General features: G+C 44.1%; 3 protein-coding genes across 6 annotated transcripts; 1 reads left to right on the top strand and 2 right to left on the bottom strand.

The window, feature by feature from the left end:
* Positions 1–90,288: 90,288 nt before the first annotated feature.
* scara3 (scavenger receptor class A, member 3) lies at positions 90,289–166,769 on the bottom strand. 2 transcript variants are annotated; one of them, XM_063033338.1, is made up of 8 exons: positions 166,667–166,769; positions 166,196–166,306; positions 165,919–166,018; positions 139,636–139,692; positions 118,763–118,912; positions 115,256–115,354; positions 109,333–110,379; positions 90,289–95,696 (listed from the first exon to the last, which is right to left on the bottom strand). In XM_063033338.1, the coding sequence occupies exons 3-8, from the start codon at positions 165,923–165,925 to the stop codon at positions 95,302–95,304; spliced, it is 1,755 nt and encodes a 584-aa protein (XP_062889408.1). In that variant the 5' UTR covers positions 165,926–166,018; positions 166,196–166,306; positions 166,667–166,769; the 3' UTR covers positions 90,289–95,301. The 2 variants fall into 2 exon arrangements, with proteins under 2 accessions (XP_062889408.1, XP_062889397.1); XM_063033327.1 differs by lacking the exon at positions 166,667–166,769 and having other exon boundaries at positions 166,196–166,480.
* A 177-nt stretch (positions 166,770–166,946) lies between these two features.
* Positions 166,947–208,017, top strand: clu (clusterin). 3 transcript variants are annotated; one of them, XM_063033350.1, is made up of 10 exons: positions 166,947–167,143; positions 176,418–176,535; positions 182,613–182,761; positions 189,090–189,254; positions 190,530–190,914; positions 195,334–195,462; positions 199,905–200,125; positions 202,410–202,606; positions 202,695–202,737; positions 207,831–208,017. In XM_063033350.1, the coding sequence occupies exons 2-10, from the start codon at positions 176,460–176,462 to the stop codon at positions 207,900–207,902; spliced, it is 1,437 nt and encodes a 478-aa protein (XP_062889420.1). In that variant the 5' UTR covers positions 166,947–167,143; positions 176,418–176,459; the 3' UTR covers positions 207,903–208,017. The 3 variants fall into 3 exon arrangements, with proteins under 3 accessions (XP_062889420.1, XP_062889438.1, XP_062889430.1); XM_063033360.1 differs by lacking the exon at positions 166,947–167,143 and adding an exon at positions 172,294–172,314; XM_063033368.1 differs by lacking the exon at positions 202,695–202,737 and having other exon boundaries at positions 166,950–167,143.
* Positions 208,018–212,094: 4,077 nt separating this feature from the next.
* On the bottom strand, positions 212,095–288,056 carry slc35f6 (solute carrier family 35 member F6). The gene is made up of 6 exons (XM_063033381.1): positions 287,914–288,056; positions 240,004–240,076; positions 233,252–233,423; positions 225,386–225,601; positions 217,717–217,827; positions 212,095–213,408 (listed from the first exon to the last, which is right to left on the bottom strand). Exons 1-6 carry the CDS (start codon positions 287,988–287,990, stop codon positions 212,936–212,938), a joined length of 1,122 nt encoding a protein of 373 aa, XP_062889451.1. The 5' UTR covers positions 287,991–288,056; the 3' UTR covers positions 212,095–212,935.
* Between the last annotated feature and the right edge of the window lie 302 nt (positions 288,057–288,358).

The following is a 288,358-nucleotide window of genomic DNA, read 5'->3' as shown; positions in this document are numbered from 1 at the left end:
GAGTCTATTGTTATGGATGTAGTTTCAGGGCAGTTCACGAGTTTACATACCTTGGCTCCACCATCACGGACAGCCTCTCCCTAGACGCTGAGATCAATAGACGGATCGGACAAGCAGCCTCAACATTCACCAGGCTGACAAAGAGAGTCTGGGAGAACAGAAAGCTGACAACGCACACCAAAGTTGCAGTCTACAGGGCCTGCATCCTCAGCACACTGCTTTACGGCAGCGAGACCTGGAGCCTCTACTCCAGACAAGAGCGGTGTCTCAACGCCTTCCACCTTCGCAGCCTGAGACACATCCTGGATATCACGTGGACTGACCGAGTCACCAACAATGAGGTCCTGGCCCGTGCCCAGATACCCAGCCTCTTCACCCTGCTCCAACAACGCCGTCTCCGCTGGCTGGGCCACGTACACCGCATGTCAGACATGAGGATCCCGAATGATCTGCTGTACGGGGAACTGGCCTCCGGCAAGAGAGCACAAGGGCGGCCCCATCTTTGTTTCAAAGACGTCTGCAAGAGAGACATGAAGTCACTGAACATGAACGTCGAGAGGTGGGAGGACATCGCAAGCGATCGCTCTCACTGGAGGCTGGAACTACGCAGAGGTCTAAAACGAGAAGAAGAGAAGCTGAGGCTTGCTGCTGAAGAAAAGCTCACTCGTTGGAAAAACAGCACCGAGACAACACTGGAGGACAGCGCCTTCAAGTGCAGTCGCTGCAGCCGAGACTGTCACTCCCGTGTGGGACTCTACAGCCACAACAGACGCTGCTCTACCAACACAGACTGAAGCAAGACTTTCCAGGCGCAGGTTCATGGTCTCGTGAGACTAACGGATGCTACCATACCAGTTTCGTGGTACAGCATTTGGAGGCACATGATAAAATACTGTAGGCTGTAGTCAATATGGTTTTCTCAAGGGAAAATCTTGCGGGACACATCTGTGGGAATTCTTTGAAGACATATTAAGTAGGATAGACAACGGAGAATTGGTTGATGTTGTGTACTTGGATTTTCAGAAGACAAGGTGGCGCACCACATGAGGCTGCTTAGCGAGCTATGATCCCATGGTATTACAGGAAAGGTTGTAGTATGGATAAAGCAGTGGCTGATTGGTAGGAGACAAAGAGTGGTGAAGCACCTTCAATTACTCCAAAAGACTGAGGTTTGGTAAAATACTGAAAGGCTTTTATTCGCTGTACAATACGACCTCCACAGTGAGTGTCTGCCCCCGGACTGATGGGGAGGGGCAAGGCGAACACCTTTATACAGGACTCTGTGGGAGGAGCCACAGGGGCAGTCAGCAGAGGGGTGTGTCCAGACAGGTAACCGAGTTACAACATATATACATGGTTTACCACATTCACCCCTCCTTTTTTTAAAAAGAGTCCCGCGGGGTGAAGTGACTGACAATATTTACAAGAAGTATATTTACAGGTTAAGTCTATCAGGCAGTCGAGTCCGTCGCTGTGATCTACGTAGCACCAGCGGTGATTGCACCGGCGATGGCGGTTGTGCTGGCTCCGGCCTGACTTCAGGTGCCAGCACGTTAGGCGTCGGTAATCCCTCGTGCGTGTGCGTCACGCCCGGTATGGGAGTGTCATGTGGTGTCTGTATAGGGTTTGGGGTGCACGGTGTCTCGTAGGTACATACATTGGTGGGTACGGGGTCAATAGTCACCACGGAGTGTTCAGGGTAGGGGCCCGGAGCTCCTGCGGGCGCCAGGTCGCGGATGGAGACCGTGTCCTCCCGCCCATCAGGTAAAACCACGTAGGCATACTAGGGGTTCGCATGAAGTAAGTGAACCCTCTCGACCATCGGGGAGTATTTATGGCTCCTCGCATGTTTCCGGAGCAGCACTGGCCCCGGGGACGTCAGCCAAGTTGGTAGGGTGGTTCCAGTGGTCGATTTTCTGGGAAAAGAAAAGAGCCGCTCATGAGGGGTGGCATTGGTGGCCGTGCATAACAGGGAGCAGATGGAGTGGAGTGCCTCGGGAAGGACCTTCTACCAGCGGGAGACCGGCAGTCCCTTTGACCTGAGGGCTAAGAGTGTGGCTTTCCACACTGTGCCATTCTCCTTCTCTACCTGTCCATTCCCCCAGGGATTATAGCTCGTGGTCCTACTGGTTGCAATACCCCTGGCCAGTAGATACTGGCGCAGCTTGTCACTCATAAACGAGGACCCTCTGTCACTGTGGATATAGCATGGGTATCCGAACAGAGCGAAGAGCTTGCGCAGGGCTTTTATAACTGACGTGGTAGTGGTGTTGGGGCAGGGGATGGCGAAGGGGAACCGCGAGTACTCATCAATTACGTTAAGAAAGTACACATTGCGGTCGGTGGAGGGAAGGGGGCCCTTAAAGTCAACACTCAGTCGCTCAAAGGGGCGGGTGGCCTTGATGAGTGGTGCCTTTTCGGGTCGGTAGAAGTGCGGTTTGCACTCTGCGCAGACTTGGCAGTCCCTGGTCATCATCCTGATCTCCTCAAGGGAGTAAGGCAGGTTCCGGGCTTTCACGAAGTGGAAAAGCTGGGTGACTCCCGGGTGGCAAAGGTCTACATGTAGGGCGTATAGCCGGTCGATCTGCGCGCTGGCGCATGTTCCCCGGGATAGGGCATCGGAGGCTCGTTGAGCTTCCCAGGCCTGTACATGATGTCATAGTTGTAGGTGGAGAGTTCGATTCTCCACCTCAGAATTTTATCATTTTTGATTTTGCTCCGCTGCTGATTATTAAACATGAATGCGACTGAGCGCTGGTCAGTTAGCAGGGTGAACCTTTTGCTGGCAAGATAGTGCCTCCAGTGCCTTATAGCTTCCACTATGGCCTGGGCCTCTTTCTCTACCACAGAGTGCCAAATTTCAGGGCCTTGAAGGGTGAAGAACGCCACTGGTCTTCCTGCCTGGTTGAGGGTAGCAGCCAGCGCAAAGTCAGAGGCGTCACTCTCTACTTGGAAGGGAATGGCCTCATCCACCACATGCATTGCTGCTTTGGCAATGTCCCCTTTTATGCGGCTGAAGGCCGCGTGGGCCTCGGCAGAGAGGGGGAATGTGGTGGACTTGACCAGGGGGCGGGCCTTGTCTGCATAGTTAGAGACCCATTGGGCGTAATATGAAAAGAAGCCCAGGCACCTTTTGAGGGCTCTGAGGGTATTGGGAAGAGGGAGTTCCAACAAGGGGCGCATACGGTCGGGGTCAGGGCCAATGACTCCATTCTCCACGACACACCCAGTCGGTTGGTCCCAAATACACACTTGTCCTTGTTATAGGTGAGGTTGAAAGATTTGGCCGCTTGGAGAAATTTTTGGAGGTTGTTGTCGTAATCCTGCTGGTCGTGACCGCAGATGGTGATGTTATCCAGATATGGGAACGTGGCCTTCAGTTGGCACTGGTCCACCATCCGTTCCATTGTCCTCTGGAAGACAGATACACCATTCGTGACACCAAAGGGGACACGCAGGAATTGATAAAGCCTGCCATCCGCCTTGAAGGCAGTGTAAGGGCGGTCCTCCCAGCGGATGGGGAGCTGATGGTAAACGGATTTCAGGTCTATGGTCGAGTACACCTTGTACTGTGCTATCTGATTGACCATATCCACGATGCGGGGTAGAGGGTACGCGTCGAGCTGCGTGAACTCATTGATGGTCTGGCTATAGTCCACGACCATCCTATTCTTCTCCCCGTTCCGAACAACGACCACCTGCGCCCTCCAAGGACTTGTGCTTGCCTCAATGACCCCCTCCCTAAGCAGCCGCTGCACCTCCGACTTAATGAAAGCTCTGTCCCCCGCGCTGTACCTCCTGCTTTTAGTTGCCACAGGTTTACAGTCGGGGGTCAGGTTGGCGAACAGCGGTGGGGGAGGGATCCTGAGGGTGGAGAGGCCGCAAGTGGTGTTGGTAGTGTGGCAGTTGGCATGATGTTGGGTGGGATGCGCGGGTCGGTGTGTGTGTGGTCAGTAGCGGGGTACGTGACATATCTCTACAAAACAGGAGATTTATGACAGTAATTGGCGGGAGGGGCCCATCATACTTCATTGTCACGCTTTTCAGGTGGCTCTGGAAGTCCAACCCCAACAGCACAGGGGCACACAGTTGAGGCAAGACCAGTAACTTAAAGTCCCGATATTCTGTGCCCTGCGCCACTAGTGTCGCTACACAACCCCCCCGGATGTCTGTTGTATGTGACCCAGAGGCCATGGTGACCCTCTGACTTACCGGCCGTATCATGAGTCCACAATGCTGCACCGTGGCCGGGTGGATAAAACTCTCCGTGCTGCCTGTGTCAAACAGGCAGTTTGTCCTGTGCCCCTCCACCAGGATGTCCATCATTGACCTTGCGAGCTGGTGGGGAGCGCTTTGGTCGAGGGTCACGGAAGCCAGGGTGGGGTCGCTGTCTTGGTCCGGCGTGGTGGGGTGCCCCGTGAGCACCCGTTGGTCGTAGGCGGTGGGAGGTGGCGCCGACCAAGATGGCCGCCCCCATGTCTCGCACGTGGTGGCAGTGTGCAGGGAAGATGGCGACCCCCACGTCTCGCACGTGGTGGCGGCGTGCAGGGAAGATGGCGGCAGGGGAGATGGCGGCCCCCATGTCTCGCACGTGGTGGCAGTGTGCAGGGAAGATGGCGACCCCCACGTCTCGCACGTGGTGGCGGCGTGCAGGGAAGATGGCGGCAGGGGAGATGGCGGCAGGGGAGATGGCGGCCCCCATGTCTCGCACGTGGTGGCAGTGTGCAGGGAAGATGGCGACCCCCACGTCTCGCACGCGGCGCTGCTCGATCCTGCTCGCGGTTTTGACTTTCAGACCTTGGCGAAGTGGCCCTTCTTCCCGCAGCTGGAACAGGTAGCTTGTCAGGCCGCGCAGCGTTTCCGGGGGTGCTTCTCTAGTCCGCAGAAGTAGCACTTCGTGGACTCAGGACTGGCGGCAGCCGAGGTCGATTCGCCGGCGGGTTGCGGGGTCTGCGGCGCCCACTAGGCCATCGGGGGATCGCGTGCCTGGAGAGCCTCGGAGTTGTGCAGAGCGGCCTCCAACGCATCAGCCAGCTCCATCGCCGAACTTAGGGTAAGATTGGCTTTTTCCAGCAGCTGCTGGCGCACGTACACTGACCTGGTCCCCACGACGAAGGTGTCCCTCACTAGGAGTTCTGCACGCTGCGCCGCTGTCAGCTCCTGGCAATTGCAGACCCGCACGAGCGTCTGTAGGGCCCTGACAAACTCAGCACTCGATTCCCCAGACCGTTGTTGCTGTGTCGCTAAGTGATGCCGAGCATAGATGCTGTTTATCGGCCGTAGGTATTGTCTTTTGAGTGCGTTCATCGCGCCGTCGTAGTTCGGCTGGTCTCTGATCAGCGAATAAAATCGAAGCACCTTCAATTACTCCAAAAGACTGAGGTTTGGTAAAAATACTGAAAGGCTTTTATTCGCTGTACAATACGACCTCCACAGTGAGTGTCTGCCCCCAGACTGAGGGGAAGGGGCAAGGCGAACACCTTTATTCAGGACCCTGTGGGAGGAGCCACAGGGGCAGTCAGCAGAGGGGTGTGTCCAGACAGGTAACCAAGTTACAACATATATACATGGTTTACCACAAGTGGGAATAAAGGTGACCCTTTCTCTGGCTGCCTCTGAGTAGTGGTATTCCACAGGGGTCTGTGCTGGGACCGCTTCTTTTTACATTATATTTCAATACCTAGAGCTGGTAAGATGGCGACATGTTCGGTAGCAGCAGCTTCTATGGGGTCAGCAAAACGTGCTACTGTCATACTTAAACATATTTTTAATGATCGCAGGATCCTGTTATATATTAAGAACAAAGTACTGTAAGTCTACACGATCAGCGAGCTACTCACTGGTGGAGAAAGTGAAGGAGCTGCACATCGTATCAAGTTTCAAGTTCCTTGGTGTCCACATCTCCAATGATCTCACCTGGTCCCTGAACTCCTCCATCCTGATCAAAAAGGCACAACAGCGCCTTTATTTCCTGCGAAGCATCAAGAAAGCTCACCTCTGTCCCAGGATACTGACGGACTTTTACCGCTGTACCATTGAGAGCATACTCACAAACTGCATCTCAGTGTGGTATGGCAATTGTCCCATATCGGACCGCAAAGCACTCCAGCGGATGGTGAAAACTGCCCAGAGGATTATCGGCACCCAATTGCCCACCATTGAGAACATTTACCATAAACGCTGCCTGGGCAGGGCGAAAAGCATTATCAGGGATGCATCTCACCCTAACCATGGACACTTTGCTCTCCTCCCATCCGGTAGGTGCTACAGGAGCCTCCGCTCCCGCACCAGCAGGCACAGGAAGAGCTTCTTCCCTGAGGCTGTGACCCTGCTGAACCTCACATCACAGCGCTAAGCAATATTGCATCCATATTGTACTGTCTCAGTACTTTTATATTTGTGTGCTGTAGCACTTGCTTTTTATTCGCAGTTATTTTGTAAATAACACTGTTCTTTTGCATTTCTGGTCAGATGTTAATTGCATTTCATTGGCTTTGTTTCTGTACTCGGCACAATGACAATAAAGTTGAATCGAATCTAATCTAATCTAATCTAATCATGCCGCTGCCCAAGTGGAAGGAGGCGTAATGACGGAAGCTGTGAATGCTGCAAAGACAAAAACCAGAATTGGTTTTGATGGCCAAGGACAGACAGAGATGGAGAACCTTTATTGCTGCCCTAAATGCCAATGGTGTATGGGCAGTGAAATAACAAGTAGCATTTAGGTGCATGATCAGCTGTAGTCTTATTGAATGATAGAACCAGAATGAAGGGCCGAATAGCCTGCTCCAGCTTCCGTTTCTTGTTCTTAAAGTACCATCCTAAAGCTGCAGCCAGAATAGCACTAACGAGACCAGTTTTCTTTTGAAAGAAATTCTCGGCGCAAGCACAGTAATTCTTCCAACCACATTTCATTTAGCGGAAAGAAAGTGAAGCGGAATTGTCAAAAGAGAGAATCTTTTCATTTGATATGACTTGTAGACTTACAGAAAGCTTCAGAATTATGATCCTGAAACTTAACACATGGGAAAAATTTTGTGCCCTGACCACCAGGGGAACCTGCTGCTTTTCCAGCATTTGGAAGAACTGCTTAATGTAATTAGTCAGCTGGAAAATTTCCCTCTTCTTCAAAAAGACTGCGTTGCTGTTGATTAACAGGAACCCTGCAAGGCTATGAGAAGCAGCACGGTAAAGGGCCCTTCCAGCCCAACGAACCCACACTGACCAATTACACCCATGTGACATACTAACCTACTAACCCATATGTGTTTGGACGCCGGGGGGAAACCAGAGCACCTGGAGGAAATCCACACGATCACAGGGAGACATACAAACTCCTTAAAGACAGCAGCGGGACATGAATCCAGGTCGTGGCTTTGTAAAATGATTGTGTTAACCACTATGCCACAGTGCTTTCCATATTAATCCCCTCTCCCAGTGTTTGTACCTGAGTTCACCTTGCACAAGTGCCTATTTAGCCATTCATGCATAAATTCATCACAGGCAAAGCCTCCCCACCTCTGAGCACAGGAACGTCTAGAACCCTTAGCATCCAGGTCACGCTCCCTTTCTGCCGCCGTCATTAGGAACAGGTCCAGGAGCCTCGGGTCCCACACCACCAGGTTCAGGAACAATTATTACCCCTCAACCATCAGGCTCATACCAGAGATGAAAACTTCATCACTCACCCCAACACTGAACTGATTCCACAACCTATGAACTCACTTTTAAAAAATTCGACTTCTCAAGTTCTCGATTTTTATTGCTTATTTCAGAATCTGAATCAGGTTTATCATTGCCAGCATGTGTTACCTTAGCAGCAGCAGTTCAATGCAATACATAATAATACAGAAAGAAAAAATAATAAATAATTCCATTACAGTAAGTATATGGATACATATATTGAATAGATTAAAAATAGCCTTTTTATATTTGTATAGTTTATCGTCTTTCGCACACTTATTGCTTGTCTGTCTTTGTTGTTCGTGGTTTTTCATTGATTCTATCGTGGTTATATATCTTCTTCTTCAGTTGTCCCAACGAAATCCAATGACAATGTCCACTCCTTTAACGGTGAGATCTTTGATGACTATACAGTCCTACCCCGGACCCACAAGCTCTATTGCAGGTGGGATATGGATATGTAGTAGTGGTGGCAACCATGACTGCATTTCTCCTGACTCTCTTCTGCTGTCTTCTGGTTGTTCTTTCCATCTCCAGAATACGAACCCCGTCCCTACACAGCTGTCACCAAGTGGTACGGTCAGCAGCAACCTCCTCCAGGTCCTCGGGTCTAATCTGGCACTTCCTTAAAGCTTTCTTCATCTGATCCTTATAGCGCTTCTTCTGCCTTCCAGCTGAGCGTCGACCATGATGTAGCTGGCCGTATAACACTCTGCGGGGTAGCCGACATGGGGGCATCCTTATCACGTGCCCCAGCCACTGCAGCTGACGCTGGGTGATCATGGCCTCAATACTTCTGCAGTTGGTCTTTACAAGTAGTTCAGTGTGTGACACCCGCTCACGCCAGGTCTTTCCCAGGATGTGCTGGAGGCACCTTATGTGGAAGCGCTCCAAGGACTTGATGTGACGGCTGTAGGTTACCCAAGCTTCACAGCTATAAAGGAGGGTGGCGACACCGACAGCTCGGTATTTGCCAGTGGAGTACCAGTGTCCCACCCACTCTACCTGCCTTCACTGTTGGTGATGAAAAGCCGTCAGTAGTGCCATCTTTCAAACATCTGGGGAGCATTCTCTCTGAGGATAACGGCATTGACAACGACGTCCAGAGCCGCATTAAACAGGCATCAGCTGCCTTTGGGAGACTCCGGCGTAGAGTCTTTCTGAACAGGAGCCTTCGTCCCTCCACAAAGGTCGCCGTATACCAAGCAGTTATATATACGTATTTACTGTCAATACACGCAAGAAAATAAATCTCAAGGTGGAATATATGCACTTAATTTACTTTGAACTTTGAACTTTAGCCTCAGTCACAGCACATTTTAGGTACTTACTGCTCTCTGTGAGAAGGCTCCCCCATCCCTCCCATCTTGTTTCTGAACTTGACTGTAAATCTATATCCTCTATTTTGATCTGCCTCTGATAGGGAGAGAAGTTTCTATCCTCTCTCAGCATCAGAAGAATCCTGTGTAGCCTTTAGTATAACACTGTTCCAGTTCCAACGATTACTGATCAGGGTTGAATTCCCGCTGCTCTCTGTAAGAATTTCCACATTCTCCCTGTGACCGCATGATTTCCTCCAGCTCCAGGTTCCTCCCACACTCCCAAGATGTACAGGTCAGGGTAAGTGAGCTGTGGGTGAACTATGCTGCTACCTCTTGTGGGCTGCCCCCAGCACAGCCCTCGCAGATTTGATTTGATGCAAACAATACGTTTCCCTGTATGTTTCGACGGACATAAAGCTAACTTTATGTCCTGTCTTGCAGCAGCAGTACAGAGCAATAATAAAAACAAATTAAGCAACAGGAATTCTGCAGATGCTGGAAATTCAAGCAACACACATCAAAGTTGCTGGTGAACGCAGCAGGCCAGGCAGCATCTGTAGGAAGAGGTGCAGTCGACGTTTCAGGCCGAGACCCTTCGTCAGGACTAACTGAAGGAAGAGTGAGTAAGGGATTTGAAAGTTGGAGGGGGAGGGGGAGATCCAAAATGATAGGAGAAGACAGGAGGGGGAGGGATGGAGCCAAGAACTGGACAGGTGATAGGCAAAAGGGATACAAGAGGATCATGGGACAGGAGGTCCGGGAAGAAAGATGGGGGGGGAGGAACCCAGAGGATGGGCAAGGGGTATATTCAGAGGGACAGAGGGAGAAAAAGGAGAGTGAGAGAAAGAATGTGTGTATAAAAATAAATAACAGATGGGGTACGAGGGGGAGGTGGGGCATTAGTGGAAGTTAGAGAAGTCGATGTTCATGCCATCAGGTTGGAGGCTACCCAGATGGAATAGTGTTTTCTGTAAAGATGAAGCCACACTCAGGTTGGACTGTAAAGATGAAGCCACACTCAGGTTGGACAGAACAAGTGCTACACATGCCCTTACACTTCCTCCCTTACCACCATTCAGGGCCCCAAACAGTCCTTCCAGGTGAGGCGACACTTCACCTGTGAGTCGGCTGGGGTGATATACTGTGTCCGGTGCTCCCGATGTGGCCTTTTATATATTGGCGAGACCCGACGCAGACTGGGAGACCGCTTTGCTGAACATCTACGCTCTGTCCGCCAGAGAAAACAGGATCTCCCAGTGGCCACACATTTTAATTCCACATCCCGTTCCCATTCTGACATGTCTATCCACAGCCTCCTCTACTGTAAAGATGAAGCCACACTCAGGCTGGAGGAACAACACCTTATATTCCATCTGGGTAGCCTCCAACCTGATGGCATGAACATCGACTTCTCTAACTTCCGCTAATGCCCCACCTCCCCCTCGTACCCCATCTGTTATTTATTTTTATACACACATTCTTTCTCTCACTCTCCTTTTTCTCCCTCTGTCCCTCTGAATATACCCCTTGCCCATCCTCTGGGTCCTCCCCCCCTTGTCTTTCTTCCCGGACCTCCTGTCCCATGATCCTCTCGTATCCCTTTTGCCTATCACCTGTCCAGCTCTTGGCTCCATCCTTCCCCCTCCTGTCTTCTCCTATCATTTTGGATCTCCCCCTCCCCCTCCAACTTTCAAATCCCTTACTCACTCTTCCTTCAGTTAGTCCTGACGAAGGGTCTCGGCCTGAAACGTCGACTGCACCTCTTCCTAGAGATGCTGCCTGGCCTGCTGCGTTCACCAGCAACTTTGATGTGTGTTGCATAAAAACAAATTACTATGAATTACAATAAGAAATATGAAAAATAAATAAGTAGTTCAAAAAGAGAGCAAATTAGTGAGGTAGTATTTGTGGACCAATTAGAAACCGGATGGTGGAGGGACATACTCCTCATAATGTTATCTGCCTGTAATGAGCTCTTCAGGCCTGTGGGGGCACCAGCGAGCGTTAAGCGCCAAGGTTTTTAGAGCACCTGAACTGGTTAATTGTTATTTAACCAGAATCATTAATCATTTAGATTTCCTTGTGTTTTCCTCTCGCAACTTGTTCTTTATAATGCATTCTCCTGGTGCTTTCTGGTTAAACATGTTAGTTCATTTTAATAGGCTCAGGGTTTCTTATTTAAGCAGATGCCCAGTTAGCGCTAATCGCAGGGTCCTAGTTTTGAGAACGTTATGTCTCACAGTGTCATTCAGCCAAGCCACCAATGTTCTGTTGGAAATCTAATACACAAACTCTGGTCGCTGTTTCTACGTTGAGAGTCTGTCTTTTCTCTGCACATGGGTTCTGACATTGCCAGCGCACAGCGTGACAATACGTTAATAATTTCTCCTCTTAATCTCCTCCGCTATAAGGTCGGCAGACAAAGACTCTGCAGTTTTTTTCTCATAAGCAAACTGCTCAATCCCACACAACGTCCTGGTGAATCCCTTCTACACTCGCCTAGTGCTATCACATTCTTCTGATAGCATGGTGGCCAGGCAATTTACAATGACCAATTAGCCTACTAACCGGTATGACTTTGGATTGGGGGAAGAAATACACACATTTCATGGCGAGAATTTATCAACTCCTTACAGATGATGTTGGAATTGAACTCTGAACTCCGATGCCCCGAGCTATAATAGTGTCAAAATAATGGCTACACTATGTGTTCCTGTGCTGCACTATTCTATATTCTAACATGGCTGAGGAATTGGGTTTGTACTGTAAACTGGTACAGATTGAGGCTTATCCCAAGTTGGCAACGACTTCTTGGTATGAAACCAGGAGACCATGAATGACAACTGGAAAACTTCCCATCAGATCCTTGGAAATTGGTCCGGCTCCAATGTGTGGTTGGCTCTGATAAAAATGTAGATTCAGAAGGCAAAGTGAGCCATTTATCCCTGTTTTCTGCTCTGCCATTCAATGAGATCATGTTTGACCTTTCACCTCCTGCCACCGCAGCATATCCCTTGGCTCAGTTAATATTTAAAAATCTCAGATGACCACTGAGTCAGTTCAAAGTCATACGGGGAAGTGGAGTTTGGGAAGTAAAATGAAGGGGGGTGAACCCAAGAATAATAACTATGCTTGACAACCCCTTTTATTTCCTTCTCATTCTGTGGCTTTGTTTTGCTGCTCAGGTTCAAGTTCAAGTTTAACTGTTCAAAGTAAATTTATTATTCAAGTACATATATGTCACCATACATAACCCTGAGATTCATTTTCTTGTGGGCATACTCAATGCATCCATCATAGAACAATGACCACGGACAGAGTCAATGAAAGACCGCACGAACCAGTGCCAAAATATTCTGGTCTTATGTATCTGTGACAGAAAAATAAATGAAACAAATTGTTCCAAGGTGGACCAGTAGTTGGACATTCTCACATGAAGGCATTGACCAGTGTTGAAACTGTGCAAATACAAAAAGAAGGGAATAATAATAATAAACCATGAATACAGCCAGATGAAATGGCATTCCTCCAGTGCCAAGGTGTAAAACACATTACCAACAGCACACAGCATAAATAGCACATACGGTTACGATTTCAGAAAAACACACAATCACAAAGGAAAAAATATAATATAGCCCAAGTCCCTGAATGGCATGACTGTAGAATTGATGGTAAGTTGTTCAGGTCCAGCTTGTTCTTCCACCAAACAAACACCAGAGGGCAGCACCGAGCAACCAATGGAGAGCAGTGCTGAGCAAACTCTGGAGAGCAGCATTTCGCGAACACTGAAGGGCAGAACCCAGTGAATTCTGGACAGCAGCACTTAATGAACAACAGAGGGCAGCACAAATAGGAGAGGCTAGTCCCTGACCCAAATACAGATTACAGCATGCCCCACAGGTACTCTCCCACCTCCTCAGCATCTCCTCTCCTGGGCGGATGCAATAGCTGACCCCATGGCCTCAGCCCAGTCCTCGCCACATCCAAGACAACACAGCTCCCCGGTATCCATCTCTCTAATGAACCAGTGAACTGGACTTGCAATATCCTACTTTACCAAGGTCCAATAGGGTTTTGAGATCACAATGAAAATGTCCATGACAATTAGACCATAAGACCATAAGACATAGGAGCAGAATTAGGCCACTTGTCTCATCAAGTCTGCTCCGCTATTCAATCATAGCTGATCCTTTTTTTCCCTCCTCATCCCCAGTTCCTGGCCTTGTCCCCATAACCTTTGATGCCATGTCCAGTCAAGAATTTACCAATCTCTGCCTTAAATATGCACAACGACCTGGCCTCCACAGCTGCATGTACCAACAAATTCCACAAATTCACCACCCTTTTAGCACATGATCTATTCCACTGTCTGCTTCGATGTTCACGTGATAAATACATTTGAATCTTTCACCTTTGATCATTGATCCTTTAGTCTGCTGTCAGTCTATTCAAGCTGAGCAGAATATACTGCAAATACTTCAGCTACTTGCTGTTGAATTTAGCTCTGTATTCATCTTAGATATTGTTAATATATTCCATGGTAAACAAAGGCCCTTTTTAGTCAAATTGCTTCCAAAATAACAATGCTACTGACATATCTATGCCTTCATGTGAGGATGTTCAACCTCTGGTCCATCTTGGAACAATTTATTTCATTTATTTTTCATTTATAGATACATAAGACCATAAGATAGAGGAGAAGAGTTAGGTCAATTGGCCCAATGAGTCTGTTCTGCCGTTTCATCATCCACTTCCCTCTCAAACCCGCTCCCCTGCCTTCTCCCCGTAACCTCTCAAACCCGTTCTCCTGCCCTCTCCCCATAACCTTTCATGCCCCTGATTAATCAAGAAACTATCAACCACTGCCCTAAGTACACCCAGTGACCTGGCTTCCAGCACGGAAACAGGCCCTACCAGCCCAACAATCGCCACTCAATCGCATAGATGTGAATAATTAACCTACAAACCCTTGTTTCTTTGGACTGTGGGAGGAAACTGGAGCACCCGGAGGAAACTCACGTGGTTAGGGGGAGAACACAGCAACTCCTTACAGGCAGTGGTGGGATTTGAACACAGGTCACTGGTGTTGTAGTAGTGTTAAGCTTTATGCTAACCTCTACACTACCGTGCCGCCCACAGATAATATAAACAATAAGGTTTAATTTCCCCAGCAATGATTGCATAAGGATTTGCACAATTCATGATCGAGTTTCTTCGAATTTCCGAAATAGTGTGGTTGAACCAATAATTGATTGTAATTCCATCCACTTCAGTAAAAGAAATGTGATGCTGCTTGGAGAACTAATGCTCCTGGTCTAAACACTCAGTGCCCAGTTTATTATCTTCCTCCTGTACCTAATAAAGTTGCCACCGAGAGTATATCTGTGCTCTTCTGCTGTTGTCGCCTGTCCACTTCAAGGTTCGGTGTGTTGTGCATTCAGAGATGCTCTCTGCACACCACTGTCGTAAAGTGTGGTTATCCGAGTTACTGTCGCATTTCTGTCAGCTTGAACCGGTCTGGCCATTCTCCTCTGATATCCCCCATTAACAAGGTGTTTTCACTCACAAAACCCTCGCTCACTGGATTTTCTCTTGTTTCTTGCACCACTCTCTGTAAACTCTAGAGACCGTTGTGTGTGAAAATCCCAGGAGATCAGAAGTTTCTGAAGATATTCAAATCACCCTGTCTTGAACCAAAAATCCTTCCAAGGTCGAAGTCACTTCCATCACATTTCTACCCCATTCTGATCTTTGGTCTGAACAACTGAATCTCTTGACTATGTCTGCATGCTTTTATGCATTGAGTGGCTGCCACATGATTTTAAACAACAGACAGATGTACTGGTGTACCCGACAAAGTAGCCAGTCACATCTTTTGTGACTACATCCATAACGCTGAAAGTGAGGTAGAGCAGGGTCCCAATGCACTGGGGAAACTATATCTGATTAAGGCTGTAACTTCAGACTTTTTAAGGCATTGGTTAGACTGCTTTGGAGTACTGTGAGCAGTTTTGAGTCCCTTATCTAAGAAAGCATGTGCTGGCATTGGAGAGGGTCCAGACGAGGCTGCGAGAATGATCCCGGGAATGAAAGGTTTAACATCTGAGGAACATCTGACGGCTCTGGGCCAATACTCACTAGAGTTTAGAAGAATGTGGGGTGGGGAGCTCATTGAAACCTATCGAAATTTGAAAGTCCTAGATCGAGTAGACGTGGAGACAACAGTGGGAGAGTGTGGGAGCAGGTGGAACAGCGTCAGAATATAAGGACATCTCTTTCAAACAGAGATGAGAGAAACTTATTCTGCTGGGAGGAGTGGTGAGTCTGTGTAATTCATTGCCACGGACCAGGGTGGAGGTCAAAGGCATTGTAGATATTGTGGTACTGTGGAATTCAATATTGTGAACAGTTGTAGAGGCCAAGGGTGTATTTAAAGCAGAGGATGATAGGTGTTTGATTAATCAAGGTATCAAAGTTTACAGGGAGGAAGCAGGAGAACAAGGTCGAGAGGGATAATAAATCAGTCATGATCGAATGGCCCAATTCTGCTCCTATACCATGGTTGTATGGTATTGTCATTCTTCCAAGGCATCTAGTTTAAGATGAGCTGCATACGGCTAAAATAAATCATACAATCTAGGATTGCACTGTTTATTTTCAAGGTTCAGAATTGAGGATTCTGAGTGTCAGCCCACTTACTGATGAAGGGTCTTGGCCTGAAACGTTGACTGTACCTCTTCCTAGAGGTGCTGTCTGGCCTGCTGCGTTCACCAGCAACTTTGATGTGTCTTGTTTGAATTTCCAGCATCTGCAGAATTCCTCGTGTTTGCGTTTTTAAATTTACTGTCTCTTATTGCCTACTTCCGGTCATTTTATGTCTTCTCTGCTTCAAAGTCCCAGAGAAACTTGGGTTCTTGTTATAACATCTGTACCTTCACAAGCAATTTCCCACAACTAATTTGCTACTAATAATGCTTGGTTTATGAGAAGTAACATGCTTATTGACTTTAACGTTCAGCAACATCAATGTCACGAAGTTATTGACTTTTACACGGTGAACGGTAGGGCAGTGAGGAGTGTGGTAGAATAGAGGATCTGGGAATACAGGTCCATTACTCATTGAAAGTGATGTCACGGGTTGATAGGGTCTTAAAGAAACCTTTCGGACATTGGCCTCTATAAATCAAAGTACTGAGTGCAGGAGATGGGATCTTATGTTGAAGTTGTATAAGACATTAATAAGGCCTTATTTGGAGTATTGTGAGCAGTTTTGGTCACTGAGCTACAGGAAAGATGTAAATAAGGTTGGAAATGTACAGAGAAAACTTACAAGGATCTTGCTGGGTCTGGAGGACCCGAGCTATAAGGAAAGGTTGAATAGGTTGGAACTTTATTCCTTGGAATATAGAAGATTGAGGGGAGATTTGATAGAGGTATACAAAATTATGAGGGGTACAGATAGGGTAATTGCAATGAGGCTTTTTACACTGAGGTTGGGTGGGACTACAACTAGAGGTCATGGGTTGAGGGTGAAAGGTGAGAAGTTTAAGGGGAACTTAAGGGGAATCTTCTTCACTCAGAGGGTGGTGAGAGGGTGGAATGAGCTGCCAGCATGAGCGGTACATGTGGGTTCAATTTCAATGTTTAAGGGAAGTTTGGATAGGTACATGGATGGTAGGGTAAGGTGGGCTAAGGTTCCAGTACAGGTTGTTGGGGCAAGGCAGCCTAAATGGTTTTGGGATACACAAGATGGGCCGAAGAGCCTGTTTCTGTGCTGTACTTCTCTATGACTGTACGACTGTACTGTGCAAAGTTCAAAGTTCAAAGTACATTTATTACCAAAGTACAAACATGTCCTATATACAACAGTGAGATTCATTTTCTTGTGGGTATACTCAATAAATTCTTAATAAAATAATGACCATAATAGAAACAATGAAACACCACACCAACTTGGGCATTCAACCAGTGTTCAAAAGACAACAAACTGCACAGAAATACAATAAATAAATAGATAAACAAACAAACAAACAAAATATCGGGAACATGAGATGAAGAGTCCTTGAAAGTGAGTCCATTTGTGGGACCAGTTCGGTGATGTTGGTTGTGTGGGATTAGAGGTCATGGGTTAAGGATGAAAGGTGAAAAGTTTAAGGGGAACATGTGACCATAAGATATAGGAGCAGAATTAGGCCCTTTGGCCCATCGCGTCTGCTCCACCATTTCATCATGGCTGATCCATGCTTCCTTTGTAATAATAAATAATACTTTGAACTTTACTTTGAATACCCATCACCGTCTGAATGTGTGCTGGGGGGCAGCCTGCAAGTGTTGCCACGTTTCCAGCACTATCACAGCTTGCTCACAAATGACTAACAGGAAAAGGTAAAAGGAAGGTAAATTCTCATCAAAGATAATTTCCTTTGTAATTGCACAGCAACAAATGCAGAGAGCAGTCAGATGATTCTTTTCCCAGTTAATTGACACAAATGTTCTTTTCCGAAGGCCTTGAACAAACTGTTTCCGTCGTCAGGTCATATGCCATGTTTCTTTGCTTCCTAGATTAGCTGCTGCAAACATTGCTTTCTCTTCAGCATTGTGTTTGGAAAAGGGAGTTGACTGTGTGTGTGGTTTCAAACGGCCCGTTATTCTGCAACCACGACTCTGAAGTGTTTGACGTGGGGTTTAATACAAGCTTTACAAAAAATAACCAGTTGTTCATTATCTTACAGGAGGAACAAGAGATGTAAAACTGATCAGTACAGACATGTCCAGCGATGAGGAACTCAGCAGGTCAGGCAGCCTCCATAGAGGGAAATGAACAGTCGATGTTTCAGGCTGAGACCCTTCATCAGGACTGGAAAGGCAGGGGGAAGAAGCCAGAGTAAGAAGGTGGGATGGGAGGGGAAGGGGGACAAGCTGGCGGGTGATAGGTGAAGCCAGGCAAAGGAGAAGGTGGATGGAATGGGGAGGGGGGATGACAGGATATGATGGAAGGTGATGCCTGACCAGCTGCGTTTCCTCCAACATTTTGTGTGCATTTTTATTTTATTAAAGGTACAGCGCAGTACAGAACCTGCCGGCCAACAAGCCACACTCCCCAGCAAACCACCTATTTAACCTTTGCTGAATCACAGGACAATTTACAATGACCGACTAACCGCTCGTCTTTGGAATGTGGGAGGAAACTGGAGTACCTGGAGGAAGCCTAGGCGTTCACAGGGAGGACGTACAAACTCTTTAGAGGTGATGTTGGAATTGAACTCTGAATTCCGATGCCCGGAGCTCTAATAGAGTCACGGTAACTGCCACGCTACCGTATTGCTCAAGATTTCCAGCGTCTGCAGGATCTCTTGTAGGGATGTTTCCCCTCATAACTGGAATGTGATGTTGACTGCACAGATCATAGTCCAACAGCGAGACAGGCTGAGGCAGGAAGAACGAAATCCCTTTTGACATTCCTTACTTATCTTCTAATGAAAACTGTATGAAGCATTTGAAAATACTGTCAACAATAATTATAATTTGGGCCATGACAAGCTGGGAGGTACAAACTAATAATGAAAGGAAGATGTTCCAATAATGTTATCGTGACCATGATTCACATGCCATTGCGCTGCATTAATTTCAAGTCAGCAAATTGGCATGGAACTTATTTACATCCATTTTTTTTTGGTCCAGTAATTGCCTGCAGTCCTATCCCCAAAGATTCTGAGGTCTACCACAATACACACATCCTCACCAGATAGAGGTCAGCTTTTATCTCTGGCTAAAGTTCATGATTTTCGACAGAAGTAACATGGGCGAATGGCAGTCAGCATCGGGTTTCTGCAGCTTTGTATTACAGCGAGCAATCCCAGAGAAGCATGGAAGAGTGATTGTTGAATTATGAGACATTTGTTTCAGAACCAGTCCCTCACGGACTATGAGTTCAAATCCCACTATTGCCATTCGCCGGAATTCAATTTAACATTCTGGAAAGAGGCCCAAGCTATAATTTTTGTCGACTGCACAATACAATGCAAATGTCTAAGGCCTTTGCACAGTGCTGTGTTTTTCAACGTGGAGTGGCGAGCGAGTTTGTGAATCTGGCAGGAACAAAGGATGTTGGGAATGTCGAGGCTGGAGTGCCACGGGAGGTGTGTGGGCAGGTAATACAGAAGGAGTACCAGAGCTGGGGTGTTGGCACAGGTGCAGACACAACCAGCCCTGAGACACCAGGAAAGGACATTTGATTCCAAACAATTGGTTTATTGATCATTACAGAATGTCTCCCTGGTGCTTCCCGCTCCCTCCCCTCTCCCTTCCCCATTTCCCAACTGTGAGTCCCCCGTCCCACTCTCAGTCCACAATAGAGACCCATATCAGAATCAGGTTTGTCATCACGCACATATGTATTGAAATTTATTTTTTTTTGCAGCAGTAGTATAGTGCAATACATAAATTTGCTACCGTACTGTGCAAAAGTCTTAGGCACTCTAGCTACGTATATGTGACTTGTGTGCAGTATGCTATTTTGAAATGCTTCATACACTTTTCATAGAAGGGATGAAAAGTTTTTCATTTTCTCTGCATCAGCCTGTCTCACTGTTGAACCCCATAAATTGTAATGTATTGTTGTGAGTATTCGTAGTATCAGAGTGCATATGATGTCAGGACGTGGAAAAAGGGTTTAAAAAAAATGGAAAACTGGTGAATAAACGTTGGTTGTTCAATCTACAGCGGTGTCCCAGTCACATAAATATTACATGGTGTCAGGAGAAAACGCGAAAAATAAAAAGGAAGAGAAGACCCATAAAAGATATCACAGTTACAGCCTCCGTCAAGTTTAAGCCTACAAGGTAATCTTGCTGAAAACTGGAAAATATGGATCCAGAAGTTTGAGCTGTCTTGCACCGCTAGCGGCGTAGCTGAAAAGACGGAGAAAGTGCAATGTGCTACGTTTCTGCACATAGCGGGAGAAGAGGTAATAAAGGTTTGCAACACGTTTATCTTCCAAGGTGATGAGCAAGAAAAAATTGAAGTGTTGAAAAAAAAGTTTCAAGATTACTGCGAACCGAGAAAAAACTTACCGTTCATCCGACACCGGTTTTTCACGAGGGCATACCTAGAGGCATTGTTTTGGTAATTCAGTGTTGTAAAAAAAAATCTTGAGAAGGGGGATGTAATGTATTGTGTGAGTATTCGGAGTATCAGAGTGAGTATGACGTCAGGACGTGGAAAAAGGGTTTTGAAAAAATGGAAGTCTGGTGAATAAAGGTTGGTTGTTCAATCTACACCGATGTCCCAGTCAAAAACAATTGAAATCATACTTCAGTTTTGAGGGATCACAGAAATGATTAGAAATATTTGCCATGATACTTTGAACTCACTTGGTTGATGTGTAGTACCACAGAGGTATAAAGTTCTGGTAAACGTGTCCATGAAACTGTTGGATTGTTTCAAATCCAACCCAACGATGTCCATTAGTGAAAGAAGCCTGATGGAAGAGCAGGCAGCTTGAAATGAAAGAGAAGTTTGGTAGCTCGGTTTGGCTGCTTGTTTGAATGGAAACATACTGCAGTGGTATGGACCTCAAGAAGAAAGAAGAAAAACACCTTTACAAAGTATTCACACGCAATAGCTATCCAAAAAGCTTCATCAGAACGTCTCTTGTCTGAAGAAACAACATTTTAACTCCTACTGGATAGACAAGAAAGAGGCTAACCCTACCATCATGAATATTTCTGAAATGAAGTCAAGACTGCTCCAACCACATGGAATAATGGTAGCACACAAACCCAGCACAACCATTCGAACGCAAGATCCAACAGCCCAGGTGGAGAGATCAAATGTAATATACAACCCAAAGTGAGACTTCTCTGCCCAAACACTATGTAGGACAGATGGGGAGAAAACTTTCCACGAGACTGCATAAACACAAAGTAATCATAGAAGTCACGATCCTCTGTCACTCATCTCAGGACACGAAGATCAAGAAGGACAAAAGTTCATCCATGAAACTTCAAAAATCCTGGCAGAATCCTGGTCGATAAGAAGGCTTATGGAATGCATGCTTGTATTAGTCGAGGCATTGAATTCAAAAGTCGGGAGGTTATGTTCCAACTTTATAAAACTCTGTTTAGACCACATCTGAAGTATTGCACACAGTTCTGGTCACCCCGCTATAGGAAGGATGTTGAGGCTTTGGAGAGGGTGCGGAAGAGGTTCACCAGGATGGTGCCTGGTTTAGAGAGTATGTACTATTTCAAGAAGCTGGATAAATTTGGGTTGTTTACTCTGGAGCTTTGGAGGCTGAAGGGAGATCTGATAGAGACTTACAAGATTATGAGAGACATAGAGGGAGTGGACAGAGAGCATCTGTTTCCCAGGGTTGAAATGTCTAATACCAGAGAGCCTGCATTGAAAGTGAGAGGGATTATGTTCAAGGGGGATGTGAGAAGTAAGTGTTTTACTCAGAGAGTTGTGGATGACTGGAATGCACTTCCTGATATGATGGTGGAGGCAAATACATTAGAGGCCTTAAAGAGATGTTTGGATAGGCATATAGATGTGAGGAAGATGGAGGGATATGGACGTGGTGTAGGTAGAAGGGATTGGTGTTTGGGGATTTTCTGATTTTCCCTTTAGCTGGTTCGGCACAACAATGTGGGCCAAATGGCCTGTTTCTTGCTGTACTCTTCTATGTTTTATGCAGAAGCACAAAACAAGAAATCAAGAGAATTCTTAGAAGCTTGGTTCTCAATGAAATACTCTATTAACAAGCATATTGAACTGTATGCAATTTACAAACCAATGCGTCTGTGGGATTGGGCCCGAGGGGTGGGCCTCGGACACCTGAGGAACCAGTACTCATTCAGCTATCTGGTTGGCTGAGACCCAGTGGAGACAGCCAACCAATCAGAACAATGAGTCGGACTAATATAAACATGAACACTTGGCAGAAACAGCACTCTATTGTGAACTGATGATATCATCTCGACTGATGACGAAACGTTTGCGACTTAGTCTCTAGGCTTGACGAACAACGTTAAAAACAGGGCAAGTAGTGCAAGGAAGCAGGGAGACTGTAGAAAGGTTTAGACAGATTAGGATTCTGGGCAAAGTGGCAGATGGAATACAGTGTAAGGAAGTGAATGGTCATGCACTTTGGTAGAAAGAATAGAGGCATTGACTATTTTCTAAATGAAGAGGAAATTCAGAAATCAGAGATACAAAGGGACCTGGGAGCCATGCAGGATTCATTAAAGGTTAACTTGAAGGTTGGGTAGGTGGTGAGGAAGGCAAATATAATATTCACATTCATTTTGTGAGGACTAGAATATAAAAGCAAGGATGTAATACTGGGGCTTTATAAGGCACTGGTGAGGTCTCACTTGGGAGTATTGTGACCAGTTTTGGGCCCCTTATCTAAGAAAGGATGTGCTGGCATTGGAGAGGGTCCAGAGGAGATTCACGAGAATGATCCTGGGCATGAAAGGCTTAACATATGAGGAGCATTTGATGGCTTTGGCCCTGGGCTCACTGGAGTTTAAAAACAATTAAGGGGGAATCCCATTAAAACCTATCAAATTTTGAAAGGCCTCGATAAATGTGTAGAGGATGTTTCCTACAGTGGGGGAGTCTAGGACCAGCCTTAAGATAGAAGCATGTCCCTTCAGAACAGAGATGAAGAGGACTTTGTTTAGCCAGAGGGTGATGAAACAAAGGGTGGAAATCATTACCATAGGCGGCTGTGGAGGCCAAGTCTTTAGGTAGGTTCTTGATCAGCAAGGCCATCAAAGGTTACAGGGAGAAGGCAGGAGAATGGGGTTGAGAGGGATAATAAATCAGCCATTTAAAATGGCGGTGCAGTGTCAATGGGACAAATGGCCTAATTCTGCTCCTATGTCTTATGGTCTTATGGTTTGTCAATGACAGTCCCACATCAACATGTTGGATCATAACTTGTCTCTACAACAGGGCAGTAGGACGCGAGTTGTGGCATCACACAGTTAGAAATATTACTAATGCTCTGAACATCTAAATTAAAATATGTAGTAAGTATTAATCTTTTTGTAAGTTTGAATTTTGTGGGACCCACACACATCTCTAAAATAGGAATCGGAAAAATTTGAATGGTGTTTATATTTTCTGGGAGAATTGTCTCTGAGTCTAGGAAACCACAGACATAGGTATGGATGTTGAAATTTTATTTTATTTAGCGGTACAGCACGGAGTAGGCCATTCTGGCCCTTCAAGTCGTGCTGCCCAGCAACCTCTGACAACCCTAACCTAATCCCGGGATAATTTATAATGACCAATTAACCTACGTGGACTGTGGGAGGAAACTGGAGCACCCGGAGGAAACCATCGCAAGTGGGAGGATGAGGAGCCAGAGGTCGTGGTACATATAGGTACCAATGACATAGGTAGGAAAAGGGATGAGGTCCTGAAAGGAGAATATAGGGAGCTAGGAAGGGAGTTGAGAAAAAGGACCGCAAAGGTAGTAATCTCGGGATTACTGCCTGTGCCACGCGACAGTGAGAGTAGGAATGCGATGAGGTGGAGGATAAATGCGTGGCTGAGGGATTGGAGCAGGGGGCAGGGATTCAAGTTTTTGGATCATTGGGACCTCTTTTGGCGCAGGCGTGACCTGTACAAAAAGGACGGGTTACACTTGAATCCCAGGGGGACCAATATCCTGGCAGGGAGATTAGCGGGGGCTACTGAGGTGACTTTAAACTAGAATGGTTGGGGGGTGGGAATCAAATTAAAGAGGCTAGGCGTGAGGAGGTTAGTTCACAACAGAGGGATGGGAACCAGTGCAGAGAGACAGAGGGGTGTAAAGTGAGCATAGAAGCAAAAAGTACAAAGGAGAAAAGTAAAAGTGGCAGGCCAACAAATCCAGGGCAAGCATTAAAAAGGGCCACTTTTCAACATAATTGTACAAGGGCTAAGAGAGTTGTAAAAGAGCGCCTGAAGGCTTTATGTGTCAATGCAAGGAGCATTCGTAATAAGGTGGATGAATTGAAAGTGCAGATTGTTATTAATGATTATGATATAGTTGGGATCACAGAGACATGGCTCCAGGGTGACCAGGGATGGGAGCTCAACGTTCAGGGATATTCAATATTCAGGAGGGATAGACATGAAGGAAGGGGAGGTGGGGTGGCGTTGCTGGTTAAAGAAGAGATTAACGCAATAGAAAGGAAGGACATAAGCCAGGAAGATGTGGAATCGATATGGGTAGAGCTGCATAACACTGAGGGGCAGAAGACGCTGGTGGGAGTTGTGTACAGGCCACCTAACAGTAGTAGTGAGGTCGGAGATGGTATTAAACAGGAAATTAGAAATGTGTGCAATAAAGGAACAGCAGTTATAATGGGTGACTTCAATCTACATGTAGACTGGGTGAACCAAATTGGTAAAGGTGCTAAGGAAGAGGATTTCTTGGAATGTATGCGGGATGGTTTTTTGAACCAACATGTCGAGGAACCAACTAGAGAGCAGGCTATTCTGGACTGGGTTTTGAGCAATGAGGAAGGGTTAATTAGCGATCTTGTCGTGAGAGGCCCCTTGGGTAAGAGTGACCATAATATGGTGGAATTCTTCATTAATATGGAGAGTGACATAGTTAATTCAGAAACAAAGGTTCTGAACTTAAAGAGGGGTAACTTTGAAGGTATGAGACGTGAATTAGCTAAGATAGACTGGCAAATGACACTTAAAGGATTGACGGTGGATATGCAATGGCAAGCATTTAAAGGTTGCATAGATGAACTACAACAATTGTTCATCCCAGTTTGGCAAAAGAATAAATCAAGGAAGGTAGTGCACCCGTGGCTGACAAGAGAAATTAGGGATAGTATCAATTCCAAAGAAGTAGCATACAAATTAGCCAGAGAAAGTGGCTCACCTGAGGACTGGGAGAAATTCAGAGTTCAGCAGAGGAGGACAAAGGGCTTAATTAGGAAGGGGAAAAAAAGATTATGAGAGAAAACTGGCAGGGAACATAAAAACGGACTGTAAAAGCTTTTATAGATATGTAAAAAGGAAAAGACTGGTAAAGACAAATGTAGGTCCCCTGCAGACAGAAACAGGTGAATTGATTATGGGGAGCAAGGACATGGCAGACCAATTGAATAATTACTTTGGTTCTGTCTTCACTAAGGAGGACATAAATAATCTTCCAGAAATAGTAAGGGACAAAGGGTCCAGTAAGATGGAGGAATTGAGTGAAATACATGTTAGTAGGGAAGTGGCGTTAGGTAAATTGAAGGGATTGAAGGCAGATAAATCCCCAGGGCCAGATGGTCTGCATCCTAGAGTGCTTAAGGAAGTAGCCCAAGAAATAGTGGATGCATTAGTGATAATTTTTCAAAACTCGTTAGATTCTGGACTAGTTCCTGAGGATTGGAGGGTGGCTAATGTAACCCCACTTTTTAAAAAAGGAGGGAGAGAGAAACCGGGGAATTATAGGCCGGTTAGCCTAACGTCGGTGGTGGGGAAACTGCTGGATTCAGTTATCAAGGATGTGATAACAGCACATTTGGAAAGCGGTGAAATGATCGGACAAAGTCAGCATGGATTTGTGAAAGGAAAATCATGTCTGACGAATCTCATAGAATTTTTTGAGGATGTAACTAGTAGAGTGGATAGGGGAGAACCAGTGGATGTGGTATATTTGGATTTTCAAAAGGCTTTTGACAAGGTCCCACACAGGAGATTAGTGTGCAAACTTAAAGCACACGGTATTGGGGGTAAGGTATTGGTGTGGGTGGAGGATTGGTTAGCAGACAGGAAGCAAAGAGTGGGAATAAACGGGACCTTTTCAGAATGGCAGGCGGTAACTAGTGGGGTACCGCAAGGCTCAGTGCTGGGACCCCAGTTGTTTACAATATATATTAATGACTTGGATGAGGGAATTAAATGCAGCATCTCCAAGTTTGCGGATGACACGAAGCTGGGTGGCAGTGTTAGCAGTGAGGAGGATGCTAAGAGGATGCAGGGTGACTTGGATAGGTTGGGTGAGTGGGCAAACTCATGGCAGATGCAATTTAATGTGGATAAATGTGAAGTTATCCACTTTGGTGGCAAAAATAGGAAAACAGATTATTATCTGAATGGTGGCCGATTAGGAAAAGGGGAGGTGCAACGAGACCTGGGTGTCATTATACACCAGTCATTGAAAGTGGGCATGCAGGTACAGCAGGCGGTGAAAAAGGCGAACGGTATGCTGGCATTTATAGCGAGAGGATTCGAGTACAGGAGCAGGGAGGTACTACTGCAGTTGTACAAGGCCTTGGTGAGACCACACCTGGAGTATTGTGTGCAGTTTTGATCCCCTAATCTGAGGAAAGACATCTTTGCCATAGAGGGAGTACAAAGAAGGTTCACCAGATTGATTCCTGGGATGGCAGGTCTTTCATATGAAGAAAGACTGGATGAACTGGGCTTGTACTCGTTGGAATTTAGAAGGTTGAGGGGGGATCTGATTGAAACGTATAAGATCCTAAAGGGATTGGACAGGCTAGATGCGGGAAGATTGTTCCCGATGTTGGGGAGGTCCAGAACGAGGGGTCACAGTTTGAGGATAGAGGGGAAGCCTTTTAGGACCGAGATTAGGGAAAACTTCTTCACACAGAGAGTGGTGAATCTTTGGAATTCTCTGCCACAGCAAACTGTTGAGGCCAGTTCATTGGCTATGTTTAAGAGGGAGTTAGATATGGCCCTTGTGGCTACAGGGGTCAGGGGGTATGGAGGGAAGGCTGGGGCAGGGTTCTGAGTTGGATGATCAGCCATGATCATAATAAATGGCGGTGCAGGCTCGAAGGGCCGAATGGCCTACTCCTGCACCTATTTTCTATGTTTCTATTCTATGGGGAGGAGCTTTACAGAGGACCGCCGGGGTTGAACTCCGAACCCCAATGCCCCAAGCTGTAATAGCGTCATGCTAACCGATCCGCCACTGTGGCACCATCACCTTTAGTGTGCTAACGGAGAAGTTGCCCATCAGAGAAAGAGACTATGAGCTCAAACCCAGTTCAAAGTTAATCCTGGACTGGAGAGCAGAGAGTTCTGTCTTTCTGTAGTTTTAAGATATGGTCTGTTTGAATCAGAAATCTTAAAGGACCTTATATCTCTTACAAAATCCTTGCTTACCTCATTCAGAATCAGGTTTAGTATCACCGGCATATGTCATAAAATTTGTTGTGTTTGCGGCGGTAGGACAATGCAATACATAATAATAGAAAAATATGTGAATTAGAGTAAGTATATCTGAATATTAAATAGTTATATTAAATCAGTAATGCAAAAATAGAAATAGAAATACTGAGGTTGTCTTCATAGGCTCAATGTCCATTCAGAATTCGGATGTTGGAGGGGAAGAAGCTGTTCCTCACTCACTGACTGTGTGTCTTCGGGCTTTTCTACCTCCTTCCTGATGGTAGTAATGAGAACAAGCCATGCCTTGGGGTGATGAGGGTTCTTAATGATGGATGCCTTTTTGAGGCATTGCTCCTTGAAGATGCCCTGGGTACTACGGAGGCCAGTGCCCATGATGGAGCTGACTGAGTTTATAATTTCAGTGACCAAATCTTCACAGAATCACACCAAATAATGGGAGTTGATGTTAGATTATTCAGATTCAGATTTATTTATCACATGTGCATCAAGATATGTAGTGAAAAATGTTATTTGCGTTAACAATGTGCTGGAGGCAGCCCACAAAGTGTTGCCACACATAGCGTGGCCACAGTGTTCCGCTGAATGTCGCAAGCAGCAACAACAGCAAAAAAACACAAGTCAGCAGTAGAAAGTCACATCACAGCGTGATGATGTATGGATTTCACATCGTTTATATATAACCATAATGAATTATATGAACAAGAAAGAATGTTTAATCGGGCAATATATTTACAAGATTATTCAGATATTAAATACACAACAGGGACCTTGTCAAAGGCTTTGCCAAAGTCCATGTAGACAACATCTACTACCTTTCCTCATCAGCTTTCCTGGTAGCCTGCTTGAAAACTCAGTAAGATTTGATTAGACACAACCTACCACGTACAAAGCCATGCTGACTATCCCTAATCAAGCTGTGTCTATCCAAATACTTATATATTTTATTCCTTGGAATATCTTCCAACAATTTACCCAGTACTGGCACCAGCCTAAAATTTCCTGGCATATTCTTAGAGCCCTTCTTGAACAGCAGAACAACATCAGCCATCCTCCAGTTCTCCGGCACCTCACCCATGGCTAAAGATGTTTTTAAATACCTCTGCAATTACTGCACTAACCTCCCAGAAGGTCTAAGGGTGACTCCTTGTCAGGCCCTGGAGATTTATCAACCCTGATTTGTCTCAGAACAGCAAACACCTCCTCCTCTGTAATCCGTATATGGATCATGACCCCACTGCGGTTTTGCCTCACTTCTGTAGAACCTGTCTAAATGACTATCACCCAATGGCACTTAAGTCTACAGTGGAAAAATGTTTTGAGAGGCTGGTGTTGAAGCATATCAACTTGGATCTGCTGCAATTCGCCTACTGAAGCAACCGGTCTATAGCAGATGCTACCTCATTGGTGCTTAACACACCTCTAGACAGCAAAGGTGCATGCATCAGGATGCTCTTTATTGATTACAGTTCGGCATTTAACACCATCATCCCCTCAAAGCTAATCAGAAAACCACAAGATCTGGTCCTGATACCCCCTTGTGCAATTGGATACTGTATTTCTTCACTTGTAGTCCCCAGTCAGTTAGGATTGGCAAAAGCATCTCCTGCACAATTTCCATCAGCACAGGAGCACTACAGAGATGGCTACGTAGCCCCTTTCTCTGCTTGCTTTACACCCATGACTGTGCGGCTAAGAGCAGCTCCCACACCGTATGCAAGTTTGCTGATGATATCACTGTTGTGGGCTGTATCAAAGGTGTGATGAATCAACACACAGGGGGGAGAATGAAAATTTGGCTGAATGGTGTAATAAGAACCTCTCACTTAATGTCAATAAGACCAAGGAATTAATCGTAGGCTTCAGGAGAGGGAAACCAGAGGTCCATGAGCCAGAAATCATTGGAAGATCAGAGGTGAAGAGGCTCAGTAACTTTAAATTCCTGGATGCCAGTATCACCTCTCCTGGACCCATCATATAAATATAGTTTGCAAAGAAAGCATGACAGCACCTCTACTTCCTCAGGAGTCTGTGGAGATTCAGCATGCAATCAAAAACCTTGGTAAACTTTTATAGATGTGTGGTGGAACCTGTGCAGCATTATAGCCTGGTATGGAAAACCTTACAGAAGTTAGTGGGTTCGGCCCAGTACATCACGGGTCAAGCCCTCCCAGCCATTGAGCATATCTACATGAAACATTGCCACAGAAATGCAGCATCCATCATCAAAAACCCTCATCACCCAGGCCATGCTCTTTTCTCACTGCTGCCATTGATTCAAGTGCCTCAGGACTCACACCACCAGGTTCAAGAACAGTTACTACCCCTCAACCATCAGGCTCTTGAATAAGGGGGGACAACCACACTCAATTACACTCTTTTATCTTGTTATTTCATGCTCATTTTTGTTGCTGTTTATTTATATCTGCTCTTCATAGTCATAGTCATAGCCATAGTCATGGTCATACTTTATTGATCCTGGGGGAAATTGGTTTTCGTTACAGTTGCACCATAAATAATAAATAGTAATAGAACCATAAATTGTTAAATAGTAGTATGTAAATTATGCCAGTAAATTATGAAATAAGTCCAGGACCAGCCTATTGGCTCAGGGTGTCTGACCCGCCAAGGGAGGAGTTGTAAAGTTTGATGGCCACAGGCAGGAATGACTTCCTATGATGCTCTGTGTTGCATCTCGATGGAATGAGTCTCTGGCTAAATGTACTCCTGTGCCCACCCAGTACATTATGTAGTGGATGGGAGACATTGTCCAAGATGGCATGCAACTTAGACAGCATCCTCTTTTCAGACACCACCGTGAGAGAGTCCAGTTCCATCCCCACAACATCACTGGTCTAATATGTGTTCCTTTGTTGTCCATTGATCCTGTTTACAGTTACTGTTCTATAGATTTGCAAAGTATGCCCACCTAAAAAGAATCTCAGGGTTGTATGTGGTGACATGTGTGTAATCTGATAATAAATTTAGTTTGAAATTCCGTAGACTCTATGTCCATTTCCTCAGTAAATACAGATGGAAAAAATCCTTTTTAAGATCTCCCCTTTCTCTTTTGGCTCCATGCATAGATGGCGATGCTGATCTTCAAATGGACCAATTTTAACCCTTGCTCTTGATATATCTCTAGTCAACCTTGGATCTTCTCTCACCTTCCATCTGGGCAGCCTCCAGATTGATGGCATCAATATCAATTTCTCCTTCCAGTTAAAAAAAAAAAATCCCTTCCCCTGTCCTCTTCTTGTATTCCCCACTCTGGCCTCTTACATCTTCTCACCTGCATATCACCTTCCTGAGGTCCCCTCCTTCTTCCCTTTCTCCCATAGTCCACTCTCCTCTCCCATCAGATTCCTCATCCCCAGTCCTCTATCTTTCCTACCTACCTGGACTCTCTTTTCACCTTCTAGCTATCCTCCTTCTCCTCCCTCCACCTTTTTTACTTTGGTGTCTTCCCCCTTCCTTTTCAGTCCTGGAGAAGGGCGTCGGCCCGAAACGTCGACTGTTCATTTTCATAGCTGCTGCCTGACCTGCTGAGTTCCTCCAGCATCTTGTGTGTGTTGCTTCTCTCTCATGTTGCCTGCCAGAACGACCTCATGCCTTCTTTAAGCTCTCCAAATTTCCCTCTTAAGAGTTCTCCTCAATTTCCTACACTTTCAAGTGCTCATTTATTCCTTACAGGTGAAACCAGGTGAGGGGAAGGTGAGTGGGTGGAGGATGTAGGCGATAGGTGAAAACACTTACTTCTTTAATGCAATAGCTTTGAAACTTTTCCTAAGCTTTATTGAAGTACTCACTAAAGAAGCAATAGAAAGAACCCTTTGTTAAATTCTTTTAATTTTTGTTGAATTAACCATATCACCTTTTTGTGAACTCAGGTGGACAAACAAGGTGCCTGAAAGCAAATTGAATTCTACTGAGATTTTTGTTGGTTCTCAAGCCAAATGAAGAAAACGATCAGTACAGTTATGCCCCAATAGTAATATTTACTTTCAACTTGAACTCTGGTGAGGCCACATCTGGAGTATTGCATACAGTTCTGTTTGCCCCACTGTAGGAAGGACGTTGAAGTTTTGGAGAGGGTGTCTCATGGAAGGCTAAACCGGAAGATGAAGATGCATGGCACATTGGCAGTTCAGGTTCAGAACTGGCTTGTGTACGGAAGATAGAGGGTAGTAGTCAAAGGGACTTATTCTAGGGTCTGTCATTAGTGGTGTTCGACAGGAATCTGTACTGGGACCTCTGCAGTTTGTGATGTATATAAATCATCTGGATGAAAATGTAGGTGGGTGGGGTTAGCAAGTTTGCTGGTGATACCAAGGCTGGTGGAGTTGTGGATAAGACCATAAGATATGGAAGTAGAAGTAGGCCATTCAGCCCATCGAGTCTGCTCTGCCATTCAATCATGGGCTGATCCAATTCTTTCAGTCATCCCCACTCCCCTGTTTTCACCCCATACCCTTTGATGCCCTGGCTAATCAAGAACCTATCTATCTCTGTCTTAAATACACCCAATGACTTGGCCTCCACAGCCACTCGCGGCAACAAATTCCATAGATTTACCACCCTCTGACTAAAGTAACTTCTCCGCATCTCTGTTTTAAATGGATGTCCTTCAATCCTGAAGTCATGTCTTCTTGTCCTAGACTCCCCTACCATGGGAAATAAATTTGCCATTTGTAATCTGTTCAGGCCTTTTAACATTCAAAATGTTTCTCTGTGATCCCCCCTCATCCTTCTGAACTCCAGGGAATACAGCCCAAGAGTTGCCAGACGTTCCTCATACAGTAACCCTTTCATTCCTGGAATCATTCTCATGAATGAACCCTCTCCAATATCAGTACACACAAAATACTCTGCAGATGCTGGAGTCAAAGCAACACTCACAACACGCTGGAGGAATTCAGCAGGTCAGGCAGCATCTGTGGAAACGATGAGTCGACGTTTCGGTCCGGAACCCTTCGTCAGGACTGAAGAGGGAAGGGGCAGAGGCCCTATAAAGAAGGTGGGGGGAGGATGGGAAGGAGAAGGCTGGTAGGTTCCAGGTGAAAAACCAGTAAGGGGAAAGATCAAGGGGCAGGGGAGGGGAAGCAGGGAGGTGATAGGCAGGAAAGGTGAAGAAGGAAAACACAACGGGTAGTAGAAGGAGGCGGAACCATAAGGGAGTTAGCATTACCGGAAGTTGGAGAATTCAATGTTCATACCCTATGAACATTGAATTCTCCACCTTCTGGTAATTCCCTCCCCCTCCCTTCCCCTATCCCAATTTCACTCTGCTCCCTCCCGCAGCTGCCTACTACCTCCCTCATGGTTCCCACCTTCTTTATAGGGTCTTTGCCCCATCCCTCTTCAGTCCTGATGAAGGATTCCAGCCCAAAACGTCGACTGATCTTTTCCACGGATGCTGCCCGACCTGCTGAGTTCCTCCAGCATGTTGTGAGTGTTGCTCCAATGTCAGTATATCTTTTCTAAAATAAGGAGCCCAAAACTGCACACAATACTCCAAGTGTGGTCTCACGAGTGCCTTATAGAGCCTCAACATCACATCCCTGCTCTTATATTCTATACCTCTAGAAATGAATACCAACATTGTATTCACATTCTGTACCACTGACTCAACCTGGAGATTAACCTTTAGGGTATCTCGCACAAAGACTCCCAAGTCCCTTTGCACCTCTGCATTTTGAATTCTCTCTCCATCTTAATAATAGTCTGTCTGTTTATTTCTTCCACCAAAGTGCATGACCATACACTTTCCAACATTGTATTTCATTTGCCACTTCTTTGCCCATTCCCCTAAACTATCTAAGTCTCTCTGCAGGCTCTCTGTTTCCTCAACACTACCCGCCATCTATCTTTGTGTCATCAGCAAATTTAGCCAGAAATCCATTAATCCCATAGTCCAGGTCATTGACATACATTGTAAAATCAGCAGTCCCAACACCGACCCCTGTGGAACTCCACTGGTAACAGGCAGCCAGCCAATGCTTTATTCCCACTCTCTGTTTTCTGTCAACCAGCCAATGCTCCACCCATGCCACTAATATCCCTGTAATTCCATGGGCTCTTATCTTGCTAGGTAACCTCATGTGCGGCACCTTGTTAAAGGCTTTCTGAAAATCCAAGTACACCACAGCTACTGCATCTCCTTTGTCTACCCCGCTTGTAATTTCCTCAAAAAATTGCAGTAGGTTAATCAGGCAGGATTTTTCTTTCAGGAAACCATGCTGGTTTTGGCCTATCTTGTCATGTGCCTCCAGGTACTCCGTAATCTCATCCCTAACAATCGATTCCAACAACTTCCCAATCACTGATGTCAGGCTAACAGGTCTATAGTTTCCTTTCTGCTGCCTCCCACTCTTCTTGAATAGTGGAGTAACATCTGCAACTTCCAAGTCACCCGGTACAATGCCAGAATCTATCGATTTTTGAAAGATCATCGTTAACGCCTCCACAATCTCTCCAGCTACTTCCTTCAGAACCCGAGGGTGTATTCCATCAGGTTCAGGAGATTTATCCACCCTCAGACCATTAAGCTTCCTAAGAACCTTCTCAGTCGTAATTTTCACTGCCATAGTAGAAGACTGGTAAAGAATACAGCAGGATATAGGTCAGTTGCAGATATGGGCAGAGAAATGGCAGATGAAGTTTAACCCAGATAAATGTGAGATGTTGCATTTTAGTAGGGCAAATACAACTAGACAGTAGATAGTTAAAGGCAAGTGTTGCTGAGCAGAGCGATCTTAGGATCTAGGCACATAACGCCTTGAAAGTGGCTAAGCACATCGATTGGGTGTTTAGGTAGGCTTATGGAATGTTTGATTTTATTAATCAAGGTATTCAGTTCAAAAATCAGGAGGATATGTTGCAAATTTATATAACTCAGGAGGCCACATCTGAAGTATTGCACACAATTCTGGTTGCCCCACTATTGGAAGGATGTTGGGACTTCGGAGAGGGTGCAGAAGAGGTTTACCAGGATGCTGCCTGCTTTAGAGGGCATGTGCTATCATGAGAGGCCATCAAATCTTGGGTTGTTTTCTCTGGAGTGGCAGAAGCTGAGGGGAGATCTGCTAGAGGTTTATAAGATCATGAGAGGCATAGATAGAGTAGACAGGGAGTGTCTGTTTCCCAGGGTTGAGATGTCTAATAGAAGAGGGCATGCATTGAAGGTGAGGGGGGTAGGTTCAAGGGGGATGTGAGGGGTATGTTTTTTTTTACCCAGAGAGTGGTAGATGTCTGGAATGCGCTGCCTGGTATGGTGGTCGAGGCAAAAATATTAGAGCCTTTTAAGAGACGTTTAGATAGGCACCTGAATGTGAGGAAGATGGAGGGATATGGACATGGTGTAGGTAGGAGGGATTAGTGTTTGGGGATTTTTTGATTTACTCTTTAGCTGGTTTGATGCAACATTGTGGGTCGAACGGCCTGTTCCTGTGGTCTATGTAAATGTAGTACGTGCTTGTTCAGAAATATTCGCTTTGTATGAGCCAAACAAATGAGGCACGTTTCCAGTTGTAATCACAATAGTTATCTGAGTGCATGGCTGTTTACAGAAAATGATCCAAAACAAATGCATAAACACAAATATATACACATATTTTATAAATTACGAGGGGTGATTGATAAGTTCGTGGCCCAAGGTAGAAGAAGTCAATTTTAGAAAATCTAGCACTTTTATTTTTCAACGTAGTCCCCTCCTACACTTACACACTTAGTCCAGCGGTCATGGAGCATACGGATCCCTTCTTTGTAGAAGTGGTCAACAGCTGGGGTGATTGATAAGTTCGTGGCCTAAGGTAGAAGGAGATGAGTTATTAGCTTCAAACTTTCTGCATTTTCACTCAAAGAGTTGAACTACACGTGCATGTAACGAGAGCGTCTTGGACCTCCAGGTGGTCCACAGCCAGAGTGATTGATAAGTTCGTGGCCTAAGATAGAAGGAGCTAAGTTATACAGCTCTCGTTACATGCACGTGCAGTTCAACTCTTTCAGTGAAAATGCAGAAAGTTTGAAGTTTCTCCTCATCTCCTTCTACCTTAGGCCACGAACTTATCAATCACCCCTGCTGTGGACCACTTTCTGGAGGTCCAAGATACTGACTTCTACAAAGAAGGGATCCGTATGCTCCAAGACCGCTGGACTAAGTGTGTAAATGTAGGAAAAATAAATGTGAACACGAGGAAATCTGCAGATGCTGGAAGTTCAAGCAACACACATCAAAGTTGCTGGTGAACGCAGCAGCAACTTCGATGTGTGTTGCTTGAAAAATAAATGTGCTAGGTTTTCTAAAATTGACCCCTAGGTCACGAACTTATCAATCACCCCTCGTACATTCCTAGTTAGATAACACATCATTATACAGTAAAATCATTTTTGTCTGGGCACGTGGTCAAATGGTTAAGGCATTGGACTAGCGACCTGAAGGTTGTGAGTTCGAGCCCCAGCCGAGGCAGCGTGTTGTGTCCTTGAGCAAGGCACTTAATCACACATAGCTCTACGATGACACCGGTGCCAAGCTGTATGGGTCCCAATGCTCTTCCCTTGGACAACATCGGCGTCGTGGAGAGGGGAGACTTGCAGCATGGGCAACTGCCGGTCTTCCATACAACCTTGCACAGGCCTGCGCTCTGGAGAGTGAAGACTTTCCAGGCGCAGATCCATGGTCTCGCAAGACTAACGGATGCCTTTATTTTTATTTTTTTTTTCATGTTTCATTTTTTATTTGGAGCACTCGGTCACATGTAGGGAAAAATCTGTCACAGACTTGAGGATCAACATAAAATGTACAGATTACTAACATTTTTTTTACAAAACCCCAGGCTCAATTTTGGTCAACTTTAGATACATTTAATAAGCTGTAGAAGCAGCCAGTGATAAGCAACTTCAAATTTTCAAACCTAGAGTATATATTCCTGGAAATTTGGCACAGTTGAAAAGTACTACACATTTACTAAAAAATATAATCTACAACAAAAGCAGATCAGTTTCAACTTCTTTATCAAGTTAAAACAGTGGAGTTGCTCAATACTGTATTAACAATTACAGAGACGTTTTGGAGGTTCTTTAGGATCCAAGCACAGCCTCAGCCACTTTTACAAAGCAACGGAACTTGAATTCAGCTGCTTAGTCAGAGTCACTCTCGCCTTCACTTTCTGCTTCCTTGACATCAATGCTGAATTTGTACTCCTGATCACAGCCCATATACGCATCACTCATGAAATACAGTGTGTAATGTTGGGTACTGGGAGCTGGAGCAAGAAAATCTAGCTTCACCTTAGCTTTCTGTTGCAGGGTCAGCCTCTTGATAGATATCAAGCTGTTTGTCTTGGGGTCACCAACCACCACCCACCATCCTTCCTCGCGTTTCTGAGGGAGGTGCAATGACAGGTCCGGTCACTTCTTCCTCATTTCATCACATTGTTCAGCAACTTTGCATCTGGCCCGGCACAATAGTCAAAGTCAAATTAAAATTTTTTATTAAAGTCTGCATATGTTACCATATACTACCTTGAGATTCACTATCTTGCAGGCAATCACAGGGAAATAAAAAACGTAATGAACTTTATGGAAAATTATACATGAACAAAGGACTGGCAAACAACCAATGTACAAAGAAAGAGAAACTGCGCAAAAAAAATCAATAAATAATCCTGAGAACACAGATTGTAGAGAACCCGAAGGTGAGCCTGTCGATTGTGAAATCACTCCAGTGTTGTGGTAAGTGAAGTTATTCCCACCACTGCCTGCAAGGAGTTTGTACGTTCTCCCCGTAACCACATGGGTTTCCTCCGGGTGCTCTGGTTTCCTCCCACAGTCCAAAGACTGTGGTCATTTTAAACTGTCCTGTGTTTAGTCTCGGATTAAATTGGGGGATTGCTGGGTGGCGTGGTTGGAAGGGCTGGAAGGACCTATTTTGTGCTGTTTCTCGGTAAATAAAATAAATGCCAGTCCATGAGCTTGAGGGTTGAAGGGTGATGACTGCTCCTGAACCTGGTCGTGTACAAACCTGGGCTTCTGTGCCTCCTGTCCGATGGTAGTCGTGACCTTTGATGAAGGATGCGCCATGCACTCCATGTGAATGTGCTCAGTGGCGTGAAGGGCTTTGCCTGTGACAGACTGGGCTGTGCCCACCACTTTCTGTAGGCTTTCCTATCAGCGTTTCCATATGAAGCAAAACTAATCATTCCCCACTTTGTCCCATTGACGCAGCCTGCTTTCTCCCATAAAGTAAGGACAGTGCAGGCGAACAATAAAGTGCAAGATCATAATAAAGCGAATTGCGAGATTCCATTACATCATACTACGGAACCATTTTATAGTCTTCATCACAGAGTCGTAGTCATTGAAAAACACAGTACTGCACAAAAACAGGCCCTTCGGCCCACCTAGTCCATGCTGAGCCATTTAAACTGCCTTCTTCCATAGACCTGCACCCAGACCAGAGCACTTCATATCCCTACCATGCAGAGAACTATCCAAACTTTATTTAAACATTGAAATCGAGCTTGCATGCACCGGCAGCTCGTTCCACACTCTCACCACTCCCTGAGTGAAGAGATTTCCCCTCATCTTCCCCTTAAATTTGTCATCTTTCACCCTTAACCCATGACCTCTGGTTGTAGTCCCACCCAACCTCAGTGGAAAAAGCCTGCTTGTATTTACCCTGTTGTTACCCCTTATAATTTTGTATGCCTCTATCAAGTTCCTCCCCCCCCCCACCCGTCTAGGGCAGAAGCTGTGCTTTCAGCCTGTTGTATCTTCCGCCCAATGGCATAGAGCAGAAGAGAAGGTGTCTGGGGTGGATGGGGTCTTTGTTTATGCTGGCTGCTTTACTGAAACAGTGAGAAACATAGACAGAGGCCATAGAAGGACACTGGTTCCCATGGATGAGATCATGGATGGGAGGTGTATGGAGGGCTATGGTCTGGGTACAGGTCAATGGGAGTAGGCAGATTAATAATTTGGCATGGACTAGATGGGCCGAAGAGCCTGTTTTTGTGCAGTCATGTTGTATGACTCTGAGACTCAATTACATGCTGTTCTCCGACAGTTAAAAATGCAAACAAAAGAGTGAGATGCGTAGCAAAAAGCAAAATCCATAAAAAGTAACAGAAACTGCTGGAAACACCGCACAGGTCCAGGCAGCAGCTGTGATGATAGAAAAAAGAATTTAAGTTTCAGGTCGATTGCCACAGTTGCCACAGGAGTGTTGAGTTTTCTCACAGAAGGTACTGAATTCTCTGGAATTCTCTGCCCCACAGGGTTTTGGAAACTCTGCATTGGGGTGAACACTAACACTAGATCACCAGAGTTATTTATGTAGCCCCCCTGGTAGGCCTCAGGCTCGCTCAGCTCGCTTTCGTCTAGGGGAAGCAGTCTTTGGCCCCACCAAACTGGGTAATCAAGTTTGTGTGGATGCTGTGTGATGTACCCGACCCCGCCAAATAACAGACAATAGACCAAATGCGATTAAATGATTACACTTTATGGATCTTACTGCAACTATGTAATTAATAGAGATAAAATATAAAAGGAAAGTAAAAGGCGCCAAACTTATCAAAGTTCAACCACTTCGTGCACAACACTTAGAGCTCAATTAATGGAGTCTTCTTTCCACCATTTGATCCCCTCCGACCCCCTCGATCCGCCGCCTGGGACCAACCACAGTGGTCGACCAGACGCTCTACATGAATCTGTCTTCATCTCCTCTCCTCACTGAGCACCCTGGGCCTCGGACTCCCGCTTGGGATCCGTCCCGCCGCCCAGTTTACAGCATCGCGTCTCCTCTCTCTGTCCCCATTGCCTTCTGCTCCAAAGCCCGCAAAACAACAGCCTACAAACACGCAAGAAAGAATAACATCTATCCCAATTGGTTAGCAAATGAATACAATGCTCTTATCAGTAATATGACCCAATCAAGCTGCGAGAGAGAAGCACTTTCTCAGCAGTTAACATAACAAAAAAGCCATTTTCATTAGCCTTAGCAGTAACATAAAAGAAGAAACCCCTTACATTTAGAATATAGATTATTACTACACAGTACAGGGCCTTCAGTCAATCTGAGATGAATCTAACTCTTCCCGCCCACATACCCGTACATTTTTCTCTCATCCACGTGCCCATGTGCCAGTTTCTTAAATGTCCCTATAAATCTGCTCCCATCACCACCCTTGACAGGGCGTTCTGTGCACCACCATTCTCTGAGTAAAGATGTTTCCTCTGACATCCCCTCCCCAATACATTAATAGTTAATAGTTAGTAATAGTCATACTTCATTGATCCCGGGGGAAAATGGTTAGTCCAATTGTCTTAATATTATGCCCCATCATACTAATCATTTCTACCCTGGGAAAATGCTGCTGGTCATGCACTGAATCTATGCCTCTTATCATCTTGTGTGGGCACGTGGCCAAGTGGTTAAGGCATTGGACTAGTGTCCTGAAGGTCATGAGTTTGAGCCCCAGCCGAGGGAACGTGTTGTGTCCTTGAGCAAGGCACTTAATCACACATTGCTCTGCGACAACACCGGTGCCAAGCTGTATGGGTCCTAATGCCCTTCCCTTGGACAACATTGGTGTCGTGGAGAGGGGAGACTTGCAGCATGGGCACCTTCTGGTCTTCCATACAACCTTGCCCAGGCCTGCACCTTGGAGAGTGAAGACTTTCCAGGCGCAGATCCATGGTCTCGCAAGACTAACGGATGCCTTTACTTTACTTTACTTTACTTATCATAGAAACATAGAAACATAGAAAAGAGGGGCAGGAGTAGGCCATTCGGCCCTTCGAGCCTGCACCGCCATTTATTATGATCATGGCTGATCATCCAACTCAGAACCCCGCCCCAGCCTTCCCTCCATACCCCCTGACCCCTGTAGCCACAAGGGCCATATCTAACTCCCTCTTAAATATAGCCAATGAACTGGCCTCAACAGTTTGCTGTGGCAGAGAATTCCACAGATTCACCACTCTCTGTGTGAAAAAGTTTTTCCTAATCTCAGTCCTAAAAGGCTTCCCCTCTATCCTCAAACTGTGACCATCTTGTCTATCAAGTCACTTCTCACCTTTCTTTACTCCAAAGAGAAAAGCTCCCTCAACCTATCATTATGAGACATGCTCACTAATCCAGGCAGCATCCTGGTAAATCTCCTCTGCAACCTCTCTAAAGCTTCCTCATCTTTTCTTTAAACCAGAATTGAAAGCAATACGCCATGTGGTCTAAGCAGGGTTTTATAGAACTGCAACATTAGCTTGTGGCTCCTGAACTCAATCCCACGACCAGGGTGGAGATATGTCTTTTCCAAAGGAGGTGTGAGATTCTCCTTCCCTCCGTTAGGCTGCTGGTCACCCTTGGGCAAAGTGTAACACCTGCTTGGCTCCCCAGATCAGGGTCACGTGAAGCCATGGAAGCAGATGGTGGATGGTCGTATGAGCAAGTCCTAGCTATGCTTCCCTTGACACCGGGTAGACAATCTTTGAAGAGTATTGATAATGGCTGGGTTCACCAGTCCTGTAAAGACATCGCCCAGAAGAAGGCTATTTCTGTACAAAAATTTACCAAGAACAATCGTGATGAAAGACTATGATCGCCCATGTCATATGACACAACACATAATGATGAAGGTGAATGAAGGCTAACAAACCATACACGTTTAAAAAGGAGACAGATAATTTCTAGAAAGATCACAGAGTTGAGAGCTACAGTATGTTAAATGGACCCAGAAGAGCAATTGAGGTGGGACAGACTGGTGTTCATCATAACTGGTGCAACAATCTTGAAGGGCCAGGTGGTCCACTCCTTACTCATAGAGTCATAGAAAAGTATGGCACAGAAACAGGCCCTTCAGCCCATCTAGCCCATGCCAAACCACTTAAACTGCCTGTTCCCATCCACCTGCACTCGAACCATAGCTTGCCATACCCTGACCATGTACCTATCCAAATCTCTCCTAAACTTTGAAATCGAGCTGGCATCCACCACTTGCACACTCTCGTGACCCTCTGAGTGAAGAGGTTTCCCCTCCTGTTCCCCTTAAACTTTTCACCTTTCACTCTTAACCCATGACCTCTAATTGTTCCACACAACCTCAGTGAAAAAAGCCTGCTTTCATTTACCCTATCTATACCCCTCATAAATTTGTAAACCATCAAATCTCCCCTCAATCTTCTACATTCAAAGGAATATAGTCCTAGCCTATTCAATCTTTCCTATAAACTCAGGTCCTCCAGACCCAGCAACACCCCTGTGAATTTTCTCTGTACTCTTTCAACCTTGTTTATACTTCTTGTAGGTAGGTGACCAAAACTGCACACAATACTCCAAATTAGGCCTTGCCAACATCATATACAACTTCACCATAATATCTCATCTCTTGTACTTAACACATCGATTTATGAAGGACAATGTGCCAATAGTGTTTTTTATTATTTATATTCTCCAATGTTCTATTTTCATTTTAGATTTCCAGCATCTGCAATTTTTTTTTCCTTTTCAAGAAACCCATGAATGCAGAGCGGTCACTGTAAAAGTGTAGTTAATCTGGAGCTGTGTGTGCATTCACCGTTCCCTCTCTCAAGTACAATTGTGAGTTATTGGAGGGCGCACAGAGAAAGGTTGCCTGGTTAAGCTGCAGACTTGAAGGAATGATGTATTTGTTGAATCTGGACCTGTTCTCTCCAGAACTCTGAGGAGAAAAGCAATAAAAGTGTTTAAACATGCAATTCTGACAATTCCAACATGTAGGATAATCATTGTTCCTGAACCAGGAGCCTTTGGTCCCACACCCCACCTATTTGAGGAAATATTGTTACCCTACCATCCCATTATTTCTGAAGGAAGCTCTTTTCATTCAATAGTTTAATACTGTCCATTTTGAAATCCACCATCCACACTTTTGTCCCATTGCCCAAGAAGTAATTAATTTCTAAATGTTGTTGCATTATTTGTTTCGATTGATTTCACCTCATATTTTTAGTATTATTTTCAAACTTATAAGTGTGGTAAAAAAAGTTGCTGAAACTAGTAACATAATTTTGATATTATGAAGCTTCTCTACAACTACCTTTGGGTGCTATTCCCTGACTGTTCAAAGGGTTGACTGGATATGCTTTTGAATTCAGCAGTAAGTAACCGTGTAGCTCTGCTTGTTATCTTTAGAACTGACGAAGAATCTCACTGGCACATCATTCTTCTGAAAACAGTTTTGATTATTTATATATGAGCACACATTTTCCTCAAGTCCTTGAATTTGTTTGCACTTGCGTTATGTGCAGTCTGCAGGAAGCAATCCGGCATTTAGATTTTTTATTTTGGATTTGAGGACGTTACATAAAAACTGAGAGCTTAATATTGAGGAGAACAGACGTGGAAGTAGCAATGGGATAGAAAATGTTTTGGGAGAGTTTCTGTAAAATGCAGCCCACCTGAAGAATATACATTTGGCTCAGTTTACACTGGCAAAATTGTGTTCTCCACGATAGAACCAAGTACATGCATCAGTTTAGGTTCAATGAGAAGCTGACACCAAAGGTGCTTTAAATACTTTGATGGCTATTAGTAGGAACATGTGTTCATAGTGGTGCCTGGGGCATCTATTCTCTTTTTTCAATCTCTTACAGTGTTCTGTTTCAGAAGTGTTCAGAAGACCACATCTGTTTGTGATTTGTCATAATTGTCAATTGCAATGATATTTTTTTCAAATTCTGGAGTTCAAGTCATAGACAGCATTAAAGGATTGCCCTTACATCTACCTACCATGACACCATTAACCTTTTAGACCAGAAGATATAGAAGCATTATGGCGGGTGCATTTCCCTCTCAGCCCCAGTCCCCTGCCTTCTCAGTGTATCCCTTCATACGCAGACTAATCGAGAACCTAACAACCTCTGCCTTATCGCTGACAGTTATTCTGTGAAATACATTTAAAAACATAGATTACAATAGTGCAAAAGAGAAATAGTGAAGTAGTGTTCAAGAATTCATGAAACCTTGAGAAATCTGATGGTGGAGGGGAAGAGGCTCTTCCAAAAAATATTGAGTGTGAGTCCTCAGGCTCCTGTGCCACGGTAGTAATGAGAAGATGGCATGTCCTAGGTGGTGAGGATCCTTCATGAGACATCACCAGATGAAGATGTCCTTGGTGCTGGGGACTGGGAGGCTTGTGCCTGTGATGGAACTGGCCGAGACTACAGCCCCTCTGCAGTCTCTGTGCATCGGAGCCTCCACACCAGGAGGCGAAACAACCAGTCACAATGCTGCAGTTTCAATGGAGATCAAGTGGGAAAACACAGTTACTGAAATGATAAATGGTGCACAATTTCAGCAAACAAAAGCTGACTGTGGTTGTTTCGTTTCTTCGGCAACACTCACAATGCTGGAGAAACTCGGCCGGTCAGGCGGCATCTATGGAGGGAATTAACAGTTGATACTTCGGACCAAAACACTTCATCAGGTCTTGACCCAAGTTCTTGACCCAAAACGTCAACTGTTATTCCTCTCCATAGATGTTGCCTGACCTGTTGAATTACTCCAACATTTTTAGACCATAAGACCATAAGACCTAGGAGCAGAATTAGGCCACTTGGCTCATTGAGTCTACTAGGCAATTCCATTGTAGATGATTTATTATCACTCTCAACCCTTAAACGTTCTTTAAGGTTATCATAGCTGGGAGTGCTTGTGGGAGCAGGCTCCCACTACCTATTAAATGCCTCTGCCAGCCAGATCCAGCTCCTGGCTTACATGTGTGGCTTAGCTACTAAGCCTGTTGGAACCATTCCTATTGACAGATGAAGGGGCAAAGGCAGATTACTGACACCTTAAAACCATTCATAACCCTGTACCTTCAATCCAGATATTAACGGAGTGAATCTTAGCTAGCTGCATCCAGTGCTCAGTGGCCACTTTATGAGGTACACCTGTATACTCGCTCATTGATGCAAGTATCTAACCAGCCATTCATATGGCAACAACTCAATGCACAAAAGTGTACAGATGTGGTCAAGAGTTGCAGTTTTTCAGACCAAACATCAGAATGGGGAAGGAATATGATCCAAGTGACCCTGACCATGGTGCCAGACGGGATGGTTTAATGTCCCGAAACTGCTGATCCCCTGGGATTGTCAAACATTCCAGAGAATGGTGCGAGGAACAAAAAAATGCCAAGTGAGTGGCAATTCTAGAAACAAAGAAAACCTACAGCACAATACAGGACCTTCAGCCACAATGCTGTGCTGAACATGTACTTACTTTGGAAATTACCTAGGGTTACCAATAGCCCTCTATTTTTCTAAGCTCCACGTACCTATCCAGGAGCCTCTTAAAAGACCCTATTGTATCCGCCTCCACCATCATCACTGGCAGCCCATTCCACGCACTCACCAATCTCTGCATAAAAAACTTACCCTGACATTCCCTCTGTACCTACTTCCAAGCAGCTTAAAACTGTGCCCTCTCATGTTAGCCATTTCAGCCCTGGGAAAAAGCCTCTGACTATCCACACGATCAATACCTCTCATCATCTCATACACTTCTATCAGGTCACCTCTCATCCTCCATCGCTCCCAGGGAAAAAGGCAGTTCGCTCAACCTATTCTTATAAGGCATGCTCCCCAGTCCAGGCAACATCCTTGTAGATCTCCTCTGCACTCTTTCTATAGTTTCCACATCCTTCCTCCAGTGAGGCGACCAGAACTGAGCACAGTACTCCAAGTGGGGTCTGACCAGGGTCCTATATAGCTGTAACATTCCTCTCGGCTCTTGAACTCAATCCCATGGTTGATGAAGTCTTGTAAATTGCAGCAAGGGTTCACTGTTCCTGTACTTCGGCCTCTCTAAACAAATGTAGGCCAATATTGCCTTTGCCTTTCTAGTGGGCAGTATAATAGTGTACTGGTTAGGGCAAACGCTTTAGCACGCTGACAATCACTGATTGGGTTCGATGCCCCCCGCTATCTGTAAGGACCTTGTACATTCTCCCCGTGCCCACCTGGGTTTTGTCTGGGCACCTCCCACATTTCAAAGACATACACATTAGGCGTAGTGAATTGCCGGCCTGCTATGTCGGCATCGGAAGGGCTGCTCCTAGCACAATCCTTGGACTGGGTCGGTCATTGACATAAAATGACACATCGCACTTGTGTGTGTTTCAAATTGTCAATGTACCTGTGACAAATGAAGCTCGTGCTTATCTTGATGGGTTTTGAAGCTTTTTTTTTCCAGAATGAGAATCAGGTTTATTGTCACTGACATATATTGGGAAAATCATTATTTTGAGGCAGTGATACAGTGTAGGACATAAAATTACTATAAGTTACAAAATATATATAAATAGTGCGTAGATGAATTACAATGTAATATTCATGAGTTCATGGGCTGTTCAGAAATCTGATAAGACCATAAAACCAGAACGTAAGAGCAGAATTAAGCCATTTGGCCCATCAAGTCTGCTCTGCCATTCAGTCATGGCTGTTTTATTTATCCCTTTCAAGCCCATTCTTCTGCTTTCCCCTCATAATCTTGGAAGCCCTTACCAATACGAACCTATCAACCTCTGCTTTAAGTATACCCAATGAGTCGGCCTCCACAGCCGTCTGTGGCAATGAATTCCTCCTCGTCTCTGCTCTTCTATTCTGATCGTGCAGCGAACATAAACTGTTCTGAAGATGTTGAGAAAAAAGCTTCCACAGGTATGAGATAAATGCAATGACTGAAAATAATTAACAGTCGGAATGTTTTGTTGTATTGGTTGTCAGTCTTGGTTTGGTGAAAGTATTATCAACTCTGAATCACCAAGTTCCATGGTCAAGCATTTGGATTAAACATTAACGCGGGACTATATTTGATCTCATGGATGGAACTCTTCTATTAAATTCTACTCTTAACCATCTTTGTTTTAATGAAAATATCTCCATTTTCATCAGTGTTTCAATAACAAAGGCCTTTTTTATCTTGATATCTTTACAGGAAATGGTGTCTGTACTCTTTCTCCGAAATCTGAGTGGCCAGGTGCCAAAGACAATGGGTAGAATTGAAGTACAATGAGTAAAATGAAAAATATTAACTTGGAATGGAACTGGAGCGCAATCACAGACAGGTTACTTATTGTGGTCAGTATAGTAAAGCAATTTAAAAAGTTAATAAGATGACAGGAGTGTTTGTACATAAGGTGAGTCTGACAGGAAATGATAAAGTAGTGATGATTGGGGGTGTGAAGGGGTGGGTTAGTGGGTGGAGGTGTTAATTGGTCTTACTGTTTGGGGAAGGTACCTGCTTCTGAGGCTGTTTCTTGATGAAGCAAAGAGAATATATCCATATAAATTATCCAAACATTTAACAGAGCATTTACCAAATTGAATAACTAAGTACTCTTGCACTTGCGTAAACGAATATAGGGTCGAAGCAGAATTTATGTCATTCTTTTCAATTAACAACTACCTTTAATCTCTTACTCACTCTTCCTTCAGTTAGTCCTGATGAAGGGTCTCGGCCTGAAACGTCGACTGTACCCCTTCCTAGAGATAGAAACATAGAAACATAGAAACATAGAAAATAGGTGCAGGAGTAGGCCATTCGGCCCTTCGAGCCTGCACCGCCATTTATTATGATCATGGCTGATCATCCAACTCAGAACCCAGCCTTCCCTCCATACCCCCTGACCCCTGTAGCCACAAGGGCCATATCTAACTTCCTTTTAAACATAGCTAATGAACTGGCCTCAACAGTTTGCTGTGGCAGAGAATTCCACGGATTCACCACTCTCTGTGTGAAGAAGTTTTTCCTAATCTCGGTCCTAAAAGGCTTCCCCTCTATCCTCAAACTGTGACCCCTCGTTCTGGACCTCCCCAACATCGGGAACAATCTTCCCGCATCTAGCCTGTCCAATCCCTTTAGGATCTTATACGTTTCAATCAGCTCCCCCCTCAATCTTCTAAATTCCAACGAGTACAAGCCCAGTTCATCCAGTCTTTCTTCATATGAAAGACCTGCCATCCCAGGAATCAATCTGGTGAACCTTCTTTGTACTCCCTCTATGGCAAAGATGTCTTTCCTCAGATTAGGGGACCAAAACTGCACACAATACTCCAGGTGTGGTCTCACCAAGGCCTTGTACAACTGCAGTAGTACCTCCCTGCTCCTGTACTCGAATCCTCTCGCTATAAATGCCAGCATACCATTCGCCTTTTTCACCGCCTGCTGTACCTGCATGCCCACTTTCAATGACTGGTGTATAATGACACCCAGGTCTCGTTGCACCTCCCCTTTTCCTAATCGGCCACCATTCAGATAATAATCTGTTTTCCTATTTTTTTTCAGATGCTGCCTGGTCTGCTGCGTTCACCAGCAACTTTGATGTGTGTACCTTTAATCTTATAGGTTTTAATTAATTGAAAAATGATATCCTGATAGAGGCTTTCACTACCTGGTACCAACACTGTAGGGGCTCCCCTTTACCTCTCTACTACATGCTCATACCCCACCTCTCTCTGCAGTGCTACAGAACCAAGAATTCACTGTGTACGTGGAGAGGATATTTCCTATAATGGGGAGCCTAAGACCAGAAGACATAGCCTCAGAAAAGAGGGATGTCCATTTAGAACGGAGATGAGGAGGAATTTCTTTAGCCAGGGGGTGGTGAATCTGTGGAATTCATTGTCACAGGTGGCTGCGGAGGCCAAGTCAGTTTTTTGTTCTATTTAAGGCAGAGTTTGAGAGGTTCTTGATTCATCAGGGAATTTAAGGGATGAGGAAAAGGCAGGAGATTGGGGCTGAGGGGGAAATGGATCAGGCATGATGAAATGGCAGAGCAGACTTGGTGGGCCAAATGGCCAAATTCTGCTCCTATATCTTGTGGTCTTGTCTTCCCAATGATGAGCTTAGCATTTCATGCTGCAGATAAACTGTAGTAATGGCACATTCTCCTGCAAAGGAGCAACGGAGCTTTCAAACAAGTAACATCATATTGTAGTGAAATTAGAATAGGTATTTGGGACCATACGTTAAAAGTCTTGCCCATGTTATTTGCACATGGCATCTTACTAATTTTATTGTTTCTTTGATCATTTTGGATTTCTTCATCTTCATTTTGTGACAAACCATTCTCCAATCTTGAAATGATACAAGGTTTAGTAAACTGTTTCTTTTTCTCTGAACATGGCTGGTAAGTTCATTATTTTCAGGTGTCAATCCTAAGACCACAGGACATAGGAGCAGAATTAGGCCATTTGGCCCATCGAGTCTGCTCTGTCGTTTCATCATCCATTTCCCTCTTAACCCCATTCTCCTGCCTTCTCCCCGTAACCTTTCACACCCTGACTAATCACGAACCTCTGCCTTAAATAGGCCCAATGACCTGGCCTGCACAGACGTCTGTGGCAACAAATTCCCCAAATTCACCATCCTCTGGCTAAAGAAATTCCTCATCTCTGTTCTAAATAGATGTCCTTCTATTTTGAGGCTGTGTACTCTGGTTTTAGACTCGCCCACCATAGGAAACATCCTCTCTAAGCCTTTCAACATTCACTAGGTTTCCATGAGATACCACCACCACCATCTTCTAAATTTCAGCGAGTATAGTCTACAGAGCCTTCAATCACTGTTCGTATGATAACCCTTTCAAGTGTGGATTCATTCTTGTGAACCTTCTCTGAAACCTCTCCAATGTCCTTTCTCAGATAAGGGCCCAAAATTGTTTATAATTCACCAAGTGAGGCCTCACAGGTGCTTAATAAAGCCTGATCATTACATCCTTGGTTTTATATTCCAGTCCTCTCAGAATGAATGCTAACATTGCATTTGCCTTCCTCGCCACTGACTCAGGGAATCCTTCACGAGGACTCCGAAGTCCTTTTCCGCCTCGGGTTTTTGAATTTTCTCTCCTTTTAGAGGAGGGTCTATGTTTTTATTCCTCCTACCAAGGTGCATGACCATACACTTTCCAACACTGTATCCCTTACACATTCTCCTTAGACATCTTTAGAATTTGACAGTCCATTCAAAAGATCTGACATATGTAATCTTTTCATATTCATAATGTTAAATGGAAAACAACGGAGTCATAGAACACGACAGCACAGAAACAGGCCATTCGGCCCACTTAGTTCATGCTGATCTGTTAATCTGCTTAGTCCCATTGACCTACACCCAGACTACATCCACTCTTTAGCGGAGGGAAGGAATTCCACATGATTACAATCATTGCCATCCATCTTTGCCAACTTCAAAGTTCAAAGTAATCGCATTATTGAAGTATGTATATGTCATCAGATGCTACCCTGAGATTCATTTTCTTGTGGGCATTTACAATAGATACGACAAACACAACAGGATCAATGAAAAACTATACACTAACAAAGAAAGACAAACAATTAATGTGCAAAAGATGACAAATAGTTCAAACACAAAAATAATATTAATAATGTTCAGCTGCATAGACTTGGAGAGCAGGTGAGGAACACGCACAAAATGCTGGAGGAACTCAGCAGGCCAGGCAGCATCTAGCAAAAGTTGACGTTTCGAGCTGAAACCCTTCGGCAGAACAGGTGAGGAACCAGGGCTCGGTTTTAGGCTCTGCAGGACGGTGTAGAAGCTGGGTCATAAGGTGCAGGGAGAAGACATCACCAGTGTAAAATCAGCCATGGCCATCAACCCTCCCCCCTCCCCCTCGATCCTGAAACAAATCCAGACACGACTGTACCCAGATTGGGTGGTGCTCTGGTCAACATCTGTTCTCCGTGTTAGCGGTGGCTGCCTGGCAGTCGGCAGGGCATGTCTGGAGTGAGCGCTGTTCATGACAGTAGGCGGACCGCTAGTGATGTACTGCTGATCAGGCGGGCAGCCACCGGGAAACCCAAAAAAGATACAGCCAGCATTCAAAGTAGCTTATCAACATCACAGTCTGCAACTGCTGTAGGTGTTTCTAAGGGGAACCGTACACTTAAAACTGAGCTCACTCAAGCAGTGAAGAGAAGAAAGTTCATTAGAAGTAAACAGATTGATAATGCATGTGTACTACCGAGTAATGGAACTTGAGACTGACATAACAGGGTACAGGGACAAACCTCATCAACAGTTTATAGCACAATATCACTCCATGCCAGTAAATGCACAACAAAAAGCAGATCAATGTAGAAAATAACTGAATCCCTATGGGCATGCTAAACCAAACTAAAGACCACAACAATACTACGCAAGAAACTAATGAAGATGCAACCCACCAAAGCACTGATGAAAATACAATTATTTCAACTGCTTCACAGCCGGACATTAATCACAACAACACAGATGTAGAGCCTCCGCAGAATGCTGACGATGAAGTTGAGCTTACAGACAAAATTATCCTAATATCTAACACCACACTAACAGAATATATCGGGATTGCCCCAACACAAAGACCCAGCATACCAAAACTAAATACATCATCAAAATTGGCAAAGATTGTTAATACTCTCAGCAATATTATAGTATCACAACATTTAGGAAAACTTGAAACTTTTGAAGAACTACACACAATAACATACTGAGCAGCATTAACGGCAATGCAGTGCAATGGCTCCAGAATAGAGGCACTCATCAATAGGAACTCAAAACTGAGTAATGAAGTGAGAATACTGAAATGGCAGAAGAGATTAAAAAACAGAATTGAAACCTTAAAATCAGAAATAGCCTGCTTAATGGACTATAAGAAGGATAACCCAAGCAAAAACATTAAGAGAAAAGCTAAGGAAATACTAAGGAAATATAAGATCCATGCAAGATACCATCAGCTTAACAAAAACGAGGTAGAGCTTATAGATACACTAAAACAAAATCATGGTGCATGCGAAGCCAGACTAAATAGATACATGAAATGCACCAGATGAAGAAAACAGAATTATCAGTTCAGAAACAATGATAAAGGTTTATGTAGAGCATTTGGCACACCAAAATGTCACCAACCCCAGCACAGAATTACCAACAAACACAGAGATAATGAACTTTTGGTCTAATATCTGCTCAAACAGGGTGATGCATGATCAAGAAGCAAGCTGGAGCAGGGAGGAAAAAGAACGCAGATACACATGCATTGAAGAAATGCAAATACCTGAAGTTATAATGGATACACTGAAAGAGGTTATAAAAATACCCACAACTGAAAAAGAACTGGAAGTGATAATATTCATAACTATTGGTATAAAAAATTTATTTGCCTTCATCTGTACCTATTAATGCATATCAACAAGTTTCTTAAAAATCCTGAAAATTTTACTGAATTTTTGACAGAAGGCAAAACATATCTTTTACCAAAAGGAAGAATCACAAAAGACCCATCAAAATATCGTCCTAATGCTTGTTTACAAGCTATATATAAAATTGTAACATGCATCTCATAACTAATCACCACTCACTCAGATAACACAGTGTACTTACAGAAGAGCAGAAAGACTATGAAAGGATGCAGAAAGAATGTAAAGAACAACTGAAAATAGATTCCGCAAGTCTAAATCAAGCCTGGTGGAAAAGCAGAAATCTTTCATGTTGCAATGTTGACTACCAAAAGACATTTGACTCATGGTTATTGGAAGTTCTTAATATAAGTAAACTACACCAAATACTTGTGAAATTCCTGCAATGTCTGATGAAGTATTGGTGTAATGTAATCACCCTATATATTAACAACCAAAAAAGAACAAATACCCTTATCAAAATAAACAGGCATTTTCCATAGTGGATATCACTTAAAACACAAACTCATAAATACAAACCTGATCCAGTTTTAGAGTCAGAATCCCACAAATTATACTGTATTACGACCCATCCATTATTACAGATAGGACAATCCACAATAACCAACTGGATATTATAATACAGGATAAACAAGTAAGAACAACTTCCTTAATAGATATAGCCATCCCAAACACACATAACTTACAGAAATCAATAAGTGAAAAACACCTGAAATATGCTGAATTAAAAGAGGAAATTGAAAAGCTTTGGAACATGAAAAAGATATACATTGTCCCAATAGTAATATCTACAACTGGTATCCATCCCAAAGCCACTCCACAACTACATTAAGCAATTAGGCATACACAGTAATATCCATGTAAATCTTCAGAAAACAACAATACTAGACACCACTAGAATAGTCTGAAAGTTCCTAGAAAGTGAGAAATGAGTGTGCTTGGCCATGCCCAGACCTTAGGTTTTACCAGCTTGAACTGAGAAAAAAAAAAGAAGTTAATTAATTAATAGTAGGTAGATAGATAGATAAATAAATAAATAACTCCCAGAAGATTAATTCATAGGTTGAGTCTGTGGTAAAGAAGGCAAATACAATGTTGGTATTTACCTCAAGGAGAATAGAATATAAACACAAGGAGATAATGCTGAAGCTTTACAAGACACTAGTCAGGCTGCATTTGGAATATTGTCAAAAGTTTTGGGCCCTTTATTTCAGAAAGGTTGTGCTGTCATTGGAGAGAATCGAGAGGAGGTTCATGAGGAAGATTCCAGGAATGAAGGGATTAACATATGAGGAACATCTGGCAGCTTTAGGCTTGTACTCACTGGAATTTAGATGAATGCATGGGGATTTCATTGAAACCTACCAAACGTTGAAAGGACTAAATAAGATGGATGTGGAGAGGACGTTTCCTCTGGTGGCGGTATCCAGAAATAGAGGGTACAGCCTCAAAATCGAGGGGTGGCCTTTTAGAACAGAAGTAAGCAGTATTTCTTTTTAGACAAAGAGGCTAAATAAAGTAAGGAAGATGAAGGATCAGGTGACGTGGGAGCTGGTGGATCCCATTGTGATTCCTGCGGACCACATCTGCAGCAAGTGTTGGCTGCTCGAGGGACTCAGGCTCAAAGCTGATGACCTGGAATCTGAGCTTCAAACACTGACACGTCAGGAAAGGAGAGAGTTACCTGGAGACTCTTTTCCAGGATGTACTCACACCCATTAGATTAGCTGCCTCAAATTTGGTCTGTGGTCGGGGACAAGAGGGTCTGACTGTGAGTAAGACAGGTAGCAGGATCCAAGAGACTGTGCTAGATGAGCCTCAGGCCTTGAGCTTGTCCTACATGTCTGAGATTCTTACTCCCTGTGTGGATCAGAGTGGGGGCTGCAGGAAGGATGAGCAATGTAACTGTGGCACTGTAGTTCAGGGAGCCAATCAAGAGGGGGGAAAGAAGGGAAATGTAGCGGTAATTGGAGATAGTATAGTCAGGGGAATAGAGAGAGATCTCTGTCGCAAGGATAGAGCGTCCCAAAGGCTGCGTTGCCTGCCTGGTGCCTGGCTTTGGAACATCTTATCTGCAGAGGAATTTGCAGTGTGAGGGGAAAGATCCAGTTGTCGTGGTCCATGTGGAGATCAGCGAATGAGGAAAGTGGTTCTGCTGAGGGAATTTGAACAGCTAGGGTCTAAATTGAAAAGCTGAACCAAAAAGGTGGTAATCTCTGGATTACTGCTTGTGTCACGTGCATATTGGCACAGGGTTAGGAAGATTAGAGAGATAAATGCGTGGCTCAAGGATTGGTGTGGGAGAAGTGGGTTTGATTTATGGGAAATTGGCACCAGTATTGGGGAAGGATGGATCTATACCAATAAGACGGGCTCCACCTGAACCGTGATGGGACCTGGATCCTGGCGAATCGTATAACTAGGGCTGTGGATGGGGCTTTAAACTAAATAGTGGGGGGGGGGGGTGGGTTCAACAGATTGGAGAAGTATGGATAAAGTAAAAGAGGAAAGTGTGGGTAAAGATTAAGTAAAAGCAAAAGATAAAAAAAATTAAAGTAAGGGTGGAGTGCAGAAAAGTCAAGTGCGTAAGAGACAAGGATTATTAGATTTTAAAAGCACAATGAGTGTAAGTGCATTTTATTTGAATGTCCTTAATATTCGACACAAGGTCAGTGTTTGCAAAAATCAGTACAAAGGCATACAATTTAGTGGCCATTACGGAAACGTGCTTGCAGGGTGGAGAGGATTGGGAATTAAATATCCAGGAATACCAGGTAATACAGCAGGATAGGCAGGAAGGTAAGGGAGATGGGGTAGTGCTCTTATTTGAGGATGAGATCGGGGCAATAGTAAGAGACAATATAAGATCTAAGGAGCAGGATGTTGAATCCATCTGGGTAGAGATTAGGATCAGCAAAGGGAAAAAAAATCACTGGTGCGAGTTGTCTACCAGTCACTGAATAATAACTTTACAGTGGCACAGGCAATAAACAGAGAAATATCTGAATGGAACAGCACATAGATTGGGTGAACCACGTTGGTCGAGGCAGTCTTGAGGAGGACTTTATAGAATGCCTACGTGATATCTGTCTTGAACAGCATGTTACTGAACCTACAAGGGAACGTGTTATCTTCGAGCTGGTCCTGTGCACTGAGACTGGTAAAATTAGTGATCTTGTCGTTAGGGATCCTGCAGGATAGAGTGATCACAGTATGACTGAGTTTCTCATACAAATGGAGGGTGTGATAGTTCAATCTAAAACTGGTGTATTATGCCTAAACAAGGGACACTATAATGGGATGAGGGTGGATTTGGATAGGGTAGACTGAGTACACAGGCTAGATGGTGGGACAGTTGAGGAACAGTGGAAAACTTTCAAAGAGATTTTTCACAGTGCTCAACTAAAGTATATTCCAGGATGGTAAGGGTAGGTATACATGTGCACGGTTGTGTGTGAATTACATGTACTGTGTTGTGCAACTTAGTCCAGAGGAACATTGTTTCGTTTGGCTGTATACAAGTGTATGGTTGTGTGTGTGTGTCTGAGGTGACTTTAAAGTAGAATGGTTGGGGGGTGGGAATCAAATTAAAGCGGCTAGGTGTGAGGAGGTTAGTTCACAACAGAGGGATGGGAACCAGTGCAGAGAGACAGAGGGGTGTAAAGTGAGCGTAGAAGCAAAAAGTACAAAGGGGAAAAGTAAAAGTGGCAGGCCGACAAATCCAGGCAAGCATTAAAAAGGGCTAAGAGAGTTGTAAAAGAGTGCCTGAAGGCTTTATGTGTCAATGCAAGGAGCATTCGTAATAAGGTGGATGAATTGAAAGTGCAGATTGTTATTAATGATTATGATATAGTTGGGATCACAGAGACATGGCTCCAGGGTGACCAGGGATGGGAGCTCAACGTTCAGGGATATTCAATATTCAGGAGGGATAGACACGAAGGAAAGGGAGGTGGGGTGGCGTTGCTGGTTAAAAAAGAGATTAACGCAATAGAAAGGAAGGACATAAGCCGGGAAGATGTGGAATCGATATGGGTAGAGCTGCGTAACACTAAGGGGCAGAAGACGCTGGTGGGAGTTGTGTACAGGCCACCTAACAGTAGTAGTGAGGTCGGAGATGGTATTAAACAGGAAATTAGAAATGTGTGCAATAAAGGAACAGCAGTTATAATGGGTGACTTCAATCTACATGTAGACTGGGTGAACCAAATTGGTAAAGGTGCTGAGGAAGAGGATTTCTTGGAATGTATGCCGGATGGTTTTTTGAACCAACATGTCGAGGAACCGACTAGAGAGCAGGCTATTCTGGACTGGGTTTTGAGCAATGAGGAAGGGTTAATTAGCGATCTTGTCGTGAGAGGCCCCTTGGGTAAGAGTGACCATAATATGGTGGAATTCTTCATTAACATGGAGAGTGACGTAGTTAATTCAGAAACAAAGGTTCTGAACTTAAAGAGGGGTAACTTTGAAGGTATGAGACATGAATTAGCTAAGATAGACTGGCAAATGACACTTCAAGGATTGACGGTGGATATGCAATGGCAAGCATTTAAAGGTTGCATGGATGAACTACAACAATTGTTCATCCCAGTTTGGCAAAAGAATAAATCAAGGAAGGTAGTGCACCCGTGGCTGACAAGAGAAATTAGGGATAGTATCAATTCCAAAGAAGTAGCATACAAATTAGCCAGAGAAAGTGGCTCACCTGAGGACTGGGAGAAATTCAGAGTTCAGCAGAGGAGGACAAAGGGCTTAATTAGGAAGGGGAAAAAAGATTATGAGAGAAAACTGGCAGAGAACATAAAAACGGACTGTAAAAGCTTTTATAGATATGTAAAAAGGAAAAGACTGATAAAGACAAATGTAGGTCCCCTGCAAACAGAAACAGGTGAATTGATTATGGGGAGCAAGGACATGGCAGACCAATTGAATAATTACTTTGGTTCTGTCTTCACTAAGGAGGACATAAATAATCTTCCAGAAATAGTAAGGGACAGAGGGTCCAGTGAGATGGAGGAACTGAGCGAAATACATGTTAGTAGGGAAGTGGTGTTAGGTAAATTGAAGGGATTGAAGGCAGATAAATCCCCAGGGCCAGATGGTCTGCATCCCAGAGTGCTTAAGGAAGTGGCCCAAGAAATAGTGGATGCATTAGTGATAATTTTTCAAAACTCGTTAGATTCTGGACTAGTTCCTGAGGATTGGAGGGTGGCTAATGTAACCCCACTTTTTAAAAAAGGAGGGAGAGAGAAACCGGGGAATTATAGGCCGGTTAGCCTAACGTCGGTGGTGGGGAAACTGCTGGAGTCAGTTATCAAGGATGTGATAACAGCACATTTGGAAAGCGGTGAAATGATCGGACAAAGTCAGCATGGATTTGTGAAAGGAAAATCATGTCTGACGAATCTCATAGAATTTTTTGAGGATGTAACTAGTAGAGTGGATAGGGGAGAACCAGTGGATGTGGTATATTTGGATTTTCAAAAGGCTTTTGACAAGGTCCCACATAGGAGATTAGTGTGCAAACTTAAAGCACACGGTATTGGGGGTAAGGTATTGGTGTGGGTGGAGAATTGGTTAGCAGACAGGAAGCAAAGAGTGGGAATAAACGGGACCTTTTCAGAATGGCAGGCGGTGACTAGTGGGGTACCGCAGGGCTCAGTGCTGGGACCCCAGTTGTTTATAATATATATTAATGACTTGGATGAGGGAATTAAATGCAGCATCTCCAAGTTTGCGGATGACACGAAGCTGGGTGGCAGTGTTAGCAGTGAGGAGGATGCTAAGAGGATGCAGGGTGACTTGGATAGGTTGGGTGAGTGGGCAAACTCATGGCAGATGCAATTTAATGTGGATAAATGTGAAGTTATCCACTTTGGTGGCAAAAATAGGAAAACAGATTATTATCTGAATGGTGGCCGATTAGGAAAAGGGGAGGTGCAACGAGACCTGGGTGTCATTATACACCAGTCATTGAAAGTGGGCATGCAGGTACAGCAGGCGGTGAAAAAGGCGAACGGTATGCTGGCATTTATAGCGAGAGGATTCGAGTACAGGAGCAGGGAGGTACTACTGCAGTTGTGTACAAGGCCTTGGTGAGACCACACCTGGAGTATTGTGTGCAGTTTTGGTCCCCTAATCTGAGGAAAGACATCTTTGCCATAGAGGGAGTACAAAGAAGGTTCACCAGATTGATTCCTGGGATGGCAGGTCTTTCATATGAAGAAAGACTGGATGAACTGGGCTTGTACTCGTTGGAATTTAGAAGATTGAGGGGGGATCTGATTGAAACGTATAAGATCCTAAAGGGATTGGACAGGCTAGATGCAGGAAGATTGTTCCCGATGTTGGGGAGGTCTAGAACGAGGGGTCACAGTTTGAGGATAGAGGGGAAGCCTTTTAGGACCGAGGTTAGGAAAAACTTCTTCACACAGAGAGTGGTGAATCTGTGGAATTCTCTGCCACAGCAAACTGTTGAGGCCAGTTCATTAGCTATGTTTAAAAGGAAGTTAGATATGGCCCTTGTGGCTACAGGGGTCAGGGGGTATGGAGGGAAGGCTGGGTTCTGAGTTGGATGATCAGCCATGATCATAATAAATGGCGGTGCAGGCTCGAAGGGCCGAATGGCCTACTCCTGCACCTATTTTCTATGTTTCTATGTTTCTATATATACTGTGTTGTGCACCTTGGTCTGAAGGAATATTGTTTTGGTTGGCAGTATACGTGTGTACAGTTGTGTGTGAGTTACATGTACTGGGTTGTGCACATTGGTCTGGAAGAATATTAACAAGAAAAAATCTGCAGATGCTGGAAACCTGAGAAACACACACAAATGCTGGAGGAGCTCAGCAGGCCAGGCAGCATCCATGGGAAAGAATACAATCAACGTTTCGGGCCGAGACCCTTCGGCAGAACCTGGCTGAAATGAAACAAAGGGTTTTGGCCTGAAACATCAATGGTACTCTTTTCCATAGATGTTGCCTGGCCTGCTGATTTCCTCCAGTACTTTGCGTGCGTTGTTCTGGAGGAACATTGTTTCATTTGGGGGTATACATATGTACGGTTGAATGACAATGAGCTTAAATGTGAAGGACAGCTCCTACCCCACTGTGATAGACTATTGAATGGTCTCTCACTGTACAGCTGAGCTCCTGTTATGAGCATCTTAAAAATCTATCTCTACAGCAGTTTTCCTGTAACTTTAACTCTTTATTCTGTGCTCTGTTACTGTTTTACCTTGTACTATTTCAGTGCACTGTTGTAATAAAATGATCTGTATAAATGGTATGCAAGGCAAGTTTTCTCCAAGAGGGCCACAGCCATGTTGTAGGGATTGGAGGCTTGCATGCCCAAATGAGTTAGAGAGCGATGCTGGCTGGAGTCAGGGTCTTGTGCTTTGGCTCTTAGCCGGGTCATCCATGCCAAACAGGACAAAAAGTAAAGGCCAGTCGAAGAGTGGTCCACGGGTCCTCCAGGTTCAATCAGAGCACCAGAGGGCTAACAACCCTGACTGGTAAAGCAAAATTGGCATGGAAACAGCAATGAAGAATCCTTCTACATCTGAGTGCGATGGTATTCCTGAGTCTCCACCTGGGACTTGCATGACTGACAGTAGTGAAAACCAAGAAGAAGTTATTAACACGATGAAGGAAGCCCTGAACATTGCCAGAGATGGAGGGTAAGGCAACTTTGATACTGTACCTCAGCATAGGAGACAATATTAAACTAATTTATCGATTTATTTATTCAATAACAGCAAGAAGTGGGCTCCCTTGTCAAGCTTTGCCAAAGCTAATTATAGAACTACAAATGATACCCCAGTCTTGATAAAGTAAAAACAGATATTTAACTGAGGATCAATATGGTCTTTGTAATGCCATGGTTTATAATACACTTAGATTTGCTTTTGAAGCCAGTAGGAATACCTTCCTCAAGCCTTATACCAGTGGTAATCATTTCCTAATGTTCTTCAATCAACTGGAATTGTGACAGTACATAAAGTCCTCATAAACTGCAGATATAAAAAGCGTTTTTGTGGCTTTTACCAGAATAGTATTGTACAAATCTGAAATGAAAGGCTTATAATTAAATCATCGCAGTTGACATGGGAAGGAACATTACAATCCGAGAACAATGAAATAAATGCCAAATTATTCATTCTTTAGTGGTTTTACATCAAACAGTAAGAGACCATTGATAGTTAATAGCTGCCAAGAAGTATACACAGCTAAGATTTGCTGTTTCATTCAAACGATGGTGCTTCCAACACTGCAGACTGTCTCAGTACTGATACACATGTACACAGTGTCAGTTGAAATGTAAAGTCTTCTGCCTCAAAATGAATGTGATACCAGCTCATCCAAACCAAGGGTCGGCTTCGAAGTGAAGTGGATCCGTTTCAGTTTGCCTACCGTCACAACAGGTCAACAGTAGATACCACTTCATTGTCTCTTCAGTCACCCTGGGACACCCAAACAGTGAAGATGCATATATGCCGGTGACTAAAGCTCGGCATTCAATGCCATCATCTTCTCAAAACTAATCAATAAGTTCCAAGACCTAGGCCTGAATATCTCTTTGTGCAATTGGATCCTCAATTTCCTCGTTTGCAGACTCTAGTCAGTTTGGATTGGCAACAACATCTCCTCCAATCTCCATCAGCACAGGTGCTCCACAAAGCTTTGAGCTTAGCCCCCGATCCTTCATATTTACGACTATGAGCCTAATCACAGCTCCAATGCCATATGTAATGAGAGACCTAGGTGGGAATGGATGGACACAAGTGCTGGGATATCCGAAGCTGGAATTGAGACACGATGCGGGACTGAAACGAGATCAGAATACTAAACCAGATTCTAGACGATAATCCAAGTAGAGCTGATGATTGTTCAGGTGCTCCATAAATATTGAGATCCTGGAACCAAAACATAGCTGATGATTAGCTGGACGGTCCTGAATCCTTAAAGGGGCTGTGCCAGCTATCCATATTCTGGAGAGTTAGAGTGTCTAAACCCCAGAAGCTGGCGCAGTTGGGTGTGATTCATAACAGGAACCCCTCCACCAAGGCCGACTCCTGTTGGCCATGGTTGCTCAGAGAGACGGTGATGGTAGCCATGGACGTGAGCCGGATTCGAGATGTCCCTGTCAGGAACCCAGCACCATTCCTTGGGTCTGAATCCTTCCAGTTCACGAGGAACTGCCAAGTACGTGAATCCAAAATTCTTCTCATGGTGAAGACCTGTTCCTCGTCGACAGCAGGCCTGATGGCGGTGGGGTTAAAGGGCAATTGCTCACAGGTTTTAATTTGGGAATGTGGAAAGTAGAATTGATTTTGAGGGTCTTGGGGAGCTGCAAGGTGTAAGACACCTGGTTTACTTTTTTTGAGAACCTTGATGGGTAAAATGAACTTCGGCTTCAATTGTGGGTGGAGTTAAGAAACTGCAAGGGTAAAAGAACTATTATGGGAATCATATATAGGCCTCCAAATAGTAGCCAAGATGTGGGGTTGAGATTGCAAAGAGAACTGAAAAAGACATGTAATAAGAGTAATGTCACAATTGAAATGGGGGACGTCAATATGCAAGGGGATTGGGAAAATCAGATTGGTGTTGGATTGCAAGAGAGGAAACTTGTTGAATGCCTATGATATGGCTCTTTAGAGCAACTTATGCTTGAACCTACTCAGGGAAAGATTATCTTAGACTGGGTGTTGTGTAATAACTCAGATCTTATTAGGGAGCTTAATGTAAAAGAACTCTTAGGAGGCAGTAATCATAATACGATTGAATTCATACTGCAAGAGAGAAGCATAAGTCACATGTATCAGTATTGCAATGGAATAAAGGGAATTACAGAGACATGAGAGAGGAGCTTGTCCAGGTGGATTGGAGGAGGATATTGGCAGGGATGACGGCAGAGCAGAGGTGGCTGAAGTTTCTGGGAATAGTTCACAAGGTGCAGGATAGATATGTCCCACAGAGGAAGAAGTTCTCAAATGGCAGGGATAGGCAACCGTGGCTGACAAGGGAAGATAAGAACTGCATAAAAGCCAAGGAAAGGGCATATAAGGTAGCAAAAGTGTGTGGGAAGTTGGATGATGGGGAAGCTTTTAAAATCCAACAAACGTCAACTAAATAAGCCATAAGAAGGGAAAATATGAAATATGAGGGCAAACTAGCTGATAATGTTAAGCAGGATACTAAAAGTTTTTTCAGTTATGTAAGTAATAAAAGGGAAGTGAGAGTTGATAGTGGAACTCTGGAAAATGATGCTGGTGAGGTAGTAATGGGGGGTCAAAGAAATGGCAGATGAACCTAATGGGTATTTTGCATCTGTCTTCACTGTGGAAGACAGTAGCAGTGTGCCAGAGGTCAGTGAGCGTCAGGGAGCAGGAGTGAGTGTCATTGTTATTACAAAGGAAAAAAGTGCTAGGCAAACTCAAAGGTCTTAAGGTGGATAAGTCACCTGGACCAGGTGGACTACATCCCAGAGCCCTGAGAGAGGTTGCTGAATAGATAACATAGAAACATAGAAAACCTACAGCACAATACAGGTAAGGTACTGTCCACAGGTTCATGAACGTTCAGAAATCTGATGGTGAAGAAGAAGAAGCTGTTTCTGAATCGTTGAGTGTGGGCTCTCAGTCTCCTGTAACCCCTCCTGTTGTGAAGAGGGCATGTCCTGGATGGTGAGGGGCCTAAGTGATGGACGCCACTTTCTTGAGTCATTGCCTATTGAGAATGTTCTCGATGGCGGGGAAGCTGGTGCCCACGATGGAACTGGCTGAGTTTACAACCCTCTGCAGCTTTTTCCAATCCTGTGCATTGGCAACTCTGTACCAAATAGTGATGCAAAGACTAAATTAGAGAAAGCAATGAATAGATTTTCTGTTTCCTGATGACTGTGTCTTAAATGCGGTCATCTACAATAATGTTCAGACTATTTAGCAAGGTTGAATCGATCTAAACGCCGGGTCAGTATTGGGAAATGTATCATAATGCAGTTTGGTAAAAGGAACAATAGGGCAGACTACTATCTAAATGAGGAGAAGGTTCAAATATCAGAGATATAGAGGGACTCAGGAGTCCGCAAACATGAGGAAATCTGCAGATGCTGGAATTTCAAGCAACACACATAAAAGTTGCTGGTGAACACAGCAGGCCAGGCAGCATCACCAGGAAGAGCTACAGTCGACGTTTCGGGCAAGACCCTTCGTCAGGACTTAGGAGTCCTTGTGCAAGACTCCCAGGTTGAGTCTGTGGTAAAGAAGGCAAATGTAATGTTGTCATTTATTTCAGGAGGAATAGAATATAAAAGCAAGGAGAGAATGCTGAGACCCTATAAGACACTAGTCAGGCCACACTTGGAGTATTGTTAATAGTTTTGGGCCCCATATCTCAGAAAGGATGTGTTGTCATTAGAGAGAGTCCAGAAGTGGTTCACGAGGATAATTCCAGGAATGAAGGGGTTAACATATGAGGAGCGTTTAGCATCTTTGGGCCTGTACTCACTGGAATTTAGAAGAATGCGGGGGTATCTCACTGAAATCTACCGAATGTTGAAAGGACTAGATAGGGTGGATGTGGAGACGATGTTTCTTATAGTAGGGGTATTCAGAACTAGAGGAAGCACACAGCCTCAAAATTGAGGAGTGACCTTTTAGAACAAAGGCAAGGAGGAATTTTTTTAGCCCGATAGTGGTAAATCTGTGGAATACTCTGCCATAGACTGCGGTGAAGACCTAGTCTCTGGGTATATTTAAAGTGGAAGTTGATAGTTTCCTGATTGGTCAAGACATTTACTGTGATTGCCCACAAGATAATGAATCTCAGGGTGATACAAAGTGACACATTTGCACTTTGATAATCAACTTACTTTGAACTTTGAAGAACCCAGATTAAGTAGAAGTGGTGATGATCACTTTTGCCTTCCAGTTACCACAAATATATTCTAGTATTCTACATTGTTCTACAAAATCTTGCTAAAACTCATGACCGGAATATAGTACTGCAAGTCCAAATATGTATATATATACTAACTCAAAGTACAATGATAACAGGAATCAGAAAAAGTGAACTTTTTGATTAGTCTCTTGGAATATGTAGCATGTCAGATGTAGGAGTCTGATTTTTCAATCATGATGTGATTTTTAACTTCAAAGGTTAGACTAAATACAATCTTTTTAACAGTTCAGCTTCCTCCAGATTTATGTTTGAGTTATGAAAAGTTCCAACAAGAGGACCACAACCTTGTCGTGGTTTGGAAGCTCGTGTGCCTCAATTAGCTGGAAAGCTCTGTTAGCTGAAGTCAGGGCTTTATGCGTTTGCTCTTGGTCGGGTCACCTACTCTGTGTGAGAGAGCACTCGATAAACTCCTTACACAATGCATTCCCTCATAGTCACCGGTGAGTGTATGCATTTCCGTGTCTTCCTGGTATACCCACTCTTCTCCCTCACATTGCTACGTACATTCAGACCAAGAAACCAAAGTTAGTTTGATTCTAAACTGAGCTGATACACTCAGATTGGCTTTATGGTGCCTTTCCTGCCAGACACAGGAGAATATTCCACGTATTTAGTAATAGGGATGTGTTATTGTGTATATAGTGTTTGTATACAGTATTTAAGGTAGATACTTATGTTTATGTTGTAGTATGATTCTAACTGCATTGTGAGGTGCATCAGATTCTGATTCATGTGTAGTTTTAAGTTAACTTTATGAGTAAATAATGATGGTGTGTCCTAGTGCCAAATAAAAGGAAACTCATCGCCCTCAGCGTGTTCACGCTGGCCAAGAATAAGTACGCAGCTATTATTGTGTTTTCTAGTGGATAACATTTTGTAAATATTGGCATTTTTCTTTTCACTATTTTCGCTAATTTTTGTAAGTTTGATTTCTGACGCACCAGATAACCACCCATGCACATTTTTTGCTGTCATAACCCACGTATCTAACACATGCCAAACAGGTAGAGGCCGGACTACGAGTGGTCCACCTGTCCTCCAGGTTTGGGGAATCAGCTCAAGGCCCACAACCCCGACTGGTTAAAAAAAATTGTTACAGAAACAGCAACGAAGATTCCTTCTATATCTGTGTGCGGCGATATTCCAGCCGGGACTTGCATGGCTGACAGCAGTGAACTCCACTGGAGGGTGAAAAAGAGGTTCAGCCTTGATTGAATGTCAGAGCAGGTTCGATGGGCCAAATTCTGCTCCTACGTCTTATGGTCTTGTGGTCTTGTGGTGTAGGAAGTGCATGAGAACAAAGACAACTTGCCACCGTACCATAGAGGACCACGAACCACACCTGGGGAATAACAGAAAGCTGTTGAACCTTTTCAGAATCTCATTTGTCCAGAGAAAGAAAAAAAATCAAAGTAATCCAGTCAAAAACAAGAGAATATCTGCGGATGCTGGAAATCTGAGCAACACATACAAAATGCTGGAGGAACTCAGCAGGCCAGGCAGCATCTAGGAGAAGAGTACAGTCAATGTTTTGGGCCAAAAACCCTTTGGCAGGACACAAAAGTAAATTGTAATAATTAATTATTTTAATTGCTTTTTTGCTTCCCTCCAGGTGTAGCAGTTTTGAACTGTTTTTCTCCAAACATCCCTTGTAATGCTTTGAGCAGAAGTGCTTGAGTCTATAGTACAAATTGCATGACCTCATTTTCTTGCCAAGAGGTTTCTCATTGCCAAAAACTCACCGCTCTCATCCTCTGATTTCCTGCTACATCTGGGCAAAATGCCCCGCAGTTCTTCTTTAGTACAATGAATTGTGCAATCACTCAATGGTGCCCAGCAATTTTCTGGCCTTAAAGTACTGTCCAAACTAATGTCTGTAATCTCTCTCCACAGAGAGGCTGTCGAGTCAGCCCAAAGTGCACCAGGCGCCAGCAGCTCAGTCCCGGTGAAGTCGTGACTCCACGTGGTGCGGAAGACGTGACCCCAAACCCGAAACGCATCAACACTTGGCAGAGGTTTAGAAGTACCACTGGGACAAATGGGAATAATTTAAATATCTGTAAATATTTAATATGATTAAACATTAGATTCAGATTCATTTATTTATCACATGTACGTTGAAACATACAGTGAAATGTGTCGTTTTTGTTAACAACTAAAACAAACAAAGGATGTCCTGCAGGCAGCCCAAAAGTGTTGCCACACATTCCAACACCAACATTGTCTGTTCAACTCAATCTTCAACAGAACAACACAAGTAACAATAGCAGAACAAGCTCCTTTCCTCTCTAAACACAAGAGGTATTGTGGATCTGGAAATCATAGGAGCATAAGATATTTAAGAGTAAAAATAGGCCATTTAGCCCATCAAGTCTGCTCTGTCATTTTAAACCTGGCTGATCCAATTTTCCTCTCAGCCCCAATCTCCTGCCTTCTCTCCATATAACCATATAACAATTACAGCACAGAAACAGGCCATCTCGGCCCTTCTAGTCCGTGCCGAATGCTTACTCTCACCTAGTCCCACCAACCTGCACTCAGCCCACAACCCTCCATTCCTTTCCTGTCCATATATCTATCCAATTTAACCTTAAATGACAATATCAAGCCTGCCTCAACCACTTCTACTGGAAGCTCGTTCCACATAGCTACCACTCTCTGAGTAAAGAAGCTCCCCCTCATGTTACCCCTAACTCTCAACTCATGTCCTCTTGTTTGAATCTCCCCTATTCTCATATCGCTTCAGGCCCTGACGAATCAAGAATCTATCAACCTCTGCCTTAAATACACTGCACATAAAGAGTTAGCCTCCACAGCTGCCTGTGGCAACGAATTCCACAGATTCATCATTCCTTGGCTAAAGCAATTGCTCCTCATCTCTGTTCCTAAAGGACGCCCCTCTGTTCTGAAGTTGTGTCCTCTGGTCTTAAAATCTCCCATCACAGGAAACAGCCTCTCCACATCCACTCTACTGAGGCCTTTCACAATCCAATTTCATTGAGATCATCCCTCATTCTTTTGAATTCTAGTGAATACAGTCCCAGATCCAACAAATGCTCTTCATACGACAAGCCATTCAATCCTGCAATCCTTTTTGTGAACATCCTTTGAGCTTTCTCCAGGTTCAGCACAGCTTTTCTAAGATAAGGCTCCCATAACTGCTCACAATACTCCAGGTGAGGTCTTATAAAGTCCTCAAATGAGGTTTTATAAAAATAATCCTTCCTTTTATATTCTAGTCCTCTGGAAATAAATGCAAACATTGCATTTGCAAATTAACCTTCAGGGAATCCTGCACAAGGACTCCTAAGTCCCATTGACCCTAATGTTTTTTTTGTATTTTCTCTCCATTTAGAAAGTAATTAACCCTTTCATTTCTACAACCAAAGTGCATGACCATACACTTCCCGACACTGTATTCCAGCAGGTCAGGCAGACACTATAGAAATGCATAAAGAGTTGACATTTCAGGCAGGGTTGCAAAGGAAGGGGGAAGAAGCCAGAATAAGAAGGTGGGGGGGAGGTGAAGGAGTAGAAACTAGAGGAGGTAGGTGAAGCCGGGTGGGTGGGGGAGGGAGATGAAATTGAGAAGCTCGGAGAAAGGGCTAAAGAAGAAGCAATCTGATAGGAGAATAGGATGGGCCACAGCAGAAAGGGAAGGAGGAGGGTCATCAAGAGGAGGATATAGCTGGTGAGGTCACAGTCAATCGAATACAGGTCCTAGGATCCTCGATGGGTCCCAAAGTTGGTGGGAAGATGGCAGTGCAATGCAGCTCACAGCAGCCACTCCAGTGGTGATGTCTGTTATTTGTCAAGTAGGGTGCCGAGCACAATCCTGATTTGATGGAGACGGATGTGAGAGCACGGAGGAACATCTGGTGAAACTTCTGAAATGCCTGCTTCGCTGCTGCTGCTACTGTGCGATCCAGAATCTCCGGAGGGGAAGGCCCCGAGTCCTCGGCTTTGCTTGTTGCTCAGCGGCCAGGGCGGGATCGAAGCGCTCGGCTGAGGAAGGTGCTCGGTGCTCAGTGTCGGAGGGGCTGGTCGGAGGCTCGAAGTTTTCGGACGGACTCAGAGTCCGCTGCGGTCGGGTGCTTCCAATGGTGCTGCATCGGCAAGTTTGCGGCGCTTGGAGGTTCATGGCAGGGAGAGTTTCTCCCTTCTGCCACCTGCGTGAGATGATGAGTCGATCGGGACTTTGAGACTTTTTGTTTTACTGTGCCCATGGTCTGCTCTTTATCAAGTTATGGTATTGTTTTGCAATGTTGTAACTATATGTTATAATAAAGTGGTTTTGTCAGTTTTAGTCTTGGTTTGTCTTGTGTTTTCTTGTGATATCATTCTGGAGGAATATTGTATCATTTTTAATGCATGCATTTCTAAATAACAATAAACGAGGACTGAATGTCCTCATAATGTAAACTAGGAGGACTGAAATTGGAACTTTAACATGATGGTGGTGAAGAGAAGTTCCCAGGAAGGACGTGTGATTGTGGTATTGGGTCTGGGTGAGCACATGTTCGAGGAGTCAGAGAGCAGCAGTGATCACAGAGAGGGAGTAGTGAGAGGGGTCTCACTGAACTCTTGTCCTCCCTACCACCCATTGACTCTCTCTCACACACACACATTCACACACACTCACACACACACACTCACTCACACTCTCACACACACACACACACACACACTCTCACTCACACACACATACACATTCACACACACACACACACACACACACACACACACACACACACACACACACTCAGATAGGCCTCCAAACCCCAGGACAGGCCAACACTGGGCCTCCATCCTCCAGTGGACTCAGATTCTTCCAGATATTGTGCCCCTGACTTCCCCAATTGACACAAGATTCATTGACCCAGAACTTCGGCCATTGGTCCTTGACCTCTGTACTTGCTGATTTCAGTCTCTGACCTTTGGTGTGGCTGATGATGGGATCCTGAACTCTGGGCTTCCAACTTTGGACTCACTGACTCACTGACCTAGGAGGTCACCGGCCCTCGTGTGTCCTGACACAAAGACCTCTTATCTTGGGGCCTGCCGACTGCGGAGAGTGAAGGACACACAGATCTGGCAGTGGGTGGTCACCAACTCTCTTCCTCACTGGTCTTCATCTAGCACGCTTATGACCCGATATCCGTCCATGGGGATCACTGGTATTCAACTATAAACCTTAATCTGCCCTCTAACTCCCCGCATCCCTGTCCCTAAACCCTAATCTGACCTGTAACTCCCCACATCCCTGTCCCTAAACCCTAATCTGATATCTAACTCCCCACATCCCTGTCCCTAAACCCTAATCTGACCTCTAACTCCCCACATCCCTGTCCCTAAACCCTAATCTGACCTCTAACTCCCCACATCCCTGTCCCTAAACCCTGATCTGACCTCTAACTCCCCACATCCCTGTCCCTAAACCCTAATCTGACCTCTAACTCCCCACATCCCTGTCCCTAAACCCTGATCTGACCTCTAACTCCCCACATCCCTGTCCCTAAACCCTAATCTGACCTCTAACTCCCCACATCCCTGTCCCTAAACCCTGATCTGACCTCTAACTCCCCACATCCCTGTCCCTAAACCCTAATCTGACCTCTAACTCCCCACATCCCTGTCCCTAAACCCTGATCTGACCTCTAACTCCCCACATCCCTGTCCCGAAACCCTAATCTGATATCTAACTCCCCACATCCCTGTCCCTAAACCCTAATCTGACCTCTAACTCCCCACATCCCTGTCCCTAAACCCTAATCTGACCTCTAACTCCCCACATCCCTGTCCCTAAACCCTAATCTGACTTCTAACTCCCCACATCCCTGTCCCTAAACCCTAATCTGACCTCTAACTCCCCACATCCCTGTCCCTAAACCCTAATCTGACATCTAACTCCCCACATCCCTGTCCCTAAACCCTAATCTGACCTCTAACTCCCCACATCCCTGTCCCTAAACCCTAATCTGACCTCTAACTCCCCACATCCCTGTCCCTAAACCCTAATCTGCTCTAACTCCCCACATCCCTGTCCCTAAACCCTAATCTGACTTCTAACTCCCCACATCCCTGTCCCTAAACCCTAATCTGACCTCTAACTCCCCACATCCCTGTCCCTAAACCCTAATCTGATATCTAACTCCCCTCATCCCTGTCCCTAAACCCTAATCTGACCTCTAACTCCCCGCATCCCTGTCCCTAAACCCTAATCTGACCTCTAACTCCCCACATCCCTGTCCCTAAACCCTAATCTGCTCTAACTCCCCTCATCCCTGTCCCTAAACCCTAATCTGCTCTAACTCCCCTCATCCCTGTCCCTAAACCCTAATCTGATATCTAACTCCCCACATCCCTGTCCCTAAACCCTAATCTGCTCTAACTCCCCTCATCCCTGTCCCTAAACCCTAATCTGATATCTAACTCCCCTCATCCCTGTCCCTAAACCCTAAACTGACCTCTAACTCCCCAACATCCTTGTCCCTAAACACTAATCTGACATCTAACTCCCCAACATCCCTGTCCCTAAACCCTAATCTGACCTCTAACTCCCCATATCCCTGTCCCTAAACCCTAATCTGACCACTAACTCCCCACATCCCTGTCCCTAAACCCTAATCGCAGCTCTATCACCCCACATCCCTGACTCCAATCCCTAACCATAGAACCATAGAACCATAGAACCATAGAACCATAGAAACTACAGCACAGAAACAGGCCTTTTGGCCCTTCTTGGCTGTGCCGAACCATTTTCTGCCTAGTCCCACTGACCTGCACACGGACCATATCACTCCATACACCTCCCATCCATGTATCTGTCCAATTTATTCTTAAATGTTAAAAAAGAACCCGCATTTACCACCTCGTCTGGCAGCTCATTCCATACTCCCACCACTCTCTGTGGGAAGAAGCCCCCGCTAATGTTCCCTTTAAACTTTTCCCCCCTCACCCTTAACCCACGTCCTCTGGTTTTTTCTCCCCTTGCCTCAGTGGAAAAAGCCTGCTTGCATTCACTCTATCTATACCCATCATAGTTTTATATACCTCTATCAAATCTCCCCTCATTCTTCTACACTCCAGGGAATAGAGTCCTAACCTATTCAACCTTTCTCTGTAACTGAGTTTCTCAAGTCCCGGCAACATCCTTGTAAACCTTCTCTGCACTCTTTCAACCTTATTTATATCCTTCCTGTAATTTGGTGACCAAAACTGAACACAATACTCCAGATTCGGCCTCACCAATGCCTTATACAACCTCATCCCTAGTGGTTATTTTTACAAAATGATGAGGTACCAAACTAGCCAGCACGGTAGTGTAATCACCTTACAGCACCAGCGAACACCGATCAGCGTTCAATTTCCGCTGTTGCCTGTAAGGAGTTTATATGCTCTTCTCATTAATGCGTGGATTTCCTCTGGTGGTTTCCTCCCACATTCCAAAGACATACAGTTCCAGTTAGTGAGCTGTAGGTTTGCTACGTTGGAGCCCACACCTGCTGGCTGCCCCCGGCACAATCTTCCAATTGTGTTGTCCGTTGGTGCAATGTATGTTTCGATGCACATCTGACGAATAAATCTAAAAGACAAATTAAATTGTTCGAATGACATTTTTGTTACAACATGCACCTGACCTTGCCAACCTCTAGGGTTCAGACACTCTAACACCCCAGAATGCAAACACGAGGAATTCTGCAGATGCTGGAAATTCAAGCAACTCACATCAAAGTTGCTGGTGAACGCAGCAGGCCAAGCAGCATCCCTAGGAAGAGGTACAGTCGACGTTTTGGGCCGAGACCCTTCGTCAGGACTAACAGTCCTTAGTCCTGGCGAAGGGTCTCGGCCTGAAACGTCGACTGTACCTCTTCCTAGAGATGCTGCCTGGCCTGCTGCGTTCACTAGCAACTTTGGTGTGTGTTGCTTAACTCTCCGGAATATGGATTTTAATATTTAAAGAGCACGGAACTGAGGCTCGGTGCTCAGTCATCAGCTCAACTTTGGATTCTCATCTAGCGTCTAGTTTGGATCGCTGTCCTCATTTCAGTCTCATATCATGTCCCAGTTCTAGTCTTGGATACTTCAGCACTTAGTGTCACAATGGGGGGGCATTGGGAGCAAGGCTGGACCCAAATGCAAGACACATCTTGTGAGGTTACTTAGATTTAGTTTATTGTTCGATACCAGGAGAGCAAGGCACAAGCAGGAGGTAGCGAATTGGACAAGGACTCAGGACTACGACTAGGCTGGGACAAGGGTCTGGGCTTGGACTCGGAATCGGCTCCCAGAACTAGAGGAGACATGAAGAGGCTAGGGTATGGACTCCGAGCACGAGACTGGGCAAGGACCCAGTACCTGGGTCTTGCCTCGGGCTCGGACCCCAGAACCAGGCATGGACATGACATGGGCTAGGGAGAGGAGGGACATGGGAACACAGAGCCTCGGTCTCGGGAGAGCAGGTACATGGAACCATGGACACATACACAGAACACAGAGTCGGGACCCCTCCTTGGGTACAGGACATAGGGCCGGGACTCATGACCCCCCGCGGGGCAATGGCAAGATGGCCTGACTTACCCCACAGAGGCGAGGACAAGACAAGACAAGACATGACCCCCCATGGGGCAATGGCAAGACGGCCAGACTTACCCCACGGAGGCGAGGACAAGACAAGACAAGACCAACACGAAAGAACACCAGACAGTACCTATCTAGCTCCGGCGATGGAACTAGACTGAAGTGCAGGCGGGGGCTGCAGACGAGGGCTAGAGGCAAGAGGGGCAGAGAAGGGATTCAGACGGAGGGTAGGACAGGAATCACAGACCACCAGGGCCAGGACTTGACTCAGAACTGGGAAGCTGCCAGGACCAGGACTTGACTTAGTGCTAGCATGCCGCTGGAGCCAGGACTTGACTTGGTGCTTGAATGCCGCCAGGGACAGGACTTGACTTGGTGCTTGAATGCCGCCAGGGCCAGGACTCGACTTGGTGCTTGAATGCCGCCAGGGCCAGGACTCGACTTGGTGCTTGAATGCTGCCAGGACCAGGACTCGACTTGGTGCTTGAATGCCCCCGGAGCCAGGACTTGGAGCCTCTGGGTAGTGGCGAGCTCTTGACTCGGCCCGGGAACAGTAGGCAGCGGTTCTTGATTCCCTCCGGCGGGTTAACTGACGGACCCACCTCGGTGTGGAAAATTTGCAGCCTCGCTTTGGCGAGCTAACTGGACAGGGTTGTTACAAGGGGTCCTGTTACAAAACACTCCCAACCACACCAGCCTCTGGGGTTTAGATGGTCTCGCTCTCCAGAACATGGATAGCTGGTGCAGCTCCTTTAAAATTTCAAAGCTGCCTCACTAATTGGCGGCCACGTTTTGGTGCCAGGATTTCAATTTTTAAAGAGCACCTGAACCAAGATTCAGTGCTCAATCATTAGGTCAACTGTGGATTCTTGTCTAGCGTCTAGTCTAGAACCCTGTCTTTGTTTCAGTCTTGTAATATGCCTTGGTTCTAGTTTTGGGTACTCCAGCACTTGGTCCTAACCATCCTCTCCCAGGTCTCTCATCACAATTTTACTGAGACACATCCTAGGACACATCATCAGTGATGTAAAGCGGCTGTTTCAGGCCTTTCAACATCAGACATACCTGCCCCGTCAATTGAGCCTGTGTTGATCAGGCCCTGGCCTGTGTCCCAGCATCACTGGTCCACGGATCACACCTTTTGATCTATATCCATCTGGAGGCTCACTTAGAGACAGTCCTGGTATTTCTTCTCTTTACACTCTCCAGTTATGGAAAGGGAGAGTAGGTTCTGCAGAGCGAACGGCCAGCAAAACATCTATACTCCATCTCAATGGGCTCAGAACAGAGCATATACTGAACTTCCACTCCAGAAGTCTTTAATTCTCAAACTATTACTACTGTAATGAAACTTTCAGAATCTGTTTATTTCTGAAAGTTGGAAAAAGTAACAGGAATCTGGTTTAGGTCATGGTTTTTAAATAAAGCCAAAGTAAACACTAATATAAGTGTTCTTTCTGGTGCATTAAAAGCCTAGGGCTGGAACATGGGAATTCACAGAGTGTATCTGTTCACAGGATTACACAATCTCATTGCACTGCTATCTGGCATATTCAACAATCATCTTGATCTCATAAAAGTCACTTGAGAGCGAGGCTATTTTGTAGATGTTAATATTTGTTGAGTTGATCTAGATAATGACCAGCTAATGTTCCTCTTCAAGTGCACCAACACTGATGGTTATCACCCAGTGCCTCCACTACCTAGTAAAAGGTTATGGGGAGAAGGCGGGGGAGTGGGACTAAATGGGAGAATGGATCAGCTCATGATAAAATGGCGGTGAAGACTCAATGGACCAAATGGCCGACTTCTGCTCCTTTGTCTTGTGGTCTAAAGAGGCTACGGAGTTCATGGTCTTCACTGCTGCAGCACATGCACTTCAAGATTTGATGCGTTGTGCATTCAGAGATGCTCTTCTGCACACTACTGTTGTAATGCGTGGTTATCTGAGTTACTGTTGCCTTCCTGTCAGCTTGAACCAATCTGGCCATTCTCCTCTGACCTCTCTCGTTAACAAGGCATTTTTGCCCACAGAACTGCCGCTCACTGGATGTTCTTTGTTGCACTATTCTCTGTAAACTCTAGAGCAGGGGTTCCCGACCTGGGGTCTATGGACCTCTTGCTTATTGGTATTGGTCCATGGCATAAAAAGGTTTAGGACCCTGCTCCAGAGAACGTTGCACATGAAAGTCCCAGGAGATCAGCAACTACTGAGATACTCCAACCACCCCATCTGTCACCAACAATCATTCCACAGTCAAAGTCACTTAGATCACATTTTTTCCCCATTCTGATGCTTGGTCTGAGCAACTGAACCTCTGGACCATGTCTTCATGCTTTTATGTTTTGTGTTGCAGCCACATGATTGGCTGATTAGTTATTTGCAATAGTGAGCAGGTGTACAGGTGTCTCACACACCCAAAATGCTGGAGGAGCTCAGCAGGTGTACAGGTGTACCTAGTAAAGTGGTCACTAGGTGTATTTCTAGTGGTAACGTGATGAAACCGGAATATTAGGGACAACCGACAATTTGCGGCGAAAACAGCCTATGTGTGTGGATAAAATCGCACTGGTCCCCATACTTGTCAAAGTTTAAGAATCAAAAGTATTGTTGTATTTTTCATTCCCTTCTGTAATCTTTTCAAATATACTTTTTTTCATACACAACTGAAAGGCAGAATTGGCTTTCGTATGATATCTGACCACACGTAGAAATTCATAATTTGAAAACATACAGGCAAACATGCTGCAAAGATTTCCAATGTTTGGTGTCATTAGACAAAATACTTACTTAGTTCACCTAGGATGTCAAACCAGACTGCTAAAATTAAGCCGATAATTCCCTACTTTACCTTTGTCGAGCACCTATCTCCGTCTTCCCATTCCCATTCTGACATGTCTGTCCATGGCCTCCTCTAATGCCACGATGAGGCTAAATTCAGGTTGGAGGAGCAACGCCTCATATTTTGTCTGGATAGCACCCAACCTGATGATGTGAACATCGATTTTTCTGAGTTCGGGTAATTTCTCCCACCCTCCACCCCACACTGATTTCTCTCTTCCATTACCCATTCTGAGTTACCCGCTCACCGTCCTCTCCTCACCCGCCCATTACCTCCCTCTTGTGCCCCTCCTCCTTCCTTTTCTTCCATGGTCAACTGTCCCCTCCTGTTAGATTTCTTCTTCTTCGGTCCTTTAGCTCCTCCATCTAAACCCTCCCAGCTTCCTAATTCATTCCACCCCCACCCCCAAACACACACACGCCCATGTATCCCCTCCCCCACCTTCTTATTCTGGTTTCTTCCCCCTTCCTTTTCAACCTTGAAGGGTCTTGGCCTGAAACTTTGACTGTTCATTCCCCTCCATAGATGCCGCCTGACTTGTCGAGTTTTTCCAAACTTTTGTGCATGTTGTTCGGCATTTCTAGCATCTGAAGAATGTTTTGTGTTTATAATTGTGCATAAAGTGACCACTGAATCTATGTTTAAGTAACACAGTCCTTTACGGGGAGATTCACTGATTCAACAATAGTGTGAAAAACATAATTGTGCAATTATCTTGTGTTGACATATTTTCTTGCCTTGTAACCCAGGAGAAATATAACGGTCCAGAAGATACCAGACCATTTACTGTAATTCTCAATGACTGAATCCAAGGTTCATAATCTGTTCCTTACTCCCGTATGTTACTCCAGTTCAAATGCTGTTTACAACATCCATTGTGACGAGTACATCCCTTTACAATTATGTCAACAAAATCACAAATAGTATCTTAGGTTGATCAAAGATCCCAGGACAGTGTGAAAAAGTTGGTGCAAGATCATGATAAGATCTTTGTCCTTTCCTGGGGTTGGAGGACTGTGTATGTGTGAGGGGGGGAAGGAGGAAAGGGGCTTGTTTTGCTCTTGTCGTGTTCGGTGTTGTTCTGCTGAGCATTGTGGGTATGCCGTGTTGGAGCCAGAATGTGTGGCGACATTTGTAGTCTGCGCCCAGCACACCCTGTTAACACAAACGACACACTTCACTGTGGACACATGATAAATAAACTTGAGTCCTGAATGTGATGAAGTGTTAATGCAGAAGTTTGACAAGTTCTTTCCTCCCACAGACATTGTTTGGCTCAGCTAGGTTTTCCAGCAGATTGTATGTTGCTCCAGATGCTAACATCTGCAGACTCTTGGATCTCCTTAACATAATATTCATTGCACCAATTCACGCATTTTAAATGTGTTTACTGAAAAAGAATAACTTGGAATACTCCATTAATCTGAGTTAGTGGCAGTGTGTGATAGTAAATGAACACTGATTTCAGTGCAACAACGGTGGATTCCGGTGAAGTGGGTCACATCGGGAACAATACATTTTGGCCCAATTAAGAGGCTACCACAACTTCATGGGATGTTATGTCTAAAGTCGTATAAGATGTTGGTGAGACCTAATTTGGAGTATTCTGTTCAGTTTTAGTCACCTACCTACAGGAAAGATGTAACTAGGGTTGAAAGGGTACAGAGAAAATTTACAAGAGTGTTGCTGGGTCTGAAGGACTTGAGTTTAAGGAAAGATTGATTTGGTTAGCACTTTATTCCTTGGAATGTAGAAGATTGAGAGGAGATTTGACAGAGGTATACAAAATTATGAGGGGTATAGATAGGGTAAATGCAAGTTTCCATTGTTTCCGCTGAGGTTGGCTGGGACTACCACTATAAGTCATAGGTTAAGGGTGAATGGTGAAGAGTTTATAGGGAACATGAGGGGAAACTTCTTCAATCAGAGGGTCTTGAAAATGAGGAACTAGCTGCCAGCACAAGTTATGCATGTGAGCTCAATTTCAACCTTTAAGAGAAGTTTGGTTAGGCACATGGAGGGCAATGGGTCCTAGTGAAGGTTGATGGGAGTAGGCAATTTAAATGGTTTAGACATGGACTAGATGGGCCAAAGGGCCTGTTTCTGTACTGTACTTTTCTATGACTCTAAATAGTTAAAACATATAAAAAAGGCAAACTTTCATTTAACTGAGTAATAAATTATGTATTTAAATGAAATACAGAACAAATTAGAACATTATCACTGTGCCATAAAACTGTATCTTAGTTCCTAATAGTTATTATCCTGTGGACACATTGTTTTGATTGATTGTAAATTAACAAAATCAACACAGACACATAGTGTAGATAATATACTGCCTTCATAAAATGCTATTAGTGATTGCACCCTCCAAGTCAAATTCTTTGTAGTTCCTAACTTGTTAAAGTAGTGAAGTTGTTGACAGCACAGAGCACAGACACTGTACAGCCTCAAGCTGAACAAAACCTTTGAGACCGGGGCTTCTTGTTGAACAGTACATACAGATAGCTAGCATCCCAGCCTAAGACTTTTGCACAGTACTGTATTTGTCAACATGGGGTGGAGGGTGAGTTTGTAAATCTCAAAGGATGTTGGGGATGGCGAGGGTGGTGCACCATGGGAGGGGTGTGGGACACGTGGCAGAGAGGGAGTGCCAGAGGTGGGTGGTGCAGGTGTAGACACCCCCAGCCCTGAGACACCGGGCAGGTCATTTGATTCCAAACAATTGGTTTCTCTATCATTACAGAATGTCTCTCTGGTGCTTCCCACCCCCTCCCCTCTCCCTGACCCCTTCCCAGGGTCTCTTTTTCTCGTGGCAGCAGTACAGTGCCATACGTAAAATTACTACAGTACTGTGCAAAAGTCTTATGCATCCCAGCTATACTTCTGTATGTGCCTAGGACTTTTGCTCAGTCCTTTTCTATGTGGGGAGCTTCAGTAAGGCAGGAGCCGAGATGAGACAGTGTGTAGACATGGTGCAGTCACCCAGGCTGAACAAACCCCTCAAAGGTCCAACTCTTTCTGTTCAAGCCTGGGAACCAAGGCCATTGAGCACACCAAGGCAAGATAAAGTTGCAAATGGATGATTGATTCTAGGGCAACACTTACAGTTATTTTACTGCTTCTCAAGTATTATTGGCCATTGGCACACAGATTTAATTGGTTATTAAGACCAGATATATGCATTATGATTGGTACTCAAAAATGCAAATGATGGTGTTGTGTATTTAAAATGTCAGTACTATTTGAGTAATGTGGTAAATATGTTGTTTGATTAAGCATTCTTTGTTTGTTTAAGTAATTTATTACTGGATAATTGTAAGAGGCATCCACACTGGATTTCGAGGCGAGTGTTCTGAGTTTGAATCCAGCCGGCTCCCAGCATGCTTTTCATCTATGTCGGGCTGAGCGTCAAGCTGGCAACTCGGCCTCATAAAAAACAAACAAGTGCTATAGAAATAGAAAGGTTGCCGCATGTTGTGCCACGAAGCGCGGGGAGGATCAACTATCTGTAAAAGCACGTAAATGGCATACGTCATTATGCCACCATGTTATATATGCGAGCCTTACTAAAAAAAAGTGAAAAACAAATAGGCAAACATCTCCTTGCTCTTGTGTTTTTCTTTCAACTAGTTTTATATTTTGGAGTTATTAAACATAACAGATGGGATGCAGAAGTGCATAAAGTTTCTATTGTGTATCTGACTAATCAATGTCTGTATAAAAATGGCACTCTCTATTCAAACTTCAGAACAGTTTGGTGCCAGCGGCCATGCTCTTTGCTTTCTGCACAATAAATGTGATTGAGGAATGAGCACAAGCTGTCACAGTCTATAGTTAATCATCAAAGGCACTGTGATGGGATTGGATTTCAACAATTCAACCACTGTGGTTCGCAGATTTCAGTTTTTGGAAAACTCTGCAAAAAAACTTCCACGTCAAATTCCCCATAACGACATCTAGCATAAAAGCCCCAATTTACAACTTCTAATTTTTTGGTTAAGGTGGGGAGGCCACTTTACCTTCTTGCAATATGGTATTCTGTCGCAATATTGTAGATCCTATTTAAAACCTAATGTATAAGTTCTGCCTTACTTTTCTTTCTTTACGGTGCTCTCTTTACTGACACAAAGCTGTTAATTCACTCAATTTCTGCCTCTGCATGTTGTCGAAACCAAAGCAACCGTAACCATGGGAGCCAGAACTCATTTGAATCAACACAACTTTTATTGCCATTTATTCTGTGTAAATTTACATATAACAGATATGTGACAAACGAATCCAGTACTTTATGTTCCCTTCAGCAAAGTAGAAAAATTAAAGAGATAATATCCATACAAACTAATTGTGAAAGAACCAGCCTTTAGACCGTGCCGTGGAGCAGCGCAGTAGTGCAGTGGTTAACATAACACTTTACAATACAAGCAACCATGGTTCAGTTCCCACTGCTGCTTGTAAGGAGTTTGTACATTCTCCTGTGACCATGTGGGTTTCCTCTGGGTGCTCTGGTTTCCTGCCAAAGTCGAAAGACATACCAGTTGGTAGGTAAATTGGTCATTGTAAATTGTCCTGTGATTACGCTAGGGTTAAATTGGAGGTTGCTAAGCAGCGATGCTCGAATAGCTGGAAGGCCCTACTCCGCGTTGTATACTTTGTACTTTATACTTCATTGTCGCCAAACAATTGGTACTAGAACGTACAATCATCATAGCGATACTTGATTCTGCGCTTCTTGCTCCCTGGATTACAAATCGATAGGAAATATTAAAAATTTAAATTATAAAACATAAATAGAAAATAGAAAAGTGGAAAGTAAGATAGTGCAAAAAAACCGAGAGGCAGGTCTGGATATTTGGAAGGTATGGCCCAGATCCGGGTCAGGATCCGTTCAGCAGTCTTATCACAGTTGGAAAGAAGCTGTTCCCAAATCTGGTCGTACAAGTCTTCAAGCTCCTGAGCCTTCTCCCGGAGGGAAGTGGGACGAAGTGTGTTGGCTGGGTGGGTCGTGTCCTTGATTATCCTGGCAGCACTGCTCCGACAGCGTGCGGTGTAAAGTGAGTCCAAGGACAGAAGATTGGTTTGTGTGATGTGCTGTGCCGTGTTCATGATCTTCTGCAGCTTCTTTTGGTCTTGGACAGGACAACTTCCATACCAGGTTGTGATGCACCCTAGAAGAATGCTTTCTACAGTGCATCTATAAAAATTAGTGAGGGTTTTAGGGGACAGGCCAAATTTCTTCAGTTTTCTCAGGAAGTAAAGGTGCTGGTGGGCCTTCTTGGCAGTGAACTCTGCTTGGTTGGACCAAGTCAGGTCATTTGTTATATTGACCCCGGGGAACTTGAAACTTTTGACCTGTTCCACTTCTGCACCACCGATTTAAATTGGGTCGTGCGGTCCGCTACTCCTTCTGAAGTCAACAACCAATTCCTTCGTCTTGCTGACGTTGAGGTTGTTGTCTTCGCGCTATGCCACCGGGTTCTTAATAAATAAATAAATAATTTTGAAGAACAGCAAAGCTTTTCAGTTAAAAGATGCTACTTGACGTTTCACGTGAAGTCATTGCATTTGGTAAACTCCCAAAACTGCATAACCAAAATCACCTCACTGTCAGCAAAGGGTTTAAAAACAATCTTTAACAAAATCAGCACCAAGTAAACTGGTATTTTATACTTTTATCATCATTGACGACGTTGGGATATCATGTTATAAAAAAAAGTATATCTTTGTAGTGGCATTGTTCCAGTGGTTTATCCATTAATCTTTCATTAGCGACCATGAGTAGTGGTGTTATTTGTTCTCACAAACTGGTTTACCATTCTTCTTCTTATCAAGTGAAAGTGAAGGGAACCATGTGGCAAACTCAATGACTTTGTGTTGCACAGTTATTATGATTATTAGAGGTATCTTTCTTGTTGACTTCTTAAGTTGAGTAAATGAGAGGTTTTTATCTGAAGTGGACTGAGAAATTTGTGGGGTGTAATTCACAGAGCCATGCACAACGCACACAAAATCCCGGAGAAACTCAACAAGTCGGGCAGCATCTGTGGAGGGAAACGAAGAGTCGACGTTTTGGGCGAAGACCCTTCATTAGGACTCATCAACATTTTATGTGTATTGTACTGGATTTCCAGCAACCTCCGCAGGGCCATGAAAATGTTTTATTTATGGTCCCAGTTTTCAGGAAATAGGCCAGCAGTAGGAACAGGAGCAATGGCCACAGGTGGGTGGTAGAGGAGGAGAAGTGTCAGAGGTAGAACAGACTCAGTCTGTGATTACTTCCCTCTGAGTGCTGATGGTTCAGCGACCTGGTGCAGTCAGTATTGCAGCTGCCAAACATCCCGGGCCCAATCTATTCACCACCAGCAGAAAGAAACAGGACACGGCGACTACTTAAAATTCCTTGGTGTTATATCAGATGATTGATCAGCATGACAGTGCCTCTGCTTTCCTAGAAGTTTGTGCAGGTTTGGTATGTCATCTTAAACTTTGACAAACTTCTAACTTCACTTGCCCCGCCACTGAAATGTTTCTACAACCTGTGGACTCTTCACCCCACGTTCTTGACGTATGCATGTTGTTTCTTTCCACACCTTGTGGTGTATCGGGCAGCAAGCTTGCTATTTCTTTAGAATTTGTCTGTTTTATCCAAGGCCGAGTTGCTAGATTGACACTCACCCCAGCACGGATGGAAAGCATGCAAGAAGCCGGCTGGATTCAAACCTAGGACCACTCACCTCAAAGTCCGGTGCAAATGCCAATACACCACCAGCCGATTATGCTCTTGATATTTACTGTTGTTTATTATTATTGCTATGTCACATGATCGGCAACAATGAATATAGAAATGAGTCAGGTTTTATAAAAACAATTAAACATTTATTAAACTCTGCTTGATATTAAAAAAAATAAACAAATGAAAATCTTAACTGGAAGTAAACTGCTATGCAACCATTTAACAAACCGCCACTCAGTACAAGTTCTTAAAGCGATAAATGAGAAAACAGCTCCTAAAGTGGTAAATTCAAAAACAGTTATTAGAATGATAAATTCAAAAGTCCAAGAGATTTATACAGTCAATTAGGAGACACTTTCCTGAAGTAAAGAATTCCTTGAAGACACAGCGTCACTGCCGATCCCAGTCGGAACCTGCCTTATCCGCAGGATTCACAACAATGGAAATAAAATGGTTTAAAGGCACTAACCTTTCCCTCTGGATACTAGATACTGCACAGCCTTCTCTGCTGCTTTTAGCAGAGGCCATCTCATGCAGATCACTCTTTCTTGAACGAATTCAATAATGGTCGATTCCATCCAAAACCACCAAACTCCTCAGCTTCCCGCCTTCACTCTCCAATATTACTGAAAAGGTACATCAACAAACCTGGCAGCGATTGATTAAACTGCAGCCCAACACTTTTGTACCTTACAATAGAACGTAAAACTCCGTTTTAAATCAAAACTGCGTCATAAAGCAAATACGCAGGGGAGCGGAGTATCTGGCTAATGTTCTAACTGGAAGACCTACTGCGTCACCCCAGGGGTCTCCTTTTATACCCGTGGTGAACATGCCATCATGTGACCTCACATCGGCGGGAAAATTACATCAGGTGACCTCCAAAAGACCATTACATCATCCTCATAAGACAGTCACAAGATATCCATGAGGTACGTAACAATTATTATTATTATTATTATTATTGCTTTCTATTTATCAGAGTTTGTCTTTTGCACACTGGTTGAATGCCCAAATTGATGTGGTCTTTCATTGATTCTGTTATGTTTATTGATCTATTGTGGACTGATTGAGTTTGTCCGCAAGAAAATGAATCTCAGGGTTGTATATTATGACATACATGTACTTTGATAATAAAAGAACTTTGAACTTTAGGTACATAGTGGAGAGTATCCTGACTGCATCACAGCCTGCTATGGAAACACCCATGCCCAAGAACAGAAAAGCCTACAGGAAGTGGTGAGAACAGCTAAACCCATCAGAGGCAAAGCCATCACCACCATTGAGCACATCTACAAGGTGCACGGCCACAAGAAAGACCTTCCACCATCAAGGACCCCAACCACCCTGGCCATGCTCTGCTCTCCTTGCTGCCATCAGGACAGCGGTACAAAGGCCTTAGGTCCCACCCCCACAGGGTGGGGAAGTCTTGCAGAACACTCCCTACGGACAGTATAGAGTGAGACTGCAATGTGAGACAAGGATGTGGTGGGTGGTGCCCATTACCAGCTGGAGGTGCAGATCTGCCTGTACAGTCATGGTCCCATTCCAATAGTAGCCAACGCAGAGGTAGTGCTTCCCTTGCTTTTCTTACTCACTCTGAGCTATATGTCATTCACAGTTGGTGAGATATCTATTTAATAAATCCTATTATATTTCACATTGTATTGGTGTCCCCCCCGCCCCCCACCAATCCTTCTGGGTGGTGCGGTGGAGATACATCTCTACCAAAGGACGGAAGGTACTCCTTCCCTCTACTAGCCTGCAGGTCACCCTTCGACAAGGTGTAGCACCTGTTTAACCCCTCCCACAGGTCATGTGAATCCATGGGAGCAGGTGGTGGATGGTCGTACGAGCAGCTGGTGCAGATCACAAGTCCTGGTTATGTGACCACTGGCACCAGGCAGACAATCTCTGAGGAGTATTGATAATGGCTGGGATGACCGGTCTAGTAAAGACACTGCCCAGAAGAAGGCAATGGCAAACCACTTCTGTAGAGAAATTTACTAAGGACAATTATGTTTGGGGAAAGTCCATGATTGCCCACGTCATACAATACGGCACATTACAAATGAACTTCAATACTTCATAGCAATGGATTCATGAGTACTTAAGGACTTACTGAACACATAAACTTTCCACTTCCACCCTCCTTTCCATATTTCTCTTTAAATGGCATGAGCTGGAAGTGGTCACCATGATACAGAGGTGATAAAAGTACGCTGGAAATATAGACAATTATTAGAATCCTGGAAAGGAAGAATAAGAAAGAGAAGTCAAAACCCAGGGATGTTAGTTCAATGCCATTAGATTTAGAAATACAGCACAGTAGCAGAAACTTTAGAGGAGAATTTAGAAGACACGCACATAAAGTGCCATAGGAACTCAGCAAGTTAGGCGGTATTTATGGAGGGGAATTGAGAAGGCACAAGATTGTCCACAGAGTGGGGTTGGGAAGAAGTGGTCCTGGAAGTCACTGGAAGGGTACACAGTAACGTAATGATTAGCACAACACTTTACAGTACCAGCGACATGGGTTCAATTCGCTTCACTGCCTGTAAGGAGTTTGTACATTCTCACCATGACTGTGTGGGCTTCCAAAGTTCAAAGGTTCATTTTCCTGTCGACGTATGCACGTACAATACAACTCTGAAACTCATCTTCTCCAGATAGCCATGAAAAATACAGAAAAACCACAGGAGTCATTGAAAGAAAAGACATCAACCCCCCTCCCCACATGAAAAGGCAAAACAAATCTCGCAAACTCCAAACCCCTTGACCCTTCACTTACACAAAAAGCTAACAGATCGCACACATGAAAAACAGCCTCCCCCCCCCCCCACCACACCTTCTTGCTCTGACCTCTCTTGATGAATGGTCTTGGCCCAAAACATCGACTGTATACTCTTTTCCATCGATGCTGCCTGGATTGCTGAGCTCCTCAAGAATTTTGTGTGTGTTGTTATACACATTAAACATCCCTTTTCTGCAGTTCTATCCCCTGAACAATAAATCCCCATACTGTCAACAGTATTGTCAACCGTTTTGGGGCCCATGTCTCAGAAAGGATGTGTTGTCATTGGAGTGTGTCCAGAGGATGATTCAGGGAATGAAGGGGTTAACACATGAGGAGCGTTTGGCAGCTTTGGGCCTGTACTCACTGGAATTTAGAAGAAAGTAGGGGGATCTCATTGAAATCTTCCAAATGCTGAAAGGACTAGATAGGGTGGATGTGGAGAGAATGTTTCCTATGGTGGGGGATATCCAGAACTAGAGGGAACAGTCTCAGAATTGAGGGTTGAACTTTTAGAACAGAGGTAGGGAGGAATTTTTTTAGTTAGAGTGTAGTATGCTGTGGAATGCTCTGCTACAGACTACGGTGGAGGCCATGTCTGTGGGTATATTTAAGGTGGAAGTTGATAGTTTCCTGATCAGTCTGGGCATCAAAGGATATGGCAAGAAGGCAGGTGTATGGGGTTGAGTGGGATCCGGAATCAGCCATGATGGAATGGTGGAGCAGACTCGATGGGCTGAATGGCCTAATTCTGCTCCTATGCTTAATGGTCTTATGGTACTTATTATCTCCAAAATATTAACTTGGATTGACATGGATACCTCAGATCCTTTGGTTACAACACCCTGCTGGACAATAAGGGATAAATCTTTCAAAGTTCAACAGTCCAAAGTAAATTTATTATCAAAGCATACATTTATCACCACAATCAACCCTAAATTTGTTTTCTTGCAGGCATACAGAGAAAGTCCAAGAAACACAATAGAATCAATGAAACACCACACCCAACAGGACAGACCAGCAACCAGTGTGCAAATATAAAAGAGAAAAGAAGAAATAAATAAGCAATAAACATCAAGAACATGAGAAAAGGAGTCCTTGAAAGTGAGCCAATAGGTTGTGGGAACAGTTCAGTGATGGGGCGAGTGAAGCTGAGTGAAGTTATCCTCTCTGCTTCAAGGGCCTGATGGTTGAGAGGTAATAACCGTTCCTAAAGCTGGTGGTGTGGGTCCTGGGGCTCCTGTACCTTCTTCCTGATGGCATCAATGAGAAGAGGGCATGGCCTGAGTGATGGGGATTGTTGGTGATGGATTCTGGTTTCCTGTGACAATGCTCCACATAGATGTGCTCGACTGTGGAGAGGGCTTTACCCGTGATGGACTGGGCCATATCCACTACATTTTGTATGATTTTTTATTTAAGGGCATTGGTGTTTCCATACCAGGCTGTGGAGTCAATATAGTCTCCACTGCACACCTATAGAAGTTTGTCAAAGTTTTACATGTCATGCTGAATTCTTCGCAATCTTCTAAGGAGTTACAAATTCTGTTCTAACTTTTGACCCCAATAAGGTTTGGATTGGGTGGAGTATTCAAATTTCACCATTGTTGGATGCTGATGTATTTGATCCAAGGTTCTTTAGAAGTCACGAATAAGGCATAAAACGATCGTTTATTAAGCATAAAGAAAACAAAGAGATTTGCGAAAACAGAGTCAGGTATTGAGAGAAGGTGAAGGTGGGAAAGAGACCAAGGCAACATGGCTCAGTCTCCTTATACTGATTTGTTAACAACCATAAATGCCAGTCAAATTTTGTAGTTAAGAGTTAACCAACCAGACAGTTCCTATTCAAATAATGCAATACCCAAGAAGGTTCCAGAAGAACGGTAGCCAACTACATTTTCAGTGGATTCAGGGTCATCAGTTAATTGGAACAGCCTTTTGCTTGAGACAACTCTTAAAGAACAAAAATTAATCAAGGAAATAGCCGGGATTGCCTTTGTTTATTTGGGACACCATACCACATAATTGGTCAGGAGACTGTTGCCAAACAGTTTCTAACTAGTGTCAGTCACGTGCACATGTTTTATTGCTATTAAATCCTATACCGTGCTTAGAGCATGCAGTTTTTAAATAGCACCACGGGAGTGTGTGTTTGTGTTCAAGTATCAATATTTTTTGTTACTGATAGTTGGCAAGAAATAAGTAGTAAGACAACTCAGAACTGTTTTGCTCACTGTGGTTTCAAGCATTCTGGCATGGAGATTCCAGAAATGGCCAGGAGTGAAAAAAACAATTTCTCTGCGTCACAAGTTAGAAACTATGAAAAATTCAAAGTGTTAATAATCATCTAGCAGGGATTCCAACCTTTTTTATCCAAGAACCAATATCATTAAGCAAAAGGTCCATGGACCTCAGGTTGGGAACTCCTGATCTAGAACGTTACAATGAAAATGAAGACTTGGAGGATGCAACCATCGATAGCATTGTATGAATGCAGTCCATTCTCTGTTCTCGGTGTCTGCACTGATTTTGTTCATTTACAGTCAATCGAAAGAAAATGGCAGGGTACACTGCATGAATTCCTCTTGACAAATACTAGGAACAAATACACAGGTTTATAGCACTAGTTTTGTTAGTGTTCTAATTCGTTCTGTAGTTCATTTAGATACATAGTTTGTTATTCAGTTAAACAGTAGTTTGTCTTTTTTTATACCTTTTTAACTATTTCCATGAAACTTTGGGTGAGTGAGGCAGCTGCTTCACTGGGCCAAAACATACTGGTCCCGATGCGTCCCTGTTAACCGGAATCCGCTGTATACAGATAGTTATATAATAATACAAACTGGCATTGGAAAGTTAAGTTACAAGAAAAATAATCATTATACAATCTAATCCAATGCATTGTCTAACCTTGAACTCACCCTTATACAGTTGTATCAGAGGCAGGGTATAAAGGGTATCTTCATTATGTGCCATGTTGCAGGACGTGAGCGACCACAGTCTTTGAGCAGTTTGTTCTTGGTAAATCCTTCTACAGAAGTGGTTTGCCATTGCCTTCTGGGCAGTGTCTTTACAAGATGGGTGACTCCAACCATTATCAATACTCTTCAGAGATTGCCTGGCCTCAGTGGTAACATGACCATGGCTCCCATGGCTTCATGTGGCCCTGAATGGGGGGGGGGGGGCTAATCAGGTGCTACACCTTGCCCAAGGGTGACGGGCAGGTGAGCAGAGGGAAAGAGTGTCTTACACTTCCTTTGGTAGAGAAGCACTCTACAAGACCATAAGACATAGGAGTAGAATTAGGCCATTCAGCCCATTGAGTCTGCTCCACCATTCCACCATGGCTGATCCCGGATCCCACTCAACTCCATACTCCACCCCAATGCCCTAGAGTGAGACGTGTCTCCCAGGGACAGGATGCAGAACATGTCCTGTAGCCAGGATAGAGGGGGATGTAGCCAGCACATCCTGCACATGTGATGGGCTACAATGTGCCTAACGCCTCAGGGATGGGCTGAAATGTACCCATTACCAACTGGAGTCAGTTGCTATGTGCTATGTGCAAATCTTCCTGGAAACAAGATAGGGGGGAATCGTTTCTCTCTGGCCCCTCGTGTCACTGTTTCTTACCTAGTACTGGAAGCACATCCCCATTCTGTTCAAACGGGTATATTTTCAGGTTATACCGTACTGTGCAAAATTCTTAGGCACACTTGATTTTTCATATGGTTTCACATGGCATGACCTCCACAGAGCACAGATCTGAACATCATCAAGGCTGCCTGAGATAACTTGGAGAGACAGAAGGAAGTGAGACAGATATAGTCTGCAGAAGAACTGTGGCAAGTTCTCCAAGATGCTTGGAGAAACCCGCCAGTTGATTTTCTTACAAAACTGCACGACAGTGTTCCTAAGAAAATTAATGCCATTTTAAAGGCAAAGAGTAGTCACACATAAAATTGATTTGATTTAGTTTTTTACCGTTTACTGCTCTTTATAGTTTTTTTTGGATATTTCAAATCATTTCATTTCATTACTTTTGAAAACATTTCGATTTACAGAATTTTTTTACATGTGCCTGTGACCTCTGCACAGTATTGTACATAATTTTTAGACTCTCCTTTGTACCTGTGAAATGTTCTAATCTAATTTTTGAGGAGTAAATCAAAAGCAATGTGTACAAGTTTGGGGATTCAGCACAGCTGCCACATCTCACTTGGATACTCACAGGGACACGCTTTCTTTCTCTGGCATTCTCTTAACTTTTAAATTTGTTTTCAAGTGTTTCAATGCTACATAAAAAATATTTGTAGATTGACAATTATTAAGCAATTCTGCTTCTAAGATGAATTTTGGAGAGGATGTCAGCGAAATGTTGACTAGTCTAGTTACGTTGGTTTTGCTCCTTTATTAGGAAGAGAGAGAGCCTGTGGTTTGTCGAACTGTTAGGTGAATGATTAGTTTTTGTTGTACTACAGATCATGGTCTTTCTTGGGGGCTTTGTTATGCTTGCTTGATGGGTGGAGGGTCGTTGGAGAGTGGGGGAGGGGGAGGGTCGTTGCTTTGCTGCTGCTTGTGCGTGGGAGGAGGGAGGAGGGGGCTTTGGGGTTCTAATGCTTCTACTGTCACTCATTCTTTGGGGGCTTTTGTGGATGTCTGTGAAGAACAAGAATTTCGGGTTGTATATTGTATACATTCTCTCATATTAAATGGAACTATTGAACCATGGCTTACAGCAGATTAACAACCATGGCTCAGGAAACATGGAAGTCTTTGCCTGGAACTAGAGATCTCCCCAAGTCTCTGAAAATAAACTGAAACCACAAATAAGCTTCAAACATTAACCTGTTCTTTTGCTCTCTCACATCTGCAGCTAATTTAATATTGTTTAGTTCCTAAATCCCTAGAAATGCTTCATTATAATATTTAAAGAACACCAAGAGTTTCCTTAATAAAGCATTGTGTTTATATTCATACTAATTGTCCATAGTAGCATTACCTGGTTACACACGGGTGGTATTTGGCAAGAAGTGTTCATTCTTAACACATTTTTTACCTAATTATGTTTCATTTATTGAGAAAATTAATAATTAGTTAACTATCCAATTGAGAATTCACACATTAACTGTAAGAGGGGTTTAAAATCTACAGAATGAGTAATGGTTAAAATTAGTCAATTCTCAGAACACAGTAAAACTACATCTTCTCAAGGACCTCAATTTAATTCTGTATGTCAGAAGTTCCTGTAGGTTTTGCACAGTAGTAACAACAATACAAACTGTTTCCCCTTCACTACAGCTGCAAAGAACAAAGGAATTTGTCTGTAATCTGTACCTATTTATACCTATGTACCTAGTACATAAACTCACTGGTATACCTGGTCACCTGCTCATGAATGCAAATATCTAATCAGCCAATCATCTGGTAGCAATTCAATGCATAAAAGCATGCAGACATGATCAAGAAGTTCATTTGTTGTTCAAACCAATCAACAGAAGGGGGATGGATTGTGATCTAAGTGACTTTGATTGTGGGATGATTGTTGGTGCCAGATGGGGAAGTTTGAGTAACTCAGAAACTGTTGAACAGCAGTCTCTAGAGCTTACAGAGAATGGTGTGAAATATTAAAAAAAAACATACAGAGAGTGGCAGTTCTGTGAGCAAAAACTCCTTGTTAATGAGAGAGGACAGAGGAGAATGGCCAGACTGGTTCAAGCTGACAGGAAGGCAACATTAACTCAAATAACCGCACGTTACAACAGTGTGTGTAGAAGAGCATCTTTGAATGCACAGCACATCCCTGAAGAGGATGGTGCAGAAGACCACAATTTAATATCCCATTATTTGGTACAGTTAGGTACAGGAAGTACCTAATAAAGTGGCCACCGAGAGTAGTTTCCATCTGTTATGTCCCAATAATTCTGAGTTAATTACATTAAGGACAACAAGATAGTATGGCATACTGAATTTATTTGACCAGAAGTTCAGATACCTTGTCATAATAACAAGTTACAAAGCTTATAATTGCATGCAAACCGGCTGCAGTTTTACATAATTACAAATAAGAAAACCAATTAATATCCTCAATTTACAATTAAACAATACTTCATATTGTGGAAATCATTCACAACTGTGATGTAAAGTTAAAAATAGTTTAAACCTTAAAAAAGATTAAGGCCCTACAGATTTAAGTATTAGGAGCTCCCTGAACTTAACCTGATTAATCCTTTAAATGCCTGAATGTGTGTTTGTGCTGCATTTCACTGTTCTGAATATAATATCATAATGGTATTAGAATAACAAATGCCAACAGGACCGTAACCTTGTCGTGGTTTGGAGACCTGAATGCCTCAATGACCTGGAGATTTATGCTGGCTGGAGTCAGGGCTTTATGCTTTGGCTCTTGATAGGGTCACCCATGCTAAACAGGTCAAAGGGTAAAGGCCAGACTAAGAGAGGTCCACTGGTTCTCCGGGTTCAGGGGCTCGGCTCAGAGCTAACAACCCTGACTGGTAAAACAAAACTGTTACGCAAACAGCGATGAAGAATCCTTCTACATCTGAGTGCGATGGTATTCCTGAGTCTCCACCCGGGACTTGCGTGACTGACAGTAGTGAAAACTGAGAGGGAGCTACTGACACGATGAAGGAGCCCTGAGCACCACCAGAGATGAAGGACTTTCATTGCTGCCCTAAATGCCAGTGGTGTAATGGACAGTAAAAATAAAATGAAATATATTACGTTATTACTTAGTAGTGAAACTTGACTAATGACCAGTCTGCAGTGTAACAAATGGAAAGAAGGTATATAAAACAGCACTTAATTGCTAAAAATTTTTCATCACAGATTTTACTTCTGTACTTCAGAAAAATTAAAATGTAATAAATGCATGCAAATAATATGTACTGCTTTTTCCTTGTTCTTATTGACTGAATGTGAATTGTCCCTAAATTGTATCGGATGAAATTACTAAATGTGGCATATCTTCAAAGCTTTATTTTTCAAGCTGCTGTTTAAGTTTCACAAAATTTTCAGCAAATACAGAAGCAAATGTTCATATTGATTCAGATCACGTTTTAGTTGTAAATTAATGCCAACTTATTTTCTTCCTTGATAACCTAAGTTAACATCAATTTTAGAGAAGCTTTTATAGTGGTTGTGTGCATGACACATGTTTTACTTGTCTGCTATGGTGTATGGTAGTGGTGATACTGACAGAGGAGATATCATTTGGGGGAGACGAAGATGCTTACTCTCCAGGGGAAATAAATACTTCAGTGGCTCTTACCAACGTCAAAACTCGGTGATATTTGGCATGTGTGTTGGAATGATACTTAGTAACAGGCAACTGTTTTAACAAACGGATGTTTGTTTTCCAAACAAATATGTAATGGTTTTATATATATATATAAAAACGCGGAGGCTGATAGGTTCTTGATTAGTAGGAGGGTCCTATGTTATGGGGAGAAGGCAGGAGAATAGGGTTGAGAGACAATAAATCAGCCATGATGGAATGGTGGAGCTGTCTTGCTGGTCTGAATGGCCTCATTCTGTTCTTTGGTCTTACCGGTTTAAATAAGAGCACTTTATATCAGGGAATAAAGCAACAGCATTCAGCAACATTGTCACAGGATTGAAATACAGGGGAGGCCGATATTCTAATCTGTGTTTCGTGGGCAGTTGGATTAGTAATGATGTGATTCTCAGAGAGAAAAATAACACCTTTCCAATGGGGTGAGTCCTGTCACCCTACAACTTTATCAAATTAGACAAACTAACAGTAGCATTGCTCTCTGTGGTCGGGTTAGAGGACTGTGTATGTGTGTTGGGAGCACTGTTCCCTTTCAGTAGGCCGCGCAGTAACTGAAGTGCTCCAGCACACATAGCCTTTGTTGCCACGCAGCTGAGAATTTCTTTTATATAATATTAATATAATTTTGAAATTATGCTAATATAGTTTTGAAATCTATGTTAATATAATTGTGAAATACCCTGTAATTACATATTAAAGATTATAATCTATACACTTTCTAAATAATAAACATACTACAACCTTTATTTTGAAACTTTTAGTTTCAACATACTTGCATTGTCTGTGTTTCAAGTTACAATCCTGTTACATATTGTAACAATAAACACAGACTGGAAGTCAGTAGCTCATTGCCAATAAAACGCCGGTCTGCTGCACGCCAACACTGTCTACAAAAAAAACATTTAAAGTTCCATGCAGTTCTCAGGCCACGTAAAAATTTCTTGCTCAGAGCAATGGGTGGTCTGCGCAGCTGTAAAAAAAAAATTAGAGGGGAAGTTGATTGGGAGGGAGGAACGGGCTTGTTTTGCTGTTGTTGTCACTTGGTATGTTCTGTTTTGTTGCGTTCCGTGTTGTTCTGCTGAGCGTGGTGGCTATGCTAAGTTGGTGCTGGAATGTGTGGTGACATTTGCGGGCTGCCCCGAGCATACTCTTGGGTGTGTTGGTTGTTACCACAAACAACACATTTCATTGAATGTTTCAATGTGGATGTGATAAATAAGACCATAAGATATAGGAACAGAATTAGGCCATTCGGCCCATCGAGTCTGCTCCACCAATTTCATCATGGCTGATTGATTTCCCTCTCAGCTCCAATCTCCTGCCTTCTCCCAGTAAACAAATCTCAATCTGAATCTATCAAAGCTGCTTAAACTGTGGTACATTTTCATTGCTGCTTTCACATTAATTTTCCAATATTTTTTGTGATCAAGATGATGAGATTATCTTTCCCGGTAGAAATTTCAGAGCAATGCTATCATCTGAAATTGAAAATTTTAAGAATTTTGCAAAATCTGTGCAAACTAATAATCCATCAGAAGTGGATGAAAATTAAAACAATTTAAAATAATTTGACATTGAGATGGTAATTTGCCATTTGGCAAAATTGATATTTATGACTTACACATTAGACTTACAGTACCACACCACATCAGTGTTCGGAGCGGAATAAGTCAGTGAAGATGCACCTTTAAACTGTCCATGACTATACTGTCACACTGACCAGCGTACAGGTGTCTACATGGCACCCCGTACCTGACCTGACTGTGATGTTCCTGGACTGGAAAGTCGCAAGACTGAATGAAAATTGAGTTACAGCCTTTTACCATTAATTTGGGAGAAATCTGCCAGGCGATAGCTTGTTGATGGGGAGGAAGACCTTCAATTACGGTAGTATTTACTTAATCTGAAATCCCAGAGTGCCACACGAGTGACATCAGTGTTTAAACAGTGTGGAAACTATCCACAATGCCTGTGAGGAATGTAAAGGTATTGAACAGTTTATTCTTGTGAATAATTTTTATTGTGAATAAAGTTCATTTTGCTAATTACAAAGAAATAAGCTGTCTATAGTGAAATACTGGGGTGAACGGCTGGTGAAGGGGCTGGTCATGTCCATTCCAGGGCAGCTTTAGTCCCACTGGATACTCAGCTCTCATCTGTGGCTCCATGTAGCTGTCTGCAAGTGACAATAGCTGCACGCCAGTAGACTGCTTCGACAGGCAGCTAATCCAGGCTGAGTGTAGCCAGAGGGTGAGATAGGGACATGCCCGTCTTAGCAGGCAAAATCAGCTCCGGCGGACTAGGTGGATGAGATTTACAGTGAGATCCAACAGCCAGGAGGTGGTATTGCAATACTTATGGGGAGCAAAGGGCATGGCAAGGCACAGAAGATGTCATGGTCATCCACTGAAACCCAGGAAGACCCTAGTTTGTGACGCTTGCTCACACCACTGGACCCGGATATCTGAGGACGGGAGAGTGGAACTGCCCCAGTGCAATATCTTTTCCACTTTAAGAACTCTCCCGCATAGACGTTGACCACCAGCAGGACTTTTGATCTTTGTTGTGACCTCTGGGGTTGCCCGGGACAGCTGACTCCTCCGGTGGGGGCGGTGTGGTGCGCTGGGGGGTATGGTCGACAGCCTACTCCGCCATTCCTAGTGGTCACTTCTATTTATTGCCCTTGTTTCAAAATGCTTTGAAATTCATTTATTGTTACATTTAGCTTGGGTTATACAGTTACTCACTTGTGTGTTTGTGGGTCACCCTGACTGTATCCGAGGTGTGTGGTAATCACATCCCCCATCTGTACGTGACTGAATGGGTTTGCTCCCCAGGTAATAATAGCACCCGGTACGTTTTCGTGCTTATCGCAATAAAACTAGCAGTTGAGCTAAACGAACTTCTCTCGTCTGTCATCGCGTGCCGAATGCTTGCCACAATATATATTGAAGTAATTACAGCTAAAACATCAACATGCTGAGATGTTTAGTCACGAGCAAAACTTGATCAAACTCCAGGCACCCTACAGGTTTCCCTTGCAGCAGAGAAGATTGCGGTGTACAATATTATGAACGGCATAGACAGGGTAGAAATTTGCAAATGTCTCTCTGCTGCAGACCACAGAGAGAGAGAGATTTGAAATAAAGGGTAAATATGTGGAGGCGAGCGGACACTTGGGGCTTGGAGAGCACGGAGTACATTGTGCTGTGGTTATCTAGGTCAATGGCCAGGCCTCCCTTGGAGCACTGCACACAGTTTTGCTCGTCCTGTTCTGTTCCATGTGAGTACAAGACTATTGACCAAGTGCAGGAAAGTGGGATGAGTATAGCTGGGGAACCCGATGGTCAGCATGGAGAAACAGAAAGTGGGCAGAAGGGCCTGTTTCTATGTTGTTTGACTATGAAACCATTCGTCTTTTAGCAAGGAACCAGCCAACCATCCAGCCACCCACCGTTATGGCAGCCACTGTGTGTGCAGCTCCTTTCCACAATGACTCCTTAAAATGGCTGCTGGCTCACGTATCAGTGATGGTGACCATCTCAGTTTAAATGAATTTGTTTCATGTCTTTAACAGTAAACGTGCTTGATTAAAAGTCAAATGAGTTTAGTGATACAAGATTATATAGTTAACATACTGTAAGTTTGATCAGCTGCTTCCATTTACAGACCTGGTGGCCCTGGAGGGCCCATCTTTCCCACCTCCCCTTTCGTTCCCCGTGGGCCAGGTATTCCAGGGTCTCCTTTCTTTCCCTCCTTCCCTTTGGGACCAAGTGGCCCTGGTTTCCCTGCTGGTCCTCGGTCTCCCTTCGGGCCTGCTTGCCCTTGGCCACCAGGCCTCCCCATACTCCCTTTTGTTCCTTTCGGACCAGGACCTCCTACTGGGCCTCTTGCACCCTTCTCAGCACGGATGCCAGAGTTTCCATCCAAACCTCGTGGACCTTGCTTGCCTGTGGGCCCCATGTCGCCCATGTCACCTTTTAATCCAGCAGGCCCAACCTTTCCTTTTGCTCCTGCTTCTCCTTTGTTTCCCTTCGGCCCTGGGGGTCCTGGCAAACCTACAGCAAAACAGCATTGATTAGAAAGTTATTCATCCTGTGTAATATTCCTTTTCTTGCTGCCATATTGCCATCATATGCACCAGTCAGTGTTGTCCTTCAAGCAGAAGATCAGTTAATCATCTAAGTAGGTTAGGTAAAGTTCCTCCTGCGCATTATTTGCTGCATCGGGTGGCAACCTTGCCATTTCTTTCGTGCTTGTCTGTTTTACGAGGCCGAGTTGCTAGTTCGATGCTTAACCCGGCACATGTGGGACTCGCGCAGGGAGCCAGCCAGATTCGAACCCAGGATCTCTCGCCCCGAAGTCCGCGTGCTAATGGCACTACACCACCGGCACAGACAACTAAGCAATTTGGTGAGGCGATTTTCATTGGGGTGTTCCAGAGTGCGGAGTTCAGTTCTGTAAAGCGTCTCTACGTCCTTCTCGTGGAATGTGCCGATCTTTTCTGGGTGCTCTAATTTTGTCCCACAGTCCAAAGATGTACCAGGCAGGTTAAATAGTCCCTTGATTAGGTTGGGATTAATCGGGGACGTGGGGTTGCTGGGGAGGTCTGGCCTGAAACTCTGCACTGTATTGTTAAATAAAATAAATTGTAGGCTTTGGGAAGGGGAAGTCAGGAGCACACACACCAACACGAGGAATTCTGCAGATGCTGGAAATTCAAACAACACACATCAAAGTTGCTGGTGAATGCAGCAGGCCAGGCAGCATCTCTAGGAAGAGGTACAGTCAACGTTTCGGGCCGAGACCCTTTGTCAGGAGTCCTGACGAAGGGTCTCGGCCCGAAACATCGACTGTACCTCTTCCTAGAGATGCTGCCTGGCCTGCTGCGTTCACCAGCAACTTTGATGTGTGTTGCACACACACCAATCCTCATTCAGGGGTTATCAGTGGGAAGAGTGAGCAGATTCAATTCCTTGGTCTACTCCTGGGCCCAACATATCGAAGCAATCATGAAGAAGACACAACAGTGGCTATACTTCATTAGGAGTTTCAAGAGGTTTGGTATATCACCGAAGACACCTGCAGATTTTTACAGATGTACTGTGGAGAGCATTCTGACTGGTTTTCATCACTACAGGCTCCAATACACAGAGAATCATAGATTCAGCCAGCTCCCTCACAGGCTCAACCCTCCCCCACCACTGAGGACATATTCAAAAAGGAGGTATCCATCATTAAGGGTGGTGACCAAATGGGACATGCCCTCTTCTCATTATTACCATCAGAGAAGTGGTGCGGGAGCCTGAAGACAAACACTCGGCATTTTAGGAACAGCCTTCCTCCCCTCTGTCATCAGATTCTTGAACCGTCCATGAGCTTATGAACACTAGCTCATTATTCCTCTTTTGCACCAGTAATCTATTTTTGTTTAGTGTTGCAACTTACGGTAACTTGTTATGCCCGCACTGTACAGCTGCCGCAAAACAACACATTTTACGACTCACGACAGTGACCATAAACCTGCTTCTAATTCTGAGTGATGGATGTCAATTGGCTGGAACACTGAAACAGTGTTCTTCGCAGCCTTCGTTGTTTGTGTTGGTACTAGTTGATTATTGTCACATGCACCAGAGGTTCTTGCGGACTTTTGAAAAACTTGTCTTGCATACTGATTATACAGATCAAATCAGTCCACAGTGCTTTGAGTTAGAATGAGATAAAAGAGTAACAATGCAGAACAGTGTAAAAGCTACAGAAAATGCACAGTACAGGATGATAATGAGGTAGATTGTGAGATCAAAAATCCATCTTAGCATACAAGAGTCCGAAGTCCTGTTGAAGGGTCTCAGCCCAAAATGTTGATCACTTCCCCTCCAGAGATGCTGCCTGACCTGCTCAGTTCTCCCAGCGTTTTGTGTGTGTTGCTCAAGATTTCCAACATCTGCAGAATCTCTTGGGTCTATCTTCAGCATTGTTTGTTTCTCAATCTCTAAACTAGTAGTTCTTACCCGGGGGCGGGGGGGGGGCATTTAATTACAGGCATTGCTTGACTTGCACAAATCTTGTTGTTTCATGATTGCTTTATTAAGTGTTGATAGAACAAAGAAAACAGATGCAGAAGGCAGAGGCAGAAGTCTTAAAGACAAAGAGACTAAGATGCTGTAATGATGATATCCTCATGGTGCAGCTTATAAAAAACCATTGATAAGGAAAATTCCATTCAAATTCACAGATAAGAGTCAATCAATGAGATAGCTCTTATTCAAATAATGGAGTACCAAGAGAAATTTCCAGAATCATACATTGTACTCCTACAGGAGAACACACTGAAAAACTGCGTGTACATATTGTGACTTCTAGGAAGCATAATCAATTGTTAGAGGCATACAAGAACAACGTAAAGTACAAGCAGTTAACTAATTGTTAAACTACAAAGAAAGTAACAATTAAACAGTGTAATCTAAGAATTAGTCAAATCCAACAAGAACTAACATCTACATCTTCACCTTATGAAGTTATTTTTATAATGCCAAACAGAGTACCACAACCTCTGCAATGAAATACATTATACTCCAGTTCCCATCATACATTTAGCCCAGCTTTTTCAAGACCATAAGACATGGGAGTTGAATTAGGCCATTGGACCCATTGACAATTAACACACTTTTGCTAAGTGGAATGTTTACTAGAACACACACCTTTTCCAATTGGAGGGAATAAGAGGAAAAGCAGAATGTTCCCCTGACGCATATTAAATCTCTTTATCATGAGTGACTGGTGTTTCACCCGCCCCTGCTCACTGACTCCTTGGATGAGTCTGTGTCTGAGCAAGCTGACCTTTGCCCTTCTGTGAGCTGCTGTCGAAGCTGTAAATGGCGCCCGCTGCTTCCTTGTCCCGCCTGAATGAAGCTGTTGAAAACGTGTGCGTGGAGCCCAAAATGACAGCAGTGGGGATCCTGCCTGGACCTCCCTCTTAACAAGAGAAGCTGATAATGAAGATGTGCGACAGTTTATTGGCGAATCAGAGAAAACACTACTTATAACATCTTCCGTGAAGCAAATTGTGGTGAACTAGCCACAAACAGTGAGGAGGCAGGTGGAGGTGAGGCTGGTTGGGAAATAAGCGAGGCGCAATGTGTTCGAGCCACTGGGTTCGCAAATGGAGTTCATATCGTTACTGGAGATGGAGTGAGCAATTTGGACAGAAAAGTTTTGATCCCCATTCACCTAACCCTTGTGCGAGGTTGGATCACTCCAAGTGCCAAGCTGATTTGGTGAGATCGAGAACGGCTCCAGGCGGGGCGGCCCAGGCATTTTGTGGCACCTAGATCCGGGTCCTGGAGTATAGCACTACCCAGTGCTTGGGCAATTTAAATGTTGGCCCGGATAGACTGGAGGCCCAAGTGTCGGGTACAGAGGCGAGGATCAGGCTGATTTCGTTCGCTGTCCCACGAATGTTCATTCCCTTTTCTGCGGTGCCGAGGCTGTGAACCGATCCGGCTGCTGTGTGTTTCTGCCCCGCTGGTGTGATAACTGGGGACCGAGGCTTGGCTTGGGCCTACTCCGGTTACTATGGGAGCAGATCTGGGACTCAGTCTGGTTCAGGATGCTGTTGGCTTGTTTCTGTTGTTTGCATGATGTGTTTTTTTTTGTCTCTCTTTCTCTGCACAATGGTCTTTTTTTTCATTGGGTTATTTGAGTTTCTTGCTTTGTGGCTGCCTATAGGCCGACATATTTCAAGGTGTATAATTTATACATTTTTTGATCATAAATATGCTTTGAATCCTTTGAACCGTAACAGTTCCCAGAAGGAAGGTGATCTCATGGCAGGTTCCCTTGGCGATGGGTGGCAGCTCCATCACGGGCAGAACAAGTGCCACCATCAATGGCGTCTTCAAGGGCCGGTGACTCAAGAAGATGACATCCATTATTCAGGATCCTCACCATCCGGGACATGCCTTATTTTTGATATTACCTTCAGGGAGAAGGTGCAGGAGACAGAAAACCGACAATCTACAATTCAGCAACAGCTTCATCCCCTCCACCATCAGGTCTTCCTGCCGCTCTCGCTAAGGAGTTTGTGCATTCTCCCCGTGACCGCGTGGGTTTCCTTCCACGTTTCCAGTGGTTTCCATAATCAATTTCCCCCGGGATCAATAAAGTATGACTATGACTATGACAATGACATTCCAAAGATGTACCAATTAGTACATTAATTGGTCATTATAAATTGTCCTGTAATTAGGTTATAGTTAAATCAGGGGTTGCTGGGCAGTATGGCTCAAAGGGCCTATTCTGTGGTGTATCTCAATAAAAATAAAACACATAGATTTCTGAATGGTCTGTAAACACTATTATTCCTTTCTTTGCACTATTTATTTATCTCGTTGTTTATACTAATTTTATGTACTGCCACTGGAAAATGCAAATTTCACACCATAATACAGTGATAGAAGATCAGATTCGGATTCTCTTCGTTCTATATCGGCACAATTTTTGTCTTCAATTCTTTCAGCTGCTGCTCAGAATAGCAACACGTTCGATGGAAACCAAGAGGTCTGTGGCCAGCTACCCAGTTTTGATTGATATTCCATCTTCTCATTATTCTCTGAGCACCCAGTGAGACTTAGGTGCTACATAACACAACCAGTGTGTCTGCAATGACTGGGCCACAATACTGGTATGGATGCATAACTGATACTGAACCAAAGGCTGCTAAAGATCTTTATGAGGCCCTCCGATGGTCATGTCCATCATGGATATTGCGTTGTAAACACAAGAGATTCTGCAGGTGCTGGAAGTCCAAAGCAACCCACACAAAATGCTGGAGGAATTCAGCAGGTCAGTCGGCATCGATGGAAATTAATACACCGTCCACATTTTGGGCTGAGACCCTTCATCAGAACTGGAAAGGAAGGGGGAAGATGCCAGAATAAAAAGACGGGGCAGAGGTGAAGGAGGATAACTAGAAGGTGATAGATGAAGCCAGATGGGTGGGAAAGTTAAAGGGCTGGAGAGGAAGGAATCTGATAGGAGAGGAGAGTTGACCATAGGAGAAAGGGAAGAAGGAAGGATCCTAGAGGGAAGTGAGAGGAAGAGGTAGGAGGCCAGAGTGTGGAATAGGAGAAGAGGGGAGTGGGAGGGAATATTTTTTAACTTGAAGGAGAAATCAATACTCATGAGGGTGGTCTCATTGTAACACAGAGGAGGCCATGGACCAACATGTCAGAATAGAAATGGGAACTGGAATTAAAATGTTTGGCAACCAGGAAGTTCCGCTTTCTGCTGACTGCATGATACACAAGCTGGAGCACAAGCCAGGGTGGTATGATAGAGAGAGCAAGCTGTTGCCCATGCAGCAGGCTCCCCCTCACTATTCAGCCAATGATCCCAAACAAACAGCAGAGACTGATACAGTTTAGCACCAGTGACAATGCAGAAGTTGCTTGTCAGTGTTGAACTCAACATAGGACTGCCTTAGGGTCTCCAGCTCCAGATTTTTCCTCGGGTTTACTAATAAAGCCTGCTGCCTGAGTGGGTATAACCACAAGGCAGCGGAGGTTTGTGAGAGTTTTTCTTCTCCTAGATGAGCTGCCAACCGTGGTAGAAGAACCCCATCTGCCTGAAGGGACTGACTTTAAGGCACCAGTAACCCTCCTTTACCCCTCCTCCTGTCAGGAGAAACCATTAGGCCCGACTTGGTAGCTAAGCCACATGTGAAGGCCAGGAGCTGGATTTGGTTGTCAGATCTATTTGAGATGCACGCCATTGGTAACATTTAATAGGTAGTGGGAGCTTGTCCCCATCACCACCCCCGGTTGTGACAACCTTAAGGAACTCCTTTATGAGGTTGAATACTACCAAATCTCCTCTCAACCTTCTCTACTCTAAGGAAAACAATTCCAGTTGGTTTAATCTCTTCCTGTAATAAAGACCGCACACCCCGGTCTAGTTCAGCAATCTTTATTTGCTTCCTCTCTAAGCATTCACATCCTTTCGAAAGTCTGCTGACCAGAGTTAAGGCCAAGCCCACTAAATTATTGAACTTCAACAGAACTTCTTGATCTTGTGATCCAAGAATGTAACTTAAACCACTTTCTCGGTATCTTTTCCTAGGTTCACGACCTCTCCAGATTGAGCATAATTTCTCCACTTTCTCCCTCTGATCTGGCACCCTCTGTACATTCTCAAATTCCACACTCTCATGACCTCTGAGTGAAGAAGCATCCCCTCATGTTCACCTTAAACCATGACATCTATTTGTAGTCACACCCAACCGCAGTGGAAAAATCCTGCTTACATTCAACCTATCTATACTCCTCATAATTTTGTAAACCCCTGTCAAATCTCCCCTCAATCTACACACATAAAAGTTACTGGTGAACGCAGCAGGCCAGGCAGCATCTCTAGGAAGAGGTACAGTCAACGTTTCGGGCCGAGACCCTTCGTCAGGACTAACTGAAAGAAGAGATAGTAAGAGATTTGAAAGTGGAAGGGCGGGGGGAGATCCAAAATGATAGGAGAAGACAAGAGGGGGAGGGATGGAGCCAAGAGCTGGACAGGTGATTGGCAAAAGGGATATGAGAGGATCATGGGACAGGAGGCCTAGGGAGACAGAAAAGGGGGAGGGGGGGGAAAGCCCAGAGGATGGGCAAAGGGTAAAGTGAGAGGGAGAAAAAGGAGAGAAAGAATGTGTGTATATAAATAAATAAGGGATGGGGTACGAGGGGGAGGTGGGGCATTAGCAGAAGTTAGAGAAGTCAATGTTCATGTCATCAGGTTGGAGGCTACCCAGACGGAATATAAGGTGTTGTTCCTCCAACCTGAGTGTGGCTTCATCTTGACAGTAGAGGAGGCCGTGGATAGACATATCACAATGGGAATGGGACGTGGGATTAAAATGTGTGGCCACTGGGAGATCATGCTTTTTCTGGCGGACAGAGCGTAGGTGTTCAGCAAAACCATGTCCCAGTCTGCGTCGGGTCTCGCCAATATATAGAAGGCCGCATCGGGAGCACCGGATGCAGTATAATCACCCCAGCCGACTCACAGGTGAAGTGTCGCCTCACCTGGAAGGACTGTCTGGGGCCCTGAATGAGGGAGGAAGTGTAAGGGCATGTGTAGCACTTGTTCTGCTTACAAGGATAAGTGCCAGGAGGGAGATCGGTGGGGAGGGGTGGGTGGGGGGGGACAAATGGACAAGGGAGTTGCGTATTTTCCAAACAATAAAGTCCTAACCTATTCAATCTTTCCTTGTAAATCAGGTCCTCTGGTCCCCGCGACATCCTTGTAAATTTTCTCTGTACTTGTTCAACCTTATTTACTTCTTTCCGGTAGATATTTGACCAGAATTGCACACAATACTCAAAATTAGGCCTCACCAACGTCTTATACAACTTCAACATAATATCCCGTCTCCTGTACTTAATACTTTGATTTATGGCCAATGTACCAAATTCTTTCTTTACAACCCAATCTGTTACACCACTTTCAACAATTATGTACCTGTATTCCCAAATCTGTTTATTCTACCACATTCCTGTGGAAAATCTACCCTAGCTGGCCCTGCTGAAATGCAACACCTCACACTTGTCTGCATTAAATTTCATCAGCCATTTTTCAGCCCATTTTTTCCCAGCTGGTCCAAGTCCCACTGCAAGTTTTGATAGTCTTCCTTGCTGTCGACTACACCCCCAATCTTGATGTCATCCGCAAACTTGCTGAACCAGTTATAAACACAAAATACTCTGCAGATGCTGGGGTCAAAGCAACACTCACAACACGCAGGAGGAACTCAGCAGGTCCATGGAAATGATCAGTCAACGTTTCGGGCCGGAACCCTTCGTCAGGACTGAAGAGGGAAGGGGCAGAAGCCCTATAAGGAAGGTGGGGGGAGGGTAGGAACCCTATAAAGAAGGTGGGGGAGGGTCTTCCCACCCTCCCCCCACCTTCTTTATAGGGCCTCTGCCCCTTCCCTCTTCAGTCCTGACGAAGGGTTACGGCCCAAAACATTGACCGGTCGTTTCCACGGATGCTGCCCGACCTGCTGAGTTCCTCCAGCGTGTTGTGAGTGTTGCTGAACCAGTTAACCACATTATCATCCAGATCATTGATATAGATGAAAAACAACATGGATCCAACACTAGTCCCTGCAGCACTCCATTAGTCACAGGCCTTCAGTCAGAGAGGCAACCATCTACTACCAGTCTCTGGTTCCTCCCATAAAGCCAATGTCTAATCCAATTTACATCCTTTATGCGACTGAATCTTCTTGACCAGCCTCCACGTGGGTCCTTGTCAAATGCCTTGCTGAAGTCCACGTAGACAACATCTCTGCCTTGCCTTCATCAACTTTCCTGGTAACTTCCTCAAAAAACTCTTTAAGATTGGTTAGACACGACCTACTACGCACAAAGCCATGCTCACTATCCCTAATCAGTCCATGACCAAACAAAAACTTACTGCATATGTATTGCACTTTATTAATAATCTTTTATGTGTTGCTGCTGTGAAACAGCATATTTTACAATGTACACTCAGTGGCCACTTTACTAGGTACCTAATTTGTGTTTTTGTGGTCTTCCTTCAGTAGCCCACCCACCTGAAGATGCCACATGTTGTGTGTCAGAAATACTCTTCTGCACACCACTGCTGTAACGCATGGTTACTTGAGTTACTGTTGCCTTCCTGTCAGCTTGAACTAGTCTGGCCATTCTCCTCTGACCTCCCTCATTAACAAGGCATTTTCAACCACAGAATTGCTGCTCACTTGATTTTTTTTTTGTTTTTTGTATCATTCTCTGTAGAGACCGTTGTGCACGATAATCTGAGGAGATCAGTAGATCCTTAGATACTCAAACCACCCTGTCTGGCACCATGTCAAAGTCACTTAGATCACATTTCTTCCCCATTCTGATGGTTCAGAATCAGATTCTGATTCCACATGCTCTATCAGCCTATCTGGCTTCTCTTGAAGTCTGTTATCTTCACCACTGTTTGCGAAATTTTATGTCCTCTCTTTGAAAAACTTTGAAAATCTTCCCTGTAGAGTTGAAGTGATCACAACTGTGACCAAATTTGCTCATTCGTTATGTGCCATGTCATATGATGTTAGTGATCATGGTCTTTCCATGATCATGCTTATTCCAGGCAATTTTTTTCTACAGCAGTAGTTTGCCATTGCCTTCTTCTGGGCAGTGTCTTTGCAAGTTGGGTGACCCCAGCCATTATCAATACTCTTCAGAGATTGTCTGCCTGGTGTCAATGGTTGCATAACCAGGACTCGTGAAATGCACCAGCTGCTCATACGACCATCCACCAGCTGCTTCACGGGACCCTGATCAGGTGGCTAAGTGGGTGCTACACCTTGCCCTAGGGTGACCTGCAGGACAGCGGAGGCATGGAGCACCTTACACCTCTATTGGCAGAGACATATCTCCATCATCATGATCAGCGATCACTCATAGTCAAGTATGACTCTTCTCCTGGTGGTTGATCTTGTCACTTGTGAATCACAGATCGACCTCTTCAGTCATCTCAAGACCCACAAGTCCTATTGCAGTGTTGGCAGCTGTAGCTCATTGAAGTGCTGGTGGATGTAGTTGGTTGTCCCAGTCACTCCTTACGTTGAAGCCGTTTAGTCTCAGTGGCACAGGGGAGGTATTCTTCGAGCTGTGCAGTCCCCTCATAGACAGTCCTTCTCCAGCTTTCCCTATCCTGTGCTGATTTCTCCCATCCATTCAGGTTGATGTGACACTTCCTCAGGTGGATCTTGATATTGTCCTAGAACCGCTTTTTCTGCCCTCCAGGAGTGCACTTTGCATCCTTGAGTTGATCGAACAGGAGTTGTTTAGGGAGGCAGGAGTCAGGCATATCGATGATGTGGCTGACCCATTGCAATTGGTGTTGAGTCACAACTGTGGCTATGAAGTTAGTGTTAGCTTGGTCCAGGATGCTGGAGTTAGTACGCATGTTCTTCCAGCTAACTCTTACCAGCTTTTGGAAGCATCTTTCATGGTAAGTTTATTGGGATTTTTTGTGCTTGCTCTATATTGTTCATGACATATAGCAAGGAGGGGAGGACCATAGCTTTATAGACCAGAAGCTCAGTGTTGGTCTTGATATCACAATCTTCAAAAACCCTCTTTCTCAGCCTGGCAAAAGCTCCACTTGCACAGCCTATTCTGTAATCTATTTCAAGGTCAATGTTAGCTCTTGAAGAAAGAAGGCTGACAAGGTATGGGAAATGATCAGTGTTCTCCCGAGGGATGTTGTCAACTTGGATGGTTGGAGATTTAGGAACTTGATCTGGAGCAGGTTGGTGCAGGACTTGGGTTTTCTTGATGCTTAGATCAAGTCCCAGGAGTTTGTCTGCTCTGGAAAAAGTATCCATTATGCACGGCAGATCTTCCTCAGAGGGAGCTATGATGGTATGATGGTATTGTGGTCTACATACTGGAGCTCCATGATAGAAGTAGTTGACACCTTGCCTTTTGCCTGTTAAGGTTAAAGAGGCCCCCCCCCCCCCGCCCCTGCCATCTGTCCTATAGAGAATCTGGACTCCTTGTGGGACGCCTTGGCCTGTGAGGTGAAGAATGGTAGCAATGAAAACAGCAAACAGATTTGGGGCAACCCGTTTGACCCCAGTCTCAACCTTAAAAGGTGCAGTTTCAGAGCCGCTGTTGCTGATGACTGTTGCACTCATATCATTGTGTAAGCACCGCAGTATCTCCACCCCAACACCAACTGATCAAAATAATTCCTTAAATGTTAAGCTCTATCAGAAGAACATGAGCTTGATGTCTTATTTCTGAGAGGACTGTCAATAGATCAGAATCTTATTTAAATTTCGTCAAACATGATATGAATTATATGAAAAGGAAAAAAACGGCATTATTTTTGCAGGGCGTGTCAAGGACCAAGTGAATCAATAAATTGCCCACTGGGGCTGTTTAAAAACATTAACATGTCGCTGACTACCACACTATCCCAAGTGAACACAATTCCTACTCATGATTGAAAGGAAGTGGAAGTGCTTGCATGTTTATGATAATCTCTTCAGCTGAAATGTCCAGTTGGAATTTTGCCTCGTCACGTACAAGCCTTGTTCCGAATCCAACACAGACTGGAATAGGGAGCATTTATTGTGAGAGGCATGCTCTCAGGACAGCAGCAGGCCCACCCTCGCTTCCATAATTACTTTGCAAGTGTATGTGTGTGTGCATATTATTTATGTAAGTTGTTCAAGTTTAAATATCATTCAATCATAACTGCACCAAGTTTCTGGGAGGCCACATCACAGATGACCTCACCTGGTCCCTTAATATTTCCTCCCTGAACAAGAAGGCACAGCAGTGCCTTCACTTCCTAAGAAGACTGAGGCAAGCAAAGCTCCTCCCACCTCCACCGTGTTGTACAGGAGCACCATTGAGAGCGTGCTGACAAGTTGCATCTCTGTCTAGTACGGAAGCAGCCGAGCATTGGACCAGAAGTCCCTACAAAGGACTGTGAGAATGGCCGAGAGGATCACTGGGGTCTCCCTACCATCCATCGGGGACATTTATCAGGAGTGCTGCATACACAGGGTCCTTCGGATTATTAAAGATCCCACCCATCCGTCCAACATCATCTTTGACTTTCTATCATCAGGCTATGATGCACTATCACAAGAACTGTCAGGATGGGAAACATTTTCTTCCCCCAGGCCTTCAGGCTTCTGAACTCCCTGCCAGATCGTATTCGAAGTGTCACTGGTTAATCTGTTCCATACCTTACAACATTTAATATTAATGCACTTTAGTTTGTTATTTATGTGTGATTCATCTGTAGATTTTATCCTACCTTTATAAGTTATAGTGTGCTATGTGCTTTACACCCTAGTTCGGAGAAACATTGTTTTGTTTCTATATACATATATGTAGGTAAATGACAATAAACTTCACTTGAATTGATACGTGAATACAGCCAAACGAAAGTGTTACTCTGAGGCCAAGATGCAAAACACAGTACTAACAGTCATACACAGAACAAGGCACATATAGCACACAAGATAGCAGTGAACATATAGTCACACAAATTATACATACATATATATGAGAGAGAGAGAGAGAGAGAGAGAGCCCAGGTCCCTGAGTGACATATTCTGTAAGCTGATGATGCTTGGGTGTTATCAGCAAGGCACGTGCACCATCAATTTATGGAACATGTCATCATGTCATTCAGGGACCTGAGCGCTCTATATATATATATGTGTGTGTGTGTGTGTGTGTGTGTGTGTGTGTGTGTGTGTGTGTGTGTGTGTATGTGTGTGTATATATATGTATGTATAATTTGTATATGTATAAATATATACACACACACACATACACACACAGTGTTTATAAAAAGTATTCACCCCCCCCACCAGAAGATCTCATGTTTTATTGTTTTACAGCATTGAATCACAGTGGATTTAATTTGACTTTTTTGATACTGATCAACAGAAAAAGACTCTTTTGTGTCAGTGAAAACAGATCTCTACAAAGTGATCTAAATTAATTACAAATATCAAACACAAAATAATTGATTGCATAAGTATTCGCCCCCTTTAATATGACACAGCAAATCAACACTGCCGCAGCCAATTGGTTTTAGAAGTCACGTAATTAGTTAGGGTGTCCCAGCTATATATAAACCTGTGTGCAGTCAAAGTGTTTCAACTGATTGTGGTAAAAATACACCTGTTTCTGGAAGGTCCCCACTGCAACAACTGATGGGTCAGTATCCTGGCAAAAAAAATACACCATGAAATTTCCAAGTCACTAACCATCCTTTGGAGTACGGTAAAGTGAATCGTCTAGAACATGGCACCGCTGTAAATCTGCCTAGAGCAGGTCGTTCTAAAAAAAATCGCGTGACCGTCCAAGAAAGGGGCTAGTGAGGGAGGCCCCCAAGAAACTTATGACAACTCGGGAGGAGTTACAAGCTTCAGTGGCTGAGATGGGAGAGAGTGCGCATACAACTGTTGCCCGGGTGCTGCTCGTTAATGCAAATATCTAATCAGCCAATCACGTGGCAGCAACTCAATGTAGAGAAGCATGCAGACATGGTCAAAGGGTCCAATTGTTGCTCAGATCAAACATCAGAATGGTGGGGGTGGGAGAAATGTGATTTAAGTGACTTTGACTGTGGAATGATTGTTGGTGACAGACAGGGTGGTTTTTGTATCTCAGAATCTGCTGATCTCTCGGGATTTTCACACACAACAGTCTCTAGAGGTATCAGAGAATGGCGCAAAAAAAAAATGACCAGCAGTTCTGTGGATGTAAATGCCTTGTTAATAATGACAGAGGTCAGAGGGGAAAATGGTTAGACTGGTTCAAGCTGACAGGAAGACGACAGTAACTCAAACAACTCAAACAGTCACAAACACAAGAGATTCTGCAGATCCAGAGCAGCACACACACAAAATGCTGGAGGAACTCAGCAGGTCAGGCAGCATGTATGGAGAGGAATGAACAGCTGACGTCTCGGTCTGAGACCCTTCTTCAGGACAGTGCTGTGCAGAAGAGCATCTCTGAATGCACAATACATTTCACCCTGCATACAGGACCACGAACATACATTCAGTGGCCAGTCAGGAGGTCCCTAATAAAGTGGCAACTCAGTGTAAATTCCTCTACTTTCTATAAAAGTACGTCAAAAGCTGCTCACCTCTCAGAATGGTGAAGTTTTTAATCGCTTCTCCGTGTTGTGTATCAATAACTTTCATTTCTTCCATCACAGTGCCAAGCTTGTTTATCTCTTTGCTCAGTGACGTGCTTAAGAGATTATAGCGTTGTCTTAACATATTGGTGGTGCCCTGAATAATGGCCAGAGAAAGGTTGAGGTGATAGATGTCTTCTGAATGTGACCCAAGCCCACTTGAACAGGATGCCCTCACGTCGCTGATGTATTTGATCATACTGTGTACGTGGTTGTTAGTGGCGTTGATGTTGGCTAATATGTTGTTGATTTCAGTTTCATGAGAAACCATTCGCCCCATGATGGTTTCAAACCTCTCAGCTGTCCTATTTTCATAGTACCTTGAGTGGTAGAGGATGTCCTGAATATTCTCTTCATGGTCGTCAAGGTAGCTAGATATATTCTCAAACTGCTCATGCACAGAGAGCAGTTGCAAGCTTAAGTCGTGCATGAACTCAGAGTTCTGTGAGATGCTTTGGAGCGTGGTGATCAGGGTATTCTGAACGCTCTTCACCATGTCATTCATCTTGCTCACCGCAGCCCGTAAAACTCCAAATACTTTGGAAGAGTTCTGCCAGTCTGTCACTATCTTTTGTATTATTAAGGTTTCCTCGTTGGTTTTTCTTTGAATTTCCTCAAGCCACAAAGAATTCTGGTAGGTGGTGAAGTTAATATGTTGTACTCCAATCCTTATTTTGTACTGATCCTGGGACAGTCTGCTCATAAATGCATTAAGTTCCTGCACAAGTGTTTGCAGACCATTTACTCTCACTGTAAATCGTTCCATTGTTCGGTTGATCTGTTCAATAGACGAAGAGTAATAAGTAACCTCTTTTGTGATTCTGCGGTGGTCAGAGGACAGTGTGCGATGATTTTGCACGGTCTCGTCCAGCACCGGTTCTTGGGCCAGAAGTAGTTGCTGTATCTGCTCAAACTCCTTCTGCAAGTCGACAATTTCTTGAGTGAAAAGGGAGGCTTCGTGGCATGAGGAGCAGTTGTGGCTGATGGATTTTTGATCTGGGAACAAGAGGAGATGATTTAAAAAATAAAATAGTTTATTTATTTTTTAGTTATTGTAGAAACACAGCATGGAAATAGATGCTTCAAACTCAAAGAGCCCACCTGGCCCATTTACACCAATGTAACTAATGATTTACTAGCCCTTACATCCCTGGAATGAGAGGGGAAATCAGATCACCTGGGGGAAACTCATACAGCTACTTGTAGATAGAACATAGAACCTAGAACAGTACAGCACAGTATAGGCCCTTCAGCTCATGATGCTGTGCCAACCTTTTAATCTACTTTAAGATCAATCTAACCCTTCCCTCCTCCATAACCCTCCATTTTTCTATCATCCATGTGCCTAGCTAAGTTTCTTAAATGCCCCTAATGTATCTGTGGGTGGCGGGGTGGAGCTATGTCTCTACCAAAAGAAATGCAAGGTGCTTATTCCGCCCGTTACCCTTAGGCAAGGTGTAGTGTTAGTTATGCGACCACTGACGCCAGGTAGGCAATCTCTGAAGAGTATTGATAATGGCTGGGGTCACCCGTCTTGTAAAGGCACTGCCCAGAAGACGACAATGGCAAACCACTTCTGCAAAAAAAATTTGCCAAGAAGAATCATGGTCATGGAAAGACTATGATCGTCCATGTCATACAACACGGCACAAAATGAACAAGCAAATGTATCTGCCTGTACCACCAGCTCTGGCAGAACTTTCCACACGCCCACCACTCTCCACGTAAAGAACTTAACTCTGACAATCCACCAATAACCTTAAAATTATGCCCCCTCGTATTGGCCAATTCCACCCTGGGAAAAAGTCTCTGGCTCTTTCTATGTCTCTTACCATCTTGTACACCTTTATCAAGTCACCTCGCATTGTCCTTCACTGCAAAGAAGCTAATTCAACTTATACTCAACAGACATGCTCTCTAATCAGGGTAGCATTGTTTTATCTTAATAATTAATAATAAAATTAATTTGTTTAAATAATTTCCCAGCTTTTATTGTGCTTTCAGAATTTGACTTTCTGCATCTCCTAATGCTTATAGTTCACAGTGTAGATGAAATCAATAACTACTATCACATGTAAGAACCTTTATGGTAACGTAGCTAAGGCGCAGATTGACACAGCAGTCAGTGCTGTTGTCATACATCTCCAGGAACCAGGGTTCCATTCTGACCATATACCATTGTGCAAATTTATTTCTTTTGGGAAGCACGCTTTCACAATGACCACAAGTTAGCCTAAGATAACCTACTGCAGGAACATGAAATGAGATTTTTGTCATAAACCCAAAGAGATTCTGCAGATACTGGAAATCCAGAACAACACACACAAAATGCTGGAGGAACTCAGCAGGGCAGGCAGCATCTATGGAGAAAAACAATCAGCCAGCATTTTGAGCCAAGACCCTTCATCAGAACTAGAAAAGAAGGGGGAAAAGGCCAGAATAAGGTTGTTTCTAACCTCTGATGCTGTCCATGTGGAGTTTGCTTGCAATCAGGTGGATTTTCTCTGGGTGATCTAGTTTCCTTCTGCATGCAGGAATGTACTAATAGGTTTATTGGCTGCCCTAAATGACCCTTCGTATAGATAGATAGATATAGATATGTGAACAAAGAATCACAAGGAAGTTGAGACTGTGAGGGGGAATGGATTTGATGGAATTGTTGGGAGCAGGTAAGAATCCAATGAACTGAATAACAAGAAGCCTCTTTAGTGATTCCACAATTGGCAGATGATACTTGGATGTTAGATGTTACTTGGAATAAAGTGTTCAGTTTTGGTCACTTCATTACAGGAAGAATTTAGCTTTAGAACGAGTGCAGAGGATGCTGTGGGGAGAAGACAACATGTCATATGATGATCAGTTGAGTGAACCAGGGCTTCTCTCTTTGCTGAGGAGGAGGATGGGGGGTGTGATTTGATAGAGGTGTACAAGATAATAAAGCACGAATTGAGTAGACAGCTAAAGACTTTTTCCCAGCTGAGCAGCATAATTTTTAGATGAAGCACTGAGACTGTCTACAAGAAGGGTCAAAGCCATCTCTATTTCCTGAGGAGACTGAGATCCTGTAACATCTCCCGGACGATGCTGAGGATGTTCTACGAGTCTGTGGTGGCCAGTGCTATCATGTTTGCTGTTGTGTGCTGGGGCAGCAGGCTGAGGGTAGCAGACACCAAGAGAATCAACAAACTCTTTTGTAAGGCCAGTGATGTTGTGGGGATGGAACTGGACTCTCTCACGGTGGTGTCTGAAAAGAGGATGCTGTCCAAGTTGAATGCCATCTTAGACAATGTCTCCCATCCACTACATAATGTACTGGTTGGGCACAGGAGTACATTCAGCCAGAGACTCATCCCACCGAGATGCAACACAGAGCGTCATAGGAAGTCATTCCTGCCTGTGGCCATCAAACTTTACAACTCCTCCCTTGGAGGGTCAGACACCCTGAGCCAATAGGCTGGTAATAGACTTATTTCCCGGCATAATTTACATATTACTATTTAATTATTTATGGTGGAACTAACGAAAACCAATTTCCCTCGGGATCAATAAAGTATGACTATGACTATGACTGTTGGAAAGAATAGGTGGGAATAGGCAGAATGATTCAAGAATAGATTCCTCCCCCCTGCCATCAGATTTCTGAATGGATATTGAACCTTAAACACTACCTCACTACTTCTTTTTTCTTAAAAAAATATCTATTACTGTAATTCAGTTTTACATGCTGGTGTTGTGAAGACCATAAAATCATAAGATATAGGAGCAGAATTAGGCCATTTGGCCCATCGAGTCGGCTCTGTCATTTCATCAAGGGGGATCCATTTTCCTTCTCTGCCTCAATCTCCTGTCTGCTCCCCATATCCTTCCATGCCCTGTCCAATCAATAATCTATCAACCTCCGCCATAAGTATTCTTAAAGACTTGGCATTCACAGGTGCTTGTGGCAACAAATTCCACAGATTCACAATTCTCTGGCTAAAGAAATTTCTCCTCATCTCTGTTCTTAAAGGACACCCCTCTATTCTGAGGTCTTAGACTCTCACACTATAGGAAACATCCTCTCCATATCCTTCCATCATTCAGTAGGTTTCAATAAGGTCACCCCTCATTCTTCTGAATTCCAGTGAATACAGGCCTAGAGCCATCAAATGCTCTTCATATGACAAGCTCTTCAATCCTGGAATCATTTTTGTGGACCTCATTTGAACCCTCTCCAATGTCGGCACATCCTTTCTTAGACAAGGGGCCCAAAACTGCTCACAATACTCCAAGCAAGACCTCACCAGTACTTTATAAAGCTCCAACATTACATCCTTGCTTTTATATTCGAGTCCCCTTGAAATGAATACTAACATCACATTTGCCTTCCCAATCACCAACTCAACCTTCAAAGTAAGCTTTAGGAATCCTGCACAAGGGCTCTCAAGTCCCTTTGCACTTCAGGTTTTTGAATTTTCTCTCCATTTATAAAATAGTCAACCCTTTTATTCCTTCTACCTAAGTGCATGGCCATACACTTCCCGACATCTGCCACTTCTTTGCCCATTCTCCTAATCTGTCTAAGTCCTCCTGTAGTCTCTCTACTTCCTCAAAACTACCTGCTCCTCCACCTATCTTCATATCATCCACAAAGTTTGTTAAACCTGATTTTGATGTAATTTTTTTTACACAGAGAGTGGTGAGTGCATGGAAGGTACTGCTGGGGGTGGTGGTACAGACATATACACTAGGGGCACTTAAAAGACTCTTAGATAGGCATGCAGATGAGATGAGAGAAAACTGAAGTGCTATGTGAATTGGTAGGGTTAGATTGATCTTGGAGTAGGTTAAAAGGTCGATACAACGTTGTTCCATAACATCAGACCATTTTGGACAGTCTCATCCATCACTTTTTCTTTTCAAGTTCCAGGTAATTTTTCCCCTCTGCTGAAGAAAATTCCATTCAATTCCCTTCCAAGCCTTCTACAATTAGTTAAAATCACTGTCACCTGGTTTTTGTCTCCACTATGAAAGACAGCGCCTCTCAAAGTCCAACCCTACATCCCTGTCACGAGAGATGGAAACAATTAAGGCCAGCCAACAGGGCCCTGGTGAAGCTGTATACGCCAGTTTCCCGTACAGTGGATACAATGGACTGCAGAAGCATTGCTGAACTCCAGCCAGACCATCAACTCCAGAGGATGATGGAGATTGGGGGGGGGTGGTGTCATTGATGGCCTATGCTCCACCAGGAGCTAAGTGCTCAAGTAAGTAAGTTTGAAGGAGAGTTCAAAACCATTGAATGCAGAAAAGTGAACTCAGTTACAAAACCATTTTTCTGAAACATTCCTCTTTATGACAACTGTTCCTGTGCTCTGTTGTAATAAATAAATTAAATCTGAGAAACTTTAAGAGGGAAATGTCAGCCACTTCCAAATTTACAATAATAAAGATTGACTAAAAGTAAACAAGATTGTCAAATCAAATTAGCGATAAATCTGATGCTGAGGGAGCCAAAATCTAGTAATTTGTCACCACTTCATTTCAAATAGTTTTACAAAGGTTAAGTATTTCACAGACAGATAAATACCTATGTTGGTTTTATTCCCACATTTAATTCGCATGAAATGCACATTCAAGCAGGCTCAGCAATTGATTATTTCTCCTCATCACCCAAAGAGGCTTCACCTGGTCCTTTGAAGTGGCTCAACAAGCTAAATAATCTCATTCAAAATTGATGCCAGCTGTTTAGGGAAGTGACGACCACCACATTCTCGGCACAATCAGAATCAATTTATCTAATTTTGCAGCGCACAATTTTTTTTCTTTATTTTCTTATATTACCGTTCTACATGATGGATGTTATTTGCAAGATGGCTGTAGCAATACTCACCTAGTTCTTTAATGTTCATCTGTACAGAGCCAATCTTTGTCTCGTAAAATGATTGGGCCGCATTGATATCTTCGGTTATGGAGTCGACCCTTCTGAACACTATAACAAAACAATCGATAGCTTACTTGTGCAATTGTCATACACATTTATAAAAACAAGTGGCTTTAATAGAACATAGTACAGTACAGTGCAGGACCTTCAAGCCCAAGATGCTGACCCTTTTAACATACTACACAATAAATCTAACAATTCCCTCACACATAGCCTCTTAAATGTCCTTAACGTATCTAACTCTACCACCACCCTGGCAATGTGTTCCACACATACACCTCTGACATCCCCCTCTACTTTCTTTGAAACACTTTAAAGTTATGCTCTCTCATTTTAGCTATTTCTGCCCTGGGAAAAAGGTCTCTGACTCAATCAATGTGTCTTATCATCTTCTGTAAAGTCACCTCTTATCACCTTTCACTCCAAAGAGAAAAGCTCTAGTTCAGGCAGCCTATCCTCATAAGACATGCTCTCTAATCCAGGCAGCATCCTGGTAAATCTCCTCTGCACTCTCTCTAAAGCTTCCGTACCCTTCCTAGAGTGAGGAGACCAGAACTGAACACAATCTTCCAAATGTGGCCTAACTAGGGTTTTATGGAAGTGTATCTTTACCTCGTGGCTCTTGAACTCAGTCCCCGACTCATGAAGGCCAACACCCCATATGCCTTCTTAAACTTAATTGATTTCTTGGTAATCAATTCAATTGATGGCTGGACTGTAATATAACAAGCTAAGAAATTTTAGATGTGTTCTTGCAGCTGAAGGAATCGTGAGAAGTGTTGAGATACACTCATCACAATATCCAAAGCTGAATTAATTCTCTCATCTGTACAGGCCCAGACTGGGGAAGGGACAAGGGAAGCACGTGCTAATTTCAGGGATTTGAATTAATAAATGAAACTCAATGCTTCTGGTGATTTTGTGGCTTAATAGAGCTGATAACGATAAAACAACACCAACTCCGACAGACAGGTCACGTCATCCAGATGTGCAACTCACATCTCCCCAAACAGATCCTTCACCCCAGTCGAAGGAAGGTCAGCGAGCCCCTGGTGGGCAAAGGAAACGCTTCAAAGGTAACGTCAGAATCAGCCTGAAGAAATTCAATATTACAGCTGGGAAGACATTGGCGGCTCCCTTGCTTGCACCTACGGAAACAGCTCTACTTCCATCTTTAACATCTCCATTTTACCCTTTCAAGACCCTGACCTGGAGTTACACGCTGACTACGGTTCATTGCGGGAATGGGACCCGCTCTTGGGGTTCCACGATCGGTCGTTGTTGTTCGGCATGCCAAAGGCTCGGCCTAAGAGTCCGGCTCAGATTCGGAAGCCTAGGATCTCGGGACTCTGGAGACGGGCGGATCGAGGGTCAGTGTCACGATAGGAGACGTGTGTGTCGTCGGGGGAGTTGGAATATCTGCGGCTGTGTGCCCAGTTTTTTTTGGGCATAGAGCTTGATAAAAGCTTGTTATGTCTCCCCACTTGCTGGGAAAATGGAGACACTTCTTCCTCCCTAATTAGGGAGAGAGAGCCTGTGGTATGTTGAATACTGGGTGAAACACAGTCTTTGGGGTAACTGCAAGTCTGTGTCTTTGCTATTGCTTTGCTCACTCTTGAGTGCTCGGTGGTGGAGCCGACGTTTTTTTTTTGCTGGTGGGGGGAGGGGGGAATTGTTGCTGACTGCCACTTACACGTGGAAGGGTGGAACTGGGGGGGACTTTGGGGTCTAACATTTAACTGCCATTCATTCTTTGGGGCACTCCTCTGTTTTCGTGGATGGTTATGAAGAAAAAGCATTTCAGGATGTATATTATATACATTTCTCTGACATTAAGTTGTACCTTTGAACCTTGCACTCAATAAGAGGAAATCTGGAGGAAATCTGTTCAAGAGGGAGTTGTGCTACATGGCAGCGACCTCCACTGTGCTGCAGAGAACAAGCCGCAGTTGCAAAAGGAGAGAATGAACAACCAGACCCAACCACTAACCACAGACACCACTTCCCCGTGCTCACACTGCACCAGAATATGTGAATCCCAAATCAGATTCCACACCCACCAATAGACAACCTCTTAGGAGAACATCATACTCGAATTGCGTGATCACAATAAATGGATTGATTAAAAAAATACATCAGTAGTATTTGCTGATTTTAAAAATCAGAACAAATACCTAAGAATGTAGCCACCTGGTAAAATTCAGCTCATTACTGCATAGCACAATTGAAAGGGTTATATTGTTATGGAACCTCCAATTCATTAACTGTGACAAATAGGAATTGAGTGAACAGGGTACTTAACTTCCATCTGTCAGTGGAAGAGATGTGATTTTACAAACTTCCTTTGAAATGTTGCATAATTTAATCATCTTACAAATTATCCCCAAACTTCCTCTGCTGGTGCTGGGGGACTCCACGACTCGTGTTCTCAATACTTACTGCTTATTTATTAATTATTATTATCTTTTTCTTTCCTTTTCTTTGTATTTGCACAGTTTGTTGCCTTCTGTACCTTGGCTGTCCGCCTCTGTTGTGTGCGGTTTTTCATTAATTCGATTGTGTTTCTTTGTATTTACTGTGAATGCCCACAAGAAAATGAGTCTCAGGGTTGTATATTGTGTACTTTGAGAATAAATTTGCTTTGAACTTAGAGGTAATTATGATGTTTGCACTAACTGTTCCTTTTTCTTGATAAGTGGAAATGCTGAAGCTTAAGGTGTTGATAAGAATATTTCGTTGTGCAGCTTTTCCTGATAAAACTGCTCCAATGCTGTAGGTTCATCTGTATTATCACAGTAATTTCAGTTCAAAGTAAGTTTAATTATCAGAGTACATGTTGTCACCACATACAACCCTGAGATTTTCTTTCTTGTGGGCATACTCAGCAAATCTAGAGAGTAGTAACTATACCAAGGTCAATGAAAGATCAAGTGGAGTGTAGAAGTCAACAAACTGTGTAAATGTAAATATAATTAAATAGCAACAAATATCGAGAACATGAGATAAAAAGATAAAGAGTCCTTAAAGTGAAATCATTGGTTGTGGGAACATCTCAATGGATGGGTAAGTGAGTGTAGTTATCCCCGAGTCTGCAGTTGTGAGGTAGGCTTTTCCATTCCCTTGAGGAAACAATGGCCTGACTATGGCCTAATTTTATCATGTGCCTCCAAATACCCTGAGACCTTATCCTTAATAATTAACTCCAACATCTTCCCAACCACTGAGGTCAGACTAACAGGCCTATAGTTTCCTTTCTTCTGCCTCTCTTCCTTCTTGAAGAGTGGAGTGACATTTGTAATCACATTCTGTGTCTGTTGATCTTAATTGTACCCTGCACCCCTGGCCTTGACTCACGCCCTCCTCGGGAGCTATTGTCTGTCCATTTGTGCAGTTACGATCACTGTATTAGATCAATAAAACATTGTGAAATGGATCTAAATAACAAATCCGACTTACCTACAGATGCCAAGACAGCAACTGCTATGATGAGACAACTAAAAAATATGTACAGCACTTTGACAGCCACACTTAGTGAGCACGGAGCCTGGCACCTGCAACAGCCAGGTCTTGTAGTCCTCTCTGCTTCATTAGAAAACAAAACTGTATCTGCAAGTTGAGGGAGAAATATGTCCACAAATTATTGAAATCACATCATTTGTACTTATAGAAAATAGGTGCAGGAGTAGGCCATTTGGCCCTTCGAGCCTGCACCGCCATTTATTATGATCATGGCTGATCCTCCAACTCAGAACCCCGCCCAGCCTTCCCTCCATACCCCCTGACCCCCGTAGCCACAAGGGCCATATCTAACTCCCTCTTAAATATAGCCAATGAACTGGCCTCAACAGTTTGCTGTGGCAGAGAATTCCACAGATTCACCACTCTCTGTGTGAAGAAGTTTTTCCTAATTTTTGTATTAGATTTTGCAACTTGCTTGTTTAAAAGAAATTTTGTATGAATTGGCTGCCACATTTCTCACATGATGCCCCTTTAAAAAATATCCATGAGACTGCACGGTATTTGCACATATCCTGAAACAACTTTAAAGTCACCATACATATCGCAACAGCGCCTTTATTTCCTGCGGAGCATCAAGAAAGCTCACCTCTGTCCCAGGATACTGACGGACTTTTACCGCTGTACCATTGAGAGCATAGTCACCAACTGCATCTCAGTGTGGTATGGCAATTGTCCCATATCAGACCGCAAAGCACTCCAGCGTGTGGTGAAAACCGCCCAGCAGATTATTGGCACCCAATTGCCCACCATTGAGAACATCTACCATAAACGCTGCCTGGGCAGGGTGAAAAGCATTATCAGGGATGCATTTCACTCTAACCATGGACTTTTTACTCTCCTCCCATCCAGTAGGCGCTACAGGAGCCTCCGCTCCCACACCAGCAGGCACAGGAAAAGCTTCTTCCCTGAGGCTGTGACCCTGCTGAACCTCTCATCACAGCGCTAAGCAGTATTGCACCCATAATTGTACTGTCTCAGTACTTTTATATTTGTGTGCTGTAGCACTTACTTTTTATTCGCAGTTATTTTGTAAATAACACTATTCTTTGCATTTCTGGTTAGATGCTAGCTGCATTTCATTGGCTTTGTATCTGTACTCGGCACAATGACAATAAAGTTGAATCTAATCTAATATGGTATAAGCAGTTTTCCTGTTCTGGCCGTTTGAGTGACTGAAATTTGCCCTTAGAGTATTCCCTAAACACTTAAGAGCTTTTGTGTGGAAGAGAGCTATGACCAAGTGCAGGTAGATGGGACCAGACTGAACCCAGGCTGGCATGGCATAGATGGGCTGAAGGGCCTGTGTCTGTGTAGTAGTGCTCTCTGGTCTATGTTTACCCAAAATCTGCCTTTGTACTCTTCACAAATCACCACCCAAAACTTTGAGATATGGAATAAACTGCACTCTCGTGGAATTTATACAACAAAGATGTAAACAGATCAACACAAAATCTACTTCCTGATGTGTCACTGATGACATACCTTTGCTTTGTTGAAAACTGGCTTCTCTGCAAGTTGTAGTAATCACAATCTCTCACATTTTGAGGATGTCCAAAAAATTATCGTGCCTTACGTTTGCAGTGTGGTCAATGAAAGCATCGTGAGACTATTGGCACTGAAATGTGTGGCGACACGTACACATCCTTGGGTGAGGTTTGTTGTAACGCAAATGATGCATTTCACTGATGTGCACATGAAAAATACATCTGAATCCGGCTAGAATATGAATGGTCTGGACTGTAAGGGGTAAATATCAACCAAACCCCTGAGCTGTAAATGTATCTGAACGTGAGGATTCAAGTCCTAAGACTGATGCCAATGAGCTCCGTCTTTCGACATATCCGCAAGTATGCAAGTCCCAAAGTTCCTTCAGCTGTTCTACTGTACAAAATATTTATTTATTGAGATACAGCACAGAATAGGCCCTTCCGGCCCTTCGAGCCACACCACCCAGCAACTCCCGATTGAATCCAAGCCTAATCATGGGACAATTTACAACGACCGATTAACCTACCAACTGGTCTGTCTTTGGTCTGTGGGAGGAAAGCAGTGCACCCGGAGGAAACTCACACGGTCACAAGAAGAACATACAGCTTCATACAGAAAGCAGTAGGAATCAAACCAGGCTCAACAGTCCTGTAAAGCGTTGTGCTAACTACTACACTACCGTACCACCTCATGATGTGGAAGTTCTGAAATTTCTCTGAACGTATCCCAACACTCAGCATAGTCTCAAGCACTGGATTTTCCAGGGGCTCAAGTCCTATAGTTACATGGAACAGTACAACACCGGACAGGCCATTCAGCCCACTATGTTGTGCTAACCTTGATACCAATTTCTACCAAGTGTCTCCTACGCATTATCCATATCCCTCTATATTTATGTGTCTAAATGCCTTTTAAACTGTACCATTTGTTCATAATGTGCCATGTTGTATGATGTGGCCAATCATGGTCTTTCCATGACCATGATCGTTCTTGACAGATTTTGATCTTGACAGAAGTGCTTTGCCATTGCCTTCTTCTGGGCAGTGCCTTTACAAGACAGGTAAGCCCAACCATTATCCATACTCTTCACTTGCCTGGCATCAGTGGTCACATAACCAGTGTCTTACACATCCTTTGGAAGAGATGTGTCTCCACCCTGCCACCCAAAGCTCTACCAAACTGCCTAATTTCATTGCTACCCTAGTAAAAATCTGGCCACTCACGTTGCCTTTAAGCTTCACCCCTGTAACCTCAAATGCACGTCCTTTGGTGTTTATTATTTTACCCCAGGAAAAAAATTCTGACCTGTCTACCCTATTTATGCCTCTCATAACCTATCAGGTTTTCTCTCAGCCTCCGAATCTCTAGGAAATAAAGGAGAAAAAGCCGGAACCCTCATTTTCCAGTCCTGATGAAGGATCTCAGCCCAAAACATCATCTCTTCATTCATTTTCATAGATGCTGCCTGACCCTGCTGAGTTCCTCCAGCATTTTCTGTGTGCGCTCTGGATTTCCAGCATTTGCAGAATCTCCTGTGTTTACCACACAATTGCACAATCTGTTGATTGGGGATTTAAATTTACAACCTCCTGTATCAAGCCAAGTTTGATTCTATTTCCTTTTACTAAAAGGAAATACCACATTTCCTCCAGATATTTTTCCTCCCACACAGCATTTGCAACCAATGCACTAGGAGCCAAAATGTCTTGATAATGATATACAAAATATTTATTGCCTCTGTAGGCCAATCATACCTCACACCATCAGCAACTTCACTGGGATAGTTCCAGAAAGAAGAATTCTGTAATAGTATACTACACAGAAATAGAAATTTTTAACTTTCCTTACAGACACTTCCCATACATCTCCCCATAAACATTGGGAGAGTACCTGAAAAAGGAAATACAGACTGGAATTCTCTAGTTCAGCACCCTTGGGACCTGACTGGTTTCGAACCACAGAAAATGCTACCAATCATCTTCCTCTGAGTAAGAGATCTGTTCTTTTTAACCATAGGCACACCGCAGCTTATGCAAGGGTTTTGATAACTTTGGGATTGGAGTTAGAAATTGGTTTATTATTGATGTATGTACTAAAATACAGTGAAAATCTTTTCTTGAACTCTGTTCATACAGATCAAATCATTACACAGGACACTGAGGTGATACAAGGTGAAACAATAACAATGCATAATAAAGTGTAACAGCTACAGGGGAAGTGTAGTACAGGGTAAACAGTAATGTGCAAGATCATAATGAAGTAGATTGTGAGGTAAAGAGTCCATCTTATTGAAATAGGGAACCAATTAACAGCAACAAACACAAAATGCTGAAGGAACAGGCCAGGAAGCATCTGTGGAAAAGGGTAAACAGTTAATGTTTCAGGACGAGACCCCTCATCAGGATTGCATTTTTGTTGGTCCACAAATCAAACAGATCATCAGTGACAGGCAATTTGAAGAATTTCGAGTGGGACCGGAGAAAATCAGATGGAAGGCATTCAAGGATGTTGTTGAAAATTTTCATGGCAACTACAGGGCACCAAACTACATGCATCTGGTTGACAACATGCTTCAAGCATACAAAACTATTTTCTTTTTTCTGCATTCCCATTTATACTTCTCTGCTGATCTTAGCACTGTCAGTGAAGAGCATGGTGAAAGGTTTCACCAGGACATTACGATCATGGAGAAATGGTATCAGGTCAACTGGAATCCATCAATTCTGGGTCATTATGGTTGGAAACTTAAGTGAGAAGCCTTAGGCACTTAGTACAAATGAAAATCATCAACAAAAGATTTTTAGCATAGTTGAATTTTTGCAAAGCATCAGCACCATTATGTATTATATTCAATAAAAGTTAATTTTTTGTTTCACCAAACTCCTATGTGATACAAGTAGTCTGGAATTATATTTGTGTTCTGCTTCAAGCAGTCTATCACAAACAAAAAAAGGTCTGAGGAAGCAACACCTTCAAAAAAATATTTGTTGTCCAGTTTAACCATAACAGAATCAATGAAAGACCACACGACCTGGCCATTCGTCCAGAGTACAGAAGACAACAAACTGCAAGTACAACATAATGAATTAATAATAATAAATAAATAAGCAATAAATTTCAAGGATATGAGATGAAGAGTTCTTAAAAGTGAGTCCATAGGTTGTCAGAACATTTCATTGATGGGGCAAGTGAATTTGAGTGAAGTTATCCCCTCTGGTTCAAGAGCACCTTGTGTGCGTTGCTTGGATATCTGGCATCTGCAGCTTTTCACTTGTTTATGGTTCAAGAGCCTGATGGTTGAGGTGTAATAACTGTTCGAAACTAGTGGTGTGAGTCCTGAGGCTCCTGCACCTTCTTCCTGTTACAGCAGTGAGAAGAGGGCAGGTTCTGGGTGATGGAGGTCCCTGATGATGGATGCTGCTTTCCTGCGACAACACTCCAAGTAGATGTGCTCAATGGTGGGGAGGGCTTTATCTGTGATGGGCTGGGCTATAATCATTATTTTTTGCAGGATTTTCCCTTCAAGGGCATTGCTGTTTGCATACCAACCTGTAGTGCAGCCAGTCAATATACTCTCCACTACACATCTATGGAAGATTGTCAATGTTCTAGCTGTTATGCCGAATTTCCACAAACTCCTAAGGAAGGAGAGACTCTGCATGCTTTCTTCGCAATTGCACTTACGTGCTGGGCCTGGGACAGACCTTTGAAATAATAACATCAAGGAATTTAAAGTTGCTGCCCTCAGTTGAGGACTTGCTCATGGGCCTCTGGTTTCCTTCTCCTGAAGTCTACAATCAGTTCCTTCATCTTGCTGACATTGAGTGAGAGGTTGTTGTTATGACAGCACTCAACCAAATTTTCAAACTCCCTCCTATCTGCAATGGTGTCATTAGCATATTTGAATATGGTATTGGAGTTGCACTTAACTACACAGTCATAGGTGTAAAGCGAGTAGAGCAGAGGGCTAAACACACAGCCCTGCGGTGCACCTGTGCTGATGGAGATCGGAGAAGAGACGTGGCCAATCCGAACTCACTGGGGTCTACAAGTGAGAAAATCCACGATCCAATTGCACAAGTTGGTATTGAGGCCAAGGTCTTGAAACTTATTGATTAGTTTTGAGGAGAAGATGGTATTAAATACCGAGCTGTAATCGATAAAGTGCATACTGATGTATGTGTCTTTGCTGTCCAGATGTTCCAGGATTGAGTGAAGAGTCAATGAGATGGCTGTTCACTTTTCATCTCTTTAGATTAGATATGATTAGATTTTAGATTATGAGGACACACAGTCCTCTTTTATTGCCATTTAGTAATGCATGCATTAAGAAATGATACAATGTTCCTCCAGAATGAAATCACAGAAACACAAGACAAACCAAAGTAGTAGAACAATTATAACATATAGTTACAACAGTGCAAAGCAATACTGTAATTTGATGAAGAACAGACCATGGGCACGGTAAAAAGTCTCAGAGTCTCTTGAAAGTCCCATCATCTCACACAGATGGTAGAAGGAAGAAAAACTCTCCCTGCCATGAGCTTCCAGCGCCGCAAACTTGCCGATGCAGCACCCTGGAAGCACCCAACCACAGTCCGACTCTGAGTCCATCCGAAAACTTCAAGCCTCCGACCAGCCCTCCGACACCGAGCACTGAGCACCATCTCTGCCGAGCGCTTCGACCTCAGCCCCAGCAACAGGCAATAGAAAAAGCCGAGGATTTGAGGCCTTCCCCTCCGAAGATTCTCGATCGCACAGTAGCAGCGGCAGCGAAGTGGGCATTTCAGAAGTTTCTCCAGATGTTCCTCTGTGCCTTTTACGGCTGTCTCCATCAAATCAGGATTGTGCACGGTACCTACTTACAAATACGGTATCATTTTGGAGCAGCCGCGCACACTGCCATCTTCTCCTCCCCTTTAGGGTGAAAGGTGAAAAGTTTAAGGGGACCATAAGATCATAAACCAGAGTAGATTTAGGTCATTTACTCATCGAGTCTGCCCCACCATTATATCCTGGCTGATCCATTTTTCCTCTCAGCCCAGTCTCCTGCCTTTTCCCTGTACTGGTCATGCCCTGACCAATCAAGAATCTATCTACCTCTCCCGTAAATAAAGACTTGGCGTCCACAATTGCCTGTGGCAATGAATTCCACAGTTTCACCACTCTGGCTAAAGAAATTCCTCCTCACCATTCTAAAAGGACTCCCCTCTATTCTGAGGCTGTCTTAAACTCTCTCGCCATAGGAAACATCCTCGCCTCATCCATTCCATCAATTTCACCATTCAACAATTTCAATGAGGTCCCTCCTCATCCTTCTGAATCCCAGTGAATACAGGTCCAGAGCCATCAAACGCTGGTGGCAGTTGTGTACAGGCCACCTAACAGTAGTAGTGAGGTTGGAGATGGTATTAAACAGGAAATTAGAAATTGTGCAATAAAGGAACAGCAGTTATAATGGGTGACTTCAATCTACAGTAGACTGAGTGAACCAAATTGGTAAGGGTGCTGAGGAAGAGGATTTCTTGGAATGTATGCGGGATGGTTTTTTGAACCAACATGTCGAGGAACCAACTAGAGAGCAGGCTATTCTGGACTGGGTTTTGAGCAATGAGGAAGGGTTAATTAGCGATCTTGTCGTGAGAGGCCCCTTGGGTAAGAGTGACCATAATATGGTGGAATTCTTCATTAAGATGGAGAGTGACATAGTTAATTCAGAAACAAAGGTTCTGAACTTAAAGAGGGGTAACTTTGAAGGTATGAGACGTGAATTAGCTAAGATAGACTGGCAAATGACACTTAAAGGATTGACGGTGGATATGCAATGGCTAGCATTTAAAGGTTGCATGGATGAACTACAACAATTGCTCATCCCAGTTTGGCAAAAGAATAAATCAAGGAAGGTAGTGCACCCGTGGCTGACAAGGGAAATTAGGGATAGTATCAATTCCAAAGAAGTAGCATACAAATTAGCCAGAGAAAGTGGCTCACCTGAGGACTGGGAGAAATTCAGAGTTCAGCAGAGGAGGACAAAGGGCTTAATTAGGAAGGGGAAAAAAGATTATGAGAGAAAACTGGCAGGGAACATAAAACGGACTGTAAAAGCTTTTATAGATCTGTAAAAAGGAAAAGACTGATAAAGACAAATGTAGGTCCCATGCAGACAGAAACAGGTGAATTGATTATGGGGAGCAAGGACATGGCAGACCAATTGAATAATTACTTTGGTTCTGTCTTCACTAAGGAGGACATAAATAATCTTCCAGAAATAGTAAGGGACAGAGGGTCCAGTGAGATGGAGGAACTGAGCGAAATACATGTTAGTAGGGAAGTGGTGTTAGGTAAATTGAAGGGATTGAAGGCAGATAAATCCCCAGGGCCAGATGGTCTGCATCCTAGAGTGCTTAAGGAAGTAGCCCAAGAAATAGTGGATGCATTAGTGATAATTTTTCAAAACTCGTTAGATTCTGGACTAGTTCCTGAGGATTGGAGGATGGCTAATGTAACCCCACTTTTTAAAAAAGGAGGGAGAGAGAAACCGGGGAATTATAGACCGGTTAGCCTAACGTCGGTGGTGGGGAAACTGCTGGAGTCAGTTATCAAAGATGTGATAACAGCACATTTGGAAAGCAGAGAAATCATCGGACAAAGTCAGCATGGATTTGTGAAAGGAAAATCATGTCTGACGAATCTCATAGAATTTTTTGAGGATGTAACCAGTAGAGTGGATGGGGAGAACCAGTGTATGTGGTATATTTGGATTTTCAAAAGGCTTTTGACAAGGTCCCACACAGGAGATTAGTGTGCAAACTTAAAGCACACGGTATTGGGGGTAAGGTATTGGTGTGGGTGGAGAATTGGTTAGCAGACAGGAAGCAAAGAGTGGGAATAAACGGGACCTTTTCAGAATGGCAGGCGGTGACTAGTGGGGTACCGCAAGGCTCAGTGCTGGGACCCCAGTTGTTTACAATATATATTAATGACTTGGATGAGGGAATTAAATGCAGCATCTCCAAGTTTGCGGATGACACGAAGCTGGGTGGCAGTGTTAGCAGTGAGGAGGATGCTAAGAGGATGCAGGGTGACTTGGATAGGTTGGGTGAGTGGGCAAATTCATGGCAGATGCAATTTAATGTGGATAAATGTGAAGTTATCCACTTTGGTGGCAAAAATAGGAAAACAGATTATTATCTGAATGGTGGCCGATTAGGAAAAGGGGAGGTGCAACGAGACCTGGGTGTCATTATACACCAGTCATTGAAAGTGGGCATGCAGGTACAGCAGGCGGTGAAAAAGGCGAATGGTATGCTGGCATTTATAGCGAGAGGATTTGAGTACAGGAGCAGGGAGGTACTACTGCAGTTGTACAAGGCCTTGGTGAGACCACACCTGGAGTATTGTGTGCAGTTTTGGTCCCCTAATCTGAGGAAAGACATCCTTGCCATAGAGGGAGTACAAAGAAGGTTCACCAGATTGATTCCTGGGATGGCAGGACTTTCATATGAAGAAAGACTGGATGAACTGGGCTTGTACTCGTTGGAATTTAGAAGATTGAGGGGGGATCTGATTGAAACGTATAAGATCCTAAATGGATTGGACAGGCTAGATGCAGGAAGATTGTTCCCGATGTTGGGGAAGTCCAGAACGAGGGGCCACAGTTTGAGGATAGAGGGGAAGCCTTTTAGGACCGAGATTAGGAAAAACTTCTTCACACAGAGAGTGGTGAATCTGTGGAATTCTCTGCCACAGGAAACTGTTGAGGCCAGTTCATTGGCTATATTTAAGAGGGAGTTAGATATGGCCCTTGTGGCTATGGGGGTCAGGGGGTATGGAGGGAAGGCTGGGGCGGGGTTCTGAGTTGGATGATCAGCCATGATCATAATAAATGGCGGTGCAGGCTCGAAGGGCCGAATGGCCTACTCCTGCACCTATTTTCTATGTTTCTATGTTTCTATATGACAAGCCATTCAAACCTGGAATCATTTTCGTGAACCTCCTTTAAACCCTCTCCAGTTTCAGCACATCCTTTCTAAGATAAGGGGCCCAAAACTGCCCACAATATGCTAAGTGATGTTTCACCAGTGCTCGATAAAGTCGCAACATTACATCCTTGCTTTAATATTCTAGTCCTCTTGAAATGAATGCTAACATCGCATTTGCCTTTCTCACCACAGACTCAACCTACAAATTAACCTTTAGGGAATCTTAATCCCTTGTCCCTTTGCTCTTCAGTGTTTTTGTAATTTCTCTCCATTTAGAAAATAGTCATCCTTTCATTTCTTCTACCAAAGTGCATGACCATACACTTCACAACTCTTGACACTGAATTCCATCTGCTACTTATTTGCCCATTCTCCTAATCTGTCTAAGTCCTTCTGCAGCCTCTCTACTTCCTCAAAACTACCTGCCCCTCCATCTGTCTCTGTAGCATCTGCAAACTTTGCAACAAAGCCATCAATTCCATCATCCAAATCATAAACAATAATGTAAAAAGAATCGGCCCCAGCCTGGACCTCTGTGGAACACCACTAGCACCGACAGCCAACCAGAAAAGGCTCCCTTTATCTCCACTCTTTGCCTCCCGCCAATCAGCCACTGCTCTATCCATGCTAGAATCTTTCCTGTAATGCCATGGGCACATAGCTTGTTAAACAGCCTCATGTGTGGCACCTTGTCAAATACCTTTTGAAAATCCGAATACGCAACATCAACTGATTCTCCTTTGTCTATCCTGCTTGTTAGTTCTTTAGAGAATTCCAACAGATTTGTCAGGCAAGATTTTCCCTTGAGGAAACCATGCTGACTACGGCCTATTTTATCATATGTCTCCAAGTACCCTAAAGCCACATTACCTTGACAGATGATTCCAACATCTTCCCAGCCACTGAGATCAGACTAACTGGCCTATAATTTCCTTTCTTCCGCCTCTCTCCCCTTTTGAAGAGTGGAGTGACACTTGCAATTTCCAGTCTGCTGGAACCAATCCACACAGACTGCGGTCTTCTGGTTAGGAAGTCAAGGATCCAATTGCAGAGGGAGGTACAGAGGCTCAGGTTCTGTAACTTATAAATCAGGATTGTGGGAATGATGGTGTTAAATGCTGAGCTATGGTTGATGAACAGCATCCTGACATAGGTGTTTGTGTTATCCAGGTGGTCTAAGGCCATGTGGAGAGCCATTGAGATTGCATTGACCTATTGTGGCAATAGGCAAATTGCAGTGGGTCCAGTTCCTTGCTGAGGCAGGAGTTATTTCTAGTCATGACCAACCTTTCAAAGCATTTCATCACTGTAATTGTGAGTGTTACAAGGCAATAGTCATTAAGGCAGCTCACATTACTCTTCTTAGGCACTGGTATAAGCGTTGCCTTTTTGAAGCAAGTGGAAACTTCTGCCCGTAGCAGTGAGAAGTTGAAGATGTTCTTGAATACTCCTGACAATTGGTTGGCACAGGTTTTCAGAGCCTTACCAGGTACCCCATTGGGACCTTCCGCCTTACGAGGATTTGCCCTCTTTAAAGACAGCCTAACATCAGCCTCTGAGACAGAGATCACTGGGTCATCAGATGCAGCAGGGATCTTCACAGCTGTGATTATATTCTCCCTTTCAAAGCAGGCACAGAAGGCTTGAGTTCATCTGGTAGTGAAGCATCGCTGCCATTCATGCTATTGGGTTTCGCTTTGTAGGAAGTAATGTCCTGGCAATCCTGCCAGAGTTGTTGTACATCCGATGTCACCTCCCACCTTGTTCAAAATTGTCTCTTTGCCCTTGAAATAGCCCTCCCCAAGTCCTACCTGGTTTTCTGGTACAGACCTGGGTCGCCAGCCTTGAGTGCCACAGATTTAGCCTTCAGCAGACCACATACCTCCCGGTTCATCCAAGGCTTTTGGTTTGGGAATGTACAGCAAGTCTTTGTAGGCACACACTCATCCACACAGGTTTTTATGAAGTCGGTAACAACTGCAGCATACTCATCTAGGATTGAAGATGAATCCCTGAATACAGTCCAGTCCACCGATTCAAAGCGGTCCTGTAGGCACTCCTGTGCTTCCCTTGTCCAAACCATCTTGGTCCTCACTACTGGTACTGCAGTCTTCAGTCTCTGCCTATACTCGGGGAGTAGAAGTACAGCCCAGCCAGGTGATCAGACTTCCTGAAGTGAAGGCGTGGCATAGCATGGTAGGCATTCTTGTTGGTGGTGTAGCAATGGTCTATTGTGTTGTGCCTCTGGTATTGCAAGTGATCTGTTGATGGTAATTGTTTAGTGATTTTTTTCAGACTGGCCTGGTTAAAATCTCCCAAAATGATGGTGAAGGTGTTAGGGGGTGCTGTTTTATGCATGTTGATCCCATTGTTCAGATCATCGAAAGCCAGTTGATTTATCTACATACAGACCTTTCAGTTTCCCAAGAACCTTCTCCCTAGTAATACCAACTTCACAGACTTTATGACCCCTGACACTTGGAACTTCCACCATTCCGCTAGTGTCTTCCTCAGTGAAGACTGATGCAAAGTACTTACTCAGTTCATCCGCCATTTCCTTGTCCTCAATTACTACCTCTTCAGCATTGTTTTCCAGTGGTCCAATATCTACTCTCACCTCTCTTTTACATTTTATATATCTGAAAAATACTTTTGGTATCCTCTTTGATACTTTTGGCTTGCTAACTTTCATATTCCATCTTTACCTTCTTACTGACTTTTTGGTATTTGAAATCTTCCCCTTCCTCCAACTTCCCACTAATTTTTGCTCTATCATATGCCCTCTCTTTGGTTTTTATGTTGCCTTTGACCTCTCTTGCTAGCCACAGTTGTGTCATCTTTCCTCTTCCTCTTAGGGATGTATATATCTCCTGTGCCTTTTGAATTGCTTCCCGAAATTCCAGCCAGTGCTGCTCTGCCATCATCCTTGCCAGTTGTTCTTTTCCAATCAATTCTAGCCAACTCCTCTCTCATGCTTCTGTAATTGCCTTTACTCCACTGTAACACTGATACGGAGGATGAGAGGTGACCTGATAGAGGTGTACAAGATAATGAGAGGCATTGATCATGTGGATAGTCAGAGGCTTCTTCCCAGGGCTGAAATGGCTAGCACAACAGGGTACAGTTTTAAGGTGCTTGGAAGTAGGTACAGAGGCGATGTCAGGGGCAAGTTTTTTTACGCAGAGAGTTGAGAGTGCGTGGAATGGGCTGCCAGCGGTGGTGGTGGAGGTGGAAACGATAGGGTCTTTTAAGAGACTCCCAGATGGATAGATGGAGCTTAGAAAAATAGAGGGCTATGGGTAAAGTCCAGGTAGTTCTAAGGTAAGAACATGTTCGGCACAATTTTGTGGGCCGAAGGGCCTGTATTGTGCTGTATGTTTTCTATGTTCTATGATACAAATGACTTCAGCTTCTCCTTCTCAAATTTCAGGGAGAATTCAATCATATTATGATCACTTGTCCCTTAGGGTTCTTTTACCTTAAGCTCTCTAATCAATTCAAGATCATTGCACAATACCCAATCCAGAACAGCTGTCTAAAAAGAAGCCATCTCTTAGGCATTCTAGAAATTCGCCCTCTACAATCTATAATTATAGATTTGTCTGCCAAGCCATGGGAGTTGCTGTATCACAGAATGTTGGACTGTAGATTTTCAGTCTGAATCCCTCATGTGGTTACTGCTATGAACTATACCAAAGAAAACATTTCTGACCTAGTAACACAGGCGGCTGCAACTGCAAGATTAGAAAGACCATATGTTTTCACTCTCATTAAAATTAATCTGGGAACCAAAGTACTTCCGAGTGCAGTAATTAGTTTTCTGCATAGAACAGTTTTACTTTTCGGAGTTGACGTCGACCACTGAAGAACACAAACTTGTGATGAACGTTGATATTTTTTACATAACCCTGATAGTTTTGATGGCTTCTCTGGAAAATAAATTTTGCAGTGAGGCAAAAGCTGCAAATACAGGTTATCTCATCCAATTTACTGTTGCTCTTGGAACTATCATCGAGGTCCTGTAATTTATACCTCCCTTAGTCTCTGAACACCGTAAGAACTCGCTAAGGGCTGATCTAAGAAACATCAACTCTCATCAGGATTAATCGAAGTAAACTCTGGGTGTGCTTTAAACACTTGAAGCGTTAGAAACTGCAGAGAGTTATGCACTTAGCTCAGCTAATCACAGAAAACAGAGTCCCCTTTATGGGTCCTGTCAGTACCTCCCACCGCCTCAGTAAAGCAGCTAGCATTATCAAAAACCTCACCCACCCCAGACATTCTTCCTTCTCCCCACCTCCCCCACATTCCAATTGGGCAGAAGGTACAAAACAATACACACACGCACACAAAATGCTGGAGGAAGTCAGCAGATCAGGCAGCATCGATGGAAATGAATAAACAGTTGACGCTTCAGGCTGAGACCCTTCACCAGGACAGAGGAGGAAGGGGGAAGGTGCCAAAATAAAAAGGTGGGGGAGAGGAAGGAGGGAATCTATAATGTGAAAGGTGAAACCAATTGGGAGGAGAGGCAAAGGGCTGGAGAAGAAGGAATCTGATAGGGAAGAAGAGAAAGGGAAGGAAGAAGGGACCTAGGGGAAAGGTGATAGGCAGGTGAGAAGAGGCAAGAGTCTAGAGGGGGGCTTCTATCCCAGTTAGTAGTCCCTTGACTGGACTTATTGCATGATGAGGGACTCTTGGCCTCACAATCAAAAGTACCTCATTACGAAACTGCATTTTATCATCTACCTGCACTGCACTCTTACAGTAGTTTTGACACGTTATTCTGCATTGTTATTGTTTTACCTTACTCTACCTCAAAGCACTGTGTAATGATTTGATCTGTAGTATGCAAGACAAGATTTTCACTGTACCTTGGTTCTAGTGACAATAATCAAATAATTCCAATACCACTACCACTACCATTTTCTCAAACAAAAAGATGTGATTTGACCAATTCTTGCATTGTGTTCTCTGATGCTAGACTACCCCACTATAGGTAGCATCATCTCCGCTTGATAAGTTCAATGAGATCCCCCCCCCCATTCTTCTAAACTCCAGTGAGTACAGGCCCAGAGCTGCCGAATGTTCCTCATACATTAACCCTTCCATTCTTGTGTTACTCCTATGGACTTTCCCCAATGCCAACATATTTGTTCTTACAGTATATAAGGGGCCTAAAACTGCTCACAATACTCCATGAGGTCTGACCAAGGCCTTATAAACTTTGAGAGCATCTATGGCTGCCCCAAGCTCGCCTGTGAATGGGTAACTCAGAGACTCTGTGGGTAATACAGCATCCTCAGGCTCACAGCAACCCAACTTTGATTCTGATCTCCAAGACTGCCACAGGGATTTTCAACGTTCTCCCTGTGAGTTCCGCAGCTCTCCCCTCACAATCAAAAAATGTGCTGGTTGCTGAGAGAATGGGCCTCTGTAAACTCACCTCACTGCAGCTAGATGAGAGGAAGGCACTTAACCATATCAGATCGATTGCAGAGGCAAATGTGCATGCAGCCGATCGATTGCTCGGTGAATCGATTAGGCCTCCTACATGCAGGAGATCTCTCTCTCCTTGGCACGGGCTTTCGAGTGTGCACGTTTTTGTCCCGGACGGCGCAGTTCCTCGTTCCCAGCGTGCACCGTGACTAGCATGAGTCAGTAAAAACGTTTAATCACACTACCCTATTGTTGTTCCTGTTCAGCCTATACGTAACAGAGCTCTGACCAGCAGCCAATCCGAACATTGGAAGTTTGGAGAGGAGGGGGCTACAATCAGGCCCACTACCCAAGGATAAAAGGCAGAAGCGGGTCGCGGCAGCATAATAGAGCTTTGACCAGTGACTAATCGGCGCTCGGGTTGATTAGCAAGAACAAATTAATGGAAGGCAGGTGCAAGTACAGCAGCCATCATCTGAGTGGGCAGATTCAGAGTGGTGATCTTGAGGCTTTAGTTCTTCGAAGCTTCAGTGCAGAGAGGCTTCACTCAGAAAAAGCAAAGGAAAGAAAAGCTCAAGTTTTTTCCCTTCTCTTCTTTATATCTGCTCAGCAAGGACAGGAGAGATGCCAGGCAGGATAGTGGAACGCTCTTCTTGCGGGATGTGGGAGGGCACGGAGACCTCCAGTGTCCCTGACAACTACAACTGCGAAAAGCACATCCAGCTGCGGCTTCAAATAATTTGCATTAAGGAATTGGAGCTGGAACTGGATGAACTCTGGATCATTCAGGAAGCCGAAGGGGTGATAGGTCAAACATATAGAGAGGCAGTTACTCCCAAGGTGCAGGACACAGGAAACTGGTTGAGAATTAGAAAGGGGAAAGGGGTTAAGGAGCCATTTCAGAGTACCCCTGTGGCCATCCCCCTCAACAACAGGTATACCACTTTGGATACTCTTGGGGGTTGGGAGGTGGGGATGACCTGACAGAGGAAAGTCACAGTGGTCGGGTCTCTGGCACTGAGTCTGCCTCTGTGACTCAGAAGGGAAGAGGGGAAGAAGAGGCGTGCTGTGGTGATAGGGGATCATTAGTTAGGGGAACGGACAGGAGGTTCTGTAGTCGAGAACAAGATTTCTGGATCGTTTGTTGCCTCTTGGGTGCCAGGGTCTGGGATCAAGTCCTCAGTATTCTTAGTTGGGAGGGTGAACAGCCAGAAGTCGTGGTCCATGTGGGTACCAATGACATGGGTAGGACGAGAGACAAGGTTCTGCAAAGGGAGTTCAGGGAGTTAGGCGCTATATTAAAGAACAGGATGTCCGGGGTTGTGATCTCAGGATTGCTACCTGAGCCAGGTGTAATGAGGCTAGAACTAGGAATATTATACAGTTTAATACGTGGCTAAGGAGTTGGTGTAGGAGGGAGGTGGGATCTGTACAGAAGGGATTATTTGCACTGAACTGGAGGGGTCTAATATCCTACAGGAAGATTTACTAATGTTGTAGAGTTGCAGGGGGATGGGAACCAGAGGGCCAGAACAGTTAGGGGAGAGGTTGTGGAGGCAGATGTTGGGAAGACTTCAGACAAAGTTAGGAATCAAAAGGTTGAGTATAGTGCAAATAGTCTACTGAGCTGTATATATTTCAGTGCAAGAAGTATCTTAGGAATAGTGCTGAAGATGAGGTAACTTGTTTACAAACACAGGCAATGTGTCGTGAGGAGAGGCTGTAGATAGGGCAAAATTGCAGTCAACAGGCTGAGCTGCAACATACAAGGAGATAAAATCGAAAAGGGTGAATACAGGACTGGAGGTGTTGTACTTGAATGTGTGCAGTGTATGGAATAAGGTGAACTTGCAGCACAGGTGCAGATTGGCAGGTATGATGTTGTAGGCATCACTGAATCATGGCTGAAAGATTATAGCTGGGAGCTTAATGTCCAAGGATACACGTTGTATCGAAAGGATAGTCAGGAAGGCAGAGGGGATGGCCTTGCTCTGTTGGTAAAAAATGAAATCAAGTCATTAGAAAGAGGTGACATAGGGTCAGAAGGTGTTGAATCACTGTGGAGAGCTAATGAACTGCAAGGGTAAAAAGACCCTGTTGGGAGTTACTGTATATACAGACCCCCAAACAGTTCTAATGATGTGGTCCACTAATTACAATGGGAGATAGAAAACGCATGCTAAAGAGGCAATGTTACAATAGTCATTGGAGACTTCAATCTGCAGATAGATTGGAAAAATCAAGTCAGTGCTGGATTACTGGAGGAGGAACTTCTAGAGTGCCTGTGAGATGGCATTTTGGAGCAGCTGGCGGTTGAGCCCACCAGGGTATGATTCTGGGATTGAACGGCTTGTCACATGAAGAGCGTTTAGAAACATAGAAACATAGAAAATAGGTGCAGGAGTAGGCCATTCGGCCCTTCGAGCCTGCACCGCCATTTATTATGATCATGGCTGATCATCCAACTCAGAACCCCGCCGCAGCCTTCCCTCCATACCCCCTGATCCCCGTAGCCACAAGGGCCATATCTAACTCCCTCTTAAATATAGCCAATGAACTGGCCTCAACTCTTTCCTGTGGCAGAGAATTCCACAGATTCACCACTCTCTGTGTGAAGAAGTTTTTCCTAATCTCGGTCCTAAAAGGCTTCCCCTTTATCCTCAAACTGTGACCCCTTGTTCTGGACTTCCCCAACATCGGGAACAATCTTCCTGCATCTAGCCTGTCCAATCCATTTAGGATTTTATACGTTTCAATCAGATCCCCCCTCAATCTTCTAAATTCCAACGAGTACAAGCCCAGTTCATCCAGTCTTTCTTCATATGAAAGTCCTGCCATCCCAGGAATCAATCTGGTGAACCTTCTTTGTACTCCCTCTATGGCAAGGATGTCTTTCCTCAGATTAGGGGACCAAAACTGCACACAATACTCCAGGTGTGGTCTCACCAAGGCCTTGTACAACTGCAGTAGTACCTCCCTGCTCCTGTACTCGAATCCTCTCGCTATAAATGCCAGCATACCATTCGCCTTTTTCACCGCCTGCTGTACCTGCATGCCCACTTTCAATGACTGGTGTATAATGACACCCAGGTCTCGTTGCACCTCCCCTTTTCCTAATCGGCCACCATTCAGATAATAATCTGTTTTCCTATTTTTGCCACCAAAGTGGATAACTTCACATTTATCCACATTAAATTGCATCTGCCATGAATTTGCCCACTCACCCAACCTATCCAAGTCACTCTGCATCCTCTCAGCATCCTCCTCACAGCTAACACTGCCACCCAGCTTCGTGTCATCCGCAAACTTGGAGATGCTGCATTTAATTCCCTCATCCAAGTCATTAATATATATTGTAAACAACTGGGGTCCCAGCACTGAACCTTGCGGTACCCCACTAGTCACCGCCTGCCATTCTGAAAAGGTCCCATTTATTCTCACTCTTTGCTTCCCGTCTGCTAACCAATTCTCCATCCACATCAATACCTTACCCCCAATACCGTATGCTTTAAGTTTGCACACTAATCTCCTGTGTGGGACCTTGTCAAAAGCCTTTTGAAAATCCAAATATACCACATCCACTGGTTCTCCCCTATCCACTCTACTGGTTACATCCTCAAAAAATTCTATGAGATTCGTCAGACATGATTTTCCTTTCACAAATCCATGCTGACTTTGTCCAATGATTTCACCGCTTTCCAAATGTGCTGTTATCACATTTTTGATAACAGACTCCAGCAGTTTCCCCACCACCGACGTTAGGCTAACCGGTCTATAATTCCCCGGTTTCTCTCTCGCTCCTTTTTTAAAAAGTGGGGTTACATTAGCCACCCTCCAATCCTCAGGAACTAGTCCAGAATCTAACGAGTTTTGAAAAATTATTACTAATGCATCCACTATTTCTTGAGCTACTTCCTTAAGCACTCTAGGATGCAAACCATCTGGCCCTGGGGATTTATCTGTCTTCAATCCCTTCAATTTACTTAACACCACTTCCCTACTAACATGTATTTCACTCAGTTCCTCCATCTCACTGGACCCTCTGTCCCTTACTATTTCTGGAAGATTATTTATGTCCTCCTTAGTGAAGACAGAACCAAAGTAATTATTCAATTGGTCTGCCATATCCTTGCTCCCCATAATCAATTCACCTGTTTCTGTCTGTAGGGGACCTACATTTGTCTTTACCAGTCTTTTCCTTTTTACATATCTATAAAAGCTTTTACAGTCAGTTTTTATGTTCCCTGCCAGTTTTCTCTCATAATCTTTTTTCCCCTTCCTAATTAAGCCCTTTGTCCTCCTCTGCTGAACTCTGAATTTCTCCCAGTCCTCAGGTGAGCCACTTTCTCTGGCTAATTTGTATGCTTCTTCTTTGGAATTGATACTATCCCTAATTTCTCTTGTCAGCCACGGGTGCACTACCTTCCTTGATTTATTCTTTTGCCAAACTGGGATGAACAATTGTTGTAGTTCATCCATGCAACCTTTAAATGCTTGCCATTGCATATCCACCGTCAATCCTTTAAGTGTCATTTGCCAGTCTATCTTAGCTAATTCACGTCTCATACCTTCAAAGTTACCCCTCCTTAGTACTTTTTGCTTCTACCCTCACTTTACACCCCTCTGTCTCTCTGCACTGGTTCCCATCCCCTTGCTGTGAACTAACCTCCTCACGCCTAGCCTCTTTAACTTGATTCCCACCCCCCAACCATTCTAGTTTAAAGTCACCTCAGTAGCCCCCGCTAATCTTCCTGCCAGGATATTGGTCCCCCTATGATTCAAGTGTAACCCGTCCTTTTTGTACAGGTCACGCCTGCGCCAAAAGAGGTCCCAATGATCCAAAAACTTGAATCCCTGCCCCCTGCTCCAATCCCTCAGCCACGCATTTATCCTCCACCTCATCGCATTCCTACTCTCACTATCGCGTGGCACAGGCAGTAATCCCGAGATTACTACCTTTGCGGTCCTTTTTCTCAACTCCTTTCCTAGCTCCCTATATTCTCCTTTCAGGACCTCATCCTTTTTCCTACCTATGTCATTGGTACCTATATGTACCACGACCTCTGGCTCCTCACCCTCCCACTTCAGGATATCTTGGACACGATCAGAAATATCCCGGACCCTGGCACCAGGGAGGCAAACTACCATCCGGGTCTCTGGACTTTTGATGGCTGTGGGGCTGTATTCACTAGAATTCAAAAGAATGAAGGATGACCTCACTGAAACCTATCAGCTGGTGAAGGGCCTTGTTAGATGTGGAGAGGATGTTTCCTATGGGGGGAGAGTCTAAGACCAGAGGACACTGCCTCAGAATAGAGGGGTGTCCTTTTACAGCAGAGATAAGGAGGAATTTCTTTAGCCAGAGAGAGGTGAATCTGTGGAATTCTTTCCCACAGGCAGCTGTGGAGGCTGTCTTTATGTATATTTAAAGCAGAGGTTGATAGATTCTTGATTGGTCAGGGCATGAAGGGATGCAGAGAGAAGCCAGGAGATTGGGGCTGAGAGGAAAATTGGATCAGCCACGATTAAATGCCGGAGCAGACTCGATGGGCCACCTAGCCTAATTCTGCTCCTATGTCTTACGGTCTTATGGTAACAGGCACATGTAAGAGAAAAGGTTACAGGGAAGTAATGGGATTGACAGGACTGCTCTTCGAACTGGCATGGAGTTGATAAAATGAGTGGCCTCCTTGTCTGTGTGGCGAGGAAGTATGAAATGGCTCGGTCCACATGTGAGACACAGTTAACGGTTAGGCAAAGCAACATATGGAACTTTCACTGAGATGTACTCTTGTCCACTTGCGAGACTGTGCAGAACATTTTAATTCAGTTCCATTGCTTAGCAAACTTGAAAGCCATTGATTTCATAGAATTAAATTGTAACGTGAGAAATATACGAACCACTTTGATCACATCTGAACGAATGCATCTCCTCTTCTTCTACAGAGAAGTCGTCGTCTGAAACACAAATGCAATACTTAATGTCAAAGGAACTGGTTTGAGAAGATTTACTGATTTATTGAGGTACGGCTTTGAGCAGGCCCTTCTGCCCCTTAGAGCCCTGCTGCTCAGCAACCCTGATTTATAATGACCAATTAACCTGCCAACTGTTTGGATTGTGGGAGGAAACCATAGCACCCGGCGGAAACCCATGTAGTCCTGGGGAGAACGTACAAACTCCTTACAGACAGTGGTGGGAATTGGCACTGCAAAGCGTTGTGTTGAACACTACACTACCGTGCCAGACTTCGGAATAATATTTGTTACCACTGCATAAAATTATACAAATACACTCAGATTAATGGGTCATTGTTAAAACTAGGGATTTAAAGAGATCTGATAAAAATTTGCTTTACTTGTCACCTACATGTCAAAACATGCAGTGCAATGCGTCGTTTGCGTCAAATCAAGTCCGAGAGGATTGCGCTGGGAGCGGCCTGCGTGTGAAACCATGCTCCCAGCACCAGCATAACTCACTAACCCTAAGTCTTTGGAACGTAGGAGGAAACTGGAGCACCCGGAGGAAACCACACAGTGACAGAGAGAACGTACAAGCTCCTTACGGTTAGTGGTCGGAACTGAATTAAAGCACTGGACTAATCGCTATGCTACTATGCTGCCCCATTCAAATGGGAAGAGAGAAATACAGGCTTCATCTGTCGTGGGCCTTGGCCTCTGTACCACTGATAAAATCTCCCTGACTCCAAAGCCACACATCGCACCTCCTCTGATCCACCAATCCCAACTCCTTAAAGGACTGAACAATGTGCTTGGCGTGAAAGCAATGGCCATTGCGTGGATTGCAGGCCGAAGTTCAAAGTAAAGCTATTATGTAACTATGGATATGCTACCATTTAGGTCTATGCCCACCTGGACAAGCCAGCGAGCACTGTGAGGGTCATCTTTTTTGACTTCTCCAGTGCGTTCAACACCATCCGCCCTGCTCTGCTGGGGGAGAAGCTGACAGCGATGCAGGTGGATGCTTCCCTGGTATCATGGGTTCTTGATTACCTGACTGGCAGACCACATTACGTGTGCTTGCAACACTGTGTGTCCGACAGAGTGATCAGCAGCACTGAGGCTCCACAGGGGACTGTCTTGTCTCCCTTTCTCTTCACCATTTACACCTCGGACTTCAACTACTGCACAGAGTCTTGCCATCTTCAGAAGTTTTCGGATGACTCTGCCATAGTTGGATGCATCAGCAAGGGAGATGAGGCTGAGTACAGGGCTACGGTAGGAAACTTTGTCACATGGTGTGAGCAGAATTATCTGCAGCTTAATGTGAAAAAGACTAAGGAGCTGGTGGTAGACCTGAGGAGAGCTAAGGCACCGGTGACCCCTGTTTCCATCCAGGGGGTCAGTGTGGACATGGTGGAGGATTACAAATACCTGGGGATACGAACTGACGATAAACTGGACTGGTCAAAGAACACTGAGGCTGTCTACAAAAAGGGTCAGAGCTGTCTCTATTTCCTGAGGAGACTGAGGTCCTTCAACATCTGCTGGACGATGCTGAGGATGTTCTACGAGTCTGTGGTGGCCAGTGCGATCATGTTTGCTGTTGTGTGCTGGGGCAGCAGGCTGAGGGTACCAGACACCAACAGAATCAACAAACTCATTCGTAAGGCCAGTGATGTTGTGGGGATGGAACTGGACTCTCTGACGGTGGTGTCTGAAAAGAGGATGCTGTCTAATTTGCATGCCATCTTGGTCAATATCTCCCATCCACTACATAATGTACTGGGTGGGCACAGGAGTACATTCAGCCAGAGACTCATTCCACCGAGATGCAACACTGAGCGTCATAGGAAGTCATTCCTGCCTGTGGCCATCAAACTTTACAACTCCTCCCTTGGAAGGTCAGACACCCTGAGCCAATAGGCTGGTCCTGGACTTATTTCATAATTTACAGATTACTATTTAATTATTTATGGTTCTATTACTATTTATTATTTATGGAGCAACACTAATGAAAACCAATTTCCCCCGGGATCTATAAAGTATGACTATGACTATGACTATTGGGTGGCAGGGTGGAAATATGCGTTTACCAAAGGAATTGTAAAGTGCTCCTTCCCTCCACTAGCCTGCTGGTCACCCTTGGGCAAGGTGTAGCACCTGCTTAACTCCCAATCAGGGTCATGTGAAGCCATGGGACCAGGTGGTGGATGGTCGTATGAGCAGCTGGTGTAGATCACAAGACCTGGTTATGTGACCTCTGATGCCAGGCAGACAATCCTTGAAGAGTATCGATAATGGCTGGGGTGGGGGGGAATCCAGTCTTATAAAGACACTGCCCAGAAGAAGGCAATGGCAAACCAATTCTGTGGGACAATTTGCCAACAAGAGCCATGGTCATGGAAAGATCATGATCGCCTGTGTCGTAGGACATGACACAGAACAAATGAATGATATATTACACGATACAGGACAACCCTGAGATCTGTTACCAGCACACATTCACAGGAATAATAGAAAAACAGCACAATGTCACAAAAAAAACATACATCAGCAGATGACAGATGGACATAGAGATGCAGGATGCAGGATGTAGCATTTAGAGAAGTGAAGACTTCAACCATCAGGCTCCTGAATCAATGCGGATAACATCACTCACCTGAACTCTGATCTGATTCCACAACCTGAGGACTCATTTTCAAGGATTCATCTTCTCAGTATTATCCATTTACTCATGTCATTTGTTTATTTTTATTTGTTTTTCTTTGTTCTTCTTTTACACATTGCCTCTTATCAGCAACACACACACACACAAAGTGCTGGAGAAACTCAGCAGTCCAGGCATCTCTGGAATAGTGCAAACAGTCGGCATTTCAGGCCAAGACCCTTCATCAGGACTGGAAAGGAAAGGGAGGAAAAAGTCGGAATATGAAGGTGGGGGGAGAAGGGAGGAAGAAGTAAAAGGTGGCAAGGGATGAGTGAGACAGGGAGAGGGGAGGGATGAGGTAAAGAGCTGGGGAGTTGATTGGTGAAGGAGATAAAGGGCTGGAGAAGGGGGAATCTGACAGGAGAGGCCAGAAGACCCTGGAAGAAAAGAAAGGGGGAGGAGCACCGGAGGGAGGTGATGGGTGGGTAAGGAGAGAAAGTGTGCGAGGGAAATGGACATGCGGAATGGTAAAGCGGGGGGGGGGGGAGTGTGGGTAATTACCCAAAGTTATTTTTTGAGGGCTGCTTGTCAGTCTGTGTGTGAAGTCTTTTTATTGATTCTATTGTATTTATTTGTTCTACTGTGAATGCCTGCAAGGAAATGAATCACAGGCTAATATATAGTGACGTATATAGTTTGATGATAAATTTACAGTGAACTTTGAACTTGAACTTTGACTGACAAACAACCAATGTGCAAAAGAAGACAAACAGTAATTGTCAAACAACTAATAAATGTGACCCAATGATTTTCAAGGCACCAGTTGAGCTGAACAATTTCACCATTGTTAAACTAACTTAAAAAATATTACATTCATTGAAAAGTTGGTATAGGAATAAAGGCCATATACTAATAGGGTTCCTTCAGTTGTTATAATTGGGAGCGGTAATGGAGATAACATCCCTCTACCTATTAAATGATCCCAATGGTTCACTTCAAATAGCCTCTGACACCCATGTCCAGCTCCTGGCCTTCACGAGTGGCTTCGCTACCAAGCCCAGCAGAATCATTTCTACTGACAGAAGAAGGGGTTAAGGCGGATTACTGGCACCTTAAAACCAGTCATTTTGGGCAGATGGGGCTTGTCAGCCGTGGTTGGCAGCTCGTCTAGGGGAAGGAAAACTCGGATCTCAAACCTCTGCTGCCTTGTGGCTGTACCCTCTCGTGGGGAAGGCTTCAGGAGTGAATCCCGAGGGAAAAATCCAGAGCTGGAGTCCCTAAGGCAGTCCTGCGTTGTGTTCAATGCTGATTGGCAACTCCTGCGATGCTGCTGGTATCAAACTGTCTCAGTCTCTGCTGTCCCTTTGGGTTCATCAGATGCGTGGAGAGGGGGAGCTTGCTACGTGGGCGACAGCTTGCTCTCCATATTGTACTGTCCAGTAGACCGCTAGGACGCAAAATCATTGATCAACTCTGACCGACAGAGGCCTCAGACTCAAACTAATAATAGACTCCATATTTGCTGTGTATTCAATATTTCAATATATTTGAGTAATCATATATTGAGTAATCACATGTAGTCCAGCTGCAGTGCTGTCGACAAAAAAGCCTTGCAGAGGGTGGTTAAGGGAGCAGAGAAGGTTATTGGGGTCTCCCTACTTTCTGTCCAAGACCTCTTTCAGAGTCGATGCCTCCAGAAGACACGGTACATCATTAAAGACCCTTCACACCCTCTCTATGAACTGTTTGTTCTTCTGCCATCAGGCAAACGTTACAGGAGCATCAAAACTAAAACCACAAGACTACTAAACAGCTTCCTCCCACAGGCAGTCAGACTGCTAAATAGCTGCTCTACCTGACTCTGCTTTGGACACTTTTAACTTGCACTGGACACTTATAACTTGATTTTAACTGACATGTGGCTGTTGTGTTTTACTACTTATTGTTATGTTTATTATTTAGCGTTGCGTTTGTTATGTTATGATTGCACTGCCCCTGAGAAACACTGTCTCATTCTGCCCTGCAGAGCTGATGCACGGTTAGAATGACAATAAAGTTTTTTGAATCTTGAATTCAAATTTTGAATCTTGAGTCCAGGACAAGAGGCCATAGTCTTAGAATTAGAGGGTGCCCAGTTAAAACAGAGATGAGGAGAATTTTTTTTAGCCAGAGGGTCATGGATTTGTGGAATTCGTTGCCACATATGGCTGTGGAGGCCCAATCATTGAGGGTATTTAAGGAGGAGATTGACAGGTATCTAATTAGTCAGGGTGTCAAGGGATATGGGGAAAAAGCCGGAAATTGGAACTAGATGGGTGAATAGTTTAGCTCATGGGGGAACTGCGGAGCAGACTCGATGGGCCGAATGGCCTACTTCTGCTCCTTTGTCTTGTGATCTTGTGAATCTTGAATATATATTTTTTCACTGAAAAGAAACTCAAAGTTGGACTCCCATTTCTGGCCCCCCCCCCGTGTTTTTTGAATTAGTTTAATACTTTGAAGAAACAAAACAAAAATATCGAGCAAAAATCCCTGATAGTGCATCATCTCAATGAAGGGTGTCGGCCCAAAACGTTGACTATTTATTCCTCTCCACAGAGGCTGCCTGGCCTGCTGACTTCCTCCAGCATTTTGTGTGTGTTGCTGTGGATTTCCAGCATCTGCAAAATCTCGTGTTTATTATTCCAGTTGGATACATGGTATAATTAACTAACTCTAAAATTATGTTTTATTTTCAATCTGAGGTTTGTGAAAGTATTCATTACAGCAACTGGGTAGAATAAACAGAAGCAGAAGACTACTGGAAATACTCAGCAGGTCAGGTGGCGTTGGACGGAAAGAAAAACAGAGTTAATGGTTCAGGATTAGTTCCCACGCTGGAAACTTTCCTGCTCTCTTTGGAAATACTTTTTTTCCATTTGGGAGATCAAATAATTTACAGGGATTCTGGTATGCTGTTTTGTAGGCAGAGATGGGGAAAACAGTGAAAGGTCACATACAGTACTGTGCAAAAATCTTAGGCACATATATACTGTATTTTGCCAACGTGGAGCGGAGACGGAGTTTGTAAATCTGGAGGGAGTAAAGTATGTTAGGAATGGTGAGGGTGGAGTGGGAGGGGTGTGGGACGGGCGGCAGAGAAAGAGTGCCTGGGTGGGGAGGGGTGGTGCGGGTGCAGACACACCCAGCCCTGAGAAACCAGACAAGTTCACTTGATTCCAAACAATTGGTTTATTCATCATTGCAGACTGTCTCTCCAGTTCTTCCTTCTCCCTTCCCCTTTTCCCAACCATGATTCCCCTCTCCCAGTCCCCTTCTCACTATCAGAGTGCAATTGAAATATATGCAATGAAACTTTTTTTGCAGCAGCAGTACAGTGCAATACATAAAATTACTACAGTATTGTGCAAAATTCTTAGGCACCCTAGCTATCTCTCTCTCTATATATATACATATACACACACAGAGCTGGTTCAATTTAATATCAGAGAATGTATACAGCGTACAACCTGAAATTCTTACTCTTCACAGACATCCACGAAACAGGAAAAAAGCCGCAAAGAATACATAAGCATCAACTCTCCCCCTCCACCTTCCCCTCCCCCATTCGCTCCTGCATAAGCATTAGCCACCCACCCCCCCCCCACCACATGCAATCAGTAGCAAAGCCCCCAGAGTCCATCAAAAACTACTGTCCATCTCAGCACCTCAGCATCTCAGGCAGGCTCTCGCTCACTAATGAGGGACAGAGAGCGATGTGCCCAAGGCTTTTGCGTGGTAACATACGGCATTCGTAGTTGTAGAAAATACTCACCTGGAGCGTATAGATCCATGTGAGTCAGAGGATTAATGCTTCAGGAGACCACGTTTAAACAGGAAAACAGTATTATGTATGCCAACTATCATAGAAAAACTGGCAGCTACATATGGCACTACCAGCAGTTACAGGATTTCAATCATTTCAATTAACCAATGCTCAATTCATTAACGCATCACCAATTACACATAGTCCTTGTGGCGCGTGGCCAAGTGCTTAGGGCATTGGGCTCATGATCTGAAGGTCGTGGGTTCGAGTCTCGGCCAAGGCAGCGTGTTGTGTCTTTGAGCAAGGCACTTAACTGTCCAGTCCACCTAGCTGAGAATGGGTACCGGCAAATGCTGGGGGTTAACCTCGTGACAGACTGGCGTCCTATCCGGGGGGAGCGGGGGGGTCTTGTACTCTCAGTCGCTTCACACCACAGAAATTGGCATAAGCACCGGCCCGATGGGCCACAAGGCTCGGGACAGACTTTAACTTTAACTTTAATTACACTGAACCCCAAGGAGTAAGTACAAGTAAATGGGACACAAATACCTATGTCAGGATGCTGTCCATTGACAACGGCTCAGTGCTTAACACAATCATTCCTACAGTTCTGATTGTTAAGCTCCAGAGCCTGGTCTCTTTTCCTCCCTCTGCAACTGGATCCTCAGCTTCCTAACCAGAAGACCAGAATCTGTGCAGATTGGTGATAATATCTCCTCCTCACTGACGATAAACACTGGTGCACCTCAGGGGTGTGTGCTTAGCCCGCTGCTGTGCTCTCTCTTTATACCCATGACAGTGTGGCTAGGCATAATTCAAATGCCATCTATAAATTTGCTGATGATACAACCATTGCTGGCAGAATTTCAGAGGGTGGTAAGAGGGTGTATGGGAGTGAGATATACCAGCTGGTTGAACCGTGTCACAGCAACAACCTTGCACTGAATGTCAGTAAGGCCAAAGAACTGATAGTGAATTTCAGAAAGGGCAAGACGAGAGAACCCACACCAGTCCTCATAGAGGGATCAGAAGTGGAGAGGGTGAGCAATTTCAATCTCCTGTGTGTCAATATCTCCGAGGACCTAACCTGGATGCAACATATTGATGCTGTCTCAACCATGGATTCGGCAGTGCAGCAGATCCTGCAATTGCACTCGTGAATATGCACGTGTCAGATAATTATTATTTCATTGTGATGGTACTTAACTCCATTTTTTTCATCGTAGTCCTTGTCGAGACTTGAGTAAAGCACAGCAACGTTTCGCTGCCTGCTTGCATTCCGCCTTGCCCGGGAAATTGGACTGTTTAGTCAACTGACTCTGAAGACTAGTGGTATTTGCTTTACATTCAGTTATTCCTTTCAGCCACAGTGTTGGCTTTGTTTTCCATTTGAGAGTTTTCGTTAACAGCCCTGTTTGGCCAAGCATTTGGATATGGAACAAGTGCAGAGCGAGAGTTACTGCAGTGGGTGGCTACTGCACAGGATCGAAATAAGCTGCAGAGAGCAGTAAATTCAGTCAACTCCATTGTGGGCACTAACCTCCATATTGTAGAGTCACAGAGAAGTACAGCACAGCAGCAGTCCGTGCAGCCCATCTAGTCCATGCTGAACCATTTAAGCTGCCCACTCTCATCAACCTGCAATGGGACCATAGCCCTCCATAGCCCTACTATCCATATACAACATATCCAAACTTCTTCCAAACTTTGAAATCGAGCTCGCATGGACCACTTATGCTGGCAGCTCATTCCACACTCTCACAACCCTCTGAGTGAAGATATTCCCCTCGTATTCCCCTTAAACCTTTCACCCTTAAAAGCCATGACCTCTGGTTGTAGTCCCTCTCAACTTCAGTAGAAAAAGCCCACTTGCATCTACCCCATCTATTCCCCCCATAATTCTGTACACCTCTGTCAAATCTCCCCTCAATCTACTACGTTCCAAAGAATACAGTACATCTTCAAGGAGTGATGTGTCAGAAAGCTGGCATCCATCATTAAAGACCTCCATCACCCAGATCATGCTTTGTTCTCATTGCTACCTTCAAGAAGGAGGTACAGGAGCCTGAAGGCACACACTCAACGATTCAGGAACAGCTTCCTCCCCTCAGCCATCCGATTTCTGAATGAACACCATACACATGAACGCTACCTCACTACTTATTTATTTTTTTATTTTTTCGCTGCATATTATAAATACTCGCACACTTACTGTAATCCATTTTTTCTCTGTTATTATGTTTTGTACTGTACTGCTGCTGCAAAGACAACAAATTTCACGATTCTGTTTCTGTGCTGCGCAATGCTACAACTCAAAGTCCACCATCAAGTTCATCACACTGAGATAGGCTGAGCAATTTTGCCACCATGTTAAATTTCGGAAAGTGCAGGAAATCTATGGATCTTCTTCTATACGATGCCAAGCATGACTTCAAAGGCAATGTTCAGAGCAAATTTATTATCAATGTACAACCACTTGAACCATTGAGTGAGTGCAAGCAGGCTTTTACCACTGAGGTTGGGTGGAACTGAAACTAGAGTCATGGATTAGGGGTGAAAGGGGAAAAGTTTAATGTGAACATGAGGGAAACTTCTTCGTTCAGAAGGTTGTGAGAGCGTAGAATGAGCTGCCAGTTCAAGTGGTGCAAATAAGCTCGATTTCAATGTTGAAGTGAAGTTTGGATTGGTACATGGATGGTAGGTAGTGTAAATGGCTTGGCACAGACTAAATGGGCTGAAGGGCCTGTAACAGTGATATACTTTTCTATGGTTCTATGACTCTACATATATGCCACCATATACAACCCTAAGATTCATTTTCATGCATACATTTACAGGAAAATAAAGAAATACAATAGAATTTACAAAAACACTATACCCAAGTAAAGACTGACAAATAACCAGTGTGTAAAAGAACAAATAGTGCAATTAAAATATATAATATTGAGAATGTGAGTGAAAGAGTCATGGAAAATGAGTCTGTAAGCTGTGGAATCAGTTCAGAGTTGAGGTGAGTGAAGTTGTCCGTGTTGGTTCAGGAGCCTGATAATTGTAGTGCAATAGCTGTTCCTGAACCTTGGAAGGTGGGACCCAAAGCTCCTGTACCTCCTGCCCCATGGTAGTAGTGAGAAAAGGGCATGGTGTGGATGATGGGGGAAGTTGGTCATGGATGCCGCTTTCCTATGGGAGCGTTTGCTCCATTTCCCGGAGGTCAGCATTAAAACTTGGATAGCTACACGGAGGGGCAGGGTTCAGACATAGTGCGCATGCACCGGTCGTGCATGCAGCCTGGTACAGCCGTTCCGATCTATTCTTTCACTTTCTTCTTCTTACTTTTAATTTACGTTATTTTTTGTATTTTTTTCTCTCACGGTAACACGTCAAAGCTGCACCCTCTCTAACATGCTGGTAGAGAGAGTTTTATTTGGGTTCTCTTTAGCGCTGGAAATGGTTACATCCTGACACGTGGGACAGAGGCAAAGTTGCATTGTGTATTCCACGGACCAGCAAATCCCGGCCGGCTTAGCTAACAGAGCGGCGGACACCCCTGCTGAAATCCGGAGGAAAACACACAGAGGATGCAGAGGGGGATCACAAAGCCGAGGAAAGAGGACCGGGTCGAGACAACAGAGACTTTTGGAGAAGAGGAGTTCGGTGGGTAATACCGTTCTGCCTGACCGGAAGTGCACCGAGACCGGTAAGCGTAAAGGAGTTGGATGCTTACTGATCGGGTTAACAACGGATGATGCAATCCAGGGTATATTACAATCAAGGAACGTGTTTGCAGACTGGATATTGAACTTTTCACTGTTGGACCTCGGCCACATTCCACCGTGATACAACACTTGGCGGCACGGGAGGTCGTTCCTGCCTGTGGCCATCAAACGTGCAGCTCCTCCCATGGAGGGTCAGACACCCTGAGCCAATAGGCTGGTCCTGGACTTATTTTCCATCCGGCATAGATTGCATTTTGTTGTTTGATTGTTGGGGTTTTTTGTATTGCTATATTTACGCTCTATTCTTGGTTGGTGCAGCTGTAACGAAACCAAATTTCCCTCGGGATTAATAAAGTATATCTATCTATCTAGAAGGGTCTGGGCCAAGTAAAAGAAATTGTGTCTATCTTGGATAATGTGATCAGTATTGACTCAAGGCCTGCATCCATGCTGTTCTGCTCTATGTCTCTATGACTCTATGAAAACCAGACATTAATGCATTTCAGTGCTAGATGCAAACACGACAGGGTCACACGCAATGTAGGACATTTAGATCCTCACAAGAACCAGACCAAAGTGGAGCATAGAAGCAGCTTTGAAATAATTCATGCACTAAACAAATTATATCCTGGTTGGGTTGAGTTGTTCTCCAGTCTTGGCAATTTACGTGTAAACATTTCGTCTCCATACAAGGAGACGTCATCATCAGCCACCCGGGCTACACATTTTCTGGTGAACGCAGCAGGCCAGGTGAATGTAGCAAAGTTGTTTCCCATGATGGGGGAGTCTAGTACGAGAGGGCATGACTTAAGGATTGAAGGGCGCCCATTCAGAACAGAGATGCGAAGAAATTTTTTTAGCCAGAGGGTGGTCAATCTATGGAATTTGTTGCCACGGGCGGCAGTGGAGGCCAAGTCATTGGGTGTATTTAAGGCAGAGATTGATAGGTATCTGAGTAGCCAGGGCATCAAAGGTTATGGTGAGAAGGCGGGGGAGTGGGACTAAATGGAAGAATGGATCAGCTCATGATAAGATGGCGGAGCAGACTCGATGGGCTGAATGGCTGATTTCTACTCCTTTGCTTTATGATCTTTATGTACTGAAATGTTATGTTTATCCAGTTATGTTATATGGATCAGAATGTTGGACAAAATCTAGTAACATGAGGAAACGAATTGTAGCAGCAGAGATGTGGTTTTTGAGGAGGATGCAAAGAATATCATGGACGAAATGAATATCTAACGAGGATGTCATGAACAGAGCAAACACAAAAAGAGAAATAACGTAGGAGATCATGAAAAGGCAACGTAACTTCATTGGACACGTGATTAGGAAAGAGGAGTTAGAATGCACGGTAATTATGGGAAAGATTGAAGGGAAGAAAGCAAGAGGAAGACAAAGACAAATGATGATGGAGACAGCAGCCAGAGAACTGGAAATGAACACCAATGAATTGATCCACTTGACCCGAAACAGAAGTTTGTGGGCCATGGCAGTCAAAGCTCAAACTGGGCATGGCACCTGATGATGATGATTATGGTTTATGACACTATAGAGGTCACTGGAGTTACCATGGCAACACCCTTTGTAAGCAGCAGAACCCTGTTTGACCTCAGTCCCAGCGTGTCCTGTAATCATGTGGGAACATGATGCAGAAGACACCCAGACCTGTGCCATCAATAGGACTTGTTCTTCAACACCTCTGAACTGTGCCTCACCTAAAACTATCTCTATCATCTCCAACGAAGCCCTCTAGTATGTCCCTACACCAAACCTTGGATTGTAGAGTCCTTGTATCGGAGGATGTTATGGCTACAACATTTGCTTCACTTGGTATGTCTTTATTCATTCAACTCTGCTTCTGTGAAGGGGTCAAATTTTCACAAATCTAACCAACACAAATGCTCAAAATTAGGAGAGGCCTATACAAGGTGGATACTAACAGTTGTTTCCTTCAGGTAGTTGAGTCCAAAACTAGGAGATGTGAGGTTAGGGTGAGAGAAGAAAGATTTAAACGACTTTGATCAAAACGGTAACAGCTTAGAGACAAGAGGTTAAAATCAGCAGAAATGATCTACAAACGTTTGTACAGGAACACAGTATATACTGAATATCCCTTGGAACACACCAAATCATCACTAGTGCAGTCAATTGGTTTAGAAGTCACATAATTAGCTAAATGGAGATAACCTGTATGCAGTCAAGGTGTTTCAAATGACTGTAGTAAAAATACACTTGTATCTGGAAGGTCCAACTGCTGGTGAGTCAGGCTACACCATGAAGACAAAGGAATACTCCAAGCAACTCTGTGACAAGGTTATTGAAAAGCACAAGCACAAGCCTCTGCTTGGTCTCTCAGGCCTGCACAGAGAGAGGTTCTTAACAAGGCCTCTGCTTGGTCTCTCAGGCCTGCACAGAGAGAGGCTCTTAACAAGGCCTTTGCTTGGTCTCTCAGGCCTGCACAGAGAGAGGTTCTTAACAAGGCCTCTGCTTGATCTCTCAGGCCTATATCAAGAAAGATTCTTGACAAGGCCTCTGCTTGGTCTCTCAGGCCTGCAGTGAGAGATTCTTGACAAGGCCTTTGCTTGGTCTCTTGTTCCTGAATGCATAGTAAGAAGTTGTGACAATAAAAGAAGCAAAATGAAACAAATCTACAGGACTCTGCAAAATTGCAGGACCTGGGTCCTAGCCCTCCCATCCATATACTTATCAAAATGTCTCTTAAATGTTAAAATCAAACCTACATACACCACTTGTGCTGGCAGCTCATTCTACTCTCTCAGTGAAGAAGTTCCCACTCAGATTACCCCTTAAATATTTCACATTTCACCTTCAGACATCCCATCCTTCAAAAACTCATTTCAGGGAGGTAGCACCATCAATTTGCAGGAGACTCCCGGGAGAGGTGGGATGCCTGCAATAGAGCAGCTCCTTAGTAGCTGGCCAGCTAGTTTAAATAATGTTAGCTATGCTAATGAACGAATGACACCTGTTAAACTCACCTCAAAACGTCTTTTACAGTCTTAACCCACCATGGACAATAGAAAAGTCACTGTTGCAAACAGTGCAGCGAGCAACACTGTCATTATTTTGACCCCTATTAGGCAGGGGTACACTTTAGTGTAGTCTGGGGTGACGTACGTTTTATATTTTTTTTGGAACACTCTGACATGTCCTGAAGAGTCACTGCAATCTTTAAGAAGAGAGGAAGGCAACAGAAAGGAAATTATAGGCCAGTTAGCCCAACCTCAGTGGTTGGTAAAGCGATGGAGTCTATTATGAAGGTTGAGGTTTCGGGGTACTTGGAGACCAATGATAAAGTAAGTTAAAGTCAGCATGGTTTCTGTCAACGGAAATCTTGCCTGACAAATCTGTTAGAGTTCTTCGAGGAAGTACCAAGCAGATGGCAAAGGAGAGGCAGTGGATGTCACTTACTTGGATTTTCAGAAGGCATTTGAGAAGTGGCCACACATGAAGCTGCATTGCAATATAAATGTATGCCATTATAGGAAAGATACTGGCATGGATAGAGGAATGGCTCTCAGGCAGGAGGCAGCGAGTGGGAATAAAAAGGGCCTTTTCTGGTTGGCTGCCAGTGACTAGTGGTGTTCCTCAGGGGTCAGTATTGTTACCACTACTTTTCACATTGTTTGTCAATGATTTGGAGAATGGAATTGATAGCTTTGTGGTAAAGTTTGTGGATGACATGGAGATAGGTGGAGGGGTAGGTAGTGCTGAGGAAGCAGTGCGATTGCAGCAGGACTTAGACAAATTGGAAGAATGGGCAAAAAAGTGGCAGATGGCATACAGTGTTGGGAAATGTATGATAATACATTTTGGTAAAAGGAACAATAATGTGGACTATTATCTAAATGGTGAGAAGATTCAAACATCAGAGGTGCAGAGGGATTTGGGAGTCCTCGTGCAAGACTCCCAGAAGGTTAATTTACAGGTTGAGTCTGTGGTAAAGGCAGCAAATGCAATGTTGGCATTTATTTTTAAGGGGAATAGAATATAACAGCAAGGAGAAAATGCCAAGCCTTTATAAGACACTAGTCAGGCCACTCTTGGAGTATTGTCAACAGTTTTGGCCCCCATCTCTCAGAAGGGATGTGTTGATATTGGAGAGAGCCCAGAGGAGGTTCACGAGGATGATTCTGGGAATGAAGAGGTTAACATGAGGAGCGTTTGGCAGCTTTGGGCCTGTACTCACTGGAATTTAGAAGAATGCGGGGGCGGGCTCTCATTGAATCTTGTCTCTATGTTGAAAGGACCAGATAGGAGAGGATGTTTCCTATGGTGGGAGTATCCAGAACTAGAGGACACAGCCTCAAGATTGAGGAGTGACCTTTCAGAACAGAGGTAAAGAGGTAGGAGTGGTGAATCTACGGAACGCTCTGCCACAGACTGCGCTGGAGCCAAGCCCATGAGTATACTTAAGGTGGAAGTTGATCATTTCCTGCTTGGTTAGGGCATTAGGGGATGTGGCGAGAAGGCAGGTGCACGAGTGGGATCCAGGATCAACCATGATGGCATGGCAGAGCAGTCTTGATGGGCTGAATGGCATAATTCTGCTCCTATATCTTTTGGACTTATGGTCTCATGATAGAATGGAAGAGTAGACTCAATGGTCCAAGTGGCCTAATTATCCTCCTATGTCTTATGGTCTTTTTAACTCAGTCCTGAATAGGGTAACTGGTCTAACAAGTGAGCAGGCAGATTCAATTTTGTGTCTCATAATCAGAGACAGCAAAGCATTCGTACACAATTGTTTTTTATTGGCCCTATCTACTTTGAAAAGAGACACATTAAAGATATTCGGGCAGGGTTTCGACTGTACTCTTGGATTTTCAGCATCTGCAGATCTTCTCTTGTTTGTAATTGGATTACTACACCACAAAGTCTCTTCCAGGGGTGTCTACCCTGAAGAATGTTTTAAGCTTCCCTTCGACGGCAGTTCAGTGAAACTCTCTCTCACTGTTGCCCTGTGATCTCTGCTGGCATCTGACTCTTTGACCATGTGCTTATCCAGATCCACTACTACAGCCATGCATGCATTCTGGAACATGTCTTCACCACCAGCTTCTAGCACACGGTTTCCAGATTTGTTTTCAAGCTTCTCGATTTGGACCCTCTGAGGACCCCATGGTACTCGCATTCTATTGAATGCTTCTCCCACCGCGTTCTACATGCCACGCTTGAGGGTTTCAGCCCGAAATGTCGACTGTACTCTTTTCCCTAGATGCTGCCTGGCCTGTTAAGCTCCTCCAGCATTTTGTGTGTGTTGGTTACATTAAAAACGCCTGTGTTCTTGGCTGCCCTAGTTCCTTATTGCACAACTGCGATCTTTTACTGCCAATATTTTATTTCACTTGTGTACACAGTATCTGCTTATATCTTTGATATGATTACAAAATAGCAGTTACGAAGCACATGATGAGGGCTCTGGGCCTCTACTAACTGGAATTCAGAAGAATGAGGGGTGACCTCATTGAAACCTACTGAATGGTGGAAGGCCTTGATAGCGTGGATGTGGAGTGGATGTTTCCTAAGGTAGGAGGGTCTAAGACCAGATAACACAGCCTCAGATAAGAGGGGTGTCCTTTTAGAATGGAGATGAGGAGGAATTTTTGTAGCCAGAGAGTGGTGAATCTGTGGAATTTGTTACCACAGGCAGCTGTGGGGGCCAAGTCATTGGCTATATTTAAGGCAAAGGTTGATAGATTCTTGATTAGTCAGGGCATGAAGGGATTTGGAGAGAAGGCAGGAGATTGGGGCTGGGAGGGAAACTAGATCAGCCATGTTGTTGATGAGTCTGTGCGGAGCAGACTTGATGGGCCAAATTCTATGTGTTTATTACAGAACAAAGAACAATACAGCACAGTACAGGCTCTTCAGCCCATTCTTTAAACCTACTCCAAGATCAGTCTAACCCAGGGGTTCCCAATGCTTAATGGTATTGGTCCATGGCATAAAGATGGCTGGGAACCCCTGATCTAATCCTTTCCTTTCCACGTAGACCTTCATTTTTCTTTCATCCATCTGCCTATTCAAGAGCTCCTTACATCTCCCTAACGTATCTGCTCCTACCAGCACCCCTGGAAGTGCATTCCACACACCCACCACTCTGCATATAAAACCTACTCTGACATCCCTCCTATTGTTTCATTCCACCCCTTAAAATTATGCCTCAACATATGAGCCATTTCTGCCCTGGGAAAGAGTTGCTGGCTGTCCACTCTATGTCTCTTATCACCTTATACACCTCTCCCAGAATGTTTTACCTCCCAGAAAATTGTGTTTTCCAAACCAAACATTTCAGTACGTGATAATTTTGTATAATTCCATTGTAAACATGACTTTTCCAGGAGGATAAAGTTGGCAGAGTAACGCACACAAAATGTTGGAGGAACTCAACATGCCAGGCAACATCTATGGGCCAAGATGAGGCCATGCTCAAGGTGGAGAAGCAACACCTTCTATTCCATCTGCAAAGCCTCTAACCTGATTGTATGTGTATCAATTGTTCCCTTCTGATTAAAAAAAATTCCCCCCCCCCACCTTCTTCTTCTATTCCCCCTTTGGGCCTCTGACCTCTCTTCACCTGGGTCCCCTCCTCCTTCCCTTTCTCCTATGGTCCACTCTCCTCTCCAATCAAATTCCTTCTTCTCCAGCCCTTTTCCTTTCCTACCCACCTGGCTTCACCTATCACATTCCAGCTATCCTCCTTCCCTTTCCCCCACCTTTTTATCCAGGCATCTTCCCCCTTCCTTTCCCGTCCCGATGAAGGGTCCTGGCCCAAAACGTAGACTGTTTATTCCTCTCCTGAGCTGCTGAGTTCCTCCAGCATTTAATGTGTGTGTTAATAACGAGTTGTTGTTTTGGCCAAGACCCTTCATCAGGAGATGTTGGCATAGAGTTTTAACAACTTTCCGCCATTTAAATTAATCCGATAAACCTTGCTTCAGTGGTGCTATTCTTCTTTCCATTAAATAAGAAGTTTTTGGTTCATGTCCCACTCATGAGAATTGAACACATAATTCAGTCCAACACTTCTTTGCTTTGCTGAGGAAGTATTGGGCAGTTGAAGTACTATGCTTTGGCTGTGACATTAAACCAAGGTCCCATCTGTCCTCAAAGGAGGACGTAAAAGATCCCATACACTATAGCTCCAGCAATCAAGGTTCAATTGCCACCACTGTCTGTATGTTCTCCCTGGACCAACTGGGTTTCTTCTTGGTGCTCCAGTTCCCTCTCATATTGCAAAGACTAATGGGTTAGTAAGGGTCAGTAAATTACTGGCATGCTATCTTTCAATTGGTGGAAACACCTAGGTCCTTAAACGGAAAATCCTACAAAAGGTAGTCGATTTGGCCCAGTGTATCACAGGCAAAGCCCTCTCAACCATTGAGAACATCTACATGAAACGCTATCTTAGGAAAGCAGCATCCGTCATCAAAGATCCTCACCAACCAGGCCACGCTACTTCCTCGTTGCTGCCATCAGGCAGAAAGTACAAGAGCCTCAGAACTTGCACCACCAGATTCAGGAACAGTTACTACCCATCAACCATCAGGTACTTGAACAAAAAACAATAATTACACTATTGCGACATTCCCACAACCGATAATCTCACACTAAGGATTCTTTATCTTGTTATTTCATACTCTCTTTATTTATTGCTATTTATTTACAATAGCATTTCCACGGTTTGGTGTCTTCTGTGCTCTTGCTCTTCAACTGATCTCGTTTACCGTTCCTATTCTATAGATTTGCAGAGTATGCCCACAGAAAAAGAACCTCAGAGTTGCATGTGGTGACACGTATGTAGGCTGATAATAAATTTTATTTTGAGCTTTAGCGTCGGAAACTTGACGACACCAATGATCTGCCCCGGCACTGTTTGTTTTGAAGTTAATCTGACAAAAATAGAATCATAGAGCACTACAGCACAGACCAGTTCATCCAGTCCGTGCTGTGCCACTACTCCGCCCACCTTCGCTCCACACCCCTCCTGTCCACGTATTTAATAGTTATAGTCTTTAATCTCCCTAGAGTCCTCAACAATTACCCCTCAATGAACACCACAGATCTTCTCATCAAAATGTACAAACAGAAGTGGAGCAGTCCTAAGTGTGAACGTAGGGAAGCCGTTCACACAGGCCTCCATATTGAGGAGAGTTGCTTTGCCCACCTCTACACACACAGGGTTGCAGAACTTCACACTATATCACTGGAACTTGTGACATTGGCTGTCAGACCAGATAAGAATTTAAGTGACTTAATCTGCATAAAGCTAACCATCCCATCGTTATCATATTGGTTGTTAGTGAGATCTAATTTGGTTGTGGCGGTTTCAGCACTACGGCCTTGTTGATAATCATACTGGTCCATTCTGAGGCCTTGAGAGATGCTATGTACAGTACATGCAACATCTGTCACAAGGCATGTAATTTTATGATATTCCTGCAGGCATTTCCAGACCATGGAGCCAGTGATTCTTCCCCCCTGCCCCGCACCCCAATCCCTCACATGCATCTGCTTGCATTGAAATAATTAAAATCAGGAGCTGCCTCAGGCAGGAAAACCTCACACACCCTCATCCTATCACCCAGTGAGTGAGCCTAGAAAGAAACAAAATACAGCTGATGTTTGTCAAAGTCAATTTATTATTGAAGAACATATACATAACTACATGCTACCTTGAGCTTTGCCTGGAGGCATTTACAGGATAATAAAGAAAAACAATAGAATTTATGAAAAAAATATACATTAACGAACAACCAAAGTGCAAAAGATGACAAATAGTTCAAATAAAATAGAAGTAAATGATACTGAGAACATGAGTTATAGATTCCTTGAAAGTGAGTCTGTAAGTTGTGGAATCAGAGTTGAGGTGAAGAATCTACGGCCTGAGGGCACAGCCTCAGAATAGAGGGACGTCCTTTTAGAACAGAGCTGAGGAGGCAATTCTTTTGTAAGAGAGTGGTGAAACTGTGGAATTCATTGCCACAGATGGCTACTGAAGCCAAGTCATTGGGTATATTTAAAGCAAAGTTTGATAAGTTCCTGATTAGTAATGGTTTCAAAAGTTAAGGGGAGAAAGCAGGAGAACGGCATTGAGAGAGATAATAAAGGTCAAAGTTCCTTTATTACTAAAGTACAGAAATGTCACCATGTACAACCCTGAGATTCATTTTCTTGTGGGCATACTCAGTAATTCCTTAACCAAATAATAACTGTAATAGAATCAATGACAGACCGCACCAACATGGGTATTCAACCAAAGACAACAAACTGCACAAATACAAGACAGAAAGAAGTAATAATAATAGATAAATATCAAGAACATGACATGAAGAGTCCCTGAAAGTGAGTCCATAGGTTGTGGGAACATCTCAATGATGGGGCAAGTGAAGTTGAGCAAAGTTGCCTTTTGGTTCAAGAGCCTGATGGTTAAGGGGTAATATCTGTTCCTGAACCTGGTTGTGTAAGCCCTTAGGCTCCTGTACCTTCTCCCTGATGGCAACAGCAAGAAGAGAGCACGTCCTGGGTGGTGGGTGTCCCTGATGATGGATGCTGCTTTCCTGTAATAACGCTTTGTGTAGATGTGCTCAATGGTGGGGAGGGCTTTACCATGAATAGGATGGGCAATATCCACTACATTTTGTAGGATTTTCTATTCACGGGCATTAGGGTTTCAATACCAGGCCCTGATGCAGCCAGTCAATATACTCTCCACTACACATCTATAAGTTTGTCAAAGTTTTAGATGCCACTCTGAATGTATGCAAACTCCTAAGGAAGTAAAGGCGCTGCTGTGTTTTTGTCATAATTGCCCAGGACAGGACCTCCGAAATCATAACACCAAGGAATTTAAAGTAGCTGTCCCTCTCCAGCTCTGACCTTCCAATGAGGACCAGCTAATGGAACTTGGGTTTCCTTCTGAAGTCAATAATCAGTTCCCTGACACAGTGTGAGAACTTGTTGTTGTGGCATCAGCCTACATGCTGACTCATCACCGCCTCCGATTTGAATCAGCCATGATGGAAAGGGAGAGAAGACTCGATGGGCCCAATGGCCTAATTCAGCTTCCATTTCTTATGGGGTGATAAAAAGGAGATTTTTTTTTAAAAGCACAAGCTTCCAGTGTGGATGAGGAATAGGGAACTGGTGCTGGGACATCCTTTTATTAAATTCATCATGCTGCCGTGCTGAGTATTTCCTGATGGGAATGCGAGATGATACAAATTCCCTTGATTATTCAGTGGTCACTGCCAGCTTTATGTATCCAGACAATGGTTTCCTCTACTGCCAGGATGGAGGAGCAACTAGCTAGCCTTCAAACTGATGGCATGATCAACATCCCATAACTTCTGCCCCCTCCTTTCTCTCTTTTCTCATTTCCCATTCTGACTCCCCTTTTACCCCTCTCTTCTCATCATCTGCCCACCACCCCCCTCTGGTGCCTCTCTTCCCCTTTCTCCCATGGCCCACTGTCCCTTCCCATCAGATTCCTTCTTCTTCAGCTCTTTAGATTTCTCCTATCAGCTCCCAGCTTCTCACTTCATTCCCTCCTCCCACCAACCAACCTTCTCCTTTAGCTGGTTTCAGCTTCTAGCCCCACCTTATTATTTTGGCTTCCTCCACCTTCCTTTCCAGTCCTGATAAAGGGTCTCCATTGAAAACATCAACTGTTTATTCCACCTCATCGATGCTGCCTGACCTGCTGAGTTCCTCCAGCACTTTGCTTGAGTTACTCTGGATTTCCTGCATCTGCAAAATCTCTTGAGCTTTTGTGTAAGCCATCTGATTAATAGACATCATAACCAGTAAGCTTGCTCTCATCCTCACCTCCAAAGGCAGTTTCCAACACATCCCTTGTAATAGTTGGGAGTTCCTGATTTCAACCATTATCTAATTGAGGTAAAGATTGGTTGCTCTCCACCCAACCCATCCCTAATCTACCTGCATTTCAAGGATTCCTCATCTTGCTGTAGAACCTTATAATCATCACCTCTACTAGAGCCACAATGCACCAGGGATTGGCATCTTGGAATTTTGGAACACCTCCACCAACCTATTTAGTTATTTACTGACCTGGGTCCACGTTCCTTGGGATTGGAAAAAGCTGCAGAGGGTTGCAAACTCAGTCAGCTTCACCACGGGCACACGCCTCCCCTCCATCAAGGGCATCTTTAAAAAGCATTGCCTCAAAAATGCTGCATCCATCATTAAGGATCCCCTTCACCCAGGATGTGCTTGCTTCTCATTACTATCATCAGAGAGGAGGTACAGGAGCCTGAAGACACACACTCAGCATTTCAGGAACAGCTTCCTCCCCTCCACTATCAGATTTCTGAACGGGCAATGAGCCAACCCATGAAAACTACCTCGTTATTTTTGCACGACTTATTTTCTACAGATAGATAAAATATTTACTATATCATATTGTTCATTCGTTTGTCTATCATAAAATGAGAACCACTCTACTCATCCTCATTTTGTAGGGGCTGGACTGGTCCGTGGGTACGCAGATGGCTGGAGAGGCCAATTCATGCTCAAAAAGTCCTTTGGCAATCTGGACAAAAGTTAGCAGCCACGTTGGGTTGGGGGTTGCTGGGTCCGGTTTTCCTGGCCAGTCAACATCTCTCTGCTGCAATTGCTCTTTCAGCCTCAGCTGTCAATAGAGGTGGGAGAGGCACTCAACCCGATCCTGGGTGAAATGTTCCCAACTGTCTGGGTGGATGCCAAAGGCTTCCAGTGAAGTTTTCAGTGCGTTTTTATAGTGTTTCCTTTGGCCTTCACGGGAACGCTTTCCTTCCTGTAGTTTGCCATAAAGCAGTCTCTTAGGCAGCATGGATCTCCAGCATCTGCAAGTTTCCTCTTGTTTGTGATTGGACTCCTAGGCATATGATGGTCTGACATACCAGTACATGACCTGTCCAGTGTAATTTGCCGGGCTTCAGAATGGTGTAGATACTGGGCAGGTCTGCCTTGGTAAGTACAGTACAGTGCCAGGGATTCTGCTTTGCCATCTAATGTTGAGGAGCTTCCTGAGGAAATAGTTCAGTTTCTTGGCAGCTGTTGGTTCACTGTCCATGTTACATAGGCGTAAAGCAGAGTGGAAAGTACCATGGCCCTATACACCTTCAGCTTGCTCTGTTCCAGACATCCGTATGAAGACTGCCAAAGGCTACACTTGCCTTAGAGATCCTGGTGTTGACTTCATCATCAATGATGATGTTCTGGGACAGTGCGCTGCCAAGATACATGAACCTGTTCACTGTGTTGAGTCTTTGACTGTTGATTGCGATGGTTGGCTCAATGTATGATTTCCCTGGAACTGGCTGATGCATTACTCCAGTCTTCATGGTGTTGATGGCAAGGCCACGTCAGAAAACTTGTCGACGCAACGCTTCATTTCATCTTTTGGACCAATATTGATGGCACACTCATGGGCAAAGAGGAAGTCGCTGATGATAACCTTAGTTTTTGCTTGGAGCCTCCCGAGTGGAGAAGTTTCTCATCAGCGTGGAATCTGATGCCGATGCCGATGCCTACAACACCATCTCTGAAGGCATCAATCAACATGCTGGAAAATACCAGCCTGAATAGTGTTGATGCCAAGACACAGCCCTGCTTGACCCCATTTGAGACAGGGAAGGGCGTGGATGTCTCACCATTGCCCGGAATGGTGGGCAAGTGGCACTGCTAATCAGGGATAGTCTACCCGCTGCAGAAAAGGAGAAAGTCACGGAATAATTGTCTACTGAGTCATTGTGGGTGGAAGTCAGAAACAGGAAAGGGGCAATAACTCTACTGGCTGTTTTTTATAGAACCCCCCCCCCACCCAACAAAGACACCAAGGAGCAGATAGGGAAGTAGATTCTGGAATGGTGCAATAATAATAGGGTTTTTGCGATGGGTAATTTTAACTTTCCTAACTTTGACTGGGATATTCCTAGAGCAAGGGGATTAGATGGAGTGGAGTTTGTTCGGTATGTTCAGGAAGGTTTCCTGATGCAGTATGTAGATAAAACAACTAGAGGAGAGGCTGAACTTGATCTGGTATTGGGAAATGAACCTGGCCAGGTGTCAGATCTCTTGGTGGGACAGCATTTTGGAGGTGGTGACCACAACTCTATCTCCTTCACTGAAGTGCTAGAGAGGGATAGGAGCAGACAATGTGGAAAAACATTTCATTGGTGTAGGAGGGAAATATGATGCTATTAAGAAGGAACTTGAGAATATAAATTGGGAGCAATTGTTCTCCGAGAAATGCAAGGTAGAAATGTGGTAAATATATAGGGAATATTTGCCTGGCAATCTGCATAGGCATGTTCCATTGAGGCAGGGTAAGGATGGTAGGATAAAAGAACCATGGTGTACAAAGGATGTAGAAAAGCAAAGCTTTTGAAAGGTGCAAGAAACTAGGTACTGTTAGAGCTCTGGAAAATTACAAGGTTGCCAAGAAGGAGCTCAAGAATGAAATCAGGACAACCACAAGGGGCCATGAAAAGGCCTTGGTGAACAGGATTAAAGAAAACCCCAAGGCATTCTACAAGTATGTGAAGAGCAAGAGGATAAGACGTGAGAGAATAGGACCAATCAGGAGTGAGAGTGGAAGCATGTGGATGGAGCCAGAGGAGGTAGTGGAGGTACTTAATGCATACTTTGCTTCAGTATTCACCAGTGGAAAGGACTTTGGCAATTGTGGGGATGACTTACGGTGGACTGAATCATTTGCGCATATGATTTTAAAGAAAGAGGATGTGCTGGAGCTTTTGAAAGGTATTAAGTTAGATAAGTCATCGGGACTGGACAAGATATACCCCAAGTTACTGTGGGAAGAGAGTGAGGAGATTGCCGAGCCTCTGGCGATGATCTTCACATCATCAACAGGGACAGAAGTACCAGAGGATTGGAAGGTTACAAATGTTGTTCCCTTGTTCAAGAAAGAGAATAGAGATAAGCTAGGAAGTTAAAGACCAGTGAGCCTTACTACAGTGGTGGGAAAGTTGTTGGAGAAGATCCTGAGAGGTAGGATTTATGAGCAATTGGAGAGACATAATCTGATTTAGGATAGTCAGCGTGGCTTTGTCAAGGGCAGGTCACACCTTATGAGCCTGATTGAATTTTTTGAGGATGTAACAAAACACATTGATGAAGGTAGAGCAGTGGATGTAGTGTATATAGATTTCAGCAAGGCATTTGATAAGGTTCCCCATGCGCAGCTCATTCAGAAAGTAAGGAGGCATGGGATCCAAGGAGACCTTGCTTTGTGGATTCAGAATTGGCTTGCCCACAGGAGGCAAAGGGTGGTTGTAGATGGTTCGTATTCTGCATGGAGGTCGGAGACCAGTGGTGTTCTGCAGGGTTCTGTTCTGGGACCCCTTCTCTTTGTGATTTTTTAAATGACCTGGTTGAGGAGGTAGAAGGGTGGGTTAGTAAGTTTGCTGATGACACAACAGTTGGGGCTTTTGTGGATAGTCTGGTGGGTTGTCAGGGGGACAGCGGGACATCAATAGGATGCAGAACTGGGCTGAGAAGTGGCAGATGGAGTTCAACCCAGTTAAGTGTGAAGAGGTTCATTTTGGTAGGTCAAATTTGAAGGCAGAGTATAATATTAATAGTGAATGTGGAGGATCAGAGAGATCTTGGGATCTGTGTCTATAGGACACTAAAAGCTGCTGTGCAGATTGACAGTGTTGTTAAGAACGTGTATGGTGCGTTGGCATTCATTAACCATGGGATTGAGTTCAAGAGCCGTGAGGTAATGTTACAGCTATATAAGACCTTAGTTAGACCCCACTTGGAGTACTGTGCTCAGTTCTGGTCACCTCACTACAGGACGGATGTGGATACTATAGAGAGAGTGCAGAGGTGATTTACAAGGATGTTGCCTGGATTGGAGACTGTACCTTACGAGAATAGGTTGTGAACTTGGCCTTTTCTCCTTGTAGCGATGGAGGATGAGAGGTGACCTGATAGAGGCGTATAAGATGGCAAGAGGTATTGATTGTGTGGATAGTCAGAGGCTTTTTCTCAGGGCCAAAATTGCTAACACAAGGGGAATAGTTTTAAAGTGCTTGGAAGTAGGTACAAGGGGGATGTTGGAGGTAAGTTTTTCCACAGAGAGAGTGGTGCGTGGAATGCACTACCAGTGATGATGGTAGAGCTGGATACAATAGGGTCTTTTAGGTACTCGGAGCTTATAGAAGTAGAGGGCTATGCGGTAGGAAAATTCTAGAGTAGGTTACATGGTCGACACAACACTGTGGGCTGAAGGGCCTATAATGTGCTGTAGATTTCTATGTTTAAATCACAAATCTATCAACCTCTGCCTTAAATGTACCCAATGACTTGGCCTCCACAGCTGTATGGGGCAACCAAATCTACAATTTCACCACTCTCCAGCCAAAGAAATTCCTCCACGTCTCCATTCTAAAAGGACACCCCACTGTTCTGAGGCTGTGTCCTCTGGTCTTCGACTCTACCACCATAGGAAACATCCTCTCTACCCTTTCTAAGGTATTCAGTACTCGGGCAGTGGTCTAACCAAGATTCAGTTCAGCAAAACAATATTTCCTCTCAGTCTGTATTTCAGCAGTAATAAACAATTGCCGTTGGGATCACAGCTGTTAGGAGTGTGACAATTACATATTCACTGACCAATGCAATAAATTGTGAAGGGAATGTTCCCTTCTCAAATGTTATTCACGAATACTTATATACAATGTTTTAACAAATATAATGAAATTACCACAAAAAACTATTTGCTGACAAAGAATGTTTCATAATATCTAGGTTCTAAGATACAATTTATTAATAAAAACCTATGATGACAATATAGCAACCCAATTAGATTTAATAATAATCGTCTCAAAATCAGAAAGCCTCAGTTACTCAAATCTAAACTAACACATTCTGTACCATCGAGAATGAATATACTGTCTCGCACACATATACTATTAACCTTTTCAGAAATGAAAAATCGTCAAATTATTTTTAAATAGCGTTAAATAAACATACTGGTAAAATTAAGCACTGACCTTTCATGATCTGTTTTCAACCTTAATATTCAGTGAACGTCTGTTGCATCTCACAGTAAAGAAACGACTTTCTTGGAAAAGTTAACCAGACAAGAACTTCCTGTAATACAGTAAAGGTTTTAGGATAACGTTGCGATGCAGTTATGCAAACCAATATATAAAAAATACTGTACCAAGATTCTGTGCTGGCAGATGCAAACATGTATCGCTGAATATGTTTAAAGTATTCAAAGCTATTTGCGTTATTTTGAAGAAAAAGATGACGATGATTACGTACCCACTTGTTTTTAATCTTAAATTTCCTTCATGAAGACATGTCTGGAAAACGCAGACTGCAACCAAGACCTTCCACTAAGTCCTTGTTCTGGAGCCCGAATAAACGTCCTCACTAAGACAAAAACAAACCGAATGTGTTTCTGCCCAAGCGACATGTTTTGCATTCAGAAAGCGATGACCTCGCCTCATTTTTACTTAAAGCATTTCAGAGGCGTTTGCACCATGGACCGCGGTGGGAGCTAGCAGGGGGACCACAAATGCACAAATCTAATCGTTAACAAAAGTCTTTAAACGGGGTATGACTATTGGACTGACAAGTATGCTTTTTTTTAACGTGGTATAAAGTTAGCCAATTGCTCGCTTAAATTGAAATCCCACAGCAGTGGAAAAATGAAATGTGATATGAGAAAGAGCAACATCACCGCCAACACGTGTGTGTGTGTATGCAGTAAATCATTTTTATTAAACCAACCTTTTACAAAAGAAAACATTTTAGAGTGACAGGTTATTGCAATGTGTGATAATTGCGCTAACACCAAAGTGATCAGGGTCAAGGGGTGCATTTCCAATGGGAATTTAATTTCAGCGGAATCCTTCACTCTGGCGCTGACGGGTCCCTCGGGAAGCTGTGTGAGAGGGGGTCGAGGTGGGGCGAATGAACCTGAGCGGGAGCGGCTGGTGTCGTGTTGCCCACTGCTGGAGGAGGGCAACCTCTGCAGCGGCCGCCTGGATGCCAGCCAGCTGCTGCCCGTGTGCATTGGTCGGGAAAAAAGACACAGCCACAACCCGTCTCGACTTTTCCAGAAAGATCCAGAAAGCCGTTCAACGTTGCGTATTGGGTGACTCAACAGTAATTTAAATGTAACCTTGAGTCCCAGCATAAAAAGGCCCTGAGAAGGCTAGCGAGGCGGAGATCAGCGGGGTTTGGGAATCGGCTTCTGTGTGGAAGGTACGGACACAACACAGTAGACCATTCGCTATTAAGTCTTAAATGGTCTCTGTGGCGCTGCTGTGTAAATGTTTTTAGAACGGACTCAGAGTTTTACTTTTAAATTGCTTGATTTAGGAGTGTGATGTTTTAAAATATAAAAGGTATGCGGTGAGTTGTTTTAGCATTATGAGGCATTTATAACTGCAATGGTAAACTAGCATTTAAAACAGGATAGCAGCTATCTATATTGAAGGAATTGTGTATATATAGTTTTGTATGTATTATGCAACTGGGATCAGGGTATAATATTTACAGAATTGCTTAAATTTTGTAATCCTGCTCGAGATCTCAGGTCTCCATCAAAGGTTAGCTTTTATAAACTATGCTCTTAAGCTGTGGAATTCAATGCCTAAAAAAAATAAGGGATGCAGACTCGGTTGACACTTTTAAATGCCGGCTCAAACCCTATTTATTTAGTCAGTCATAGAAAGATAGCGCAGAAACAGGTCCTTTGGCCCATCTAGTCTGTGCCGAACCATTTAAACTGCCTCAGCAACGCACGCAAAATGCTGGAAGAGCTCAGCGGGCCAGGCAGCAGTTATGCAGAAGAGTAGATAGTCGACGTTTCGGGCCGAGACCCTTCTACCACTTTTAACCTCGCTTTTAACTAAGAGTTTTTTTTTGTCTCTTATTTTCATGTTCGCACTTCGAACGAAATCTGTATGAGAAGTGCTCTATAAATAAGTTAGTATTATGTTTACTACGTGGAAGAAATGCTTTGTGTTGCTTATTCGTACGGCCTAGTCTAATCAATGTCGCTTCTTGAGGCGAAGTCTGTCGCGGTTCTTCCTGGGGTGCAGAACGCGAGAAGTTTGATATCAGAGTGTGCATAACAATCACGAGTCAATAGAGCTGCATAATAAAAATGAGTATTGAAGTAATTCCTAGCAGTGGTGCAAATTATGACTTGGGCATATCGCTTTGCGTGGGTGGGTGTAGCTGCATGATGAGGACTGTTTGTGTCCTTGGCCGTACTGCTAAAATACGTTAAAACAAACAAAAGTAACAATTATTTCGTTCTCCTTTATTTGTGTCCACTAGAATTGACATAATATTGAAAGTGTTTTTCACGGGTTGGAAATTAATATTAGATTGCGGATTTATCATTTTGAGTTTCATGAAACAATCTTTTTCTTGGCATCTTGTTGAAAATCTTTTGTGAAACGACCCATCTTGTGCACTACCTATTCTATGCTTGATAGTTACAATTTAAAATAACTTGGCTGCACCCTCAGGCAAACAATTGTCTGGGTTAGCCAACCTGACAGCCACAGTAAACAAGTAACCACACAAAAAGCGAGCATGCTGGGTCGGAGAAGGGGGGCATGAAGGGAGCACCCGACACTACCATCAGATTATTAGTTTTTTGTTAGGATGGCTGACTAATTGTGTTAACAAGTCCATATGTTGGACGTGAGGAAGCATTGTGCGGAGGGTAGCCTTCTAACTTTATCAAGGATATGATTCCTGGGTGTGGACAAAGTTGCTTGGAATTGCGCTGTCTCGCCGCGTTGAAGCGGATTGCTGCCCCCTCTTGCTCGGGTTCAGCAGAAGAGCCACATTAAAGGGGGAAAAACACGTAAGGAATTGATAAGCCTTTAGTGAGAGATTTATTTTTGTTTCAGCAGGATGACTAAAGTGTGATGTAGATAAAGTGACTGGATGCTGCGACTTGTAACAGAATTTGCCGGGGTCACTGCTTTCAGGCTTTGGCATACAGCCATACTGCGGTTGAAGTAACCAGGCTGCCGCAATCTGACTGCATTTCAATGCGGGCAATGACATTGCAACCACGGGCTCTTCCTTCTGCTTGTAACCACAAATTGCGCTTGAGTGAAAATGAGTGTAATAGACCCTTAATAACACATGATGAGCTTTCCAATTAACATATTCCGAGTTTAGAGAAAAATGCTTCCGGGAAGTCACTCGTTTGAACCAATAAATATTGTTAAAGATGCAGTATGCCCAGTCATACAGATCGCCATCTGAAACTCATTGAGTTTAAAAAGTAAGATAATGAGCTGATTTACATCTTGGTATACTGTATAATTTACTTGAATTTTGCCTTCTACTTTTCTAAAATCTTAACTAAAAGGATTGCTAACGTTGCATCTGCCTACCTCGCCATAGACTCAACCTGAAATTAACCTTTAGGGCATCCTGCACAAGGACTCCCCAGACCCTTTGTGCCTCAGATTTTTGAATATTCTCTCCATTTAGGAAATAATCAACCCTTTCATTTCTTCTACCAAAGTACATGTACAGTGTACTCCATCTGCTATTTCTTTGCCCTTTCTCCTAATCTGTTGTCTCTTTACTTCCTCAAAACGACCTGCCCCTCCACTTTTCTTCATTTCACCCACAAACTTTGCCCCAAATCCATCAACTCTCATCCAAGTTATTGACATATGACACAAAAAGAATCTCTTTCAACACAGACCCCTGTGCAAAACCACTAGTCACCGGTAGCCAGTCAGAAAAGGCTTTCTTTATTTCCACTCTTTACCTTCTGCCAGTCAGTCACTACTTTAACTATGCTAGTGTCTTTCCTGTAATACCAGGGGCTCTTAACTTGTTAAGCAGCCTCATGTGTGACACCTTGTCAAAGGCCTTCTGAAAATCCAAGTGCGCAACATCAACCAATTCTGCTTTGTCTATCCTGCTTATTACTTCAAAGAATTCCAAGAGATTCATCAGGCAAGATTTCCCTTGAGGAAACCATGCTGACTACAGCCTATTTTATCATATGCCTCCAAGTATCCAGAAATTTCATCCTTATCAACCGACTCCAACATCTTTCCAACCACTGAGGTCATATTAACTGGCCTATCATTGCCTTTCTTTGGCCTCTCTCCCTTCTTGAAGAGTGGAGTGATATCTGCAATTTTCTAGTCCTCTGGAACCATGCCAGAATCAATCAATTCTTGAAAGATCAATGCTAATGCCTCCACAATCTCTTCAGCCGCCCCTTTCAGAACCCTGCATGTATACCATTTGGTTCAGAGGCTTATCTAACTTCCGAACCTTTCATTTTCCCAAGAACCTTCTCCCTCGTCATGGCAACTTCACACACTTCTGCCCCTGAGACTCTTGAACTTCTGGCATGCTGCTAGTGTCTTCCTCAGTGAAGGCACAAGCAAAGTTCATGCGCCATTTCTTTGCCCCCCTTTTACTACCTCTCCAACATCATTTTTCAGTGGTTTGATATTCACTGTCCCCTCTCTTTTACACTTTATGTATCTGAAGAAATTTTTGGTATCTTTAATAAGGCTGGCTTACCTTCATATTCCATTTTTTTCCCTTGATAACTTTTTTAGATGCTTTCTATGGGTAGTTAAAAGCTTCCCAATCCTCTAACTTCCGACTAATTTTTGCTTTATTATATGCCCTCTTTGGCTTTTATGTTGACTTTGACTTTTCCTGTAGGCCACAGTTTTATCTTGCTTTTCGAATACTTCTTCCTCTTTGGAAGAAATATATCCTGTGCCCTTCGAATTGCTTCCAAAAATTCCAGCCATTGATTCTCTGTTATTAACCCTGCCAATGTTGTTTTTCAATTAATTTTGGCCAACTTTTCTCTCATGCCTCTATAAATTACATTTATTCCACTGTAGTACTGATACATCTGATGTTAGCCCCTCCTCAAATTGCAGGGTGAATTCAATCATATTATGATCACTGCTCCTAAGGATTCCTTTACCTTAAGCTCTCTAATCAATTCCAGTTTATTCTGGAAAACCCAATCGAGAATACGTGATACCCAACTGGGCTGAAGCATGAGCTGCTCTAAAAAGCCTTCTCATTGGCATGCTTGAAATTTCCCTTCTTGGGATCTAGCACCAACATGATTTTCGCAGTCTCCCTGCGTATTGAAATCCCCCATGACTATTGTAACATTGCCCTTTTGGCATGTATCTTCTATCTCCCGTTGTAATTGGCAGACCACGTCCTTACTACTGGGGGTCTGTTAACTCCTATCAGGGTCTCTTTACCCTTGTGGTTCTTTAGCTCTATCCACAACAATTCAACACCTTCCGACCCTATGTCATCTTAATGACTTGCTTTCATTTTTTAACCAACAGTCAAGCCACCCCCTCTGTCTACCTCCCTCTCCTTTGGATACAGTGTTTATCCTTGGATGTCAAGCAGCCCGTTATAATCTACTTTCAGCTACAATTCAGTGATGCCCACAACATCATACATGCAATCTGTAACTGTGCTATAAGTTCATCTACCTTATTCCATATACTGTGCGCATTCAAATGTAACAACTTTACTCCTGTATTCACCCTTCTCAATTTTGTCTGCCTTTTACAATGTAACTCATCCTGGTTGACTGCAATTTTGCCCTATCTCAGCCTCTCCGTGCTAGCAGTCTCACTGCACACTGCCTCTGTTTGTAAACTAACTACCTCATCCTCAGCAGTATCATTCCGGTTCCCATCCCCCTGCCAAATTAGTTTAAATCCTCCTGAACTACTGTCAAACTTGCTTGCAAGGATATTGGTCCCCCTTGGGTTTGGGTGTAATATGTCCCTTTTGTACTGGTCCTACCTTGCCAAGAAGAGGTCCCAATGATCTATAAATCTGAACCTGTGCTCCCTGAATCAGTTCCTCAGCCACGCATTCACCTGTCAAATCATCCCGTTCCTACCCTCAGTGGTGTTTGGCATGGTCAGCAATCCAGAGATTACTACCCTGGAGGTCCTGTTTTTCAGCTTTCTACATAGCTCCCTAAAATCTCTCTTCAGGATCTCCTCACTGTTTCTACCTATGTCATTGGTGCCAGCATGTACCAAGACTTCTGGCTGCTGATCCTCCCCCTTTAGAATGTAATGAACCCAATCTGAGACATCCCTGTCACTGGCACCTGACATCCCATCTGGGTGTTTCTAATGTGCTCATAGAATCTTGCCTCTGTTCCTCTGACTAAAATACCATCTGTAGTTTGGCACAGTTAAACGGGTTAGAAGAGATTCTCTCTCACCTTTCAGATGCCCTGCCCCGGTTACGTCAACTACTTCTGCAATGAAAACATCTGCTTGATTTTGGGCAGTGATGTCTTGGAGGATAGACTGGGATCAATTTTAACAAAATAAACAATTGTTTATTATTGTGAAATCGTGGAGGTGAGTCTCTTGTGACCTGTATCTCAGATTTTAGCAAATGGTATCAAGATCATAGAAGTTAACACTTTTATAAACATCTGAAGTATTAACAATAAAGTTTCACAAATGTCAAGGTAATTTAGCAGGGGATCCTTTGCCTTCCCCTGAAGGAATAAGTGAGACCTTTGATTTATCATATATAATTGGAAGATAAGGCTTTTAATAATAGAACAGTCCCATGGAAATTGACAGAAACAATCCACATCTTAGATTATGTTTTGCAGATTTCAAAATGATGCAAGTAACAATCTGACTCAGACATGCAGTAAATATTTACTAATTGCAGACAGTGACTATGTGATACTTGGTGGTATAGTATGTATGAATGACCCCAAGAAAATGGGAACAAATTATTACTCCTTAATGTACAGTTGAAGTCAGAAGTTTACATACCCCTTTGCCAAATACATTTAAACTCAGTTTTTCACAATCCTGACATTTAATCCTAGAAAATATTCCCTGTCTTAGGTCAGTTAGGATCACTACTTTATTTTAAGAATGCGAAGTGTCAGAATAATAGTAGAGAGAATGATTTATTTCAGCTTTTATTTCTTTCATCACTTTCCCATTGGGTCAGAAGTTTACATACACTTTGTTAGTATTTGGTAGCATTGCCTTGACATTGTTAAACTAGGGTCAAATGTTTTGGGTAGCCTCCACAAGCTTCTCACAGTAAGTTGCTGGAATTTTGTTCCATTCCTCCAGACAGAACTGGTGTAACTGAGTCAGGTTTGTAGGCCTCCTTGCTCGCACACTCTTTTTCAGTTCTGCCCACAAATTTTCTATCAGATTGAGGTCAGGAGTTTGTGATGGCCACTTCGATACCTTGACTTTGTTGTCCTTAAGCAATTTTGCCACAACTTTGGAGGTATGCTTGGGGTCATTGTCCATTTGGAAGACCCATTTGCAACGGAGCTTTAACTTCCTGGCTGATGTTATGAGATGTTGCTTCAATATATCCACATAATTTTCCTTCCTCATGATGCCATCTATTTTGTGAAATGCACCAGTCCCTCCTGCAGCAAAGCACCCCCACAACATGATGCTGTCACCCCCATGCTTCACGGTTGGGATGGTGTTCTTCGGCTTGCAAGCCTCACCCTTTTTTTTTCCTCCAAACATAACGATGGTTATTATGGCCAAACAGTTCAATTTTTGTTTCATCAGACCAGAGGACATTTCTCCAAAAAGTAAGATCTTTGTCCCCATGTGCACTTGCAAACTGTAGTCTGGCTTTTTATGGCAGTTTTGGAGCAGTGGCTTCTTCCTTGCTGAGTAGCCTTTTAGGTTATGTCGATATAGGACTTGTTTTACTGTGGATATAGATACTTGTCTACCTGTTTCCTCCAGCATCTTCACAAGGTTCTGGGATTGATTTACACTTTTTGCGCCAAAATACGTTCCATCTCTAGGAGACAGAATGCATTTCCTTCCTGAGCGGTATGACGGCTACGTGGTCCCATGGTGTTTATACTTGCGTACTATTGTTTGTACAGATGAACGTGGTACCTTCAGGCGTTTGAAAATTGCTCCCAAGGATGAACCAGACTTGACATTATTTTCTGACCTCAATCTGATAGAAAATTTGTGAGCAGAACTGAAAAAGCATGTGCGAGCAAGGAGGCCTTCAAACCTGACTCAGTTACATCAGTTCTGTCTGGAGGAATGGAACAAAATTCCAGCAACTTACTGTGAGAAGCTTGTGGAGGCTACCCAAAACATTTGACCCAAGTTAAACAAATTAAAGGCAATGCTACCAAATACTAACAAAGTGTATGTACACTTCTGACCCAATGGGAAAGTGATGAAAGAAATAAAAGCTAAAATAAATCATTCCCTCTACTATCATTCTGACATTTCACAAAAATAAAGTAGTGATCCTAACTGACCTAAGACAGGGAATGTTTTCTAGGATTAAATGTCAGGAATTGTGAAAAACTGAGTTTAAATGTATTTGCCGAAGATGTATGTAAACTTCTGACTTCAACTGTATGTAAGAATAAGTAAATATTAACCTGTGAGTTGAAATTGATTGAAATCTGCTGATTGTGCCCTTTTTAATTTACCAAAATGATTTATTCATTTCTCAGAACAGTTGCAGTTGGAAAGATCTAACTGCCTCTTAGTGACACAAAGTACATACAGTGTCATTGTTTACCTAACCCCTGTTCTCTTTACCATCTCACTCAATTTCTCAACTGTTGGCTCATCTGATGTTTAAACTTGAATCAGCTGTATTTTATCTGGTGCTGAAATCCCATCCATCCAGTCATGAGTTGACTATCCTACTTTCTCTGGGCCCATTCTGTTCTCAGCTACCCATCATTTGCACCAACTTCTGTTCAACCTTTCTCATTCTTATGATCAAAACACTGCTTTATGTTCCATTATGCCACTGGCGTTGGGAATTAGGCCATTCGGCCCATTGAGTCTGCTCCACTATTTCATTGTGGCTGATCCACTTCCCTCTCAGTCCCAATCTCCTGCCTTCTCCCTGTATCCCTTCACGCTCTGACTAATCAAGAATCTATCAACCTCTGCCTTTAAACATGCCCCATGTCTTGGCCTCCAGAGGCTGCCTGTGACAAAGAATTCCACAGATTCACCACTCTCTGGCTGAAGAAATTCCTCCTGATCTCCATTCTAAAAGGACGCCCCTCTATTCTGAGGCTCTATCCTCTGATCCTAGACTCTCCCATGTAGGAAACCTCCTCTCTATAAAGGCCTTTCAACATTTGATAAGTTTCAATTTGGTCACCCTCTCATTCTTCTGAATTCCATTGACTACAGGCCCAGAGTCATCAAATGCTCTTCATATGACAAGCTGTTCAATCCTGGAATAATTTTTGATAGCCTTCTTTAAACTCTGTCCAATGTCAGCACATCCTTTCTTGGGTAAGGGGCCCAAAGCTGCTCTCAATACTCCAAGTGGGGCCTCACCAGTACTTTATAAAGCCTCAACATTACATCCTTGCTTTTATATTCTAGTCCTCTTGAAATGAATGCTATATCACATTTGCCTTCCTCACCATAAATTCAACCTGCAAATTAACCTTCGGGGAATCTGTCCTTTTGTGCCACTTCCTAAGAATTTGATTTGGGGCAGCAATGAAGGTTCTCCATCTCTGACACACACAGCTATGGAAGGATTCTTCATTTCTATTTCCATAAGCTTTTTTTGACCAGTCAGTGTTTTTAGCTCTGAGCTAAACTCCTGAATCTGGAGGAACAGTGGACCACTCTGTCTGGCTTCTACCCTTTGACCTGTTTGGCATGAACGACCCTATCAGGAGCCAAAGCACAAGGCCCTGATTCTGAGTCATTGAAGCACACAAGCCTCCAAACCCTACAACAATGTGCTCCTCAAGAAGGAGTTTGCACCTTTTTCCCCTCCCTTCTTCTGCCCTTCTCCAAACATCAAGATTTACATTTGCTGGACTTGGTGGCTCGGATGAAGATCTGTCCTTCCCAAGCCCCACCATGAGTTGTCTGCTGCTGAGGCTTATCTTGCCCGGGTTGCCCACATTGATACCTTCTCATTTTGTTTTGAAACTCCTTTTTCTGTGCAATACTTTTTTGGTAACTTGTGTGTTAAAGCTGCAACCCTGGCAAAATGGCTGTGGGTTTGGACAAAATATGGCACTTGTTTGCATCTCCTGGGTGACATCATTTAACACGCCCTATTAAAATCAATGATTTATCTGTAGAGACTACTTGAAATGGTACCGCTGGATGATGCCTGTTCTCTCTGTTCTGATCATATTCTAATGCAATCTTCTACCATCTGTTAGGAGGTACAGAAACCTCTTGGCTAAGAGAGCAAGACTGAAAAATAGCTTCTTCCTGACGGTTGTTGTGTAGCTGAATAATGATATGGCCTGGCTTGCCACTGTCTTTTGAGTGATGTAGACTATCAAAGTTGTTGTGTGTAAATATGGCATTTTTTTTACTGCATGCATTGCAAATATTCTGTTTTGCCTGGACTGGTGTAGCACTGCACGCTCATCACCTTGAGCAATGATGATAAAGTTCTATTCTAACCAACATCTATTTCTCTCTTTAAGATTAAAAACTGCTGATCTCCAGAACACGGAACGGAGGACACCATGTTAACCCTGTGGCTTGTTGTCTTGCTCGCTGTGAGTGCGAGCTTTGAAGAGCTTTCTCAAGAGAAACTCAAAAGTGCGTATTTCTTAATTTCTCCAGTGCTAATCTGTTTGTTCGCTTTTATTGTTCATACTTCACTCTCTGGAACTCGTTCAAAAAGTTGGTTATAACCAAGCTGTGTTTTGTTATTAGTTTCCTTAATGTGATCAGCCGTTAACACTACTTGATGTTAAGACTGTCATTGAATGTCACTGGTACCCCGACTGACTTCATGATGAAACTAATATTGGAACGGGCCAAATCCACAGCTCAGACTTTGCAAATGTTCATGGGCAGCTTTTTTTTTGGTTTTGGAAAGTGGGCTGAGAATGCAGAACTGTCCTTGTGTTGTGACTGTGAACAAAGTTACCAGAGAGACTAGAAGCTAATGGATATAGAAACCTTTATCCTAGCAGAATGAGTATTCAGGTATCATGTTTGAGACACTTGGCCGAAGAGGCCTGCCTGACCCAATACTACATGGTATTTATATCGTCTCCCCATCTCTGAAGATTGGTTGCTGCTGAAATAAATATTTGCTATATACCCTAACTCCAGAACATGCCCTAACACTTAAGTCTAAATTGTTGTCCATTATTAGCTTACAGAAAAATATAAATAAAAAATGCTGTAAAATTTCCCCTTTCCATCATGGGTGCATGAACTAACTGTGCATACATACTTGAGGGGAAGAACTTTTTCATTTTTAGCCCAGGGAGTTACTGAAAGCAGGAAGGTATGTCCTGGAGACTGATGAAGGTGGTTTCTTGACAACGTCTAGAAAGTATTTGAATGAGTATGTTATACATGGAAATATACTCAGTGGCCACTTTATTAGGTACACCTGTTCGTTAATGCAAATATCTAATCAGCCAATGGTGACGGCAACTCAATGCATTAAAGTATGCAGACATGGTCACGAAGTCCAGTTGTTTCTCAGAGAATACATCAGAATGGGTAAGAAATGACTTAAAACTAGTTCATCTTTTGATACAATTTCTAAACTTAGCAGCCTAGAACCATGTATGCATAGATACTGGTGGTGACCTCCATAAATGATATTGGAACTATCGGGAGGATACAGAACCTGAATAATTGATGGGGAAGGGATTGTATTGTGAGTCTTATGGCATGTAAACAGGCCCGCTGAGCATTTACCTCCTGACTGTCCCTAATCCTTCTGACTAATCCCATTTTCCACTACTAGATTGTAACCTACACTCAGTGGCCACCTTATTAGGTACAGGAGTGTTTGTTCATGGTCTGCTGCTGCTGTAGCCCATCCACTTTAGCGTTCGCTGTGTTGTACATTCAGAGATGCTCTCCTGCACACCACTGTTGTAATATGTGGGTATTTGAGTTACTGTCTCCTTCCTGTCAGCTTGAACCAGTCTGGCCATTCTCCTTTGACCTCTTTCATTAAGAAGGCATTTTCACCTCCAGAACTGCCATTCACTGGATGTTGTTGTTGTTTTTTTTTTCATTTTTCACACGATTCTTTGTAAACTCTAGGGATGGTTGTGCGTGAAAATCCAAGGACATCAGCAGTTTCTGAGATACTCAAACCACCCTGTCTGGCACCAACAATCATTCCACGGTCAAAGTCACTTGGGCCACATTTCTTCCCCCATTCTGATGTTTGCTCTGAGAAACCACTGAACCTCGTGACCATGCCTGCCTGCTTTAATGCATTCAGTTACCGCCACATGATTAGATATTTGTATTAGCGTGCAGGTGCACCTAATAAAGTGGTCACAGTGTCATTTTCATGTATAAAATACTTCCTAAATGTTTTCGGAGAATTGCCTTCCTCTGCCTCCTGCACATGTATTCCTGTTTTCAATAATTCTGTGGATTAAAAACTAAAGTCCAAATCTCCTGGCTCTTTATATTAAACCTATGCCTTCTGCTCAGGGCAAACATTTTTATTTTTATTTAGAGGTGCGTCTTTGGAATGTGGGAGGAGACCGAGTGTCCGGAAACCTGTCCTGTCATGGGGTGGGGGGGAGGGGGCAGAGACGAACAGTACCTTAAGGACAGAGGTGGAACTGAACCTGGATAGTGTTAATAGTGTTGTGGTAACTACCCCACCGCTGTGCCTCAATTTCTTACTGACTATCCCATCTATGTCCCATGGCTTTCTACAGTTCAGTCACGCCCCCTCTAAGCATTTTCCTCTCTGAGGAAGAACGGACCCAGCATATCCACTCTCTGTAGCTTAAAATCTGCAAGACAGAATCTCCTCTACTATACTCTAACAGGCCCAGCATATCCATTTTCTCCTAGTTTAAAACCTCCAAGACAGAATCTGCTCTACTGTAAGGTGATGACCAAATGTTTCAGCCCCTCTCCTTTCTTTGGCAGTTTTCCAAATGGAATAGAATTTCATGTAGACTACATCACCGCATATCTTGTCATGTCATGTTTTGAAAAAATTAAGTTGCGATCTTTTAAGAAAGCCATGCCAATTTATCCATTTTTTATCTCTGATTTTAGACCCAGGTTAATCGTGCCCCTCAGAAATTTCATTTCAACTATTTCCCTACTTCTGGATTGGATTTGTAGCCTTTTGTTATGTAGTTTACCCTGCTGTTCTTGAATAGAAACTACCACGTTCATTGTCTTCTGCTTGTTAATACCACTGCAATTTCTTCCCTTGCCTCAGGCTTTGCATTGCAGTCGGGTTTTGTGGATTCACCCACCTGCTTGCCACCTTGGGTCCCACACCACCAGAGTCAGGAACAGTTTTTACCCTACAACCATCAGGCTCCTGAACCAGCATAGATAACCTCACTCACCTCAACACTGAACTGATCCCACGACCTACAGTCTCACTCTCAAGGACTCGATATCTCATGTTCTCAGTATTACTCATTTAATTTTTATTTGCACAGTTTTCCCTCTTTGCATGTCGGTTACTGGTCAGTCTTTGTGCAGCTTTTTACAAGTTCTATTGTATTTATTTTCCCGTGATGGCATGCAAGAAAATAAATCTCAAGGCAGTATTTCAAAGAGTCAAAGTACATTTATTATCAAAGTATGTACAACCTTGACATTTATCTTCCCCACAGACAACCATGAAACAAAGCTCAAAGTAGGTATAAATTGTACAACCTTGAGATTTGTCTGCTTACAAGCAGCCCCAAAGCAAGATACCTGAAAGAATCCAATTGATAATGTGTCTGAGGTGATGATCTACCACATTAAAAGTGTTATTAATAAAGTATTTAGTTGTATTTCTTGCCTTATGAACCACCAGTAAGCTGTCGCCCAACTTTAGTAGCGTTATCTTAATCCGGAAGCAAAGAAAACTCAAAGGAAACGTGGAACCTGTTCAAGGAAGAACATAACCACCCACTCCATACGCAAAACAAAATCGTGCATAAACCAGCAAGTAGCACAAAATTGAAAGAGCGGTGGCATATTCAGTTCAGTTCATTATCTGCAGCCCCCCCCAATGAAAATCACCCAAAATAGCAACAAAGAAAGGAGTGCCAAGAAACACATCATAGCATGAACTAGAATCCAGTCCAAAACCACACTGATTAAACCTTGCCCAAGACCCAGACACTGGCACTATCCTCCAACAGCATCGAGGGAGCAAGAGCATTCCATGCAGGGACCTTCCTTCCGGAGCAGGGAGTGGGGGAGAGAGGAATAGACCATCGCATGCAGACCCCTTCCTCCGTGAGCATGAGGCTGGTAGGCAGTGCTGAACACCTGCTTGTCTTCCTGCACAAGCCTGAGTGATTTCAAACTTCCTCTGGACTGAGATTGGTGAGAAATGGAGTCAATTATGGGCTTGCACCCCCTCTGCAGGTTCCTTGGCCTTCTCACTTCGCTTGAAGCCTCACCGAGCCCTCCCGGAGACGGCAAAGCACCAGATCGCTCAATTGGCCTGAGAGCACTCCGCAAAAATATAGATCATAGGCTCTAACATTAGCAGAACCACATTTGAAAGGAAAAGATGTAAAAGTAGTAGTTTTGTGAACCGCCTGGAGGACGTCACTCTCGGTCGTATTGTTCGCTGGTGCTGTCTTCTTCAAGACGTATACATACTTTGATAGTAAATTTACTTTGTTTATTACCTTAAAGTCAAAAATCTATGTCTAATTAGTTGTTAATTGATGTATAATTCTACCAATCCTCTGAATTCTCCGACTAAAGTGTCCTCCTGTACAGTGAACTCAAATGAGAAATGTTGATCTAAGATGTTCTCGTTGATACGGTGGTGAAGGCAGCATATGGGAAATTGAACAAAGTTGGGTTGCTCCCTTTGGAGTGGCAAAGGCTGAAAACTAGCCTAATAAAGTTTATATAATTATGAGAAGCCTGGATGGGTGGTACACTTTCCCCCAGACTAACACCAGAAAGCGTACATTTAAAGTGAGATGGGGTAGGTTTAAGGGAGATGTGCAGGGCAGATTTTCTTTAACAGTGGTGGGTGTTTGGAATGTGTTGCCGAGGTGGTGTGAAGGCAGATATGATGGTGGTGTTTGGATGGGCGCAGAAATGTGCAGAGAATGGAGGGATCTGGACATAGTGTAGGATTAGTAAAGCATTTAAGTACTAGCTTGACACATCATTGCCTGAGATGCCTGTACAATGAGTGCTCTAATGTTCTAAGATCTCACCTGTCTTCTAGGGTACAAGATGAGAGGTGTAGATAGAGTGGGCAGCCGAGTTTCCCCAGGGCAGAAACGGCTGATACGAGGGGGCATCATTTTAAGGTGATTTGGAGGAAAATATGGGGGGTGTTTGTTAGAGGTGGGTTTTTTCCCACTCTGTGGTTTGCGGAATGCACTGCCGGGGTGGGGATTGAGTCAGATACATTATAGACTTTTATGCAACTCTTAGATGGGTACATAGATGAATGAAAATTGGATGGCTACGTGGGAATAGCAAGCCACTTCTCAAGAAGAATTTGCCACGCGTAATCTTAATCAGGATATCACGATTGCCTACATCATATGACACATGATGATGTGGGAAGGAAGGGTTGGATTGATCTCAGAGCAGGGCAAAAGGTGGGCACAACTTGTTTGGTTCTATATTTCTATTGCCATATTGGTCTTTGCTGGGTCCTACAGTTCCCCAGTTAACTTGTTGCCCTCAATATAGTTGGTTTAAAAAGCTTGGGAAATTTTCCTTGATCTTGTCCACCAGGTTCTATTTCACACCATTGCTTTGCTTTTCTGATATTGCTTATTTGTAGCTCCATGTATTTTCTACACTGCTGTGAGGGCTGTTCGGTTTTCTAGTTCAATAGATGTGCTAAGTGTGGACTGTACTCTTTTCCATCGATGGTGCCTGGTCTGAGCTCCTCCAGCAGTTTGTGTGTGTATTGCTTGGATTTCCAGCATCTGCAGATACTCCCTTCTCTGTGATTGGATAGCTACATTTTTTTTTAAAGTCCAGAGGTGATTTGATTAAACTGGGCTTGATTCCAGGAGGAAAGTTGAAGGCAGAGTTAATTAAATATTTTAAAGGAATAGATAATGAAGAGTTACGTAGTCCAGAACAGCAGAAGCAATGGATAAGACTTCGTTGGAAGGGATTTTAATTCAAAAACAAATCTTGGAGAATATGCTTTCCTTGGGAGATGATGTAGCAAACTTAATATTCTAATTGGATTCTTTTTAGAAAAAGATATTACAAGTAGGGCATCTTTTCTCATTTATTGATTCAGTTTATTTGCATTTTAATTACTGTTCAGAAAAATCAGTTAATTTTAATCATTATAAATGCACTCAGTGGCCACTTTATTAGGTACCTCTTGTACCTAATGAGGAGTCCACTGAGAATACATTTATGGTTTTCTGCACACCACTGATGTAATGAGTTTGTTTGAGTTACTGTCGCCTTCCTGCCAGCTTGAACTAGTCTGGCCATTTTCCTCTGACCTCTCTCTTTAACGCAACGTCTTCATCCACAGAACTGCTGCTCTCTGGATTTTTTTGTTTTTCACATCATTCTTTGCAAATACTAGAGATGGAGATTGAGTGAAGGAAGGACAGCGTCACGCCGAGGGTGCGGGGAGGAAACAGATAGGACGCTCCAATAAATTTAACCTAATATGTGTGGTTGATGTTCTATTTGTTTTTAATTTTTAGAGCTTTCAACCGAGGGACAAAACTACCTAAATAAAGAAATTGAAAATGCCATCAATGGAGCAAAAGTTATGAAATCGCTTGTAGACAAGAATGACCAAGAACACCAGAAGTTCCTACGAAAACTAGAACTAACCGACAAGCAAAAGAAGGTATTGTGCACTGTTGTACTGGCTGTTTTATAGATAGATTGATGTACTTTATTGATCCCGAGGGAAATTGGGTTTCATTACAGCCACCAATCAAGAATAGAGCATAAATATAGCAATACAAAAACCACAAACAATCAAACAATAAAATGCAAACTATGCCAGACGGGAAAAAAGTCTAGGACCAGTCTATTGGCTCAGGGTGTCTGACCCTCCAGGGGTGGAGCTGCAAGTTCGATGGCCACAGGCAGGAACGACCTCCCGTGCGGCCCAGTGTTGAATCTCGGTGGAATATGGCCGGAGTCCAACAGTAAAAAGTTCAATATCGGGTCTACAAACACATTCCTCGATCGTAATATGACCCGGATTGCACCATCTGTTGTTAACCAGAACAGTAAGCACCCAACTCTTTTACGCTTACTGCTCTCAGTGCACTTCCGGTCAGCCCGAACGGTCTGGAAGCTGTCCATGGAGAAGTTTTGATCGGATATGTCCTCGTGCAGCCCCGTTCCAGTGAAACACATAACACTGCACTCCCGAAATGTTCTCTGACGCTTGGCTAGTGCCGTGAACTCGTCCATTTTATTACCCACCGAGCTCCTCTTCTCCATAAGTCTCTGTTGAATCGACCCGGTCCTCTTTCCTCGACCTTGTGATCTCCCCCTGCATCCTCTGTGTGTTTTCCTCCAGATTTCAGCAGGGGTGTCTGCTGCTCTGCTCGCTAAACCGGCTGGTATTAGGGCAAACAGCTGGTCCCTTATTATACCTTAATCAGGCTTTTGACCTAAATATTGTTTGAAGATGTATCCCCCTCCCCCTGCAGAGTAACTGTTCAGTCTGAGGTACAGCATGGAACCGGTCCTTTCTAGCCCGATGAGCCATAAAACATTAGAACAGAATTAGTACATTTGGTCTGTTAAGGTTGTACCACCATCCCATCATGGCTAATTTATCATCCTTCTCAACCCCATTCTCCTGCCTTCTTTTGATGCCCAGCAACTATTTAACCCTGGCCTAATCACAGGACAATTTATGATGACCAATTAACCTACTAATCAATATGCTTTTGGACTGTGGGAGGAAAGCAGAGGAAACAACCAATTGTGCTAACAACTCTACCTGATGCCCTAGCATTTCCAACCTTCAAGATTGTGGAAATAATTTGCTCTCAACAGTTGATTATATTTCTTATCATATATTTAAATGTTTTAGTGTCTTCACCTTTTAATACTTCTAATCCATCATCATGTGTGGAGGAGTGGGTGTTAAATTACTTGAATGAAGTCTTCCCCAAGGATCATTGCCTTGTCGTGGTGGGGAGGCTTGTGAGTGCCAGAGATCGCCAGCTCTATGCAATTTGTAGCTTGAGCATCTGGCTTTTAGGTCCTGGTAGGGTCACCCATGGTGGTAAGGTCAAGGGGCTGGTTCCGGCCAAAGAGGGATCCAATGAAGACCTTTGTGGTGGAGCTGGCCGAAGATGATGGCGCATCACAATGGAAGTGAAGGCAGGGGAAGACTGAAGCAGCGAAGGGTCCCCAGTCACCTTGCACTCCATGTCACTGGATCCTTTTTTTTTCAAATCTTTTTATTATTATTATTCAAAAATAACAGGAGTACATCGAAGTAAGCAACACTTACAATGTCTCAAGGAGAAAAACATTATTTTAAAGATTGAAAAATTTTGGTGATAATAAAAAAACCCTACTAAGCAGAAAAAGTGAGGAAAAAACCCCATTAGGTGTACAACCCCGGAGCCATGCGTCATATAAAAGGCTAAAAGATACAAAAAGATGAACATCAAACCGCCAGCAAGAAAAAAAACTATACCAAACATTTACATTTAGATCGTGGAGGAAATCTATCAATTAACTCAAATGATAATAACGAGCAAATGAATCCCATCTTTTCTCAAAATCAAATAAAGGTTCAAAGGTTTGACTTTTAATTTTCTCCAAACTAAGACATGGCATCACTTGAGAGAACCATTGTGACGAAGTGGGAGCTGATGTATCCTTCCACTTCAACAAAATGGCCCTCCTAGCTATCAGTGTAACAAATGCAATAACATGTTGGTCAGACACAGAGATACAACGGATATTTTAAAGAATTATTCCAAAAAGCACAGTTAATTTGTTAGGTTGTAAATTAATTTAAAGTGCTTTAGAAATTGTCAAAAAAACTGATTTCCAGAATTGTTCTGGTGTAGAACAAGACTGAAAACGTGTCAATGTAGCTGTCTCAGTTTTACATCTATCACAATAACTAACAACATTAGGAAATATTTTAGAGAGTCTCTCCTTCATCAAATGGTAACGATGTACAATTTTAAATTGAATCAGTGAATGACTAGCACAGATTGAAGAAGAGTTAACCAGCTTCAGAATCCGCATCCAATCCTCCGTCATAAAAGTCAAATTGAGCTCCTTTTCCCAATCTTGTTTAATGTTAAATAAAGGACACTTATAATTTATTATTACAATGGGATAAATTCTTCCAATAGAACCCTTCGAAGGGTTCATACTCATAATAGTATCTAACAGGTCAACCTCCAATATGTAAGGAAAATTACTTAAATATTTTTGTAAGAAATGTCTAACTTGAAGGTATTGTAAAAAGTGTGAGTATGAAAGAGAATTTTTATCAACTAATTGTTCAAAAGACATCAGTCTATCTTCTATAAATAAATCCAAAAAATAATTAATACCTTTATTTTTCCAAAGTAAAAAAAATTGGATCACTCAAAGAAGTAATTTTGATAAATTAAACTACAAAGATTAATTTTTTCTGTACAGACAGAGCGGTCCCTAGCTTCGTATTCTATCATAGGCTGCTTGCCTTTTTTTTTTGGGCTTTCGGGGAGGTGGGTGGGGTTAGAGTTGGAGTTTTTTTCCCATTGGGTGGTTCCGGAGCATCCGCGTTTTCTATGTGGTTGTATTCTTCATCGCTGCGATTTTTGATCATCCCGTATTGGTATGTGCTCTGCGCGTGTATAAAGTAGAATAAAATTATAGTGTGGTATTTAAACGGATTAATGAAATAAGTTGCATTGTACATGGTTGGAATCATCCTATCAAACGAAAAAAGACTTCTAAAATTATTAACCGATTCCAACCTGATAATTTTTGCTCAAGAGACACATATCAGGGCGGGAGATCAAAATAGATTTTTTTGGATGGTGGAGAGGTTTGCAGTTCCACTCCACTTCTCAGAGTAAAACCAAGGGCGTGTCCATCTTTATTAAATCCAATATATTTATTCAAGAGCATATTGAGTCAGATTCTACTAGTAGATTTTTAATTGTTAAAGGAATGATCTGTAACAGAAAAGTTGTTTTGCTCAATCTGTACAGTCCTTACTTAGATGATCCTTTTTTTAAAAAGGTATTGGCTTTACTGCCTGATTTAAATGAATATATGTTGATAATGGGTGGGGATTTTAACTGTTGTTTAAATCCTATGATTGACAAGAGCTCAACCAATCAGTGACTTCTAAATCGCTCCGTCACTTATTAACTCCTTTGTGATCGATTTTTGGATTGATCGAATTATGAAGGTATCTGCACCCTGATAACAGAAAATATTCTTTCTTTTCACATGTTTATAAAAAAAAATTCAAGGATTGATTATCTTATAATCGATCTCCGCTTCTTGCCTAGTGTTAAAAATTGTGACTGATGCTATTGCTACATCTGATCATGTGCCTCTGAGTTTGTCTTTTGAATTTGATGATGTCATTCTTGCCCGCCCACCTTGGTGCATGCCTCAGACGTTATTGCAAACTCTGACTTTGTCACTTTCATTGAAACCCGGATAAAAGAATTTTTTCTTTTTAATGATATAGGGGATATGTCCAAATTAATTAAATGGGATACATTTAAAGCATTTTTATGTGGTCAGATCATTTCTTATTCAGCTAAGGTTAAAAAAAAAACAGACTAAAGCAGAATTAGATAAGATTTCAAAACAAATTAAAAACTTAGATAATATTTATGCAATTTTCCCTAATATTGATTTATTCAAACAAAAGGTGCAACTTCAATCACAATATAACCTATTACTAACTCATCCCATTGAAGGCTCTTTGCTTAAGTTAGAGCCAATTTTATATGTTTGGAGATAAAAATAACAAACTGCTTGCATCTCAATTAAAAACGGCTAGAGCCAAAAGGCTAATTTTGAAAATTCGTATGGGGATATGAAGAAATTAATAAGATTTTTAAAGATTTTTATACTGAACTTTATAAATCTCAATGTCCAGTAGATTCTTCTGAAATGAATGCTTTCTTACGAAAGATTGCTTTTCCTAATATTTCTGTTGAGGATCAGAAAAACTCCTGATGCCCAAATTACTGAAGCCGAAAATCATAAAGCTATTTTTCCAATGCAATCTGGTAAGGCCCCTGGACTTAATGGCTATCCTGTAGAACTTTATTAAAAAAATTTGGAAAATTGCTTTCTCCGTATATGTTGGAACTGTTTAAGAATTCTTTTGTGAAAGGTGACTTACCCTCTACTTTCTATGAGGCTTTAATTGTTAAAAAGGATAAAGATCCTACTGACTGTGCCTCATACAGACCTGTTTCATTATTGAATGTCGATGTTAAGATTCTGTCAAAGATAATGACCAATCGGTTGGAGAATATTTTGGGTAAAATTATTTTTAAAGATCAAACAGGCTTTATAAAGGGTCGTTGTTCTTTTTCAAATGTTCAGAGACTATTTAACATTATATATTCGTCCTCTTTTAAAACTCCACAATGTGTCATCTGTTTGGATGCTGAAAAAGCGTTCGATTGAGTCGAATGGAAATATTTAATGTTTTAGAGAAATTTGGCTTTGGTGTTAATTTTAATAATTGGATTAGAATGATATATAAAGCTCCTATTGCTACTGTTGTCACTAACAACTGTAGGTCTCCTTTTTTTCAGCTTTCACGGGGGACAAGACAAGGTTGTCCATTAAGTCCTTTGTTATTTAATTTACTATTAGAACCCCTTGCTATTGCTCTTCGTGAAGCTAAAAATATCCATGGGATTTTTGTGAATGAGACCATTCGTAAGATTTCTCTTTACACTGTCGATTTATTGGTTTATATATCTAATCCCGAAGAATCTTGCTAAAATTATTCAATGAATTTGGAGATTTTTCAGGATATAAAATAAATTTTAGTAAAAGTGAACTGTTTCCTTTAAATGAATCTGTCTGTATATATGATAATATTCCTTTCAAAGTCACGGATTCTTTTAGATATTTAGGGGTTATAATCACTAAAAAATATAAGGATCTTTATAAAACCAATTTCGTTCCCTTGGTAGACTCTATGAAGTATTTGTCTAGTAGATGGGGTCCACTTACATTTTCACTTGTTGGTCATATCCATATAGTTAAAATGATGCTTTTACCAAAATTTTTATATTTATTTCAGAATATCCCTGTTTTTTTGACTAAGAAGTTTTTTGATCGCATTGATTTTATTATCTTTTATTTGGAATAATAAAAGACCAAGAATTAGTAAATGTCACTTACTAGAGTTGAAAAAGGATGGAGGTCTTGCTTTGCCTAACTTAAGAATGTATTACTGGGCTGTTAATGTGCGATACATGTCCTTTTGGTTATATTGGGTCGATAAGAACGATCGGCCAATTTGGCTAGACCTGGAATTGAAAGCTGTGAAACAGTTTTATTTAACCTCATTATTGGGAGTTGCTTTACCTATACAATTAGCTAAAGTTGCTAATTTAAACCTATACCCTGTGATTAAGCATTCTTTACAAATTTGGCTGCAGTTGCACAATTTTTTTAATCTTTAAAAATTTAAACTTTGTAGTTAATTTATCGAAATTACTTTCTTAAGCCACGTCACTGGATCCTGACATCAATCTGTCAAGGGGCATTAGTCTCCCACATTAAACAAAGTCATGCATAGGCATTCTCCATTGAGGGAATCCACTCTTTTGAGTGTTGTGAGGTTCATTTGGGTGTGCAATTGAATCATCTCGAGTGGTAACTGGAGGGCCGTGTTAGAAGTATGAGAGGAGTGATTACTTGTTTGGTCTTGGCTTTAGTTTCAAGTTTATTCTGCTGGCAGGTACTTTTCTGTCAGCCAGATCACTGACTGGGAGTGATCATATGATCAGTGTAGAAAAAGACATCTCTATTATTAGAAAAATAAGATGAAGCTGAGTTTTTTTTCCTTGCATTATCAGACATGTATAGCGAGCTATTGCTAATATCCATTTCTGGACAAAGACAAGACAGTTGTTTTTGAGTTTAACCCTGCATGAATTGTACGCCGGCAACACAAGTGAGTATTTCTTTTGACAATTAAACAGGATGCTCTTGTGGCTGCCAAGGAGGCCCAGAGGAAACTGAACGAAGCGGAGAAGTGTCAGCCCAGGGAGTCCATGTGGGAAGAATGCAAGCCCTGTTTGAAGCAAACATGTATAAAGTTCTACTCGCGTGTTTGCAGAAGAGGCTTCAGTACCGTTGAAAAGGAAGTAAGTGGAACAGTGCAGTACTGGCCCTTCAGTCCGCTGTGTTGTGCTGACCTTTTACCCTATTCCAAGATCAACCTGACCCTTCCCTCCATTTTTAAAAATTGATTTGCCTATCTGAGAGTCTCCTGAATGCCCGTAATGTATCTGCCCCTACCACCACCCCTGGCACCCTGTTCCATGCATCCACCATTCTGTGGATGCATGGAAAGTAAGATTGCCCACTCTATTAATGTACTTCACTCAATAAAAGGTTAAAGTAAATTTAATAATGGCCACCATTGGTTGCCTTCTCATCAGGCAAATACGGTTCTGACTACAGCAAGGACATGAACTGGAAATCGTTTGAGAATCTAATGGCTTTTGTGCTGAAGCCATTCTGAGTCATGAAGTTCTCAGCTCTAAGTGTCAACTGTTTATTCCTCTCCACAGATGCTGCCTGACCTGCTGAGTTCCTCCAGCATTTTGGGTGTGTTACTCTGGATTTCCAGCATCCGCAGATGTTTGTGTCCTTGATTCCATGAATAGTTATGGTTGCATTTACTCTGTGGGTTAATTGAAACAAATTTGCCTTGTCAAAAAGCAGTCAGTGACCGCTTTATGAAATTAACACTATCACCTGCTCATTAATGTAAATATCTAATCAGTCAGTTATGTGGCAGCAAGTCAAAGCATAAAAACATGCAGACATAGTCAAGAGATTGAATTGTTGTTCAAACGAAACATCAGAGTGGGGAGGAAATGTGATCTAAATGACCTTGACCATGGAACGATTGTTGGTGTTGGATAGTGTGGTTTGAGTGTCTCAGAAACTGCTGATCCGGAATTTTCATGCGCAGCAGTCTCTGGAGTTTACAGGGAATCGTGTGGGAAAACAAAAGGTGTCCAGTTAGCGGAAGTTGTGTGGGTGCAAACTCGTTGTTAAGAGAGGGGTCAGAGGAGAATGGCCAGACTGGTTCAAGTTGTCAGCAGGACAGTAACTCAAATAACCCTGCATTACAATAGTGGTGTGCAGGAGAGCATCTCTGAATGCAAAATTTGTTGAACCTTGAAGTGGATGGGCTACAGCAACAGAAAACCATGGGCGTACACTCAGTGACCACTCTATTTGGTAAAGGAGGTGCTGAATAAAGTGTTCACTGAGTGTAAGTCAATAAAATGTTGTCTAACTTTTACATCTCACTCAAGCTTATTTGGAATGGGAAGTATGTTGGCAATTGATAGTAAGGGACTTCTAAATCTTCTGTTGAATCTGGTTATGATTGACCTCTCAAACAGGTGGAAAAATTCTTCAATGAAACGTCGGTAGACTCTGTTTGGTTTAACGGTGAGAAAATGGATTCGCTGATGGAAAAGAATGAAGAACTGAGTGAACAATTTGAACAAGTTGAAAGACAGTTTGAAGACATGGATGAATTTTTTAAAGAGAGCTCCAAGGCCTTTGAAGCAATGGATAGCTTTACTGGTGATCTCTTCAATGGCATGGGTTTCTTCCCAAGGCATTTTTCCTTGTTTCCAGATTATTCCTTTCCCAGATTTGGATCCAATGGCTTTGGACATGGAATGCTTTCCTCGTTGTTCGACATGACTCAGAGGATGTTTGACCAATTCCATAGAATCATCAATGATCCCGAATTAAATCCAGAACTATTTCCTGAGGGAGGTAAGAAATAATCATTGGGACTAGCTTACTAGATTTGAGCAGTTGGTTTGTATACAATAACCTTTAAAGCTACCTGCAGCCAGTCTTTGAATAACTTAAAAAAAAAGTTAAATCTGGACATAAAAGGCTTAGAGTGGATATTTCCTATAGCAGGGGTGTAGAAGAAACCGCCTCAGAATAGAAGGATGATCTTTTAAAACAAAGATTAGGAGGAGAAGGGGAGAAAAAAACCAGAGGACATGGGTTAAGGGTGAGGGGGGAAAAGTTTAAAGGGAACATTAGTGGGGGGCTTCTTCACACAGAGAGTGGTGGGAGTATGGAATGAGCTGCCAGATGAGGTGGTAAATGCAGGTTCTTTTTTAACATTTAAGAATAAATTGGACAGATACATGGATGGGAGGTGTATGGAGGGATATGGTCCGTGTGCAGGTCAGTGGGACTAGGCAGAAAATGGTTCGGCACAGCCAAGAAGGGCCAAAAGGCCTGTTTCTGTGCTGTAGTTTCTATGGTATGGTTTCTGTGAATTTCTTTAGCCAGAGGATGGTGAATCTGTGGAATTCATTGCCACAGACGGCTGTGAAGGTCAAGTTACTGGGTATATTTAAAGCAGAAGTTGATAGTTTCTTGATTAGTAGGGGTATCAAAGCTCACAGGGAAAAGGTGGGAGAATGGGGCTGAGAGGGATAATAAATTAACCATGAAGGAACAGAGAAGACTTGATAGTCTTTGCAAAAACAGAAATTGGAAATATATAAAAAAATATACAGTTGTAAGAAAAAGTTTGTGAACCCTTTGCAGTTACTTGGTTTTCTGCATCAATTACTTGTAAAATGTGGTCTGATCTTTAACTTGAGTCACAATAATAGATGAGCACAATCTGCCTAAACTAATAACACACAAACAATTGTATTACTTCTCGTCAATACTGAGTACACCATTTAAACAATCATAGTCTAGGTTCAGAAAAAAGTATGTGAACCTCTGGGGTAATGCCTTCTACAAAAACTGTTTGGAGTCAAATGTTCCAATCAATAAACGCTGACGGAAGTGAAAGGGAACCCAAGGATAACAGCAAAAGACCTGCAGAAACCTCTAGAACTTGCTAAAGTCTCTGTTCATGTGTCCACTATAAGAAAAACACTGAACAAGAATGGTGTTCATGGAAGGACAACACAGGAAACCACTGCTCTCCAAAAAAGGGGGGGAAAAAAAGCATTGCTGTACATCTCAAGTTTGCAAAAGACCACCTGGATGTTCCACAATGTTTCTGGGGCAATGTTCTGTGGACAGATGAGACAAAAGTTGGACTTTTTAACAGAAATGCGCACTGCTATGGTTGGAGGAAAAAGGGCACACTGCACACCAACACCAAAGCCTCATCCCAACGGTGGACCATGGTGGAAGGAGCATCTAGTTTGGGGCTGCTTTGCTGCCTCAGGGCCTGGACAGCTTGCAATCATTGAGGGAACAATGAATTCAAAATTGTGTCAAGACATTTTACAGGAGAATGTCAGCTTAATAGAAGTTGGATGATACAACAAGACAATGATCCGAAACATAAGAGAATCAACAACAGAATTGTTTTAAAAGAAGAAAACCTGTGTTTTGGAGTGGCCAAGCCAGAGTCCAGACCAAATGAGACGCTGTGGCATGACCTGAAGAGGGCTGCTGTTGCAAAGTATTCCAGAAATCCCAAAGGAGAGAGAAGATGGTGGCGCAATGCAGCGCGCGTGGTCGTTCCGGATTGATATCGATATGTGTTAACTAGGGGGCCGTGCAAAATCCAGATTTGATGGAGACAGCCGTGAGAAGCGCAGAGGAACATCTGGAGTAACTTCTTAAATGCCCGCTTCACTGCCACTGCTACGGAGGGGAAGGCCCCAAATCCTCGGCTTTGCGTATTGCTTGTTGCCGGGGCCGGGGTCGAAGCGCTCGGCAGAGATGGTGCTCTGTGTCGAAGAGGTGGGTAGGAGGCTTGGAGTTTTTGGACGGACTCGGAGTTGGACTGTGGTCGGATGCTGCACCGGCAAGTTTGCCGCGCTGGAGGTTCACCGTCTGCGTGAGATGATGGGACTTTCAAGAGACTTTGAGACTTTTACTGTGCCATGGTCTGTTTTTATCAAATTACGGTATTGTTTTGCACTGTTGTAACTATATGTTATAATTATGTGGTTTTTGTTAGTTTTTAAGTCGGTTTGTCATGTTTTCGTGATATCATTCTGGAGAAACATTTTATCATTTCTTAATGCAAGCATTACTAAATGACAATAAGAGGGATTGCGTGTCCTCATAGTCATAAATATTGATGAACTAAAACACTCTTGTATGTGGGAATGGTCTAAAATTCCTTCTTGCCATTGTGCCAGTCTGATCAGCAGCTAGAGGTAATGTTTTGTGGAGGTAATTGCTTTCAAAGGAGGTTCTACCAGTTATTAAATACAAGCATTCACATACATTTTCCATCCTGGACTGTAAATAATTAAACAATTTGTTCAATAAAGACATGAAAAGTATAATTGTTTATGTGTTATTAGTTTCGGCAGATTGTGCATGTCTATTATTATGACTTGGATGAAGATCAGACCACATTTTGAGTAATTAATGCGGAGAACCAGGTAACTGCAAAGGGTTCACAAACTTTTTCTTTCAACTGTATGTCACACGGGTATTGAAAAAGGAAACTTTTCTTGGAGTAGCCTGGGTGTGTGAGCATCAGAAAAGGGACTTGTTTGAGGATTTGCTTGTAATTTGCGGATGGTTTGGTAATATATTACCATTCCACCAGGCTTGGCTACTGAAATCCCAAAGAACCACTATAATTAACCAGAATGCCTTGGAATGAGGGTGCTTGGGGTGGGGAAGCAGTTTAGTTTTTTCATATTGGTTTCTTTTTTACCGCATATAACATACAGGTTGCCCTCATTAGGGTAATTGGAATTGGTAAAGTGATGGATTAGGGTAAGACGGAATAGATCCTTGGCTGCATTTTATCATCACTTCAGCACATGTATGTGTGCAGGAAAAATCATTGTGGATCCCACCCATAGTTTGATATTTCATATTAAGCTAGTTAGTACCAGTTTGAGTACTCATTATCCAAAATGCTTGGGGCTGGAAGTGTTTTGGATTTTGGATTCTCAAAAATATTATGGAATTGCCTTCATTTCTGACTCTGAATTTATGTGCTACCAGTAAGCAGTCTTTGTCTTATACTTGATAGTCACAAGGGGGCAGGGAGAGGGGAGTCATGATTGGGAAAGGGGGAAAGGAGAGGGGAGGGAGCAGGAAGCACCCGAGAGACATTCTGTAATGATCATTAAACCGACTGTTTGGAATCAAATGACCTTGCCTGGTGTCTCAGGCCTGGGTGTGTCTGCATCCGCATCACCCCCCCCATCTGCCCCTGACACTCCTTCTCCGTCAGCTGTCCCACACCCCTCCTATGGTGCTCCATCATGGCCATTCCCAGCATGCTTTGCTACTGCCAGACTTATAAACTCTCTCTACGTTGATAAATACAGTACTGTGCAAATATCTTGGGCACCTTAGCTCTAAAGACTTCTTAATTTTTTTTATTGAGATACAGAGTGGGCCCTTCTGGCCCTTGGAGCTGCGTTGTTCAGCAATTCCCCAGTTTTAACCCCAGCCTAATCGTGGGACAATTTACAATAACCAATTTGCCTATCGACCGGTACATTTTTGGACTGTGGGAGGAAGCTGGAGCACCCAGAGGAAACCCGTGAGGTCACGGGGAGGACGCACAAACTCCTACAGGCAGCAGCGGGAATTGAACCTGTGTCGCCTGTACTGTAAAGTGCTGTGCTCCACTACATCACCGTGCTGCCCCTTTTGCACAGTACTGTAAAAGAGTCACTGGTAGTCCAACTAGAGAATTAAGGAGAAATTATTTTGAACTGGTGATTTGGAATGATGATCTTACTGGCATGTAGTATTTTCGGGGAATGGCACAGACCAATTCAAAGGATGAGGTAGAAGCCCACCTTTACCCAACCTCAGCATTCTTGTGCAGAAGATACTGATGTGCAAAAGCCAGGGTGATTACATTGGGCAGAAAGATTTTTGTTTGAGCCATTGATAAACTGAATTGGCCCACAAGAACCTTTAAGACTCGAACTAGAGGTCATGGGTTAAGGGTGAAAGGTGAAATGTTTAAAGGGAACATGAGGGTAAACTTCTTCACACAGGGTGGTGAGAGTGTGGAATTGATGTGGTGCTTGTGGGTTTGATGTTTTTTTTTAAAGAGAAATTTGGCTAGATACATGGGTGGGAATGTTATGGAAGGCTGTGTTCTGGATGCAACTCAATGCGACTAGGCAATGTACATTGGGCTTAAAAGGCCTGTTACTGTGTTGTAGTGGCCTATGACTCTTATAATTAATATTTCATTTCTTTTAATAGAAGAGCAAAATGGGACAGTATCATCAGATGGAAATAATAAATTCATCTGTCACGAAATACGCCGGAACTCGTCTGGTTGCATGAAGCTTTCCAACAAGTGTGAGAAGTGCAAAGAACTCATGTCCTTGGGTAAATTAAAACATTCATACAAATATTGAGCAGAAATTTTGTGAAAGATTTGTTTGCAAGGGATAAGATCGTATTTGAGCAAAGTAGATAGTGGGATGAGACCTGCTCTAAGATGCTACAAGCTATACCTTTGTAGTAGTAAGTGAATGAAAGCATAATTAATGTAAGCACAATTAATTATGACATCATTTTGCCAAAGTTTCTCCCCTCACACAGATGCCGATCAAAACTCCTTGATCTAGTGTTAAACTGTCAGAGATTATCAGTCATCTGAGACCTGAGAGACTGCAACTACTTCAAATCCTGAGCAACACACACAAAATGCTGGAGGAACTGGGCAGGTCAGGCAGCATCTATGGAGGGAAATGAACAACTAATGTTTTGCACTCACATCATAAGACACTGAGCAGAATTAGGCCATTCGGTCCATCGAGTACACCACCATTTTATCATGGCTGATCTATTTCCTTAATTGCAATCTCCTGCCTTCTCCCCGTAGCCTTTCACGCCCTGACTAATCAAGAACTTCCCAACCTCCTGCCTTAAGTGAACCCAGTGACCTGGCCTCCACTGTTGCCTGTGGCAAGACCCTCCTTCAAGACAAAAAAGGAAGCCAGAACAAAGGGTAGAGGGTGGGGGTAAGAGGAGGAGGACCAAAAGCTGACCAGTGATAGGTAGGGGTAAACAGCGAAGCACTGTCCATGGTAATAGCTGGGATCTCCTGGTTGTCAGCCATTTTAATTTCACTTCCTATTGCAACACTGACATGTCTATTCATGGGCTCCTCCACTGCTAAATTGAAACTACATGCGGATTAGAGGAACAAAACCTTGTATTCTGTCTTGGCAGTCTCCAAGCTAAAACCATCAACATAAGTGTTTCTACCTTCCAGTAACCATCCCCCTCTGTCTCTTCTCCCCCCCCCCACACTCTCCACTTTGTTGCCCCTTATCCCCATGACCCCATTATCTCTTCTTTTCCTCTCCCCTGCCCTGACAGCTTGCCCATCACCCATACCTCCCTCTAGTTTCCCACCTTCCCTTTACTGTCCACTGTCCTCTCCTTTCAGATTCCATCTTCTTTGGCCTTTTGCATCTTTCACCTTTCGCCTCCCATCTTCTTGCATTGTTTCCACTTTCTCCCCTGATTGTCTGCCTACCTTACCACTCTTACCTGGACTCATCTGTCACCTGTCAGCTCGTGCTCTTCCTGCCACCCCAGCCCACCCAAAACTTTTATTCTGGCTTCTATCTTTTTTTCTAGTCTTCATGAACAGTTACAGCCAGACACATCAGCGAGGAGATACAGGGGCCTGAAAAAACACATTCAACGAATCAGGAACAGCTTCTTCCCCTCTGCCATCAGATTTCTGAATGGACATTGAACCCATGAACACTACCTCTCTACATTTTTTTTGCAGTACTTATTTAATTTAACTTTTTTAATATACAGAGATGCTTGCTGTAATTCAGTTTGTATTATTACGCATTGCAGTGTTACCACTGCTGCATAACACCATTCTTCATGACGTGGAGACAGTAAACCTGATGCTGATTCTCTGCATTCCCCTCCATAGATGCTGCCCGGCCTCAGTTCCTCCAGCATTTTGTGTGTGTTTTACTCCTCTCATTCGTTCATTGGATTCACTAACTATGTCCCAGCTTGCTGCTGCGGCAAGATAGGAAAAAAGGCAACTTGAACTGGTGTGCAGGACAAAGTTAATTCCTCAAATAGTAATATTCGGGGGGAAAATGTTTTGATATCATAACATCAGATCCTATACTAATGTTTTAAATGTATCATGAAAAGATTAGTTCCTGTTAAATATTTATTTAGTGATACAGCAAGGAGAGCCCCTTTGAGCCACACTGCCCTGGCAACCCGAATTGACCGTAAGCTAACCATGGGACAATTTACAATGGCCGATTAACCTGTCCAGTACATATTTGGGCTGCGGGAGGAAAGCCGAGTTTGTTCATTTGTGATGTGCCATGTCGTGACATATAAGCGATCAGGGTCTTTCTTGGCAAATTTGTCTGCAGAAGTGGTTTGCTATTGCCGCCTTCTGGGCAGTGTCTTTACAAGACGGGTGACCCCAACCATTATCAATATTCTTCAGGGATTGTCTGTCTGGTGTCAGTGATCGCATAACCAGGACTTGTGATCTGCACCGGCTGCTCATACAACCACCTACCATCTGCTCCCATGGCCTCACGTGACCCTGTTCCTGATCAGGGGACTAAGCAGGTGGTACACCTCGCCCAAGGGTGACCTACAGGCTAGTGGAGGGGAGCAACGCCTTATACCTCCTTTGGTAGAGATGTATCTCCACCCGGACACCCAGAAACTAGAGCATGGGGAAGACATATAGAAACACTTTACAGAACAGTGCTGGAGTTGAACTCTGGAATGCCCTAAGCTGTATTAGCATCGGACTAACTGGCTGATTGTTGTGTTAAGAATCAATGTTTCAGAACCACATTAATGGAAATTAAGATACAAAGATTCATTTAATATCAGAGAATGTATAACAGAATGCAACCTGAAATTTGCACTCTTCACAGACATCCACAAAACAAGAAACCAATAGAATGATTGATAGAAACATCAAAGCCCCCCTCATCCTTAGTAAACAAATACACTTAAAAAGATACTTGAGGATTTTGCTCATAGATGTATTGATTAAGCGAATCAAAAGTCTACCTGATGTAATATTTATTATTTAAATATTGGTATAATCAGAATGAGGTTTATTATCACTGGCATGTGACGTGAAATTTGTTAAATTAGCAGCAGCAGTTCAATGCAATACATAATCTAGCAGAGGAAAAAAAAATAAACTAGTAGATCAATTGAATAGATTTTAAAAAACATGCAAAACCAGAAATACTGTAAATTTCAAAAAAAAAAGTGAGGTAGTGTCCAAGGGTTCAATGTCCATTTAGAAATCGGATGGCAGAGGGGAAGAAACTGTTCCTGAATCACTGAGTGTGTGCCTTCAGGCTTTTGTACCTCCTACCTGATGGTAACAGTGTGAAAAGGGCATGCCCTGGGTGCTGGAAACCTTAATAATGGACGCTGCCTTTCTGAGACATCGCTCCCTGAAGACGTCCTGGGTACTTTGTATGCTAGTACCCAAGATGGAGCTGACTAGATTTACAACCTTCTGCAGCTTCTTTCGGTCCTGTGCAATAGCTCCTCCATACCAGACAGTGATGTATCCTGACAGGATGCTCTCCATGGTGCAACTATAGAAGTCCTTAAGTGTATTTGTTGACATGCCAAATCTCTTCAAACTCCTAATAAAGTATAGCCACTGTCTTCAATCTCCTTTCTAAAAGAATGCCCCTCTCTTCTAAGGCTGCGTCCTCTGGTCTTGGACTGTTTTACCATAGAAACGTCCTCTCCGCATCCACTCTATCAAGGCATTTCACTATTTGGTGGGTTTCAATGAGGTCACCACTCATTCTTCTGAGTTTCAGTGAATACCCACCCAGAGCCATCAAACACTCTGGCACGGTGTCAAGTTGTCTTTGGTCTCCCATGTTTCCCCCATCCTTCAGGAGTCTAATGAAGTGCTGTTGGTGTTCAAGGCTTCCTCACCCTGCCAGTAGCTTCCTCTCTGTTTTCATTACTGTGAGCCATGCAAGTCCTGGCTGGAGTCTTGGGAACACTGTCTCACACAGATATAGAATGATTCTTCATTGCTGTTTCTGTAACAATACCCTACCAAGAGTCAAAGCTCAAGGCCTTGACTCCAGCCAACACAGCTGTATGGGTCATTGAGGCAAACAAACCTCTGAACCTTACAGCAAGGTTGTGGTCCCCTTGGAGGTTAGTTTTTCAACAGGCTGTTTATTTTCTTTCAGACAAATCCATAAGGCATCCGTCATTATGATACTTTCAAATTGGACATTAACATAAAGTAGAATTGCAAATAATTAGTAATCAGCTAATAACTGTCCTTGAGTTTGGAGGCTTGCGTGCCTCACTGATCCAGAGAGCTATGTTGGCTGGAGTCAGGACTTTATGCTTTGGCCCTTGGTAGGGTCACCCTATGCCAAACAGGTCAAAGGGTAGAGGATGGACTGAATGGTCCAGTGGTCCACCGGTCCTCCAGGTTCAGGGGTTCAACTCGGGGCTGGAATTCCTGAGTAGTAAAACCAAGACTGTTATGGAAACAGCAATGAAGACTCCTTCTACATCAGAGTGCGGTGGTATTTTGGAGTCTCCACGTGGGATTTGCATGACTGACAGTAGTGAAAAACGAGAGTAAGCTACTGATGTGATGAAGGGAGTCCTGAACCCTGCCAGAGATGGAGGACCTTCATTGCTGCCCTAAAAGCCAACTGCGTACTGAGCAGTAAGTAATGACAGACATGATATTGGATTAATGATGAAAATTCTGATCTTTCTACAACTGATTTTTTTTTCTCCTTCAGAGTGTTTTGACAAAGATCGCAAACCTTTACGAAAGACTTTTGAAGACTCCATCTTGATGGCAGAAAAACTTGGAAAGAAATATGACAATCTGATGTTTGATTTTCAAGAATACATGAAAAACCAAACAAGAGAACTGGAAAACCTTAACAAACAGTTTGGATGGGTGTCTAAACTGGCAAATTATACGAAAAGCCCCGAAGGGTTTTACAAAATTAATGCTGTAAGTATTGGTATTTGAAAGGGTTGCCCAACATTTCAAAGTGTCTCTTCACGTTGACATGAAATTAATTTAGATAATATTTAAAACATGCAGTAACAGAATATTTATTTTTAAGTACAAATTTGAATTATAACAAATATAATCTATTTTGCAATTCTCAGTAACACAAGAGATTCTGCAGATGCAGGAAATTCAAAGCAACACACACAAAATGCAGGAGGAACTCTATGGAGAGGAATAAATAGTCGACATTTTCAAGCTGAAACCTTTATTAATAGTGAATGGTCTTGGCCTGAAATGTTGACTTTTTTTTTCATTTCCATACATGCTGCCTGACCTACTGAGTTCCTCCAGCATTTTGTGTGTGTTACTTACAATTCTCATTCATGGGAAACTTTGAACTATATTGATTGTGGAGTGTACGGTGTTTTCTAGTTAAGGGTATTTCCACCTAGGTTTTCTAAATACAAGCATCACACTTAAACTTTACCGAAAATCATAATTTATTAATTGACCTCTTGGTTACTTGAACTTTACTCCACAACATTTACTTGATATTCATACTTTCTTCAGAAAAACAATTTTTGAAGAATGCTAATCGATTACTCATTTTCAATTTGTAAACACAGAACATTAGAACATACATAGAAATTTTACACCACATTACAGGCCCTTTGGCCCACAATGTTGTGCCGACCATGTAACCTACTCTAGAAACTGTCTAGAATTTCCCTAGCACATAGCCCTCTATTTTTCTAAGCTCCATGTACCTATCTAAGAAGCTCTTAAAAGACCGCATTGTATCCGCTTTCACCACCGCTGCCGGCAGTGTATTCCACACACCACCCGTCTCTGTGTGAAGAACTTACCCCTGACATCCCCTGTGTACCTATTTCCAAGCATCTTAAAACTATGCCCCCTCACGTTAGCCATTTCAGCCCTGGGGAAAAGTCTCTGGCTATCCACACGATCAAGGTCCCCTCATCATCTTATGCACATTGTAGAAGCAACAAGTCCACTGCAAATTATTTAGTTGCTAACTTTGTGGAACAGCTAATATTTGTACCAACTTTGCCACAAGAAAGCAAGGTCCATCGTTAACGACTCCCACCATCCAGTCCAGGCCATGCTGTCTTCTTGTTACTACCAACACAGGAGGTACAGGAGCCTTGGGTCCCACACCACCAGGTTCAGAAACAGTTATTACCCTTCAACCATCAGGCACCTGAAGCAGCGAGGATAACTTCACTCACCTCAACACTGACCTGATTGCACAACCTATGGACTCTACAACTCGAGTGCTCTTGGTATTCGCAAACACGAGGAATTCTGCAGATGCTGGAAATTCAAGCAACACACATCAAAGTTGCTGGTGAACGCAGCAGGCCAGGCAGCATCTCTAGGAAGAGGTGCAGTCGACGTTTCAGGCCGGGACCCTTCATCTAGTCCTGACGAAGGGTCCCGGCCTGAAACGTTGACTGTACCTCCTCCTAGAGATGCTGCCTGGCCTGCTGCGCTCACCAGCAACTTTGATGTGTGTTGCTCTTGGTATTACTACTATTTTTTTTTGTATTTGCACAGTTTATCATCTTTTGGACTTTGGTTGTATGGTTATATATATTTGTGTATAGTTTTTCATAAATTCTATTGTATTTAAATTTTCCTGTAAATGCCTGCAAGAAAAATTAATCTCAAAGAAGTATATGGTAACATGTACATACTTTGATAATAAATTTACTTTGACCAACCACCAGAGACATCTATTGGGAGTGCTGCATACACAGGGCCCTTAGTATTATTAAGGATCACACCCATCCATCCAGCATCTTCTTTGACTTTCTACTACCATCAGGCAGGAGACTACGATGCATAAAGACAAGAACAGTCAGGATGGGAAACAGTATCTTTCCTTAGGCCATGAGGCTTCTGAAATCACAGCTACATTGTATTCAAACTGCCACTGGTTAATCTGTCTTTAACCTTACAATATTTAATTTATGCACTTCATTTTATTATTTATGTGTGATTTCATCTGTAGATTTTGTCCTTGCCTTCATAAGTTATTATGTGATGTGTACTCCGCACCCTAGTTCGGGGAAACGTTGCCTCGTTTCTATTTGTATTATACAGCTATATACATATATATAGTTAAATTGCAATAAATTTGACAATTCCTATAGAAAATGCTTGACCCCAACACGCTTTTACAGCTGTTGCTTTAATCAGGAGGTTGTATTTCCAACCAAGTGGTGCAGAGCTGAAGATACGATTTTATCTTCTCCAGGTATTATCAAGCTCTGAAAGCAATCCTGATACCAATGTCACGGTTCAGATATTTGAGTCACCTCAGTTGACTTTCACTGTCCCCGGCAACTCTGACTGGGATGACCCAGAGTTCTCAGATGTGCTGGCACAGAAAGCATTGGACCTCTACAACAAATGGAAGATGGAAGTCTCACCAACACAGCCGCTGGAAACTACGTGAGTGTCAAATTTGCTTTTCTTAAGAGTGATTTTATTTATTTATTTTTAAGACATAGTAACAGAATTCGTCCATTCGGCCCATCAGGTCTGCGCTGCTGTGCTGTAACCCAAAACCCCAAAACTCTGTTGTAAGTAATCTTAACTCTCACTAAGTTCTGTACTTCTATGAGCTTGGAGTGCTAACCAAGAAACCAAGACTTGATTCTAAAATTAATTTTCAAATCTGCCAAAGGATTTGTTCCTGCTTTATCTGTTACTTCTTCCAGGTCTACAACTAGAGAATGTTCACTTCAATCTCACCCTCCTTTATCATCCCAAATGTACTTGGCTCTTTGTCCTAAATTCAATTCCTAAATATTCCTGTCTCTCTCCAGTTTATTTTACTTAACTGACCTTTTTTTTTGACTTGGGTAATCTTAAGATGCTTGGAAGTGGGTACAGAGGAGATGTCAGGGGTAAGTTTTTTTTTACGCAGAGAGTGGTGAGCGCGTGGAATGGAGTGGCGGTGGTGGAGGCGGATACGATAGGGTCTTTTAAGAGACTCCTGGATAGGTACATGGAGCTTAGGATAATAGAAGTCTATGGGTAACCCTAGGTAATTTCTAAGGTGGACATGTTCGGCCCAGCTTTGCGGGCCGAAGGGCCTGTATTGTGCTGTAGGTTTTCTATGTTAATATTGCCACACAATCCAGTGCCGATATAGCATGCCCACAATGCTTGGCAGAATAATACAGACCACAACAAAATTGCAGCAAACAATCCCCTTTCTTCCCTCCCACCCACAGACATGGAGGTCTCCAATTCAAAAACAGGTTTTCAATCTCTAGCCGGTCAGCCTTTGATTTCTGGACTTCTCATTGATCTGAGAGCTTCAGTCTTCAGAATCGACCCCCAGACTAGATTCTGACGGGATCACAAACTCCAGATCTGCCAACTGACTGGCCCTCGTACCTCCTCCTCGCATGGACGTCTGACCCTTGGACAGCCCAGTATCCCCAGATGTCCTTTGTGACCTGTCCACATCACTTTTCTTTGATCGCAGAGCAGAGGACTGGACTCCAGATGTCCTTCATCCCCGTCCACACCTCTAGACTTCAAATGCAGAGCGGAGGCCTGATCTGTAACTCCGACACATCCCTGTCCCTAAACCCTAACCGCACCTCTAACTCCCCATATCTCTGTCCCTAAACCCTAACTGGACCTCTAACTCCACTACATCCCTGTCCCTAAACCCTATTCTGACCTCTAACTCCCCACACTCTTATCCCTAAACCCTAACCGCACCTCTAACTCCACCACATCCCTGTCCCTAAACCCTAATCTGACTTCTAACTCCCCATATCTCTGTCCCTAAACCCTTATCTGGCCTCTAACTTCCCATATCTCTGTCCCTAAACCCTAACCGGACCTCTAACTCCACTACATTCCTGTCCCTAAACCCTAATCTGACCTCTAACTCCCCACATCCCGTCCCTAAACCCTAATCTGACCTCTAACTCCCCACATCTCTGTCCCTAAGCCCTAACCGGACCTCTGACTCCCCACATCCCTGTCCCTAAACCCTAGCCGCACCTCTAACTTCCTTCTGTGCTCCAGAACCATCCCCTGTAAACAAAAAAAAAAACAACTAAACCTGAACCATGAACTGAGTGACTGTCGTCTGAGTGGACATGGTCATTGTGGTTTTCTTGAGGTTTTAGCTCCACAAGGCTTCAGTGGAGAGAGGTTTCACTCAGAGGAAGCAAAGGAAGGAAAAGCTCAAGGTAATTTCCCTCCCCTTGTCCGCTCAGCTAGGACAGCAGAGATGCCAGGCAGGATAGTGGAATGCACCTCTTGCGGGATGTGGGAAGGCACAGAGACCTCCAGTGTCCCTGACGACTACAACTGGGAGAGGAGCATCCAGCTTCAGCTTCTAACAAACAGTGTTAAGGGGTTGGAGCTGGAACTGGACGAACTCCAGATCATTCGGGAGGCTGGGGGGGCGGGGTTGATGGGGCATACAGAGAGGTAGTTACACCCAAGGTGCAGGACACAGTCAGGAAGGGGAAAGGGGTTAAGGAGCCAGTGCAGAGTACCCCTGTGGCTGTCCCCCTCAACAACAGGTATATCACTTTGGATGGGGTTGGGGGTGGGGGGCATGACCTGACAGAGGAAGGTCAAGGTGGTCGGGTCTCTGGCATGGAGTCTGCTTCTGTGACTCAGAAGGCTGGGGGGGTGTGGGGGGAGAGAAGAGGTACTCTGTGGTGATAGGGGATTGCTAGTTAGGGGAATGACAGGAGGTTCTGTGGGCAAGAACGAGATTCCCAGATGGTATATTGTCTCCTGGGTGCCAGGGTCTGGGACATCTCGGATCAAGTCCTCAGCATTCTCAAGCGAGAGGGTGAGATAGGTCCACGTAGGTACCAATGACATGGGTAGGACGAGTGACGAGGTTCTGCATGGGGAGTTCAGGGAGGTGGGCGCTAAGTTAAAGGGCAGGAACTCCAGGGTTGTTATCTCAAGATTGCTACCCGTGCCTTGTGCTAGTGAGGCCAGAAACTGGGAAGATTATACAGTTTAATACATGGCTAAGGAGTTGGTGTAAGAGGGAGGGCATATGATTTTTGGATCATTGGGCTCTCTTGTAGGGAAAGTGGGACCTGAACAGAAGGGACAGTTTGAACCTGAACTGGAGGGGGACAAATAGCCCAGCAGGGAGGTTTGTTAATGCTGCACAGTGGGGTTTAAACTAGAGTTACGGGGGGATGGAACCAGAGTGCCTGAACAGTTAGTGGAGGCAGATTTTTGGTAACACCCAAGACGTTGTTAGGAATCAAAAGTTTGAGCATGGTGCAATTAGTGTCTTGAAATGGCTATATTTCAATGCAAGAAGTATTGTAGAAAAGGCGGATGTTAGTGCTGAAGATGAGGTAGCTGATTTACAAACCAGGTGTTGTATCTGAATGCATACAGTATACGGAATAAGGCAGATGATTGCAGCAGTTACAGATTGACAGGTATGATGTTGTAGGCTGATTCATGGCTGAAAGACTATAGCTGGGAGCTTAATGTCTCAAGGATACACATTGTATTGAAAGGATAGGCAGGAAGGCAGAGGGGGCAGCGTTGCTCTGTTGGTTTAAAAAAAACACGCAAAATCAAATCATTAGAAACAGGTATTATAGGGTCAGGAGGTGTTGATTCATTGTGGATACAGCTAAGGAACTACAAGGGTAAAAAGATCATGATGGGAATTGTATACTGACCCCTAAACAGTAGTAAGGATGTAGCCTACAGATTACAGTGGGAGATTTTAAAAAAACGTGTGCAGAAAGGGCAATGTTACAATAGTCATGGGGGACTTGAATATGCAGATAGATTGGGAAAATCAGGTTGGTGCTGGATTACAGGAGGGGGAATTTCTAGAGTGCCTACGAGATGACTTTTAGAGCAACTTGTGGTTAAGCCCACTAGAGGATCAGCAATTTTGGATTGGGTGCTATGGAATGAACCAGAAATGATTAAGAGAGCTTGAGGTAAAAGAACCCTTAGGGGAAAGTGATCATATTCACACACATTTTAGAAGGAGAAGCTAAAGTCGGATGTATCAGTACTACAGTGGAGTTAAGGTAATTAAAGGCATGTGCAAGGAGTTGGCCAGGGTTGATTGGAAAATAACCCTGGCTAACTCTCCCTACCCTCCAATTTGGTCTAGTCTCAAAGTTGCATCTGTTTTCCTACAGGCTCTAGTTACTTTCCTCAATCCTTCCTTTCTCATTTAATTTTTAATGAAAATATCTCACCAAACCTAAGTACTTGCCCATTGGCTGTTTATAAGACATAGGAGCAGAGATAGACCATTCAGCCCATCAAGTCTGCTCTGCCATTCCATGATCATGGTCTTCCATCTGTCTGTAATGTGCCTGTGGGGAAGACCCCCCCCCTTCACACTGTTGTTATTCTTTTCTCTTTCCATAACCATGGTTATTCTTGGCAAATTTTTCTACAGAATGGATTTTTCATTGCCTTCTTCTGGGAAGTGTCTTTACAAGACAGTGACCCCAGCTATTATAAATACCCCACAGAGATTGTCTGCCTGGCGTTAAAGGTCACATAGCCAGGACTTGTGATCTGCACTGGCTGCTTGTATGACCATCCACCACCTGCTCCCATGGCTGCATGTGATCCTGAATTTGGGGGGTGGGGGGAGAAGAAACTGGTTGAACTAAACAGCTGCTACTCCTCGCCCAAGGGTGACCTGCAGGCCAGCAGAGGGAAGGAGTGACTTTTGCACTTCCTTTGGTAGAGGTGCTTCTCCAGCCTGCCACCCATGGCTGATTTATTCTTCTTCTCAATCCCAGTCTCCTCTTTCTAAAGGTGTAACCTTTGACAGCCTTAGTAATTAAGAACTTAAAACCTATTTGTCCAGTAGCCTCCAACCTGATGGCATGAACATTGACTTCTCAAACTTCCGCTAATGCCCCACCTCCCCCTCGTACCCCATCTGTTATTTATTTATATACACACATTCTTTCTCTCACTCTCCTTTTTCTCCCTCTGTCCCTCTCACTATACCCCTTGCCCATCCTCTGGGTCCCCCCCCCTTTTGTTTCTCCCTGGGCCTCCTGTCCCATGATCCTCTCGTGTCCCTTTTGCCAATCACCTGTCCAGCTCTTGGCTCCATCCCTCCCCCTCCTGTCTTCTCCTATCATTTTGGATCTCCCCCTCCCCCTCCCACTTTCAAATCTCTTACTAGCTCTTCTTTCAGTTAGTCCTGACGAAGGGTCTCGGCTTGAAACGTCGACTGTACCTCTTCCTAGAGATGCTGCCTGGCCTGCTGTGTTCACCAGTAACTTTTATGTGTATTGCTTGAAATTCCAGCATCTGCAGAATTCCTCGTGTTTGTGTGTCTAGTTGGACATGTGGCTTTCTACACATAATTGGATCTACCTATTGCTAAATCTCATAAAATGTTTACAACAACATGAGAGCTAATTATAGCTGAATTCTCTACAAAATAGTCATAGGAAAAAAAAAGCACAGAAACAGGCCTTTTGGCCCATCTAGTCTATGCTGAACCATTTAAACAGCCTACTCCCATTGATCTGCACCTGGTCCATAGCCCTCCATTAATCCTAAATCTATAATGAACTAAAGTATTTATACAAATTTTTGATAGTATTTATTATGATACAAAATGTTAGTGTTTAATGTTCACAATTTCAATATTTCTATTTTACAGAGAGGCGTGAGGGGAGCAAGTTCCTGCTTTACTTGCTTTGAAGACTACTTCCGTAAACCTTTTAGCAAGTAGCAAATAGGTTTATAGCACAAAGCTACTGAAATCTTCTGCACTACTGCTGCTGGTCTACTGCACTGCTGCCATTTAACATGGACTATTCAATAAACACTATTGGAAGCAAATTAAATTGTGGCTTTGATTTTCTTTAAGTAGTTCTCTGACTTGAGAGGTAGGACAGAATCTGTAGTTCAGAATCAGGTTTAATATCACCAGTACATGTCATGAAGTTAGTTAACTTTGCGGTAGCAGTGTAATGAAATACATGATAATACAGAGAAAACTGAATTACAGTTAGTCTATATTAAATTAAATAAGTAATGCACAAAAAAGAAAGTAATGAGGTTGTCTTCGGAGGACATGCCCTTATTGTTGCCATCAGGGAGGTACAGGAGCCTGAAGGCACACACTCAACGATTCAGGAATGGCTTCTTCCCCTCTGCCACCCGACTTCTGAATGGACATTAAACCCATCAACACTATTTGCACTTCTTATTTAACTTAAGGCATCCGTTAGTCTTGCGAGACCATGGATCTGCGCCTGGAAAGTCTTTACTCTCCAGGGCGCAGGCCTGGGCAAGGCTGTATGGAAGACCAGCAGTTGTCCATGCTGCAAGTCTCCCCTCTTCACGACACCAATGTTGTCCAAGGGAAGGGCATTAGGACCCATACAGCTTGGCACCGGTGTCGTCGCAGAGCAATGTGTGATTAAGTGCCTTGCTCAAGGACACAACACGTTGCCTCGGCTGGGGCTCAAACTCACGAACTTCAGGTCGCTAGTCCAATGCCTTAACCACTAGGCCACATGCCCACACTAACTTAACAATTTAATAAATATATTCACCACAATGCAGTTTATTATATATTACATGGTACTGCTGCCGCATAACAACAAATTTCACATTTGCTGGTGGGCACTAGCCTCTGGTAGTATCCAAGACATCTTCAAGGAACAGTGTCTCAAGAAAGCGGCGTCCATCGTTTAGGACCCACAGAGGTCATGCCTTGTTGTCATTGTTACCTTGCCCAAGGATGACCTGCAGGCTAGAGGAGGGAATTACACCTAGGGTAGAGGCATAGTGTGGCAGGATGGAGCTGTCTATATAGATCTATTCATTACACAATGCATTGAATTAGAAAAAGATAAAACAATAACAATGCAGAATAAAGTGTAACATCTACAAAGAGCAGAGTGCAGGGAAACACTATGGTGATAGATCATAATGAGAGATTGTGAGGTCAAGGGAGTCTCTTGACCTCAGTCTATCTTATACAGGTTACTAAGGAGTTTAAGGAGAACAGAAGCTTTCCTTGAACCTGGTTGTACATGCTTCCATTTGTTGGGTAAATTTAAAGCAATTCTTGATTAGTCAGGGCATCAGTAGTTACAGGGAGAAGGCAGAAGATTGGGCCATGGTAGAGCAGACGTGATGGGCTGACTAGCCTAATTCTGCTCCTATATCTCGTGGTCTAAAGGCTTTATCTTCTGCCTGATGGTGGATCTCAAGGCATTAAATAATACTGTGTAGACAGAGTCCATGGACGGGGAGACCTTATTTGCTGAGATGTGATCACAACTCTGCGGTTTCTTGCAGTCAGGGGTAGAGTTGTTGCCAGATCAAGCTACAAACCCAGTTAGAGTTAAAAATAAAACAGCTGGTACAATGCTCCCATGGTTAAACAATTCTGTCTGCAAACTCGAGACCATGCAGAGCTGCTGTGAGAGAATGGAAGAGAACTGGACTAGATGTTCACCATAATATTTTCAAGGAAAAACCAAGCTTCTTTAACATTGCTAAATGCTCTGCAGGAAGACCCCATTTTTCCCAAGATTATTACAGAGAACATCTTCAACTACAAACTGACTATTAAACCCTATTAATGTCCTCAAGTCAAACATCTGCCACAAAAAGTGAGGTCAGGGCCGGAGGCAAGTTCAGCTCTGGGGTGAACTAGGCCATGACCTGTGCTCAGCACCTGGATCAGCTGCTGTGTTGGCTGGCTTTGTACTGTGGACTCACTTTCCTGACCTTCAGTTTTGAATGTTATTTGATTTTATTGTTTACATGATTTGTCTGTACTGCAGATTGGGTGTTTAATTTTGTTTTTAATGGATTTTACTGGGTTTCTTTAGTGGCTGCCTGTAAAGAGGCAAATCAAGGTTGTATGTAGTACACATACTTTAATATAAATGTACTTTTGTCAACAACATTACTTCCATTCGGAAGTGTATAGCTACAAATACTGGTAACCTCTAAAGTCAACCTCTTAAAAAAGACAACAAAAGGATGCAGACTCAGTTGACAGTTTTTAAACACCAGCTCAAAATCTATTTATTTAACCTTGCTTTAACTAACTTATTTTTATGTTTGTACTTTTATCCCATTGTAAAGCACTTTGAACTACATAACTGTATGAAAAGTGCTGTATAAATGAAGATATTTTGATGTAGCCAGATAGGATGCTCTCTAGACTTCAATTTAAGAGTTGGTGAAGGTCAAAGGGAATGACAAATTTCTTTAGCCTCCTGAGGAAGTGCATGTGCTGGTGAACTTTCTTGGCCGTAGCATCAATGTGGTTGGATGGGGTGAAGTTCATTCCCAGCAACTTGAAGCTCTCAACCCGCTTTGATGCAAACAGGAATATGTGCACCACCCTTTTCCTGAACTCTGACCAAGTTTTTATCTCCCTAATGTTAGAAGTTCAAAGTAAATTTATTAGCAAAGTAGATATCTCACAATATCCAACCCTGAGATTCATTTTCCTGTAGGCCTACTCAATAAGTCCATAACAGAGTCAATGAAAGAGTGTACCAACTTGGGAATTCAACTAGTATGCAAAGACAACAAACTCTGTAAATAAAAAAAGAAAGTAATGTTAAATAAATAGGCAATATTTCCTCCAGGAGAACCACAACCTTGTCGTAGGATTTGGAGGCTTGCGAGCCTCAATGACCCAGTGAGGTATGCTGGCTAGAGTTAGCACCTTGCTCTTTGGCTTCTTGTAGGGTCATCAATACTAAAAAGGTCAAAGGATAGAGGCCAGCCCAGTCCTCCAAGTTCAGCTCAGGGCCTATGACCCTGACTGGTAAAAACAAAATTGTTACAGAAACACAATAAAAATTCCTTGTGTGCAACAGTATGGGCAGGCAGAGATAGAGGACCTCCATTGCTGGCACAAACAGGCAGTATGCAAGCAATAAATATCAAGAACATGAGATAAAAAGTCCTTGATAGTGAGTCCTTTGGACGTGGGGCATTAGTTATTCCCTTTGGTTCAAGAGCCTGATCATTGAGGGGCAAAAACTGGACTCGTGTGAGTTTGGAGAGAAGAGGTTGTCAATACTCTTTCCTGTACTCATTTGATAAACAGCCCACTACACTGCAGATACCATTAGATGGGGATTACAGCAGAACCTGGCCAGAGTTGTGAGTGTACAGGGAGTAAAGCAGGGGGCAGAGCATGCAGCCCCACTGCAAGGTAGTCATGGTGAAGGCATTACAGGCTGTTGGTCCCTCCTACTCTTGTGATCACAAGACCCTGCTGGAACGTGGCAACACAATATTGCAAGTCCAGTTGATTGGAGAGACCGATGGCAGGGGAGCAGTGTGGCCTCAGGTGATACAAGAACCAGACCCTGCTGCTATGGCATCACCTGTTACAGCCACCCAGAGTAGCAGGCATAGCAAACGTGCTGGGCTGGGGTCAGGCCGCTGCAGACCGGCCGGCTCTCCCACTGGTCCTGCTCTCCGGTGTTCAATCCCTGTAAGATGAGCTGCATTACTATCTTCCGTGGCTGACCTAGCACGAGATGAGGAACTGCTGCGTTCTTGTTCAGCAGCAACGTGGCTCCAGGATAACATCTATGCACCATTAATCTTTTGGCCATGCCATTCAGGACTTGAGTTAATATTATTTTGTGACTGTGCGGTTGTAACTATGTGTGCTGTGTGTGACTATGTACTGTGTTTGCACCCTAACCCTGGGGGAATGATGTTTCATTTAGCTGTATACATGTATGGTTGAATGACAATAAGCTTGAACTTTGTAATCGTAATTTTCATCGGGGGGGGTGGAGGAAAGAATCTCTGGTGTCCATTATCTATTCCTCTTATACATTTCTCAGTCATGATCAACTTCATTTTAGTGATCAAAACAAAAAAAAATCAAGCAATTGGAGAAAGTAGTGACAATTATATTCACAATATTGTATCAATGTCAACCTTCTACAGTTAGTTTTATTCTTTACACAAATTATTGTACAGAAAAGCAGCAAAATTTACAATCATAGGGTAACCTTTATAAATTTCCTCCCGTTGATCAGTAGAGAAATAATCCAACATAACCAAAAGTCAATTTACAAACAGCATTGATTAATATTTTAAAATCAGTAACAGTAATTTGAATGACTCAAGGCGCATCACATCTTTAAGATAGTTCAAGTGCTCATTCTTCTGGGAAGGAGTTCAGAGGTGACAAACAGGAAAGTGAGGAAGAGGTATTGAATTGTGCTTGAACTTCTAGAGAGCTCCCCCATCTAGATACTCACACCGAGCAGCACCAACAGTAGATTTGGGAACAGCAAAAGAATAGGGTCAGCCTTCCCTCTTAATTTTCTCTTGATAGAATTGCAAATTAAAGACTATGGCAACAATCACAAAGAGCTTGAAATCAACAGAATCTAGTGTTTCATCATAAAGAGAAGCACATGGTCCACTCACTTTCCTAGCTTGAGCTTACTGGTCATTATGGCAGCACACCATCATACAACCAAGCTAGATGTATCAGACCTCTTGCAAGGTGATAACTGCAACTGCCTTGCCTGCAGTTCTGAAAATAAAAGATCATTTAATGCATCATTCCCACCAGACGATCCATTATTGTGACCCACAAAGTGGCACAGAATTCCACTCCACAACCCGCCACTCAACTATCTCCTTTATTCCTCCCCTCAGAACACAAGTGGGTTTATAATTTATATAAAAGACAACGCTCTTTGGTCATTGTTTGAAAGCAACACATTTATGGTCCAAAACTGCAATCCATTTTCAGGGACCGGAGTTAATGGAATCATTGTTTTCAGTTAACAATTCTTCCCTCTCCTGATTCTCCACTGCAGGCTTCCGACACCATGGAAGCTTTGCTAGTAATGGCGTATGCAGCCCATTGTAGAGACATGTACCCACCAGTAAGATTGAGAAGCCCAAGATTTGGAGACCATGAAATTGTTCCCAACCCACTGCGAGGCTCACTATCCAGATTATTACGGTCCGTAGACTGTCTAGAACCATTCGAGTGGTTGCACTGATCTCCTTGGTCACACTAATGCCAGCAAAGTTGAAGAAGGCAATGCTCAAGATATTTCCCAAGAGGGCCACGAAGATTAACGGCTTCACCCCAATTTGACAGAAAGCATCAAGTGCGTCTTCAAGAACACCTCTGGGGTTGCCACCAAATTCCCCCACCGGGATGTAGTACATTGGAATCAAAAGCAGAGTGAGGATGGTGAATCCAAAAATACCTTGTAAGGAGACAAAGTGAACAGGTTTTAAAAGCCAAGTTAACTCAAAAATGCATCACAGACATAACAGATTAGTAGAATGAGCAGGTGCAATGGATTCATATATTAAAACTTAAAGTGGTGTTTAAACTTTGAGCCCAAGTATAAGAGAATATTTTGAATTTAGGGTTAAAAGATTTGCGTTGCTAAAATGGTCTTGCTAACATTCTGCATCTTCTCTTAGTTGTAAATTTACATAGTGCTAGCCCCAGCGCTTAAGGGTGATAACATAGCTGCACAAACACGATAAGCACAGAGAAAGGTGTCACAATTCATGAAAAGGCTATACATAGACTGTCACGTTTCTGACAACTAAAGAGTGTCCTGGGCTTGCTCACCTGTGTATTCCTAAGATACAAAGACAAGCTTTCTCTTTGTCCAGGAGAGTTCACATTTTGAACCCTCCATGATATCATGCTAAAATGAAATGTTTGCCTGGTATTGAGCTTCATTTTTAAAAAGCTCCCTGAAACCAAGTCGTCGAGCATCAGGACAAGTTGCGGCGTGTTGAACTGCTGGGGCAAAGCTCTTCAAAACTTTTGAAACATCATGATTATGCTCAAACTTAAACCACATCATTAGTTGCATTCCACAAATAACACTGCTAGTTAAAATTTAAGTTGGTCGTCTTCTGAGCATAACACACAAAAGCAGCTTTTTTTTAAATAAAAAAATGACATCAGATTAGGAAACGATGCTGAAAAAAAAAACAAACAGGAATTCTGCAGATGCTGGAAATTCAAGCAACACACATCAAAGTTGCTGGTGAACGCAGCAGGCCTAGTCCTGACGAAGGGTCTCGGCCTGAAACGTCGACTGTACCTCTTCCTAGCGGTGCTGCCTGGCCTGCTGCGTTCACCAGCAACGTTGATGTGTGTTGCCTGATAAAAAACCCTGGTTGTCACCACAGGATTCCATTCTGATTCATTCATCACACCTAGAATCAAAACAAACAGTGAAACGTTTTAACGACCGACATCCGAAGGTGTGCTGCGGGCCGCCCATAAGTGCTGTCACACAGGTAGCATGGTGGTTAGCACAACACTTCACACTACAGGCGACACGGGTTCAATTCTCGCCACTGCCTGGAAGGAGTTAGTTTGTACATTCGCCCTGTGACCGTGGTGGGTTTCCTCCAGGTACTCCAGTTTCCCCTCCCCACAGTCTAAAGACATACCGGTTAGTAGGTTAATTGGTCACTGTAAAACTGCTCCTTGATTAGGCTGGTATTAAATCGGGAGATTGCTGGGCAATGCAGTTCAAAGGGCCGGTAGGGACTATTCTACGCTTATCAATAAAATAAAAATTCTGGTGCGAACAAAGCACGCCTACAGTGAGAATGCACCAGGCCTATGGAACAAACATGCAAATACTCAAACTGAACAAACTAAAATTACAAGGGATTGGGTTACAGCAAGAGGATAGGAAGATCTGTTCACATTCCCCCCCCCCCCCCCACATCACACCCACCCAACAAATGGCATTTAGAATGCACTCTGAATGGGGTAGTGAAGGTAGGTTCACATCACTTAAGCAGTATCCAGTTAAACACTTGAATTACTACCACACAGAAGGCCATGGATCATGAGATAGGTCCAGAAAGGCCGGCCTGGACATAATAAGCAGGAGACCCCCCCCCACCCCCAACCCCAACCCAGTTTCTATGCTGTAGGACTGACAACTCGAAGCTTATTGGACAATGTCTCAAATCTTTTCTAGAATTTCACTGGATAATCGTTCTTTTACTCAGGAGGTTTTACCTTACAGCTGGGGTGTTAGTGGGCATAAGCCCCCACTACCTATTAAATGCTCCCATTGGTGTGCATCTCAAAGAGCCTCTGACATCCAAGTCTAACTCCTGGCCTTCACGTGTGGCTTAGCTACTGAGCCTGGCAAAACCATTTCTACTGACAGAAGGGGCAAAGGCAGGTTACTGGTACCCTAACACCAGTTGCTTCGAGCAGATGGGGCTTGTCAGCTGTGGTTGGCAGCCGATCTAGGAGGTGAACTCTGATCTCAAACCTCTGCTGCTTTGAGCTGTATGCATTCCACAAGATCATAAGACATAGCAGAATTCAGCCATTTGGCCCATCAAGTCTGCTCTGCCATTCAATTATGGCTGATCCTTCTCCCACCTCCTAAGCCCCGCTCCCCAGCCTTCTCCCCATAACCTTTGATACCGTGTCCAATCAAGAAACTATCAAGTTCTGCCTTAAATCACCCAATGACCTGGTCTCCATGCTTGGGGAAGGCTTCAGGAATAAACGCTGAAGGAAAAATCTGGAGCTGGAGTCAATGGGAAGCCACCTTTGCTGAATAGAGGAACACTTTTAGTAATAGACCAAGATAACTGCACTGCTCCAAAGAGCATTATAATGAGGTCATTCTTACCCTTGGCCATAAGGCTCTATAATGAGGCAATCTATAGCTGGGAAAGTGATGAACCCCCTCCTGTTAGACTGTTCAATGTAACTTATTTTTACTGTTTCCTATTTCTCTTCTAATATTTATATATTTATCATAGTGGCATTCTGTAATTTCCTCTGGGATCAATAAAGCAGCGGTCCCCAACCACCGGGCCGCAAGGCATGTGCTACTGGGCCGCGAGGAAACGATATGATTTGGTGATACGAGTCAGCTGCACCTTTCCTCATTCCCTGTCACGCCCACTGTTAAACTTGAGCGCATGCGAGGTCATGACTCGCACATCATCCATGTCAGCGCGGGAAGGAGATCAACTCCTCGAGCTTGCAAATGACGGTGGGCTGAAAAGCATGTTTGACATAACATCTCTGACGGCATTCTGGATCAAAGTCAAGGCTGAATATCCTGAGACAGCCACGAAAGCACTGAAAACGTTGCTTCCATTTCCAACATATCTCTGCAATGAATGCAACGAGAACTAAATTGCGGAATAGACTGGACATAAGGAACCCCCTTCGAGTATCGCTGTCTCCCATCACCCCTCGATAGGACCGTGATGTTGCAGGAAAATAAGCCCAGGGCTCGCACTGATTCAGCGATATCGGTGTGTTACAATGATTTTATATAATTATACGGGGAAAATATATGCTGTGTGTTTAATATCCAAACATTACTTAAAATGTTATGATGCTATTGACTTAAGTGACTTATATAACCATATAACAATTACAGCATGGAAATAGGCCATCTCGGCCCTTCTAGTCCGTGCCGAACGCTACTCTCACCTAGTCCCACCGACCTGCACCCAGCCCATAACCCTCCATTCCTTTCCTGTCCATATACCTATCCAATTTTTCTTTAAATGATAATATCGAACCTGCCTCCACCACTTCCACTGGAAGTTCATTCAACACTTACTTCAAGCTCCCCCGTCCTCCCCTGATAATTGACTTATCAGTATATTCATGCGAGGAAAATATGTGCTGTGTGTTTAATATTAAATTCGTTAGATAAACCCTTTTAGAAATGAAATTGAGTGTATTAGCCACTTATCACCTATATTCCGGTCGTGATTAACACCCCCCACCGAACAGAATCGGTAAAAACGATTTGTAGAGAAAAAAAATCGGCATGTTCACGCATGTGCACTGGTGCCCGCGCAAGGCTTCATGGTCATTGTAGTCTTTCTCGGGGTAAACACAACGTATTTGACTGCTACTCTTGTCTGTTGGCAACCCTACCCCCCTCTGCCCCCGGTCCGCAAGAATATTGTCAATATTAAACTGGTCCGCAGTGCAAAGAAGGTTGGGGACCGCTCTAAAAAAGTATCTGTCTCTATCTACTACATTTAACACTAGCCTATTCACAGGACAATTTGCAATGACCAGTTAACCTACTAAGCAGCACGCCTTCAGAACGTGGAAGGAGACTGGAGCAGCCAGAGCAAACCGATGCAGTCACGGGGAGAACGTACACACTTCTCACAGACAGCACCGGAAGTGAACTCCGAACGCAGGCGCCCCGAGTTCTAATAGCGCCACACCAAATGCTACACTACTATTGCGCCTTTCCAGTTCACAATCAAATAATTTTCAGTTTGAGCTTTTTCTTTCATTCTTCTGGGAAAGAATGACTATCCAATGAAAGGTTTGGCTAATTCTGGAAATTTCTGTCATCTGATTTAAAACTGTTAGAACCAATCTTGTTTATCGAAATCCCATTGAAAGACAGGTGGCCTCCCTGAACTGACTGATAATTCACTGCAATGACGGCAAATAAAAGCACGGTGATGCCCACTGGCAAACAGCAAAACAGCTTTGTTTACAGGCTCCGTTCCAAACCTACCCTCTGTGCCCACAGCCCGAAGTGGGTGTACGTCGTGCTTATAAACAAATTTCTCCTCCAGAACCATCTGAATAGCAACAACTATTTGGGCCATGATAATGAGGAGGTCACCTAAAAAAAAATTAAAAACAGGAATTTAGTGATTGTTCATCCATTTTAGGCTGACATCATTTCACCCCACCAGGAAGCAAATTCAGAGCCTTCACAAACTTGGCACAAAATCAGCAGATCACTGCTCAGAAAATAGAAACCCACCATATGAAAAGGTGTTTCTGTGGGAAGAGTACAAGCCAGCCCAATTATAGCTGGAAGGAAGATTCCAGATTATTTAGTATCACTTCCAGTACAGAAACATAGAAAATATGCAGCACAATACAAGCCCTTCGGTCCACAAAGCTGTGCCAAACATGCCCTTACCTTAGACCTATCTAGGCTTACCCATAGCCCTCTATTTCTCTAAACTCCATGTATCCATCCTGGGGTCTCTTAAAAGACCCTATCGTTTCCACATCCACCACCACCGCCGCCATTCAATGCACTCACCACTCTCTATGTAAAATACTTTACCCCTGACATCTCCTCTGTACCTACTTCCAAGCACCTTAAAGCTATGCCCCTCGTGCCAACCATTTCAGCCCTGGGAAAAAGCCTCTGACTATCCACACGATCAATGCCTCTCATTATTTTGTACACCTCTATCAGGTCACCTCTCATCCTCCAATGCTCCAAGGAGAAAAGGTCGAGTTCACTCAACCTATTCTCATAAGGCATGCTCCCCAATCCAGGCAACATCCTTGTAAATCTCTTCTGCACCCTTTTTATGGTTTCCACATCCTTCCTGTAGTGAGGTGACCAGAATTGAGCACAGTATTCCAAGTGGGGTCTGACCAGGGTCCTATATAGCTGCAACATTACCTCTCAGCTCTTAAACTCAATCCCACAACTGATGAAGGCACCATATGCCTTCTTAACCACAGAGTCAACCTGTGTAGCAGCTTTAAGTATCCTATATACTCAGACCCCAAGATCCCTCTGATGCTCCACACTGCCCAGAATCTTGCCATTAAATGCTATATTCTGCCATCATATTTGACCTACCAAAATAAACTACCTCACACTTATCTGGGTTGAACTCCATCTGCCACTTCTCAGCCCAGTTTTGCATCCTATCAATGTCCCGCTGTAACCTCTGACAGCCCTCCACACTATCTACAACACCCCCAACCTTTGTGACATCAGCAAATTTACTAACCCATCCCTCCACTTCCTCATCCAGGTCATTTATAAAAATCTCGAAGAGTAAGGGTCCCAGAACAGATTCCATGCAGAATATGACCCGTCTACAACCACTCTTTGCCTTCTGTGGGTAAGCCAATTCTGGATCCACAAAGCAACGTTCTCTTGGATCTCATGCCTCTGAACTTTCTCAATAAGTCTTGCATGGGGAACTTATCAAATGCTTTGCTAAAATACATATACACTACAGCTCTACCCTCATCAATGTGTTTAGTCACATCCTCAAAAAATTCAATCAGATTCGTAAGGCACGACCTGCCTTTGACGAAACCATGTTGACTATCCTTAATCATATTATGCCTCTTCAAATGTTCATTAATCCTCCCTTTCTGGATCTTCTCCATCAACTGACCAACCACTGAAGTAAGACTCACTGGTCTATAATTTCCTGGGCTATCTCTTCTCCCTTTCTTGAATAAGGGAACAACATCCGCAACCCTCCAATCTTCCAGAACCTCTCCCGTCCCCATTGATGATGCAAAGGTCATCTCCAGAGGCTCAGCAATCTCCTATCTTGCTTCCCACAGTAGCCTGGGGTACATCCCATCCAGTCCCAGTGACTTATCCAACTTGGTGCTTTCCAAAAGCTCCAGCACATCCTCTTCCTTAATATATACATGTTCAAGCTTTTCAGTCCACTGCAAGTCATCCCTACAATCGCCAAGATCCTTTTCCATAGTGAATACTGAAACAAAGTATTCATTAAGTATCTCTGCCATCTCCTCCAGTTCCATACACACTTTTCCACTGTCAACCTTGATTGGTCCTATTCTCTCATATCTTACCCTCTTGCTCTTTATATACTTGTAGAATGCCTTGGGGTCTTCTTTAATCCTGTCTGCCAAAGCCTTCTCATAGCCCCTTCTGGCTCTCCTAATTTCATTCTTAAACTCCTTCCTGCTAGCCTTACAATCTTCTGGATTTCTATCATCACCGGTTTTTTCTGAACCTTTCGTAAGTTTTTCTTTTATTCTGGACTACAGTTACAACAGCTTTTGTACACCACGGTTCCTGTACTCCGCCATCCTTTCCCTGTCTCATTGGAACATATCTACGCAGAACCCCACGCAAATATCCCCTGAACTTTGCCACATTTCTTCCGTACATTTCCCTGAGAACATCTGTTTCCAATTTATGCTAAGTTCCTGCCTGATAGCCTCATATTTCCCCTTACTCCAATTAAACTCTTTCTTACCTTGTCTGTTCCTATCCTTCTCCATTGCTATGGTGAAGGAGATAGAATTGTGATCACTGTCTCCATAACGCTCTCCCACTGAGAGACCTGACACCTGACCAGGTTCATTTCCCAATACCAGATCAAGTAAAGCCTACAAGAGGAGAGGCTGATCTACATATTGTGTCAAGAAACCTTCCTGAACACACTTAATATACTCCACCCCATCTAAATCCCTCACTCTAGGGAGATGCCAATCAATATTTGGGAAATTACAATCTCCCACCACGACAACCCTGTTATTATTAATCCTTTCCAGAATCTGTCTCCCTATCTGTTCTTCGATGTCCCTGTTACTATTGGGTGGTCTATAAAAAATACCCAGTAGAGTTACTGACCCCTTCCTATTCCTAACTTCCACCCACAGAGACTCCATAGACAACCCCTCCATGACTTCCTCCTTTTCTGCAGCTGTGACACTATCTCTGATCAACAGTGCCACGCCCCCACCTCTTTTGCCTCCCTCCCTGTCCTTTCTGAAAAAGCTAAAGCCTGGCACTTGAAGTAACCATTCCTGCCCCTGCACCATGTAAGTCTCTGTAATGGCCACAACATCATAGCTCCAAGTGCTGATCCACGCTCTAATCTCATCCGCTTTATTCATAATACTTCTCGCATTAAAATAGACACATCTCAAACCATCGGACTGAGCGCGTCCCTTCTCTATCACCTGCCTATCCTCCCTTTCGCAGTCTCCAAGCTTTCTCTATTTGCGAGCCAACCTCCTTTTCCTCAGTCACTTCAGTTCGGTTCCCACCCCCCAGCAATTCTAGTTTAAACTCTCCCCAATAGTCTTTGCAAACCTCCCCGCCAGGATATTGGTCCCCTTGGGATTCAAGTGCAACCTGCCCTTTTTGTACAGCTCACACCTGGCCCAGAAGAGGTCCCAATGATCCAAAAATCTGAATCCCTGCACCCTGCTCCAATCCCTCAGCCACGCATTTATCCTCCACCTCATTCTATTCCTATACTCACTGTCGCGTGGCACAGGCAGTAATCCCGAGATTACTACCTTTATGGTCCTGCTTCTCAACTTCCTTCCTAACTCCCTGTAGTCTGCTTTCAGCACCTCCTCCCTTTTTCTACCTGTATCGTTGGTACCAATATGTACCATAACTTCTGGCTGTTCTCCTTCCCACTTCAGGATATCGTGAACGCAATCAGAAACATACCGGACGCTAGCACCTGGGAGGCAAACTACCATCCGCATTTCTTTCCTGCATCCACGGAATTGCCTGTCTGACCCCCTAACTATAGAGTCCCCTATCACTGCTGCCATCCTCTTTCTTTCCCTACCTGAGCCACAGGGCCAGACTCTGTGCCAGAGGTGCGGCCACCGTTGCTTCCCCCAGGTAGGTTGTCTCCTCCAACAGTACTCAAACAAGTGTACATATTGTTAAGGGGGGACAGCCACTGGGGTGCTCTCTAGCACCTGCTTCTTGTCCTTCCCTCTCCTGACTGTTACCCACCTATCTCTGTCCCCATGCTCCAGTGTGACTACCTGCCTATAGCTCCTCTCTATCACCTCCTCGCTCTCCCTGACCAGGCAATGGTCATCGAGCTGCATCTCCAGTTCCCTAATGCAGTCTCTAAGGAACTGCAGCTCGACGCACCTGGTGCAGATGTGGCCATCCGGGAGGCTGCGAGACCCCAGGACCTCCCACATCTGACACCGAGCACAGAACACTGGCCTCACACACATACTCTGTATGTATTCTACACAGATAACCTACCTTGCCTCGAGTGTAAAGGAGAATGAAATAATTGTTACTTCAGATCCAATGCAGCACAATAAACACAGTAAGATTAAGAACACAATAACAAAAAAGAATAAATATAAAAACGAACAATAAATATAAATATACAAGATAGCTTCTATACACAGATTTGTTGTATGTCCATAAAGTGACGCTAGACACAGGAGTGTCTATACACAAGGTGACTGACACGAGAAGGAAAAGGTAGTGGTGGTTGGGAGTGTGGAGGGGTGTGGGGAGTGTGGAGCGGTGTGGGGAGTGGGTGGAGGTGTTGATCAGCCTTACTGTGGAACTGTTTTTGGGTTTGGTGGCCCTGGCGTGGATACCACGTAACCCTCTCCATTATGGGAGTGGGACACACAGTCTGAGCAGGTTGGATAGGATATTTCATGTTGTTACTGGCCTCTTTCCTGTATACACGTCCTTGATAGTGGGGAGACGGGTGTTGTGTGACGTGCTGGGCAGTTTGGACCAGTGTTGTAGAGCTCTCCTCTCCGCCACAGTGCAGTTTGTAACCAGCTCCACAGAACAAGACTGTGACTATGCGCATACGAGACAGGGTGGGGTGCCAGCCATGGCTCATGACTAAGCAACTTGCAGGTAACACCAAAATTATGAGTGAAGTTGGTGGTTAGGTGGTAGGCTGTACACGTGAGATAAATAGAACGGAATTCAGAAAAGTGAGGGAATAAGGGCAAGATATTAAAGTGGAAAATAGATACTGGCACCAATACATGTTCATAGATTAAATCACAGATCTAAAAAAAGACTGATGCATGGGAGAAAAAGTGTCATTAACTGTAGTCACTGTAAAATGAGACTAGGTGTGTCACAGTGGATCACCACAAATAACTTGACAGCACCATGAGGAGTTTGATGTTGTGGCGCTCGTTGAGTTTGCTAATTAGCTTGCAGACGTTTCGCCACCGGTCGAGATGCCATCCTCAGTGCGCAGTTGTTGGTGTTTCTCTCTGGGAATGCTGAAGTTTATATAGGCCCCCACCCCGTTCCCCTGTTCGCATGCCTCGGTCCTGTTTGGCTACCCCTTCAGTTCACCTTTGAATTCTATTATCTCCCCAAGAGCCAAAGAAATGTGAGCCAATAGCATTCAAACATCAACTGAAGGGGTAGCCAATCAGGACCGATGCAAACAAACAGGCGTCTACATGAACTGGAGCACTCCCGGAGAGAAACACCAACTACTCTGCACCGAGGATAGCATCTCGACTAGTGATGAAACTCTGCAAGCCAATTGCCAAGCTCGGTGAACACTGCGACATCAAACACCTCACTTCTGTTCCATTTCCCTCTCAACCCCACTCTCCTGCCTTCTCCCCATATCCCTTCATGCCCTGACTAATCAAGAAACCAGCAGCCTCTACCTGAAATATACATGAAGACTTGGCCTCCACAGCAACCCGTGGTAATGAAGTCTACAGATTCATCACTCTCTGGCTAAAGAAATTTTTCCTCATCTCCATTCTAAAAGGACATCCCTCTATTCTGAGGCTGTGCTCTTTGGTCCTCGACTCCCCCACTATAGGAAACATCCTCTCCACATCCACTTTACCAAGGCCTTTCAACATATGTTTCAATAATATTCCCCCTCCTTCTTCTGAATTCCAGTGACTAGAGGCCCATCCTTTCTTAGATAAGGGGCTCAAAATTGCTCACAATATTCCAAGGGAGGCCTCCCCAGTGCTGTATATAGTCTCAACACACATTCTGGTCCTCTCAGAATGAATGGTAACATTGCATTGGCCTTCCCCATCCTCGATTCAACCTGCAAATTAACCTTTAGGGAATCCTGCACGAGGACTCCCAAGTCCCTTTGCACCTCAGATTCTAGAATTTTGTCCCCATTTGGATAACAAGTCTACACTTTAATTTCTCTTTTTTTAAAATTTAATTTGACTATACACTTCCAGACACTGTATTCCATCTACTTTACTCATTCTCCTAATCTGTCCAAGTCCTTCTGTAACCTCCCTGCTTCCTCAAAACTACCCGTCCCTCCACCTATCTTCGCATTGTCTGCAAACTTGGCCACAAAGCTATCAATTACTGTCATCCAAATCATTGACCTATAAACGCAAAAAAATTGATCCCAACACAGACCCCAGTGGCCGATCTGCTTTGTCTTTGTCTATATATTGTAGCTAGATGGTAGGACAAGGACAAGGACAAAGTAGATGGGATATTATTTTATCATGACCATACGCTTTTCGGCTGTCGTAATTATATGTGCCTTGTACTGTGTGTGACTGTCGGCTCTGTGTTTTGATTCGTCACCCCAGAGGAACGTTGTTGCATTTGGCTGTATTCATGTGTATGTTCAATGACCACTGAACTTGACAGATGCAAAAATGAAAATGCAGAAATGAGCAGAGGTAAAATTCAAGGGGTTTATTTTCCTTGACAGCAAAGTTAATGAAGACTTAAGGCAATTGCTAAAACACCCACCCCCACCCCCAGAAGGAACTCAGCAGGTCATAGGCAGGAGAGAAGAGGCCAGAGTGGGGAATAGAAGAGGAGGGGAGGGGGAGGGATTATTATTTTTTTTAAACCAGAAGGAGAAATCTATGTTCATGCCATCAGGTTGGAAGCTACCCAGACAAAATAAGGTGTTGCTCCTCCAATCTGAGCACAGCCTCATCCTCGTGCACTAGGAGGCCATGGACCGAAATGTTGGAACGAGAATGGGAATTGGAATAAAAATACTAAAATTTAAGGTGTAGTCATACAACGAAGGACGGGGGGCAACTACTTGAAAAGGGTATAGCAAAATTCCAGATTTCAACCTTCTGAAACTGCTAATTAATACGCAAGATTTCCTTTCTAGTCCTGTTGAAGGGTCTCAGCCCAAAGCATCAATTGTTAATCCCCTCCACAGATGCTGTCTGACTTAGAGTTCTACAGCATTGTCCTCTCCCATCTTCTTCAGCCCTTTACTTTTACCACCCATCACCTCCCAGTTTCCACTTCACCCCCTCCCTCACCCACCTACCAACCTTCCTCCTCACCTGGCTTCACCTGTCACCTGGTAACTTCTCTTAACCCCAACCCCGACTTTATTATTCTGCCTTTCTCCCCCTTCCTCCCCACGTCTGATGAAGGGTCTCGGCCCCAAACGTTGACTGTTTATTCCTCTCCGCGGATGCTGCCTCACCTGCTGAGTTCCTCCAGTATTTTGAGAGTGCTGCTCGAGATATCGAGCATCCGCAGAACCTCTTGCGTTTATCCATTTCAGTTTTATTGGGTTAATAGCCAAGCAAAGGAGAACTCAACCAACTTAAAACTATTCATTACCAAGGAAGGAAATTTTTGTTATTTAATAGGATTCTGCTTGTAGAGATAAAAGAAATACAAAGCATGTTGTTACCTGTTATGACCTGAGATAAACGGTGCTCCTGGCCACCCTCTCTACTGAGAATGTCTGCCAAACCCACGACAACAAGTCCACAAATGGTCAATAGAATTCCTACCCACTGGCTGGGCTTTAACTTGCGGCCCAAGAAGGCAACAGACAGCAGCCCAGTAAAGATGATCACAGCTCCTCGAAGCATCTGGAAACTGGACGCGCTGGTCAAGTTTAAAGCTGGAGAGGGGTGCACAAAGATACATCGGCCTTAGTGAATTCACAACCAAGAAAAAGCAGTCATACAAGACAAATTAAAAGCACTATGACGGCCAAAATGCAGAGTTTTCACAAACATTGCAAGTTAACAGGTTGTACATGTGAAAGGCCAAGACAGAGTGGATGTGGAGAGGAAGACTCCTATAGTGGGGATGCCTAGGACCAGTGGGCACAGCCTCAAAAGATTCAAACCAATCACATTCTGAAAGGCCTCGATAGAGTGGATGTGGAGAGGATGTTTCCTATGACGTGAGGGGGTTGGGGTAGCAGAAAAAGAGTCCAAGACCACAGGATACAGCCTCAGAATACAAGGGGATCCCTTTAGAACAAAGCTGAGGAGGGATTCCTTTAGCCAGGGGGTGGGGAATCTGTCAAATGCACTGTCACAGAATGCTGTGAAGGTCAAGTCGTACATTAAAAGGCCGAGGCAGTGTCCTGTTCCAGCTGCTCTGGGCTTCGTGTCTGTGAACTCATTTTTGTTCTGAATGCCATTTGCTAACTTTTATTGTCTGCACAATTTGTTTTATTTTCCTTGCACATTCGGTGTGTTTAACAGTCTTTTTTAAAAAAAAAATGGGTTATTTTGGGTTTCTTTGCTTTGCGGCTACCTATAAATGTGCTTTGAACATTAAGGCAAAGGTTGATAGGTTCTTGATTAGAAAGCGTGTCAAAAGTTACAGGGAGAAAACAGGAGAATGGGGTCGAGGGGGAAAATAAATAAATGATGGAATGGTGGAAAACACTATGGGCCAAACAGACTTACAATACGGACACAGTTACCCAGGTATCTGAATTAACCGTCAGCCACTGTTACCTAGTGATCATACAGTGACCAAATTCCACAGCTGTGAAATTGTATTTAATGGAACACAGAACCGTACAGGACAGGGACAGGCCATCCGGCCCACAATATACCAATAAATTAGTCATCAAATGGCCAACTAAACTAATCCCAATAATCGGGGCACAGTAAGGATGGGGCGGTTGGCGCTCACGGTGAGACAGCTTGTAGGGAGTTTGTGAGGAAGGATAGGCAGATGACAGAACAAGGATGTACTCAGCCAGATGGTTTGAGAAGTACATTTTAATGCAGGGAGTACGCAGAAAGGCACCGTCCATTATTAAGGACCTCCAGCACCTAGGACATGCCCTTTTCTCACTGTTACAATCAGGAAGGAGGTACAGAAGCCTGAAGGCACATACTCAGCGATTCAGGAACAGCTTCTTCCCCTCTGCCATCCGATTCCTAAATGGACATTGAATCCATGAACACTACCTCACTTTTTCAATTTGGAAGATTTTTAATCTTCAATAAAGTGTAATTGATTTACTTAGTTATTTATTTTCTCTTCTATATTATGTATTGCATTGAACTGCTGCTGCCAAGTTAACAAATCTTATGACACATGCCGGTGATAATAAACCTAATTCTGATTCATAAGCAAGCTGGATGAACTTAGACCGTGGGTCAATACGTTGTGGTCATTGCAGAGACTTGGATATCTCAGGGGCAGGAATAGCTGCTGAGTGTGTCGGGCTTTAGGTGTTTCAAAAAGGACAGGGAGGGAGGCAAAAGAGGTGGGGGAGTGGCACTGCTAATCAGTCAAGTCAAATTTATTTATATAGCACATTTAGAAATAACCCACGTTGACCAAAGTGCTGTACAGATCAGAGCAGATAGCCAAAATCACAAATACAAGAAACACAGACATAACAAGGCAAACAGCTTATCGGCACAAAAGAAACACAAGGGCCTAGGCACAAGCCAAAAATCAGCCACATCAGGAGGATTCAAACGCTAGTGAATGAAAGTAAGTTTTGAGCCTAGATTTAAAAGAGTCGATGGAGGGGGCAGGTCTGATAGGGAGGGGAATGCTGTTCCACAGTCTAGGGGCTACAATGGCAAAAGCGCAGTCACCCCTGAGTAAGTTTAGATCGCAGGACAGCCAGGAACCCCAAGTCAGCCGACCTGAGGGACCTGGAAGTAGAATACAGGGGTTAGGAGGTATGCAATACAAGGGGGAGGGGGGCAGCCCACTTAGGGCTTTATAAACAAACAGGAGGATCTTAAAATAAATTCTGAACCATACTGGCAGCCAGTGGAGGGAGGCCAGGGATAGTATCACGGCTGCATAAAAGGAGGAAGTCACCGAATTGTTGTCTGCTGAGTCATTGTGGTTGAAAGTCAGAAACAGGAAGGGTGCAGTAACTCTACTGGGGGGGTCTTCCTATAGAGTCCCCCAACAGTAACAGAGACATCGAGGAGCAGGTAGGGAGGCAGATTCTGGAACGGTGCAATGATAATAGGGTTGTCACAGTGGGAGATGTTGAACTTTCCTAATATTGACTGGCATCTCCTTAGAGCAAGGCATTTGGATGGGCTGGAGCGAGTTAAGTGTGTTCAGGAAGATTTCTTGACACAATATGTAGAAAAGCCTACAAGAGGAGAGGCTGTATTTGATGTACTTGATCTGGTATTGGGAAATGAACCTGATCAGGCATCAGAGCTCTCAGTGAGAAAGCATTTTGGAGACAGTGATCTCAATTCTATCTCCTTTACCATAGCATCAGAGAGGGATAGGAACAGACAAGTTAGGAAAGCATTTAATTGGAGTAAGGGGAAATATGAGGCTATCAGGCAGGAACTTGGAAGCATAAATTGGGAGCAGATGTTCTCAGGAAAATGTACGGCAGAAATGTGGCAAATGTTCAGGGGATATTTGTGTGGTATAGGTATGTTTCAATGAGACAGGGAAAAGATGGTAGGGTACAGGAACCATGGTGTACAAAGGCTGCTGAAAATCTAGTCAAGAAGAAAAGAAAAGCATACGAAAGGTTAAAAAAATACTAGGTAATGAAAGAGATCTAGAAGATTATAAAGCTAGCAGGAAGGAGCTAAAGAATGAAATTAAGAGAGCCAGAAGAGGCCATGAGAAGGCCTTGGCAAGCAGGATTAGAGAAAACCCCAAGGCATTGTACGAGTATGTGAAGAGCAAGTGTGACAGTGGAAAAGTGTGTACAGAACCAGAGGAGGTACCCGAGGTACTTAATGAATACTTTGCACAGTATTCACTACGGAAAAGGATCTTGGTGATTGTAGTGATGACTTGCAGCAGACTGAAAAGCTTGAGCATGTAGATATCAAGAAAGAGGATGTGCTGGAGCTTTCGGAAAGCAAGTTGGATAAGTCTCCCGGACAGGAAGAGATGTACCCCAGGCTACTATGGGAGGCGAGGGAGGAGATTGCTGAGTCTCTGACAATGATCTTTCCATCATCAGTGGGGACAGGGGAGGTTCCAGAGGATTGGAGGGTTGCAGATGTTGTTCCCTTATTCAAGAAAGGGAGCAGAGATAGCCCAGGAAATTATCGACCAGTGAGTCTTACTTCAGTGGTTGATGGAGAAGATCCTGAGAGGCAGGATTTATGAACGTTTGGAGAGGCATAATATGATTAGGAATAGTCAGCATGGCTTTGTCAAAGGCAGGTTGTGCCTTACGAACCTGATTGAATTTTTTGAGGATGTGACTAAACAAATTGATGAAGGTATAGCAGTAGATTTAGTGTATATGGATTTCAGCAAAGCATTTGATAAGACACCCCATGTAAGGCTTATTGAGAAAGTAAGGAAGCATAGGATCCAAGGGGACATTGCTTTGTGGATCCAGAACTGGCTTGCCCATAGAAGGCAAAGAGTGGTTGTAGATGGGTCATATTCTGCATGGACATCTGTGACCAGTGGTGTGCCTCAGGGATCTGTTCTGGGACCCTTACTCTTTGTGATTTTTATAAGTGACCTGGATGAGGAAGTGGAGGGATGGGTTAGTAAATTTGCTGATGCCACAAAGGTTGAGGGTGTTGTGGATAGTGCGGAGGGGTGTCAGAGGTTACAGTGGGACATTGATAGGATGCAAAACTGTGCTGAGAAGTGGCAGATGGAGTGCAACCCAGATAAGTGTGAGGTAGTTCATTTTGGTAGGCATGGCAGGATATAGCATTAATGGTAAGACTGTTGGCAGTGCGGAAGATCAGAGGGATCTTGGGGTCCGACTCCATAGGACACTCAAAGCTGCTGCACAAGTTGACTCTGTGGTTAAGAAGGCATATGGTGCATTGGCCTTCATCAACTGTGGGACTGAGTTTAAGAGCCGTGAGGTAATGTTCCAGCTATATAGGACCCTGGTCAGACCCCACTTGGAGTACTGTGCTCAGTTCTGGTAACCTCACTACAGGAAGGAAGTGCAAACTATAGAAAGGGTGTCAAGGAGATTTACAAGGATGTTGTTTGGATTGGTTGAGTGAACCTGGCCTTTTCTCCTTGGAGCGACAGAGGATGAGAGGTGACCTGATAGAGGTGTATAAGATGATGGGAGGCATTGATCGTGTGGATAGCCAGAGGCTTTTTCCCAGGGCTGAAATGGCTAGCATGAGAGGGCACAGTTTCAAGGTGCTTGGGAGTAGGTACAGAGGAGATGTCAGGGGTAAGTTTTTTTATGCAGAGAGTGGTGAGTGCATGGAATGGGCTGCCGGCAACGGTGGTGGAAGCGGATACTATAGGGTCTTTTAAGAGACTTCTGGATAGGTACATGAAGCTTAGAAAAATAGATGGCTATGGGTATCCCGAGGTAGTTTCTAAAGTACATGTTCGGCACAGCATTGTGGGCCGAAGGGTGTGTATTGTGCTGTAGTTCTTCTATATTCTAAGCTAACTAGAGGAGAGGCTGTACTTGATCTGGTATTGGGAAATGAACCTGGTCAGGTGTCAGATCTCTCAATGGGAGAGCATTTTGGAGGGAGTGATCACAACTCAATCTGCTTTACCATAGCACTGGAGAGGGATAGGAACAACACTTAATTGGGGCAGGGGGAAATATGATGCTATTAGGCAGGAACCTGGGAGCATAAATTGGGAACAGATGTTCTCAGAGAAATGCATGGCAGAAATGTGGCAAATGTTCAGGGAATATTTGCATGGCATTCTACTTAAGTATGTTCCATTGAGGCAGGAAAAGGATGCTAGGGCAAAAGAACCATGGTGTACAAAGAACGTAGAAAATTTAGTTAGGAAGAAAAGCTCTCCAAAGGTTCAAGACTCTAGATGCAGTTAGAGCTCTAGAAAATTACAAGATTGTCAGGAAAAAGCTTAAGAATGAAATTAGGAGAGCTGGAAGGGGCCATGAGAAGGCATTGGTTAGCAGAATTAAGGAAAACGCCAAGGTATTCTGCAAGTATGTGAAGAGCAGGAGGATGTGCCATGTGAGAATAAGATCAATCAGGAGTGATAGTGAAAACATGAGCATGGAGTTGGACGAGGTAGCGGAGGTACATAATGAATACTTAGCTTTGGTATTCACCAGGGAAAAAGACCTTGGCAATTGTGGGGATGATTTGCAGTGGACTGAAACGCTTGAGCATATAGACATTAAGAAAGAGGATGTGCTGGAGCTTTTGAAAAGCATCAAGTCGCCAGGACCGGATGAGATGTACCTCAGGCTACTGTGGGAAGCGAGGGAGGAGATTGCTGACCTCTGGCATTGATCACTGTATCATCAATCGAGACAGGAGAAGTATCAGAGGAATGGAGGGTTTCAAATGTTGTTCCCATGTTCAAGAAAGGGAGCAGAGATAACCCAGGAAATTATAGGCCAGTGAGTTTGACTCCAGTGGTGGGCAAGTTGTTGGAGAAGATCCTGAGAGGCAGGATTTAGAAGCATTTGGAGAGACATAATCTGATTAGGGATAGTCAGCATGGCTTTGTCAAGGGTAGGTCGCGCCTTACAAGCCTGATTGTATTCTTTGAGGAAGTAACAAAACACATTGATGAAGGTAGAGCAGTGGATGTACTGTATATAGATTTCAGTATGGCATTTGATAAGGTTCCCCATGCAAGGCTCATTCAGAGATAATGAGGCATGGGATTCAAGGGGACCTTGCTTTGTGAATCCAAAATTGACTTGCCCACAGAAGGAAAAGGGTGGTTGTGGATGGTTTGTATTCTGCATGAAGAACGGTGACCAGTGGTGTTCTGCAGGGATCTGTTCTGGGACCTCTCCTCTCGTAGATTTTTATAGATGACCTGGATGAGGAAGTAGAAGGGTGGGTTAGTAAGTTTGCTGATGACACAAGGGTTGGGGTTGTTGTGGATAGTCTGGAGGGTTGCCAGAGTTTGTAGCGAGACATTGATAGGATGCGGAACTGGGCTGAGAAGTGGCAGATGAAGTTCAATACAGATCAGTGAGAAGCGCTTCATTTTGGCAGGTAAAATTTGAAGGCAGAATATAATACTAATGGTAAGACTCTTGGCAGTGTGATCAGAGAGGTCTTGAGGCTCCGTGTCCATAGGACACTCAAAGCTGATATGCAGGTTGACAGTGCTGGTTAGAAGGTACATGGTGTGTTGGCTTTCATCAGCCATGGGAGGGAGTTCAAGAGCCATGAGGTAGGAGGGGTGATGGATAAGTTCATGGCCTAAGTGAGAAGTCAATTTTAGAAAACCTAGCACATTTATTTTTCAACATAGTCCCCTCCTACATTTACACAATTAGTCCAACGGTCGTGGATCCCTTCTTTGTAGAAGTCGGTGTCTTGGACCTCCAGAAAGTGGTCCACAGCAGGGGTGATTGATAAGTTCGTCACCTTAGGTAGAAGGAGATGAGTTATACAGCTCTCGTTACATGCACGTGCAGTTCAACTCTGAGTGATTACGCAGAAAGTTTGAAGTTAGTAACTTTTGTGGTATTTCTGTTTCAGATAATTGAAAATTGCAAGTAAGCACTGTCTGAGAAAATCGACATCGGCCTTCATGCAGTCATCTGCTACCTCGGTCTCAAGGGCTTATCACCCAAGGAAGTCCACGAGGACATGGTGCCAACACTAGGGGAGAATGAAAAATAAATGTGCTAGGTTTTCTAAAATTGCCTCCTTCTACCTTAGGCCACGAACTTATCAATCACCCCCCTAATGTTACAGCTATACACCCTGTTAGACCCCACTTAGAGTACTGTGTTGAGTTCTGGTCACCTCACTACAGGACGGATGTCGATACTACAGAAACAGTGCAGAGGAGATTTACAAGGATGCTGTCTGGACTGGAGAGCGTGCTTCGTGAGAATAGGTTAAGTGAAATTGGCCTTTTCTCCTTGGAGCGATGGAGGATGAGAGGAGACCTGATAGTGGTGTACAAGATGAGAGGCATTGATTGTGTGGATAGCCAGAGGCTTTTTCCCAGGGCTGAAAAGGCCAACACAAGGGGGCCTAATTTTAAGGTGCTTGGAAGTAGGTGGGCGGGTGGGGGGGGGGAATATCAGAGGCAAGTTTTTCCCCCACACAAAGAGTGGTGGGTGTGTGGAATGCACTGTCAGCGACGGTGGTAGAGGTGGATACAATAGAGTCTTTTAACAGACTCTTAAATAGGTACATGGAGGGCAATGCCGTAGGAAAATTTGAGGCAGTTTCTAGAGTAGGTTACATGGTCAGCACAACATTGTGGGCCGAAGGGCCTGTAATGTACTGTAGATTTCTGTTCTATATTTCTTCAAAGTGCTTGATACAGTTTCACTGTATCACTCAGAAGTTTATTATTTTCATGCGTCAAACACTTTGGGTAAACTCACCAATGTACATAATGCTAGTGGCCAGCATGTCACACAGGGCAGGCGGCAGGAAAATGAAAGAATTGAACTTCTTTGCAGGAGCCATTTGTGGTTCTGCCCTTTGCCGATCATAGCATGAAATTATGTAGAAAACGGCGAAACAGGAGGCTTCCCCAAGGAACATTCCCACAGCCTGCGACAAAAAAAACACAGAAGCGTTAAGTTGCACGTGCACAAACTTTTTGAAGGTTGTGCCACTGTAGTGTAACGTTTTTATAGATGTAAATGTATATGGCAAATAAAGTTGAGTTGAAGTTACGCCTTGCCCTTTCCAATTTAACTCTTGATTTACAAAATGGCACATAGAATTTCAGGAAGAAAGGTGTGACTTCTGATGGTAAGTCACCATGAGGCCCACCCCCATTTTAGACCAGAAAAGATAACACGTGAAGGTATAGGCAGGTTGTAATAATCTGTGATTTTAGCTTTCCTGGTATCGATTGGGATTTACCTTAATGCCAAGGGATTAGATGGGGCAGAATTCGTTGTGCTCAAAGTTTTATGAAGCAATATGCTGGTAATATGAGAATCAGAATCACATTTATTATCACCAGCATGTGACATGAAATTTAACTTAGCAGCAGCAGTTCAATGCAATAAATAAGCCAAGAGAGAGAAAAAAAATAATAAAAATAAATTTAAATATTAATAAACAAATCAATTACATATATTGAATAGATTTAAAAATGTGCAAAAACCAGTACTGTATATTAAAAAAAGTGAGGTAGGGTCCAAAGATATTATGTCCATTTAGGAATTGGATGGCAGAGGGGAAGAAGCTGTTCCTGAATCGCTGAGTGTGTGCCTTCAGGCTTCTGTACCTCCTACCTGATGGTAACAGTGAGAAAAGGGCATGCCCTGGGTGCTCGAGGTCCTTAATAATGGACGCTGCCTTTCTGAGACACCACTTTCTAAAGACATCCCGGGTACTTTGTAGGCTAGTAGCCAAGATGGAGTTGACTAAATTTACAACCTTCTGTAGCTTCTTTCGGTCCTGTGCAGTAGCCCCTCCATACCAGACAGTGATGCAGCCTGTCAGAATGCTCTGACTACATCGATATGTTGGGACCAGGTTAGATCCTCAGAGATCTTGACACCCAGGAACTTGAAGCTACTCACTCTCTCCACTTCAGATCCCTCTATGAGGATTGGTATGTGTTCCTTTGTCTTACCCTTCCTGAAGTCCACAATCAGCTCTTTCATCTTACTGACGTTGAGTGCCAGGTTGTTGCTGTGGCACCACTCCACAAGTTGGCATATCTCACTCCTGTACGCCCTCTCATCACCACCTGAGATTCTACCAACAATGGTTGTATCGTCAGCAAATTTACAGATGGTGTTTGAGCTATGCCTAGCCACACAGTCATGTATATACAGAGAGTAGAGCAGTGGGCTAAACACACACCCGAGGTGTGCCAGTGTTGATTGTCAGTGAGGAGGAGATGTTATCACCAATCCGCACAGACTGTGGTGTTCCGGTTAGGAAGTCGAGGATCCAATTACAGAGGGAGGTACAGAGGCCCAGGTTCTGCAACTTCTCAATCAGGATTGTGGGAATGATGGTATTAAATGCTGAGCTATAGCCGATGAACGGCATCCTGATGTAGGTGGTTGTGTTGTCCAGGTGGTCTAAAGCCGTGTGGAGAGCCATTGAGATTGAGTCTGCCATTGACCTATTGTGGCGATAGGCAAATTGCAATGGGTCCAGGTCCTTGCTGAGGCAGGAGTTCACTCTAGTCATGACCAACCTCTCAAAGCATCTCATCACTGTCGATGTGAGTGCTACTGGGTGATAGTCAATAAGGCAGCCCACATTATTATTCTTAGGCACCGGTATACTTGTTGCCTTTTTGAAGCAAGTGGGAACTTCTGCCCGTAGCAGTGAGAGGTTGAAAATGCCCTTGAATACTCCTGCTAGTTGGTTGGCACAGGTTTTCAGAGCCTTACCAGGTACTCCATCAGGACCTTCTGCCTTGTGAGGGTTCACTCTCTTTAAAGACAGCCTAACATCGAACTCTGAGACGGAGATCACAGGGTCATCAGGTGCAGCAGGGATCTCCACAGCTGTAGTTGTGTTCTCTCTTTCAAAGCGTGCATAGAAGGCGTTGAATTCATCTGGTAGTGAAGCATCGCTGCCATTCACGCTATTGGGTTTCGCTTTGTAGGAAGTAATGTCTTGCAGACCGTGTCAGTTATCGTACATCCGATGTCGCCTCCAACCTCACTCGAAATTGTCACTTAGCCCTTGAAATAGCCCACCGCAAATCATACCTGGTTTTCTGGTACAGGCCTGGGTTGCCAGACTTGAATGCCACAGATCTGGCCTTCAGCAGACGATGTACCTCTTGGTTCACCCACGGCTTTTGGTTTGGAAATGTACAGTAAGTCTTTGTGGGCACAAACTCATCCACACAGGTTTTAATGAAGTCAGTAACAACTGCAACATACTCATCCAGGTTCGAAGATGAATCCCTGAATACAGTCCAGTCCACTGATTCAAAGCAGCCCTGTAGGCGCTCCTGTGCTTCCCTTGTCCATACCTTCTTGGTCCTCACTGCTGGTGCTGCAGTCTTCAGTCTCTGCCTATACTCAGGGAGTAGAAGTACAGCCAGGTGATCAGACTTCCCAAAGCGAGGGCGTGGAATAGCACGGTAGGCATTCTTGATAGTGGTGTGACAATGGTCCAGTGTGTTGTTTCCTCTGGTATTGCAAGTGATCTGTTGATGGTAGTTGCTTAGTGATTTTTTCCAGATTGGGTATGACGAGCATTTGATGACTCTGGGCCTATACTTGAAGTTTAGAACAGGGGTCCCCAACCTTTTTTATGCCATGGATCCTTACTATTAACCGAGGGGTCCATGGACCCCAGATAAGAACACCTGGCTTAGAAGAACATGGTGGGGGGGGGTGTGGAGGAGGGAATTGCATTGAAACCTATCAACTATTGAAAAGCTGAGATAGAGTGCAATTGGATGTTTCCTATAGAGTGGGAGTCGAGGATCAAAGGGTACAGCCTCAGAATACAAGGACATCCCTTTAGAACAGGGAGAATTTATTTAGCCAGAGGGTAGTGAATCTGTGAATTCATTGCCACAGACAGCTGTGGAGGCCAAGTCACTGGATACATTAAAAGTGGAGCAAGGATATCAAATGTTATGGGAAGAAGGCAGGAGAATGGGGTTGAGAGGGACAATATGTCAGCCACGATGGACTGGCAGAGCAGACTCGATGGGCCAAATGGCCAAATTCTGCTCCTATGTCTTATAACCGTACAGAAATGTCAGCATGCGACTCCACTTAGGAACTGAGGCTGGGCAAGTAGATGATGTGTTTCAGAAGCCAGCAACCATAATTCTAGTCTTATCACGTCAGACATGGAACAAAGTAAATCTAGTCCTCAAAATCAAGGTCCTAAACTGGGGACTGATAAAGATCAATTTCAATAACATTGGACAGGAATTCTCAAAACCTGACTGGAAGGTGCCATTTGCAGATAAAAGGACATCTGGTAAGCTACGTTCCCTCTAAGCTGTGCGCACGCACACACATTTTTCAACCAGCGCACAAAGGAAATTAATGTGCGCACAAAAGGTTAGTTACCTAAAATAATGTAGTAATTAATAAGTATACTTACTGAAAACAATCTTTTAGCTAAATGTTTCTGTTAACTAGTTAGTCGGTTTTTCAAATACCACAATGCACGTCACTAACCTTTCCTGTTCCGGTTTGCACAGCTGCATCACAGCAGACAGTGCTCATATCGTAAAGTTTACAAAGATCTGTTTCAAATCCTGTAGATAGCTTTCTAAGTTTTTATTAAAAAAGGTCAGTCAAATGACCCTGTGTCTAAATACTGTCACAAGAAGTTGATAAACTTCACATACAACATAGCTTTACAGGTTTTAAGTGATGTCTTTGATGAACTGGCTGCACTGTGCAAGATTCTGCAGAAGAGTGGCCTGACACCGACTGATTCACTTCATTTTGCGCGATGCAAAGTTAACAAGATAAGAAAGCAGTATCTGGGAGACAGTGTTTTGTGGAGTGACAAAGTTAAAGTTTTGGTAAGCCAACAATATGAAGAAAACATCACAGTAGATACAAGTTCGCTGTTGACTTTCATAAATAGCCTTTGTATTCATTTAGAACAAAGGTTTCCTGAAGACGAGGTACAAGAATGGTCAGCTTTTGATTTCTTCACAATTGCAGATTGTGACTACACATCTGGCGATGAACAATGCCTTATGTCTAAAATAACATGATTTTCCAGTTGAAAATACTGTAATAGTTAGACAGTTTAATGATCTCAAATTTTCCGTGCAAGAAAAAATTAAATCCAAACTGATTTCAAACTTTGCTCAAATGGTGGCATTTGTACTTCACAATGAACAGTTTTGTAACCTTGCACAGTTGATGGACATTGGGGGAACCTTTCTTGTGTCTAGTGCGGACTGTGAGCGAGGTTTTAGCCTAATGAATCAACTCAAAAACAAGCTGAGAAACCGTTTAGGTGAGTGTCATTTATGTTAATGAGAATCAAAAGCTACCAATTGGATGGAAACACGAAAAATCTGCAGATGTTGGAATTTCAAGCAACACACATCAAAGTTGCTGGTGAACACAGCAGGACAGGCAGCATCTATAGGAAGAGGTACAGTCGACGTTTCGGGCCGAGACCCTTCGTCAGGACTAACTGAAGGAAGAGCTAGTAAGAGATTTGAAAGTGGGAGGGGGAGGGGGAGATCCAAAATGATAGAAGAAGACAGGAGGGGGAGGGATGGAGCCAAGAGCTGGACAGGTGATTGGCAAAAGGGATACGAGAGGATCATGGGACAGGAGGCCCAGGGAGAAGGAAAAGGGGGAGGGGGGGAGAAAACCAGAGGATGGGCAAGGGATATAGTCAGAGGGACAGAGGGAGAAAAAGGAGAGAGAGAAAAAGAATGTGTGTATAAAAATAAATAACGGATGGGGTATGAGGGGGAGGTGGGGCATTAGCGGAAGTTTGAGAAGTCAATGTTCATGCCATCAGGTTGGAGGCTACCCAGACGGAATATAAGGTGTTGTTCCTCCAACCCGAGTGTGGATGGAAGTTCTATTAGTCTAGATAGAGTTTACAAAGGATGGGTAAATGCTAAAGACAGGAGAGAGAAAAAATAACTGAGTGACTTAAATATGTATGCTATTTTGTTGTTATTTTGTGCAGTTTTATGTCAAATATTTTGTAAACCTACATAAACTGTGCCATGTGTGCATTCAGTGCATACATACTTCTGTGACAGGAAAAACATTTGTACAACATAAGATTTTTGCGCACACTGACTACTAAAAATTAGAGGGAACATTGCTGGCAAGTGAAATGCTAGAGTGAAGGGCTAAAGTGACAAGATTAGGAAGCCTTTGTTATCAAGTGATATGTTCAGGAAGGAAGCGATATGTCATTAGCTATGAGCAGCTGGGATCAAACAGGTTGCTTTAGCAGTACAAGGAAGGTAGAAGTAAATACAAGGAATAGCAGGCAAAAAAAAAGGGCCACAATTTCCATGAAGGTAAAGGAGACTCCGAGAAGATCTTACAGGCACGTTGGAAGAGTAGTCCACCTCAAGGATTAATGGGGTTTTCCTGTGACGAGCCACAGGAAATGGACCAGGTTCCCTTTCTCATGTGGTTCACTCTCCTCTTCTACCAGATTCCTTCTTCTCCAGCGTTTTATCTTCCCGACCTGCCTGGCTTCATCTATCACCTCATTCCCAGCCCTAATGAAGGGTCTTGGCCCGAAATATCAACTTTTCATTTGTTTCCATGGATGCTGCCTGACTTGTTGAGTTCCTCCAGTGTTTTGTGTGTGAAGGTTGTAAATTACCACTTTTTAATCTGTACTTACGTGAAGAAATGCATACCAGCAAGTTCAAGGGAGGGAATAGTCATATCCAGAACTTATCAATATTAACACCTCTTTCATCAAGGTCTTGAAACAAAAGTAGAGAAATCCCCAAGACCTGACTTAAAATGTTATGGAAGCAAGGAAGGAGATTGCTAGGATCTTGGAAGAGATACTAGTGAGGTAGTGTTCATGGGATCAATGTTGATTCAGAAATCTGATGGCAGAAGGGAAGAGGCTGTTCCTGAATCATTGGATATGTATCTCCAGGTTTCTGTACCTTCTTCCTTGATGGAAGCAATGGGAAGAGGGCATGCCCTGAGTGACTGGGGTCCGTAACGACAGACACCATCTTTTCGAGGCATTGCCTTTTAAAGCGGTCCTGGATGTTAGTGCCCATGAAGGAGCTAGCTGAGTTTGCAACATTCTGCAGCTTTGGTAATTGCAGAATGGTTAAGAACTTCAGAGATCTGGATGGGTATTTAAATAAGTAAGGCAGAAGGATATAGAAACAATATATTAAAGTGAGATCAGTATATACAGGCACGGAGTTGACAAGAGAGAAAAAAAAAAGACCAAAAGGCTTATATCTGTACTACAGAAATTTAAGATTTAGATTCTCCTAATGAAGGGTCATGGCCTGAAACTTCAACTGTTTACTCTTCTCCACAGATGCTTCCAGACCACCCAAGTTCCTCCAACATTTTTTGTGTGTTGCTTTAGTTTTGTCTTGCACCCAAATCATTTGATGTCAGGTTTGTATACCGTGATTGAACAGAATTACATTTTGCACAAGTTATGGTAGCTGTTAGCAACGCAGTTGGCATGCACTCACCTGAAGGAAAGGATGGTTGAACTTGTGTTTTGCTGATCCATGACAACCCTCAGCACTGAAGTCATCAGCCCACCTGACAGTTAAAAAGATAAAAACAATGTTCATATTTCTAGAAACAGTTTGTCGCTCGATATTTGCTTCGTCCAACACGTCCCATCATCAAGATCCATCACCAACACCATCCAGATTTATCATCAGAGTGATCCATCATCGAGAATCCCCACCACCGAGGACATGCTCTCTTCTCAGTGCTGCCAGCAGGAAGGAGGTACAGGAGCCTCAGGACCCACACCACTAGGTTCAGGAACAGTTCCCACCCCTCAACCATCAGGTTCATGAACCAGAGGGGATAACTCCACTCACCCCAACACTGACCTGTTTCCATAACATATGCAATAAACATTGAGAACCATATTGAATAACTTCACTCAATGCTGAACTGATTCCATAACCTACAGACTCACTTTCAAGGACTTCATAACTCACGCTCTCAGTTTTGTTACTTTTTTGCATATTGGTTGTTTGTCTAATTGTGTGTGCAGTTTTTCCATTTATTCTATTGTTTTTTTTTGTATTTACTGTGATGCCTGCAAGAAAATGAATCTCAAGGTAGTATATAATGACACACACATACTCTGAACTTTCCTCCAAAAGAATTTTAGCACTTTAAAAATCCAAGTACGGTAATTGCACAAGGAGACTGGGCCAGTGAGGTATTAGACGTTTAAACTACAGGATGTAGGTTCAGCTGTGGTTGGGAGTCTGTCACGGATGTAGCTGTCAGCAGCAACGATCCCAGAACAGAATGGCTCACAGGACCACGAGGGTATTAGCTCAACAAGTCTGAAGTCACAAGACTGGGCAAGGACAGCACAATTCCTCCCTTGGCAGGATTGATAAATCTGACCAGCCAGTAGTTTCATAGCAGTCATTACCAGTGACTGATTGCTAAATATAGTTAATTTTATAGTTGCTGCAGTGAGATTTGAACTATGGACTTCAGTATTAGTCCAGTCTCTGGATCACCCATCTGGCAATTTAACTACTGCAGTCACCACAAGCAAGTTCAAAGTAAACCTATTATTAAAGTACATATATATCACTACATACAACCCAGAGATTCATTTTCTTGCAGGCAATCAAAATAAATACCAGAAACACAATAGAATCAGTGAAAGACTGCACTCAACAAAACAAACAAACAGCAAAAGACAAACTCTGCAAGTACAAAAAGAGAAAAAAAGGATTAGTAAATAGTTAACAGAAACATGAGACAAAGAGTCCTTGAGTGATTCAAAAGATTGTGGGAACAATTCAGTGAGTCAAGTCCAGTGAAACTACCTGTATAACAAGAGCTTTTGTGTGTGTTACTCAAGATTTCTAGCATCTGCAGAATCTCGTGTTTATAACAGGAGCTCGCTCTGCTGGTGAATGAGAGTATTCACTATCACATTCATTCCTATGTAAAGTTAATTTAATGGATTAGACTGGGAAGCATGTAGAATCCTTCGACAAATACATTCGATTCAGATCAGGTACAGATTTATTTTTGACATGTAGTACATTGAAACAGAGTGAAATGTATCATTTGCATTAACAACCCACACACACAAGGATGTACTGGGGGCAGCCTGCAAGTGTCACCATACATTCCAGTGATTGCAAGACGCTAGCTCATCTGTCCACTGAAGATCAGAAAATCCACAGCAACATTACCAAAATTAATCCACTAGAACAGATAGATTGGATGTGGGAATGTGGTAGGGGAGGGGGAGGGAGGAAAAGGATAAGGATGGCGGGGGTGAGGTCATTTGGGCATAGACATAGGAGTAGAATTAGGCCATTCAACCTATCAAGCCCAATCTGCCATTCCATGGCTTACTTATTATTTCTCACAACTCCAGTCTCTTGCCTCCAACCCCACAACCTTTGAATCCCCTACTAATCAATGACCTGTTAACCTCCACTTTAAATATATACCAAATAACTTAGCTTCCACGGCCAGTTAAGGCAACGAATTCCACAGATTCACCAGCCTCCAGCTAAAGAAATTCCATCTAATCTCTGTTCCAAAGGTTCGTCCCTCTATTCTAAGGCAGTGCCCTCTGGTCTTAAGACTCAACCACGACAGAAAACATCCTCTCCCCATCCACTCTGTCCAGACCTTCCAATATTCAGTAGGTTTCAATGAGATCCTCCCCTCATTCTACTAAATTCTGGTGAGTACAGACCCGGGATAATTCTCACAAACCTTCTCCAATGTCTGCACATACTTCTCAGTTAAGGGCCGAACACTGCTCACAGTCTTCCAAGTGAGACCTGGCCTATGCCTCAAAGTCTCAGCATTACATCTTGCTTTTACATTCTAGTCTTCTGTGTTACGTACCCCGTAACTGGGTTGCCAAACCAACAGAAATGGACCACTCAGTTGGGGTCTGGATTACTGGAACTAACAGAGTTTTATTAAAGAAATAAGCAACACAGTACTCTAATAGTAAGGATATAAATGCAACAGGTTAGCAATGAATAAACACACATGTACACAGAACTAGGATAATAGGGTCAATCAGCTCTATCGCAGTCTAGGGGTAAAATGTTCAATCACAAGTGACAGAGTTCAGTTTAGTTTAGTTCAGTTCGCAGTAATCGCCGTCGTGCCATTGGGGGAGAGAGAGAGCGAATGCTGATATTCAAATCGGATTCAACAGACCTTTGATATTCCTCGCAGTTAGCTTTCGGGCGAGCCCTTTGTAATGTCTTCTGAGGTCATCGACTGTGACCCCTCCATTTCAGATCCGATCGTTCTTCAGCGGTGAACCCGGCACCAAGGCAAGGGCGGACACACACCAGGTTCCCGCCGACCGTATCTTTCCACCCTGTGCGTCTATGGCTGGCGCCTCCAAAACTCCCACCGACTTGTGGGGGCGTGCCGCTTCCAGGGTCTCGTTACCTCATGGTGTCGTGTGTGTCGTCTTAGCGAACCTGCCCCTTTTTATCCCCCTGCTGGGGTATCGCCTGTCCATCACACTTCAAACAGTTCAGGGTTCAAAAGGAGCCAGTCTTGACAATACTCAGACCAGTGTCTCCTTCCGTTAAACTCTCTCGTCTCTTCACTAACATTTCCAAATGCTGCTCCATTGTCTTACTTATCTCTCTCTCCTGAAGACAGGTGGCAGATCAACTATTGATCCCACTGGTGCTAGCACAGGACAGTTAACATCTTAGACTATGGGTACTTTTGTAACCCTCTTTTGTCACACCCCTCCCCTTTAAGGATTTTTACCGGGGTAAAAATTATAAGCATGAATACATTATTAGATACACACAAATATACATCTTCATCAGCTATTTGGCTACTACAGAGAACTTTAAGTTGTCAATATCTTGACAGACAGTCAGCAATCACATTTTCTGTTCCTTTTATATGTGTTATTTTAATAATCCTCTCAAACCAGGCTCCAACTTAGCAGACTTCATAGTGGCCGTAAACACTGATGAATTGTGATCAGTGTCACTTCTCAGTGGTTTTTGCCCCAGACACAGATAACAAGGGTCGTCCCATACCAACTTAGCATTCTTTGGCAAGGGCTTTGTAAGAGGGTGGGTACTATCCGCAAAGCTGTTCTTTTTTCTGCAAAACTTCCGAAAGTACCCCACCATCTCCAAGAACCTTCTCAGGGCTCTCTTGTCTGTCGGGGTGGGGAATTCAGAGATAGCCCACACCTTAGCTTGCATCGGAGCCAGCTGCCCCTGTCCTACCACAAATCCCAGATAAGTGACTTTTTCGTGGCCGAATTCACTCTTTGCGAGGTTCACTGTCAGGCTGGCTTCAAACAGCTTTTTGAACAGCTCCTCCCATGTGTTACTCCAGACCACTACATCGCCAACATACACTTCTGTGTTCTCTAGCCTGTTTGTCACTGAATTAATCATTCTATAGGGGTGTTGCTCACTAGGCTGACCTGATGTGACAACAGCCCCATGTCCCAGCTCTTTGCATCGTCTCGGGACATCTAGACCTACGTGCGTTTGCCGGTTAATTAGCTTTATCAATGAACACACATAAAAGTCTCTGGTGAACGCAGCAGGCCAGGCAGCATCAGTTAGTCCTGACGAAGGGTCTCGGCCTGAAACGTCGACTGCACCTCTTCCTAGAGATGCTGCCTGGCCTGCTGCGTTCACCAGCAACTTTTATGTGCGTTGCTTGAATTTCCAGCATCTGCAGAATTCCTGTTGTTTGAGTTTTATCAATGGCCCGCTTTGTTCGGGAGTTAGGTGAGAGACCTTATCAGCAAAACGGGTCAACACAATAGACATCTCCCATCTGGTCGGCACCACACCTACCTTTTCAAAATGGGTCCTCCCCTTATCAGGTGGCACCTTAGCCTCATTAATTTTCATGATATCACCGGCTAGATCTGTTCTCTGACCGTGGTGGGCTTTTAACATGTTAATAGCTTCTAACTGTGTTAACTCACGTCTGCAATAGTCAATAACATCCTTCCTCCTGTGCAGCCAGTAAAACTCTTGCATGATTCCGCCGACTGTTTCCCTCCCCCCAAAATGTCCACCGAGTGGTATCTTGTGGGCCAGGTTAAGATTCTCATCCCCATAAATTTTTGGCACCATACCCCATTCCTCATCTGCGGGTACGGTACTTGGTCTCCCTTTCTTCCTTAGCACACCCTCCCCCACACAATAGCCTACTGGCTCTCTTTTTAATCCTGCTTCAGAGAGAGCTGTTTCCTCGTCTCACTCCTGTGCCTGTATAAAGTCCTTCTTTTCTAATGATAAATCTACCTTAATTTCCCCACTTCTTCCTGTTTCATTATGCTCCTTCTTTTCACTTTCTACCCCCTCCTCGTACAAGGCTGGTAGAAACGTCTCAGCAGTCTCTCTGGACATACAGCGAGTCACTGCGCAAACAGAATGAACCTGTGAGTCCATGGGCGGGGCCTTAATGCTGGCAGGTGGCCCTGTCAATCTCACTGCCGAGAACACAATTCCCCCGGCGAGGTCATTACTGAGCAAGACTTCCACGACTTTCATCGGTAATTCGGGCCTCACCCCGATCGTGACTAGTCCAGAGACCAAGTTGCATTGTAGGTGTATCTGGTACAAGGGTACTGCTTCTGTCCCTTCCCCAATACCTTTGACCCTGACCTCCCCAGTCTGGGTCTCTGAACTAAACTCTAACACACCCTTCAATATCAATGACTGACACGCTCCCGTGTCTCTCCAGATCCGCACTGGAACTGGGTTTAACCCCTCCTTCACCGACACCAATCTGGCCGAGATAAACCTCTCGTGCCCTTCCTGAACTTTGGCAGACCTTTCCTCTCCTAGCAGTTTGTTTACCAGCTCAATACAGCCAGTCGAAATCGCAGTTTTTCCTTTTCCCGTCTCCTTCTTTGGGGCAAAGCACCTGGATGCAAAGTGTCCAACTTTCCCACAATTATAACATACGACCCCAGGAGACTTCCTACCAGACTGCTCCCGGTCTACCTTATCCTTCTCACTAGTCCCCGGCTTATTTTCTGACTTTTCTGGCGGACTCTCCCCGCCGTCCTGACTACCCTTCTGGTAGCCTTTACTCGGGGAAAACTTCATTTTATGCATCAACGCGTACTCATCCGCTAACTTAGCAGTTGCGGCTAACGTGGCTGCCTCTTTCTCATCTAGGCAGGGTCTCATACCGTCAGGGACACAACCTTTAAACTGCTCAATCAGGATCAGCTGTAGCAGTCTGTCATAATCCCCATTTACCCCCTTCGAGGCGCACCAACACTCACAATATGTCTGCATCTCATGGGCAAACTCTAAATACGTGCGGTCCCACTGCTTCCTCGCATTCCGGAACCTCTGCCGGTATGCCTCCGGGACCAACTCATAAATCCTGAGGATGGCCTCTTTCACCACCTCATACCTCTGGGCATCTTCCGCGGACAAAGCCGAGTAAGCTTGTTGGGCTTTCCCTTTTAGTACACTCTGAAGCAAAACAGCCCACTTATCCCTCGGCCAGTCCTGACTTGCAGCAACATTTTCGAAATGGAGAAAGTACCGATCCACATCGGTATCGTCAAATGGGGGAACCAGCCTAACCTCCTGGGTCGCCCTGAACCCTCCACCTTGGTTTGGCATGGGCCCCTGCTCTGCCATCTTTAACCTCTCCAGCTCGAATTCCCTATCCCTCTGTTTCTCTTCTCGCTCCAACTGTTTTCCCTCTCTCTCTCTTGCCGTTCTAACTTTCTCTCTTTCTCCTGCTGTTCTAACTGCTTCTCTTCGTGTTCTAGCTGCCGTAGCCAGAACTCGTGCTCGAGTCTCAGTTTTTCAAGCTGCACCTGTACTGCATCTCCACCAGGTTTTCCCATAGATACCACCTCCAGCTCCCCTTGGGGAAACACACCTTTAGATACATAGTGCTCTACGATAGCTCTGTGTATCTCCTCTCTCCTCATTGTCGACTTGCCCTTAACAAGATTCAATCGTTTGGCCACAGCTGCCAATTCCACTTTCCTGGCATCCTCTAATGCCTCCAAGGTCGGCGCCTTTAGAAATTCCTCAATCTCCATTTCTGCTGTTTGCCTTTTCTTTCTTTTGGGAATTTTTAACCCAATCAATTTACCCCGTCCCAAATTTAGCATTTGAAATCGCAGACGAGAACCCCACTTATGTTACGTACCCCGTAACTGGGTTGCCAAACCAGCAGAAATGGACCACTCAGTTGGAGTCTGGATTACTGGAACTAACAGAGTTTTATTAAAGAAATAAGCAACACAGTACTCTAATAGTAAGGATATAAATGCAACAGGTTAGCAATGAATAAACACACATGTACACAGAACTAGGATAATAGGGTCAATCAGCTCTATCGCAGTCTAGGGGTAAAATGTTCAATCACAAGTGACAGAGTTCAGTTTAGTTCAGTTCGCAGTAATCGCTGTTGTGCCGCTGGGGGAGAGAGAGAGAGCGAATGCTGATATTCAAATCGGATTCAACAGACCTTTGATATTCCTCGCAGTTAGCTTTCGGGCGAGCCCTTTGTAATGTCTTCTGAGGTCATCGACTGTGACCCCTCCATTTCAGATCTGATCGTTCTTCAGCGGTGAACCCGGCACCCAGGCAAGGGCGGACACACACCAGGTTCCCGCCGACCGTATCTTTCCACCCTGTGCGTCTATGGCTGGTCCCGCGACCAGACCTCCAAAACTCCCACCGACTTGTGGGGGCGCGCCGCTTCCAGGGTCTCGTTACCTCGTGGTGTCGTGTGTGTCGTCTTAGCGAACCTGCCCCTTTTTATCCCCCTGCTGGGGTATCGCCTGTCCATCACACTTCAAACAGTTCAGGGTTCAAAAGGAGCCGGTCTTGACAATACTCAGACCGGTGTCTCCTTCCGTTAAACTCTCTCGTCTCTTCATTAACATTTCCAAATGCTGCTCCATTGTCTTACTTATCTCTCTCTCCTGAAGACAGGTGGCAGATCAACTGTTGATCCCACTGGTGCTAGCACAGGACAGTTAGCATCTTAGTCTATGTGTACTTTTGTAACCCTCTTTCGTCACATCTGAAGATGAATGCTAACGTGGCATTTGTCTTCCTTACCGTTGACTCATCCATTTGTGGTCCTCGCAAATGAAGAGCCCAGTAATTTTGTGGCTCTCACACAAGTTTCAAGTTCTGCTTTAATTTTTATGGATTGCTGCAATAGCAAAAAGATTTACCATAACCTGGTGAAGTTCATCTGCCACTAACAGCAATAGCCTACCCCTTTGAAAATATCTTTAGTTCTAGAATTTGGCCTGAAGAAACATTTTCTGTCCATCTACTCTAAGACCACCATTAAGAACTTGTTCCACCCTATCAACACTTAGGTATTTGTAGAAGCTATTTCATTCTAAACTCTAGTAAATAATAAAGGCTTAGTCAACCCAAACTCAGCTCAGGACAGAGGCACCTTCCTAGCAAACCATCTCATGATTAACTTCTGCTTTTCTCTAAGGTTTACTGTTCAAAAGTTCGAAGTACATACATGTCACTATATACAACCCTAAGATTCATTCTCCTGCAGGCATACTCAATAGGTCTATAATCGAACCATAATAAAATCAATGAAAGAACACAAAGATGGTGATGAATCAGCATTCAGGAGGGGAGACTGAAAATTTGGCTGAGTGGTGTCATTACAGCAACCTCTCACTCAATGTCAGCAAGACCAAGGAACTGATTGTAGCCAGTCCTCATAGGAGATTCAGAGGTGCAGAGGGTTAGCAACTTCAAATTCCTAGGTGTTACTATTTCAGAGGACCTATCCTGGAATAAGCACGCAGTGCAACTGTGAAGAAAGCACAGAAACACCTCTCTTTCCACAGGAGTCTGCAGAGTCTTGGCATGACATCTAAAACTTGGACGAACTTCTATAGATGTGTAGTGGAGAGTATATTGACTGGCTACATCACAGACTGCTATGGAAACACCAATGCCTTTGAATGGAAAACCCTACAAAAAGTAGTGGATTTGGCCCAGTACATCAAGGGAAAAGCCCTCCCAACCATTGAGCACATCTGCATGAAAAGCTGTCCCTACCACCCAGGTCACGCTCTCTTTTCACCGTTGCCATCAGGTAGAAGGTACAAGACCCTCAAGCCACCAGGTTCAAGAACAACTTCTACCCCTTAACCATTAGGCTCTTAAATAGAAGGGGATAATTACACTCACTTGCCCCATCATTGAAATGTCCCTACAACCAACGGTCTCACTTTAAGGATTCTTTATCTCATGTTCTTGTTATTTATTGCTATTTATTTATATTGGCATTTGCACAGTTTGTTGTCTTCTGCACTCTGGTTGATCTTTCATTGCTCCTGTTATAGCTACTACTCTATGGATTTGCTGAGTATGCCCGTGGGAAAATTAATCTCATGGTTATATATGGTGACATATACATACTGGTATTGTAAACTGTCCTGCATTTAGGCTAGGGTTAAATTGGAGGTTGCTAGGCAACATGGCTTAAAGGGCCCGAAGGGCCTATTCCCCATTGTATTTCTTTCAAAAAAAAGTGAAGCAAACAAACAATTCTCAGGGGGCTTTAAGAATCTCTTACATAGGCACATGGATGAAAGAAAAATAGAGGGTTAAGGAGAAGGGGAAGGTTAGATTGAGTAGGTTAAAATGTTGCCACAATATTGTGGGCCAAGAAGCCTGTACTGTGCTCCAACATTCCGTTTTTAATTTGATCCTTAATCTGCTCATTCATGTTCACGCAACTAGCACTCCATTACATAATTTATTTCAGATTTCAACACTTCAATTCCTCCTCAACATCAATCGGCCAACTGTTCCTCTTCTTTCTTCCTCTTGTGTTCAACACAGCGTAGTCATCAGTCTATCGTAGTAACAAACACAAAGTGCTGAAGACGTGAACTGTGTGGCAACACTATAATTTCTCTTCTGTTCTTCATCAAGCAATTGGGATAAGGAAACCATGGAAGGAAAAGGGCTATCATTGGCAAAATATCATCATTATGTACTGTGGCATATGACTTGGGTGAACACGGTCCTTCCATAACCATGATTATTGTTGGCAAATTTTTCTACCATTGCCTTTTTCTGCGCAGTGCCTTTACAAGATGGGTGACCCCAGCCATTATCAATACTCTTCAGAGATTGTCTGCCTGGTGTCATAATCAGGACTTGTGATATGCACCAGCTGCTCATACGACCATCCACCACCTGCTTCCATTGGCTTCATGTGACCTTGATCGGTGTGGGGGGGGGGGGCAAGTAGATGCTACACCTTGCCCAAGGGTGACCTGCAGGCTAATAGACAGAAGGAGCACCTTACACCTCCTTTGGTAGAGATGTTTGGTTTCTAAAAGCTTTAAAAAGATAGTATACAAGTTGCCAAAATAGCATGAACTGCTCTACATCCATTCTGTGGAATGATTATCGTTGAGGTACTATTTTCAAAAGGCAACAAAACTAAGCAAAGGATTTGATCAAAAATAATCAGGCACAAGCACCACAGTTTGGAACTAAGTGTGTGGGAGAGGATCACAGAAGCAAGTGAACTGACATGGCAAATGCCCCATCACCAATCCCACCTAGAACATTCCCACATTCCCAAAGCAACCAGATTTTGTGCATGTTGCTCAAGATTTCCAACATCTGCAAAATCTCCTGTTTACAACAGGAGCTCGCTCTGCTGGTGAATGGTAGTATTCACTATCACATCCATTCCCATTTAAAGTTAATTTAATGGATTAGACTGGGAAGCATGTAGAAAGAATCCTTTGATAAATGCATTGATTCAGATTTATTTTTCACATGTACGTTGAGATATACAGTGACTGTGTCACTTGGGTTAACAACAACATTCAGAATCAAGTTTAATATCACTGGCCTATGTGGTGAAATTTGTTGTTTTGCAGCAGCTGTACAGTGCAATACACTGGACTCTCTCACGGTGGTGTCTGAAAAGAGGATGCTGTCCAAGTTGCATGCCATCTTGGACAATGTCTCCCATCCACTACATAATGTACTGGGTGGGCACAGGAGTACATTCAGCCAGAGACTCATTCCACCGAGATGCAACACAGAGCATCATAGGAAGTCATTCCTGCCTGTGGCCATCAAACTTTACAACTCCTCCCTTGGAGGGTCAGACACCCTGAGCCAATAGGCTGGTCCTGGACTTACTTCATAATTTACATATTACTATTTAACTATTTATTACTATTTCTCTATTACTATTCTATTACTATTTATTATTTCCATGACTATTACTATTTACTAACAGTAATATTACTATATCTATTACTATTTATTATTTATGGTGCAACTGTAACGAAAACCAATTTCCCCCGGGATCAATAAAGTATGACTATGACTACACAATAACTGTAAATTACAGTAAGTATATGTATAAGATGTTAAATTAAGTAAGTCGTACAAAAAGAGAAATGAAAAGTAGTGACGCAAACACGAGGAAGTCTACAGATGCTGGAAACGCAAGCAACACACACAAAAAACGCCGGTGAACGCAGCAGGCCAGGCAGCATCTCTAGGAAGAGGTACAGTCGACGTTTCGGGCCGAGACCCTTCGTCAGGACTAACTGAAAGAAGAGCTAATAAGAGATTTGAAAGTGGGAGGAGGAGGGGGAGATCCAAAATGATAAGAGAAGACAGGAGGGGGGAGGGATGGAGCCAAGAGCTGGACAGGTGATTGGCAAAAGGGATAAAAGGGTACCAGCATATCCGGCCATTTAGTTTGCTCCACCATTCAATCATGGCTGATTTATTTTCCCTCTCAACTGCATTCTCCTGCCTTTTCCCTGTAATCTTTCACACCCTTACTAATCAAGAATTCTGCTTTAAATATACCCAATGACTTGGTCCCCACAGCTGTCCATTGTAACGAATTCCACAGATTCAACACCCTCTGGATAAAGAAATTCCTCCTCATCTCTGTTCTAAATGGACGTCCTTGACTTCTGAGGCTGTGCTCTCTGGTAACTCCCACTCCAAAGGAAACATCCTCCCCACATCCACTATCCAAGTTAGGGGCTCCCATCCTTATTTTACGCCATGGACCTTATCATTAACCAAAGGGTCCATACAGCCATGTTTGGAAGCCCTGATCTACGCCTTTCAACATTCAGCATACAAGTGGAAATTCAGAAATACTGGCTGGTGCACATGGAGAAGCCCAAAGCTGCACTTGGCTGTTTAGAAAAAAAAGACAATAATAAAATAAGAACGCCAAATAGTAATCTATGTTCCGTGCCTATTCTGGTATCTGTCCCCCACTTTTCCTTCGCTACATCAACGACTGCATTGGCGCTGCTTCCTGCACGCATGCAGAACTCGTTGACTTTATTAACTTTGCCTCCAACTTTCACCCTGCCCTCAAGTTTACCTGGTCCATTTCCGACACCTCCCTCCCCTTTCTAGATCTTTCTGTCTCTGTCTCTGGAGACAGCTTATCCACTGATGTCTACTATAAGCCTACTGACTCTCACAGCTATCTGGACTATTCCTCTTCTCACCCTGTCTCTTGCAAAAACGCCATCCCCTTCTCGCAATTCCTCCGTCTCCACCGCATCAGCTCTCAGGATGAGGCTTTTCATTCTAGGATGAGGGAGATGACTTCCTTTTTTAAAGAAAGGGGTTTCCCTTCCTCCACTATCAACTCTGCTCGTAAACGCATCTCCCCCATTTCACATACGTCTGCTTTCACTCCATCCTCCCACCACCCTACTAGGAATAGGGTTCCCCTGGTCCTCACCTACCACCCCACCAGCCTCCGGGTCCAACATATTATTCTCCGTAACTTCCGCCACCTCCAATGGGATCCCACCACTAAGCACATCTTTCCCTCCCCACCTCTCTCTGCATTCTGCAGGGATCGCTCCCTACACAACTCCCTTGTCCATTCGTTCCCCCCCCCATCCCTCCCCACTGATCTCCCTCCTGGCACTTATCCGTGTAAGCGGAACAAGTGCTACACATGCCCTTACACTTCCTCCCTTACCACCATTCAGGGCCCCAGACAGTCCTTCCAGGTGAGGCAACACTTCACCTGTGAGTCGACTGGGGTGATACACTGCGTCTGGTGCTCCCGATGTGGCCTTTTATATATTGGCGAGACCCGACGCAGACTGGGAGACCGCTTTGCTGAACATCTACGCTCTGTCCGCCAGAGAAAGCAGGATCTCCCAGTGGCCACACATTTTAATTCCACATCCCATTTCCATTCTGACATGTCTATCCATGGCCTCCTCTACTGTAAAGATGAAGCCACACTCAGGTTGGAGGAACAACACCTTATATTCCGTCTGGGTAGCCTCCAACCTGATGGCATGAACATCGACTTCTCTAACTTCCGCTAAGGCCCCACCTCCCCCTCGTACCCCATCTGTTACTTATTTTTATGCACACATTCTTCCTCTCACTCTCCTTTTTCTCCCTCTGTCCCTCTGAATATACCTCTTGCCCATCCTCTGGGTCCCCCTCCCCCCCCTTGTCTTTCTTCCCGGACCTCCTGTCCCATGATCCTCTCGTATCCCCTTTTGCCTATCACCTGTCCAGCTCTTGGCTCTATCCCTCCCCCTCCTGTCTTCTCCTATCATTTTCGATCTCTCCCTCCCCCTCCAACTTTCAAATCCCTTACTCACTCTTCCTTCAGTTAGTCCTGACGAAGGGTCTCGGCCTGAAACGTCGACTGCACCTCTTCCTACAGATGCTGCTTGGCCTGCTGCGTTTACCAGCAACTTTGATGTGTGTTGCTTAAATTTCCAGCATCTGCAGAATTCCTGTTGTTTGCCAAATAGTAATTATTGTTTGTCAGTGCTTCAATCCTCTTCTTCAATCTATCAGCCATTCTGCAGGTCTTGAGTTGAAATAAAGGTGGTTACGTCAAACCAGAAAACTCTGATCCACGGTATGAGGAAATAAACACACCACGCATCCAAGACATGAGCTCATCATTGGTTCAAGCAGTACGTCACCTCACGATGGCGCTGCCATTCAATATGGCTGAACTACCATGCCCACCTTCAAAAAATTTTCCTACCCCATCCTCAATTCCTTCAATTGCCACAACATGTCCATTTTGAATTCAATCAATGATTGACCCTCCACTGTCCTCAGAGGAGAGAAGGATGATAGTTGTGAAGATTTACCTTAATCAGGTGAAGTTTCCCTGCATTTGACACATATGGCCTAACTGTTTGACAGCTTCAGTTCTCGACTTTGAAGAAACATTTTCCCTCCATCTGCTCCTAGTGGCAGGGTGGAGATATGTCTCTACCAAAGGAGGTGTAAGGCATTCCTTCCCTCCACTAGTCTGCAGGTCACCCTTGGGCAAGGAGTAACATCTGCTTAGCCCCCCCCCCCCCAGACGTGAAGCCATTTCACCAGGTGGTGGATGGTCATATGAGCAGCAGGTCCTGGTTTTGTGACCATTGATGCCAGGCAATCTCTGAAAAGTATTGACAATGGCTGAGATCGTCCATCCTGTAAAGGCGCTGCCCGGAAGGCAAAGGCAAATCTGTAGAGAGATTTCTGTAGAGAGATTTGCCAAGAATAGTCATGGTTAAAAGACCGTGATCACTTGTGTCATACAACACATGAAGGTCATGAAGTCGTCATTTCATACTATCAACACTATTAAGTATTTACACTATTTTTTTGAAGTGATCTCATTCTAAACCTCTAGCAAATAACAGAAGCTCAGCCGGTCCAGAGGCACCTTCCTAGCAACCTATCTGATTATTATGTTGTTTCTGTCTATTCCTTTAAGGCAAAATATTAAAATTGTATGCAAATAACACAGGTGTGGTTTCACCATGACGCTATGCAATGAAAAGCATCTTGCAATAAAGGCCAACATTCCATTTGTATTCTTCTCCGCCGTATTTGCATGTTAACCTTCAGTGAGACACGGTTTGAAACAAAGTTTGCATTGAAGATTAACAAATAGCAAATCTAACCATTTAAAAAAAATGTGGATAGCACATTTTACTTCACAGTAGCTCAAGTGGAGGTGCAGTGGACAGTGAGGAAGCTACCATGGCTTCCAGAGAGATCGGGATCAACTGGAAAAATGGGCTGAAAGATGACAGATGGAATTTAATGCAGACAAGTGCGAGGTTCTGCACTTCAATACGGCCAACCAAAGTAGGTCTTTAAGAGTGAATGCTAGGGCACTGAGGAGTGTGGTAGAACAAAGGAGACTGGGAATATAGGTCCACAATTTCTTGAGAGTGGAGTCACAGGTATATAGGGTCGAAAAGAAAACTTTTGGCACACTGGCCTTCATAAACCAAAGTATAGAGTACACAAGATGGGATGTTACATTGAAGTTGTAGAAGACGTTGGTAAGGCCTAATCTGGAGCACTGTGTGCAGTTTTGGTCACCTACCTTCAGGAAAGATGTTAACAAGTTTGAAAGATAACAAAGAAAATTTACAAGGATGTTGCCAGGTCTAGAAGACCCAAGTTATGATATTAAATATTAAAGGAAAAGTTACATAGGATAGGACTTTATTCCTTAGAACGTAGAAGATAAGAAGAGATTTGATGGAGGTATTCCATCAAGCAGGCTTTTTCCACTGAGGTTGAGTGGGTCTTCAACTAGAGATCAAGGGTTAAGGGTAAAAGGTGAAATGCTTAAGGGGAACATGCGGGGGAAATACTTCACTCAGAGGGTATTGAGTGAGGAACGAGCTGTCAGCACAAGTGGTACATGCGTGCTTGATTTTGACGTTTCAGACCACAAGATATAGGAGAATTAGGCCATTCAGCCCATTGAGTCTGCTCCGCCATTCCATCATGGCTGATCCCAGATCCCACTCAACGCCATACACTTGACTGCTCGCTATATTCTTTGATGCTCTGACCAATCAGGAAACGATCAACTTCCGCTTTAAATATACTTACAGACTTGGCCTCCACCAGTCTGTGGCAGAGCATTCCATTGCAGTCTTCACCATTATCGGGAAAACAAACCAGCCTATCCAATGTCTGTATATTACTAATACCTCTGTAGGGTGCAGTTGGGGAACCACTTCACCGAGCACTTCCACTCCATCCACCACTAGCAGGACTTCCCGGTGGCCAAACATTTTAACTGCAATTCCAATTCTCATTCTGACATGTCGATCTATGGCCTCCTCTTGCACCAAGATGAGGCCACCCTCAGGGTGGAGGAGTAACACCTTACTTTCCATCTGGGGAGCCTCCAACTTGAAGCAATCAATACTGATTTTTCCTTCTGATAAATTCACCTCCTGCCCCACGTCCTCTATTCCCCACTTGGATCTTTTACCTGTTCTCACCCGCCTATCACCTCCACCTGGGTCCCCTCCCCCTTCCCTTTCTCCAATGATCCACTCTCCTCTCCCATTAGAATACATTCTCTTCAGCCCTTGACCTTTCCCACCCACCTTCTAGCTATCCTCCTCCTACCCCCACCTTTTTATTCTGGAGTCTGCCCCGTCTTTCTCAGTCCTGCAGAAGCAGCTCAGTCTGAAACATCGACTGTTTATTGGTTTCCATAGATTCTGCCCAACCTGCTGAGTTCATCCAACATTTTGTGTGTTCCTTTGGACTTCTAGCATCTGCAGAATTTCTCGTGCATAAGATGGAATCCTTATTTTGTGCAATTAATTCTCTCCAGTGATTTTTCTGCACATTTTCAGACCCCAGAAGAATGACAGCGCTGAAAGAGAACAAGGTCTATTCTTAGATTCATAACTTCAGTCCATTTATGTCAAACTTTAGCCTATCACCTGTAAGTAACACTCAGCAACATCTTAATCAATCTCCTCAGTCTTCCAGGAGGCTGTAACTGAGCCTCTCTCTTCTTTATAACAACTTGGGCAGTTGAGTTGGACTACAACTAGAGTTCATGGGTTAAGGGTGAAAGGTGAAAAGTTAAGGGGAACATGAGGGAAAACTTCTTCACTCAAGGAATCGTGAGAGTATAGAATGAGCTGCCAGCGCAAGTGGTGCATGCGCGCTTGATATCAACATTTAAGAGAATTTTGGATAAGTACGTGGTGGTAGGGCTAGGGACAGCTATGGTCGTGGTGCAGGCCGATTGTAGTAGGCAGATTAAATGGTTTGGCATGGACTAGATGGTCTGAAGGGCTTGTTTTTGTGCTGTACTTCTCTATGAGTAAGACTGTATTAGAGGATTTCCATTTTAACACACAAAATTGTTACTGATCTCAACAGGATTTGTGTATTCTCCCAAAGAGAAGATCGGCAGATGCTGGAACGAACACGCACACACACATAGACGCGAATACAAACGTCCCACACCTTCCTCATTTTTCCCAGAAACACACACCATTGCTGCTCTGCTGACATTCCAGCCAGTAGCTCCTTCCAATTTACTTTGGCCAACTCCTCTCTCAAATTACTGTAATTTCCCTTCCTCCACTGATCTACTGCTACATCAGACTTTACTTTCTCCCCATCAAGTTTCATGGAAACAGAGAACCTACAGCACAATACAGGCCCTTCAGCCCACAAAGTTGTGCCGAACATGTCCCTACCTTAGAAATTACTAGGCTTACCCATAGCCCTCTATTTTTCTAACCTCCATGTACCTATCCAAAAGTCTCTTAAAAGACCCTATCGTATCATATTTCAAGTTGAACTCAATCATATTGTGATCATTACCTTCCTCTCCTGGGTTCTGACAAAGCATCTCAGATTCAGAACACTGACCATTTTGACTTCCACAGATGATGACTGACCCAAGTCTTTCCAAAAGTAACACAGGATTAATGGGAAGAAAAGTTCTTCTCCCAGGAGGGTAGCAAGTCTACCCAAGAAGGTTCACTCAGTATATTCAAGATTTAGACATGAAGGAAAACAAAAGATATACAGCTAAACTAAATTTTTACAGATGTACTGGGGACAGCACTCTCTCTGGCTGCATCACCATCTGGTTCAGTGGGGCCACTGCAAAGGGTTGGAAAAAAGCTGCAAGAAGTTGAAAACTCTGCCAGCTCCAACGTGGCCAAGTGGAACCTTTTCTCACTTTTATAGACTGCATCCATCTCTGGAGTAAATACAGATACAAAAAAAATTTAATTAAAATTAAGATCTCCCCCATCTCTTTGGGCTCCACACACAGATGACCATTCTGATCTTCCAGAGAACCAATTTTGTTCCTTACAATCCTCTTGCTCTTAAACACATTCGTAGAATCCCTTAAGATTCTCCTTCACCGTCGTAAGGTTCTTTTACCTTAAGCTCCCTAATCACCTCCGGTTCATTACATAACACCCAGTCCAGTGTAGCAGATCCCCTAGTAGGTTCAATAACAAACGGCTCTAAAAAGCTACCTCTTAGGCATTCAACAAACTCACTCTCTTGAGATCCATTACCAACCTTACTTTCCCAATCGACTTGCATGATGAAATCTCCCATGACTATCATAAAATTGTCCTTTTGACTCGCCTTTTCTATTTCCAGTTGTAAACTGTGGTCCACCTCCCAGCCACTGTTGGGGGGGGCCCTGTATATAACTGCCATCAACGTCCTTTTACCCTTGCAGCTTCTTAACTCAACCCACAAGGATTCAACATCTTCCGATTCTATGTCACATCTTTCTGCTGATTTCTGCAGAGCTACACCAACCCCTCTGCCTACCTTCCTTTCTCGCCAATATGTGTAACCTTTGAATCCGAACGCCGTGGACTAGACCTATATTTTTTGCATATTTACTTTGAAACTAATGGCATTACAATCACTAAGTGCAGCGTGTTCCCTTACACAGTCCTCCGTCACCTGCCCAGTCTCATTCCCTGATAGCAGATTCCCTAATATTGCACAGTTTCTCCCTGGGACTTCTATGTACTGATGAATGAAACTTTCCTGAACACATTTGACAATCTAGTCCTTTTACAGTATGGGAGTCCCAGTCAATATGTGGGAAGTTAAAATCACTCACTATAATGTTATGTTTCTTGCAACAATGTGCAATGTCTCTAAGAAACTTGTTCCTCTAAATTCTGCGGACTGTTAGATAGCCCCATTAACGTGGTCATAGCTTTCTTATCACAAGTTTCACTGATGAAGTGTCACTCCTATACTTGAAGCGTGGAATGCTGGAGGTGCGTAATGGGTTGCTGCTCCGGTAGTGGCCGGACAGACATCGCCTGCAGCTGGTGGTCCCCTGGGGGCTGCACAGCATGGTGCCGTGGTCGGCCATTTTGGGTCACAAAGACTTTGGGCAGGTTGCACGAACGTTCCTACTGGCCTGGATACAGGCAGGGCGTGGAGCCGTTCGTGCACTGCTGTGACGCTCGCATCTCCCAGAATGGGATGGGCCACCAGTTTAGGGCGCCAATGCAGCCGTACACTGTGGGGGCCCCACTATGGGTCTACTACCCTACCCCGGAAAAAGGATTATCCTCCAGGCTTGGTAGCCACTGGGAGAGGTGCTCGACTAGGCACAGATACCCAGGTGCAGCTGCCTGAGCAGCAGAAGGCAGTCATGCCGCCCCGGGTCCGCCTGGCACATTTCCCTTGGCCATCACCAACGCAGCAAGGCTGAAAAGGGAAGTGCCTCGTCAGTGAAGGGGAACTACGGACACTCCTCGGCACCCAGGTGGCAGTGTTGACCAGCACCAGGAGTTTTGTACTTTGTTGTAAACTCTGGGGTTACTGGGGACGGCTGACCCCTCAGGTGGGGACACTGTGGTGCTCCGGGGGGGGGGGGTGTTCAACAGTCGCCCCAACATTCCTAGTGGCCAGCACTACTTATTGTTCTTGTTTTAAAATCCATCCGTGGAACTACGGCCAGATGTTCAACTTCATTTACTGTTACATTTTAGCTCGGGTCATACAGTTGTTTGCTTGTGTGTGTTTGAGAGTCACCCTGACTGTAACTGGGGTCTGTAACAATCACCTCCCCCATCTGAATGTGATGGAGTAGTTATCGTCAAGCAATAGCGCTGTTATTGCGCTCGTCGCAATAAAAACAGCAGTTGAGATAAACGAGCTTTTCTCGTCTATCATCATGGACCAAATGTTCACCATATCCTTTCCTTTCCTTATCCCAACTTTGTTGCCATAGTGACTGAATAGATGTTTTAATTATGGCTTTCACCTCCCCTTTAAGCGATTTCCTTTCCCTCCATTCAGTTTTGGAACTTAAGCACAGCAGAGATTAAAATAAAATACCTTCAATGCAAAAAAAAAATCAGTTATTAATTTCGGTAACGTGTACAGATCTCCACAAGTTTACAGTGAAGTTACCGCCCTTGAGCAGCTGACCCCATAGGTCACCGAAACACCACAACACTGCCCGACATGGACACTTACGGGGAAAATCTCACAATGGGATCACAGCATTCATTTTTGTTTAATGCTAACAAAACAACTGAGTCCATCTCCTAGCCCCCACTGAAAGCTAAAATTAATTATAAACACAAGAGCCTCTGCAGTTGCTGTGAATCCAAAGAAACAAACACTCAAAATGCTGGAGGAACTTAGTCAGTAAGGCAGCATCTATGGAAACGAGTGAACAGTCAATGTTTCGGTCTGAGACAGTTCTTCGGGACCCCACCGCACCCCCCCCCCCGAGTCCAGATGAAGAGCCGTCTGCCCAAAAACATCGACTGCTTGTTCCTTCCCATTGACCTGCTAAGTGAGTTTGTCCAGCATTTTGTGTATGCCAGCCGAAATTAATTTCCTATGTCGGATGTGATCTCCGATAAATATTTAAAGGACTAGTGGATTTGAAATAAAGTGGATTAAAAAGGGGGATTTACAAACAAAATCTCTGAATGCAAGTACTGGAAGATTATCTGTTGAGAAAGAAAGAGACAGATTCATCAATGAAAGAACCGCACTCAGACAACCCAAGCCTGCCGCTGCCCAGAAAGCTTACATCTGATACCTACTTGGCTAAGAATACATTAAACGTCCCTGTAACAACCATCATTACCACCAGGTCCAACTGATACAGAGTCCACGCCATAGAGCATCTGAAACGTATCCGTCGCCTTCCACAATTCTGTTGCTTTTAAGAACTAACTTGTCCTGGTTAGATAGGAGCAAGAAATGATGTGATCCAGTCAGCTGAGACTGGGTCATGCTGAGCTCCTGGAGCAGTCTACACCTGCTAACCAACAGAACAAGTAGAACTGGAATTCACAGCAATCCCAATCTGGGCCACACATGCAAAGTAGTAAAAATATGCAATTTCTGTGGTTAGAAATAAGGACATTGAATGGAAAATTGTTGGCATAAGAGAGCAGCTCAACTGCAAATTCTACTACAACAATTTCAGCCTCAAGTTCAGTTACATGAAAAACTACAAGTTCAACCCCCTACCTCACAAAAGATGGAAAACAAAGGCTGTTGGAAAAGATTCTTAGAGATAGGATCTATAGGCATTTAGAGAATCATGGTCTGATCAGGGACAGTCAGCATGGCTTTGTGAAGGGCAGATCGTGTCTAACAAGCCTGATAGGGTTCTTTGAGGAGGTGACCAGGCATATAGACAAGGGTAGTGCAGTGGATGTGATCTGTATGGATTTTAGTAAGGCATTTGACAAGGTTCCACGCGGTAGGCTTATTCAGAAAGTTAGAAGGCATGGGATCCAGGGAAGTTTGGCCAGGTGGATTCAGAATTGGCTTGCCTGCAGAAGGCAGAGGGTCGTGGTAGAGGGAGTACATTCAGATTGGAGGATTGTGACTAGTGGTGTCCCACAAGCATCTGTTCTGGGACCTCTACTTTTCATGATTTTTATTAACGACCTGGATGTGGGGGTAGAAGGGTGGGTTGGCAAGTTTGCAGACGACACAAAGGTTGGTGGTGTTGTAGATAGTGTAGAGGATTGTCAAAGATTGCAGACAGACATTGATAGGATGCAGAAGTGGGCTGAGAAGTGGCAGATGGAGTTCAACCTGGAGAAGTGTGAGGTGGTACACTTTGGAAGGACAAACTCCAAGGCAGAGTACAAAGTAAATGGCAGGATACTTGGTAGTGTGGAGGAGCAGAGGGATCTTGGGGTACATGTCCACAGATCCCTGAAAGTTGCCTCACAGGTGGATAGGGTAGTTAAGAAAGCTTATGGGGTGTTAGCTTTCATAAGTCGAGGGATAGAGTTTAAGAGTCACGATGTAATGATGCAGCTCTACAAAACTCTGGTTAGGCTGCACTTGGAGTACTGTGTCCAGTTCTGGTCGCCTCACTATAGGAAGGATGTGGAAGCATTGGAAAGGGTACAGAGGAGACTTACCAGGATGCCTGGTTTAGAAAGTATGCATTATGATCAGAGATTAAGGGAGCTAGGGCTTTACTCTTTGGAGAGAATGAAGATGAGAGGAGACATGATAGAGGTGTACAAGATAATAAGAGGAATAGATAGAGTGGATTGCCAGTGCCTCTTCCCCAGGGCACCACTGCTCAATACAAAAGGACATGGCTTCAATGTAAGGGGTGGGAAGTTCAAGGGGGATATTAGAGGAAGGTTTTTTACTCAGAGGGTAGTTGGTGCGTGGAATACACTGCCTGAGTCAGTGGTGGAGGCAGATACACTAGTGAAGTTTAAGAGACTACTAGACAGGTATATGGAGGAATCTAAGGTGGGGGCTTATATGGGAGGCAGGGTTTGAGGGTCGGCACAACATTGTGGGGCGAAGGGCCTGTACTGTGCTGTACTATTCTATGTTCTATCTATGTTAAACCGATCTGATGGCACAACTTCAAGCTACATTCATGGATTTAACGGTCACATGGTCAAGGGTGCAAAAATGACTTGGCCCTTCCCTGCAGTCCATGTCTGTCTTGATAGAGCAAAAAGGAAAAATCAGTCAGTTTGTATGTTAACTTACTGGTTGGATATGAAGGTACTGAATTCTTACTGGCGATAAGAGCAGTAGTTGCATGCATAACTGAAGCTATTGCCCAAGAATGCAACGTGCCATTGACCAACATCTGAAGATACACACATGGTGCTGGAAAATTAGAAGCAGACCAGTTTAAGTACAATTTGGTCCTCACCCACAAGCAATACAATCCTGGGTGGGAGCAGCAGGGAGAGAAATAACAAAAATAGAAGAAATCCTGATAACTGAAACTATGGAAACTACGTTAAAACTCAGTATTGCAGACAACATACTAGACATTCAGCAGTTTGAACGGGGCATGACTGCGCAAGCACGTGGAGGTCGGCCAGTGAGAATAGCGGTAAGAGTTTTAAAAAAAAGACAGCTTTACGGAGTGGGCGCCGGAGAAGCAGGCATCAGAGTAGGAAGGCTTTGGCTCAACCGGGCTTAGGCGAGGTAGGTTATCTGTTTAGAATACAGACAGAAAGAATGTGTGCGAGGCCGGTGTTCTGTGCTCCATGTCAAATGTGGGAAGTCCTGGAGACTCCCAGCCTCTCGGACGGCCATATCCGCACCCGGTGTGTCGAGCTGCAGGTCCCTAGGGACCACGTTAGGGACTGATGACCTTCCTCTGGTCAGGGAGAGTGAGGAGGTGATAGAGAGAAGCTATAGGCAGGTAATCACTCTAGGGCCACAGGAGACAGTCAGGAGAGGGTAGGGCAAGAAGCAGGTGCTAGAGAGTACCCCAGTGGCTGTCCCCCTTAACGATAAGTATTCCTGCTTGAGTACTGTTGGGGAGACAACCTACCTGGGGCAGAGTCTGGCCCTGTGGCTCAGAAGGGAAGGGAAAGGAAGAGGATGGCAGCAGTGATAGGGGACTCTAGTTAGGGGGTCAGACAGGCAATTCTGTGGATGCAGGAAAGAAGCACAGATGGTAGTTTGCCTCCCAGGTGCCAGGGTTTGGGATCTTTCTGATCGCGTCCACAATATCTTGAAGTGGGAAGGAGAACAGCTAGAGGTCGTGGTACATATTGGTACCAACGACGTAGGTAGGAAAAGGGAAGAGGTCCTGAAAACAGACTATAGGGAGTTAGGAAGGAAGATGAGAAGCAGGACCACAAAGGTAGTAATATTGGCATTACTGGCTGTGCCATGTGAGAGTGAGTATGGGAATAGAATGAGGTGGAGGATATAATGCGTGGCTGAGGTATTGGAGCAGGGGGCAGGGATTCAGATTTCTGGATCATTGGGATCTCTTCTGGATCAGGTGTGACCTGTACAAAAAGGACAGGTTGCAATCCCAGGTTTGCAAAGGCTACTGGGGAGAGGAGTTTAGCTCACAAATAGAGAAAGCTTGGAGACAGTACGAAAGGGAAGATAGTCAAGTGATAGAGAAGAGACGCACTCAGACCGATGGTTGAGATGTGTCTATATTTTAATGCAAGGAGTACGGTATCATGAACAAAGTGGATGAGCTTAGAGCGTGGATCAGTACTTGGAGCTATGATGTTGTGGCCATTATAGAGACTTGAATGGCTCAGGGGCAGGAATAGTTACTTAGAGAGCCAGGCTTTAGATGTTTCAGAATGGACAGGGAGGGAGGCAAAAGAGGTGGGGACGTGGCACTGTTGATCAGAGATGGTGTCGTGGCTGCAGAAAAGGAGGAAGTCATGGAGGGGTTGTTTACATCAGGGGTCCCCAACCTTTTTTGCACCGCGGACTGGTTTAATATTGACAATATTCTTACGGACCGGCCCACCGGTGGGGGGAGGGATCACGACCAGAATATAGGTGATAAGTCAACAAAGTCACTTATAAGTGGCTAATACACTCAATTTCCTTTCTAAAAGGGTTTATCCAACTGATTTAAACACACAGGGCATATTTTCGTTGCAGGAATATAGAGATGTCAATTATAAGTCACTTATAAGTCAATAGCATCATAACATCATTCCGCAATTTAGTTTTCGTTGCATTCATTGCAGAAAACCCCACTTCACAGAGATATGATGTTGGAAATGGAAGCAATGTTTTCAGTGCTTTCATGGTTATCTCAGGATATTCAGCCTTGACTTTGATCCACAATGCCGGCAGAGATGTTACGTCAAACATACTTTTCAGCCCGTTGTCATTTGCAAGCTCGAGGAGTTGATCTTTTTCCCGCGCTGACATGGATGATTCACTGGGGACATTCACAAATGGGTCATGGACCCATTCCTTTGCACGTCTTGGGTCATTGCGGTTGGGAAGTAACGCTCGAATTCTGTCGACAGCGAAGATAGGTGATCACGCACCAGCTGTGAGAAGGACAGTGCAGCCTCAGTCTCTCCCAAAATCCCAGCTAATGTTGGGAACATGTCAAATATGCCCCTGTCCACTCGCTGTCCCCACAGTTCCAGTTTGGCTTTGAAAGCAGACACTTTATCTGCCAACTTGAAGACAGTTGTCATTCTCCCCTGAAGTGACAAATTGAGTTCATTGAGCAGGTTGAAGATGTCACACAGATAAGCGAGTTTTGCTATCCACTCCTCGTCATTGAAGTGTGCTGCCAGTGGTGACTTTTTTCCTGAAAGAAACCTCTGTAGCTGCTCTCTTAACTCAAAAACCCTGGCCAGGGCTCTCCCCCTTGATAGCCACCTGACTTCAATGCGCAAGAGAAGGCGTTTGTGCTCTGCATCCATTTCCTCGCAAAGCTGCTCTAACAGACATGAGTTACGGGCTTTTGCTTTGATGTGCTTGATAACTTCAACAATGTCACTCAATACGCTGTTAAGATCAGGTGACATTTTTCAGCTACCAGCATTTCCCTGCGTACGACACAGTGTGTACTCGGGTAGTGAAACCAGACAGCCATCCAGTCATAGCTGCAGCCCCATCTGTACATCTTCCAACACAGAATGATCAGTCCAGTTTGCCTGACGTTTAGTAATTCGAAGACTTGAATTATTCTGCCCCAGTTGTGTTAGTTGGCAGCGGCAGTGCACACAACATATCCTCGTGCACATTGTCTTGAAATATATATCGCACATAAACCAGCAGTATTGCTCGTCGACCTGGATAGCATACCATGGTGACTCGTTAAGCCGTTCCAGCAGCTGTGCTTCGATGTCCTCCGCTATGTCATCGATTCTCCTTGAAACTGTGGTAGCTGAAAGAGAAACCTGTGCCATCTTGTTAGATGCAGTTTCTCCCAACAGTTCACGGCACATGTCCTTGGCAGCAGGCAGAATCAATTCTTCACCAACAGTGAAAGGCTTCTTAGCTTCAGCAATACGGCTAGCCACTAAGTACGACGCTCTCAGAGCGGCAGCATTTGTGGAGGCGGTGACTCTCAGCACTTGCTTCTGTCCCACTTGCTCACGTTTTTTCTGCTCAAAAAACTCAACAGGTTTGTCTTTAAGTGCAGGGTGCTTGGACTCAAGGTGCCAAAGCAGCTTTGAGGGCTTCATTGGCTCATTAGACAGTTTGTCTCCACATATCACACACAGGGGGCTTGGAGCGTGTGAGTCACCAGTCGCAATAAAGACGTATTTTATGTACGACTCATGTTATTTTCTGTTGAAGGAAACTTTCTTTTTTTTTGCAGTCTCAGCCTCAGCTGTCTCTGCGTTATCATCGTTAGGCCTTTTATGTCCCCTACCACCTCTTCCAAAGAAACTCTCAAGCAACGTTTGTTTTTTACTCATCAAGTAGTTGTAGGTTAATGACCGACTGATGACTTCGCATGGGTTCAAGTTCAGCAGTGGATGTGACAGGGAATGAGGAAAGGTGCAGCTGACTCACATCATTTCATAGCGCCAAATCATATCGTTTCCTCGCGGCCCGGTAGCACATGCTTTGGGGACCACCGGTCTACGGAGTCTCTGTGTGTCGAAGTTAGGTACAGAAAGGGATCAATAACTCTACTCTGTGTTTTTCTTTTGAAGACCACCCAACAGTAACAAGAACATCGAGGAGCCGAGAGGGAGACAGATCCTGGAAAGGAATAATACTAGCAGGCTTGTTGCGGTGGGAGATTTCAATTTCCCAAATATTGATTGGCATTTCCATGGACTGAGGGGTTTAGATGGGGTGGAGATTGTTAGGTGTATTCAGGAAGGTTTCTTGATACAATATGTAGATAAGCTGACAACAGGAGAGGCTGGACTTTATCTGGTATTGGGAAATGAACCTGGTCAAGTGTCAGGTCTCTCAGTGAGAGAGCATTTTGGAGATAGTAATCACAATTCTATCTCCTTTACCATAGCATTGGAGAGGGATAGGAACAGACAAGTTAGAAAAGTGTTTAATTGGAGTAAGGGGAAATATGAGGCTATGAGGCTATCAGGCAGGAACTTGGAAGCATAAATTGGAAACAGATGTTCTCAGGGAAATGTACGGAAGAAATGTGGCAAATGTTCAGGGGATATTTGCATGAGGTTCTAGATAGATACGTTCCAATGAGACAAGGAAAGAATGGTAGGGTACAGGAACCATGGTGTACAAAGTCTGTTGTAAATCTAGTCAAGAAGAAAAGAAGAGCTTACGAACGGTTCAAAAAACTAGGTAATGATAGAGATCCAGAAGATTATAAGGCTAGCAGGAAGGAACTTAAGAATGAAATTAGGAGAGCCAGAAGGAGCCATGAGAAGACCTTGGCAGACAGGATTAAGGAAAACCCCAAGGCATTCTACAAGTATGTGAAGAGCAAGAGGATAAGATGTGAGAGAATAGGACCAATCAAGCGTGACAGTGCAAAAGTGTGTATGGAACTGGAGGAGATGGCAGAGGTATTTAATGAATACTTTGCTTCAGTATTCACTACGGAAAAGGATCTTGGACATTACAGGGATGATTTGCAGCAGACTGAAAAATCTTGAGCTTGTAGGTATTAAGAAAGAGGATATGCTGGAGCTTTTGGAAAGCATCCATTTGGATAAGTCACCAGGACAGGACGAGATGTACCCCAGGCTACTGCGGGAAGTGAGGGAGGAGATTGCCAAACCTCTGGCGATGATCTTTGCATCATCAATGAAGACCAGAGAGGTTCCGGGAGGGTTGGTGGGTTGCAAATGTTGTTCCCTTATTCAAGAAAAGGAGTAGCGATAGCCCAGGAAATTATAGAGCAGAGTCTTATTTCAGTGGTTGGCAAGTTGATGGAAAATATCCCGAGAGGCAGGATTTTAGAAAATTTGGAGAGGCATAATATGATTAGGAATAGTCAGCATGACTTTGTCAAAGGCAGGTCGTGTCTTATGACCCTGATTTTTGAGGATGTGACTAAACACACTGATGAAGGTAGAGCAGTAGATGTAGTGTATATGGATTTCAGCAAGACATCTGATAAGGTACCCCATGCAAGGCTTATTGAGAAAGTAAGGAGGCATGGGATCCAAGGGGACATTGCTTTGTGGATCCAGAACTGGCCTGCCCACAGCATGGCAAAGAGTGGTTGTAGACAGGTCATAATCTGTATGGAGGCCAGTGACCAGTGGTGTGCCTTAGGGATATATTCTGGGACATCTACTCTTTGCGATTTTTATAAATGACCTGGATGAGGAAGTGGAAGGCTTGGGTTAGTAAATTTGCTGATGACACAAAGGTTGGGGATGTTGTGGATAGTGTGGAGGGCTGTCAGAGGTTACAGCGGGGCAGTGATAGGATGCAAAATTAGGCTGAGAAGTGGCAGATGGAGTTCAACCCAGATAAGTATGAGATGGTTCATTTCGGTAGGTCAAATATGATGGCAGAAGATTGTATTAATAGTAAGATTCTTGACAGTGTGGAGTATCAGAGGGATCTTGGGGTCTGAGTCCATAGGACACTCAAAGCTGCTACACAGGTTGACTCTGTGGATAAGAAGGCACATGGTGCATTGGCCCTCATCAATCATGGGATTGAGTTTAAGAGCTAAAAGGTAATGTTGCAGCTATATAGGAAACAACAGGAATTCTGCAGATGCTGGAAATTCAAGCAACATACATCAAAGTTGCTGGTGAACGCAGCAGGCCAAGCAGCATCTATAGGAAGAGGCGCAGTCGACGTTTCAGGCCGAGACCCTCCTGACGAAGGGTCTCAGCCTGAAACGTCGACTGCGCCTCTTCCTATAGATGCTGCTTGGCCTGCTGCGTTCACCAGCAACTTTGATGAGCTATATAGGAACCTGGTCAGACCCCACTTGGAGTACTGTGCTCAATTCTGGTCGCCTCACTACAGGAAGGACATGGAAACCATAGAAAGGGTGCAGAGCAGATTTACAAAGATGTTGCCCGGATTGGGGAACATGCCTTATGAGAATAGGTTGAATGAACTTGGCCTTTTCTCCTTGGAGCAACGGAGGATGAGAGGTGACCTGATAGAGGTGTATAGGATGATGAGAAGCATTGATCGTGTGGATAGTCAGAGGCTTTTTCCCCAGGGCTGAAATGGCTAGCATGAGAGGGCACAGTTTAAAGGTGCTTGGAAGAAGGTACAGAGGAGATGTCAGGGGTAAGTTTTTTCTATGCAGAGAGTGGTGAATGCGTGGAGTGGGCTGCCGGCAGCGGTGGTGGAGGCAGAAACAATAGGGTCTTTTAAGAGACTCCTGGATAAATATATGAAGCTTAGAAAAATAGAGGGCTACGGATAAGCCTAGGCAGGTCTAAGGTAGGGACACGTTCGGCACAGCTTTGTGGGCCGAAAGGCCTGTATTGTGCTGTAGGTTTTCTATGTTTCTAAATGCACAAATCAATCTTCAAACCAAGAAAAGTGGTACTGGAGGGAAAATGGGTTGTTAAACAACAAGGGAGTATTGAGATCTGGCACTAGCCATAGACTAGTGGCCCCAGCTGAGCTGCTTCCTTATCTGAAACAGCAGGTACATATTGGCATGCAAAAGATGATTAACAGATTCTCCCAATGGTGGTGGAATCTAAAGTTCAAGATGCAAGCTGGATTAACAGTTGAGAGATGAATGATGAATGCCAGAAAACAAACACTGGATCAATGCACAAGATATCTCAACTGGGTGCTCCTGCTCCACCAGGTCTATTTTTACATCTATAAGTGGATTACATTACTTTACCAAACTGCCAAGACATTCAGACATCTTAGTAATAGCAGCCAAATTTCCAAGATGGGTGGAAGCCATCCCAGCAAGAAAAGCTGCTGCCACACATGCAGCCAAAACACTGATTCAGGACTATACACCTCAATGGGGATGGCCCTGCCACATTGACTCTGACCAAGGGTCACATTTCACTGGAAAATTTTGTCAAGAATTATGTCGACTGATGAACATTGAGTGGTCTTTTCATTGCCCACATCAGCCAGCGTCATCAGGACAAGTTGAAAGATTGAATGGTACCATCAAACAACGGCTGGCTAAGATTCACAAGGAAAGTGTACCATGGCCCACAGCTCTTCCTTTGGCTTTATCCAGCATTAGAGCAACCCCAAACAAGAAAACAAAACCAAGACCATTTGAAGTGGATACAGGGTGACCAATGCCACTACCAGAGCTCTCCACCTCAGAGAGGCTGAGACATACACATTGCGGCAGATAGCTTAGTTGATTATTGTGTGAAACATGAGGGGAGGAGAAGATGGTGGTGCGACGCAATGCGCGCGGTCGCTCCGAAAAGACACCGTATTTGTAAGCAGATACCGTGCACAATCCTGATTTAGTGGAGACAGACGTGAGAAGCACGGAGGAACATCTGGAGAAACTTCTGAAATGCCTGCTTCGCTGCTGCTGCTACTGTGCGATCGAGAATCTCCAGAGGGGAAGGCCCCAAACCCTCGGCTTTGAATACTGCCTGTTGCTGGAGTCGTAGAGCTCGGTAGAGATGGTGCTCGGTGTCGGAGGGCTGGTCGGATGCTCGAAGTTTTCGGACGGACTCAAGAGTCGGCTGTGGTTGGGTGCGTCCAGGGTGCTGCATCGGCAAGTTCGCGGCGCTGGAGGTTCATGGCAGGAAGAGAGTTTCTCTTCCTTCTACCATCTGTGTGAGATGACGGGACTTTCGAGAGACTTTGAGACTTTTTTTTTTACCATGCCCATGGTCTGTTCTTATCAAATTACGGTATTGCTTTGCACTGTTGTAACTATATGTTATAATTATGTGGTTTTTGTCAGTTTTCTTAGTCTTGGTTTGTCCTGTGATATCATTCTGGAGGAACATTGTATCATTTCTTAATGCATGCATTACTAAATGACAATAAAAGAGGACTGCGTGTTCTCAGAGTCTAATCTAATCTAATCACTAACACAGACAGTTCAGCCTGTTTCCCCAACAGGTTTCTGTTGCTTGAGGTGACCCGTCGGAAGGAGGACACACCCTAGTTCCTGGCAAGTGGGTCCAGGTCAAGAATCCAAGTAAGGAACCACTGGGACCTCGGTGGGAAGGTCATTAAATACTGTTAATTATCAATTCAGCAGTCAAGGTAAAAGTAAGGAGATACACACTAGCCACTGCAAGCAAGCTAAAGTAACTCCAGATCCAGACAAGTAGTGTGGGAAGATTTCAAGCACAAATATTATTGGTCATTATGGATTTTATTTTGATGTTTGCTGCTATTATATACGTTTACCCGCTTCCCTTACTCATGACATGCTGGTTGAAATAATCACAACGAGCAGTTACAAATAAATATGAATTGTTGGGTGTGTCAATACATAGCACACATCTCAAAGTATTCAACGTTAAGCATTTCTGCAGATCCAGAACAAGCATGTTCCTTTTTCATTAAACATTCCAGTGACGTAGGTATTTTACCTGTGGTCCAACATTCTGATAGGTTAACAATACAAATGGTTGCCATGCGCAGAATTGTTCTTCAAAACTATATGGGATTAGATCTTCTCTTAGTAGCTGGGGGGCGGAAACATGCAGTTATAGGTAAGGAGTGTTGCACGTACATACCTGACAACTCCAAAAACATAATATTTCAATATTAAAAGTCATAACATTCAAATGAATATGCATTATCATAATCTACATTTTTCATGTTTACTTAAAGGCGATTATCACAAGAATAATCCAAACTCATACAGGTGTTCCTGAAACACACATCAAAGTTGCTGGTGAACGCAGCAGGCCAAGCAGCATCTATAGGAAGAGGTGCAGTCGACGTTTCAGGCTGAGACTCTTCGTCAGGACTAACTGAAGGAAGAGTGAGTAAGGGATTTGACAGTTGGAGGGGGAGGGGGAGATCCAAAATGATAGGAGAAGACAGGAGGGGGAGGGATAGAGCCGAGAGCTGGACAGGTGATAGGCAAAAGGGGATACGAGAGGATCATGGGACAGGAGGTCCGGGAAGAAAGACAAGCGGGGGGGGTGACCCAGAGGATGGGCAAGAGGTATATTCAGAGGGACAGAGGGAGAAAAAGGAGAGTGAGAGAAAGAATGTGTGCATAAAAATAAGTAACAGATGGGGTACGAGGGGGAGGTGGGGCCTTAGCGGAAGTTAGGGAAGTCGATGTTCATGCCATCAGGTTGGAGGCTACCCAGACGGAATATAAGGTGTTGTTCCTCCAACCTGAGTGTGGCTTCATCTTTACAGTAGAGGAGGCCGTGGATAGACATGTCAGAATGGGAATGGGATGTGGAATTAAAATGTGTGGCCACTGGGAGATCCTGCTTTCTCTGGCGGACAGAGCGTAGGTGTTCAGCAAAGCGGTCTCCCAGTCTGCGTCGGGTCTCGCCAATATATAAAAGGCCACATCGGGAGCACCGGACGCAGTATATCACCCCAGCCGACTCACAGGTGAAGTGTTGCCTCACCTGGAAGGACTGTTTGGGGCCCTGAATGGTGGTAAGGGAGGAAGTGTAAGGGCATGTGTAGCACTTGTTCCGCTTACACGGATAAGTGCCAGGAGGGAGATCAGTGGGGTGGGATGGGGGGCCGAATGGACAATGGAGTTGCGTAGGGAGCGATCCCTGCGGAATGCAGGGGGGGGGGGAGGGAAAGATGTGCTTAGTGGTGGGATCCCGTTGGAGGTGGTGGAAGTTACGGAGAATAATATGTTGGACCCGGAGGCTGGTGGGGTGGTAGGTGAGGACCAGGGGAACCCTATTCCTAGTGGGGTGGCGGGAGGATGGAGTGAGAGCAGATGTACGTGAAATGGGGGAGATGCGTTTAAGAGCAGAGTTGATAGTAGAGGAAGGGAAGCCCCTTTCTTTAAAAAAGGAAGGAAGACATCTCCCTCGTCCTAGAATGAAAAGCCTCATCCTGAGAGCAGATGCGGCGGAGACGGAGGAATTGCGAGAAGGGGATAGCATTTTTGCAAGAGACAGGGTGAGAAGAGGAATAGTCCAGATAGCTGTGAGAGTCAGTAGGCTTATAGGAGACATCAGTGGATAAGCTGTCTCCAGAGACAGAGACAGAAAGATCTAGAATGGGGAGGGAGGTGTCGGAAATGGACCAGGTAAACTTGAAGGCAGGGTGAAAATTGGAGGCAAAGTTAATAAAGTCAACGAGTTCTGCATGCGTGCAGGAAGCAGCGCCAATGCAGTCGTTGATGTAGCGAAGGAAAAGTGGGGGACAGATACCAGAATAGGCACGGAACATAGATTGTTTCACAAAGCCAACAAAAAGGCAGGCATAGCTAAGACCCATACGGGTGCCCATAGCTACACCTTTAGTTTGGAGGAAGTGGGAGGAGCCAAAGGAGAAATTATTAAGAGTAAGGACTAATTCCGCTAGACGGAGCAGAGTGGTGGTAGAGGGGAACTGATTAGGTCTGGAATCCAAAAAGAAGCGTAGAGCTTTGAGACCTTCCTGATGGGGGATGGAAGTATATAAGGACTGGACATCCATGGTGAAAATAAAGTGGTGGGGGCCAGGGAACTTAAAATCATCGAAAAGTTTAAGAGCGTGAGAAGTGTCACGAACATAGGTAGGAAGGGATTGAACAAGGGGGGATAAAACCGTGTCGAGGTATGCAGAAACGAGTTCGGTGGGGCAGGAGCAAGCTGAGACAATAGGTCTGCCAGGACAGGCAGGTTTGTGGATCTTGGGTAGGAGGTAGAAACGGGAAGTGCGGGGTGTGGGAACTATAAGGTTGGTAGCAGTGGATGGGAGATCCCCTGAGCGGATAAAGTCGGTGATGGTGTGGGAGACAATGGCCTGGTGCTCCTCAGTGGGGTCACGATGGAGGGGTAAATAAGAGGAGGTATCCGCGAGTTGTCGCTGTGCCTCGGCAAGGTAGAGGTCAGTACGCCAGACTACAACAGCACCCCCCTTATCGGCGGGTTTAATAATAAGGTTAGGATTAGTGCGGAGGGAGTGGAGAGCAGAGCGTTCCGAAGGAGTGAGGTTGGAATGGGGACAAGGTGCGGTGAAGTCGAGACGGTTGATGTCCCGTCGGCAGTTGGCAATAAAGAGATCCAGAGCAGGCAGAAGACCAGAGCGGGGTGTCCATGAAGAAGAGGAGGGTTGAAGACGGGAGAAGGGGTCATCGGTGGGAGTGGAAGAGTCCTTGCCGAAGAAGTAGGCTTGGAGACGGAGACGGTGGAAGAAAAGTTCCGCATCGTGGCGAACACGAAACTCGCTGAGGTGTGGGCGAAGGGGGACAAACGTGAGGCCCTTACTGAGAACAGAGCGTTCTGCCTCCGACAGTTGAAGGTCAGAAGGGATGGTAAAGACCCGGCACGGATGAGAGCTGGGATCAGAGGGGGGAGGGGGGAGGCTGGGTTTGTCAATGGAGAGGGGAGGGTTGGGGTGAGAGGAAGATGGAGCCTCTGAGGGCCCAGGAGTTGATGGTGGGATCTGAGGAAGTCAGGGCTGCAGAGTGGTGGTCGGGGGGAAGGGGACACGGGAGTCACAACAGCAGCACATAAAGACCCGGCCTGGAGTTGCAGTTGGTGGTTGCACATGTGTTCCTGATGTATCCCATCATGACGTAATACTCTGAATGCTTACAAGAACACCGCAACTCTGATATTATACAAGTGAAGTATCTTCACTCAGAGGATCATGAGAGGCTGGAATGAGTCGCCAGTGCAAGTGGTGCATGCGAGCTCAATTTCAATGTTTAAGAGAAGTTTGGATAGGTACATGGATAGCAGGGTATGGAGTGCTATGGTCCCATTGCAGATTGATGGCAATAAACAGTCTAAATGGTTCAGCACAAACTAGATGGCCAAAGAGCCTGTTTCTGTGCTGTACTATTCGATGACTCCAAGTAGTTTTTAATTACTCTGTAACTTAGATACTTTAAATATTTCTTCCACTGAGTACTAACAACGTAGTCTTAGAATCGGTGGGGGGGGGAGGCAGGGGGAATGTTGGTGGAGGGAGTGAAGTTGTTTCTAAAATGTTCAGTGTGTGACTTCTGTGCCTCCTACCCGATGGAAGACTAGTCCTGGGGGTCAGATGTCCATAATGATGGAATGGGAAATCAGCTGCATGCAAATATTATAGAATTGTTCACTGTAAACAAATAAAAGGGAAGGTAGCGTAGTGGCTAAACAACACTTTACAGTTCCAGTGACCCGGGTTCAATTCCCACAAATACCTGTAAGGAGCATGTACAGATTTCTCCCCGTGACCGCGTGGGTTTCCCCCAGGTGCTACGGTTTCCTCCCACAGGCCAAAAATGTACCTGTTGGTAGGTTAATTGGTCATTGTAAATTGTCCTGTGATTAGGCTAGGATTAAGACCCTAAGGCCATAAAATACAAGAGCAGAATTAGGCCATTTTACCCAGCTAGTCTGCTTCGCCGTTTCATCATGGCTGATCCATTATTCCTCTCAGCCCCAGTCTTCTGCCTTCTCCCCCACATCCTTTCATGCCCTGACCAATCTCTGCCTTAAACCTCCATCAGCCTCTGCCTTAAATACTCGTAAAGACCTGGCCTCCAAAGCTGCCTGCGACAAAGAATTCCACAGATTCACCATTTTCTGGCTAAAGGAACTCCTCAGCGGGGGGTTACTGGGTGCCGTGGCTCGAAAGGCCAAGACGGGCCTTTTCCACACTGTGTCACCAACCAACCACCTACCGAAAACTGAAATTAAAGGAAAAAGCTTTAACCAGTGACCAATCAGTCAGGTTGTCTGCCCGAGGATAAAAGGTTGCTCTGGCTCACTACAGCGATAAGGAGCTTTGACTGGTGGCCAAACAGCATCTGGGATTGATTAGCAAGAGCACATGAAAGGGCAGCAGGGGCAAGCAGAGCGGCCATCACCTGAGCGGACACAGTCAGAGTGACGACCTTCAGGCTTTAGCTCGTTGAGGCTTCTGCAAAGGCAAGCTTCACTCAGAAGCAAAGGAAAAGAAAAATTCAAGGCTCTTTTTTCTTTCTCTTCTATATTTTTCCTTGGAGTTTAGAAGAATGAGGGGAGACCTCATAGAAACATTTCGGATGTTGAAAGGCATGGACAGAGTGGATGTGGCAAAGTTGTTTCCCATGATGGGGGAGTCTAGGACGAGAGGGCATGACTTAAGGATTGAAGGGCGCCCATTCAGAACAGAGATGCGAAGAAATTTTTTTAGTCAGAGGGTGGTGAATCTATGGAATTTGTTACCACGAGCAGCAGTGGAGACCAAGTCATTGGGTGTATTTAAGGCAAAGATTAATAGGTATCTGAGTAGCCAGGGCATCAAAGGTTAAGGTGAGAAGGCGGGGGAGTGGGACTAAATGGGAGAATGGATCAGCTCATGATAAAATGGCAGTGCAGACTCGATAGGCCGAATGGCCAACTTCTGCTCCTTTGTCCTATAGTCTTATATACCTGCTCAGCTAGATAGAGATGCCAGGCAGGATAGTCAATGCTCCTCTTGCGGGATGTGGGAAGGTAGGGAGACCTCTAGTGTCCCTGACAACTACAAATGCGAGAAGAAAACCCAGTTGCTGCTGCATAAAGTAATTGGAGCTGGAACTGGATGATCCCTGGATCATTCAGGTGGCTGAGGGGGTGATCGATAGGACAGGTAGAGAGGTAGTTACACCCAAGGTGCAGGACACAGGAAACCGGGTGACAGTCAGTTAGGGGAAATGGGTTAAGGAGCCAGATCGGAGTACTCCTGTGGCCATCCCCCTCGACAACAGGCTTATCATTTTGGATGCTGTCAGTAGGGGGGGGGGGGGAGTGGAAGAAAGCGGGGAGAGATGGTGGGAAGGTGACCTAGCACAGGAAAGTCACAGTGGTTGGGTCTCTGGCACAGATTCTGCCTTTGTGACTCAGAAGGGAAGGAGGGAGGAGAGGCACGCTGGGGTGATAGGGGATTCATTATTTAGGGGAATGGACAGGAGGTTCTGCGGGTGACAGCAAGATTCTCAGAAGGCATGTTGGATCAAGATCTCCATATTCTTAAGTGGGAGAGTGAACAGCCAAAAGTCATAGTCATTGCAGGTACCAATGAAGTGGGTAGGACGAGGGACAAGGTTCTGCGTAGGGAGTTCAGGGAGTTGGTGCCAAGTTAAAAGCAGGACTTCATGGGTTGTGATCTCAGGATTGCTACCTCTGCCAGGTGCTAATGAGGCCAGAATTAGCAAGATAATACAGTTTAATACGTGGCTAAGAAGTTGATGTAGGAGCGAAGGCATAAGATTTTTGGGTCATTGGGCTCTCTTCCAGAGAAGGTGGGACCCGTACAGAAGGGACAGTTTGTACCTGAACTGGAGAGGAACTAATATCCTAGCAGGAAGGTTTGTTAATGCTGCACGGTGGGGTTTAAACTAAAGTTGCAGGGGGGGATGGGAACCAGAGTGCCAGAACAGGGAGGGGGGAGGTTGTTAAAGGCAAATGTTGGTAAGACCTCAAAATTAGGAATCAAATGGTTGAACATGGTGCGACTGGTGTCCTGAGTTGCATATTTTTCAATGCAAGAGATATCATAGAAAAGGCAGATAATAGAGCTGAAAATGAGGTAGCTGGTTTACAGACAGAGGTAATGTGTGGTGAGGAGAGGCTACTGATAGGGCAAAAAAATTTGCGGTCAGCAGGATGGGTTGCAACATAAAAGGTGGACAAAATCAAAAAGGGTGAATACAGGACTGAAGGTGTTGTATTTGACTGCACGCAGAATACAGAATAAGGTGAATAAACTTGCTGCACATTTGCAGACTGGCAGGTATAATGTCGTAGGCATCACTGAATCATAGCTGAAAGATTATAGCTGGGAGCTTAATGTTCAAGGGAACACATTGTATCAAAAAGGCAAACAACAGGAATTCTGCAGATGCTGGAAATTCAAGCAACACACATCAAAGTTGCTGGTGAACGCAGCAGGCCAGGCAGCATCTCTAGGAAGAGGTACAGTCGACGTTTCAGGCCGAGACCCTTCGTCAGGACTAACTGAAGGAAGAGTGAGTAAGAGATTTGAAAGTGGGAGGGGGAGGGGGAGATCCAAAATGATAGGAGAAGACAAGAGGGGGAGGGATGGAGCCAAGAGCTGGACAGGTGATAGGCAAAAGGGATACGAGAGGATCATGGGACAGGAGGCCTAGGGAGAAAGACAAAGGGGGGGGGGACCCAGAGGATGGGCAAGAGATATATTCAGAGGGAGAAAAAGGAGAGTGAGAGAAAGAATGTGTGAATAAAAATAAATAAAAGATGGGGTACGAGGGGGAGGTGGGGCATTAGCAGAAGTTAGAGAAGTCGATGTTCCTGCCAATAGGTTGGAGGCTACCCAGACGGAATATAAGGTGTTGTTCCTCCAACCTGAGTGTGGCTTCATCTTTACAGTAGAGGAGGCCGTGGATAGACATGTCAGAATGGGAATGGGATGTGGAATTAAAATGTGTGGCCACTGGGAGATCCTGCTTTCTCTGGCGGACAGAGCGTAGGTGTTCAACAAAGCGGTCTTCCAGTCTGCGTCGGGTCTCACCAATATATAAAAGGCCATATCGGGAGCACCGGACGCAGTATATCACCCCAGTCGACTCACAGGTGAAGTGTCGCCTCACCTGGAAGGACTGTCTGGGGCCCTGAATGGTGGTAAGGGAGGAAGTGTAAGGGCATGTGTAGCACTTGCTCCGCTTACAAGGATAAGTGCCAGGAGGGAGATCAGTGGGGAGGGATGGAGGGGACGAATGGACAAGAGAGTCGCGTAGGGAGCGATCCCTGCGGAAAGCGGGGGGGGGAGGGAAAGATGTGCTTAGTGGTGGGATCCCGTTGGAGGTGGCGGAAGTTACAGAGAATAATATGTTGGACCCGGAGGCTGGTGGGGTGGTAGGTGAGGACCAGGGGAACCCTATTCCTAGTGGGGTGGCGAGAGGATGGAGTGAGAGCAGATGTACGTGAAATGGGGGAGATGCGTTTGAGAGCAGAGTTGATACTGGAGGAAGGGAAGCCCCTTTCTTTAAAAAAGGACATCTCCCTCGTCCTGGAATGAAAAGCCTCATCCTGAGAGCAGATGCGGCGGAGATGGAGGAATTGCGAGAAGGGGATGGCATTTTTGCAAGAAACAGGGTGAGAAGAGAAATAGTCTTTCTTATTTAAATAAAGGGGCTTCTCTTCCTCCACTATCAACTCTGCTCTCAAACGCATCTCCCCCATTTCACGTACATCGGCTCTCACTCCATCCTCCCACCACCCCACTAGGAATAGGGTTCCCCTGGTCCTCACCTACCACCCCACCAGCCTCCAGGTCCAACATATTATTCTCCGTAACTTCCGCCACCTCCATTGGGATCCCACCACTAAGCACATCTTTCCCTACCCCCTCTCTCTGCTTTCCACAGGGATCGCTTCCTACGCGACTCCCTTGTCCATTCGTCCCCCCATCCCTCCCCACTGATCTCCCTCCTGGCACTTATCCTTGTAAACGGAGCAAGTGCTATACATGCCCTTACACTTCCTCCCTTACCACCATTCAGGGCCACAGACAGTCCTTCCAAGTGAGGCAACACTTCACCTGTGAGTCGGCTAGGGTGATATACTGCGTCCGGTGCTCCCGATGTGGCCTTTTATATATTGGCGAGACCGGACACAGACTGGGAGACCGCTTTGCTGAACACCTACGCTCTGTCTGCCAGAGAAAGCAGGATCTCCCAGTGGCCACAAATTTTAATTCCACATCCCATTCCCATTCTGACATGTCTACCCACGGCCTCCTCTACTGTAAAGATGAAGCCACACTCAGGTTGGAGGAACAACACCTTATATTCCGTCTGGGTAGCCTCCAACCTGATGGCATGAACATCGACTTCTCTAACTTCCGCTAAGGCCCCACCTCCCCCTCGTACCCCATCCATTATTTATTTTTATACACACATTCTTTCTCTCACTCTCCTTTTTCTCCCTCTGTCCCTCTGACTATACCCCTTGCCCATCCTCTAGGTTCCCCTCCCCCTTTGCCTTTCTCTCTGGGCCTCCTGTCCCATGATCCTCTCGTATCCCTTTTGCCTATCACCTGTCCAGCTCTTGGCTCCATCCCTCCCCCTCCTGTCTTCTCCTATCATTTTGGATCTCCCCCTCCCACTTTCAAATCTCTTACTATCTCTTCTTTCAGTTAGTCCTGACGAAGGGCATCGGCCCGAAATGTCGACTGTACCTCTTCCTATAGATGCTGCCTGGCCTGCTGTGTTCACCAGCAACTTTGATGTGTGTTGCTTGTATCAAAAAGGATAGGCAGGAAGGTAGAGGGGGAGTTATTAACTGTACAGACCCGCAAGCATTACTAAATATGTGGCCTACAAATTACAAAGGGAGATAAAAACTGCATACCAAAAGGGAAATGTTACAATAATCATGTGGGGACTTCAATATGCAGATAGATTGGGAAAATCAGGTTGGTGCTGGATTCCAGGGGGGGCGGGGGGCAGTTTCTAGAGTGCCTACAATGGCTTTTTAGAGCAGCTCATGGTTGAGCCCACTAGGGTATCAGCTATTCTGGATTGGGTGTTGTGCAATGAACCAGAATTGATTAGAGAGTCTAAGGTAAAAGAACCTTTAGGAGCAAATGATCATAATGTGATCAAATTCACCCTGACATCTGAGAAGGAGAAGCTAAAGTCAGATGTATCAGTATTACAGTGGAGTAAAGGGAATTAAAGAGGCATGAGAGAGGAGTTAGCCAGAATTGATTTGAGAAGGACACTGGTTGGCTGAAGATAGAATTGCTTCTGGAAGCAATTCAGAAAGCAAAGGGTTATATAAGGGTTAAAGGGAAATTTTGAGAGTGCAGAGTTTGTATGTTCCTGTCAGGATTAAAGGCAAATTGAATAGGAATAAGGAACCTTGGTTCTCAAGGGATATTGCAACTCAGATAAAGAAGAAGAGGGAGTTGTATGAAATGTATAGGAAACAGGGAGTAAATCAGGTGCTTGAGGAGTATAAGTGCAAAAAAATACTTAAGAAAGAAATTAGGAGGGCAAAAAGAAGACATGAGGTTGCCTTGGCAGTCAAAGTGAAGGATAATCCAAAGAGCTTTTACAAGTATATTAAGAGCAAAAGGATTGTAAGGGATAAAACTGGTCCTCTTGAAGATCAGAGTGGTCGGCTATGTGCGGAACTAAAGGAAATGGGGGAGATCTTAAATAGGTTTTTTGCGTCTGTATTTACTAAGGAAGCTGGCATGAAATCTGTGGAATTGAGGGAATCAAGTAGTGAGACCATGGCAACTGTACAGATTGAAAAGGAGGAGGTGCTTGCTGTCTTGAGGAAAATTAAAGTGGATAAATCCCCGGGACCTGACAGGGTGTTCCCTCGGACCCTGAAGGAGACTAGTGTTGAAATTGCGGGGGCCCTGGCAGAAATATTTAAAATGTCGCTGTCTACGGGTGAAGTGCCGGAGGATTGGAGAGTGGCTCATGTTGTTCCGTTGTTTAAAAAAGGATCGAAAAGTAATCCGGGAAATTATAGGCCGGTGAGTTTAACGTCAGTAGTAGGTAAGTTATTGGAGGGAGTACTAAGAGACAGAATCTACAAGCATTTGGATAGACAGGGGCTTATTAGGGAGAGTCAACATGGCTTTGTGCGTGGTAGGTCATGTTTGTCCAATCTGTAGGAGTTTTGCAAGGAGGTTACCAGGAAAGTGGATGAAGGGAAGGCAGTGGATATGGTCTACATGGACTTCAGTAAGGCCTTTGACAAGGTCCCGCATGGGAGGTTAGTTAGGAAAATTCAGTCGCTAGGTATACATGGAGAGGTGGTAAATTGGATTGGACACTGGCTCGATGGAAGAAGCCAGAGAGTGGTGGTAGAAAATTGCTTCTCCGAGTGGAGGCCTGTGACTAGTGGTGTGCCACAGGGATCAGTGCTGGGTCCATTGTTATTTGTCATCTATATCAATGATCTGGATGATAATGTGGTAAATTGGATCAGCATGTTTGCTGATGATACAAAGATTGGAGGTGTACTAGACAGTGAGGAAGATTTTCAGAGCCTGCAGAGAGACTTGGACCAGCTGGAAAAATGGGCTGAAAAATGGCAGATGGAGTTTAATACTGACAAGTGTGAGGTATTGCACGTTGGAAGGACAAACCAACGTAGAACATACAGGGTTAATGGTAAGGCACTGAGGAGTGCAGTGGAACAGAGGGATCTGGGAATACAGATACAAAATTCCCTAAAAGTGGCGTCACAGGTAGATAGGGTCGTAAAGAGAACTTTTGGTACATTGGCCTTTATTAATCGAAGTATTGAGTATAAGAGCTGGAATGTTATGATGAGGTTGTATAAGGCATTGGTGAGGCCAAATCTGGAGTATTGTGTTCAGTTTTGGTCACCAAATTACAGGAAGGATATAAATAAGGTTGAAAGAGTGCAGAGAAGGTTTACAAGGATGTTGCCGGGACTTGAGAAACTCAGTTACAGAGAAAGGTTGAATAGGTTGGGACTTTATTCCCTGGAGCGTAGAAGAATGAGGGGAGATTTGATAGAGGTATGTAAAATTATGATGGGTATAGATAGAGTGAATGCAAGCAGGCTTTTTCCACTGAGGCAAGGGGAGAAAAAAACCAGAGGACATGGGTTAAGGGTGAGGGGGGAAAAGTTTAAAGGGAACATTGGGGGGGGGGCTTCTTCACACAGAGAGTGGTGGGAGTATGGAATGAGCTGCCAGACGAGGTGGTAAATGCGGGTTCTTTTTTAACATTTAATAATAAATTGGACAGATACATGGATGGGAGGTGTATGGAGGGATATGGTCCGTGTGCAGGTCAGTGGGACTAGGCAGAAAATGGTTCGGCACAGCCAAGAAGGGCCAAAGGGCCTGTTTCTGTGCTGTAGTTTCTATGGTTCTATGGTTAGTTTCTATATACATCCCAACAAGGAAGAAGTATTCTAAAAGAAAGACGACATGACCATGGCTACAAGAGAAGTCAAAGCCAACATAAAAGCTATATAATAGAACAAAAATTAGTGGGAAGTTAATGGAATGGGAAGCTTTTAAAAAAAACACAACAGAAGGCAACTAAATCATGTCATTGAGACAGTAAAGATGGAATACAAAAGTAAGCTAGCCAATAATATTAAAGAGGATACCAAGAGTTTCTTCAGATACATAAAGTGTAAAAGAGAGGCCACAATGGAAATCGGACCGCTGGAAAATGATACTGGAGAGGCAGTAATGGGGGAGCAATGAAATAGCAGATAAACTGTAAAAGTATTTTGCATCAGTCTTCACTATGGAAGACACTAGCAGTATGGTGGAAGTTCCAGGTGTCAGGAAGCATGAAGTATTTGAAGTTACCAGAACTAGAGAGAAGGTTCTTGGGAAACTGAAGGGTCTGAAGGTAGATAAGTCACGTGGACCAGATGGTATACATTCCTGAATTCTGAAAGAGATGGCTGAAGGTATCATGCAAGCATTAGCAACAACCTTTCAAAAATCACTGGATGCTGGAATGGTTCCAGTAGATTGGAAAATTGCAAATATCACTCCACTCTTCAAAAAGGGAGAGAGGCAGAAGAAAGGAAACTATAGGCCAGTCTGACCTCAGTGGTTGGGAAGATGTTGGAGTCGATTATTAAGAATGAGGTCTAAGGGTACATGGAGGCACATGATAAAATAGGCTGTAGTCAGCATGGTTTCCTCAAGAGAAAATCTTGCCTGAAATTTGTTGGAATTCTTTGAAAAAAGCACAACTATACTAGACACAGAGGAGAAGAGTTGATGTTGTGCACTTGGATTTTTCATTGATCCTGTTGTATCCCTTTGTCTTACTATGAATGCCCACAAGAAAATGAATCTCAGAGTAGTATATGGTGACATGTACATACTTTGAGAAGAAATTTACTCTGAACCAAGATTGTAATGATGTTGGCTTGTTATTGCCAGATGTATGAAGATAGAGCAAAAAGCTTGTCTTGAATAATGTTTATAAGATCAAATCATTACACACTGCATTGGGGTAGAACAAGGTAAAACAATAACAGTGCAGAATAAAGTTTAGAAGCTACTGAAAGAATACAAAGTAGGCAAACAAGGTGCAAGATGATAATGAGGTAGATTATGAGGTCAAGAGTCCATTTTATGTAATAGAGAACCATTTAATAAGACATGGGATAGAGCTAGACCATCAGCACACCAAGTCTGCTCCACCATTCCCTCTCAACGAATTTCTTCTGTCTTCTACCTGTAACGTTTGACGCCCTATCTAATCACCTTCGATGCTGTTGCAACAACAACCTTGTACTCAGTGTTAGTGAGACCAAGAAATTGATTGTGGACTTCAGGAAGGGGCAGTCAAGGGAACACATGCCCTCAGAGGGATCAGAAATGGAAAAGGTGAGCAGTTTCAAGTTCCTGGATGTCACTATCCCTAAAGATCTATCCTGGGCCCAACATATTGATACAGTTACAAAGAAAGGCACAATAGTGGCTATCTTTCCTAGTATCTGAGGAGATTGCGTATGACACTAAAGACTCTCGCAAATGTCTACAGATGTACTGTGGAGAGGGCTCCAACTGGTTACATCACTCTCCGGTATGCAGGGGTTACGGCACAGAATCAGAAAAAGCTGCAGAAAGCTGGAAACTCAGCCAGCTCCATCATGGGCACCAGCCACCCCACCATCAAGGGCACCTTCAAATGGTGATCCCTCAAAAAGCTGGCATCTATCATTGAGGACCCCATCACCCAGGACATGCCCTCTTCTCATTGCTACCATCGAGGAGGAGGTACAGGAGTCTGAAGCCACACACACAATATTTCAGGAACAGGTTCTTCCCTTCCACCATCAGATGTATGGACGAGCAATCAATCTATGACCTACCTCACTACTTCCCCCCTCTCTTTTACAGTACTCAATTTTTAATATTCTGATCAGAGATTAAGGGAGCTAGGGCTTTACTCTTTGGAGAGAAGGAGGATGAGAGGAGACATGATAGAGGTGTACAAGATATTAAGGGGAATAGATAGAGTGGATAGCCAGCGCCTCTTCCCCAGGGCACCACTGCTCAATACAAGGGGACATGGCTTTAAGGTAAGGGGTGGGAAGTTGAAGGGGGATATTAGAGGAAGGTTTTTCACTCAGAGAGTGGTTGGTGCGTGGAATGCACTGCCTGAGTCAGTGGTGGAGGTAGATACACTCGTGAAGCTTAAGAGACTACTAGATAAGTATATGGAGGAATTTAAGGTGGGGGGTTATATGGGAGGCAGAGTTTAAGGGTTGGCATAACATTGTGGGCCGAAGGGCCTGTAATGTGCTGTACTATTCTATGTTCTATGTTCTAATATACTGGTATACTTATTTTATAGTTTTTATTTTCTATTGGAATGCACTGCAGCTGAAAAATAAGAAATTTCACAATATATGCCAGTGATATTAAACCCAAATCTGATTATGCAGACACACTTAAAAAGGCACATGCAAAAGGCTGGTCAAAGACTGAATGGAAGAACAGGCACAAGGGGCCTGCCTGATGTCCCTTTTGGTGAGGCACCCAGACTGTCAGATCTTCTCACATTCCAACAACCATGAAACATACTACTCGCTGGTAGGTATTAACCCAAAACCCTGCCCCCACTTCCCACAGACTGAGCACTCTGGCAGAGTTCTGCCTCACAGAATGAATCACTACCTGTGTCTCTTTCCTATAAAAGGAGGGCAGTTTTGTGCTCATGATTTATTTCCCTTAAAGTTCAATGGCAGTCAGCAGAACACCACACAGTGTGTTTACCGGCAGCGGAGTTAAAATGTGAAGCAAAGTGACAGGAAGTATATCCAGTAAATTCCAATCTCTACAAGCTCAAATAATATCATAAAGTCTAATGTTTTTTATAAATACACACTTATATGCATTATGATGGCAGTGATACCCAAACAAACTTTCCATGTTAAACTGTCCATTCCAAAGACCTCAATTTACCAATTAGATGGTTCCTTTGGGCCTCATAGGAACTGCATTCCAGCAATATATGCGACACTGTTTCTTGGTAAGTGCACTCCCTAAAAAATGGCCGTATCATGTATTTTAATTCTGAACAAGGAATTATTCAAACACGAGGAAATCTGCAGATGCTGGATTTCAAGCAACACGAATTGGAATTGCGAGAAGGGGATGGCATTTTTGCAAGAGACAGGGTGAAATTCCTCCGTCTCCGCCGCATCTGCTCTCAGGATGAGGCTTTTCATTCCAGGACGAGGGAGGTGTCCTTTTTTAAAGAAAGGGGCTTCCCTTCCTCCACCATCAACTCTGCTCTCAAACGCATCTCCCCCATTTCACACACATCTGCTCTCACTCGATCCTCCCACCACCCCACTCGGAATAGAGTTACCCTGGTCCTCACCTACCACCCCTCCAGCCTCCGGGTCCAACATATTATTCTCCATAACTTCCGCCACCTCCAACGGGATCCCAACACTAAGCACATCTTTCCCTCCCCCGCCTGCTTTCCACAGGGATCGTTCCCTACACGACTCCCTTGTCCATTCGTCCCCCCCCCATCCCCCCCCACTGATTTCCCCCCTGGCACTTATCTTTGTAAGCGGAACAAGTGCTACACATGCCCTTACACTTCCTCTCTTACCACCATTCAGGGCCCCAGACAGTCCTTCCAGGTGAGGCAACACTTCACCTATGAGTCGGCTGGGGTGATATACTGCGTCCGGTGCTCCCGATGTGGCCTTTTATATATTGGCGAGACCCGACGCAGACTGGGAGACCGCTTTGCTGAACACCTACGCTCTGTCCGCCAGAGAAAGCAGGATCTCCCAGTGGCCACACATTTTAATTCCACGTCCTGTTCCCATTCTGACATGTCTATCCACGGCCTCCTCTACTGTAAAGACGAAGCCACACTCAGGTTGGAGGAACAACACCTTATATTCCGTCTGGGTAGCCTCCAACCTGATGGCGTGAACATTGACTTCTCAAACTTCTGCTAATGCCCCACCTCCCCCTCGTACCCCATCAGTTATTTATTTATATACACACATTCTTTTTCCTCTCTCTCCTTTTTCTCCCTCTGTCCCTTTCACTATACCTCTTGCCCATCCTCTGGGTTTCTCCCCCCCTTCCCCTTTTCCTTCTCCCTGGGCCTCCTGTCCCATGATCCTCTCATATCCCTTTTGCCAATCACCTGTCCAGCTCTTGGCTCCATCCCTCCCCCTCCTGTCTTCTCCTATCATTTCGGATCTCCCCCTCCCCCTCTCAAATCTCTTACTAGCTCTTCCTTCGGTTAGTCCTGATGAAGGGTCTCGGCTTGAAACGTCGACTGTACCTCTTCCTAGAGATGCTGCCTGGCCTGCTGCGTTCACCAGCAACTTTGATGTGTGTTGTTGGAATTATTCAAATTAGTATGTCCAATAGGTAAATGTGTAAGTATAAATTGTTCCCTCCTTTTATGCCCTCTCCCAATTGAGCCCCCACCATCCTCTGAATTTTATATAAATGCAGTCCTTATCCCAATGTTGTTGCTACTATGATCGAATTGACTTTTTAATTATGACTTTCACCTCGCATTTAGTTGATTTACTTTAAATTCGATGCAAAAAAAAACAACCGCATTGGATTCAAGTGATGTGGTACCAATCTCCGCAAGTCCACCAAAGTCGCCACCCTGGATCAGCTGACCCCGTAGGTCACCTGAGCACCAGTACAGCCTTGCACATGGAGATCCGTGGGGAATCGAGTCCATTTCCTCCACCCCACTAGAACCCGAAATTATAAACACAAGAGATTCTGCAGATGCTGTAACAAATGTTGGAGCACGGCTCCCAATCTGAGTTCACGGACCCCTCAGTTAATGGTGGTGGCTCCATAGTGCGTGTATATATATATATATAAAGGTCGGGAACCGCTGTGCTGGAGGAACTCAGCAGTTCAGGAGGCATCTATGGAAATGAAGAGACAACCAACGCTTCGTGCCGAGACGTTTCTTTGGGGAACTTCTTCATTTCCATGGATGCTGTCTGACCTGCTGAATTCCTCCAGCATTTTGTGTGTGTTAGCCGAAATTAATTTCCTGGGTCGGATGTGATCTTGAATAAATCATATTAAAGCACTGGTGGATTTCAAGTAAACTGGATTATAAAGGGGGATTTGGAAAGAAAATCTCCGAATGCGAATACTGGAAGATTATCTGTTGAGAAAGAAAGAGAGCGGAGGAGAGAGAGAGCGAGAGATTCTTCAATGAAACCACCGCACTCTGACCACCCGAGCCTGGCGCTGCCAATAAAACAGAGATCTGATACTTACTTGGCTGACAGTGTGTTAATGGATCCTGTAATAAGCATCATTGCCGCCAGGCCCAACTGATACCGAGTACACGCCATAAAGAATCTAAAATATTTCCGTCCCCTTCCGCAATTCTGCGGCTTTTAAGAACTCTTCCCGGTGAGACAGGAACAAGAAGTCACATGATCCGGTCAGCTGAGAACCAGTCACTCTGAGCTCCGGCAAACTTTGCGCAGTGTTCGGTATTTTACCACCCGAGTCACTACAAACTCTACGAACTCCACTGGGGCACTGATTTGGGAATGGTGGGGGAGGAGTGTGATTTTAAAACTAAATACAGTAACAATAATCACACAACAAAATGCTGGAGGAACTCAGCCGGCCGGGCGGCGTCTGTGGAAAAGAGTACAGTGGACGTTTCGGGTCGAGACCTTCCAGCAGGACTGGTGAAGGGTCTCGGCCCGAA

Source organism: Mobula hypostoma, chromosome 2 (genome assembly GCF_963921235.1).
Source record: "Mobula hypostoma chromosome 2, sMobHyp1.1, whole genome shotgun sequence".
Lineage (NCBI taxonomy): Eukaryota > Metazoa > Chordata > Chondrichthyes > Myliobatiformes > Myliobatidae > Mobula > Mobula hypostoma.
This window is presented reverse-complemented; position numbering and strand designations above follow the sequence as displayed.

Coding starts and splice junctions, on each gene's coding strand:
- scara3 (XM_063033338.1), bottom strand. Junction 115,355..118,762: donor TGCTGTCTTGGCATCTGTAG/GTAAGTCGGATT, acceptor GTTTTGTTATAG/TGTTCAGAAGGGTCGACTCC. Junction 110,380..115,255: donor GATGAACATTAAAGAACTAG/GTGAGTATTGCT, acceptor TCTTGTTCCCAG/ATCAAAAATCCATCAGCCAC.
- clu (XM_063033350.1), top strand. CDS start 176,460: ATGTTAACCCTGTGGCTTGTTGTCTTGCTCGCTGTGAGTGCGAGCTTT. Junction 182,762..189,089: donor TAACCGACAAGCAAAAGAAG/GTATTGTGCACT, acceptor ACAATTAAACAG/GATGCTCTTGTGGCTGCCAA. Junction 189,255..190,529: donor TCAGTACCGTTGAAAAGGAA/GTAAGTGGAACA, acceptor CCTCTCAAACAG/GTGGAAAAATTCTTCAATGA.
- slc35f6 (XM_063033381.1), bottom strand. CDS start 287,990: ATGGCGTGTACTCGGTATCAGTTGGGCCTGGCGGCAATGATGCTTATT. Junction 233,424..240,003: donor TCAACCATCCTTTCCTTCAG/GTGAGTGCATGC, acceptor TTTTTGTCGCAG/GCTGTGGGAATGTTCCTTGG. Junction 225,602..233,251: donor CACTAGCATTATGTACATTG/GTGAGTTTACCC, acceptor ACCCCTCTCCAG/CTTTAAACTTGACCAGCGCG.